Source organism: Fringilla coelebs (genome assembly GCF_963513975.1).
Source record: "Fringilla coelebs genome assembly, chromosome: 11".
In the NCBI taxonomy this organism is placed as follows: domain Eukaryota; kingdom Metazoa; phylum Chordata; class Aves; order Passeriformes; family Fringillidae; genus Fringilla; species Fringilla coelebs.
Window position 1 is genome coordinate 17250035 of NC_140037.1, and position 283550 is coordinate 17533584.

The 283550-nt window shown below is 46.9% G+C and overlaps 2 protein-coding genes across 2 annotated transcripts; both read right to left on the bottom strand.

Annotated features, from left to right (window-relative positions):
• Positions 1–4419: 4419 nt before the first annotated feature.
• Positions 4420–72950, bottom strand: GPC4 (glypican 4; the record flags this gene model as incomplete). The annotated part of the gene is made up of 9 exons (XM_084212980.1): positions 4420–6948; positions 7775–7950; positions 10098–10234; positions 10634–10780; positions 10970–11100; positions 16819–16984; positions 27731–28122; positions 42220–42378; positions 72590–72950. The coding sequence occupies 9 exons, from the start codon at positions 72948–72950 to the stop codon at positions 6737–6739; spliced, it is 1881 nt and encodes a 626-aa protein (XP_084069106.1). The 3' UTR covers positions 4420–6736.
• An 18183-nt stretch (positions 72951–91133) lies between these two features.
• On the bottom strand, positions 91134–231138 carry GPC3 (glypican 3; the record flags this gene model as incomplete). Its single annotated transcript, XM_084213233.1, has 8 exons — positions 91134–91312; positions 116550–116703; positions 132750–132870; positions 143479–143604; positions 146244–146377; positions 165563–166257; positions 222101–222262; positions 230976–231138. 8 exons carry the CDS (start codon positions 231136–231138, stop codon positions 91134–91136), a joined length of 1734 nt encoding a protein of 577 aa, XP_084069359.1.
• Positions 231139–283550: the final 52412 nt, after the last annotated feature.

Genomic DNA, 283550 nt, shown 5'->3' on the forward strand with positions numbered 1-283550 from the left:
TGGGAGCCCTCACTCGCCCACATGAACACTGACCCCCAACTCTTCCTGCTCAAAACTGAAAATCCCACCCCTGTTATGTAGCACAAATTCCTGCTCAACACTTAAATGCTTTTGAATGCACAACCATCCAAAGAATTTAACAATGAATAAAGAGTGATCATGGTTTAGGGTTTTTTCCCTCAAATTTGTATTTTTTTTTCTACGACAAAAACGAGGTTGTGACACACCAGGCAAAGTCTCCACTTGCCCCAAAACATGTCAGGCCCCGGAGCCACTCAGAAGTCATCACCTTGTCTCATTCTGGGAGGCATTTTACCTGAAGCACCCTCCTGGAAGGCAGCATGGCCTATGTTAGTGCACAGGAAATTCAGAGCAAACAACAAAGTCACTTAGGACTCTTCAGTGAGAGTCACTCTCTTTCTCCACTATCCATTTATTAGGGTGCCCAGCTCCTCACCTGCAAATAAGGCATGGTGGCTGCTCACCCAAAATCAGAGAGGTGGTGTGAACACACATTGAGCCCAGCCATACAGGAAATTACATACTCAGGATTGCACATACCAGCTCCAATACAAACACACTCTGTTATGGAGATGCAAATAAATGCAGCCATTAAAAAAAAAAGACAACTCTTGGTTTAATCAGAATTGTCTTTCTGCTGAAGGAACCCAGTGGATATGTGACCTTGCTTTCATTAAAGAGTCCCTGGAAATGCAGATGCACCTCCTGTAAACGTCAGTGAAATGCCTCTTGTGGACTTAATTGTCCTCAGATCTGCATCTTGCACAAGACAGCAAGTGGTGTGTGGCAGTGGCATGGGGGAAATGGCTGAACATGTACAACAATTAGCTTTAAAAATGTACCATTCCGGCTATTGTTTCAGTTGCCTGTCCCCAGGGATCCTCGGCATTACTGTGTTACTGGTGATGCTAAATGGGGTTTTCAACAAAGCTGGTCTGAAGGCTTGTGAATGCCAAAACAGCATTTCAACCCATTAAACCTCACAGACGAAACAATTTCTTCTAAAAATAATCATCAGTTCTTCCCACCAGAAAAAATAAAAGTCTGGCCAATTCCTGCCGTGCCAAGTTTTCAGGCAGGCCTGATTTTTATGGCTGAGCTTATTAAGCTCTGAAGAAAAGCAGGTTAATAATGGAAACAACCAACAGAGCCGAGTTATAGGTGAAGAGAAGCCACCCTACACAACAGGGCTGCCAGGAACTGCTGGCAAACGCATTCCACCTTGCTAATCCTGAATTCTCCCGTTCAGACTAAAAGATGTCTTAGCTCCTGCTAACATCCTTGCCATTATGTTGATGAAAATACAGTCACAAGGCAATTACCAGCCCAGCCAAGGGCCAGCCATTGTGGGGCTGACAATAGCTTGTCAGAGGAGAAACAAATACCTTCAAACTTCTCCAAGATTTTAAGTCTCATTAGTATAAATCAGTAACCCAATTAATGAGGGGTTTAGCATATTGATTTGCATGGGATTACACAAATTAATGATGCCCATAGAGGGAGACAGTGTGGCAGGACAGCTGGGGAGATGAGCAGCTCTGTGGGGCATTGCATTGCTGCAATACATGAATGAGGGGCACAGGCCCCCCAGATTCTGAGATAGGGATGGAGCTGCTCCCACTCAGCTCCTGTGAAACCATCAGGGAGACAGACAGTACCTGGCTATTGAAATGAACCACAGACTCATTAGGACTGGGAAAGACCTCTAAGAATATTAAGTCCACCCCTTAACCCAGGAAGTGCCAGGTCCACTACTTAACCATGTCAATGACTAACAAGTGGAGTAGATTTGTTGGTGCAAGTAAGAGCTGGTTTTAAAATCAAAACTTCTGTTTTAGCAGTTGCAGCAGTCTCTGGCTGGTGCTGAGGGCAGATGGCTTGCAAGGGAGACCACCAAGGCCCATGGGTGAGATCCCACTCTGCTCCAGCTGGGACACAGGGAATGCACAAAAGGAACCACCACAAAGAGCAAAGGGCAGCAAGGAACCACAGGGCCAAATTGCAGTGAGCAGGCTAAAAGACAAAAGGGTTTCCTTTTGGTCAAGGCAGAGCAGGTCCAGGGAGGAAAAACATCCCCAGCAGCTACCCACCCAACAGCACAGGGATAACCAGTAACCAGAGGAAGGCAACATCACACCAGGACTTCCATCAGCATCCCCCAAAACCTTCTGGGTTTAGCAAACGCCTCTTTGCCACAGCTGCCTGCTCCTCCTGCAGCCAGCTGGGTCCTCAGCTGTGCCAGGCTGTCCAGCCCCTGGGATCATGAAAGGGACAGTTCTCCCAGAGCAGAAGGACAAAGGGACTGGCTGTGCCCAGGATGCCTTCCCTTCCTCCCAGGGCTGGCAGCCCTCCTTGCTCCAACAGTTATAAAAGGGCTCTCAATCCATGTAATCCATTAGATACAAATTACAGCAATTTGAGCACACTTAACCTAGCATTACAGCAAGCCCATAAAGAGCTGTGTCTTCCCAGGCAATTTACACTGCTACAAGCAATCAAACAAACCACAGCAGAGGATTAAGCAACAAGAAAAGCAAAACAAACCCAGAAAACCTGATTCCCGAAACAGCATTATCAAGGAATTAAAACTATTACTAGGGTTAGTTCAGACTCAGGTGGTCCTAAACCCACCACTTTTGCATCATCTCTACCAACCTGCGTCATCCAAATATCTTAAACCATTAAATCCCAGCAATCTGAGAGATGCCATGAAGCACAGGACACTTCACCATTTGGGATCAGGATTGCAGTGTTTCTGCATCAATTTTCACCCCGTTCTACACATTTTAATTTATTTTTAAATTACCACCAGTCCTAGAGAACATTCTGAGGAAGAGAAGCAGCAGAGGTCAGGCAATCCTCCTGCCAGCCTGCCAGAACTGCAGTGCTGGCTTATGAACCACTGCAGGCAGGTGTCCCCTGCCATCACATCTGGCAGAGACACTGCACTTATCCCAGTCGAGCTTACATGGAAAAAGAAAGCCATCAGCATTAAAAAAAACCCAAAAGCATGAGTAGTTTTCCTCCAATAAGTAGATTGATTTATCCAGGCTGATTTCCTGCAGCAGCAATGCCCACCAGCTTACTCACATCCCCCCAGTCCTTGGTCCTCAGGGTCCCCAGGATGCTCCAGGCTTGTCTGCACTGGCAAGACCTGGGTGTTTGCCCCTCCAGGCTGTGGAGATGTGGCATGGGCTTCCCCAGGGACAAGAGAAAATGCTGTGGTTTTGTGCTGGCAAGTGAAGGGCACAAGCAGCAGCTGCCACTGATCTGGTTACATGGGCTGCACACAGGAGGGAAGAGGGTGACATTGTGAGAAAGGTAACAAGCAGGGCTGGCAACTATTGTAGGACACATGGTCAGTAAAAGCATCCAAACAGATAGAAGGGATTTTTATGTGCCATGCTCTGAGATTTCCAACACCAGATGCTGCAATGAGGAAGGAGCCAGGACCAAGCCAGAGGGCTTGCCTGGTTCAGCAAGGCATCAAAGCAATTACAGGATGGTGATGGGAACAATTGCACCATCTGTCCAAGAAATGACCACTGTTCTGAGAGGTTGCACTCTCCAGAATACACCACCTTGCCTGTGAGGACAAACCCACGCTGGCTCAGCCAGGAGAAGAGGAGCAGGACCCTGCCCTGGAGTGTGAAAGACTCCTCTGGCCATTCGTCCTGGCTTAGGGGGGCACCAAAACAGCACTGAATGAGAGACTCTGATCACAGTCCCATTACATGCTCTCCTTTTCCCCCCTCCACACGTCACCTGTGAAGACATTTCAGGACAGGCACTGAGCTGTTAAAACAAGTCCTATTAAGAGCTGGATTTTTTCATTCCAGTGCTTTGGGAGACAGCACCTCCCACACTGCCAAGGACACCACCTTTCTGCTTCATTTTGCATTTGAAGTGCACTTACCAGCTCCATTAACTTTAATAATTAATTCTATATATGGGAATTTTTCTTTAAATCATGCTCATAATGGCACTGGTTATATATGGAAAAAAAGAAAAATGTGAAAGAAGGGAGCACATGCCTTCCCTGAAGTGAGCAGCATGTCTCATCCCTACCCGTATGGTTTAGTTTACAAGCTCATGTCAGAGAGCCAACTTCACACACAAACACAAAATAAAAGCAGGAACACAACTTCTGATCATCCTACATTGATGTTTACTCTTGTTTCCTGCAGCCCCAGGTGACAAATCTGTCCTTTATATACTGGAAGTCTCTTGTGGTATTAACAAAATCAACTGGACACGCTTAAAACTGACGGGAGGTCTCTGCATCGGTGGCGTGTACCAAACTAAGGAATAATAATTAGTGAGCAATTAGTTGTAAAATGATAAATATAAATTCAGAAGTGTTTTTGTTTTCTGAGCAGAAACGCTCAAAACCAGGAGAATTTACAAGCAACTTTCTTACGTATGAACACTTAGGCCAAGAAGGGAGATGCTGGAGCAGGCAGCAGCTCCGAACACAAGGGCTTTTGTTCCACCAATCTCAGAGCTCTGAAGAAGTTTTATTTTTTTATCCTTTTTTTTTCTTCATTTAACTCTGCTGGCCTGCCAGCTGGGTATGAGCCAGAAGGGTTATCCAGTCAGACCCTACTGCGATATATTTACAATGGTAGTGCATCTAAGGTTTGTTTATTTCGGGATTAAAATTCAAATGGCTAGAACCATTTAAATAATTAAAGGGCAATCAGAAAATGCCATGAAACCAAACAAATCAGGAAAAGTCATGGAAACCATCAGCAATATTTAATTCAGAAATTCTCTTTGTTAGGAAACTTTGCTGAAAGAAAACAGCTGGATGTAGTTCAACCCTCTAAATTAAAAACAATCTAACAAGGTCTATAGGGATAACTCTTTCAGCTACATATTGGAGACCAGATTCACTTCTACCAAGTAAAAGCAATAGCACTCAAAGCTAGAAAGGAAATTCCTCAGAACTGAGGTAGTTTCTAAGTATCAGCACATTTTCCAATTCCTCACAAGGCAACTTAGCTATTTACAATCCATTTTTTCCCACACATAAATTTATAATTTTTCAATTTTATGGTTCCATGATTTATTTTCTAAAGAAAAATAACCTAACCAGAATATCCCTAACTCTACTAACATCATGTTTTAATAAATAACTGGCTACTTCTAGTAAAATTAAGCCTCCAGGATTATTTATACCAGCCAAGAATACTCTGTCTTTATAGCTTTGCAGAAATTTGGTGTGAAAATAAAGTTGAGTATAACGCTGACCCTGAGCTAACAAGTAATTAATGCTTCAATATAAAAATAGAAAATTATCCTTTATGACACAAGGGTGGATATAGAGCAAACCTTTTCTCTCAGAATTGCTCTCCTGCCCAGATCCAGGCATCCAGCCAGACCTAAAGGCTATCCAAAGCAGGAAGAGACGTGCAGAATAATTTTGAGTCTTTCCAAAGACGTTGCTTTTACTAAACTCTTTTAAAAACTACTTAATCTCTTTTCTTAAAAATATACATTTCTTTTATTCGTGAGTTGCTGTTCACCACAACATTGTTCCAACTCCAACAGCACAGGTAGAGAGAGGGAGGTGTCTCAGGTAGTGTTGAAAAGCTACAGGCGCTGGGTATCAGATCCCAGGAGACCAAACACACCCAACATGAGGCATCTTCAGCCCTGCCAGATCCTGCTTCCATGTACCTGCAACAGTGCCTGCTCCTTCTCTTTTGCCCCCGTCAGAGAGGAAACAAAACTCTTGAAAAAACAAACCCAACCCCTCCCCACCTGCCCTCCCACAGAGGATTCCTTAGAACCAGCACCGAGACCATTAAAAAATCAATCCAGCATTCAGCTAACAAACGTGCAGACAAGACACATGTTGGCATTTGGAGCTGTGAGACCACGAGTTGTTTCCAACTGAACAAGTTTAATGCCTCATTCCCACAGGGGATGCACGTTGGGGACTGACCCACAGGAGTTACAGCTGATTGCAAGGATCCCGGGGAACAAAGGACAACTCTTCTCAGCGTCTGCAGAATGGGAATTCTCTGTAGTCCCTTCCAATTTAACCAAACCTCCTGTAAAGCAAGCACAACCTGCTCCTGGCATGGATGCCCTAAGCAAACGGGGCCCTTGGCACGATGACCAGTTCTGCCTTCACCTTCTGTTTTACTGCATAATAAAGACAAATGACTTCCACTTCTCTCCAGATAAGGCAACTAACATAATGTGGATAAATGGGAAGTTAACTACATGAAACATTTTCTGCTTGTTGGGCAATTATTTTTTCCTCATAAGATAACATGATAAATAAAACCTGCATCTGTACAGATATTTCTCATTTCAGAAACACATACTTGTTACAGGCCAAGAGAAGACCCTGGGGTTTTTGTTTTTGTAAGAAATACAGTAAAAGAAAAAAAAAAAAAAGAAGAAGTGATAAAGACACAAATGCAGAGCTAACTACAGGCTTGTATATACATTTTTGTTATCCACCTCTAACATGGACTCTTGGTGAATGGGATAGACTGGTACTTCCCATTCCTGTTATTCCCAGGGTAGCAAGGGAAAAAAAAAATAAATCAGTATCTTAAAACCAGTGGCAACATAGTAAAAACTGTACACTGTTGTCCATTAACTTAAAAAGCAAAGTCTCTAGATGGTATAAAAGTGAAAGCAGGTGCCTTCTACCTTCGATAATAAAAGTCTTTTCCCCTCCCCCTATGCTGCACAATTATCTCCATTGTCTTTGCAGGGCCAAGAACAAAATGCTAAGGAGCAAGGCTGCTTGTGATAGACTGCTTCTGGTGGCAGCAGCAGAAGTGTTCACGGTCTTGTCGCTCTTGTTGGAGCTGCCGGTGACCTCGGTGGCGTTGAACTCGAACTCTGGGGAGCACTGCTGGAGCTCGCAGCCGCTGCCGCTCTCCTCCCCGCTGCTCTCCTCGCCTGGGGAGACAAACACACCCGCTGTGCTCCTCTGCTGCCCGCACAAGGCAGCAGGGGCAAAAGGAAAGCGTGCCTGTTCTGGTGTTTGTGAGAGGGAAGCGTGGGTCCCTCCCCTGGTTGATGTGATTTCTGTGTGCAGTCATCATGTCTGGGTGTTGGGTGCAGCCCAGAAAGTCAACCCCATCCTGGGCTGCACCCAAAGCACTGTGAGCAGAAGGTTGAGGGAGGGGATTCACCCCCTTTACTCCACTTATGAGACCTCACATGGAGTTCTGCATCCACTCTGGGGCCTGCAGCATAGGAAGGGTCTGCTGGAGGGAGTCCAGAGGAGGACACAGAAATACTCAGAGGCTGGAACACCTTTTCTATGAGGACAGACTGAGAGAGCTGGGATTGTTGCATTAAGACAAGGGGTAATGGTTTTAAACTAAAAGAAAGTAGATTTAGATTTGATATAAGGAACAAATGGTTTTATGATGAAGGTGGTGAAACACAATGGCACAGGCTCCTCAGAGAGGTGGTAGATTCCCCATCTCTGGAAAGACTCAAGGTCAGGCTGGTTGGATGGGGCTCTGAGCAGCCTGATGCAGTAGATGATGTCCCAGCTCACTGCAGGGTGATGCAATGATGACTTTTAAAGGTCCCTTCTAACCCAAAGAATTCTATGGCTTTGTGGGAACACCCCTCCTCACACAGCCTGTCAGAGGCCGGTTCCCACCCTCCTCACGCTTACCCACAGCTGAAGCTTAACCAGCTACCCGTGTTAGCATGAAATCCAATTAAAAGGAAAAAAGAAAAAGCAAAAGGCAAACAACAGCAAACATACTTATGTCAATGAAGTCGACATCGTTCCCACTGTAGGCATTCTTCAGCTTGTTGGTCATCACCCGCAGAGCCATGATTTGTCGGCGAATCACCATGTCTGGCTTGGTAATGTCCACTTCAACCTCTGGGTTATTCACTTGACTTGCTAAACCATTTCCAGTCACTGCAAAGTCGTACCTGAAAAGAAACCATTCCTGCTGGTACCAGAGCTGCAGCTCGGCAGGGTCCCCATGACACCATGGGAACTCTGCGATGCCATCCCTACTTTCAGTCTGGGTGACATTCTGAGCCCAACAGCATCCTTCCACATACTACACCTCACACAGCCCTTCTTACCCCATCTCCCTTCCCTGCAATCTCTGCATGTGGAATGAAGCACTGTTTTCATTTACACTGTGCCACATGGGCAGGGGAATGACAATTTTCTCCCCAACTTGAAAAGGAAAGGAAGTTCTGGCTTTATATTAATAATGGCTTTCAACAGCATAAATCAGCTCATTGCAGGCTGCAGAGCAATACAAGGTGCTGAGATGCCTTGATGCCAGTCAGATGACACTTTTGAGAACACAACCTTCAAGACCATAGTTATCCCACAGAAACCTATGGTAACTGTTGGAGGTAGGAGTGTCATTCTGACTTTAGCAATGGACCTTAACCATCAAGCTGGGATATTAAATGTGTGCTTCTCACCACGCAGACATGAGATGCAATTTCCCTAATAACCCCAGCCGGAGAAACATCTGTGATGCTGAAGATGAGATCCTGCAGCCCCATACATCAGAGAAGGGGAGAGCCAAGATGCTCAGCTCCAGAAGGTGAACATGCTCAGGTCTGAACACATGTACAGCCTCCTGGTTTAAAAGAGAGGCTGGACAACAAAACCCAACAGAATATATTTCCTGACATGGGTATTTGGAGTATCATCTTATACAGCAGGGATTGGACACATTCCCCTTTCCTCCAATTACCTGACTTGCTAGAAAGATCAGTTTAACAGAAGAAAACATTACTTTTCTTAGTTATGATGCCAACATCAGTATCACAAGAGAGAGAAAAGCTTTTAGCACAGTCTACTGATCCTGGACACCAGGATGTTATCATACTGTGAAAAGCATGCTCAAACCCTGTCCTGTATATGGGAGTGACAATGACAATGATAATTGGTGGTGACAGTTTTGTTATTAATTATTTGTGACCAATATTACATGTTTCAAAGAAGTCTGAGACCAAAGTCTGGAAGACTACCAAACTTCTACCTTATTGGAGTCGTGGAAAACAGTAAAGCAAATTATTTTGCCCAACCCACAGAGGATATCCAGCCTGCCCTGTCTCCTTGCCAAGTGCTGCCAAGTCTCCATCTCCCCTGGATACTGGTGCCCCTACACACACTGGGGGTATCTGCTATGAAAATCCCCTAGAAGCTGCTGATAAACAAGATTTCAGGAGGCACTTCTTGTTACATATGCCCAAAACATTGCCCTAGCAAAGCGTGGCAGAGTTTTAGGCACACACAAAACAGTGCAAAAGTTATGAGGTCTGGCTTAGTGCTGTATCCCAAAACTACCAAGGGCAGAACCTGCTTTTACTTAGAAAAACTGCTGGAAAACCCCAGACAACTGGTTTTTTGCCTTTTTTTTTTTTAATGGAACATCTTGGATTGTGCTTATTTCCTCAGTAAGCAAACAGCAAAAAAAAAAGAGAAACTTTTATTTCCAAAATAAAAGTTAAACAGTTACATAAACCATATGACAGAAAAACTCTGGCTTACTCATGTGTTGGCAATTTCTTCCTTACAAGCAAAAAAAAGTTTTGCAACTCTTTTTTCCATAGAAAGTGTGAATGAAACCACTGGCCCCCTTGTGCCACTGACCTCAGCACTGGAGAAGGTCTCCACCCTCCACCACCCCTGCCCTTGCTCAACAAAAAAAAACCAGTTCCTGGTGGAAACACCAACTGGGGGCACTGGGGCAACAGCACAGTGAGACAACACAAGCTCTGTGGCTGGGATACAGGATTTTATACAGATCTCCCCAGTTCCATGAACAACTAGTAAGGGGCTTAACTCCAAGGAGACATGACCTATTTGGGTATCCACACTCTGCTCCCTCCTCTAAAAGAAACCCTCATGTAGAGCTTGGACAACACTTTGGTGCTACATTCCAGCTCTCCTATCTACAAAAACAGAAAGGGTAATGGCAGCAGCCTGTCTTGGGTGAGCTGGGATCACTCCTGTAGGAGAAAAGGGCTCAGGGAGAGGGATCAGGACACAGGAAAAGTCTGGGGTGAGAGGGAAAGGGTTAACCAGGGCAGCAGCATCACCAAACCTGCTCTTGGCGCTTCCATTCCAGCACTCATTCTCATTGACAGTGCCTACAGACATCTTTTCATCATTGCAAATGTTGCCAGGGAGAGATGACCAAAATTTTTTGGCTTGTTTCAGCTTCTCTTTCACATCAGTAACCTATTAAATAAAATAAAAAAAGGAACACAAGACATAATCCAGAATACCAAACGCTCAGTAAAAGTAAAGTTGAGAAGGTTTTTTTCATCACAACAGACATGTACAGGCCAGATCTTCAGGCTGTGAATTTTGATGGTTGATTTACTTTTTTAATACAAAATTAAACACTGCTTCTCAAACACATATTATTCATAAGCCAAGCTTTTAACACAGGCAGTTCTCTGACATAGAAGTGCTGAGGTAATTAATGTCTAGAGCTATGGGCAGATTACACCCCTTTGAGAGTTTTAAGACAGCCACGGAATATTAAGAAAGCCTATCAATTAAAAATGGTGAATTATACACTGTGGTACCCGAGTATGGAGCACCTGTGTGGCACCAGCAGGACCAGGCACTCACCAGTCGGTCCAGGCTCGTGCCAGCAGCTGTTGTGGGTCGCTCCTCTGGGTTGTAGGGCCTGAAACGAGCAGTGAAACCCCCTTCAGAGACAGAGCGAGCAGTCCGGCCTTGGGCAAGTGTTTTTGGCTGGCCACATCCCTGGAAAACCTGTGTGAGAGAAGGAAAGGATTTTATGGAGTAAGAGGTCACAAGAGCCTCCCTTTCCCAGGCTTCAACGCAGCCCCCGCCCAAAATAATATATTAGCTTTATAGATACTTGAAAAGGCATTCAAGAAAAAACAGGGAAATAAAACACATTAAATAAAAAAATCCCAAGTGTCCTCTTGGCCAATTTACCTTCTGAGACACCTGCATGCTGTTCTCCTGCATGTTCATGATCGCATCTGAAATTTTCACATCAATGGGGTCCATGACAGACTCAATGTTGAAAGGTCCCTCCAGCCTCTCTGCTACCAGCAGCATTGAATCTAACACAGAGAGAGAAAACCAAAGGTTTTTAATAGAGGAGTATCTACCACACAGAGAGAAAAGCAAAGGTTTTTAATGGAGGAGCCTCAGGAATAAGAGTTAAGAAGGCTAACAGTTTGAGCATATGGACATCAACCACTGCAGTGTCACCTCTGACCAGCACACATCCCCAGGAAACATTTTGCTCGGTTCCCAGAGCCTACACCTTCACCGGGCACTTGGAGGCTGCCAGCACCAAAGCACAGGCTCATGTACATCAAAAGCCATCACAGCCTGCCAACAGCAGCCTGTAATCAGCTCCTCCCATCAGAACAAGCATTACTAACACTCTCCTTTCCATGCTCATTTATTAAAGGTTGCCTTGTGTCATTTGTTTTTCAAGACTGCTTTCAAAGCCATCAGCTTCCTCATGCTGGTCTTGAGCACAAGGCACCAACATGCAAGGGTCCAAGACAATCTTTGATACCATCTTTCCTTTATGGAGAGCTACAGGCTTTTTCCTGCCTGGAGAAGCCAAGGGATTGCAACTCCTAGCACACCATGGACAATCTGCACAAGGAAGGGAGTCTGTGTGAGAGCAGGGAGAATGCTGTGCACTCAGGATGTATTTGGCACATCTCTAAGCAAGGGGAGATGGAAAGTCTCTCAGCCAACACCAGGTCACTCCTCCTGTGCCGACATGCACGTCCTCATCAAATGCATCATTAGACACAGCAGCTACTGGACCATCCACTACTTCCTCTGGGAAATTATTACAGGCATTAAAGCTTTCACCCTGCACTGCATTTAAGCCCTCTCTCTGGTTCTCCCCTACAAGGTGCCTCCAGGAATACACCTGGCACTAAGCTCTTGTCTCTTCTCACCCATCACAACCTTAATTTACCGTTAGCTTTCACTGCAGTCCCTCAACCCCAAAGCATTTGCTGTTCTCCTCTCCTGCATCACTTCATGATGCTCTGCCACAAACTCATCTTTTTCCAGTTGCATGTAATTCCTCAGTTTTTCCTAGCCTGAGTGACAAGGACAGAACAGCCCCTCTGACCCCAAGGAGCTCCTCCCTGCTCCTAAGATACGCCTGGTCCCTTCCATTAACGAGAAATGGGCGTTTCACACTCAGTCTATTCATCTTTCTCATGACATTCATCCTCCTCCTAAGTGCAGAAGGTACTTTGCACAAACAGAAAACTTCTGTAGGCTCTGGCTATCTGTTAAATCCCTATAAAGAAACTCTACACAATGAACAATTTAGTAATAGCTCTGCCTGAGTGCCCAAGTCGCGTTAAATAAACTACATTAAAAACCCCACAAATTATGAAAAATATAAAACAAAGATATTTGAGTATGTAAAGTTACTATCATTATTATTCAAAACAACACAAACAACACATTATAATAATAATCCAACACCATAGCCCCCAACAAGAATTGCAGATGCCTTCCTAGCCTGTAAATCCACTTTTTAAAGAAAGCTCAATATTCTAAAGATTTGCTGAGTGTTAGTTAAAGGACTATCATTCAATTAACCTCCTCTCACTCACTCAGCTCCACCAAGGTGTGGGTGTTCAGTGAGTGAGCTCCAGAGGAGCTGGTGGCCCCAGGAAAGGCCCTCACTGCAGGCACACACCACCAGCATCAATGACAGAGCTCTTGCAGGGCATGGCTGGAATTTCACCGTCAGGGACTACAAACAGGTCTGAACTAAATGCATTAAAAAAAAAAGGGAAAAAAAAAAGCTAAAAAAAGGAGATGGTAATAACAAATGAAACAAAGAGTCTTAGACTGTATTGTGGTGGGCTCCAATAAAGTGATGCTTCAAATCTCTGAGTAATGACTGCTAGCATGAATATACCATTGTGCCGGAGGAGAGAAAAATGCTTTTGATGTGCTACCAAATGGAGACTTTTGTAAACAAGTGGAGCACAACTTAAATGTGTTCATCATTGTCAAAGCTTTTGGGGTTTTTCACGCGCATAAAGACCATCCCGGTGCAGTGTGCAGGAAGCCGCTCATTTCAAATAAAAATATTATGAGTAGACAGATAATAAAACACACAAAATGCACAGGTTTTTTTTAAAAAAAAAAAAAAAGAAAAATCATTCCATTTTGTAACTACTTAATTCTCTGAGTGGCCAGGAAAGGCCACAGATCAATAAAGTGTTTGTGAAAGACTGAAAGGAAACATAAACCCCAATTCTTCTGGCTGTTTGGCATCTTTGTAAACTTTGAGCCGGGCAGGCCATCCACAAGACCATGGGAATGTAGAGCGAATTGGGTCCTTTGTTAGCAGGGGTGCCATGGCGTTCCATGTATCACAGCCCAGGAATGCAGCCTCTGCTTTGACTGCCCATAGAGAAAATGCATTCGGCCTCCAGCAGAGCTGCCAAAGCTGGCGAGAAAAGATAAGGAAAGTAGTAATTGGAGTTGGGATTGATACTGGCAAGGAACACTAAACGAAATAAACTTTCATTAGAAAGGGGTGGGGAGGAGCAAGGGCTGAGGGTGGGGGGGCTCTGCCGCATCCACAGTTTTGATTTTGGAGGCATCCTGCAAACTTTTACCTCCCAGCAGGAGCTGGCTGGTGTCCCCAGAGCAGCGGTGGCCAGCAGTGGTTCCCTCTGGCAGCCCCGTCTGACGTTGCCAAGGCTGGCTGGGGTTCAGGGTGCCGCCAGCACCGCTGCCCGCAGGAGGGGAGGCTCCTGCCCCAGCTCCAGGAGCCAACTTTCTGAGCAACTCAGCTCCCAGAAAAAGATTTTCCATTATGGGGAGCAGAGAGGGGTTGATTACAATAAACAATTATTTGCCCTAGCTCTCATGCAAAGTAAATGATATTTATAAGCCGCAGTGAGATGGCTCAGCTTTGCTCTACCAAAATCTCCAGCTCTGTCAGAGTGAAAAATCCATCCCAGCCATGTGTTACAAACACACAGCATGACAAAGACTGTCTCTCCTCCCTGTGATGGGGAGATAGAAGTGGATTTAGGTGAAAAAAAAAACCAACCAAGACACACCATCTAGCACCATCCTTTAAAGACCCTTTTCCTCTTGCATACATTTGTCCTTGCTACTGGCATTGAGACAATCCTTGGCAACAAAGCACTTCGCTCTCATGAAGGAAAGCAATTCTTTCTCATTGTGCCACCAATAATCAGAAACCCACATCTTCAGCCTCACTGTCTGACTTGAAGAACAAAAGGCAGTTTTCAGTCTTAACCCCAAGATCTGATTTAAAAGGGGAAGGAAGGAGGGGGAAGACCTTGACCATTCATTAACAACAATCTTTTTTTTTTTTTTTAAGCGGGGTGGGGGGAAAAATTCTTTGCACACAAAGTAGTACTCCAGATATGTATATGGAGCCTGAATTCGACATCTTTGAGCAGAGTAAACCTTTGTGGAGAAAAAAAAATCATGAAAAGGCACTGGAGATTAACACTGTTCATTCAGGAAGGCTCCAACCCCCCAACAGCCTGTTTGAAACAAAGTATACCCCTGTCTAATTGGTGTACAATTGTGTCAGGAATAGAGGGAGAAATAATTTAGATAGTTAAAGGGGAGAAAAGAGTACAATTCGGTCATTATTTCATACTCCTCAGCTTTAAATGGTACTTTGGAGAAATAAGGAATTACAAAGTCTTCTTGTCTCAAAAAACCTACAAACTTTACATCCCAGCTTTACATAACTGACTTATTTATAGACCCACTAGCACACACAAATGCGTATTTCACATGCACCCACATTCAAATAGACTTGCAGCACTTGCTACAAGTTCTCTAATTTAACTATTTTTAAATTGATTTGATAGGTTCAAAATCTGCTTTTGACTTGTAATAAATCACTGCCATAACTTGGCACTTAAACCCACAATGCAAAATCTCATTGAGACCATGGAGGTGGGATTTTGTGAGGTGGTTTGGGGGAAATTTTTTGGGGTGTTATTTCTTTAATTATTTAAACCTTTAAACATGTACACAAGATATTTGTGGCATATGCCCTGCCCTAAACACCAGATATGTTTAATTTAATTTGTCTTAAGTGGTAAACTGAGAGAGAAACCAAAGTCTGGAACATAACCAGCACCTGCTCACTTATTAACTTGTCTGAAGAAAGCACAACTTAAGTTTTCTGTATCTGTACTCCACTGCAACCATCAACCAAGAGTGCAAGAACCAAGCAAATACTGCCAGTAAATGTAACAAAGCTTAATAGCACACTTAAGTAATGAGTGGGCAAGAAGCCCTCTGGGGAGGAAGCACTGCAAGAAGAAAGCTTTGCTTCCAACCTGGAATCACATGTATTTATTTTGTCTTGTTTAATAATCTTAATTATTGTATGCAGTCCCTGATCAGTCTCGTGTGACAGGGCTCACCGGCTTCCCCCGAGGTTCATTTTTAGCTGCATACCACCTACAGCAATTAGCTGCTTGTGCTTTTGTCTGTTTTCTGGCATTATGCCCTTCCCTTTCATGGGATTCTTCTTTTCTACTTGGACTAGATGTTTGCAAGTCTCCTGGCTTTGAGCTATTTCAGCAACAATTGTAGTTGAAATACTTAATATTCTCATGAGAAAGACGGCTGAGAGGACTGGGGGGCTGGGGTGTCAGCCTCCCAGAGAATGACTTGGAAACCCAACTTAGTGTCACATTTAGCTCCCTATATGGAATACACACACAAAAAAATGCCCTCTGAAAATAACACCCTGCACACATTCATGGCATGGGCAGCAAAGTGAAAATCCAGTGCACCAGAGGAAAACAATTTCTAAGACATAAATGGAGCCTGAAATGTTAGCTAGCAGCAATCTCCTCTTTTTTTTATCTTGCAATTTAGTGAAACAGAAATCTTTTCTTTCTCACAATCTCTTATTTTTTTCCATGAGTGGAATGGGAAGAGTACCATTCCTTTTCAGTAGCAGCAGATACTTTACATGTGCACTTCATCACACATTAACTACAGTGAAGCGACTGCTCCCAAAGGATGCTCGATCACAGATAAATCAAACCTCCTAGAAAAGCAGCACAAATGAAAACATTTACCATTATCTATTGCCTGTGCCCCAAAATGTGATGCACTGCCAATTCTGATGAGCCTTGACCCAAGGTATTTAACATTTCAGTCTAAATTTTATGTATTGAATGATACTGTGTATAAGCACAGAAGAAAAATACCAAACAGGAGGAAGAGGATGGCAAACACTAGGACAGTTTCATACAAGACCTGCTGACATTGCAAAAAGATGGTGGCCAAGCACCAAATGAGCTGTTTAAAACACATTCAGACATGTCCCATTCAATTTTTTAGTGTAAAATCCAGCCCTACAGCTTTTCCCAAAGCTCTTCATGGCTGGCAAGGAGACTTCCAGGCTGCTGAAGGAGAAAACTGACTTCAGGAAGGACAGCTGTATGGTGACAACAAGGTGTAAGTAGCATAGAAAAACCAGCTTGCACAGCAAGAAGAAACATTCTGAGCCTACAAGCCCATGCCACTTCCATCCTCCTAAAGCTTGCTGCAACAAAAGTCACTGGCACAAGATTCTCATTTATTTGGAGGTTAATGTGAATAGCAAAAGGTGTGCTGTACTCAGAGGTGGGGAAGGAAAAGATACCCATCAGAGATACCTGAAAAACCTGCTACAGCTCAGCACAGCCACTCACAATGCTATTCAGGCGAGGGACACACTGCCAGTGCAAACTTACAGGCAGTTCTAACCCATATTGCCTTACCCATGAAGATATTCCACTCGGCATCCAAGTCCCCCTGGTTGGCCAAGCAGCCTCTCATGACATTAAAGCAGTAGTTGTAGCAGGGCTTCACTGACACCAGACCTCGGCAGTGTGGGCAGTACATCATTTTCAGCAGCGCCCGCGTTCCCTGCGGCGTGGGGTTCACCTTTATGAGAGAGAAAGAAAAAAGGACAAGAAAATTAGTCCTCAGTCACTAAAGCAAAATCCCCACACATTTACCCAAGGTGCATGGGACAGAGCTGTGCAGAAGAATGCAGTGGGGTCAGGCATCACTGTCTGGTCCCTGCTTATGAGGGAGAGATCTGGGGAACAGATGAAGGGGTGGCTCGCCTCCTTGGGTGTATCTGCCACTCCAGGGGACAGAGACACCCCCATCTCTACAAAACATTACTTGCACCATGTAGTACACCCTGTATGATGTGGGACCCCTCCCAGGGCTGCAAGGACAGGCACTCTAAAGGGACAGGCAGCACGCAAGCTCAGGGAAGGCAGCAAAATTCACCCAAGTCAAAAGATGTCATATAAAGCTGCACTCTCTGAGCCCTGCTGCAAACACATGCTGAAGATGATGATGCTGGGATTTTTCAGGAAAAAGTGGGATGTCAAGATGGGATGTCTGACATGATCCCTGTACCAAACCCACTGGGAGCATGCTCTGCTCCTCAGCGGGGCTGTGGCTCTTCCAGGACAATCGCCCAGCAGGGCTCTCCAGCACAGAGACCAACTCCTTTATATCACATTCAAGTCCCTCAACACAGCATTTACATGACAGATACCCGGGTTCATTTACACTCAGCACTCATCACACTCACTAACACCATTCCCCACACCCCAAGGAGGTGGCAGCTACAACCCTGCAGCTGAGGACAAGCTGGGAGGACCCTCAAAGCCACGGTGCAGCCGCTGGGCGTGCGAGTGGAGCTGTCTGCAGCAGGCACGTCACCCCTGAGCCCTCAACAGGGCTGTTTTCCAAAGTGACTCATGATCATTCATGTTTGATTCACCCTCTGGCCCAGCTTCAAAACATTCATTGAAACCATCTCCATCCAGCCAGTCCAAGCAGCATTAGCTCCATCCCAACCACATGGTGGGTCCATCTGAAGTGTTGAACAGAGAAGCTCCCTCAAGAGCAAGTTTAAGTGTTAATTAGTCACATATGAAAATAGAAAATTAAGATGCAATCAGAGATTCCCTGACAAAACAGAAGTGGTGTCCAGTGTTTCAAACACTGCACCTGAGACTCCTTGTGAGGCATTTAGGGAAGTGCTCTAAAGAGGCTGTGATCCAAGACTGTGCTGGAGGAGACACACAACATCCCTGAGAAAGAGCAAAGTCCCTCCACACAAACAGCTGGAGATGTGGATGGCCTTCACATGCTGGAGGTCTGGGAACTGACTTCACAGCAGAGAGGACAACAGGACTAAGTGGAGATGAATGTACATGAGGAAGATCTGGTACCACACATATGCTGAGGACCTTGCTATTGCCCATCTCAGTGCAAGGACTACAGAGAAACTAAGCCTAATCTTCTGGTGAAAAACCTTGTTGACAGCCCACGAAACTAGGAGGCAACAGATTTTAACAAAAACAAACCAGAAAAGAAAAAGCATCACATAATCAAGCTAGCTTTGTTAGTAACATCAGCAAAATTTTAAACCCTCTTTTCTTATGGAAAGAGATTACAGATAAAGATCTGCTGTGTTTCTGACAACTCAAACCCATGGTTTCTCTTCAGCAGGCAAGTGAACTGGTTAGAGAGACAGAAGGACAGTCTTCTGCAGCTGATGTAGCTCAGCACTGGATTTTGTCTGGCCAGCAATGTTCATCAGACAGCACTTCACCCTTCTTTTGTCCACAAAGAGCCTGTACAGCTGAAGAAAAGGTAGAAATGTAGAAAGCTATTTGTGGTGGCTGTGGAATCTGATTCAGATGCTCCAGAGCACATACACATTCTATATTTTATATATATATATTTGGAAGGCACAGTGGGAGCAGGAGCCCCAGCAGAAGGCTCCCTATTGGGACAGCATGGCTTTAAAGGAGAGCTGGATCAAATACTAAAAGCTTAAGCAACAGAAACCAGCTAAATCAGATGATTTATAGTTGGAAAACTGGAAACAGACAAATGTAAAGGTATCATCTGCTATCCAGATGGTGCAGTCCTTGCACAACAAAAAAGTAGTGGGGAAACTAAATCACATCTCGCGCGCCCAGAGACGAGAGCTCTGAAGGACGCTCAAGTTTAGTAGTTTAGTTGTTTCTCTGATAAAAATCCCTTCCTGCGTCACTTAGCAGGGGGTGACAGGACCTCCATGCTAAGTCCAGAGGCTTATCAGTTGATCCTGGCCATCCTAGCACTGTTAGCCCTCAAAGGAGTGCTCTGCATCCTCCTCGGGAAGAAAAATTAGGAAAATGTTGACAGCAGGAGCCAGGTGCTAGAGCAGCTCGAAGTGGAATGAGGAGCAGGAGGATTCCCCAACCCTATTGTGGAAAGCTGCAGCTTTATGAAAGGGATTGCATGGCAGCATGCTGCACAAAGCCACCCGCAGAGCCGTGACCCAGGAGGCCCCTTCCCATCTTAGGTTCCCACCTCGTCCCGTGAGCGGCTGCAGCCCCGCAGCATCCCCCGCTTTGATATTCCATAGGGGCAGATCTTTACGAATCCCAGCAGATGCAGGGGAAACTGAAGCTGCTCTCCTGCATTCCACAGCAGGTAATAGGCAATGGTCACTTGGATCAGGTCCCTTGAGCAAAGACACAGGATGATTTTAAAAGCAAGCGAGGTTTTGCTTCCTTCCCCGCATAGGTTTGAGTCCTGCACAGAGCTGAGCAGAGGGTGATCACAAAGGGGTGATGGAAAAGACAAACCCCAGCCTGCAGTGACTGCCAAACTGAGCCCTGCTAGTAATGGATGTAACCCACAGGGAAGCTGTTAGTGTGCAATACAGTTGCAGGTAAAGAGGAAGACAACGGGCAAATTCATCAGTCTAGAATTGGCATGTTATCGCGTCAGAAAGCAACAGGAAGGCACAATTACTCTAAGAGAGAGTTGTGGGGAAGACCATGAGCAATTACACCTCGTTACAACAGTGATAAATGCTTAACTGCTTGAGTATCACTGCAAGGAGAACCTTAACCCCTGGCACAGGGCCCATACCCAGTCCAGACCAGCTCTGGCTCTGTCAGTGGGGTGTGCCATATGTTGCATTGGCAATTCTTCACAAGCTTTTAATGTTGGCCCTGCCACGCCAGGTGCAAGCTCTTAAAACGCCATTGTATGTAACAGTAAACCCAGATATGCTTTGTTCTGGGGTTGTGTTTATCTTGGAAAGCAACTCAAGTTCATTCAAACTGTACTCTAGAATGACCCTCAAAACCAAGTAATCTCCTTTCTAATAAAGCAGAGTACCAAAGAAAGCTTTATTTGCTGGAGGGGATTTACTCTGGTAGATTTGAGCCCAGGTAGTAGTAGCTGCAGTGCACATACCCTGTAAAAGCTTCTGATAGAAGTAAATGCACTCCAGTCCCTTCCTTTTATCTTGTAAAATTTATTTCCTTTCCATGGCGTTCCACACCAGTGCAGCAATCCATCACCCTGCGGTTTCATCATGTAAATTACAATTTGTCCATATCTATACGCTTTGTCAAACGTGAAGATTAAAAGCTGCTAACAGATGTGTTTTGGCACCAATCTTCCTATCAAACTTGCTCCTTAAAAATACAGATTTGCACGCAATTCACAAAAATTAAGTGAAAAGCAAACAACTCAGGGCAATGCAAACATTTCGTATCACATTTGTTGGGGTAACATCCCAACTTACATTGACTGGTAAAATCATGTTCCTGTAAAAATGACACGCTCTTGGCATAATAAAATCTGTTTTTTCTTGGTACCTCGTCATACCCGTCCCATTTCAGAGTTTCACATGAGGGAAACTGTTACACCCTTGGCCTTTTCCAACATGCTGGCAATTGCAGCTGGATGCATTCCTCTGCTAGAAACATCACCACTAAAGTACACACCTATGGAGTGCAATGCATTATTTACAAGCTACCACAAAACCACCAAAACTCAAGATAAACTGATCTGTGCAAGCAGATAAAGTTCAGAGAAGCAACCAGATTCTTTTTCAACTCCTTCCCAAGGCTGAAGAAGGATGACAGAGCTACAACCATGGACAGTCCTGCAGGGAGCTCCCACAGCTGTCAGACAGCCAGGGCTACATTACATTCTGTCATTCCACCCTCAAGTTAACATTAAGAATGTTAATAATAACATTTAAAATCCCGTCAGCTTTAATAACTATTTATAATAACACTGATAACTCAGGCTTTCTTATTTTCCATGCTTGCACAACAACAGTGTTGCCATGCCAGCAGCACAGCTGCCAGACAACAAAAAATCCGAAAATTGAAAATAAATGTGATGAAATCACTTTTTTTTATACTGTGTTTTATTTGAAAAAAAAAGAAAAAAAAAAGACTGCAATACTGGCTAGAAGACTGAAAGAGTAACTTCCAAGTGACACGGAAAGATGATCTCAAAAACATACTCTGAAGCTGCCTGTGAGATGCTCTAGGTGAGCAGTCATCTTAGACAAGTGAGCTGTCATCGATTTTTGGGACCAACACAACCCTACTTGCATCATTTTTTCCTTCTCTCAGTGTTGTGCAAGAACATCATCTTGGCACACGCCGGTGCTGACGCTCAGCTCACTGTGAGGCAGAAGATCACTTGGGAGGCTCCTGGTTTGCTTCCCCACCCCAAATATTCCAATGAAAGTGTTTTGGAATTAACTACGCATTGAACCAATTTTGCTGGCCTGGTGCTAGAACATTAATAATTTAGACAGCATCTGGTTCAACCACAGATTTAGGCCCCTGAGGTCCTGCACAAGGGAATACATTTAGGAGTGATCTTGGGAACTGCATGACTGTGTGTCTCAACACTTGCTACCCATGGCAGTGTCTGCTGCGGCGTTATCTCGTGTGAGGAGAAGTTCAAGAGTGCATTTCTGCTCAGTTCCCTACTCCCAGTGTGCTCCCCCCACTCCAGAAATGACAGTGCCAAGAGGAAAAGCAGAACTCCTGAGAGTCACAGCACCAGGCACTCGAGCTGCTGTCTTAACATTCACATGCTTGTCTTCCCCAGCAGCAACCCCAGCCCACAGGGGGCACGGGGGACCTCAGGGTGCCAGCCAGGTGGATGCCTCTCCCTCTGAACACTTGCACAGCCATGCCAGGCTCTGCATCTCCTGCCAGTGGTGCCCTTGGGACCAGAGGGCCTTTCACATCAAGCTTGTTCTGTGTAGGAGCAAGCCTCTCCCTGCCTCACACACCACGGATCACGAGGAGTGTTCCATTTGCTTTAATGAGTAAAGCAGTAGGGATACTTATCTGGGCATCTACAACCAAAACCGTTCCTAATTATCCTTCACATTGTTTTCAAAAATAGCAGCAGAACCACAGTGCAGGGCAGAGAAAGAAAAAGCCAAAACCGTGCCAGTGGACTGAAGTACTCCTGCATGACACCACCTACTCCAAATCCAGAGTGCTACCCAGGCACTCCCAGCCCTAAATCTGAGCTGACTGCTGCTCCAGCGTGCTTTGAAGGCCTAGCACAGGCCCTCAGATGGCTGGAACTGAGGCAGATGCAGTCACATTCTTGGCAGGTCTTCTCAGGGTCATCTTTGATGTGGAGAAGTGCTTGGTATTGTTTTCTGCATTGATGTTTGCCCCTGCTATGTGGAAGGAAATGTCCTTGTGCACGGCAGCCCCTTGGTCTGGCCTCAGAGCTTGCAACCTGCTGCCTGGAGAGCACTGCCCCTTTGGAGGTCCCGCTGCTACACACTAAAAGGGCTCCTCAGCTCCTCTGGCTGTTTCTTAGTTACCCACATAGCAGAAGTGCTGCCCTCCAGTCCCTTCCCAATGCATGCAAGCAGCATATTCCATTTCTGTCACTCCCCTGGCAAGGCTGGCTCTTGCCCGAGGAAGATACTGCAGCCTTTGGATATAGGAACACGAAATTCCTTCTGAAAGAGGATTACAGTCACATTCCCCTAAAGTCGAACCAAGGGCAAAAACTGCACAGAGGGAGGTCGGATCTCTGACTAAACTTTTAGATCCTCAAATGGTAATTACTAGGGGTACAACTTTTACCAAAACCAGATCTCAGTGCCCTACTATTTGTGATGACACAGGCCTTAATTCTTATCCATTCATTGTTTCATAATTTTCATCACTGCTTCTCCTAAGCCAATGGCTGGTCCACATTCAACACCCATGCCAAAAAGGACACAAGCCACAGTTCAGTTTGCTCATGCAGACCAGCAGGTCAACCAACAGCTCAACTTGTGTCCCACAGGTGCCTCACTCAAGATAAGGGTAAAAAACCACTGGGCTCCCACTCCAGCTTTGGAGAACCTGTGGGAAGGCAATCACCTGTCCCCCTCTGCAATTCTCTTCATTAAAAGTTGAAGAAAATTCCCTCCTTGTCTGCTACCATTACACTTCATTAGGGCAGAAATGCCAATACAAAGGAAGCTGTGCTCCTCCACCCACTGGGACATCTCCAGCAGCCTCCTCCTGGATGCTAATGTCACCAGAGGAGGAAGTAGGTGTAATCATCACATAAAACTGCATTATTTCATATGGCTCATAACTGTGCTTCCAAACTAAACACCATTTCTTGCATACAACATTCAAGCTGCTGCCTTTCCCAGGGCTCCCAAGGATAGGCTGGAATACCCTTTCCAGCAGCCCAGATGCTTTGGTGGCAGTTTTATCTCATGTGGCTTTCAGCACACAAATGCTTGTTGAGGAGGTGATTTGAGAGCCTCCTGAGCTCCCAGCAGCTCTGCCTCAAATTATAGGACACAAGAGGGAAAAGTGGTAAAAGAATCCCAAAACAACAGTGTATCAGGGTAAATTTCCTGGGGGGCTCCAGAAAACTCTCACCACCCCTGCCAAGTGCAGAGTGCCACATCCACACATCCTGGTCTGCAGAGAGATGGTGACACAGACACAGGGCTTCAATGCTGGCTGGCTGCATGCTTCAGCCTTCATGTGCCTCTGCTGCTGACCTGCAGCCAGACCTCCCCTCCCAGCTCCTCCTGACCCTACAAAATGCTGTTGGGGAGCCTAGCCCGTGATTCCACTTCTTCCCTCACAATCAAGGACCTTCACCCCATACCTGCAGCTGACCTGCACCCTACAAACCCCAGTGCACTTTGCCCTCAAAGGTGCCACGACCCTCGACCAGGCTGTGGGTTTAATGGCATGCAATTAGGGAGCACCTCAGCCACCTGAGAACTGCCCAGCTGCAGGTTCTCATCCTTTTTCAGTCTCTCATGGCTCTGCCTTGTATTTGCTCCCTTTTTCCAGCCCTGGCCAGGGCAGGAAATGTCACTGCTGGCAGCAATTTAACCTGGCTGACTTCAGTGCTTGTCCAGGGTAAGCAGCAGGAGAGTGATTAGGGGACAGGCAGAATTCCATCTCCAGAAGGCAGGGGCAGGAAGGTCAAGGAGAAAGCACCCAGCACCAGCACAGGACAGAGAGAAGCACTGGAGGCCCCCAGCCCCTTGCAGCCAACCTCAGAGGCAGGGCACATCTCTAACAGGCAGAAACAGCATCCTGTACAGATTTGCTGTTCAGAACAGATCTAGAAAATATTGTAGTTTTTGGGTACAAAGAAGGGAATTTGCGAGGTGAAGACCTGAGCATCAAAACTGTAGGGCTTAGAGAGTTTGAAAAAAGTCTGTGCTTTCTCTCAAAACCCTTCAGCTTTCTCTCTCTTGTGTATTTCGGCACAGTGGTACAGGTTTTGATCAATTCAAGGCTGAATTTAAAGTTATTTTCTAGCATTCTGGCTCAGAAATCAAGCATACTTGCAGCTTTTCAATATTCTCTCTTCTTTTACCCCTTCATTTCCGACCTCACACAAGAACAATATCCTTCTAAATGCAACTCCCTAGTGAAGATGTAAAAATATCTGGGATCATTAAAAACCCATCAAGGCCATTGCACTGCAGAGTGCTCTTTGCTCTCCTGATAGTATCCCAGGAAAGTACACAGCTGGGCCTTGCAGTAGTTTGTATTTCTCCTCCTGAAGATTTTCAATTAAACATTTTTAACCTACTTGTCACAAAGCACATTAAAAGTAAAACTAATTTGGATTCCTTCAGACATTTTTTCATAAAGAAGAAGATTTATCCCCCAAGTTAATCCCTGGTATAAGCAGTCATTCCACTACAACTCCTGAGTAAAAATAATAAGGAAGAAAAGTCAATGGAGTTATTACATAGAGCTCAGCAAAGCCAGGCTAATCTATATGTAATGTGGGAAGCCCCAAAACACAACCACAGAGCAGCAGGCATAAAAACATCAGCTCTTAAACTCACATCTAGGATTTCCCATTGTGTCTTGCAGAAACACGATGTTAGATTCCCACTGAATGAGATTAAAACACTACAGGAAAGATTATTATTCCTTTTACTGCTGCAGCTAAATCTTTGGTATTCAACAGCAGGGACTTTTGTTACTGCTTGGAAAAGTCAATCTGTTGCAGGGTTTCCAGTGCAGCTTGTGAAATTGAAGTGGAAAGTAGAGCAACTGTGATTGTCCATGGCACGTGAGCTATTTTTGCAGCTGCATGGGACTCTGGGTAGCTTTGCACACTCAAGCAATTAATTCTAGGGCTGAAGGCAACTCTACACTCAAGGATCTTCAAAAGGGAAAGAGAAATCACAATGCCACCTCGGGTTCACGACTGATTCGTAACAGATGCAGGGACTGCAGCCCTTGTGGTTCCGTGTCAAGTCTGGAGACGTTTTGATGAATTCTGAGCAGATGGAGCATAAACACAATCCCTCACCCATGCACGTTTACTGCCCATCAAGTGATTGCACTGTACAGGGGCTTAATGGCCAGACCTCCCACCCAAATTTTCATCCACACTCTACAGCAGTGAAACCCCATGCCCTGACCAGAAGAGCTGCAACATAGCCACCACACAAGGGCCACCAAATCTGAAACCCCAACCACGAGTCAGCAGGCTTGGCCAGTGGCCTGGCACAGAAACATCACACTTCATCTGCCACCACCCCTCCCTCCCACCGGGACAGCATCCCTGAGGCTGAAAGGTTTTGTGATCTCCTAAGAGTGACCCCACATGTCACACATAAACCTCTACACACCCATCCTCAACCAGCAGCACATCAGTCTACCTTAAGAGTCATCTCTATTAGCTGGGGAGCCAAGGTGTCCAAGGACCTATACCTGTCACTGATAATTTGCAACTCACTCCTGGAGTCTGGGTGTTTTAGTTAAGCAACTCCTTCCTTGCTAATATTCTCTGCCCTTCCATACATGTTCTGGCCTATTGCCAGCTGTTTGCCTCATTTCTCTTCAAGAAAAATTAACATGGAAGCAGACTTCTTTTTTCCCCTATCCTCAGAGACAGTATTTTAATATTATCCGCATAAGTCAAAGAAATTTGAATGATTATCTAATTTAAGGATGCTGTTTGTGCTGCCTACAGAACTGTATTCTGCTTCTAATAGTATCTGAACAGCTATTCTTTTTCTTTTTTTTCCTGGCACTTGGGGTGATTCAAACTCCTGCCTGCTCTTTCAGCCTCACATTTTATTACTCCATAACCAGGTAGAGAGAAAGTAAACGTCTCTCTGCCCAATTAAATGATTACAATAAATCTTCCACAGCCCACAGGAAATGAGCTGAGTTTGTTAAAAGGAAATCACTAATATTTGTTATCTTACATAATCACTTCAAGGGGATTATTGACTGTTCCCTATACGATACAATCCAGACTAAATTAAAGACAAATCTCATGTCAAAAAAGCAGTCACCCCACTTAAACAACTCCAAAGTGATTTATATGAAGAGGGAGGTAAACATATAAGTAACCAACACATCACAGCTCTTTTATTCCCCCAAAAGGCAACTTTACTATAAAAGTCTGAGGTCTAACTTGTGCTGCACGTGTGGCACCAAGTACAAGTGGCTTCTGCCCTGTGCAGATGGCTCAAGCTTACTGTTGTCACAGAAGTGCTGTTTGCTCATGTGAACTGCCTCTCCCCATGCCCTGGAGCAAGGAGAAAATCATCAGCTGCTCCATAATAGATGCCTGTACCATCCCTGACTCACTGTAATTTAAAGGCAATATTAAGAAGAAGATATGCCCATTACACAAGCAAACATGGTTATTTCCACTGCAGAAGGCATTTAATTTCCTGCTGCTGTTGTTCCCTAGACAGGAAGAAAGCATCCACCTGGGAAACTGGGCTGTGGTGTCCTCAGAACGTGACTCCAGCCCGCAACAGCGCAGCCTACAGAGATGGAGCTGGCTCCCACCCACACTCAACTCCCACCACCACCTTTAGGGACAGGACAATAGGGAGAGACGCTGCCCAGCATGGCTCCAAGGGACAGGGGTGTAGCAGCTGGTTTAGGGGGGTCTCCAGGGGGCCCCCTAAACTGTGTGTTCGCTGGTAGCAGCAGGCGGGCAAGGAGGCTCCACAGGGCTTCTGAGGGTGCTGATTAGATGAGGGTTTATTGGGGGCCCCACCCTCGGGAGCAGCGTGGTTTTGGAGGGAGAAGGGGGAAAGGGGGAGGGAGGGGAAGAGCCTGGGGAGCAAAAGGGCCAAGAGAGCGCAAAGAGAAAACTCTGGGGTCTCCCCCCACAGCTTAACAGGGAGATTCAAAGTGGGCATGGAACAGACTTGGGCCAGTGGGATTACAGATACACGATACTCCAGGGGAGGATCACAGGCTGGGAATAAACCGTGTATTTTTGAGGGGTGAGACAGAGCATCCCACTGAACTAAAACGTAACACCACACACGGGGACAAACGCTCAGGGCACAGAGCTCACCGCGGACACTTTGCTGATGACGTCCCTGGCGACGGCCAGGCCCTGCGCGAAGGTGCGGGCGGCCACGAAGGCGCGCGTCACCTGCAGCTTGAGCTTCCTGGGCACGTCCCCGAAGGGCTTCAGCTGCTCCGTGTACTTGCTGACACACTCCAGGTACTCATCCGTGAAGTGGTACTGGGGGTTCACCAGCCGGAACATGCGCTCCAGCAGGCGCGCCCAGAACTCATTGAGCATCTCCTCCAGGTTGACGTTGCCGCCCACGTAGTAGCGCTTCAGCTCCACGAAGAGGTCCTTGAAGAGCTCCGAGTTCTGCATGTACAGCCGGCCGTACGTCCGCACAAACATGTCGTTCAGAGACTTCTCTGCGTTCTCCAGGAGCTCTTTGAAGAACTCTAGGAAAGAGAGAGAGGAGATATGGTAAACACAGGCAGGGGAAACCCCATGCCCTGACCAAAAGAGCTGCCGCACAGCCACCACACAAGGGCCACCAAATCTGAAACCCCAACCACGAGTCAGCAGGCTTGGCCAGTGGCCTGGCACAGAAACATCACACTTCATCTGCCACCACCCCTCCCTCCCACCAGGACAGCATCCCTGAGGCTGAAAGGTTTTGTGATCTCCTAAGAGTGATCCCACATGTCACACATAAACCTCCACACACCCATCCTCAACCAGCAGCACATCAGTCTATCTTAAGAGTCATCTCTATTAGCTGGGGAGCCAAGGTGTCCAAGGACCTACACCTGTCATGTGCTCACACACCTCTACAACTGCTGCTTACCTGCAGGATTAGCACAACGAGACCATCATCAAACTGAAATGGAAAATTAAAGGACTCCCCCAGAATTTTGCCATGTCTACACCTCAAAGCCAGGTCTATATCTCAAAATCTTTGATTACTCTTCATAAGCCAATCCCCAAAACTCTCTATAGACTGGAAGACTTTTACGACTGAAATATTTCCTGATACAAATATGAATATCATGATTAAGAGTCAGCAAAAACTACAAAAAAAGTGCAAAAGTTTCTGATGTTTCCATTTAGGTGTCTTAAAAGATGTAATTTCAAAGAACAACATATTGGAAAGAAAAAAGGTGGTTTTGTGAAACAGATGTTTTGTACAAATGAGTCCTTCTTTCTAGTTCTTGAAAATTCATTTTCCAAGATTATCATAATCCAGACTCAAAAATGAAAACAATTTAAGATATTTTAAAACAAATTTTAAATATCTACCGGCAGGTTCTTTCTCCCATCCTCCAAGTTCATCATCTCTCAGGGCAAGGCCTGACCACTTACCCAGCTGGTCCTGATTGCAGAAGGGGCTTCAGATATTTGTGGCAGTGAGAAAACCCCCACAAATATACCAGAATTTGCTTAAAATCTAAGGGCTAAACACTTGGCACAATACCAAGAGATTTCTCAAATGACGAAGTAGAGATAGGGTTTGTGATCTTTATCATTTTCTAAAAGCAAATCCCCACTTTGGTTCACTTTCTGGGAGCACTGGACGCCCCAGAGTGGCTGCTGCCATGTCCTGGCAGTGCCACATGTGTCCCCAACACTGATAACAGGTTGAACCAATGCTGATACCACTGCAGAAGCAGTTTAAAGAACACATCCTCCAAGAATTCATCACCACAACCTTGACACGTGGGTCTAAGCACAAACTATCCTGCCACAAAGCCTTTGCCTTGGAGATTTGGCATAGAATAGAATAGAATTAAAATATAAAAGATAATATAAAATATAAGATAAAATATAATATATAATTTAAAAAATAAAATAAAAATAAAATTAAATTAAAATATAGGGGAGGGGTCCAGCAGGCCAAAAGCATTTGGGCCATTTTGGAAGAAAACTCCCTGCTCTATGGCTTTGGGGGCAGCTAAGGAGAGCAAGGTAGGTGCCACAGGGACAAAGCCTCCCATGCCTGTTTGCTCCAGCCCCGCAGGGAGCACCAGCACCCCGGGGAGCAGGAGCAGCAGGGTGAGGAAGCAGATCATTTTATGCATGCCACCAGCAATTGAGGATTCTGACCTCTGCTTTTCTGTGACTCATATTCAATAAATATTTTTTAATAAAACATGCCTCTGTGGTTTTCTAAATCCTCAAAGGAGCAATGCTTAGAGCTAGAAGTTGTTATAAGGGGGAGGGGGAAATATTTTGGCCCAGTGTGAATTTAAACCTTGTTAAAAGACATTAAAAGTATGCTGAAGTTCAGATTTTCGTCTTCAAAGTGCTCCAGTACAAACAAAGCCTAACACAGAAAACATTTTCTGGAAAAACTGAAACATTCCACGAGTTCCTGATGAACAAAGTCATGGGGTTCAATGCCTGACATGGCTGTATATAATGCAGCCTCTTAGGAGCACAAGAGAAATGATCCAGGGAAGAGGAGATTGATTTCAAACACCCAACACGTCCTCTGTCCAATATCAGCAGGAACCTCCACTTTCGTTCCCATGACTGGCATTTCCTCTCCAGGAAGATTTTTTTCTGCTGAGTTTATACTACAGAGATTAGCTTGGTGTATATTAATTTCTAATTCACTTAATCATTTTGAAGGCTCACTTCCTTCCTTTGCTCAGACCTTTTAGTAACACCAAATAAGTTGTTTATTTAAATACTTCTGTACCAGGCACAAAACCTGATAGATGCATCAGCAAACTCTTCAAAAATAATTAGATATTTTAAATTATATTGATGGCAAATCTACCAGATAACTCCAACCATCAGTCTAAAGCACCCAAAGCAATGTTTTAAGCCAAGAAAGTTATCTTAAGTGATACATCCATATTACCATAACCAATTTATTCTCCTGACCAAACTCATTTTATTGGTTACACTCCAAAGTGGAAGTTGAATAAACTGTATCCAGGCTTTTAGAGCTCTTCATCTCTTAGCAATTTTTCATGTGGGCTAGAACCAGGTATGGTCATTAATTATCATGAAGAAAATCCTGCAATCTAATTAGCAGCAAATAGCTGCACACCTGCAGCCTTCCAGCCAGCAGCTTTTCCTTGCCCAAAAGGAAGGTAAATAAAGGAAACAAAAACTTCCCACCATGACCAGGCACTTCCAAAAGCCCAGTGCAGCACTGCTGAGGGAGGCAGCATGCATGCACGGCGCTGTTGCCTCTGGCTCAAGCTTCAACCACCATTTTCATGGACAGAAAACTGCCCAAGTGCCACTTCCCAAAGAAGAAGGGAAGGAGGGCAGAGGAGGCTGCAGCCTGCAGTCAGCACCCACCCCTGCCAGCACATGCCCGTATCCCTGAACATGCCAGACAGGATGCCCTGGTGACCAGCGCCTGTGGCTTGGCCACTGGGCGCCACTGCTGGCACCTCGAGGCTCCTGGCTGGAGGTGGGGTGGCATGGAGGGGAAGGGTGATGTCACTGGGGATGAAGGGCCACTCAACACCAGCTGGCAGGGATGGACCCAGCGGTGGGATGTGCATGGCATCTTCCTCCATGCAATACATAGCACTCCTAACCTGGTCAGCAGCAGCAATTACATTATATCTATAGGTGCATTTTAGTGTAGCTGTTGGCACAGTGTAAGTCTGCATCCTCAGTTTCTATCTCCACATCAAGAAATCAGCTTGGGCGCCACAAGGAACATTAATCTTTTCTCTGTGCAAACTATGGGCATAGATGCCTGCAAGGAAAAGAAAAAAAAAAGCCTGAAAGTCCTTTTTATGAGTTAAATGCTAATCTGACTAGTAACTCGCTATATCTAATTAGATACTAATTCTCTCCTTCACAGAAATGAGCTGATTAGCAAACACCAACATAACCCAGCATTAACCTTGCCACCACAAGAAGAAAAATGGCAGGTTCCTCTCTCACGTCTTGACTGTTTGCTGGGTAAAATAAATGACCACCTTTCATTTGTATTAGAAGCTGACTTGTTCTCAAACAAAGCAAACACACAAAGGCCTCGGTTGCTTATTTTACAGCACTGTAAAAGCACGTTTTACAGCTGTGTTGCAAGCAATCTGTACTCATTAAATTACCACTCTGACAGGCTTCCTGTGAAAAGCTGTCAAATGCAAACATTTTTCACAGACGACAAATCATACTTGGCCAGTGCTCCCTCAGACACTGCTATCTGGAGGGATGGCAGGCTCTCTCTTCCCTCCAGTTATCTTGTTTAAACTCCCTGGACAAGGGCTGGCCCCTCTTGTCGACAAACAGGCACACACACGGTTGGGAAGGGTTTCACAAACTGACCTGCCAGAGCAGCACGTGGCTCCAAGGTTCCCTGGCTCTCCTGACTGAGAGCAGAGCCTGCAGAGAGGGCTGGCTTGTACAGAGAGGTGATCCACAGACAAGGCTTTGGGATAACATGGCACAGCCAGCTCTGGTCCAACCTGACCGAGGAGCGAGGCCATGCTGTACTGCTCCAACACGCCTCAGCCAAGGCCTGCTGATGCAGTCACCTTCTCACTCAAGGTGATGCTCAGGAGGATGAGCTCCAGGCTGAGGGAACCAGCACTGTGGGACCAGAGCCACAAAACCTTTCTTAGTGTCAAGAAACAATTTTAAAATTTGTCTGTATTGCAAAATGAATCCTGTGCTTGCTATGAGCTTTGATGCTCAAAGAAGATGACATTTATAATGCAATTATCTTGAAGAGGCAGAAAAGGCAGTAATCTGTACTCAGGCAATCTATAACTCTGGGTTCTGTTTATTCTTTTAACATTTTTTTAATTTCAGGGTAGAATTTCAATGCCCACCACTTGGTGAAAGCTTAGAGATGTCAGGAAATGGTAAGAAAGTCAGGATGTGACATATGTGCCATCTCTGCAATAAAATTCCCGGCAAAAAAAGTCTCTGCTTTTGAACAAATCCTTCTTTAAAAGAGCACACTGAGAAACATAACCATAGTTACTTAGCAATTTCCTTTTTTTCAGATAATAAGATGTATTACCTCTCTGCAGCTTGAGGGCAGACCAGCCCTGCCAGTAACCCAGTGCAGGAGAGCACTGCATCTCCCCAAGGTGCTTCCACATGACATCAGATTCCACTGCCAGAATAATTCAAAACAATCTTTCTTCCAAATTGCAGATACATGAGCTAATTGAAGAAACACACTCCACTCACTCCACCCACTGCTAGACAGAGTAAATCCCACCTCCAGACAATACATCTACTTATTTTGACTTTCAGACCCAATATATTTTTGATCTTGCATTCATAGGTGTCATCTGAAAATATTTTTCTTATTTGTTTGTTTTGGTTTTCTTAAAAGTAAGAAGGGATGCAGTGTTTTCCTATTCCTTGTGCTAACATTTTCAGATATTTCAAGAGTGGGATTTTCACACAAGAGGGCTTTTGCTGAGGAGAGTCCAGTGCTGCAGGGCACAGTCCTACCTAAATCAAAGGCAGCTCCTGGAAATGAGATGAACACATCAAAGGGGCACATTCCCCTTCACCCACAGACAGGTTTGGCACTTCCATACATGCACTGGCAACAAAGGAAAAAGCAGAAAAAACTGCCTGGTCTGAGCTGCCTCCTGCCACCACCTGCCCTGTGTCAGGACCCCAGCACTGGTGTCCTCAGCCTCCCCAGCCCTGCCCCAGGCAGAGTCCTCAGGGTTGAATCCAGAGCTGGCCACGGCAGGAGTGCAAAGCTGTGCTTTCAATTTCTTTATCTTCAGGAGCAAAACACATTTATTTCAGGGAATACTTTCACACTCAGAGGCACAGTGCTCCTCAGCATCACACTTACAGCTCTTGTAGCCACCGCAAAGAGTCAAACCATCACTGACCCAGGGCTCAGCACGTGAACCCCCACATTTTATAGAACAAAGGAAACCTTACCTGCAAAAAAAGGTCAAGTCTTATCCAAGAGTTCAGCAAGGCTGTTGAGCCAATGTCTGCTTGCTACAGACACCCATCCGTTGGCCATGTTCAGGTGTGCTGGGGCCCTTCCAAAAGGACACCAGGGCTGCCTTTCTGCTCCCAAAAGCCACCAGACATGCTGCATTTCCCAGGCACTAACTTTCCCTTAGTACAGAGCAGAATTTTCAATTGGCCTTATTCTGTTTGAGGTTTGCAAATCAACTACACAAACAGATCCCAGGTAGACGTGCAATTACTCAACCACCTTAAAAAACAAATAAAACCAGGTTCAAGCACGCATGTGGAACATGCTGAATTTTTATGGGCACAATTAATTAGTTTCAGATAATTTGCCACCCAGCATTTTGAGCATACTCTTAAAATATTGTCCAGATTATGATTAATTAGGGACCGCCTGTCTTAGCAAAACCTTTAATTTGCTTGTCTGTATAGACAATTATGCTTTCTAGTGTGTACAAGAGAACACTACCACAAAGAGATTAATTATATTTTCTCCTTAAAAGGTTTACTCATAAAATGTCTACAACAGCAAGATGGATTCCCAGACAAATGCTCCTGCCCAAGCCACGGCCCCAAGGGCTGTGCTGTGGACAGGCTGGCTCCATCCCTGGGTTTTCCAGAGGTGCAGATGCAAACTCCACCCTGCAGCTGCTCCTACAGTCTAAAGCAAAATTCAATCCAGACAGATAAATGGAATTTGGGAGAAAACAGACAAATGTTTCTCAGCTCTCTTCACCTGGAGGCTGAAGCCATCCACAGCCATGCCACCTAGTCCAAAGGGAGAAAAGCAATTATTTTTTTCTGAATGTGCTTCATTATTTTTAATATGCCTTCACTTCCTTTATTGCATATACAGCATTTGTAATTTCCACCAGGGAAAAACAAATCCTAGCTTAACAACCTTTTTCCGGAAGTGTTGAGAAACCGATGAACACAAAGTGTTAACACATTTATTGAATATGAACTCAGAAGGGCAGGGCAGATCCACAAGCTGTTTATCTGTCCTGTTTTCAAACATGTGTTAGCACTTATTGACACGGGAAGAACTCTTTCATAGGGCTTGAAAAAGTACAGGCTTAAATCCTGCCAGTGTCACAGCAACAGCCACAATATGTGAATACTGCAGAGCTGCAAGGAACATCTCCCTGAACTTTGCTTGATTACTGGAAGTCAAGACAACATAAACAACTAGGTCACAGTCTCACAGGTTAAAAAACCCAAAACCACCAAAAAACAAGATACCTATAAATTGTGGTTTCTGGAGCACTGTGGGGCCCAGAAGAGCAGGGCAGAAGACAACACAGAGCACTGGGTAGCACCATCACACTGACACTGAGCTTATTGGAGATTAAGGAGCAATGAAGGAGGAGGACAGTGTGGAGATGGCTGTCTGTGATCCAAGAAACAAACAGCAGCACATTGCATCCTGCTGTACATACCAGTCATCCCGTGAACTAAGCAAAACAGTGAGAAATGCCCTTGGGTTCCTTCTTAGTCCATCCTGCTCTGCCACATCCATACAGGATGAGTCCAGACTTTGTAGCCTCCTCATTCCTGGTTTCAGGGACTGTCACTGCTCACACATCCCATTTTCGGTCAGCTAAGCTGAGTTTTCCCCCCTGCTTCCATGTTGCCTCCTCCCCAGGCAGCAGGTCCATCATTCCTAGCATTTCCATCCCCCTCCTTGCAACAACTCTTCCTCAAGGCACCCTTCTGCAGATGTTTCTTCTTCCTTTATTTGCTCTTCCCTCTTCTCCCCCCACACCTAATTTTCACTGCACCAATTCCTCAATCTCTTCAGCCACACCTGTGATGTCTCAGGTGCTTCAGCCTTTGCCCAACATCCATTTGGTACCAATACACCAATATCCCAGCCCAAATTTCACCTGCAAGTGAGCTCCTCCAGGCTGCCTCCCACACCCTCCCAATGCAAAGGAACTTTCTGGGTCACTCACTAAGGTATTTCACAGGTACATGCTTTCCCAAGCCTCCCTTCCTACTGCTGTCAGTGTGAGGAGGGCCTGCACTACTGAACAGTGGGGTTGTCTTTCTTGCTCCCATTACCTCAGTTACCCTCATCTCATTACACTTGCACAGAGAGCTCTTCCAGCTGGGGCTGCCTCTTATTTGTTCAGCCAGCATGAGAGTGGCTGGACACTAAAACATTACAGTACATTAAACACTAATAGAATAGTTCCAGCCCTGCACCAATGCGTTATCACACCCCCAAGCCAAACCACCACCACCACCAAAATGGGCATCCAGGGCAGCAGCTACCAGGGCTATGCACATAGGCTTGGTGGCTCCTTTGTGCAGGAAGGAGGAAGAGAGAGTTAATTTTAACCAGACAAACAATAGCTCATTGACCAGTTGACAGCAATTAGTAACCAGAGAGCACCAGGCACGTTTCCTGTAGCCATGTACAAAGCCTATTGCCTGCATCTTTGCTTTTGGGAAAAAAAGCCAAAAGGATAAGAGCAGTTTACCTGTGACCTTAATAGCAAAACTACTTTGACCTGGGATCACATAAGAGTGTTTTATTCCCCCACATCCATATACTAACTACTTTTGCCCCTTGCTGAAGCCTTTGCTTAGTTACAAGATCTAGTGTATTTTGTTTCCTCTCCTAACCAACAGGGCAGGAACCCCCTTCACCTCACCCCATGAGATTTCCTACTTCTGTGGTAACCTGAACTTGACCTTAGGATCTTTCCAAGCCTCCCAAAAGAGAGGTCTGGTTCTCACCACTGTCAGACAAGCACCACCCTTCTCAACGAACAAGACTAAAAATCATGGTGGTGTATGTATCTCCTTAAAAACCTCCAGATGGAGAGGAACCAGTGGAACAAAAACAAAGAATAAACAAACTTCCAAGGCACAGACAGCAGACAATTTGTTTCACTGCTGTTGCACTGAGTGGGAAAGCACAAACAAAAAGCCCACAAGTGGGATTTTCTAAAGGAAGTGTGTTGGTGGTTGCCCCCTCCAGCTTCTCCTCAGTGACTCCCTCCCTATCCTTGGGAAGCAGCAAGGAAACCAAGTCCAAAGGACTGCTTCTCCACAACAGCTTCTTTGAGGTAAATCTTCCCAGCATTTTCTGCCCTGGTTGGTGTGAGGTTTGGTGCTATCCATTTCTGGGAAGGGCAGAACAAGGCTGCACCTCCACCTCACTGTGAGTGGCAGCATAGACCAAACCACCCTATTATCTGTGCCTTAACAATGCCATAGTCATCAGTGCACTCACCTGAAGGTGGGGGGCAAGGGGACAGCTCTCCCACCACACAGGTTTATTCAGAAGCTCAAACTCCATGCAACTGTGGCACAGCAAAGGACCACCACTCAGTGCTCCAGCTGTGCCAACACACCTGGAGCTGCCTCCTGCAGATTTGAACTTGCTGGCAGCCAGTACTGACCCCATGGTCCTGGGTGCCACAGACATGGGGGGACCCTGCCAAAGGAGCAGGACAAGGGCCCAGGTCTCTGCTCCCACAGGCAGTTTCCAGTAAAAGAGTTAATGTGAGATGAAGGTCCCCAAAGGGCAGTTATTTTGGTAAGGCAGAGCACCCCGATGGGCTGCCAAATTCTAACTATAGGAGCAGCAGGCTGGGCACCTGTGGGGCTCATCTTTCACTGTTTGCCTCCACACTGCCTGAAGCAGCAGAAAGGAGACCACCAAAAGCTTTCTCTTGTCCCCTCTGTGTCCTTCCCAGTTATTAATACATCCCAGCTATGCATCCCACTGCACCAGCACACCTCCCTGATAACTAGTACCTGGAGATAGCAGCTGGAAGCAAAGGGTTATCTGAACAACAAAAACTAAATTCCGAAATTAATTACAGGCTTTTTCCTCTAGTTTCAACAGAGCTTGGAACCTATTTGGCCAATGTTCTTCTGACCAGTCTCTTGGATTCAGGCACATGCCAGTTATTGGAAGAAATTCACGTACCCAGGAGTGACACAGGGCTCACACTTTGGCCAAGGGCACCCTGGGATGCTTCAAAGATACTTATCATGATCACACTTTGTACCTGTAGCTACCCTGCCCAATACAAACAGGAGCCCACAAACAGGAATCCCTCTCCAGCCCCTCTGCCCTCTCCCTGTACAGCAGAGGGGTTGTGTGCACCATGGACTCAGGGACCCCGGCCAGCTCCTTCTTCTTGGATTTGGTTTCTTTCCAGTTATTGTCCCTAAAGGGTTTCCTTTTACACTACTGTATTTGTTTTATCTTAAATGCTAATGGAAAATCCAGAGAGATTGGATCAGAAATTGAACTCTTAGCATTTAATCACTTCCCAGATGCTGGCGTGGGCTGTACCATTTGATACAACTCCTTCTGTCATCTGGGCATTGGGAATACCAAACCTACTGCCAGCCCAGCCCAGAGACAGACCCCTCACACACTTCCTTCCCTCCTGTACAGTGAGGGCTGCAGAAGTTTGCTGCCTTGCCTAAGTCTGGAGTGCACAAAAGAAAGGGACACAACTTGGTTTAAGTGCAACAGCAGAAGTGCTTGTGAAATACAGGGGCAGGAGAAACAAGGAGCTTGTGGGATTCAGCAGCCCCTCTATTTTTTCCCCCCAGAAAAGGGCTTGGCACAACAGTTACATCTTCCAAGAGATTCAGGATGTGTCTTTAAAAAGTGAAAAGTAAGAACATCTTATCTAGGAAGCAACGGAACAGCGGAAACATTGCAGAAGAGTTATGGGCTATGTCCTGTCCTGGCTCCAATTCCTCAAAACAGCTGAGCAGTTTCCCCAAAGCACTGTTGGCTAGCACAGACCCTGGCGTGGAAAACTTCAGCCTCAAAGGGTAAAAGAGGTGAAGGTTCGAATTTAATACATGGAACCGAGCATTTATGTAGTCTTAATGTCACCATTAATTCTAATAATGCTATTAATCCCCAAGAGAGTGTAGGGGAGGGCACTAAATTGTGAAGATAAGGCACAAGAGATTTTATTTTAAAAAAGGGAGGGGGTATTTAAATCCCTGACTGCTATAGCTGCTTCTATGGCATCACAGTCAGTTACAGCTTTCCCATGAATGTTACTGTCACAGAGGGAGACACTAACATGGCCAGAAAATTTCACCCACTATTTTCTCAGTGAAGCTCATAAGCATATCTGAGATTAACCAGCAAATCTTCACCTCTAAAATAATTTAGAAAAGGTGAATCCAGTAACTCACAAAGTATTTTTTATTTTAACAAAACAGCATTTCCCTTGCTGCTTAAAATACATCTCCTACTGCTACGCTGGCATCAGGCTAGTGGTTTAAATTACAACAAGAGAGACCTCCAGGGGCACACATACCTGTACTGTAAGCAAATATTTGGACAGGATATGTAAGATAGGGGACTCCTGAGCTCACAAGTTCTCCCAGTGCCTGCAAACCAAATACACACAGGAAGATCTGATGCTGTCACATTATGCACTGGGAGCTGAAATGACTCCTGGTCAGCCCTTTGGGGGTGGATAATCAGCAGATCGTTCCATGCTCCTGACTTAAGAGGAGATAATCCATTTCTGAACGGCTTTGGTGTCAGATCAGAGCAATTCTGGCAACAGTTCCAACAGCACACAGTGCTCCAGCAACAGCTGAAGCAAACACTCCAGAAGCCACAGGGCATCCCAGCCTCCATCCAAAGGATGTGCCGCCACTTGGACTGTCCTTCTGCAGCAGCAACTGCTGCAAAGGTCAAGCACATAACGGAGGCAGGACAGGTTTGCCTCTCCTCCCAGACCTGAATGTCAAGACTGGGAGATCAGCAGCCAGAGAACCCACAACAAAGATTTCCAAAGGGCTGGAGGACAGGGTTTGCCATTTGGGCTGCACCCTGGAGTGGCCGATGGCAGCCTGGGGATGTGTCACCCCACAAGAGAAGTGACCACTCCACTTGAATTTGGTCTCTGTAATAACTCATGCTGCCTACCCAGTCACTCTGCACAGCTGTAGCACAGAGGATTTCATGTTAAACTAAGGAAGGTGTACAGCTCATTTTTGCCGGTTTTATTTCCATTTGAATGGATTTTGCTACAAGTGATAAAGAAGCCCTGAAGAGCTGCAAATTGTAAAATCAGAGCTTGGGTCCATGCAGACACAGCCCTGGAAGGGATTGTGTCCTCTTCCAGTCTCATCCCTAAGGATCAGGACAAATATACAGGTCTTCATTGCCGCTCCTTGTAGTTTGGGTACATTAGATCAAAAAGTGTGGGATGCATCATGCTGGGTAAAAGGAACTCAAATGTGCAAGACACAACTGACCACAGCTGATCTGATGACCAAGCACCAACACCAAAGGAAGGAAATGCCATCCCACAAGCAGCCAAACATTCAACAGTAGGCTCTTAAATAAACAAAACACAGCAGTCTAGGGCATGGAACTCCCAACATTTCTACAGAAGAGCCTAAGGACCTGAGTGAGGAGACTCCTCAACCTGCTCCAGCAATCAGGAGGAAGGTGTGCCTTCAGCCTCCAGGTGACTGGGCTGGAGGGAGAGAGGCACTCATGATTAAAAGCCTCCTAAGAGGTAAATGATGGAGGGTGGTAATCAGTTCATCTCTACTTCCACCCCAGGTAAGATTAAAAAAATCCCTAAATCAGCTTTGTCTGCAGCAAATGAAGATTTACTTCTGATATTAGCACTCAAAGACAGAGTCATTAGGCTTTGGGACAGGCTGAGGAGGTTGCCAATTCTCGTTCATTAGTTTCAGATGAAGCAGAGACACACCCTTGAGGGACAGGCCAGGCACACCAAACCCAGATTTCAGGAACAGCGGAACAACACCATCCCCTTCCAGACTTGCTAGTCAAGGACTTCCCAGGCTAAAGTGAGAGTGAGACCAGCACAGAATATGCTCTGAGGGACTGACAGGAGAGCCACAGAACACAGATAGAATAGCTTGTGCAGGCTCCTTTCCAAAGCTCAACTATTTTGAAGCCTTATGCTTTATGCTTTTGAAGCCTTATGGACAGGCATCCATCTCAGCTTGGCTTAATGTCCCCGTGCAGCCATCCCTCCCCCCACAAAGGGGCAGATGCACCTCTCAGGATGTCTGCTCCACGTCAGAGATGCTAATGCAGTGACCCGTGCATGCTCTTTGTTTCCAATGCAGCATTTCAAAAAGCCTTGTCGTTCATTTAAGGTGAAGCAGATGCTGCTCCTCTGGTCTCTTTGAACAGGCTTATCTATGGGCTGGATTTCATTAAGTGTCTTGTTCTGCATTTAATAAGCTTGCAAGTCTAGACACTTTGGTTCTCCCTCTATCACCCCTTTGGTGTACCAGCAGGTAGAGACAACAGAGGTTAAGAGGGAAATATTTAGCCAGCAGATTTAGATGCTATCAAGATGATTGCATAATTCTACTTTGACTCACTGCAATTTCATACCCAGGGATTTTTTCTCTCACCCTAGTGCCAACCCCTTTTGAAAGCAAGAGGCTGCTACCTGCTGTAGTAGTGCAGAGGAGGTTGCCAGGAGGTTCAAAGCATAGGCTTTGGGATATTCATAGAAAACTCACGTTGAACCAATGACCTAACAAGGGAACAAATGTCCAGAGGAGCTGATAGGAGAACTCTCCTTTACCACAGAGTGTGATGGTGATGTACAAGCAGAACAATGTGGGCAACCCAGTACACTTGAGTTGTCGGATAGTTCCATATGCAGCTGGCTGTCACCTCAATTCCCCAGCCAACAAGGACAACCCAAGCAGCAGCCTGACATCCTGCTCCTCCTTCCCAGATGCCCAGGCAACTGGGGCCTGCAGTGTAGGAGGGGGCTCCTTTGTAGGAGCACTGAAGCCCCACTTGGAACAACCAAGAACTCAGAAGCAAACTAAAAAATGCCCTGGGACCTCAGCCAGGTGCTGTGCCCAGTGTCCAGGCATCGACTTCAGCTGTTTGCAGAGGTGCTCTCAAAGGAAAAGCACCTGGCTACAAGGTGGGCAGTGCTGGCTGTGTGCCAGCTAGCTCCAAAGGGAGCTTCTTCCTGCAGCTCCCATGAGCCAGGCATGCCCTATGGAGAGCCAGTCTGACAGGACACATGTGGACCCAAGGGCAATACCGAGACCAGTCATTTGTTTATCTGTCAGCAGTTAGCATCACTCCAGCGATGGGAATGCAGCCGAGACTTGTTCATTATGGTTCTGACCCTGCATCACACTTGAACCCTCGGCCTCCACACAAAACCACTGTGTTTATCTGCTGCTCTGCTTAGCCCCAAAGGCTAAAAGTGAGATGGATACAAATCCTGTGGGCTCACAACGTGCTGGGAAAGAGCAGCATTGTTGTGGATCGGGGCTGCAAGACGTGCACGTTACAATTATGCGCGCTGCGGGGATGTACCAACAAAACCAACTGCAATCTTACATTAGAGCAAAATGGCTTTTCAAAAGATTAATCAGAAAGAAACATCTCTCTCTTTGGGAAACAAGCAGCCATAATCAGCAAATACTTCCCTCTCACAGGATTGCAAAACAAGGCATGCTCTGCCCTCTGAGCCGAGTCATGAACTTTCCCAGCAAAGGGGGAGACAGAGCAGAAAAACTGCACAGAAACAACAGGATGGAGATTTTTCACATTTTTATCCCAAGGAGAGCAAGTTCAAGGTCTCTGCACTTACCATCAAACTTCTTGTATCGGGAACTAAACATGTTTTGTAGGTGATTGCTAAGCTCTACGACGGCGTTTCGGAAGTCATGTTTACTCTGCTGACTGTACTTCTCCTCCATTTCTTGGGAGCAACATGTGTAGCCTTGTGAGCAGACTTTCAAGTGGTCACCTGAAAAGCAGAGAAGAAAATATCCCAAGTTAAAAGGGCTCTCTGTGCCAGAGAAAAGAGGTCTCATGAGGCAGGGTGTGTGAAGATTTGCAGCACCATTTACTTCACAGGAGATCCCCCCGCTGCGAGCACTGGGCCAAGCACATCAAAACCTGATTACTTAGAGAAACTTCATAGCAACGCTTGTAAAAACCTTGCGTTTCTGAGAGAACATTAAAAAGTGTCCTTTTGTTTATTCAGTTAATAAACAGAATAAAGAGATACTCATTCTGTACAATATAATTTGAAGAACCAGAAAATTAACCTGTATATAGATATATTATATATGGCAACTTGCACAAAGTTTTTGCTGAGTATTTTGAATACTTCCACAGTTCATTCAGTTAATACACAACATCAGTGGCAATGGCCCTTTTTGTCCAGGTAAGTGCTTTTTTCTTCACCCCTCCCCAGTCCAATTATCAGAGGAGAAGTAGTCTCTCTCAGAAGCACAGCTGTCACTTGACACTAAATTATACTTGCTTTATGCAATGGCTCATGAAAATGCTTCATATTTCCTCACTCCTAATTCTGCAGTTTTCTGTCATCATCCTGGAGGAAATAGCGGGTTTGTTTTTGGAGACTTCAAACAGATTTTTTTTTTCCTTAAGATAATTATTTCCTAAGAGTCATCTGGTCATCACTCATCTGGCTGACTTGGTCAGAGGGATCATCACCAAGTGTTTCAGTATCTGCAAAAGCTCCATTTCAAAATCTCTCAGACAATCTGGACATAGGATCTGGACCCATATAATTTACTTTTTGATGCCTTGCAGCAGTGTGGGATGAAGCTGCCCCCTTCCAGCACCACCCATAAAATGCCATTGTCAAGTTTTGTGGGCCAAGATAAACCCTTGGCACAGCAGTCCTCAGCTCCAGCCCTCTGACAGGCCCCACAACGCAGCACCAACACAAAGCAGGTGGGCTGATGCTGAAATGGTTCAAACTTGGGCAAATTGTGCAAATCTTTGTCAACACAGAAGATACGATCAAAACAAGCAGTCAGGATGAGAAACTCATGCTTCCAAGTAAGATGGTATTTTAAAAGACACAGCCAGCATGTAAGCTGCCGCCTTCTCTCCCATTTCACACCCTGCTGCCAGACCTCATCCTTCATTCTGAGGAAACAGATGGAGAAGGGAAAGCTCTTCCCTGCCTGCTCCCACCCTGGAAGTCACCAAGGACCTCCAACCACCATGGAGGTTCAGAGACTCACTGTCAGAGCTGCAAAGGACTTGTCAGCCCCCATGCAGAAAATAACATCTTCCTGACAGGCAGTGCACCACACATTTAAGGAAGAGCCATCCATCCTACCTGCTAGAGCATCAAAACTGGGTTTAGAGAAACAAAAGCAGGTTTTGGACAGTTCAAAGCCTGCCCATGGTTAACACAACAGGTTGATGCTCTGCCTGCCTTGTGCAAGACTTCTCAACAATACCTTTTGCCCAGGTAGTGAACCTTTGTATCACTGTGCATGGCTTCCTAGCCAGAAAGGTCAGTGTGTCTCCTTACAGACACTTCAGGGCCATCTTAAAAAGCGACACAAATATTTTTATCTGTCCCTCTCTCTATATATATATAAATCCTAAGAACCTCTCCTCCTAAAATCTATTTCCCTGTTGCACTACAGGGTTTGTTTGTTTTCTGTAGCATTACAGAGAGACCTTGACCAGCAGATAATTCTGACACAGCTAATTTATTGCACAAGACCATCCTCTGCTCTTCAGTTATGGAAAGCTCAAAGTCTGCTACAGGAAGCAGCAGAAAATCTGCTTAAGCACAGCTTTCAGAAAACACAGAAAAATGTCACTGACTCCTTACAGATCTATCTTTTTTTCCCAGACTACTTCCTTCTGTCTCAGAGGATTACCTCCAGCAGCAAATACATGGCTCCAAGAGAGGAAGCTCCAGGTAGCTTCTTAAGTAATTTAAAAAGGAGGAAGGGGTGCATCCAGATTTTCACATCCTGCCCACTAAATCCATTCTAGAACATTCCTGGGCCCTCCTCTCTGAGCCCACCTTACCAGCAAGCATCGAAATAAGAAAGTGCCCAAGCACCACTGCTTTATTTCACCTTGAATCCCTGCTCCAATTCCAATACAGGACTAAGACTCTGACACAACATAAACCATGAATAGCAGCAAAGCTAATTCAGACCTACTGATAGTGGGATTTCTTTTCCTAGTCACACTTCACAGACACTTCTGAAGCTGTCCACAGATGCCCTGTGATCCCTAACACAGTGGTTTTAACAACTTCTCCAACTTATTTGTTATTTAAAAAGGCCCTGTATTTCTCAAATACAGGTATCTGTTTCAAATCTATTAACATTATTGAACTAGTTACCATCCAACCTAATGTTACAAAGCAAAATCATTTCCTCTAATCCCCTTTGTCCCAGATTTGACAGTGCCTCCCCAGGACACACGTGCAAAGCCAAGCAAGAGCACTACTGACAGTAAATCAAGCTTGCACAGATCCCATTTGGTTGATCATTAAGAAATAATGCTCCAAAATGTAACTCAGACATTCAAAAATGAATGACCAAGCAATCTAATTATGGAAGATATTTCTCAGTCATGTCAGCACTATGTGGTCTTGGCTCATGATCAAGAATTAGCTCTGTCTGGAGCTGAAGAGCTCTGGCTACTCAGTGCTAATCATAGGAGGATGCACTCTGCTACCCAGCATTTAAAAAACAGAAAGTTTAGGTCTGTGGGCTGCTTTTCTTGCAGTTTTCTTGTGCCACAGTAGGAGATGCCACTGGAAAGTCACTGAGGGGCCCAGTTTTCCCACACAGAGGTTTGTCCTTAGCACAACCACATCCCTAAGAATACATCCAAACAACACTGGCACGGTGTGAGAGAAATCTCATGTCTGGCCTTTTAAATCTGCTAGCAGAGTTGATCCATTCAGGATCCATCCACAGGACTCATCATCCCATGCAGACAGACCCTGATGTAAGACATCATCAGACAGCTTTCAAACCCCACGGTCCTACAACCAGGGGAATGGAAGGGATGAAGGCTGGAGAGCTCCATGTAAGCATGGACCAGTTATGAACACACAAACACCAACCTGGAGCCAAGATCAAAGCCAACACCCTTTGTCAAACTGGCAGTGAACTCCTCGAAGAAAAATGAGTGAAAAAGATGTGGTTTTAGGCATACTTAGCAGAGATCTAATGTTTATGTATATTATGTAGAGAACGCCCGTGGTGCGCGCTCACTGTCAAGGACACATTCGGCAATAATTATTTCCCAAGTAAAAACTCATCAAATAATGCCCATACAAGGCAACTCTTCATCTACTGTTGAGTGTGAAAACCTCGGCAGCTTTTGTAATTTATCACCATGTGAGCACAGCAAAAACATAACTCTGCCACAGCCTCCTTTCAAGTTAGGTTTTTTATTGAATTGTTTGGCAGGGTGTGCAATCATCACATCGGGAGCTGCATGGCAAAAAGAGCTCAAGTAGCAGAGATTGACTCCAAATATCTACTGCATATGCACACCATCACCACAGCTTGACGTGGATTTGCAGCAGATCTTTCTCATGGCCTGTTGCAGCAAGACTTCTCCTTATTTTATGATACATACAAGTACAGAGAGAGAAATGAAGGACCAAAAATTATGGAAGATACTTGCTCCTTGGCTGGTTAACAGCACACCTCTGGGGAATGGAGGTGGTTGTTTAAAGACAAATGTGATGGTACATGACATTACCATCTGTACATCCAAGCAAATGTGCATAGAAAGGAAATCTTGCAAACTTATGATTTAAGCTATTACAGAAACACTGCATTTAGCAGACTCCAAGCACACAGAATTTCTTCCAAATCAAGTAACTATTTTGCAATGTGTTGAAAAACAAGTTTTCATCAAATGAGTAAGTGAGCAGTGCAAACTCAGGGGCTACATGATATCGAAAAGCAGTTCTCTTTAACAAACAATTTTCCAAGACCTTTTCAAAATGCTGTTTCTGGGTGTCTAGCTTGCTTTCCCAGCCTGCTTCTCCTCACCTCAATCAAGTTCATACTTTAAGGACAGCTAACTGAAAAACCAGCTGAAGCTTCAGGAGCTGGAGGTGAGGAGTGGATATTTCTTTAAAAGGCTCCCCACACAGCCCAGCCCCTCACTGGAGCTCAGCAAACAAGCCAGAAGTGGTTTATGGTCTGAGACGTTACTGCTGGACTTTGCTCCCACGTGAGAAATCAGGCTGGGGTAAGGCTGGCTGGTGGAGGAGCAGGAGGCAAACACTGCTGAGAACCTGAGAGCTGGGCCAGCATTTCAGCCTTGTGCTCTGCCCCTCCCCTCTAGCACACATGGGCCTGTGTCATCTTTAAAGGAGTTTTATGACTTCCTCTGAACCAACTACCAAAGGAATCCCAGACTGTAATGTTGGACCCTAATCCAATTTCACACTAGACTTGCCTTCTAATTATCACAGAATATTAGGCTTCCACCCATCACATATAATTGACATGCTACCGAGGCTTTACAAAACCCCCAACAAAGATGACAAGAAACACTAGCATCACCCCTGAGCACAGCTCCACTGCTCCAGCCCTGCATTAGCAAGGGGCAAGAAGAAGAAAGAAAAGCATGAGCTTGTGATTGACTCTGGCGGAGTCATCCAGACAGACACAGCTACTGAACTGTCCACTCAATCCAATCACCTTCAACTTACCCAAAATACCAAAAATGCCCAGCTTTCCTGGCTACAAAATGATCTGGGGACACTCAGCACCTCTGGGAATGGACCATGAGCTCCTGCCCATCTTCACTGGAGCTGCCGTAATCCCTACAGGATGTCAGCACAGCTCCAGCACAATCACTGCCCACACTGTTGTTAGATACCTGCTAATGAAGAGCACTGCCAAAATGCAGAGTCTTGGCATTTAAATATTTCCAGGTGAAATTACACTAAGCTGTGTGCTTCTCCTTGGTGCCATGAGGCATTCTTTGGAAAAATCCCTTTGCCCAGGAGTTTTCTTCTGGGAAGCTGAGAAGCCTCAGAGAAAAGGGGAAACAATTTTTATCTCATTTGCTTCTCCTCTGTTTTGCTGATGTGGAATGTGTTTGGAGATTGTTTACCCACAGGTGATTGTTTCATTGGATTCTGCTGTGAGTTGTTTTGTCTCATTGGCCAATCAGGGCCAGGCTGTGTGGGGACTCTGGAAAGAGTCGTGAGTTTTCAATATTATCTTTTTAGCATTCAGTAAGTATCCTTTCTGTTTTCTTTAGTATAGTATAGTATTCTTTAATATAATATAGTATCATAAAATAATAAATTAACCTTCTGAGAACATGGAGTCAGATGCATCATTCCTGCCTTCATTAGGACATTCCCAGCAAATACAATAGTGCGGAGCTTGGGCTCACTTTTGCTCCCTCCCTGAGTGGGTCTCCTGGGATCAGCAGGTGCTGTGGTGTGGGTGGCTGGTGGCATGCAGGGCACCAGGAAGAAGGAGATAAGGAGTTGGTGCTCTGCTCTGAAGTCCAGGTTGTCTGTGCTGTAGGGAAGAGATCCCTGCCGTTTGCAGCTGCGTGGGACAAGGAACTCACAAAGCTTTTGCTATCAAAGCAAGGCGAGTAAAAGCAGTCCTCCTGTCCGTGCCACTTTTAGACTTTTGTGTGGCCCTGGCTGATCCTTGCTCTCTGCTGAGCCGCTGCATTCAGCTTACTCTTCTCCCTGCCCAAAACTACTCAAGGCAGGGTGAAGGAGCGTGTCCTTACAAGTGGAAAACATCGCTCTGCGGCTTCCCAGATATTTGTGTATTTATTCATGCACTGCCCTTTAATATAGGTGTTTGTAGTTGGTCTTGTGTTTTTGTTTGGGTTTATTTGTTTCTTTCTTGTTTTCTTTTTTACCCTTCTCTTCTGTGTAAAGCTGGTCTCAGAATTGCAGCAGGTTCCACAGTTCCTATTTTTGGATCCTGCAATAGGGAATTAATCTCTCTGGAAGTTAATTAACATGTCTCTTGTGTTCCAATTTATAGATTATATTATTGTTTGTATAAAGCCTGGGATATTTTTTTAAATTTTATTTTAAGTCAAAAACAGGAAATTGTGGCTGAATTCCACGAGCTTTGTTTCTTATTTGAGGAATTAAAAACATCTTTAGGTTTTGGGGTTTTAAAAAAAAAATTTGCTTGGGTCACAGCTGCCAGTTTGCATGCCTTTAGTGCTCTTACTGCAGTGGAACTCATGGAAATGGTAGCTCTGCTTTGTGTCGTGGTTTTGCTTGTGCAAGCAGGAAAGCTTCACTTCTGTGAAGCCCCTGCATAGCTGGTAACATTGGAAAGGGGGATGGATGTTCAGGGGGGTTTGGCCACACAACCACAGTTCCAGTGCCTTGGGACAGTGCTGCTTGCCTTGAAATATGGTTGCCTTGCCACCAACTGGGAGAACAGTGGCTTCCCATGGTAGTGCAGCTCTTGGCTGAGGAGATCTGTCTCATCAAGTGTCTCCACAAAACCATGGGTGTCTTACATCCTTCTGAGTTGCTTTTGTAATTTTATAGGGATACTTTTCCACACAAAGGATGATCCTCAGAATCACCAGGGTCATCCACCACCAGATCTGGGACTTCCTAGTGGATGACCAGACTGTTGGCACAAATAGGTGAGCCTGGGTGCATCTCACAAGAGCCTACTGTGTGGCTCTGAAATGTGTTTTTGTGCATTGACACTAGGATCAGCCGCGTTTGAAAAGGAAAAAATTACTGGAAAAGTGGTTGCCAGTGGCATATTCCTGCTTTTTTCCTGCCTGCCCATGTGTGGTGCCACCCAGCACTGGTGTGAGCATCCCTGGAGGTGCTTGGTGGAGGGTCTGAGGCATGCAGAGGGAGAGGGGCCAAAAGTAGAGGGAGAAAATGTTGAAAAGGAAAAATATTCCAATTTAAATGACATTGGTTGTGATGGAATCAGTTTTGGTCAGAGGCTGCTTGAGGGGAAATAGCCGAAAGCTTGAGGGGAAAAATAAATACAAACAAGCAGGTTTTTGGCTTTGTTTTGCCTTCTTAGCAGGGGATTTGAGGAAAAAAAAAAGTCTCACAACAAAAGTGACTGTCTCCCAGCCAGATCTCTTCTATTTGCTGTTCCTTGTGCCTGAGACTTCAGTAATTCTGTGTATTTGCCATTCCAAATGGATTCTCTTCTCCTCCACCCGTTTTTCCCCCTTTAATTGCATGAAATTATACTTGGTGAGGTTTTTTGGATTACCCCAGTATAATCTGCTGGCCAATCTCTGTTGATTTTGAAATCTGTTGGCTGTATGCTACTTCTTTTTCCTGTGACTTTACCCTTAGGTAAAGGTCAGAGTTACCTTTACCTGCAGGTATTGGGCTTTTTACATGTTCTTTGGTAGCTGCTAGAGGGGCTCAGTCATCCTGGTGGGGGGCTGATCTATAATCTGTATCCAATCTCCTCACCAGAGGAGTGAGAAAAAAAGAACAATAATTTTCAGCACAACTTGTCCCTTGTATAACACCACTTACTTAGTATGTGTAGGTAGACATGTTATGAGAACTATTTCATGTCTAAAGAATTTAGTGATAATAAAGAGAATTTGCATTTCCTAAGTTCTCACCCAGAGATACCATGGAGGGTTTTTGGTTTTGTTTTTTTAATTAAGTAACAACTCTTGGTTTCCATTGAAGGTTTCTGTCTTAGCTAGAGCCAGAGAGAATCCTCTAGTTAGCCAGAGTTATTTCCTTTTCAGATTTGCTTAAATAATAAGTTTAATTATGTAATATTTTAATATTCTTTTTTCCCCCTCGCCTTATTTGTATATTCAGGTCTTTGTGTGGTTTCTCTCTCTTTTGATGTTTGCAGAAATGTATTATCTTCATCTGTCTGGTTAGTGTTTGGTATGCCACTAATTGACTCAATATCCTGTTTGTTGGAATGAAAGCAGGCTCTATCATGGCATATTTTTCCAGGGTGTAAAACCTTGCAGTATTTGGGCCACCCTGTTGGGTAGGAAATTGTTGGCTGTGCTGTGGAAACGAAGCAGTGGTGGTATTTTTCCTCAGGTGAGCTGGGTTTTAGCTTCTAATGAACTCTTTAAACCTCACTGAAGGCAAGATCCTGCATCCTCCTTGCTTAGATATCTGCTGCAAAGGGCCAAGTCCCCAGCCCAGATGTGCTGAAGAGAGTTTTTGGGTTTGGTCCTTGAACCTCTCCCATAGCCCCAACCTCAGTTTGAGAGCTGGGCAGGAGGGGATCTCAGCTGACCAATGATGCTTCTCTGGGCTGCTGTGGAGAGCAGAAACAGATCTTTGCCTTTTGTTTGGGGCTGAAGAGCTGGGTTAGGAGTGTGGGAACGGCTCTCCTGGTCTATCCCTGCCCAGGAGGGATGTTCCAAAATCACTCTGGTTGACCTCAGCAGACAGCATTTACCCAGACTTGGTCCTTCAGGGACTGCCTCTGTCATCAGGTCCAGGATGAGCTTTGCAGTGGTTATTTGGACCTGGGTGGGTGGATGCAAGAGCCCTCTTTGTGTCCTAAGTTGCTCTTTCCAGTAGAAAATTAAGTTTCTTAATGTGCATTTGGCTAAATGTACACACATGGATATAAATCTCTCTTGTTCTCTGCACTCCCTGACCCTCTTGGCAGTAAATTTGGGAACCCAAAGCTGTCAACAAAGCAAAATGGAAAAATAGAAGCCAGACAGACCTCGGTTGTATACGATATTTTAAGTAACTGTAGGTACACGCTATGGAAATAATTAGGATTATTTGTTGTGTTGAAGGGAGGTATGTCACTGAGGTATTGTGTGCACTGCCATTCCTGTGCCTGCAAGATGGATTAGCAGCTGAGTTAAGAGATGCAGTAAAGCTCAACTGAAAATAGTTCACTGTTGTTAAGCGTAGGTGAAAGGGCTTTGGTTTGGGTATCAAAGAGTGTATTTTGACTGCTTGACAAGTTTGCAAAAAAAAAAAAAATCATTTCACTATTATAAGCTTTCTCTGTGAGTCTGGGGAATTTTTTTGTGCCATTAGAGTAATCAGCAAAAAACTAAAATGCACATTGATTAATAACCTAAGTGGAAGTGCAGGGGAAACAAGTGGCTTTAACATTAATAAGGCAAATAAACCATTTTTATAAAACGGTTGCTAATTGGGTGGGATGTTAAATATAGTGCATGCTGGCACATGGTGCTAAACTCTGGTACTTCCATAACCCTACCAGTCAGCTTAGGGAGCTGACTACATGGTGAAGACATCTCCTTGCTTAAAAAATCCTGTGTGGCTGGAAAAAAAGGTTCAGGTGGGAATGAGAATCCATGATAGTAGAATCCAGGACCAACATCTTCTGTGACTCTGAAAGGGCTGGAGCGCCAGGCCTGGGTGGAGAGGGGTGCTGGCTGTTGACCTTCATGGTGAGGACCTGAGTTAGGGAATATGGGGTGTGCTCACTCTTCTGGTGCTTTTTAGGTATGAGATCCTAGCAGAGTTACTAATGCTCTGAGGAGGGAAGAAAGGAAAGCTGACTCTGGTTGCATAAGCCTTTAGAATGGGAAATAATTCACACTGGAAAATGGAGTATGTTATTTTGTGTCTGGTGACAGATGTAGGGAGGCTGCTGCACAGAGTGCTCCTCCTGGAAGTGTGTAGTTGAAGTAAGGTTTGGGGCGGTTCTAACACTATGCACTCAGGAGCACTGGGGGAAATACAGCCCCAGATGTGCCAGCCTGGTTTGCCCTGCTCTGATCAGAGGGTGCCAGCAGCTCTGCATCATTTTCAGGATGTGAGCATAGAATTCTAACTCTGCTGCCCTTGGTGGATGTGTCACTCAAAGCTGTTTTACATCCCTTCCTTCCTGGCACGCGACCATCTCCACAGGAGTATTCTCCCCAGTAAGATAAACACAAGGCCAACAGCAGCACAGCTTTAAAGCAAGGGGAGAACACTGACCACCCAGTGAAAAAGGAGAGCTCTGATAAGAGGCATCAACTAAAAATTCAAGTTTGCTGCTTCTGCCAGAAGAAATCAGAAATCGTATCTTGAAGCAGTGTGTGTGTGTGTGTGACAGCCAAGGAGGAGGTGGCAGGGCTGCTTTGAGGGTGGCAGTGCGCCCCAGAGACAGATATTTTTTCCTCCCTTTGGAGGGAAAACCTATTTTCTCCATTTGCAAGAGTACTGCTTGCTTGGAGCTTTTGCAGTCAGGACTTAGGACTTGCAGTAACTGGAAGTATAAACAAAAAGATGACAAGGTTTAAGAGCTCAGGTGTGGTGAAGTCCAGCTGTAATCTAACAGTTGGGAAATCAGGCACCTCCCCTGTCTCTGCACACCCCCAGCGTCACCAAAGGCACCTCTGTACGGGACAGAAAACTGAGCTTTGAACTGCTTCAATCAGGAACAGCTAAAACCCAAGGCAGAACGAGTTTGCTTGGGCAAGTTGTCCAACCACACCTGCTGAGAATCACAGACCCCTGGTGCCCCCAGACCCTGTCCAGCAGACCCCACTCTGATCCCCTCCCTTCACAAAAGGCAGATAAAGAGGGGTTTGCCCAGAGGGTCCTGCAGCCTTGAAGGGCATCATCCTCTGGCTGGGACACATGCAAACTTCACTTTTTTCCAGGCAGGGACAGATCTTCCCCAAAGCACAGAAATACAATGTGAGTAACTCTTTTTGCTCTGCCTGCTCTCTAGTACCACTTGATGATGGATGGTTGGCTCCAGACAGCATTTCACACACTGTGGCTTGCTAAGGACCAAGCCTGAGGGCTTTTGCTTCTTAAATCCCCCCTTATTCAAGCTCAGAGATACCCGTGGCCTTTCTGCAAGACCTGATAACCAGCCTGACCTACGAGGGGAGGCAGGGTCCTCTAAACACCTCCAACAGCCCTCAACACAAACTGGTAGCAGGCAGAGCCCTTCAGCAGAGCCTCCTGCAAGCCCCAGGGGGACACTCAGGGGACACTCAGGGGACATCAGCTCCGCGCACGGAGCGAGAGCTGAGCAGAGCCAGCAAAAACAGCGAGGCACGGCCAGAGCCAGCCCTTGGGAGGATGCTTCCCACCAACTGCAGAAGTACTTGCTCCAACAGCCTTGATGTCTTTAAGGGAGAACCCAACTTTTTTATTTCCATTTCCAATCCACCTATTTTCCAATTCCTCCACGCGGCAACTAAACCAACCAAAACCTACCTGAGCCCTCCTAACTCCCAGCCTTCCCCCCTCACAGAACAGAGCCGCTCCCCGCACGGCCACATCCTGCCGCCCCTCGTAGGACAATTAGCCTTAATCCTCGTTAGTTCTGTACGTTTCCTTTAAATCCTGTTACCGCATTCCTCCGTGCACTGGAGCGCGGCTCAGGCGGCCTCCCCCGGCCTCCTCGGCGGCCGTGCCGGTGACCCCGCGGTGCCTCCCGGCTCCTGACCCGCCCGAGCTCCGCGGCTCCCGAGGGCCGCTCCGCTCCCGGCCTAATCTATCTTCGCTGATTAGTTCTTAATCAGGAAGGCAGACGTGAACAAAGGGTGCGGATGAAAAGAGAAGCGGGGAGAGAGGGGGTTTAAATAGGAGAAAAAAAGCGAAAGGTTTTCTTCAAGGAAAGGTTCCCCTTTGCTGCTTTAGGAGGCAGCTCTGAAAACCCGGTCCAAAAGCGGCGTTTGAAGTCGAGCTACTTTCATATGTATAACGTTTGAGTCACTCCAGAAAACCTACGCCAAAGCAGACCGAGTTGGACTACTACAGTCATTTATTTTGGAAGTTTATCCAAGCCTTGGTTAAAGATAAGCAATGTGCCTGGATGTGGAAGAACATCAGAGCCAGGCTACCAGAGCAGCGGGGAGCTTCCACCCACTTTGATAGCACCGAGGCACGAGATGGTATCGGTACAGCCCAAAATGTACTTATTCCTTCCTGGAGAGGCAGGGGAAGGCCTGGGAAGTTCTTGTTTGTTCTTGGGAGGCATTCCTGCCATGCTAATGTTATGCAAAGATTCAGCTTAGAAATCTCAGGCACAATCAAGGCATTTAGACCTGAGTCATTAATGGCCAGCAGTTAATAGGCTGGAGCTGTAATTCCTCTGTCTGGGGACTTGAGGGTGTTTAAGCCAAATCCGTAAAATATATATATATATATTACAGCTGTACTGTTGATCTCTTACTGAAGATAGGAAGCACCTCTCTGTCCAAAACACTCTGAAAAACTAAAGTAAACCCAGACTTTTTCAGGTCTCCAATGATTTCCAAAGCCAGTAAGTGCATCAGTCTTCCTAAGTCTGGGAAAAAACCTGGGAAATCAGCAGCACATCTTACCACTAAGTACGTGCCCAAGCAAAATTCTCCATGAAACAAAAGTTTAACAGAATGTAATTACCTCAAAAGCAGCACCTGAATGTCACAATTACAAATCAGTCTTTGGAGCTTGTAATCCTCCTTTCAATTCAAAGTTTAAAGCAAAACCAACAGACCAAAAACCAGGGTCTTTCTTGGGAAAAACTGATCTGCAAACACATGGTCAACATATTGCCAAATTGGAGAGACACCTCAAAAGAGTGACAACGCGAACTTTTGGGACTTCAAATAAACAAATTTGAACTAATCAATCTGGAAAGTCTGTTTTCTATTTGTGGCTTTGGGTTTGCTGTTTCATGTTTCTTTCTTTGTCTTAGCTGTTTGTTTGCTTTCAATTACACAGGCCCCTCCTTATCCGAACCTCTGAATCTCCCTGTGCCGTGCCAGCCGGGGGGCAAGCAGCAAGGCACCGTGGAATATCAAATCCTGGAATATCAAATGTGAGCTAGAGGATGAGCCAGAAGAGGCTCCTTCTTCAAAGGCTGGTGGTTTTGCTCTCAAATCAGCTTTTATTTGGCGCATCCCCTCCACAGGAAGGTATGGCACCAGTAGTTTGGAGACTGTTCCTCTGCAGTATTTGCTGTTTCACAGGTCATCAGGAGGTAGCAAGCAAAGCTTACCAGATGTGGCTTTTATCACCTCAAGTGGAACTATTTTCTTTATGGGAACCCTGGTTTTTAAGGTTTTATCAGATCACTGCGATTAGAAAAGCCTCACTTACACGCTCAAAAGCTCCTATAAAACCTGTAGTTCAAGGTTTATTTGGTCTAGGTGGTTTTCAACTTGGAGGAATGACTTGCAGACACAAGTAATTTGTCCTATAAGCTTTGAATGACCAATTGCAAAGTACGCTCAAACTGCGCCTGCCTCCTGAGCAAAATTCCATCAACTCACTGACCAAAAGATGTTCTTTTAAGAATATTTTAAAAAAAGAGGGAAAAGAAGGGGGGAAAAGGGCTTGCAGCAAAAAGGAAGTTTCAATTACTTTGTGAAATCAAGCAGAAAAATTAAGATCCAAGCAAACTTTATTAGCTCTGACAAGCAAATGCCGATGCCTTTGTTTCCTATGTGCGCAAAACTTTTACTAAGGAGGGGTGTGTGTGGTTTTGGGTTTGATTTTTCTTCTTTCTAAGCCACAGAAATATGCCTTTTTTTTTTTTTTTTTTTACAACATGCTTTGCTACAACTGGGTTTCGTAACTATATTCGAACGAGGGAACTGGCACAGAGCTATCACAAAGCAGCTGATCCTTCTCTAGGCATCCACCAACATTTCCATGTGTCAATAGTACTTCACAACCACATTTATCTGTGTAAAAACCCACATTAATAAGCCCTTCTCCTGCCTGCAGAGCATGCCAGGCAGAGTAACAGTGCAGATAATGTAAGAACTTAGAGCAGGTTAAGAGACTGCAGAAAGAAAATACACAAAAGGCCAGATTTTTCAAATTAATTTTGCATCCACACATTTTTCAAGGAAGTTTGGCTCCTATTAAGTATTTTCAGTTTGTAGTCTGCAGTCTGGGGGCGACTGCAGGGGTCTGTGGGAGCACAGAAGTACTCTGAAGGTTGCAATTTGGGGACCTGTGTTTCCCTGAAAACCAAGTTTTAGGCTCACAAAGTAAGTTTGAGAGAGCTGTGCTGCCCACTGCCCCACTCTGGCCCTGCACTGCTCCTGCTGAAGAAACCATCTCCTCTGCCAAAACCCCCCCTGGCTCCCAGGCCCCCGAGGCCGGGTGGGCTGCGAGTTGGTGGAGCAGTTATTTCCACCGCCTCAAGGACCAGAAAGTCTCATTTGCTTAGAAAATAAAACTCAGTCCAAGAGCAGGTCCTGGGCAGACATAAATGAGACTTCAGTTCTAAGTGGAAAGTTTTCCACAAGACATTTTCATAGCAACACAGAGACTGTTTTGGCACCAGAGGGAAGGCAGAGCACTTGTGCTGCTCCACAATTCAGCTCCCTGGTTTTCTCCCCAGTTTAGTCCAGCACAGGACAACATTCTCAGCCCAGACATGGGCAATGTCCCTTGCACAATGAGCAGTTTGGGGCCAAATATTCCAGCAGAGCAGAGCAGCTTTCCAGCAGTCTGGAAGAACCACTGCCATCACCCCAGAAATGCCTCTCTAGAGCATCATAGCCACAACTCAATTTTGAGGAACCCTTGCTACATCTCAGTACACAGCTGCACACTCAGTAAAGCAGCAAGCTTCTGGAATGCTGCATTTTCCAGCCTTGCCCACAAAGCCACACAAAGGCCTTTCTTGCTTCATCAGTGACCCCAGGGATTGCTGTCAACCCCTTGATCCAGCCTGTCTTCCTGGGAAGAAAGGTGATGCTGCTCTGCCCCAGGTCTTCACTCTGCTGCTCATGACTGTACGAACACCTGGACCAGAAAGAGCCACCAATTAAAGGGGTTTCAGAAATAATTAGCTCACATCAATCTGATGCAAAGCAGGGTTGGGGAAACAAGCTCAGATGAAGGGCTCTGGGAGGGATAGCCAGCAGAACTTGATCTTGCAGGAGCTCTTCCACTGCAGATGCAGGACCAAAGCACAGATCTGTGCTTCCCAGCTCATCCCTTCCCTCAGTCAGAGCTCCCAGGGGCTAACTGGGACATGCAATAGGCTCTCTGTGGCTATCAGGCTATCTTGGCTTGCCAGACTATCAGAAGAAAGGCATGGGAAATTAATGAGCAATCTGTGAATCTGATATTGCATTGGCCAAAAAAAAAAAAGAATTTAAAAACTACACACTGCTGCCTAGAGCAGGACACCACAATTTAATAGGACTTTCAAATTTAAAGGTTAAAAACTCACACCATGTGTTACTGCAAAAGGCAGGAAAGAACACGTAGCTCAAAGGGGATGCCAGCACTGAAAACGAGGAGGTGGGTCAGGTTTAAATCTAAACAGGCCCACCACACATCCATCCTAGGGCCACTGTTTATAATCAGAGAAAGGCAACTTTATACACAAAGATCACACACTAGTGGTTCCTGGCTGTTTCCAGGGAAGAAAAAGCTGCTTTTCAGCTGAACTTTCCGAGAACTGTTCATGTAAATAAGACAAACCTCCAGAAATGCACATGGTCAAGGCTGAAGCAACACATGGAGAAAGGCAAATAAGCAGCACAACAGGAGGCAGGGGACGTCCAGTGCCAAAAAACCACGGTGCTACTTGCCCAGGACCTTTGAAACTCCCTAAAACTGGGCCATCATACAGAGGGAGGGTGTCAGTGAAAATCCTTCCTCGAGCTAGAGGCACAGCTCCAGATTCAATCCCCCTGAAAGAAAAAGAAAAGGATGGTGCCTGGAGAGGTAAGAGACACCAACCCCAAGCACAGGGCAGGACGTTTGCCCTGAGATCCCAATAGTGGGGTCACTGCCTCCTCCCCAGGGAGTAGCAGCACTGAGACAGGAGCACAGGCATCTCCTACATCTCCCACCTCCCTACTTTATCTCCCCTTCAACAAAACACCTCAGAGCTAAGACCACAGCCGAATTTGTAAATAAGATTTTCTAACCTGCAAAACGTGCTTTTAAGCCCTTGACTGCTACTCCCACCAAGTGTTACTTTTCCAACAGCCAGGTATCCATTGCAGAAGCCACCCAGCTCACACAAGCACTGCACTGTGTTCTGCTAGCACAACACGACCTACGTCCAAAAACCCATCCCGCTGCTGAAACAGACTCCCAATGTATTCCCGGGTCTGGAACCAGCAGCCTGCCAGTGTTTGTGGAAAAGGCGAGGCTCAGCAGTTTAACCTACCCCGGGCGAGGCGAGAAGGGGGGAGGAAGAGAGGGGAGAATGGATTAAGATAAGGATATCACAAAATTAAGAATTCCTCCTTCTCCCCCTCTCCAGAATGCCCTATCTTGCCCGCTCTCCTTGGGGCAGCTGTGAACTCCAGCCTTATCTGCCGCCAGCTTCACACGGGCACTCCTCCTCCTCTCTACAGCACAGAGAAATCCCAACATCTCTGCAACAATTCCCAAGCCAATTTCTGTGCTGCCACCTTTGTTTGAGCAGATCCCTGCCAGGAGGGACAGCAGCATCTCAGATGACAACAGGAGAATGCAGGAGGCCACTTCAACCTTTGAAAATTAAAGCTTTTTGAGTTCCCTACCCTCCTCCCAAACACATTTCACATTCTCATTGCTGCCCCACATGGGAACACGGCACAGGGTCACATTTTCTTAGGTATTTTGGAAGAATCAAGTTTGGGAGACACCACAGCCCTGGTGTTGCACAGTCTGTCCACCTGCAGACCCCAACTTTGATCTCCTCCCTTGAACAGCACCTGGGCTTGTGCAAACAGCTTCGGTGGGATGGGAAAACAACACACTGGGCTGACAGCACCCAACTGCACCAGGGGACAGTTGCACTGAGGTTTTGCTGGCAGGCAGTGAAGGGGTTTATTTTGTCTCCTTAAGCACAGCCCTGAGCAACCTGGGGGGAGCAGGGAGTGCAAACAGGACCTTTGCCATCCACCTCCCATTGACATCCACCAGCAGGAAGGTAAACAGCCCTGGCACTGTGAGCCCCAGGGAGGGGAGGGCTGATTAGAAGGATGGGATGGATTTACCAGTTGTGTTAGTCTTTCTGAAGCAGGAAGAGGAGCTCCCCTCCCTCCCCACAGCCACTGCTGTGTCCTGGCTCCCTCCATCAGAAGAAATAGTCCATTAAATAAAGTTTGCAGCTAAAAAAAGCCTGGAGGAGCAATGGGCAGCCTCTGCAATGGTGAGGCACTGAGCAACCCGCCAGCTACATGGAGAGATCCTGGCAGGGCTGAGACAAGGCTCTGGGAGGAGGGCTGCCCTCTGTGGCAAATCCGCGTGGGCTGGGTGTCTCCAGTGGGTGACACTGTGCTGTGACCAGAGCAGCTTCCTGCTGCAGGGATGGACCTGTCCTGGGGATGCACCCAGACCAAAGAGGCCAAGCAGCAGCCAGACAAGGGCCTGCAGCAAAGCTCTGATGGCCGTGCTGGTTCAAAGCCATGTGCCTGGGGCTCAGCCAAGGAGATAAATGCAGGGAGCACAAAGGACACAGAGGGCAGAAAACCAGGAGCCAGAAACTATCCCATGAGAGACCGAGTGCTGGCCACCACCCCGTCAGTGTTTCTGTCCAAAAGCCAAGACTTACTTTTCTTTCTAAATACTACCCCTCCTGCTTAAAATAGAAAATAAAAAACAATAAAAATAAAGTTCCCCGTTCTTACACCACCAAAGGAAGAGGCAGGAGTGGGAGAAGTGTAGCCCTCCAGCCTGGACACCCTTGGACAAAAGTCCAAGCTAACACTTAAGCCTTGAAGCTTCACTTGAGCCCCCCGTAAGAAGAAGATTTCCAAGACTGCCACAGGCTTAGGGACAGCTCCCCTCCTGCTCTTGTGCTATTTTCAAACAATGACATTTCTTCCAAAACAAAGTGTTTTGCAATCCTTGAGCAATTCTTTCCTTTTCCAATAAAAAGTGAAATTCTCTTCATTCTCAGCCAGTTGAGACTCTCAACCACAGGCACAACCACCAGCTCCAAATCCATCCACCCTGCAGATGGCCACGTCACAACCTCAGCCCAGGCTCCTGCACTGCACTGGCTCCTGGCAGGTCTTGCTGCACCACTGCTCACAGAAGACTGGGAAAGGTTAAATTTTAACTTGGAACTCCTTCCCTAAACTGCCTGACTTGTCTTCTGAACCTCCCTCCTGTAATTGAGGGATTTCACTTAATCTATTTGACTTCCAAGTGTGCTCCTTCTGCCATAATTTTTTTCCCCAAAAAGAAATTGCTTAATGTCTTGCAATATTTATATATATATAACTGAAAATCCATGGAGCTGAATATGACCTATTTCTCATAGCAATATAAGTATTTCCAGGTCCTAGCAAAGGCACAGTAAAAGTAGCTCTACAGCAAAATGAAACTGAAGCCAATAAAGAGATTTGATTTGAAAGAAATTAATATGATTCAAATCCAAGGCAACGGATTTCATGGCACAATCTGCCTATGTTAACTGCCCAGTAGTCTCCCAAACTGCCAGTCCAAAGGCAACACACAGTAAAATTTACATTCTGTGGTCACTCAGACAGACATCTGGTGCAAAGGCTTGTACTTTAAAATAAAAACCCACTGAAAGCACTTCTTAAAGAGCTTTGCAGTTTAAAAACAACACCTAGGAACTATGTGGGACTGAACAATTTAATTCCAAAAGAAACATGGGCAGTGTCAGTGCTCATCCCTGGATCCAGCTAGGAGAACACAAGGGGTTAAACATGTGGTGAGCTCTTGCAGCAGGAGCATGAAGGGCCTATTTAAAAAGAAGAACCAGAAATAAGGAATTTTGCCAGTTTTTACCCCTGATAAATCCGCATTCCAGTCTGTCAGCTATCTTGTTATCCCCAGAGCTGCTGAAGTGTCTTTGGCTGTAACTATGCATGACTCCAGCTTTGAGTAATGGAAATAAAGTATGTGCATTGCGACTGCAGCGTTCCTTTCCCAACCCCAGAAAAAGAAAGGCAGAGCAGGAGGAGATCCTAGAGAAGCTCAGGAATTTTGTACAGAGAAGTTGGAAAGCTGTTCACACCCTACATCAGCTGCCCACTGCACCAAACCCGCCTGGGGAGAGATGCCTACAGCTTGTAGAGGAGATGCCAAGTTTTAGCCTAACACAGCAGCTCTTACTGTCTGCAATAACAAACAAATAAATACTCTTCCAGATTCACAAGTCCAGTTTAGCTGGCAATTCATAGTCAGCAAACATTTGGAAGCAGTATTGTAAAATTAAACAAAGCTATCATTTACAGGAAACCCTGCCTCAAGTACAAATTATAGAGTTGTTAAGTTTATCTGGGAATGCCTTGCCCCTGAGTGCTGTATAATTATTCCTAAATCTTTCAGGAAAGAATGCAAATATTTTCAAGCCGTAATTCATTGACAAGGAGGAAGTCTCATTTAACCTTTTGTGCATATTTTGATACCTAGAAATTAACCCCTACTTTCCACAACTATTTTCCAGGATTCTACTGAGCCAGTTGGGCAGCAAGTGGACCCACAGCCCTTGTTTTGGCCAGGCTGGACAGGAGCACCAGGCTCGCCTGGCATCCTTGCCCACTCCCACACTGCCTCAACAGCAGCTTCAGGGCTGGTTTGGAGCAGCACCATGCCAGCCAGGCTGCTCCCCTCACAGAACTTTCCCCATAAGGAAGGCTGCTGAAAAGACTGGCTGTTCTCACAGGAGTTACAGCAAAAAGAGGTATAAAGGAGCCTTTAGTAATGCAGAGGGCTGAGTTATGTGGAGTTTTCACTAGCGAGGCGCCTGCACCAGGATCCCCTTGGTGGGCTGGATTCAACAGGGCTGAGCGGCCCTGAGCCCCATCTTTTCAGGTCTCCTCTATCCACCAAGCTCCTCAACCAGCCCCAATTAACTCATGTTGATGAGCAGAAGCCACATGGCCAAAAGCAGTCCCACCTTTCCCAGCCCCGCATAAAAGTGTTTTATTCTGCAAAGGTGAGGAAGGTCAACTCATCCTCTGCTCAGGACCCTCCAGCATCCAGACCTTAATCTACCAGTGGCAGCAAATCAAGACATATTTCTAAAGAAACAGTCACTTGCAGCCAAAGGGGAGAGAGCATGCATCCCCAGGACACCTGCAAAGTCACACATACAGACCCCAGACCCCCCTGGCACCCCTGGGTGAGCACCCACTGCTCCATGGGGACACATTCTGCTCCAGCCCAGTGCTGTGCCAGGGTCAGCCACGTCCTCCAGCTCTGAGACCCTCATGAACCCACTACTATGCTACAAAGGAAAAAAACCCACCCAACCAAACAACAGCCAGCCTTACCTTCTCAAAGGCAGTACTCACGCTATTGTATTTTCCTCCGAGTGACATTATTAATTCAGAAGAGCTCAGCAGTGGGTGTTATCCCCTGGTGCTCACAGCAGCTCCTGGGCACAGCAGCTGGGTGCTGCAGGAGGCAGGCACCTGCAGCCTGGGAGCATCACCACCGTTCACAGTTCCTCAGACATGGAATGCTAACAAGGTTAGGCTGCAGCAGTGACAGACCATCATCCATGATGCACATCCACTGTCACAGATCAGTGCTTCTGATATGGTGGAACTGGGAGAAAAAAGGACCTGGCTGCTTCTTCCTCTGGGTGGAAGCAGGTCAGCGTATTCCCTCCCTCGGAAGCAGGTAAGCCCAAGAGGTTTCAGTACGAAGATGAGAGAACCTCACACAAAATGGATTTAAACCCAACTCCACTAAGATGCCAGGATGCGCCAAACCACTGTGATGATGCTCCAAACCACCACTTGGGTCCCAGCAGTACAAAACATCTTCACCTCCTCTCCTTTCCAGTGAGCAGCTGTGAGCTTTTTTCCATGCCTGGAGCCGGGAAAGGGAGGCCAGGCAGGCACAGAGCCCCTGCACTCCCTCCTCGTCCCACTGCCATGCTCGGGGAGCAGGGAGGCAGGAGCATGTAAAACCAAACCAGCGAGCCTTGAACTGGAAGAAAGCAATCTCATTATGAGAGCTAATGAAAGCGAACCACAATTATTATGTAAACAGCGCTGAATCATTAGCAGACGCTATTAAAGCCATTTTTCCCCCCACCGAGAAGAAAAGCATATTGCCCTATGGCACCCTCAGTTCTGTCTCTAAACGGAGCCAAAACTCAGGAGGAAGCCTGTTTGTTTTCCTCCAGTCCAAACTAAACCAGCAGCACCGCTCTGACCCCTGATCTGCATGCCGGGTGTTTGCCAGCTGCTCCCAGTGCCTCTGCCCAGGCAAAGGGGCACGGGCACTACTGCCTCACTGCCTTGGCTCACCAGGCATCCTCTGCTCCACCAGGACTGGCCACCACACTTCACAAACCCTAAGGTTGGCAGGTACACAAAAACAAAATATCCAGCCTGCACTATTCAGAGCAAAGGCAAAGCCTGCCTGGGTGCCCATACGTAGTTGGCAAGGGATTGATTTTCCATCAGGCTTGCAATTGTACCCATTTCTTTGATCACATCAATGCTCTGTCCCTCCCATGGGAATGGGCCAAGGAAAGACAAGGATGGTGCAGGAGGTTATTTATTGCCCCTTACTGCATGGCTCTCTCTATCACTAATTTCTTTCCAATAGCAGCACTCACCACAACTGGGTGAAGCTGCTCACTCTTTAATCTTCCATGGCGCAAAGTTACCTTTAAAACAAACAAACAAGCCAGCTCCCTTACACAGAGGACACTGCCAGCCAGTTGGCTATAAAGACACTCAAACAAGATCCTCATGTTTGTAGGAGAAGCAAAAAACTGCGTTTCAGCCCAGTAAAAATCCTGTCTCCATATTTATGTTCCAAGAATGCTGAATCAAAACAGGCTCAACTCTTTAAAAAGAGGAGAGTACAAAGAAGCAAAAAGTTTGTATTAAAACCCATGTAATCTTTTTTAAACACCATTATTAGAACCTGTAGTACCAGCCAAGAGTGATTTATCACCCCCTGTCATCACAGCCTGCAACACAGAGCTTTTTATACCAAACTGTCAATACTATAAAGCTAAAGCCCCAGCTCATAATTTCTTAAAGCTGGTCCTCTGCTGCCAGCAAATCCCCTAAACCCTGGGATTTGGGGGTCCAGAGCACTGCTGCTCCTCCATCAGTGCCATGCAGAGCGATGTGACCCAACCCAGAGCATCCAGCACAGGTTCTGCACTGTGCTCCCGAGCAGGAGGATGTTATAAGTCAGTGTAGGTAAACAAATTACCCAGGGTTATTTCAGCTTCTTTCAAAAGGAAAGTCAACGGGCCATAAAGGCTTTAACTGCATTTTCCGATGCAAGAAGGGACGGACCTTGAGGTGCCTGGTTTTCACAAGGCAAGTGGTCAGAGCTCTCTGAAAACCAGACACCCTGACATTTGGGGTTTTCCTGTGAAGTTGTTACTCTAACACACCCCAAATCACCAGTAATTTCTAGAATAGCAATACAAACCACAAGAGGTTAAACTGACTGCACATTACTTAAACTAACCTAAGGGTGACCCCTGGAAAGGAACAGCTATTGGATGTTGTGGTTCTGTAGAAACTCAATTACCAAAGCCAATTTCCTATGAGCATTTTTAAAAAAGGAAAAAGAAGGGAAAAAAAAAGGCAGCAACAATGCTGACAATGTGTAAGGGCCACATATTTTCACCTCCCAAAAGCTGCAGCCTCGCCTGTATAAGAACTGCTCCTATTCCCACAAAAATGTTCAAACATATTTTAAACATTTCATCATTGTTTGTTCCCATCTGAATTTGCTTAAAATCCAGACAATTCTCAGCTTCTAAATTGGAAACATTAAGAGAAATACTCTTTCAAAATCCTTTGCTCAGGGTAGCCCCTCTCCACCATCCACATACCTTTCCAACACCAAAGCTTGCAGAGAAAGAAGTGCCTCACAGGGAACTCCCACAAATCCAAGGCCATCAGCCACTGGTTGTGTAAGCCACAGAAAATATGAGTAGAAAGACAGGAAACTAAAAGATTTTATTTCCCTGTTTAGAAGATGGCCAACAAAAGAATGTTTTCCAGGAGGTGGGGAATCTGGCAATGCTTTACATTGGGAAAGAGATTACTGTAGTTCTAATTTCACATTAAAATCAACACTGAGTAGCCCTTAATTAAGATTGATCCCATCAGCTGGTATCCCCACACACACTTCTTGAGCACCATCTCCATCCTTTCAAGCACTTTGCCAGTGAGGTGATGCACTGCTGCCCTTGAGGAACATCACCCCATCCCACCTCCCTCCTCTCCCAGGACCCACAGAGACATGAGAGGTGACAGACTGCAAGGCACAAACTAGCAGGGAAGATAATTGTGCCAACCATGGCCATTTTCAAACAGAATACACCAGCCTAAGAAAACTACCACAGCCACATCCTCACGGGGCAAGGCCTGCCAACAGCCCACACGGCTGCCACCAGCTCTGCACACAGAAAGCCTCCAACACTTTCTCACCAGGTTCCCTCTTCCCAACATGCTATTTTTATCTGAGCACCTTTCCCGGACCAGAAAGATGTAAACAAGAAGAAAATTCTCTGGCACAAACATGGTGCTTCAGCCACAGCCTCTGCGCACTGCACGAGCAAAGAAAAACACAAAATCTCTCTTAGAAAAGCAAAATAGTTTCATGAAACACTTCTTCAACAAACCAGGAAGCAGGTAAGACGGGCTACAACAAAGTAGTAATCTCTTTTAATTAAAAAAACTTGGCAATTAAAAAAAAGGATCCACACAACAGCTTTCTTCCTGAGATGCACAAACCCCAGTGAAGAGCACAAACTGCACCTCTCAGGGCACCAGAGGGGTTTGCCATGGGGCATCTTGGAGCACACAAGGTAATTTAGGGAACAAGAGGGAAACTTACTAGGTCCTCACATTGCTTAGCAATGGGAGAAGGAAGTTATCTTCATAATCTCAAAAGAAAGAGAAAGCAGGAGGAATGTGAGGAATGCAAGGAGGTTATTGCCCGGGAGACTGGGACTGGCAGCTCACTCTCAGCCCGGCCGCCGGCGAGGAGACACATCCTGACCTCTCTGGCTAGCAAGAATGTCCATCCCCCCATCCCCCCACCAAATAAAAAAAAAAAAAAAGAAAAAGAAAAAAAAAGGCTGAACAGAAGCAAGTAATAAAGAATTTTGCAGCAGACTGAATAATCCTGATGCTCTATCCTGGTGCTGCCCACACCTGCAGGAGATGTCAGGGACTGAGCCTGTGCAACTCAACACACATGCACATCCACAGAAGTCCCTGGTGACTCCATGGGAATGGCCATGTGTGAAGGGGACAGAGATGAGAACCACACATCTGACATCTCTTGAGAAGGTCTGGCAGTCCTTCCCCAGCCATGCAGGTTCCAGGGTTGGCAACCCATTGCACAGAACCAGGATAGCGGGGTCTGCACAAGCCACCATCCAACACCAACAGCAGGCTAAGGCATCACAGACCTCACCACAGACATCACCACCTCAAGGAACTGGGACCTTTCCAGCCTGCTGACAGAGGTCCCAGCCCTATTGGGCAGATGCTGCCTGCTCCTCCAAGACAGAAAATTCTCATCTGGAACCTTCTCCTATCAGAGCCATCTCACACAGCAGTGATGCTTCATCCTGAACTTCCTTGGCTCCACAGGTACCAAGGAAATACCGTGGCAGAGGGGAGATGCAGAGACCTAAATAGCGCCTTGCTGTCGTGTTGGCCATGCTCTGCTGCTGTTACAGTATGAATAAAAAGCCTGTTGACATACGAAAGCCACAGAAAATCTCCCTGAAACTACAAAACAGTACTGAAAACATTGTGCAGCTCAGGCCTTCTGCACAATGTACACACGCCTATTCAGCCTCTTAAAAAACAGCTACATGTCTAAGGAAACATCTGATAATTAAGGCAATTTTAACAATAGATAATAATTTGACTATGAATTGTATGGAATGTAATGACTGCTTATTCTGGCAGAAAAAACAGAACTTTCTATGAAGTGCCTGCCAAGGAAAACGATACTCCCACTCAGCCCGGACCACTGCGAGCAGTTGCTGCTAACCACATGCTTCACGCTGCCGGCTGCTAGGACACGGAGCGCCGCTGCAGCCGAACAAAACCCCGCGCTGCACATTCGCAGGGAGAGGGAAAGAAAGCCGCGTCCCGGCGAGCGGCGCTCGGAGCCGTGACTCAGCCGGGAGCCGCCGCCAGCCCCTGCCAGCCCCGCCAGCGCTCCTCGGTGGCCTGCGGGCAACTCGCACTCTGCCAGCTCCCCCCTCCCGCTGCTTCCAGTTGCTAAATGACATTAGAAGCGGCTAAAAATACTTCAAGCGATTTTCTCGTTTAGTTTTCCGTGCCAGCCAACTTGTGTTGGCCGCGGGGATGTTCTCTGCAGTGGTCACTTCCCCAGCCACGGGTGGCCAGGTAATCAGTCCAGGTAATCAGGAGAAAACCCCCTACCCACCAAGGACCACTGCCTTCACTGGACAGCAGTCATGGCAAGTAGGTACAGCTGGTGGCCAGGTCACCCCACACCTTCAAACAGACCTCAAAGATGACCAGGTGTTATCTGGTACTTCTCATAACACACAGCAAGTCCAGAGCTGCCTCTGCAAACCGACTGCAACAGGCTCGGCAGTGCCAGACAGGCGAGTAACACCGGCCTGGAGGGGATCCAGAAACCCCTGCTCAGCTGGAGGAGGCCACATGGAAGAGAAGCATGTGAGAAACTAAAGAGGCATTTGCTGAACTTGACATGTAAAACAATGGGCTGGTTTTGGCTGGAGTAGAGTTAATTTTCTTCACAGTGGTTAGTATGGGACTGTATTCTGGATCTGTGCTGAGCATAGGGTTGATAATACAGAAGAGTTTTGGTTATTGCTGCACTGGGCTTACACACAGCCAAAGTATTTTCTGCTTCTTGTACTGATGTGCTGAGGAGGAAGTTGGAGGAAGAGACACAGCTGGGACAGGTGACCCCAGCTGACCAAAGAGAGATTCCAGACCATATTACATCATGGTCAATATATAAAGTTGGGGGGAAGAAGGAGAGAGGGAAGGACATTTAAAGTGATGGTGTTTGTCTTCCCAAATCACTGTTACATGTGATGGGGCCCTGCTTTCCTGGGATGGCTGAAACACCTGCCTGCCCGCCCAAGGAAACACGGAATTCCTTGCTTTGCTTGCATGCTCAGCTTTTGCTTTCCCTGTTGAACTGTCTTTTTATCAACCCACAAGTTTCCCACCTTTTACCCTTTTGGTCCTCTCCCTAATCCTTTCAGTAGGGAAGTGAACGTGTGCCTGTATGAGGCTTGGTTGCTGGCTGGGGTTAAACCCCAACAAACAGCAACACAAACAAAGCAGCCTTCCTGACTGACCAAGGGCAGGACACAAGGACACAGCACCTACTGACAGCCATAAATACACTGGGCACAAGTGAGCAGCAGGACATCAGGGCACACCCACCCACCGTCACTTCGGGCAAAGTCCCAAAGTCCAAAAATCAAGGGTCAGCCGATTTCCTCTGCCATGGAGAAAGAACTGCTCTCGCAAATAAATGCAGCCATTCAATTAATTAGGTTTAAACAGAGATTAAGTACACTGAACACTTCACTAAGACTGAACAGAGTGCTGCTTGCACCCAGCAAAGGCAGGCTCCAGGTCTGATCTGTGCTCTCCTCCACTGCCAGGAGAGCAGCGCCAGTGAGAGCAGGGATGACACTGCTGAAGGAATTTTGCCAGTAAACTGGCTACATTTTCCACCAACAGGCAAGACGGTTTTGGGTTTTTTTTCTCCTTTTCAATCCAGGAAAAGAAACATCTAGTTCTTCCAATTAGCAGGAAAAGGGAAGGAATTTCCGTCTGTTTAACACCTGAGGGCAAGAAGCAGCCTTTTGAAAGAAAGGTTGGGTGGGGGTTTTTTGTTTTTTAAATCACTGCCACCTACTGTGGGTCTCCAGATGCCACGGCACCAGCTCACTTTGCATTTCATTCTGCAGCCCCACCAGACCAACCAGGGTAAGCAGTCCCTTCAGATGGTCACTCCGGGGAGTTTAGCCCCATCAGGACAGCCCAGAGACACATGGAATCCATAAGGAACATTCTGGGTAGAGTTTGAACAAAGTCAGTGGCTCCAGGACCCAGAACTTCCCAAGGTGTGACCCTTCCTTGGGAAATTGTCAAAGTCATCTTAAAAGCAGTCAGAGGCTGGTGCTCTGCCCACAGCACCTACTATCAACGTGCTATCAAGAGTCAGGTTTCACAAACCAACTATGTAGACATCAGGTCTACCAAAGCACTGACCTCTCCAGCAACAGCAAGACTGCATCTCACCACTGCCAGGAGCTTTGCCACACACACATCACAGGCTGAAGGGGCAGCAGCCACTGAGGAACACTCAGGTACAAAGCAGCACCAAAGGGCCATGGATTATTAAAAGCTTCCAAGCAGATTTACAGGAGTAGTCTGTGTTTATACCTCTAACACCAAAGAGACATAAAAGGAAACAAGTTCTCTATGTCCCACACCACAAATAACCCATTTTACACCTCTTATCAAGCAAGCAGTGAGTTGACCAGCTGTGCACTTCTTTCAGAAATGCCTAGGTACTTCAGCAAGCTATAGCCTGCTATTTATGCCTACTCTAATTAGGTCCTAAACCTCGTCTAAATAAATATTTAAGTGAACTCCTGGGTAATTATGGTGAAGGAGCAGCCTTTTAATGCCACTGAAATAGCAATGATCCAGATAAAACGCCTGCTGGAATGGGCATTTCCTTGAAAGAAAAAAGTTTGCATATCTACTGCTCCAGAAGAAAATAATGTGGCCAAAAAAATCCATATGAGATGCTATAAAACCCCAAATGACTCCCATGGCCTTCCAGTGAGGATGAGTTTCACTTGCTGTCACATAGCCCGGTGCAGGGCTGCACCACACAGCTGCTTCACTTTTCAATCCAAGGCCAACATTTTGTAGGATTGATAATCCCCAACAGTAAAGAAATCACTACACTTACAGAAACAAAACTGCCACAGCTTTTAGGACACCTCTTCACAAAGATGCTAGGAAGTTTCTCTCTTCACTGTGATCTAAAGCAGCTTGCTAAGATGATGTGAGAATAAAGCATAATCTATCAAATCACTACAAAAATCTAACAAAGAAGTTGATGCCCTTCAGACATGAACAACCATGTGTCCACACATCATTCCATCAGCATTCAGGTGTCGAGATTCCATTCAGCCCTCTGAAGCCTCCCCAAGCTGTCCTCCACCAGTTTAGTGAGCAGAGAGGTGCCACCAAGCAGAAATCACCAGTTTCCACCATCACCCCAGTGGGATCCTTGGCCAAGCACATGGCTCATTCCCTCACACGCATTTATCTTGTTCCCACCGATAGCCAGGCGCCCAGGTAACGGCCTGTCCAAACCACTTACTCTCCTGATGGAAAACACGCCACTTATCACCTGAAACACCATCTGAAATCAAAGCTTTGGCAAGTGACTCTTTTCTGGAGACACAATACACACCACAGACCTCTCACCCTGGTGCCAGACCTCAGCCTCCAGCTTTATCACCTGGCCCATGGGACTGCAGTGCCCTGTGCTGATCCCACAGGTGAAGTTCTCCACTCTGAGAAAGTTCAACACCAGCAGTGGGACTGGTGGTTACATCTGCCTACACCAGCTGAGCAGCAAGAGGGGAGATCCGGAGCCTCTAAACACAACCCACGCCAAAACCACATGAATTCACAGGGGGAACGTGAAACTGCAGCAGGTGTAGCACCCCACTCCAGGTTTAATTTTAAATTCAGCCACACTTGAGGTACACCACACTTGAAAGCTTACACAGCACGCCTCCTTTAAAGACTTCCACCACCCTCTCTGAAATACCCCGCACAGCAGGATTACATTTAAAACACAACTTTGCAAGACCTGTTGCTTTCCAAGCAAGGCCAGACACAGACTCCCTGTGCCCCTGGAACAGCAACATAAACCAGGCAGTACTTTCAGCACATCACTGCAGAAAGCCCTTCTTTTGTCAAATAATCTTACCTTGCTCATCACTTTTCTCAAACAGACAACAGCTTTAGAGCTTCAAATGGAAGCCCTTGTCAGCATGATCTACTCCTGACATTCTCCAAAGCTCACCAAGTCATCTTAAACAATAATATATAAAATAAGGACTAGGTCAAACCTTCCCAATACTGGACTTAAGGGGAAGTCTGCTCACGTTTTGATCCTACACTGATGAGGGCTGGACTCAAATGCAAGACTATTTATTAGAGACCATTTTACAAAGCAGGCAGAGTGAAGGGGCGAGAGTATTTTAACTGCAACCAGTCAGACGTTTCTCATTAAAATATTTCTTGGAGAAGTAAACGGGCCTGCAATTTTATTCAAACAGATGTAGGCTAAATGCATATCATTAGTCTGACAATACAAAAGCACAAGCGACTGAAATGATTTTAATTTTGTCAGTGAAAAGGATAATGTATGCATATCTGGAGGGCACACCAATGGTAAAGATTACCCCCAGCTTCTATCTGAGCCGTCTAAAGGTATTTACTTGGGGTCTGTCTGTGTTGTGACAGTGTCCCAGACCGAAATGAATGCCTCCAACACTCCACATTTTTGAGCCATTCAGTCATGCATTTTTGTTATTGTTGAAAGTAGTGCGAAATTGCAGTGCATGAGCTGGAGTCCTTGGTGGTCTCCGAGGATTCCAGCTAAAAAGGCACTTCCTTTGTTCCGCGGAGAATGCGGTCCAGTAGGTCATTCAGAAGGGGAAATAAAAGCAGCGGCCCTGGGAGGGAGATGAAGGATGAAACAAAAAGAATAAAATGTTTTGGGTGTGAGCACATTAGCTACCATTTCCTACTGCTGCCGGCAGCGAGCACTCCTGTCCCCGGGATGCGCAAGTACCTCGGGACGAAGGTTGAGGGAAGGAAGAAAGAAAAAGGAAAGGAAAAAAAAAAAAAAAAAAAGAGAGAAAGAAAAAAAAGGAGCCATGTCTCAGTCCCTCCGCTAGCAGCCGCCGGGCACCGGGGCGGGACGGGCCGCCCGCTCCCCGCCGGGGCGAGCGGCGACCCAAGGGCAGGAGCGCCCGCGCCGCCGCCGAGCCGGAGCGGGGCCGGCAACAGGCGCGGTCCCGCCCGGCACGGGGGGCGGGCAGCCGCGCCGGGACCCTCCCCGCGGGATGGGCGCCGAGCTCCGCGGAGCCGAACCGAACCGCGCCGAGCCGGGCAGCGCGCCCCAAGCCGAGCTGCGGGCCCCGCGCCGGGGGGAACCGGGACCGCGCACCCCGCGCTCCGCGGGGCCGGGCCGAGCGCGCACAAAGGCGGCAGCGACGATCGCGACTCACCGCTGATCTCGTGGCTGGGCGCCTCGCTCTGGCTGAAGCCCTTGGCGGCGTAGAGCCTCCGCACTTCGGAGCAACTTTTGGCGCGGGGCTCGGCGGCCAGCAGCAGCGGCAGGCTGAGGGCGGCCAGCGCGCACAGGAGGGGCGGCAGGCAGCCGCGCCGCCGCGGCATGGTGCGGGCGGGCAGGGGCCGCCGCGGCCGGGCGAGCGCGCCCCGAGGCTGGAGCCGGCGCTCCGCCGAGCCTGCCCCGCCGCGCCCCGCAGCAGCCGCGCCCGCTGCCCTGCGCCCCGCTCCGCTGCGGCTCCGCTCCGCTGGCCCGGCGTGCGGCGGCGCTCCGCGAACTTGGCCCGGCAGGAAGCACATGGGGTGGTGGTGGTGGAGGAGGAGGAGGAGGTGGAGGGAGGCGGGGAGGGCGGCAGCCAAGCAGGATCGCGCAGGGCCGGGACAAGCCTCTGCAGCCCCCGGGAAAATCAGGAGCCGGGATCCGCCCGCCCAGCGAGGCGGAGCGGAGCCCGGGGCTGCCCGCCCGTCCGGCCCCGCGCGGGCGCTCCCTCCCGCGGAGAGCCCCGGCTCTGCCCCGCACGGGCACCCCCGCCCGGAGCCGGGCTGGCAGCGCTCGGGCCGAGGAGTTCCCACCTGGCACCCACGCTCCCGCCCAGGCTAGCTCCGAAGTGGCCCGCGAGGGAAAGATAGATTCCCCGGAAGGGCTGGAACTGCTGGCTTTGCCGTGCCTCCTGAACTGGAGCTGTATATGGTTCAGCTCTGCCCCAGGTTTAATAGGTTCACTACGCTGATGAATTTTGACATGGCTGTGACAGGTCTGAACTATGTGCGTGAAAGACTTGTCAAAACCGACATTTTTCCACCAATCTTCTGTTTCCAAGAGTTTAGCAGGGCAAAGGCCTCAGGAACGCTGACATCAAGGTGCTCCAGTCACTCTCCTTCATACCCCAGCCCAGCACAGACACATGCACAGATGTAAAGAAGTCGTTCCTGCTGAACCCTTGGATCAGAGTCCAACAGTTGCTCCTTGCTTCAGTTTACTGAAAAATCACAGACATACTATTGCAAGAATGACAGGCACTGTCATAATTTCCTGAGGCTGCAGTGTCACTTAAAGGGTCTGCTCAACCCTTGCTCCCTGTCATGGTGAGGTCTCCATGTCCTTGTCCCCTGGGTGTGGGTGCTGCATGGCCCATGAGTCTGTGCTCAGTGCTGTGTCTCAGCACAGACCCATTTGCCCCAGGACAGTGTAATGGCCTGGTGATAGCATCATTTAAGAAAAATAAATGTGCAGCAGTTTATAATAGGGCTACTCTATGAGCTTAATTTCTCATTGCCACAGTGGGGAAGGGAAGGCTGAAACAACAGCAAACACAGTCGCCAGCTTCACCCCCTTGCTCCCAAGCTTTTGCTACCAAAAGCCCCGGTGGATCAGGAGGAAAGTTCCACTATTTATTTCCCCTGTGAGAACAAAGCACAGCCATGCTGTCCTGCCAGGCACTTCTCCTAGGAACAAGATGCTCATCCAGCTCTGAGCTTTCCAGCGGCGACGCTGGCAGCTCACCACAGCCTTGGGGCAGCACAGGCTGCTGCAGTCACAAATCACACCAAAAGCAGGGGAAAACCACATTACCACAGCCCAGCCTGCATCAGCCACAATGGAGAGGCTCGTGCTGCAGCAGGGCTTCCCTCTGCCTGGGTGCAGGGAGCTGCACAGAAAATGGGCCTCACCATCCCCAGGGCAAAAAAAAAAAAAAAAAAGGAATTTGCTTTATCATGGTTTAAAAAGTCTCCACCAGCCATCCTGATGGAAAGGGGTGTAAGGATCTCAGTCATCCTCCCATCCGCTGGGGCCACTCACACTAAGCTGGTGAGACAAGCCAGGCCAGAAGTTCTCATGAAGTTATAAAGTGTCCTGAGAGGGAATAATCCTCTAGGATCTGGCCCTGCAATGTATGACTGAGTTCTGGTTTTCAAAGCACTACCTCACCCTCCCAGCCTTTATTTGAAGAGACAATGTGAATTTTAAAGAGAACTCAGCAGGGAGCACTGCATTTTTTATTCCAAAGTGAGAGAGAAAACGAGAGTGAGAAAGTCTGTGGGGTTAGAGACAGCTTGCCATTTGTTGTTTCTCATAATCCCATACCTCGGTGGGATTTAAGAAACTCCTGAAAAACACGGAGGGTTTTGTCAAATACTTGCTCAAGTAGTTAAATCAAAGGCTGAAGCAAAACAATGGAACTGCCTGAAAATTTTCATGAAAAACTCTTTTTCTTTTTTTTTTTTCTTTTTTAAGAAATGGAAAAGTAGCCTCTCTCAAAAGCAAATTTTTTTCTCTGGGTTTTTTGCTTTCTCCAGCATTTTTGCACATCTGGCAGACCCTCCCCAGCCCCCTCACCCCAAACTGCTCGAGCAATTTCCCTTTCCCAGGAGAAAAAGATGGAGAAAAGCAGAGGAAAAATCTCATGGTTTAGCTTTGAAAAGACTGAAAACTCCTGACTTTGCACGTCCCCTAAAACTCTTTTCTCTCCATTAGCATTCCTGTCCCCAGACTCTGTGTTTCTTTTCCAGCCCTAGCTGAAGGCCTGCTGTGGTGGCACAGGATGCTCCTCCATCCTGGGTTCATGTCCCCCTCTCCCCTACCTGGCAGAGAGTGCTGCCTGCTAAACTTCCAAAGCTGTTTCATCTCCACCTGCTCACACTCAGCTGTGAGTCTCCTCTCTTTTTTGGGGGGACCCCAAAAAATTGCAGCCCTGCCAGCTTTTCAGAGAGAAGGAAGGGCAGGGAAGGAAAGCCAGAGATTATATGTTTCTCCACAGTTTCCTTTTACCTTTCTGCCATGTGCTGCCTCTCCTGCCCAGCTCAGACCTCCAGCCACGCTGCTCCTGCCCAAGCCTTCATCTACACAGCAAAGTTATGTTGGTTTAATTACCACCACTTTGAATCTACTCCAAAGAAATCAGCACAAACCCTCTATGGGGGTGTGGTTAAATCACAATAAATCTTATTGGTATCAGCTGAGTCCCCTGGCTTACACTAAAAATTGGTACAAATAATTGCCAACTGCACAGGATTCCCAGGATCAATTTTAACTTTGAGTTAGCAGGAGTGGAGCAGTTCTCTAGCACTGGCAAATCTTGGCAGCAGAGAGGAACACCAAGCCTGGCTGCAGCACCAATAACATTAAAAAATCCCTCTGGAGTTATATGAGGGCTTAAGCTTTTGGTCAGATTTAATTCTGGTCCTGGCCATAGGTCTGCCACAACCCTGCAGTGTTTCCAGTCATTTGTCAGGGAATTTACTGGGGGGTTGTACTGGGATAAAGATTTCAGATGTAGCTGTTTAGGAAAACCTGGCTGAATGCTATCCTTGGCCTGGCTATCATTAAGGATGATTAAATCTTACACTCTGGTAGGAAAGTCCGGGCCACAAGGAGGTCAGAAAGTGTTGAAAGGCAACTGGACAAACATGTCTTCCCAGCTCCAGCTCATCAGCAGGAGATGGCTCGGGGTAAACCCAAACCAGGCGAGCTCCTGCGGCAGAGCAGCCGGGCTGGAATGAGGGATGCTCAAGTGGAAACAGTCTGCTTTGATAAAACCCCAGATACCACAAATTTAGGGGTGTTTAATCCAGGGCATCTGTCATGAGGATGGGGGATCCTGCTAGTTGCAAAATGATGGTCTGAATCTGGTTTCTGAATGTCAACAGCCTGATATTTTAGGGCAAGCAGATCTAGTGTTTTGTCATGGGCTGATGTCTTTATTTATTTGTATAACTTATTTTTATCCAAGGGCTACTTCACCCTATAGAGAAGAACAGAAACCTCCTGCAGTAACTGCTCCACTCTGGGGCAAGGGGTGGGTTGGTGGGTTAGCTCCTTGTTGCCTTCTGTAGGTGGGCTGATGCCAGCTGGATGCAAGGGGCTGTGCACATTGCAGAAAGATGGAAAGATGCTGAAAGGACAGGGGGATCAGGCTGGCTGTGCAGTGGGGCTGCTGTTAGTGTCACTCAGCTTCCCATGTCTGAAACAGCTTGCAGTGCACTGGGCTTCCTCTGCAGAGCTCAAGACCATCTCCATTTTAGGGAATGCAAGAGTTTGTCTCTTTCCCCAGAAGGACAAGAAGTCATCCCAGCTCTGTCCCCAGGCACCACAGGGAGGAGACCTGGGGACACACAGCTTTGAAGGGCACGGGAATGCACTCACTTTCACAGACTTTCATGCCTGCACTCCCTAGCTCTCCCAAAAGTGACTGTGTGGCAGATGGCTCTGACGCGTAGCACACTCACACCCAGAGGATAAAAATATTCCCCAACAGATTCCTGGCAAGTGAACGTCAGTCACCATTGCTCCAGAGCTGGCCATGGCTTCCTCTCCTCTTCAATCCCCCATCTGGGGGTGCAGAGAGGGTCCCCAGGCTGCATGTCCCCAGTGGTATCACACAGATTGGTGCTGGCAGCTGGGCTGACATCCCAGATCCATGCTGACTCACCTGCACGTCTTCCACAGCACAGCATTCCTGGGGACATGTCCCCATCCTCCCTGCCCCAGGTGGCCTTACATCTGGCTGCCACTGAGGAGGGGTGAGAGATGGGACCCTGTCTCTGCCTCACCCAGGCCCTTCTCAGTGTGATGACAGCCATGATGTTCAATTCTCCACCCACACTCACATAATCCTCCTATGGCCATGATGTGGGGCTGGAATGGGGACTGCTTGAGGCAGGGGGATTGAGAGGAACCAGTGATTACAGGGCAGAGAAGAAGATGGGTAGCACAATTCAAGGATGACAGAGGAAACAAGCCCCCAACTCGTTCTTGCATTTCCATCCCTTCCTAAAAGCAATCCCCTGCTCAGCCCTCCCTCAGACATTCTGAGCTACATTTACAGCAGGTATTGCTGCCTGGGCTGATTTATTTTGCTTTTATTCCACTCCTAAGAGTTGGTTCAATGCTGGTGCCAGCCTGGGACAGGCACTGGCAGGGTAGGGGCAGAGTGAGGTTTGTGGGTGCTGTGAGCAGGGGCACGGCCAGCCCACACACTCCAGAATGTGCAGCCTCCTCTGGTCCACAGATAAGCTCATCACCCATCTGGAGGGGTCACAAAACTCTGGAGCTGAAGAGATTAGGACTGGAAAAAGCATCAGACACCTGATGCCTTCCTCCCTGGCCCAGAAAAACCGACCTCAAGCTGTCCTCTCCCTGTCTGTTCTCAAAATCCCTCCTCAGTCTGTCCCAGCTACTGACTCAGTATTTCGTTGCACAAAAGCATTTCTTAATGGCTAACCTAAACTTCCCTGGCCACAATTCAAGCTGGCTATCTTTTTCTTCCTATCTCCTGTACATGAAGAAAACATACCCTGCTATCAGCAGAGCCCAAAGCTCTTGGCACATGTGGCTGGCACAGCACAGCACGGCTGGAGATGGCCCCTGTTGCTGTTGGTGGTCCCACCAGCTCTGGGACTTGGCCCCTGCAGACCTGGGGCAGAGGGAACAACCCCAAGCACTATTCAGAGCAGCAGGAAATACTCTTCAACATGGAAAACAGAGAGAGAGAGGGAGAGGCATGTTCAGAGCAGCAGATAACCCAGCCAGCTGGCACTACTTAAAAATGAGTAATAGCTACATATCACCTGAACCCCCTGGTGCCAGCTAAAACACTGTGGAGCAGAGCCAGGAGAAGAGGGAGCCTGTTGCCCCACAGTTGTCAGCAAGGCCATCCCAGTCCCCTCTGATGCTGGGCATCACCTCTCAGGGCAGTTGCTACCCGTGGGCAGGCAGCTGGTTTCTGTGCTCCAGCCCATGGAGCTGCACTGTGATGGGCAGCAGAGAGGCCAGAGTTGGTTTTTGACAACTTGGGAAAGATCAGTGTGAGCTTACCAGGGGGAGCTCCAGAGGTCTTAATTACTGCAACCAGCACTTCATCTGGGGCCTTTCATTCCCCTCAAAGCACTTCCACCTGGGCACCAGTCCAGCAGGCGTTTGGTTTGTAGACATCTGCCTCTTTCCAGCAGGGATGCACGTCACTGCCTTTGAGGTTTTTGTTAGCAGAGGGGAGCAGAAGTGGCCAACTCCTTTAATATCACCTGAGATGCAGAAAGCAAATCAGGTCAAAGGAGAGCAGAGGGAGCACCAGCTCTGAGCAAGACATGACCCAGTCCTGTTCTGTACCAGCCTTCAGTATCAATAAAATAATGATATATTAAAAAAAATGACAAAACTTTTTTTTTTAACCCCCAGGCACTCTTTTAGTTCTGTTTATAGGCTATTTCAAAAGAATTTGTAAACACAGAGTGGAAAATGTTTGTGCTACACAGGTGGAAGTAAACAAAAGCCTCTTAAAACACCCACTGCTGCAGGCAGCAGGTCCTGGCAGCACACACCGCTCACGCTCTGGATCACCTGGCTGGACAGGCTGATGTGGCTCCTCTTCCCAACCGTGCACTGCTGGAAGCAAAACCCATGAAGGAGCAAGCTGGGAGAATGGAATGCAGGATGAGTGTTGGCTTCAGTCCTGCTGCTTGAGAGGACTCACCAGACTTTGCCTCGGACCAAAGTGATCACAGCTCCTGTCCCACTCCCAGGTCCGATGTCCATCAGAGGGTATAAAGCAGGTCCCAGAGGGTGCAATGCTCCTCACCATCCCAGCTCCTAAATGGATTAGGCACCATCCATACCTCAGCAGGGATGTCCATCCCTTGCCTCTGGCTCCATCCTCCTTGTCCAGCAGGGCTGGGGCAGCACTCTGGACATGCATGGTTATATCATTGCTGCTTGAAATCCTTTTTTTTTTTTTTAATCTTCTTCTTTCATTCTTCTCCATTCTTGCCCCTCACCCCCCCTGGTTTAAAATTTTCAAATGAAAGTATGCAAGTTGTGACTTGTGGGTAGTGAGTCGGGGCTTGCAAGGAAAGTGGGAGGGAGGAGAGAGGAAAAGAAAGAGTGATCGGCTCAGAATGCCAGCAATTGTTTTTATCCTTTCCAGATGAAGGAAAAAGATCATGTTATTTGTTCAGCATACAGTTCCAGATTTTCAGGAATGAAATCTGAGAGCAACATGTCAACGGTCTGTCTTGAGAGCTGGGGTGGATGGCGGCCTTTGTGCTCCCAAACACCGGCAGGGCCAGCACGCTCAGCTGAGGAAAAAAAAAGGCTCCATTCTCACACTCTGAAGTGGTGGCATTAGATATCAGCAAGATAATGGGCCCAAGGCCTAGCCCTATTTCTTCTCCCAACCCAACGGCCCCAGGCTGCTGGCTTTGATGTACTCATTTATTTGCCTTTTCCTCTCACAGATGATATTTTTAACTGATATTGCGGTTTGGGCATAGATTGTGGAGAAAGGAGGGGGAAAAAATGAAAGTCATTTTATTTCAACAGCTGATCAGGAGAGAAGAAAGGAAAAAAAAATTTAAAAAAAAAAAAAAAACCAAACCCTAGCCATTGGTTAGCCTGCAGGTCGATGTTTCCTGCTGTAGATCAGCCAGGACACGGTGGTCTCACCGCTGGAGGGAGATCCCACATCAGCCCGGGCACACATCGAGGGCCGAGGCCATGCCTGGACAGCCCAGGGCCCAGGGCATTTGCACTTGAATCCCCAGGGAGCAGGAGGGAGATGGTGGGGTCAGGGAGGTGGCCAGTGGCGAGATTCAGGCAGGGCTGATTGATGTGCGGGGCCGCGTGGGTGGTCCGGCACGAGATGGGGACAGCGGGAGCACCACTGTCCCCTTGTGTGTCTGTCCAGGAGAGCCCCACTGTCCCCTTGTGTGTCTGTCCAGGAGAGCCCCACTGTGCCCTTGTGTGTCTGTCCAGGAGAGCCCCACTGTCCCCTTGTGTGTGTCTGTCCAGGAGGGCCCCACTGTCCCCTTGTGTGTGTCTGTCCAAGGGAGCCCCACTGTCCCCTTGTGTGTCTGTCCAGGAGAGCCCCACTGTCCCCTTGTGTGTGTCTGTCCAAGGGAGCCCCACTGTCCCCTTGTGTGTCTGTCCAGGAGAGCCCCACTGTCCCCTTGTGTGTCTGTCCAAGGTTGCCCAGCCTGTGGCTTGCCCTGGAACTCCAGCAGGCAGGCTGGGAGCACCCAGGGCCTTCAGACACATCCAGGGCAGGGTGGGTAAAGAATCAAGAGAGGGAGAAAGCAAAAAAGTAGAAGAAAGGACTTTTCTTGATACCTTATGTGACTTCCCACAGCCTGTGTGGGAGCAATGCTCAGCATCCCCAGGTGCACAGGCTGGGAACCTCCCAGGATGACCAGTGCAGGGCTGGGCCAGCCCCACATCTCCTTCCTCTGGAAAAAGGTGTCTTGGAGGAGGTGAAGAGTGCAAAACACCCTCTGCAGAGCCTGTCACTGGAGGACCTGGCATCCTGCTGGCTGTTATGTCCACAGCCAGCACTCTGGGTTCCATCTTGGTCTAAAAGAACAGCTCCAGGGATGTCCCCTCTGTGACTCAGACCTCAATTCCAAACCTGCCTCTGTGCAAAATCACCATCTCTCCTTGCAGCACCCTCCCCTGCCTGACCCCCCAAAACAACCAGCTCTCGTGAATCCTGTGGTGCAGATGCTCACCATAGATTTTTGTACAACAGGAAAAAAAAAAACCACTCAGCACTTCTTGCTATTAATGGACAAAAAAATGTTCCCTGTGGAATATTTCCTTGTGACTCACATCTCTGTTTGGGTTGAGAAGGTGAAGCATCAGGTAGCTGTGTGCCTGCTCTTCTCCTGTGACATGGGTCTGTCTGCCTGAAAGTAACTGTAAGCAGTGCTGAGATCCTGCAATTTAGGTTTCACAATACTTCATGTTAAGTGCCTGGCACTTGAAATTGTTGTCTCAGCTCTTTAAAGAAGTTTTTTTGCTCCCCAAGTTCCACGGCTGCAGTGGGAAAACTGAAAACTCACACCCAAATCATGCAAAAAACAGATGGCAGGAATGGACATCCTAATTAATTTCTTAATTTAAAAATTCTCTAAAATTTAATTTGGTCTCTCAGGCAGGCCTGGCTCTGCCAGAGAGCTCTGCCACTGCTGGGATAACAATACTGTGACATTTACAGTGGCACCAGCTCCTATGGGTGGTTTTTTTCCCAGAGCCTGTTAGCTGGCACACCTGTCCCAGAGACAAAGATATGCTCCTAAGTCACCTAAGCCACATCTCACCTGCAGGACCTGGTGCAGAATGGGCTCCCCCTTTGCTGGCACCTGGTGCAGCCTCAGTCTGTGTCTTGCCAGAGGTGAGTTGTGCAGAAAGGTGTGCCCCTGTGACAGCAGTGCTGGGGTAGGGGATGTTCTCAGCCCCCAGAAGAGGTATGCTTCAAAAGCAGGGGCATCTGGCCTCTCTCAGAGGGACACTTTCAAGTGGAAAAAATATAAAAACAAAGGTTTGAATTAACCTCGACATCACCATTGGTATGTACCTGCCCAGCATGCCATGGAAGAGAGGAGGCTGAGGGGAAAAACAGCATGGGAACATGACAGGAGGGGAAGCATCAGCACCTTCCCACTTTGTGAGCATCTCAGGGCTCATCACATTCAGCAACACTGAGCAAATTATGTTTTAACACTTTGTCTAACCATGACTATTTTGGGATGGAGCACCACAAACTGCACAAATCCCTTGGCCAAACACTACCCAGGTACAGGTAACATTGGTGGAGACACCTTTAAAGAGGCAGAGCAGGTTTGGCTGGACTGACATGCAGAGCATTCCCTGGTCTCTCCTGCCTGCTCCAGACACCCTCTGAAAAACCCTCTGGCCATGGCTTGCTCTGACCTTCCCCTGCACCTCCGGCAGCAGAGATTTCACTGCCCTGCTCGTGCAGCCAGCTCTTCCCTTGGGTGTCACAGAGAAAACAGAACAAACCAGGGGCTCAGGGGCAAGTCCCTCAGCAGCACAGAGCCCATCCAGGCACTCCCACAGCCCTGCAAACCATCCACAGCCCATCCCACGCTGTCAGGAACAAGATCAAGAGCAGAACCTTAACCAAAACGCCATGTGAGGCTGTGTAAAAGAGGTGGTAAAAGGGAATCCACTTATCCCACAGTCAGCAGACAGCAACATCAGGATCTTGAGTTACTCCTTTAGAGATTGGATTAGCAGGTCAAGACCACAATAACCAGGAGCTTCTGCCAGACAGTCACCAGAGATGGAGTCTGGCAGCCCATCAGGCAGTGGGATCAATCAGTCTCCTTAAAATAATTAAATGATCTGTCCATACCATGCTTAAAATGATCACTCTTCAAAGGCTGTAAAAACAGATTTCAGGCAAGAAGCACGGAAACTGCAGAGAGGTTTGAGTGAGTGTGCAGGATGAGCTACAGAGCAGTTGTTATTATTATTGTTGCTATTGTTATTGTTATTATTATGACTATCATTATCATATCCTCACATACAAGGGCTCTTTGCCCCCCTAGGAGTGAGTGACTGTTTGGAGGTCTCTGCAGAGGGAGGTGACTCCAAGAGCCACACACAGAGCAGGTGGGGGTCCCCTCCTTCCCTCGGTGCTCACACCCAACCTGCCCTCTGTGCTGAGCCCTCCCAGTGCTCCTGCCTCTCCCTCATCCCTTGCCTGGTCCCCCAAAATTGGGGACTTCAGCTCATGCCACCTACAGCAGCCACTGCCATCTCCCCTCTGTGCCTGCACCCCCTGAAGCAGTGGCCCCACGGGGGGATGAGTGAGTCCCCAACTTTAGTGGGCTTGTCTGGCCCTGGAAAAGACATAAATTATTAGTGGTGAAACCCTTCAGCCTTGTGATGCAGCAACAATGTGAGGGGAAGCAATAGCTTTCTCTTGAGCACCACCACAGAGCTGGAGCTGGGACACTGATGAAGAGAATTTTTCTCCACTTTTCTGCTCTTTTTTACATTTTTTTAAAACTTTTTTTTTTTGAGGTCACACATTTGGTGTCTGCAGGGTGGTTTCCATAAACGTGGCACAGCTTTTACAATACTAAATAAAGCAGCATGCAAATCCCATCTCCACATTTGCAGACTTGGAGTGTTTAAAAGGTGCAAGACCCATGTCTCTAGTTATTCTTTCACCAGCAGATATGCTGCTGCTAAACATTTGTCTCCAAGCTGTGTGACACAGCCACCCCGTGCAGCCAGGCTCATTTCCCTGTTCCATCCTTCTGCTGGATCACCTCCAGCTTTAAGGCAATCCCTGTTATGTTAATGAAATTTCTCCCTCCCAAAGCAGCTTTGTGTTACGGCTCTCCGGACTGGTCAAGCCCCAGCATCATCCTCACATGCCAGAGCAGAGCCTGGTGCCATGGATTTCCTCCCAGCTGAGACACTCAACAAGCTGTTACCTCTGCCATGGATTGAAAAGTGGGTCCCCATTGCCTAGCCCAGGCCTTGGTGTGCCTTGCTCTGTGTGGAGCATCCCAAGGCAGTGAAAGGGCAGGAACCTGAGCCCACACAGCTGGATTGCCCCTCATCCCAGTGCCAGGGGGAAGCAAGACAGGGCTGCCCTGTTCAGCAGCCCTGGGCACTGAAATGCATCCAGCTTGGAGCAAAACAGCCCCTGGTTCCCAAAGCCAGCCAGGCTGGCTGGTGGGAGCTCCGGCAGCAGCGCCCTGGATCCATTCAGAGCTGTGCCTTGGGAAGAGGCAGCAATTCAGGAAGAGCTGCTGGTCCCAGAGCAGCCCCCTTGCTGCCACTGGTCCTTCATTAACAAACCAGGGTCACGCCACAGGCCTGATCTGACCCCCTCTGCAATTAACCAGGCCAATTAGTGCCTTTACTCCTCCCTAAGACAGCATCTCCCTGCCCCACGTGCCCAGCCTGGGCTTGCGGAATCAGCAAGGTGATGAGCAGATCCTTTGCAGGGCTTTCACATCACCAAGGCTGGTGACACCACTGGAAAAAATCCCCTTCCTTGCTCTCCTGTTCTGTCATCCTTGTCACAAGCAGAACAGTCAAGAATCTGGAGCAAGGTCCCTGCTGGAACGATTCAGGAAAGCAAGCTACTGGTGCTGTGGTGGGCTGGAAACAGCATTCCCCTCCTCTGACGTGGTCACAGAAGGCTGAGCACAGCAAAGCCATCCCTGATGCCTCTGTGGCACTGCCATGGCCAAGTGTCCCTGCTGGTCACCACATTCAGGAGATGTTTATCCCACACATGGTGTCAGGCAATAGTAGAAACTTGCACCACAGGTCTGGGACCCTGGGCCAAATCCTGGATTGTTCCACAAGTTTCAGCTCAACATCATGAGTCACAAATGCCACCATTCTCCCTTTACTTTTTTTTTTTTCCCATAAAACTTTGTTTTTCCATCAAATGAGAACAAATACACCCAATACCCGGAATTTTGCTAGATGGAGTCCAGATGACAAGTTCTCAGAAAATGCTGTCAGCTGCTGAGATTCAGATTCAAGAGACATCATCCAATGTTAACCATAAACAACAGGGGCAACAAAATGTCTGGCAGATCTTGAAGTGACACGAGATGCCTGCACTCCACAACAAACCCGTTTCACACCACAGGAAAGGTCACCACTTTAATCCACTTCTGGGTGGAATGTACACAAACGTCATTCTTCTTCACATCTGTAATTAAACAGCCTCCTGCTTTGCTATCCAGCTCATGTTTATTTTCCCATTTGCTAACATGGTGGATGGTAATATAATATGACACTGAAGGGACACAGGCTGCTACAGGCAGGCTTTCCACTTCTTTCTAGTGATTAGCCTGTGGAGAGCTGGAGCTGATGGTTGGGCTGCTTGGATCCAGCAGTGATTTCCTTTCTGGATGTGCAGCATCTTTGCACATTGAAATAATAATAGCAGAGAAGACAGTGAAAGCAAGCAAAAACAAATGGCAGAGATCCCTAAATGTGTTGACTCGTTGCAAGAAGTTACTGAGGTCTCTGCCGGGCTCCTGCAAGGGAGAAGAGAGCAAGTAAACTGAGAGGTTGAGGCTAACTCTGTACTTCTGCTATGAAAAATCTGCTTTTCAAGACTGGTAATGTGCTGGATCACTTGGGAGAAGTCCTCCTTCTCCCTGTGGCCACCAAGGAGCATCTGAAACAATGCTGGATAATCTCTAGTGGGGCCCTTCCTTCCCCACAAGATGCTCTCGGGTGCCCACCACACAGCGCTCAGGAGGAAAAACCCCACACCAGCAAGAAGGATTTCTCCCTCTCCAAACCTTCTGGGCTGCAGTGCTGGCACATGGTTCATGGGGAGCCTCACCAGGAGCTGGACATGAGGGCTTTGCAGGCAATGGCTTTATCTGGCAGGAAGGACTGTGGGATGCATCACCTTGCAGCCCCAGGCATGGCCGTGTGCTTCAGATCCTAGCACACTCTCAGCAAAACAGCACCAAGATGTTTATTTTCAGAAGGATACAATGTTTGACAAAATAAATGATATTTGATTAATACCCACTGCTTTTCTGGGGTTTCTTTTTGAAGGCAGTAAATTTGCTGACTGTATAAACATGCCACAGTGCTTCATCTTACTATGCCAAAATTTCAGTTACCTCATCTCCAGGGAATGCCCTTAGTAACATTTTGACAAGCCTATTTAGGGGGTTGTTTGTGGGTTTGGGTTGCTTCCCCCCCCCCACACTTTTACTTCTTAGGGAGGTCTCCCATAAGCAAGCCATGCAAGCCAAGCAAGGCTGGAGCTGAACAAAATCCACCTTTTTTCTTCATATAGAGGCCTTCATCATGTCCCTAGGAGAAAATCCAAATTCCAACACTAAGGACCAGCAAGCATCCTCCTATGTCATAGTTTTTCATCCCATTCCCTTCTGGCTGCTGATTTCATTCCCCCAGTACCTCCAAACCTAACTCCCTGCTAAGGGAACTAGTAACATACTGGGAGAATTTGTGATTTTCCTGGTGCCCAGCTGAGTCACCCCCAGCTGTGGAGCTCAAACTTAAAATTCTCTGGGTTTCTGGGAATGGCCACCTGCTTCTAGGGGGTGTGGTGTGTGATCTGGTAAAGCTTTAGCAACACTTGTCAATCATTAAGCCGTAGTGCTGCTGGAAAGGTCAAGGAAATTCCCAGCAAGGCACCCAAATGTTTGGGAACCAAAGGATATTCCTGGGCTGCTTTAGCTTAGGGGGGCTGGAGAGCCTGCAGGGCAGCACTGGTCTGGTGGGCTTGGCCAGTCCCACCCCTGAGCTGTGGCTCCAACATGGGAAGGAGATGTCTCAGCAGCACACCTGGCTGTTTGGAGCCCTCTGAATCTTTGAGTGGTTTCATATATTTTACTTTAGAGACTTGTGCACCATCCCCTCGGTGGTCCCTGCTGCAGCCTGCTTGTCTCCCTGCCCCCTCAGTGCCTCCTGCCCCCCACCACCACCTCCCACCCACCTCCCCACGGACCAGCAGCTGCCAACAAAGCAGAGCAGGAGCCAGTGCAAGACAGTCACCTCCTCCCTCCCAGCACAGCCGTCCCCAGCGTGCCACCCCAGCAGGACCCTGAGCTGAGCCCCAACCCAGCACCCTCCAAGGCTGGGAGGTGTCCTTCTGCTTGGTGGCATCTCCCTTGCTGTGCCCATGGCTCAGCATGCTCTGGTTTGGACTGAAAAGCAAATCAAGTACCTGCCAGCACAGGATTCCACGTGTCCCCTTCTGCTGACCCACAGGAACGTGTCCAGCTGCCGGGTCTCTGATGGTGCTCTCTGCATCCTCCATGCAAGGGGCATTTTGTTTCAGCTGGAAGTTCCAGTGAATCCAGCCCTGGATCCTTGTTAGGCCCGTGCTCCAGAGGGCTTGAGGGCTTTGCTCATGGAGATGAATGAGGAATTCTGAAAATCTCCCTGAAAAACGAAACTGAGACACTTTAGATTTCACTTTCCCAAACAGCATGAGCCGTGAGCACCAGCTGTTTCTAGCAGCTGTTCAGTGTGTTAGATTTTACTATTCCAGCACTAAACTATTAGTCAATTGATTAATGAACTGGAACTTCCCATCCAACAAAAATATTTTGGTTTTAAATTATAATTTGATGTGTGGTTAGTGCAGAAATACATTACACATGCTAAGCACATGTTTGCATCTCATCACCCCCCTCAGACACAGGGAAAGGTGTTGGCTTCATCACCTTTTTAAGACTGCTTGCAAACCCCTCCAGGGGATGCAGTTTTACCTTTAATGCAGTTTTTTTATTTTGCAGAATGCACGAGGGGTGATGCTGCTCGGTCCTGCCCACACGTGGGATGGGGCCAGCAGGCTCCTGCTGTGAGTGCAGCTTAAAGGAGCTGCAGGACTGGCCAGGAAGCATTAGGGTTAACTGGCAGGAGTGAGGGGAGACTGCAAACATTCCCAAGGTTGCCAGGCCTTTATCTGTTGCCAGCACAAGGTCCCAGGCCCACAAGGCACCCCTGGGACACGGCTGGCAGCTGCACCAAGGAGCCCACAGCTCTGCACAGGGACTGCAGTCAGTGACAGCCCAGGACTGGCCCTGGGTTTCATCACAAAGCTAAAAATTATCTGAAAAGGAGTTTTTCCATTGTTTGAGGGTTTTTTCTCCAGAAGCACCTTCATGCCATAAACTCCTCTATTCAGCTAAAAGCCCAGGTATTTACTCTGGTGACACTTTGCAGGTCAGAAGCGGCCACCACTGGTGCCGAATTGACATCCCTGTGTTATCGTGGTGCTGTGTGCACAGCTGAGCTCCAGCCCTGGCACCTGCCAGCAGCTCAAGCCCTCCTCCTCCTTGACACAAATCAACATATTATATATATAAGTATACTCATTAATAATATATAATAATATCAATAATGATAAAAATTGAAATAATCTCGACTGTGTCAAACCTGCATGCCCTGGGACAAGGTTTGGAGCTCCAGGTACACATGCAGAGGGGAGGTGACAGTGCCCATCTCCTGATGGAGGGGCCCCATCCCATGGCAAGGCAGGTCACAGTACACAGAAATGGTGTAGAGAAACAAACAGGGAAAAATTGTTCCTTATTTCTCACAATGGGAATGAAACACAGCCCAAAATTGAACACCAGCTCTATTCCACCTCGGTGGCCAGGGCATTCCTTGCAAACCCCCTGTTAAAACATGTGCACAAACCCAGGGCAGGGGAAAACTCAACAGCTGCTTTTTCAGGTTATAATCTGTTATTTTATAAACTTGGCAGGTAGTGGGCTCAAAGGCTGTTTTTTTGTGATCTCTGATCATAACAAAGTCTCCAGCAAGCACAGCTTTGCTAAACAGCAAAGGGAAACCAGGCTCAGCATGCCTCAGAGGGGTCTTCTGCTGAGAAGCACCAGCATCACACTGTGGTGATGCAAGTGGGAGAACTCACCAGGCTTTGTGAGACACAGCAAAGCACAGCCCACTCCAGCTCCTAAGAGGGAAAACACACTGGACTTGTACTGAAAAACTGCTGCCACCCTCCCATCCTGCTGCTTATCTAAGGAAGCAGCAGCACACAGAATATTTCTGAGATAATATTAGAGGAGATGATGTCCCTGCACTGGTACCAGCGATACCTGGCGAGGCAGAGGCAGCACATCATCTGTGAACAAACCCAGCAGCCCACTTCCACCCCCAGCACTCCCAGGGGATGAAAGGAAAATGATCAGAAGGGAAGAAGCGATTCAAATTCAAGTGGCACTAATAAAATATTCCCTTTGGTGGAGCAGAGGCTCAGGGGCTCAGCCAGCTGCAGCACAGAGAGCTGGGATGATGATGCGAGGAGCTGGGCCAGAACAAGAGCTGAGCAGCAGGAAGGTGAAGAAATGCCTCTGCCAGCACCACCATTGGCTCTCCCTTGCACCACCCCATGCACCAGGACTCCTCTGACCCAGGGGTCAAAGCACAGTGCCAAGAGACAGAGAGGATTGCAGTTTGGTTTGTGAACATGGAAAATATAAAATACAAAAACATGTAAAATACAAAACCACATCACAGTGCATGGACGCAAAAAATCAGCCCTTACAGGAACACCACGTGTCACCAGCACTGCCCAAACACCCCCAGCACTCACCCTGGTGTGGATGGGACACGAGGATTCTGAAACCCAGAGGACAGCTCTCCAACCATGAACCATCAGGTCATGCCACGGGTTAGCCCAGCTCTGCTCCTTTGCATCAGGAGCAGTGAACTGGGAGTTAACATCTCCACGCAGAGGAGTGGAGCAACAATCATCTCTCCTTCTGCCACAAACCCAAAGCACTTCACACAATCCCAAGGCTTCAAATCAGAGTCAGACAGCTCAGCCTCACCACTGAGACCGGGTAAAGTTTCCACTCTCCAAACCATCTGACTGGCTTAGAATTATCTACTTTCTCCTAAACATAAAGCTGCTGTAAAAGAGGCCTGATGCACACAAATATTTGAAGCATGCACGTGTGTGTGAGGGGGTGTATGCACACATACGTGCACATGCTGCAGCTTAAGATACTGCAGACATAAACACTCTAGTAAAGGCAGATCTTAAACAGAACTATGCAACCACCTTGGCCAGAAACCAAACCAAACCCAGCCCATTCATTGAAGCAGGCCAAGCCAAGTCCTGGTGTCCCTGAGATGGTGTTCCCAGGCTGCCCACTCCAGCACAACACAGGCACATGGGAGGCTACTGCCAGGGCACCACTTACAGAGCAACCAATCTTTATTTTAGAGATAGCTTACGTAAAGGAACATGCAAAGAAACACATGAGTAAGAGTCTCATCTGCCTCAGGCTCCTGTAAAAGGCTGTAAATCCTTTTCTTTTCCCCTTTCATAGCACAACACGTTGGACAGTCATTGTTCACCCTGCAAAGCACAGCGCGTACATCCCCGCCGCGGCTCCGTTGGCTGGAGCTGTGCTCGCAGGTTTCCCGTGGGAAAGGAGGTGCCTCACTTCTGAAGAATGAAGCCAGGTTGTTGCATGTGCCACAAGGATGCTGGTGGGGATCAGCCAGCTGCACTGAAGGGCTTCAGGACCTGGCTGGGGGGTGAGCAGCAAAATCGCCTGCAGCTTGCCGTGGTGCAGGTGGGCTTTGTGCCCAGGGGAGCACATCTTCACCACAGTGCCACTGCAGGACAGCTCCTCTTCCTCAGCATCCTTCCTCCTGCCAAGTGTCTGATCTTCTCTCTCCCCTGTCTTCACACGCTCTCTGTTATGTCCTGACCAGATTCCCAGGGGTGAGACTTGAATTTGGAGTAAGTACAAAAACCAGTTGAACTACAGAAAAAAATCTGTATTAAGTCAACTTAGGAATCAGGGGTATGATATTTGCTGAGAGTATTTCATGAACCATAGGCGTTCTGTACCCCATGCATGTTTGAACAACTCAAAATGAAATATGGTCTTCACCTTAACAGAGACCTCAGTGTTTAAAAACTGTGAGGAACACAATTTAATATGAACCTATTTATATTTAACAGGATTATCTTTAAAAAGCACTGTTAGATATTTACTAGTTTGCCATGAACGCTTTTTTAAACTTGGGGATTTTTTCTGTGAAGAGTCTTGAAAAACTGACTCAGGGCATTTGTCCTGTTTTTGGAAATGTGCATATATTTCAGAAGAGGTTCCAAATATCTTCCTCACTAAAAAAAGGCATGGAGAGACACAGAGTGATGTCACCAGCACTGCTCAAGGCTGGTGGCCCAGCAGCAGCAGCAGGAGGACCAGGGCAATGCCAGCAGCAGGACTGGGGTGGGTGGCTGCACTCCCAGGGTCACTGCTGGGGACTGCAGCACCGTCCTTGCTTTGCTGATTCAGAAGCTGCTTATTTGCAGAGATGTCATCCATGTCCAGGTCATATGCCAGCTCTGAAAGCAGAAGGAGAGAGGTGTCAGTAACACGAGGTGTGTGTCAGCATTCTGACACACAGCACATCCAGCCCCCACAAAAACCGGGGTTCTGGGGGCAGCCCTGCCACAGCTGTGTCAAAGGCAGCACAGACGGGCCAGAAGAGCTTAGCAAACATCTTGTCAGTCCTGCACCCAGCAGTCTCAGTACCCTACACCAAATCTTGTGCTTGGAGAGACCAAAAAATCCCAACTGTGAGGTGTTCCAGTAAGAAAACAAAAGAGATAAGGGATGTGCCTTACTGGGGAGTACTCCCAAAGAAAACCAGCTGAGCTTTGGAGGGGGTGTTTAGCAATGCAAATTGTGTCTGCTCCCCAGGCACAACAAGGATGTGTGCAGGAGTGAGGAAATCCTGGCGAGCACTAACACTTCCCCAAACCCAGAGTCAGCAGAAGGCCTTGCTCACCAAAGCCTCCTGGCTCCTGTAGGACCTGGGGAGCTCTGCATTCCTGCAATCTTACGTAAGAGTGTGCAAAATATGCTCCTTATAGCACTGAGAACACATCCCATCCCTGGTCTACCTCATCAAAGGAAGGAATGTGAATGGATCACGCACTCTGGGCATGCTGGTGTTGCAACATGGAGACTTTGAGATGAAGCACATGTGGGTTTCAATCCAAGAAAACATCCAGTATTTAAGTTTGGATAGTACTGGCAGGGGAGCACGACATTAAGAGAGGGGAAAGCTTGTGGCAACCCATCACTGGCTGCAAGGGACCTGCTGAGCAGTAACTCACAGCTGCTCCTCTTACTGGGTCAGGGAAGAATAAAGAAGTCCAAATAGACAGCGTGGAAAGACAAGACACCAGCAAATCTCAGGGCCAAGAAGAAAGAGTAAAAGGTGTTTTAAGATGCCATTAGCCGGGTCTACCTGGGGCATTTGAACCTGTCAGTCAGCTGGACTGAGTGGGTGCACTCACGCTTGTTCTCAAGGCAGTGGGGCCCTTGCTCTCCTGCTTGTGCTGCTGCCATCTCCTTCTGGGGTCCCAATGGGGATCAGGGAAGCCTGTGTGCCTTATCCTCAGAACCTGGCCTTGGAGTTGGAGGAAACTGGTGGTTTCCATCAGAAGAGACCCTGGCTCAAGACTTTTACAAGCCTCCTGGATCACTAGCGTGTTGTAAAGGTTTGGATCATCCCACCCCACCCCTGAGAAAGAATCGAGAGACTGAACAAGCACTCTATCTAAAAAATGCCACATCAATCCAATGAACACCACTGCCAAGGCAAACAGGCAGTATTTCTTAATCAAAAAATACCCAAACATTGCAAAACAAAAGCAGAACGATGTTAGCATGACAAGTGAGTCAGCCCAGGCCATCAAAGGAGGTCAGAAGTGGCTCAAAGGGAGCAGTTATCCATGCACAGAGAGGGCCAGGTGCGAGCAGAACCCGCCTGGTAAATGGAATTCTCCAGCAGAGCCCCACAAATACTGCAATTCCTCTTTTCCACAGCTTTCCTGCTTTTCTTCTAAACAGTACAGATATGCTGCTGTCCTCTGGCGCTGCACACCCACGGGAAGAACAGGGGAAGAAAGGTGCCACCTCGAAAGGGATGTGCTGGGACACTTTCCAAGCACAGAAAGAACAAGTCCCTCTGGCATGAGGCATGCTCAGGCTGCAGGGCAGTTTGGGAACAGCCTGCCTGCACCACCTTTTTTTCCCAAGCTCATTTCTGGAAAATAAGTGAAGGGATTTGGAGTTAATAAAATCACAGCCGATTATTTCACAGTTGGTTGTTTGACACAAGGCTCCTCGGCTGGCACAGTGTTGGATCACAACCTGCCCTAATGTGTTTTGGAAGGTATTTCCAAACATTACAAAGGTTTCTGAAACCTAAAAGATGCTCCATGGGGTCACAGCACTGTCAGGCACCTACACGCTCACAGACCAGTGATCATGACAGTTTTTGGGGCAGAATATTCTCTTACTGGACATCCTAGCAAACCTAAAAAACTCCCCAGGAACTGAGTAACTACTCTTGCCTTCCCTTTAGAAAAGAAATTTGAAACAAAAGAGTGTTTCAGCAAGGTCCTTAACAGCACAAAGGGTTTTGACGGCCCCATTTACAGTCTCGTTCTGGGATGTAATTTATGAGATCCGAGTTCCTGCACGGGTCTCAATGCAGCAGCTGAATCCCGTTGGAAATGTTCAGCCAAAATGAGTGTTCCAAACATATTCTTTGCGTGGGAAATTTTCCAATTCTGGGATTTCACCTCAATTTGAGTAAGGGTTAGTTTTTAAACCACGGCATTTCACCCAAATAGGAATGGTGATTCTCTCACTATTCCCTTCTGGCCAAATTAAAGAGAAGGGAACAGAAACCCTCTTGTCATCAGAGATTAGAATGCTATTTTCCTCCCCTCAACTGCTTCAGAAGTTTAGTGCTTGGGTGTGCCATTTGTTTTCACTGTTCCTTCCATTGTATCCTATTCCTTGTTTGTGCCACACTGTATTTTTAGGCGTGATGGATTTAGCCAAGCATCTTTTATTTTGTATTAATAATGGATCTGTAACCCTTGCAAATCCCTTTCACTTAACTCCTAATGACCTTTGCTACATCAGAGGAAAGGAAAATAAAAGATATGAGCCTCTAACAGACCTCAGGCAGCCAATCCAGCATTAAAAATATACATCACAGAATCACAGAATTGGTAAGGTTGGAAGGGATCACAGTGAGTCATCTGGTCCAAGCTCCCTCTCAAGCCCAATGCACAATGTGCCCTAGGGCACAATGCACAGGACAGAGTCTATCCTCCAGAGAGGGAGACTCCACACCTTTCTGGGCAACCTGCTCAGTCACTGCACAGTAAAAAAGTTCTTCCTCATATTCAGATGGAGCTCCCTGTGCATCAGTTTCTGCCCACTGCCTCTGATCTTACTGCTTATATTATTGATAATAAACATATTTCAAATCCAGGAACCCAAATTAGCAAATGTTACTAACCAGTTAGCTCTTGAGAGGGCTCCATTATAATTTCCAGCTTTTGTTAGGATCCCTGGTTAGACCTTGTCACCCCCACATCCCTGCACCTCCTGCCCCCCACAGCCTCCAGGAGTGAGAGCCTCAGCATCAGGGACAGAGCTGCAGGATGGCTGGTGGGGGAACTGAAACTAACATTCCACATGCTCCATTTTGGCCACATCCACCCAAAACTTTGCCTTAACGCTGCAAAATAACCTGAGAGAAGGTACTCCTCTGCCTCCCCTCTACCCAGCCACCTTCTGCATTAAACATCTCCACCCAATTCACTGGCATCAGCTTCTCAGTACGAAGTGGCCCTTTGGCCTGCAGAGCCTTTCAGGGGAGGGCAGGAAACCAGAAAAATCTGTTTCTGTTTATAATCAGAGTCCAGGGGGTATTACCAACAATCTGCACTAATTACAAATTCAATCTTCACTCATTCTGGTCCCTCTTGTCCTCTGGGCTGCAGATTAGATAATTCCTTTAAAATAATAGTCAATCATGAGCTGTGCTTTTCCCTGCCCCTCCTCACGCCAGCCGAGCGTGCGGGGCCGTTTCCCGGCATCCTCACGCAGCTGCTGAAAGGTCTCCAGCCGCACACAAGCCGGTCCCTCCGGAAGCATCCTTTGTAACCAAAGCCCCTCTAACACAAAGCTGCTGTGCTGTGCTCCCAGGACAGCCACAGCTTCAATGGCCTCGCAGCGTGGAGGACAAAACCTGGCGCCAGCCCCACGACACGCGCTCTCCGCATCCACGGCATCAAGCGGAGGCATTTTCCCATGGATTAGGGAAACTGCCTACTGACTCTGCCATACTGACTCTGCACAAGCCTAGTGGGCAGGGATCATTAGAAAGCTCTTCTTGCTGAACCACACCAGCTCTGGAGGCGGCTACAAAATAGGGCTGAACTAGGAGGAAGTTGGGTTTGAGTTGGGATGAAATGTCCCATGGCAGCTGGCACAGCAGGAGCCGGGAGGAAGAGCAGTGGCACATCGGCTTTGTTCTGCCAAATCCAACACTGCCCACCAAACCACCTCTTCTCACCCTCAAAATGGCAACATGGGCTTGAGCAAAGAACGGCTAGCAAATGTCTGGCAAACGACCTCCGAGAGCCCCGCTGCCGTGGGCTGGCCCGGCTGCTGCCCAGAGCCCAGAGCCAGGGAATGTCATCTCCCAGCCAGGCATCTGGGCTGCCTGCCTGCCAAGCCTGCCCCAGCAGATGGTTCCAGCCATGGCCCAATATAGTAACAGAGCCAGAATGGATGGCCAGGCATGAAAACTGCCTCCCCTGTCGCTCGATAGCTCTGCTGGTGCCTCGTGCGGCCGTGACGGGGGTGAGGGGATCCCGACACAGGTGAAACCAGGCAGCCCAAACAGCATGTGCAGCCAACAGGGCTGCTGTGGTGATGGCCCTGGTTTGCACATGATGGAAACACTGCAGTGTGAAGGGAATGGATCGCGTTTCCAGTGAATGCAAAACACATCAAGTAGAAATGTCACAGACAGGTAGGGCAGCTTGGCAAGCTGCAGCATCTGCCTGCATCTGCCTACATCTTTCCTTCAGGAGTGTTTTTTCCTAGGAAAGCATATGCTACCATTGCCACTGAAAATGACAATCTCTAGAGTGCGTTGCTTTGTGCAATTTTCTTATACAGCGAGCATCTTCAGTGTGGGGAAGAAGATGCCAACAGATGCAGCAGACTGGCTGTCTCCAAAACAGGACAGGATTTCTTAAAGGGAGAGATGTTTGAGTCAAGCCCAAACTGTTGACTCATTGCAAGGTGAAGCATAAGAGCCTGTGATTCCACACACCAGTCTGCCTCACCTTGGCTCCCAAATCTCTCCTCTACAGTACCAACCATTTCACTCTCACAGGTGTTTACACCTGAAATGTAGAAGACCAGCCCAATTTCATCCCAAACACTTCCTGGAACACCAAAAGCTCTGCTCCCCTCAGCCTGCAGTTATCTGTTTTTTTTCATGCAAACAGCTCATATTACAAACACACCTCTGCCTCCCCAAAGGCAACACCTGAAACCATCCATGGGGTTACATGGCACAAACCGCCACAACTGCACGGATACGGCCGAGATTCCCAACGTTCTGCCTCTCCAAAACACCTTAAACTCTTCCAAACACCTAGCCAAGCATGGTTTCATCTCATCAGGGAGGTTTTGCCCTCTGGCTTATTACCATTAAAATCCTGGAGCGCCAACAGGTTTGCCAGTTGTCTTCTTGCACAACGAGCTGCAACAGCCCAGCCGTAGGTGCGGCCGCGCCGGTGTGTAATTAAAGCGCTGAGCCAGGGCTGGCTGTGGTGCTTGTGTTGGCACAGATCACTGAGATGGATGTGCAGCATGTGCATGGTCTTGTGCCTCTGCTTTTCCACCTCCTCCACAGCAATTTAGGAGGTGCGGCTCTTGGCAATATGGATTTGGAAAAGAAAAGAAGAAAAAATCCAGCTCAACATCACCCTGCTGCCATCGGCAACACGGCCAAGAGAGCCTGGCATGGCTCAGCAGCAAGGGGTAAAACCAACTTCCTGGGCAGAAACCCAAAGGAATCAGGTTTGGGATTGCTGATTTGCAAACCAAGACTTTTCCCCTGCTTGCCTGTGTGCCACCTCTGGGCTGCTGGTGTGCCAACGATGGCCCGTGGCTGCCGCACGTGCTCACCATCAACGCAGAGACCACAGGCACCATCACAAACCCAGCACCAACGGGGGAGGAAGTTCCCCAGGATTGATGCTCTCTGGAAGGCAGCAGTAAATTGATTTGGGAGGGTCCATCTCAGTCCCAGCCAGGGGTGTAACCAGGTGCTGTTCGGGGTACACAAGGCACTGAGCTCTGTGAGGCAGCCAGTATGCACACCTTGGCTCTCCAACCCCCAGTACTACCACAAAAGTCTCTCCACGCACATCCACAAGCTTTTGATGGGGTGTTTTGAAGGAACAAAACACCCTCAAAACCCAACACAGTGTACAGGCAGAGGGGCTGCACCACGACCCCAATTCCAGCAACTGCTCCTTCCCCCCACCTTGGCCAGAGGCTGGTGGCAAGGAGGGGCCATCATTTATGACCTGGCCCTCTGTGTACTTTGAAAATGCACTCGTTACATTCTTTGTTCCTTGGTTTGTTCTAGATCTACCCTGAAGAGAATCTGGCATCTGCAATTGCATTCCTCGTTTTCCCCTTGGCAGAGCGTGAAAGAGTTTCTGAACTGCTCTCACGGAGCAGAGCCACAAAAACGTGTTTAGCAAAATGCACTCATGTAATCTATTAAAAATTAACAAATCTCATTAGCATTATTAATTGGAAGGGCTGGAGTCCTTGTATTTTGCTGATGAAGCAGCATTTCCCTGGTCTGATATCCAGATGTACAGTCCAGAAGAAGAGCTGCTACCTAAAAGAGCTTAGAAGAAAAGCACTGAAAAATAGGGAGCTAAACACATACAGCCAAAAACATCTACAAAGGCAGGAGTCAAGAAATATAAAGAGGAATAGCTGTGAACAGAAGAGCATGAATAGAAGTGAAATTATTTAAGTGACAGCAATACAGGGCTGGTCAAGCAATGATCCTGCAGATCCCTCAGTATCTCAGCTCAGATGTGGAGTCATTTCTTCCTGTTTGGAGATCTTCAAGATCTAAATCACAAAGAGATCCCTTCTGATCACTCTGCTGTCACCTGAGACATCTCCGAACATGCTTGATTTTGGGAAGTAAGGCTCCCAATGATAGCAAAGCAAAATAAAATGCTTCATATTCCCTCTAATGACTAAAAACAACATACTCCCGTCTAACTGAAATTTTCTCCATCATGATTTCTTCCCCAAAAGCTCCTGGATATGACCAGGAGAGGAAGCTTTTTCTTGCTACATGCTGGCCTTCAACTCTCTAAGCTCAGGACATTCAGTTATTAGCAGGACCTGACAAAATGCAGTCCTAAGGGGAATGCAATGGTTGCTGCCTTCCAGATGTTAGCCACTAAAAGCAACCCTCAAGGCAGAAGGATATTTCTCAATGCTTGATTGGAAAGCTCATGGTGGTGTTATGGCACCCAGGAACATCTGACACCTTCCTTTGTGACTCACTGTGTGTGGAAACCAGCCCTGAAAGTGCCCAGGCCACAGACACCAGGGGTTTGTGGCATTCCTGCTTCAAGTAGGCAACCAGGAATGTGCCACTTCAATCAGAAGGGACAAGGACTTTGTGCAATGTCTACACTCAGTGAAAAATCCCTGGACATCCACCAGGCTACAACTCATGATGCCAATGGAAATATCTTGAGTGAGATTTCAGGTCAAAACCCAAGAGTTTGGGTTGTTCATGGATATACCAGCTCAGCCCACAGTAGAGCTGGCAGGTAGGATGAGGCATGGTGATACTCCATGATCCTCTGCTCAGCCTGCCTCTGCCTCTGGAGAAACTTCCTGAGGTTTTGTGCTCTGACACTGCCCAGGGTCACCAGCATGCATGGACAGCCAGCTCTCCCTGTCCATGCCAGGGGAATGTTTGCATGGAGCAGGAGCTGAGGTGAGAGCTGCCAAGGGAAGGGAGCCAAGTGGCATCAGCATCACCTGGCTTTTCTCATTGTGTTAACCTGCATAAATAAACAAATAAAAATGATCCTGGACCTGCATTAAAACAACCTTAAAGTGACTTCAGCCTGTAAAAATGGAGTAATGCAGAAGGTCCTGGGAAACATCACCATACCCAACTTTTCCACTTTATATAGAAGAAGGTTTGGGTTCATGGGCTGGAATGTTTTAACAGCTTCAGGACATCTTCTCTGCACTGGAAGCAGCCCCAGGAGCTGCCTCTGAGTCTGACACCAGGACCTGGCTTTGCACTGCATGGCAGTGCAGAAAGACCCCAATAAAGCCCAGCTGCTCACTGGGTGTCTGTAACATCTGACACAAACCCTGGCTGATTTCTGCTCCCTGCCTCCCTCCCAGGCCAGAGCAAACCCTGACCCCAAAGCACAGGTGGGAATGATGGTGCTAAAAGCTGGATGTGAGTGGTGGTGGCAGTTGCAGTGGGAATCCCAGTGTCATCCTGGCTGAGCACCAGGACACTGTGGCTGCAGTGCTGGACCTCTGCCATCACACTTACACCCTCCTGGGGGCCAAGGGGATCCCTGTCCTGCTTGGGACCATGCTGGAGCTCAAGGAGACCACCCTGACTGCTCCACTGCAGAAGGAGGGAGCAGGGCATGGGGGGGACTGGCCCTGGGCTTCTGCCTGGCATCTCCCTGGCTCAGCTGGTACAGCCACAAGAAGGTGCCAGGGATGAGGACACACTGCTCATGTGGGAGAATCCAAACTGTTCTGAAGACACCTCCACTGACCCAGCAAGCAGCGAAACAAGGAGGTGACAACTCAACAGGGCTCCAAGGCCCAAGCCCACAAATGCCCCTTTCTCCTTCCTATCTGAAGCAATCATGGCTCTCTCTCAGGAATGTCACAATCGCAGTGGAAAATCAAAATAAAAAGGCTATGTAATCCAGTTTGTAAATCCCTTCAAAATCACAAAATCCTCTCTAAAATGGATTACAGAGATTAGAGATAAGAGTTTCCTGGAAATCAAGAATTGCATTTCTGCCTCCCCCATCTCTTCACTGCCTCAGAAGAAAAGAGTTGCTTGTGCCCCCCACTCCACCTCACTCCTTCCCAGCCATCACCCCAGCCTTGGGGAGCAAAAGCAGCTCCCTCCAGCCCCTAAAAACAGCAGAGCTGTTTCTACCTGACTTTGCCATGAGCAGCATTTTGGGGCACAATCTGCTGCATATACCTGAGCCTGTGGACAATGTGGGATGAGTGCCAGGCTTCTGCAAACGTTTTTTGGTCCATCCCTACTCCAAACAGGCTCCACGTGGTTGTGCAATGTGCTGCCATGGTTTTGTGAGCTGCAGGACTTGCACCCAGATCCTGGGGGTGCCCAGCAGAAAAACATCCTCTTAAATCAGGAAAATCACCAATGTGCCAGTGGTGACAATGCTACTCAGAAGAGAAAGGTCAAACACGCATGTGGGGATGATATAAAATTATTTAGCAGCCATGCCATTATTATTCTGACGGATTAAAATCATAATTTTATTTAATATTTTTGACTCAAGTATCCACAGTCAAAGCTGGTAGGACAGTTTTCTCTTGGGAATTTTTATTTCGTGAGAGTTTTTGTCCTTTCCTTCCTATTTGCAACAACAACAACAAGAAGGGATTGCAATATTAGCATTCCTGGCAGAGCACACGTTCAAGTTCCTGACCTGTTATTGCTCAAGGACTTCTGCAGCTGCAGATGCCTGTTTGGAGCTACAGTTAGGTCACTTTGAATGATGCTCACAGAATAAGGATCAAAAACTCACAGCTTGATCAAAAGAACATTTTATGAACATTGCAGCCTGAGTTAAGTGCTGATGTGAATACTTAGGTTCGCCCTTATATTACCTCAGCTCGGTTCTAATAAAATTAACACCCTTTTAAATAATGCACTCAGTTTTATTTGTTTCATGTTTTTGTGCCTTATGGCTTTGAAAACACATTCTCAAAACCTTTCCATCCCACTGGGAATGTTTAGCTGTGTTGGGATCTGCAAATCAACATCTTTGTTCAGAGGAATAACAAGCGTTGCACCTTTGTGTCATTGTTCCACCTGCTCTAACCTGGATTTATCCACCAAAGGTTGGGGTTTTTTTTCTGCCCACAAAAGAGGGGAACCAGTCACACTCTTTCTTTTCCCAGGAAGAATTACCACCTGTAAATAAACAACTAAAAACTGAATTACAAGCACCAAGTGCATGAATTCTCCTTTGTGAAGAGACAACAGAAAAAACAAAGCAGGGGAAAATCCAGTCTCTCCCCTGCATTTCACTTGCACATTAGAGGCAAAATGAACTTACCAGTCCAGGACAGGGGATGTCTTATTGGTGCAATACAGCTGCTTAACTGTTCTTTAGAGATATTCATCTCAAAAGCCAGAACAGAAAGAGCATTTTCCCCCCTTTTATTTATTTATCTTTTTTTTTGTGCCAACTCACCTTAGCTGAAAAGCACATTGAGATTGTAATTATGGGAAGGCCTCATCTAGTAGATTTGTAAACTCAGCTATCGGCTTGAATTACTGGAATTAGCAAGGCTAATTTAATGTCACTGTTCAAAATAGCTCAGATTTGGAATTTCTTAATGGCCTTAGGAAAAGGAGTCTTTATGCATACTGCAATCTAGGCTTCATTCTTAGACTAAATTCCTTCTCATAGATTTTGTGAATGCCCTGTTTTGTAGCCAACACAAACTCTGTCCAGTAAAATAATGTAAGGACTCAGAATGAAAAGAGATTAGCTGTTCCCTGCTCCTGTTATTTTAAAGCAGAAATAACTTTGGCTTCTACTGATTCATAGACAAAGCTTGAAATGCAAAGCATGCTCAACTCCAGAGTCAGCATGAAAAGGACCTTAAAATATTCCCGAGTGCAAGTAATGGACTTATTAGAGGGATGAAAAGAGGCACTTTTCACAGAATCCCAAGCTCTTTAGTCCTGTCATATCAATAATCTTGCTTAAGAATTTCATTCAATTTACATTTCTTTCCCTTCCAAATATCCTGCCTGACTCCTATGAAATACAACACTTTTGCTTTTAAAGTGTTAATTTATTTCTGTTCATGCTTGGCGGTGTAAAATGTCTGCGGATCACCCAGAGTGTGAGTGATGGTGTCACGAGGGGGTGGGACAGGGAGCAATTCTGTGCACTTACACACCTGAAAATTGATAAATGAGGAGGGAATTTTAAAGACTTGGTTAAAAGCATCTTCTTTAAATAATGGCAGTTGATTGTGCTGGAATGTGATGTACCTGCAATCTGTTGCATTCTCCAATATGCTCATGTTTAACACCCACAAAAACAATGCTGACAGTAAGAAAAAAAAAAAAAAGCTTTATAGATATCAGGAAGGAAATTTGCCCAGCTCTCCTAAGCTTCCAAAATATATCAGTTTTTAACCCAGTTTGTCTAGACTTTGAAAGATAGTTTACTCTAATGCCAGCACAAAGCAACTAGCAACAATTTCCCCCCTTTGTTTGAAGAAATTGCTGAAAAACAAAGGGAATTCAGGAACAAATCACAAAGGTCTGTGAGGAGACAGAGATGCCCCCTTTTTAAGGAATTAGGGGACTTTTTTTTTTTTTCCATTTGGCTCCACGGGGCAATTTTCGCTGGCTGGGGATTGTCAGCATGGAGAGGAAACAAGATGCTTTTGGCTACATCTGCCCATGGTCCTCCACCAGCAGAGACCAAGAGACCCCCAAACCCTGTGACAGGACGAGTGGCCACACTGAGATGGCCCTGCCTGGTGTGTGGTGCTGGCCAGAGATGATTTTCATAGACCAAACCAGATTTCACACTGCCCAAGTGACTCTAGGGTCTCAAAACACACCACAGGCATTAATTACACCCTCCACTTTGAAGAAATTAATTAGGCACCAAAACCTTCTGGTCCCTGAGAGCCAAGCACAAGCTCCATTCACTAATGGCTAAAACTGAGCTGGGTTGTGGCGAGGTTTCAGGAACGCTGACAGGAGAGCTGAGAAAAGCACCTGAGTGCCCTGAGCCACCCTGAAGCAGCAGAATCCTCCCCCCAGGATACTTCTAGCTCCTCTGGACACGTCCCAGCAGGTCCCTCTGAGAAGGCAGCCACCCCAGGTTCGGCTGTGAATCACTCCTGATGGCCAGGCAGGGAAAGCTGACACACCAGGGAGCACGAGGGGCAGCCCCATCCCACAGCCACCCTCCAGGGCATCCATTCAGTCCCTGTTTCTCCTCAGGAATCTCTGACATTAGCAGACATTTCTCCTAATAACAAACTGGACAGCCCTGCTGAGACACCCACAAGAAGTCACAGGAGCTCCTCACACCATCCTGGCTGGGTGTGCCCCTGGCTGCTGTGTGACCCATTCCTGGGGGAGACATCCCCCAGCTCCTCCAGCTGCAGGAGGCATCCCCAGCAGTCCCATGGGAAGCAGATCACTGGTCAGGCAGGCAGCCCAGCATGCAGGGGTGCTCCCAGAGGCTGCAGAAACCACCCTCACTGAGGGGTTTGCTGGTATCCTCCACTGGAACAAATCCACACAACGCGACACAGCCTCCGTCACTCTCCTACAGCGCTCTAGGAAAGAAACAAAACCCTCTCTGCTCCTGACTCCCCTGCTCTGCTCCATTCAGGCTTGCTGGATGCCTCCCCATCCTTCCATCTGCCTGGATGACTTTGTGTCCTCTTGGAAGCTGGACCAGCCATTTGCCCAGGGCACTCACAATGGATTTGGAGGAGCAGCCTGCCAACCCACAAACATCTGCTGTCACTGTTTCTACTGCTACAAATGCCTGGATAAAATAGGTGCCAAGTGCATTAAAAAAATATGATACCTGTGCTGCAGAGAGCTGGAAGGCAAAGGGGCATTGCCAGCCCCTGCAGCTGACAAAGAGTGGTGGCTGTGCTGGAGCTGCAGCCTGGGAAACCCATTAAGGCCACATGGGGTGTCAAAGTGTAACAGGAGGGCTGGGCAAATTCAGAGAGACCTGGAACAGCAGGAGTTTCTCAGGGCATGCCTGCCTTTACCCTCCCAAAAACTGGGAGGAGCAGGCACACCTGAGCTGCAGGGGAAGCAGAGTCCCCCTGTGCATCCCATCCTGCAGTGGGGAGATGCCCAGGGAGGATTCCTCAGAGCAGGGCTTGCTCCAGGGGCTGCATCTGTTAGCTCTGCCTTAGGGTTAGTGCCATCCTGCAGCCATCCAGCCCCCAGGGCAGGTTTCAGTGGGATGGAGGGGATTTAGGAGCCTCCAGGCAATCCCTGGAGTTACCCTGTATCCTACATCACAGAAGCTGGTTAAGTACTTTTACAGACAGGTTTCTGCTCCTGAATGTGTGCAACTGGCCAGGGTGAACCTTACTTATTAGCAACCAAAATCAGGCTCTTGCTTTCCAACCCAAGCAGAGCAGTATTTTTTTCTTCAGTGTGTAGCAATACTGCCTTGCTTTGTCCTTATTTTGGGATTTTTTTGGGTACACAGAACTATTTTTCTTTTTTCTACATTTTCTAATGAGTTCTGGCGGTAGGAAGTTGTTTGTAAATCACACAAGTATTTGTTTTACTGGAAACATCTGCTTTAACACATTTGTCTTTTTAAAAAGGCCAGTTTTTTTTAAACAAAGGTATTAAGCTGCAATGTAAATTGGGCACATCTGTTTATGAGTCACTGCAATAGCACTGCCTCTAGTGCACCAGATCACATGGATCTCCAGGGGCCTGATCCAGACAATTACAAACTCACAGCTTGCTCTGCTCCCTGTTCCAGCTCTCCTCTTCCCAGAGCACTTCTGCCTGATTTAATAAATTAAGGCCACTAAATAAGAGAGACCTATTTAGTGTCTGCTAATAATATTAGGTGTCTGGCCCAGCAGACCAGAGAGTACCAACAGGAGACTGAAGCTGGTGCTGAAGCCCACAGGCACCTGAGGACCGAGTTCAGTGCAATTATTTACAGCTGGGAACCCCAGGCTGCACCAGACCCACTCTGCCCATGGTGCTGTGCTGCCTTCAGGGCTCAGGGCTGCCACAAAAAACATCTAGAGAAGCCAAACAGAGGGAAAGACATCAGCTGAACCTCCAAGATCAAAACCTGACCCACCAGCTGGTATTTATCCACTGGAAACAAGGAGGTCAGCAAACCTGGGGGACAGGAAAAACCATTCAGCTCTGGGACTGCAGTGGCTGGGGAGCATCCCTGAGGGTTCTGGGGTAAATGAAGACAATGAGGGGTGGGAAGGGCAAATCCAAACCAGCAATCCAAACCTGGCTGGAGAGGGCAGGTTCAGAACCTCCATCCCCACAAGAGCTGCCAGACTCCAGCTGTGCAGGCAAAGCTTTCTGACTGTCACCAAAGCCTAAATAAAGCTCCAGGAGTCAGGGAGGGACACAGGAGGTGATGGTGCACCAGATGCTCCCTGAGAAAGGCACTGGAGCACAAGTGGGGAAGTTTGCTTCCACAGGGAAGGGGACAGGGGAGTGTTTTGTATAAATGCATTCTTTCACATTCTCTGCACATGCTTTAGCAGTGATTTATCTGGACAGGAGAAGAGATACTGCAGGCTGTGTTCTGTGATGACTTTGGGGAGCACACCACCTTTTTTTTATTTACTTTTTACTGGAATGATCTACAGAGAACCAGAAGAGGACAAGCAAACATACCAAAGCTGCAGAGCAGCCGGCAGAGAGATATCAAGGAGACAGAGGATATTACTCAGATTCTGATAATAACCACTGGCTCCCACCTGCCAACTGCAGGCTGTCTGACACAAAAAACTCCAAAAACAGGCTGGAGCAGATGTCTGCCTCCCTGTGCAGGAAGTGTCTCCAGTATCCATGAGACACAAGCAAAATAGCTTAGAGTCCAGCAATTTTTCAGACTCGAGATACTGAATTCAAACAGGAAGGAGGGAGGAAAAAAACAGTAAAGCAAAAGGATGTGTCTCACATGGCAGTTGTAATTTACATTTTAGAAATCCTGCTGGGACTCCTGCACTGGACTGAGGCAGGGACAGATGCCCTGGCAATCTGTCCGGCCGCCAAACCTGATGCTCAGCAGCCAGCAGCACCTGCCACTGCAGAACATCCATCCCTCCACATCCCAGAGCCACCCAGGGATGCAGCAGCACCCTGGGCACTCAGGGCTGCACAGGGCCCCCTGCACCCTGCAGAGCCAGCCCAGGGCAGCAGCTCCCACCTGCCCAGAGATGGGAGACACTGAAAGAGGGACACAGGGAAGGGAAGGGAAGGGAAGGGAAGGGAAGGGAAGGGAAGGGAAGGGAAGGGAAGGGAAGGGAAGGGAAGGGAAGGGAAGGGAAGGGAAGGGAAGGGAAGGGAAGGGAAGGGAAGGGAAGGGAAGGGAAGGGAAGGGAAGGGAAGGGAAGGGAAGGGAAGGGAAGGGAAGGGAAGGGAAGGTGCTGCTGGGTTTGCATTTGAGCTCTGTGCTGGGCACAGCCCCAGCCTCCTGCAGGAGGGAAGGGCAGAGCATCATCCCAGCTCCCCAAAGAGCAAATGAAAAGCAGGGACAGACAGCAAGATGTCATTGAGAGCCCCAAATACCATTGAATACGCTTTCTGAAACAACAGAAGCTGGTCAACATGCCAGATTTCCATTCCCATAAAAGAGGGGGAATGTGCTACTGCTCCAAAGCAGAACAAAAGCAAAATGTGTCCAAATTTTTTGTTGTTTAAATTTACAAAATTTTAAAAAGGCAAACTGACATACCATTCCAACAAAGTCCAATAATTTCATTTGGTTTTGGGGTTTTTTTTCCCTGTGGTATAGTTAAAAACGCAATTTCAAGCAGACTCTTAGACAAGAAGCTGCCCTGGAGTGAAAGCAGACAGCATTACCTTGTGCTTCAGGCTGCTGCTGCTTCACTTCCCTGCTGCAAGGGCAGAGAAAGATGTTTCAGTTTATTCCAAAACAAGAAAATCCCATCCAAAGCTCCAGCATGCTTCACTGCCTCCCAGTTCCAGCAGAGGCAGTTTACAACACTAAATCTCCCATCAGAAAGTTTCTGGCTTGCCCTAAAAGCAACATGAGGGGAGGTTAAATTTGGAAGCCCGGGCACTTTTGCCCCGGGAAGATGCCCCAGAAATGCTGGCAAAGCCAGCAGACTCCAGCACCACTTGGTTGCCTGAGATTTGTTCCTGGGGCAGAACCCAATCTGGGATTTGTTCCTGGGGCAGAACCCAATCTGGGCTGTCTTGGAGCTGTGAGAGCCCCAGGGCAGGAATGAGGAGAAGGCAGAGCACAGGGGGTGGCAGGCACCGTGGGAAGGAGGACACCCCTCCTCCAGCTCACAGCTCATCCATCCCAGCACCAGGGGTCAGGATCTGCTGCAGATCCACCTGGGAATAGGAGAGCCCGTGCTCAGGCAAACACACCTGGTTCAGTTCATGTTACTGCTGGTGTCAGCCCCAGCAGATGTGTGAGCACAGCTCAGGGCTAATGCACACCAGCCGAGGAGAGCTCCCGCCTGACAGATGATGGATCCCCTGCTCCTGGAGCACACCGAGCAGTGTTGACTCAGTAATTGATCCTGTCCTGGTAATGCACCCACTGATGAGTGATTTGCAGGCCAGACCCAAATTCAGACTATTTTCACTTGCAAAGTGAGGGGTGAGAAGAGAGAAAGAAATGAGGATGAAAAGACCAGGATCCTAGGAGGCTTCTCTGGAGAAGCATCCTTCTTCCCTTTTCCAATACCTTTTTGGCAAGGACTAAAAGTGAGGCTGCCTTCTGGGCAGGTCTGTGTTTCCTTCTTCTGGGGACCAACAGTAACCAGCAGCAGGCTCTGTGGTCAGGTCTGTGCACAAGTCCAGTGTGAGCTGTCCATTGATTTAATTTTGAAAACCTCATCTCAAGTAATGCCTCCTCCTCCATCCAGGTTACATCCAGATCCCAACATCTTCCAGAAACTGAACTCAGAGCTTCATCTAATCAGGCCTGATTATTTCACAGACAAATACATTTATATTTATGGAAAGATGTAAAAACTAATTTTCAAAGTGCAGTGCTGCTGTCTGCAGCGTGTAGGGACCTGCTGGGTGCAGGCAGGGAGTGCTGCCATGCAGACTCTCACTCAACCACATCTAAGCTGACTCCAGCTCCCCAGAGCTGCTGGCTGCTGCCACGATGCAATGCTGCAACTCACACTGCCAGGTCATTGCCACAATAACCACCTGCACAAAAACAAACACATTTGTTCCAAGTTGAAGAGGGGAACCGAGAGGTCAGGCTTTTTAAGGCAGCATGGGCAATTTGAGCATTCCCCATCTTCTTCCATATGGGGCTCACAAAGTGCTCTGAAAGTTGTACCCAAAATATTTGCAGTGAGGGTTTCCATGATCCACCTGACACATCATCTGTTCTCCTCGGCATCTTCAGGGCAAGAGGATGGACAGCAGAGCAGCAGCCACAGCTGAGAGACCAGAGCCTCCTCCTGTGCCCTTCCAATGAGACAGAGCCAGCTGGCCCAACATTCATGGGCACAGCTGTATTTCCCCAAGACACTTTTTGGGCAGATGTGTTTTACAGTCCTTGATGGACCTTGGTTCTGTGAAATTGCCTTCTTTTGTCATTGAAAGGGTCCTTAAGGATGATCTAGTTCCACCACCCTTACCATGGAGAGGCACCTTCCACTGCAGCAGGCTGCTCAGACCCCCATCCAAGCTGGCCCTGAGCACATTTTCTGGGAACTGGAGCTGCAGGAGAGGAATGGCCCAGCCCTGGGCATCCTGTGATGTCTGAAGGCTGAGAGCTGGCACACTGACACGAGTGCTGGGCACACACATCAGCCAGGACAGCTGGGACACGCTCCAGGGCCAGAGCCCTCTCCCACAACACTCAGCAGGGCTGTGCCCAGCAGCCTCATTTATTACATCCCATAATCCCTCTTATCAGCTTACCTGCAGTAAGGCATTAGCAAAAGCCAAGCCTCTCATGAAAGGGACACCCTCTCCTATGTGAAAAGTCAATCAACATGTTATATTGTTATCAGGCTGGCAGACAAACCTCTCTTTGTACAACAAAATGTGCAGATACAGTGCCCTGACTATCACTGTAAGGGTATCTTGTTGAGCCTTTAGCAAGCAGCACCTGATCTGCTTCTGTCTGAAATATACCTTTATTGCTGTCCCTTAAAAAGAAAACCAGTTAAATTATTTTGCCTCTCCACAAGGAAAAACAGCAAAAAAAAAAAAAAAAAAACCACCAAAAACCACCAAACCAGAAAGCAAGGCTGTATCCAAGTCAGGAATTGTGTTTCCCAACTTCATCAGAATTCATGTCTTTTCAGCCACAAAAAACAGATTCATCATCCTTTAAGGATAAATATGGCCATCACTATTGCAACTGGGCACATTTTTGCATACTTGAAATTGTTTTGAGGTGTTCAGTCATGTAAGATGCTGCACTCAGTAACAATTTAAAGAAACATTAGCTCCCAAATTACACTGTTGAAAAGTATCTCCTTAGACACCCTGGCACAGCACAAACTGTTATTCCAGCTTGCAGCCTAACTAGAGGCTGAGCCCTTTGCCAGCAGACTGGCATTATAACATCTGGGAGTGATGAGCAGTCCCAGACTCCCACAGACCTTGGCACAGGTTCAGGTGTTACAGCAGAGGCACCGTCTCCTCTGAGCCCCAGTGAGTTTCCAGCCTCACCCAGTCACCCCACACTGAGCCCACGGACCAGCCAGACCTTCCCAGAGAAGGATTTGGAGCAGCTCACACCAGGAATGTGATGCATCATGTGATTTATGAATATCCCTTCCTCTGATTCAGCTTTTTAAAAAATGGTGCATCATTCTTTGCTTTGGGTCAGAATGGACCAAGGCAGAGAAGTCCTAAAAACACAAATGGCTCAGATGGACTTGGGTCTGTAAGCACAACACTGAAAAATTAAAAAACATTTTAAAAATGAAGTGAAATTGGAACAAACAAAAAAGATGGGATTAACATTCCCAGTGGATCTGCTTGCTGCTTTCATAGATGGCTTTTGCATATATGTAGCTTTTCTCAAAGCACAAATTCTGATAGATGACTTTCTGCCTCTGCAGTTATGGCATTAGTGTTTCTTTGGAGGAGCTCAGGGCACAGAGGCCACAAGAACCCTTCCAAATGTATACACTGTGTACAGTGTGAGGCCTGCAGGAGTCACAGCAGCACAGCCAGCTGAAGGATGCTGTGAACAAGTCCTTCTCCAAACACCACCAATAATTTTCTCAGTCTGTCAATAAAAAAAAAATCATTTTTTGCTGACGTCAGAAGTAAATTAATGAGCTTGCCACTCAATTAGAGGGTCAGTCAACTGCTACATGTGACTCCCTCTCCATCTTTTAGCTTTTATTTAGACAATGATGATGAATTCTTGACTTTCAACCAGACCTTCATTAAAAGAAAAGCTCAATAAACACAAACATTTGAAGTAGAACAGCAATAATCAGACTATTGCACTGTTTTAGTCTGTACAATTCCAGCTCTTCCATCAGGATAATCTAGCTGACATTTGGCCTTGTCATTTTTTCACCCTGGGACAGGAAGAATGTCTTGTAAAACAGCATGTTTCTGCTATCCTTGCTTCAGTCAAGCATTCAACAGCACTCTCTTTGGAGAAAAACAAAGTTTAAAAAAAAAAAAAAGTCATTTTCTGCTACTAGCATGGCAGTTAGAAGCCCTAAAGCTTTTAGCAGACAGAAATCCCCACGGGAAGGATGCTGTGTCAATCCAACCCAGCTCAGCCAGCACCTGAGCCAAGGACAGGCCAGCCCTGCTGAGGCACACACAGCAAACATTGGGGCTGCACACAGGGCATTTGTCAGCAGGGCCATCCCAGGCTGCAGGCTGTTCATCAGGTGGGACAGGAGCCACGTGGCCCTGCGCTGTCAGCAGCACCCACACAGACAGGGACATCTCCCACCTGCGGCAGGAGAGTTTGAGAAGCTTTGAGAATCCTGCCTCAGCAGAGGGAGGAGCAGCACACGGAGCAGAGCAGCAGCAGACACAGGTGCTGGGACAGGGGCACCCTGGAGGCACTGGCAGAGCAGGGATCACTGCTCTTTATCCCCATAAAGGATGGGAATGCATCATCTTGTAAATATTTTAACTGGTGCTCATCTGTCTCCCAGCACACACATGGAGTGAGCCTGGGCAGACTCTGCTATTCCCAGGTTGGGAGCATCCCCTCTTCCAGCACAAATGCTCATTTCTAAGGAACTTTTCCCACAGAAATGAGCAGCAGAAACCAGGAGGGCAGCACCCAAAGTGACCTTGGCTGGCCTCCCCCTCTGCCATTCACAGCCAGCACCCGGACAGGGAAAGCCCCTGGTGGGTGTGTGACCCCCAAAATGAGCAGCTGAGAGAGGGAGCTTGGATTGATGGCACCCTCCTGAAATAAACCCTGGGGAGGACAGGGGGGAGGGAGGGAGGGAGGTCACCAAAGGCTGAGCTGTAGGCACATCTCAGCACTGAGACCTCAAGGACATGGAATGCTCTCCTGGGCATTGGGAGCTGCTTGAAAGCAGAACAGGATGAGAGTTGCAACTCACAGGGTTTCAGAGCAGCTTCCAAAAACATGGTGCAAGACAAAAAACACAGGGATGCCACCCTGTGCCACACAGGGCACAGCCACCACACACACACACACAGACCTCCCCTGCCCTGTGATGTGCATCCCACATTCCTGTTTGGAAGCAACTACACTTTTGTAACATGGAAAAAGGGGCTACCAACAAACAGCCTTTCCACCTGGGGAAACACCCCTCTTGGCCAGCTCAGAGGCAATATTCAAGCCTGAAATTTGATGATGAGAGCACTCAGAAAAAAAACCCTGCCAAGAGGATAAATCAGTGGCAAAGCAAACTAGAAGTTGCTAAAGAGTTACAGATCTGGGCAGGTCAAGAGGGAGACTGTGCTGATTCTTCAAAAAGCACCTAGGTATGGCATGAAGTGCTGGAAACCCACAAAGGGCCTGGCAGCAAATGGGCAGGGTACAGGAAAACCTGGGGGTTCCTGGGGGGGTTAGAAATAGCCAAGGGACAGCTGAGAGCAAAACCCACTGCAGGTTATTGCAGCAGGAGCAGCCAGGCAGAGGAGCTGTTTTACACACACAGACTTCCAGAGCCATCTTTATATATTATTACTGCACACATCTATCCTTACATATCTCATGGGATGAGGCCAACTTCCCTTCCCAGGACAAACTATTTCTACTTAATTCTGCCAAATCCATCTGTTCCCAAGACAACTTTTGTTGCTGGCTAACACTGATATTTTGGAAGAGTAAATCTTCCCCTCAAACTCCCAACCCCTTTCCCAAGTTGCTGGGCTGTTCAGAATGTTCTCTAGGTGCCTCAGCTAGTAAAAGAGATATTTTCCTCCCAGCAAAGCTTGTGAGAAGCCCAGGGGCACAGCTGATCTGGACCAGACCTCCTTTGCAAAGCCCCTGAAATGCCTGCATCTCCTCTACCCCAGCACTCAATAAAGCCCACACCTGGCACAGGAGCCTGTCCAGCATCCATATTTTAATTTCAGGCTCCCAGGAAACAAGCTCTTTGGTTCCAAGTGGCATCTGGAGTGAGCACACCCCAGGTGAGCTAATTAGTGGCTGGCTGGCTGGAGCATCAGCAAAGCACCAACCACCCCAAGCTCCTTTTCCTTTGGGTGCAGGATGGCTGATCCCAGCAGGCTGAGAGCACATGTCTGCATCACACAGCCTGGAAGACATCTGCACTGACTCATAATTTGGGGGGAAACACTATAATTCATCTGCAGACATGCTTTGCCATCGGAGTGGCATAAATACATGCGTGTGTCTGTGTACAGAGCTCTATTTTTAGAGCTGCATGGCCAGGGTGCTGGCTCCATGGGTACTCCATTGACAAACAGGATGCACTCTTTCTCTGAGCTGGGAGGTTTTCAGCCCTCCCCCTTATTGTAAACATCATCTGCCTTCAAAACCCTTAATGTGTTGCAGATGTGACAAACAATAAAAGACCTATCATGAAAAAAAGCCTGCCATCTCCGTGTTTCCCACTGGGGCAACATAATAATGAATTTATTAGCATATAGGGCTCACCAACATATGTTTATAGTCACTCACAAACTTCTGACTTGACAGTTTACAAGTATGTTTAAATCATTAAAGTTTAGGTTGACTGTCCAGTTACTATAGGCTCATTATAAATAGGAAACAAAGGTTACATTTTATACAACAGGCGATAAATCAAAACTAGTCTGTATTTTAGACTGACTTTTACCCCCCCCCCCTTTTGCTCTTTTTTTATCTCCTTATTTTCAAGACCTTCTGAGGGGACATCTTGGTGAGGCCAGTGCCCAGCAGATGTTTGCAGTTAGCTGGCAGGACCAGTGGCACCCACACTGGGGAGCAGGAGAAAATCCCACCAGAGAGGCAAAGACCTCAGAGGGGGCAAAATCTGCCAATGTTTTCACCCAACCAACACCCAAAACTGGTGCCAGCCCAGGACACTCTCCTCTCCTCCTCCTCAAGGCATCACCAAGTCCCTCTGCAAGGCTTGGGGAGCCCTTTGGAAGGGAGGAGCTCTCCACTGCCAGTTTCCTCAAGGTGAACAAAGCACCTGAGAAAAGGAGGGGAAAGCCCCAGGCTGTGTCCCCTGCCTGCAGACCTGGAGGGTCAGCAGGAGGACTCAGACCTGCCCAGAGGGGGTTTGGGTTTGAGCACTGCACTGCAGCACAGCCCTGCCACTGCAGAGCATCCAGCAGGGGAGGAGAGCCCTGCTCAGCAGCACAGCCCCAGCCACCGCCATCCCTTCTGCCTCCACTGCAGGGTAACCACCTTGGGAAGGAGAGAGATAAAGCCACATTAAATGTAAAAGTTCATTTTGTAAACTATTTCCAGATTTCAAAGCCTGGCATCATTTCCAATCGGCATGCTACCCTAAAATTTAGAATTTGTGGAAGTTTGGGCGGGGGAATGTGGAATGGTTTCTGGTCCCTTTTATTTCTTGCTATGTACATGTGATATGCTGGAAAAAAATTAATTGAAAAATACCCTTTCAAAGTAAAAAGAAATATAATTTTCAAAAAAGTTGAAAATGAGTATTTCCACACCATCAGCAACTTTTCCTGGGCTGGTTTCCAACATAAAACTTGAACAGAGTCACAGTTTATATCCAATACCAACCAAATAGGATTCTGTCACTGTCATATCAGCTTCACCTCTCTGCTCTAAAGCAAAACACAAAAAAAAAGAGCATATGGCATGGGCAAGCAAGGAAGAAAGTCAGCACAGCTCACACTCTCTGAGCTCAGTCAGCCCTTAAAGCCCTGCTGGACAAACTCCCCACTCTCAGCAACCTGAAAGATTTTAGCTGCCAGGAACCCCATGCCCCAGAGACACAACTGCTTTAAAGTTGATGTTTACCCATCCCAAAGGCAGCAGCACACAGGACGAGCCCTCCTCTCGTGCTGCACGCTCCTGTACCACAGGAGGGGCGAGTTACCAGGGAGATCAATACAGTGATTGCACCAGAGGGGCAGGGAAAGGCAGAAAGGATCATATATCTGACTTCAGAGATCACTGATGATAGCGTGGGGAAGGCTTTAGGAGGAAATTAGAAACACATTAAAAATAACATCAAGGTGTGACACAAAGATTGTGGAAAATGAAACACGTATCTCTGCTCTCAGCACAGGACACTGCGAATCACCTGCATTTCTTTAACATCAACTTTGTTATTCAGTTCTTGGATGAAATTAAGTGTGCTTTATCCCTCTCAAAATTCTATGTTTCTCTTTCAGACTTGGAGTGGACGACTTGAAAAGTCTTTTCGTTCCCTTATTTAATATCTGAATATATGTATTTTATGCATTTTACATAATGTGTCAATAATCTTTGATATGAGACTGGCATTTAATATTTCAGCTCTCACTTCATTAAGGGTATTTTAATTATCCCAGACCAATGGGAGGGAATTTATAAACATCTGTGCTTCGTTTAGGAGCCCAAATTTGCCTTTTAAACTTCAAAGCTGCAAAGCTGATTTTATCCAGGTTCAGTTGTCTGGTCTCTCAAAGAGCACCGTGTAGCACTGGAACCAGCACCAACTGGGCCAAGCCTCCAGCCCACAGAGCAACACCAGCACTGCTCATCCCTGCTGGACACAGCCTCAGCAGCAGACCAGGTGATGCTGCTGAGCTACACAGAGTTCAGGGGGCCTGGGTGAAGGCTCACACCAGCAGCACGTGTCAGTGCCCAAGTCACCACTGGTCCTTTGCCTTCTCCTCCCAACGAGTGACCAGGGGCTGCCTCATTAATAACACCAGGAGTGCCTCAGGGCTGTTTTCAGAGGAACCAAGGACATGACTCACACTGGCAAGCAAAGCAATTTTTAAGCTTCCAAGTACCTAAATCACTTCTGCAAAATGAGCCTGAGGTATGTGCAAAAAATCACTGGGGGTTTCTAAACCCTACATCATAAATAACCATCATTTGCTGCAGTCAAACAAGCCTTGCTGACTCTCAGGTGCCCTCCAGGAAGATGAGAAGCTCATCTCCAATCTCAGGATTGCAGGCAGCACTGGGAAGGAGAGAAGAGGGTGATCCTTGGACCTACATCAGATTTTCAACTTGCCTCAAATTCTCTCTACAGAACCAGCCTGGAAAAGCAGAGGCATTTCTTCTCCAGCTGCTGCCTGGACCAGCACCACGGCCAGCCAGGACAGTTGGGGGTGTCTGCAGCCCTGGGCCGTGGCACTGGGGGTGCCTGCAGTGACCCACCTGAGCAGAGCCCAGGAGCAGCTCCCCACACCATCACAAACCTGCACCCCACAGAGGGGCAGCTGCTGCAGGGCTGTAGCAGGCCCAGAGCCTGCAATGCCTCCATGGCAGTCAGCAGACAGGGAATGCCCAGTCATGATCACTGGACCTCAGATGCCCCTTTTTCCACTTCGGACCCTTGCTTATCTCTCTGTAAGACTATAGGTCACTTTCCTTTGACCCTTACCACTGGACAATTCCTAAAACCCCTGTACCCTATAAAAACCCCTACTTCTGCCCAGCTTGGCAGAAAAGCTGCCCTGAGAACCTTCGCAGAAGACTTCAATAAAGACACCCTGTGGAACCTCACACAGCCTTCTCCTCTCTCCTGCATCTGCCAAAGGCACCTAGCAAGCAAAGAGCAGAAATCACAAATGAGCTGATGATAATCACTGGAGCTGATCTCACTTAAGCTTGCTGAGGTAGCCAGCAGCTGGGGGCTGCCTGGGAACTCGGACGGGCTGTGCCGAGCAGGATGGAGCCAGCCGGACCCCGCTGCAGCGCGCTGGGGACACCCAAACCCGGCGGGGGCTGCATCACAGTGCCACATCCCCATCACCTGTGCCCACAGAGGGGCAGCTGCTGCAGTGCCACATCCCCATCACCTGTACCCACAGAGGGGCAGCTGCTGCAGTGCCACATCCCCATCACCTGTACCCCAGAGCTGCTGCAGTGCCATGTCCCCATCACCTGTGCCCCAGAGCTGCTGCAGTGCCACATCCCCATCACCTGTACCCACAGAGGGGCAGCTGCTGCAGTGCCACATCCCCATCACCTGTGCCCCAGAGCTGCTGCAGTGCCATGTCCCCATCACCTGTGCCCCAGAGCTGCTGCAGTGCCACGTCCCCATCACCTGCTAGGAAGCGGAGCTGGTTCCTCACTCGCAGCTCCCCGTCCCCAGAGCCTCTGCCGCACTCATCTTCATCGTCGCAGTCTCCACTCTCCTCCTCCTCCTCTGCGGCTTTTCCCGGAGCTTTTTGACGGGGCAAAGTCATCCCTCTGAGCAGCTGAAAGACAAGAGAGGCACAGTCACTCACTGCTTCCCCCCACCCTCCTGCTGCTTCATCCTCACTCGCTGGGGAGCGGGTGACACGGGGGGGACAAGATTCAGTGGAGCCAGGACAGTGGGACAGGACCCCAGCACTCCTTGTGCCAAAGCACTGAGGAGCTCAGGCTCATTCATGGACAAAGCTGCACAAAAAACTTCAGTGCAAGAAATAAAAGGAGGAGGCAAAACCACATTGAGTCATTCTGGGCTTCTGCCCAGCGAGAATCACATGAGCCCTGCAAGACCCCAATGCCACCAAAGCTCTGGGGTCAGCTACAAAACACATGCCCAAAGTTAGGCCAGACAGGGGAAAAAACAGTAGCAAGAGGAGTCTCTGTTCAGGGAATCTCACTGCTTTCAGGGACTGTCTCTCCCATTTTAGATGTAACACATGAAAGGAAATGGAAGATCTCTCAGGTCTGTATGGACCCCACAAACATAACCTAAAAATCTCATTTCTCGCTCTTGAAGCACAGAGGAGGCTGGTGAAAGTTTTTGGGGTAGCCCAGTGACACAATGAAAGCACCTTTTAAAGGATGTTTTAAAGCTGGGTCCTAAGTAATGGTGAGAGTTTTCAGATCCCTGAGACAGAATTTGAATGCCTCCCCTGAGCACAGGGTCAGGACCGTTTTCCAAACATGGGTGGGAGCTCCCCACACTCCCATCACAGCACACAGAGGGATTAGACACATTATAAACTATCAGCTTCCTCTCTCCGCTGACTTTCCTGATTTTGCTGTTGCTGAAAGCAGCCAGCTACTCCATCATAAACCCAGATCCCCTTTGAAAAAGTGTGAGTCAGCTAGTTAATATATGCTGAAATTTTCTATCACTGCCACTCTGCTGTTAAAAGCTTCTTGAATTTAATCTTAGTGCTAAGGAAAAAAAAATGTAAAGGATAAAGTAACAGAGAAGATATTGCAAAATGGGAGCTTTCCACATGCTTCAGGGGTTTGGTTAGTTCCATCTCTTGCAGCAATATGCATGCCTTGCAAGGCATTTTTTAATATCTGGAATCTAGGTTATATTTTTAAACTATTATGCTAGCCTTAGAAAACAGTTTCTAAAATATTTATCTCCTGAAGTTTATACAGCCTTGGAGGAATGCCTTTGGCATCTGGCTCGCCCTGTCCACGGCAATGTCCACATACCTCAGTGTTTATATTAGAGGAGCATAACGTAATGAAAAACAAATGGCTCCATGTGAGACCCCTTTGGGTTCCCCAGCTGCAGCAGAGCTCTCCCTGGCATGTGCCAGAGTCTGCCTGCTGGGAGAACCATGCTGGCTGAGTCCCACACCCATGGCAGGCAGCAAAATGCAGCTCATCTCCTCAAAACTCAGGGGATGTGCCTTCATGGCCTCCAACAGGCTTTGGCTCAGGCCAGTTAAGTTCACTTTTCAGGAATTTGACTTTGTTTAAACATTTACAAGCTTCTCCCAGAATATGGTGCAACCACAAAAAGATAACAAACAAAAAAGGCAAGGGCAGTGCTAGGGGTAGCACAGGGAGGATCTCACTCAGGAACCAAGCATGCCAACCAGCCAAGCCTTAACACACACATCACTCACACTTTGCTCCTCCAAACAAAGCCCCCACTAACAGCAGTCCTCAGCTGAGGAGGAATGAGGGTCTGTGGGATCCTCATTCCCCCTCTGGGATCCTCACTCCTCTACATCCCAGGAACAGAACAAGCCCGACAGGACCCCACCACGCAGCCCAGGCGGCACAGCTTCCATGACTTACCCAAAAGAGCAGAGGAACTTTCTGGCAGAGAGAATTAAGCTTTGGGATGTTTTCAGATTTAATAAGCTCAGTGGGGGGGGGGGGCAAGGGAAAAATCACGATTTTTCAATTGTGTGTTTTCAAACATGAAAATAACTGAGCATTTCTTGTAGTACTACTTTTTTCCTTGGCATGCCATAAATTAGCAGCTCAATTTCTATGCCTTTGTAGTGACAATAAAACAGGAACTTTCTGAGAAACATCACGTGGGCCCCAACTTTGGATCAAGTGAACGTGACATCCCTTTGCCACACTGCTCTTCCCTTTGCCAGGAGAAAAGCTCCATCCTCAGGCACGCCCTCCCCAGCTGCTGATAACTATAGAGAGGTTCAATTAAATTTTGCTGCTGCCTGTGGGAGAAACAGAGCCCATGACACAAAACCTACTGGAAGAGTCAGCAGGAGACCAGGCATGGGGTGGAAATCTCACTCCACTCCAATGGTACATCCAGACCCAGGAATGCTGTTGGATGTCTCATCTTCATCCAGAGCAGCAGCCCTAGTCCCACTCATCAACCATTCCACAACCTCCCTGACGGTTTGCATGCTTTATGAAATTATATTTGGTGTACTGAACATAGATTCCCCATCCTTAAATAGCAAGCAGAGCTGACTGCACCCTAACATTACAGTTTATTCATGTCCTGTGGTTTAAAGCCCATGGTAAGAGGCAGGAAAATGCACAGTCTGGTGATCACTAAAGTAGTATGTAACAGTGAGATAGCTTTAACTTAATCACAACTCACCCAGCTGTAAGAGTTTACTGTCATATCTGCTCTCCTCTGTTAAACCATGATGGCAAAAATAGGCTGTAATGTAGCTGATGTCAAGGGGAGCACTCTTTGAGGGAGGCCAGGCACACACATCCACACCCCCCAAGGGGGATGCAGGGCTTTCCTCCCCATCCAACAACCACCATGGCAACAAACTCCCCTGCTCCTCACTATAGCTTCTAACGGATCAGGTGTCCACCAGTTTTATTTCCAGCCTCATCCCTTTCACAGAATCACAGACTGACCAGGTTGGAAGAGACCTTCAAGATCAAAGAGTCCAACCTGTTCCCCAACACCTCAACTGAACCTGGCACCCGGTGCCACATCCAGGCTTTGTTAAACACACCCAGGGATGGGGACTCCACCACCTCCCCGGGCAGAACATTCCAGAACTTCATCCCCCTTTGCATGAAAAACTTTTCCCTGCTCTCCAGCCTGTATTTCCCTTGGTGCAGCTCAGGCTGTGTGCTCTGGTTGTGTCAGTTCCTGGAGAAACTGGGCAGCCCCCTCTGGTTTCCATGGACATCTTGGCCCTTTGGCTTGTCTTGTGGTCTCCCTGCAGCTTAAAACACCAGGCAGAAGGGAACGGTGTGCTGAGCCTGCCTGCTAAGAAAGCTCCCCAGGGCGTCCCACGTGATTTACACAATTATTCATAACTGTACAGTGACCAGACAAAAACAGATGCAGTGATGTGGGGTAATGACTCAGCTTGTCTTGGACGGGCCACTGTATGCTGAAATCTTTTTAACTCCTCATTCTTTACAACCACTTTACTCAGAGCTCCCCATCCCACCAGCCCACCTGGTCCTATTTTTCCAGTTTTAACATAAACAGTTGGAGCTGCAACATACTTTTTTATCATTAATCTCCCATCTCTGAAAAGAGCTCAGCATCATGTTTCTCGGACTGCAGTTTAATAGCTGTTTTCTCCTTTTGGAAATAAGCCCGCAGTATTGCAAATATCAATTTGAGCAATACCCAAAATTGTGCCCACAAATTCAGATTAAATACTGTCAGCAAGCTACAAGCACAGTGCCCCTTTAGGGCAGAAATCATCCCTTTCAACACACTTCAAAAATATGTAAAGTAAAGAGAACAGCCAGAGAGATTATTAAGGGGAATAGAAGACTTTTAGAAAAACATTTAATTCCTTCATGAGTTTAGGGGAGAAGTCTGATTGATATTTGTAATCTTTTGGTGGACAGAGCTGTCATTTAATTTAGCTTGCATGACTGAAAGAATTTAACAAAAAGTGTTCCAGAGAGTTTCGCTGAAATTCTTTGCATGTTTTTAGTAAGCCTCTGGAATATGATCAAACCTAAAAAGCTGGAGAGGACGGAGACTAAACTTACAGCTAAAATAATATTCAGAATTGTAATATATGCTTAATAATCAAGTATTCACATCCAGCAGAAAAAGTGCCTCAGTGCAGAAATTACTCTGGAGCCTGAGCCATGTGTCTGTGTGCTGCTTGGCATCAGGAAGGGAACCCTGGGAACTCATCCTAGCAGTGAAAACCAGCTCCTGGCTCTGCTAGAAACCTCCCAAAACTCAGTGAATTTCACCAGCTCACAACTGCTTGCAAAGCTCAGGATGCCCTCCTTCAAGGAGCCTCGTAAGGAGGAGTTTTGGAGGAGCAAAGGTGTTATTTTCCCTTTCATCACTCCAGCCACACACTTTCAAGTACCTGACACAGGTACCGAGGCACTTCTCACAACTCCTGAGCTTCCCAACAGATCAGCTTTTTCCATTTTAAATTCCAGCCTGCTAAAAACATTGGGTTTTGGGGATGAAAAACTAGATCTTACGTGGCCAATCCTGACCTTGAAATCTGCAACACCAAGTAATTTATGTGTGGCTTTTGAATCAGGGCAGCATCATGGGAAACGTGCAGATTTTCACACGATACTGTTCCCTGTTAACAGCTCATTACAATGTACAGAAGTATATTCCCATTATGAAATACAGCTGGGCTTGTTTTGCTTACGAAGGTCATTATCTGATCACAGGCAGGAATCAGGGAAAGGAACCCATTTTATAAGGCTGAAGTTGTGGACTTTTTCAAAACTCATGTGTTTTGAATTTGGTGGCCTGATCATGCACAAGCATGCAACAGCAGAATCTATTCTCTCCACTTCCTCTGCTTATTAGCCCTGGAAATAGCATGGAAAAAATTTTCTTTTATTAGCAAATACTTTATTATTTAACCAACCCTCATGAGATTGCTGGTGCCCTCCACACCATATTTCTATTTCCCAGCTCCCTTAGGTTTATCCACTCTGTGGAGAGGCGCCTTGGTGGCACAGGAGCGTGCACCAACACAAACTCAGTGCAACGGCATCACTCTTTTCATTGCTTCTTTCCAAGCTCCAGAGAGCCTTTCCCCCTCCTGGGCAGCAGCAAAATGCAACACATATTAAGGAAAAACTCAGTGTTCCCTGGCGCCAAGCTCCAAACTCTGTTTGAAAATAAGGATATTTAAAACTTTAAAAATATCTCTAAATACCAGGACCTGTACTCCTGTCTAGCAAGAGGGAACACATGAGTGTGTGCACACCAGCAGGCACCACTGCTCTTCTGATCACAGTGTGGGCCCATGGACAGAAGAACCCATTTTGGGAGGAGAACAGCTGAATTGTGGTTTCCTTATGATCCGTCCAGTTGGCTGCACCTTGGCAGCACAGACATGGCAGAGAAGAAACCTGTTCCTCATTCAACTCCTACTTCAAGCTCAGCAGAACAAAGAATGATCACTAATCAAAAGTTAATAAACTGAAAGCAGAGTTGGGAGATGGAAAAGTAATTTTCAGTGCTTGCAAAAATGATGAGTTGGACATGGCCATTTTCTCAGCTGCTCTAAAGGCAAATCCTGCATTTCCCTGTGCTGCCTCCTTTGAGACATCACAGGGTTTGTGCTACTGGAGCTGAACTCAGCAGACCAAGCCCCAGACAGCACCTCCTGCCTGCTCTGAGCAGCAGGAGCAAGGGATGGATGGCCCTGGAATTCCCTCCCCACACACTGGTCCTGAGTCACTCCTGCTTTGCGGCTCCGCACCAGTCCGTGGTGGGGGCTGACTAAAGTTGTGAACCATAGCTCTGGGTTTATATCGTGGCTCCTTAGCCATAAAAATGTTTTAGTCTTTAATTCTAGCACTCAAAATACCTGGAAGAGGAAAAATCCCTACCATGCATCACTCAGGGTTTAGCAGGACCCACTTTACTGTCTACAGGCTCCAGAGGAGATGTTCTTGGCTGCCAGGAAATCAGTTTTCCTGGTCACCCTCCCGATAGCACAAAGAAGCTGGTGACAGAAGTGAATTATTGACCAAAGGGTGGCCCTACTTTATGGATCATCAGCTTAATTCCAGATTAGCTATCCAAACTGACAACATCCCTATGGGTAAAGGAAGACAGATAAAGACTCCTAAGTGCTGGCAGTAATTAACACGAGTCTGCCCTGGACAGTAAATCTCTTTTGGAAACAGAAGGGCTTCCAAGGCATTATGGATTGCTCTGGTTTGGTGAGGGCAGGCTGATGCCCAGGACTGGATGCTCCTGTGGAGGTTAAGCCCTGGCTGGCACCATGGCAGCCACAGGGACCAGCTCCTGTCTGCAGTCCCCCAGGCAGGGGAGGTGTCACTTCCCTGGCCTGAACAAATGCTCATTCATCACTGGGCACATGTGAAAAAGAGATTACTCAGGCTTTACAATCAGCTCACTCACCTTATGTCCAGTTCCTTCCCCTTCCACCCCAGCTATTTACAGCTTGTTTTTGTGCAGCTGTAGGAAGGAACAGGACAGTGTGGGTGCAGAGCAGGGCAGAGGGGTCCAGCCCAGCCTGAAGGGGTCCTGGGTGCTTCTGTCTCAACCCCTGAGCCCTACATCGATGCCAATGCTGGAGAAATGCTGCTTTCCTCTTTGGGCTACCATAACCCCTTTCCTATTTTGCCTTTCCAAGCCTTAACTATTGCTGGCCCTTCAGCATCCCTTCCTACATCTGCGTCACTAGAAATGAGCAATTTCTCCACCTCTCAAGCAGCCACCCCTCAGGGCGTTGGCAGCTGAGTGAAGGAGGGGTGTGGGAGCCTACATGGGCCAGGACCCATCGCTGCTATTATGCATATTTTCCATATTTTGTTTCATTTTGTTGGAGCAGAACCCCACTCTTCTATCCAAACACCACTCAGGAAGGCCCAAAGTGCACGTCACCAGAAGATGAAACATGAGACAACAAGCAAAGCAGGAGCACAAGAAACAAGACAAAATAGGCAGAGGTGGAACCATCAACCACCTCCTTCAGACATCTGAGCAGGGATGGCCTGGATGGAAGGTGCCCTGGATGCAAAAGCACCCAGAAGGACGTGCAGGTCTCACGCCACCACGAGCCATTTGCTGTAACAGCCCCATGGTTCTGCAGAGGGGTTCAGGGTCTGTACAGGTGACCCAGGCAGGGGGTGCAGCACCAGGGGTTCCCACAGCCTCCTCCTGCCCAGCCCAGCCTGTTGGAGCAGCTGGGAGGTTTCCTCTTGGCCCAGGCTCTGGCACACTGGCAGCTCTCCGGCTGTCGGCGACGTCCGCAGGGCTGCCTGCGAGACAAACATCTCATCCTTGGCACCAGGTGGGAAACAGCAAGCTGAGAGCTGGGCTGGAAGGGTTTTTTATATTCCTCTTCTCCTCCTGCAACACAAACCCCTGTCCCAGCCTCTTTGCTTTTCCCCTAAAAGCTCCCAGTGGCGAGGCACTCCTCAAATCGTGTATTTTTGTGCACAGTGTTGTGCTGCACGGAGGTTTCTGCCAGAACACAGCTTGAGTCACCCTGGCTGCATCCTGCCCTCCTGGGCAGCCCTTTCCAAGCTTCACTTTTGCATTCACTTCCCTCTGAGGCTTTGGAAGCCCAAAAAGCAACTACAAGCAGTTCTGATGGATGTGCCCTGGTCCACAGAGCTTCCCAGGGAACCGAACAGCTGCCTTTATCCAGTTATCTCCCATCAGACAAGACAACCCCAACGTGGGGTTAATTATCAAGCTGTTGATTTCAGCAGAGACTTAAATCAGGCAGGGGGAGGAGGACTCCATGGCAAACACCCCCAAACCTGTCAGCTAGGCAGGATCAGGCAGCTGGGCTCTAATTAACAGCTGATGGCTGGACTGGCTCCTGGGTGAGGTCTCAGCTCTCCTCTGTGTTCAGAGCACGGATGCTGCTTACAAAAACCAAAAAAGCTCCAGGGACTCAACTTATCCAGTGTCAATGCTGGCACCTAGGATGGGTCCACCAACAAGAAAAGGAAACAACCATCCAGGCTCCAGCATGGGAGACACACTGGGTGCAACTCATCACTGATGCTGAATGTTCCCAACAGCAAGGCTCAGGCCTCTGGAGCTGCAGGCAGGAGGAGCTCTGCCTGGTGTGGCTCTCCCACACACAGATGCACAGACACCAACTGAACAGCTGAAGCAACTCAGGATTTAAATTAAGTTCAAAGCTGGTGACTTTATACCCTCCCTCAGTGAGACACAACACTGACAAAGGAAGCCCTGAAATGCACCTCTGTGAGTCTCACCCTCAGCTTTTACATTATGTGCTGCAGGAAAAGGTCAGTCAACTCCTTTCCCACCCATAGGCAGGAGGCATTCAAGGGGTCCTGCCAAAAATAAAAGGTGCCTTCCTGCCTGTCAGGGTATTTGTTGATGGCTCAAACACCCACCTGCTGCCAGCTGCCTCCCACTTCCTCGCTGACCCTGCTGCATCAGCAGCATCTCCTTACACATGCCCCCAGCCAAGCACATTTCCTTCTCTTAAATGTCACTCCTGGCAACACACTGAGCAACAGGCAGCAAGAAATCTTGCTGCAACCCAAAGTTCTCTCTTTGCTCACAGTTTGAAGGGCTGCAAGGGCCATCTCCCATTGCATGGGTCTGGCAGCACGAGCGTGGAAACACAACCCAGTCTCTGCAGCCAGTTACAGGTCAAAACCAAGCTGAGAAGTTTAATGAGCAGCAGCATTGACCAAGAGTCTCCCTGAGCCACGAGGGGTATTTTCACCTGCCCCAATGCAGTCAGGGTCTCACTGCTGGGGATGGGGTTTGCCAGCACAGGGGCAACACCTGCCACAGGTGAGCCTGGTTCCCCCTGCAGACACAGGGCTTGGGGGAAGTGGGAGAACTGCACTGGGGAAATTCCCAGCTCCAACCTGCCCAGCCTGTGAAGCAGCTCAGGGGGGAGTGGGAATCTCACAGGCATTGGTGCCACACTGCCTGTGCATCATGCTGCAGCTGGGCACCACATTCCCACAGCACAGCCCAGGGCTGGAGAGGGAAACTCCTGTCAGAGCTGGCCCTCTGTGCCCACAGCAGGTCTGACAGTGCTGCCCTTTCCTCCTGCCCCTGAGAACATCCTCACTAAGGACTCTTACACCACCTCAGACTGGAATCAAAAGTAACATTATTGTTATTATCAAGGCTTTTTCTCAGGAACAAAAGCAATTGGATTTCTTCTGCAGCCAAGAAGATCAGAGGTTACCTTCTGAACAATGAAGTTCTTTGAATCCCAGCCCCTTCTCAGCCTGAACCACATTTTAAAAACCTTGATGTTAAGTCAAATTTTGGAGAAAAACATGAGAAAACTACCTAACATCCCACTAACACCAGAGAGCTGTGTCCTTTGTTACTGGGCCCATCAGGGAGGACACCTCCACTGATTAAATCACAGCACAGGGTGACACTTGATACAATTAACCAGGCCCAGAATAACTGTAATTAACTGTTAATCTGCTATCAATAGCTCCACTCGCACCGGGTTTTGCTGGACAAGGATTCCTTCAGGTTTGTTTCCTCCACAACAGGATAAACCTCAGCTCTGGTACAGGATATCTGGTGTTTGTTTTAAGGCACCACTGGGCATCAGCTGCATGTTCTGGACACACAAACAAATTAATCTCCTTGAAAGGTGTTGGTCTGGTTTTTTCCACAGCTGATTTCCACAGCATTGTTGGAGGATGGTCCCTGCAGGGCACACCTGAAGCACCTGTCTCCCTGCTGGAGCTGAAGCCACAAAGTTGAAACCCTTCACATATATAAGGCCACTCCAGGATACACCTCTGTTTGAAAACAGGCATGGAACACCAGGGACAAACAACCTCTGGCTGTTTAAAAGGACTCAGTGTGGGTGACCTGTGGGTACAGCATTCCCCCAACAATCCCAATACACCTGGAGGTTTGCCAGAGGGTCCTGGAAGGTGCTGCTCCTCCTGAAGAGGGAAAGAAGGGGTTTGGGTTTGAAAAGTCAGCTGACAGTCAGATACCTTCAGATTTAATTACATTCTCATTACCGAGGGTCACACTTCCCTTGATTTAACTGCCCTGGCAAAATCCTGTCAGTACCACTCCCATACAGAGTGGGAGAGCATTTACCCAGCATTAATGGGAGCCAAGGCACAGCTAAAAGGACAATGGAATTAGTACTTAAATACCAGGCCTAGACTCAGTGGAGCTATACATTATTTTGTGTACTAAAGAAGAATTAACTGATCCATTCTAAAATGCACTTATTATTAAAATAAAAATCTTCTGTGATTTTATTTAATAGCCTTAGTAAGAAATAATTGCAATGTCTGGTTGCTTTTCAACAACATGTGGTTTTAATATTTTAATTGTTACAAACTGTTTAATAATGATGAACAAAAGGCGTGTCCAAGTAATTATTGTATTTATTAACATTTCTTCTGAGGACTTGATAGATTATATTGCATATTTACAGCACTTCAGACACTGTATTGCTAACTTATTAAAGGTGGAAAATGAGTCAAAAGCGACTTGCTTTGGTGCAATTTAAATATTGTATTTTCAAGTGATTAGTGTTGCGCCTTGCATTATTTAACAATCTGGCGGTTTGCACATTTTTCTAATTATTATGCAGCTTCATCTGATCAGGGAATTAAAATACAGTGGGAATAATAAACCTCAGAGAGCCTAGCAGGCACAGGGAAACTTTCACCAAATCCATCATGAGTAATGGATTTTTCTGAAGGGGAGATATATTCCTGCAAAGTGCCCAGCTCCCAAGGCTCTCCCATAATAAACTTTGCATTTCCCTGTGTGCCCTGAGCAGGGTCTGGGTCCCTTTGCCCCCCTGAGCTGGCTGGGGTCTCTCCCCATGGTGGGGTCAGACCCTCCTCCCTGGTCCTGGTGCTCCACAATCTCTGTTTTGAGCCAAGAGGCTGCAGGGACCCAGGCACAAGGGCATCACACCGTTCCCAGGCCTATTTTGTTTACATTTGATTCAATCAAGTTGTGGCCTTTTGGCCTCTTTCCAAATTAACTTCTGGGTGACCTCCACCATGCCCTCTCCCAGCAGCCAGGCCGCCTGGAAACAGCCCATTAAACCTACAAACAAATATGGGACATATTGGTTGATCAAACCAGCTTCAAACACGGCCCTGGAAATGCCAGGACGTGCTTTTTTGGTGAGCTTCAGGTCTATTTTGTCTTTGGTCATTCACACCTCTGGGCCCCCAGGCTTTTTTTTTTTTTTTTTTTTTTCCCCTTCCAAGTATAGCTGTGTGTTTTACTGCCTCGTAAAACTTCTAAATTTTGTTCTCATCCTCCTGCAAACCCCTCCTGGAGCAACGTGAGGCTCTTGCACATGGGGCTCACTGCAGGACTGGCTCTTTACACATGAAGAAAGGCAGTGAGACCCTGCTTGGGGGAACAGCTGTAATACTCCAAGAAATTGTGTCTTCCCCTTATTTGCAAGGAAATAAATCAAAGGGAGTTTCTCAGGGTCTGTGAAAGCACATTGCCTGGATTCCCATCCCCAAAGGGTTTATTTTTTCAAGAGCTTACATGGTAGTTAGATTTCTGGCTAGAAAATATGCAATATGATAAAAACACAGTCCCTATATGGGGCAATAAATTACAGATTGTTTGATGTGGAAACCAAAGAACTGTCAAACTCCAGTATATCTGAAATATTCTAAATGAGCCCTTAACTCGAGTGTCTGGAAATGTACAATATGTTTCCAGGCCATTCAATTTTGTAAAGACACATCTTCCCCAGCTAAGTTTCCTTTTATGGATTTTACTATTAATTTTTGGTGCGTTTTTTCCCTCCTTTTCTTAAAAAATTATGCTCTTCCTCCTCGAGACAGTACTATGATAAACACCAGGATTTACCTAAGCATAAGAAAGAGATTGCAACTGGGCACAAGCTTAAGGAGGCAATGGCATTAAGGATGAGGTAAAGCATCTGCTGGAACATTGTCAGAGCCACTGCAAGGGACATAAAAGTCACTTCAGGGCAGACAGGGACAGGAGGGAGGAGCAGGAGTGTCACATCAGCCAGGCTGGTACCACAGACCCCTGCTGCATCCTCACACCAGCATCACTCAGGGGCTCTGCAGAGCCTTCCTGGAGGAGGATGACCAACAGGAGGTCACCAACCAGCGTGGCAGGGCTCCCAGGACGTGGCACAGGTGACACCACAGCTGCCACCTCCATGCATGGCTGTTAGAACCTGGAGCTCACCCCCATCTGTCAGCCACTCAAACGTGGAGGAAAATGGAGTGAGCAGAGGAAATGGCTCACCCTGCACACAGCTTTCTGCCTGGGGATGTCACCAGGCCACAGAAAACCTGAGCCAGACCCTGTGCTGACACTGGATAACCTTTCAGTTTCTATATAGTTTCACTCAAGGGATGAGTGAAACCCTTCTAGCTAGAAACAGACCCCGTCCACTCTGGGAAATAAAAGTTAGGAACCAATTCCAACTCATTTTCCTGAAGGTGACCCTTAGCCTCCCAGCTGAGATAACAATGCTAATATTTATGGATGGGCTGTTCATGCCTCTGGGCACACAACAAAAATAACTCAAATCAAAACTCGGTAGACATCTAACAGAACTGGGGGGGAAAAAATTCCAATATGGCAATAATAAAGCATCTCACCCACCAATACACAAAAAATAGCATCAGCCCCAATCACACATTTGGGTGAAACAAAAATGGTCTGATGTGATGAATAGGCAGCACTGAGGAGGACTCATCCAGAAAGGGCTGCCTTGAGACAGCACACAGCTCAGGCACTGTGTTTAATTCATTTATTTATAAATAAATAAATAAATGAATGCTCAAAGGTGCTCAAAGCAAAAAAAAAAATACAGTCTGGGGCACTTTCCCTTCCCCTTTTCTCTGGGTTAGGTTTTCTCTACTTCTTTCAATCCCCATGGGTTTAATTCTAATGCACAAACCTCATTTTCATTTCAAACTGCAAACGTTTCATGAGAATTTCTCCTGTGAATGTGTGTATATTTACCCAAATTAGGTTTGAGAAGACGTGAACTAAAGAGCCAGCACAATTTGTACACACAACACTGAAAGAACACTTCCAGCAGCAGGAGCATCCTGGAATAAAGGTGAAGTCATCGGCAAATTACAGTTATTTAGCAAAAATCTCCAAGTAAAAATAAAAGTTGTAGATCTCTACGAAAATTGAACCAAACAGCATGGTTCCTGACTCTGCCCACACCCACAAAATCCAGGCTGTATCTCCAACACAACACGCTGGGAGGAAGCCACAACATCATGCAAGAGTCATAATTTAAAGGTAGTCACATGGGAATCCAGTTTACAGCTCTGAGCACCACAAAGATGGTCTTTCCTCCAAAATATCCTGGATGTCTGAAAATCCTTAAAAGCCACTGTTGGCTTGAGCTTGGTGGATAAGGAGATTTTCAACCCTCTCCAGCTCAGGAGATCCCACTGATTCCCAAATCTGAAGCCAACACCTGAAAGACAGAACTGTAATTCATCCAGGGCTGCTGTTCCTTACACATTTAATACTCTTTGGCAATCAAGATGCATTCCAGATGTGAAAGAGAGCTCAAAACTTCCTTCAGCCAAGAAAATAAGTGTGATGGTAAGCTCTGACACCCCAAATCCCAAATTTAAGTAACCTCCACAGTTGCTTTCCCAGGATATAAGCTACTGACCATTGACTACAGACCCCCCACAGGAACAGAATCATATCACAGAATTACAGATTGGTTTGGGTGGGAAGGGATCTTACAGATCATGTAGTTCCAGTCCCCTGCCATGGGCAGGGACACCTTCCTTAGACCAGTTTCCTCCAAGCCCCATCCAGCCTGGCCATGAACACTTGCAGGAATGGGGCAGCTGCAGCTTCTCTGAGCAAGCTTCGTAATTAATTTGCACTAATCACTTCCCATTTTCTCCTGATTTTATTCTCAGTTCCTCCTCTTTCTCAAACACAGCTTTACCAGAGGGTTTGACATTTTTCAGGCTCTGGCATTTATGCAGTTCAAACCGAAACAGCTTACTTGCCCCCCATAACACATTCCAACCTGACACTGCAAGCTGGGGGCAGAGGGGGGAAGCAGTGTAAGAGGTCGTGACTGAGCTGACCATATTCACCACATTCACCCCCTCACCACAATTCTTCTCTGGGCAGCAGCTGACAGAGACACTCTGCTGCTGCAAACAGCTGAGCTGAGCACAGCAGTGTTTACCCAGGGTCTCCCACTCCACAGACCTCCACTCCTCAGAAGCCCAAGCTGTTCAGCAAAGACCTAACTTGACCCAGTCTGGCAGCCAGCATTTCACAACCACTTTATGTCAGCAGTTTCAAGCACATAATAACCGTGTTTTGTTCGCTGCAGCTTTCTCACTGTGAACGGCAAAATATCATTATCACCTGCAGGTTGAAGCCTGCCCTCCACCCCATTTAATAGGGAGCTGATTATGCTATTCCCCCCGCTTTTCCCCTTCTAATAATTATGGGCTGTTGGCAGATGGCACAGGGAGCGTGTGGGAAGGCAGAGCAGGCTGCAGGGCCACTGCCCATGGCAGCTCCTGCTTCGTGGGGTGCTCCCGGGGACCCCCAATCCCCCGCTGCATCCTGCTCCCAGACAGCACCTAATGAGGCATGCCTGCCTCGGAGGTTAAACGGGAATGGCTGTGAAAACAGTCCCTGGCAGTCTCCTGGCAGGAAAGCAGAGGTTAGCAGAAAAGTTGCTAAGCCAGCAGCTCCAAAGAGAGCCGCCCTCACAGCCCACCCGGCTGGGAAGCAAAGCTGGGCTTAACCCCAGGAACCCACCCCTGCCCAGAGCCTCGTGGGCAAGGTCCCCTCTGGGAAGAGCTCCCTGAGGAGAGATGGGCAGCTCAGCTGTGTTAGCAGCATTAGCACTGAGGATTTGCCCTGTGAGGTGCCAGCGCTGTGTCCTGGCAAAGCAGCAAGCCCAGCCTCTCCCTATCAGCCTGTGAGAAACACCTCTGAGCTCCTGGGACATCCACACTCAGTGACACACAGGCTAGAGCAGAGCCCAGAGCCAGACCCCAGCCCAGCTGGCCTAAGGCAGTGCTGGGGAGGCTCAGCCACAAGCTGAACACTCTGCAGAGTGCCACCTAACCCCTGGCAGAGCTGCCACCTAACCCCTGGCAGAGCTGCCACCTAACCCCTGGCAGAGCTGCCACCTAACCCCCTGGCAGAGCTGCCACCTAACCCCTGGCAGAGCTGCCACCTAACCCCTGGCAGAACTGCCACCTAAACCCTGGCAGAGCTGCCATCTAACCCCCTGGCAGAGCTGCCACCTAACCCCCTGGCAGAGCTGTCACCTAACCCCTGGCAGAGCTGCCACCTAACCCCTGGCAGCAGCAGGGCTGGTTCACAGGCCAAACCTGGCGTGGCATAATGGCTAGAGACAAGACACTGCTTGTCCCAGGAAGGATGCCAGGTCTGAGGCAGTGGGAAGGAAGCTTCCTCCCCAGCAGAGAGGATCTCATCCAGCTCTGCCATTTCCCCACTCAACAGAAACTTGCCCCATTACTGACAGGGAGAGAATGCCCAGGGAGATAGAGCAATGAAAAAAAGTGACCCTTCTTGCCAGCCAGGAGCAACGCCAAAAGGAACTCCTCCAACCAGAGGGACATCAGGTATGTCCCACATGGCCCCCTGCCAACATCATGCTCAAGGGCACTCCATCAGCTCCATCCTTCCTGGGCCTCCACTGCTAAGGACATGGATGGCCAGCAGAAGCATTCTTGTACTGCAGCCATGCATCCAGGCACGGGCTGAGTCCTGGGAGGCTGCACCAGGCAGAACCACAGCAGCAGGCACCCAACAGGACTGGCCACGTGTGCCCTGAGGGCCTGGGGCTGTGCAGGGCTGGGGTGGCACCAGCTCTGCACACAGGGCTGCAGGGCTGCTGCACCTGAGACACCCAGGATGTCTGTGTGAGCCCAGGGCTGCTGCACCTGAGACACCCAGGATGTCTGTGTGAGCCCAGGGCTGCTGCACCTGAGACACCCAGGATGTCTGTGTGAGCCCAGGGCTGCTGCACCTGAGACACCCAGGCTGTCTGTGTGAGAGTGCAGGGGAGGCTGAGCTGATTTGGAAGTTGCCCGCTGAGACACCCCTGCTGGCACAGCTGCCACAAACCTGGTTGATGTGTTTCAGCTTGTCAATAATCTGGCTGATCACTGGCTCCAGACCTTTCACCTTCACCTCATGGTTGCCAGCCTGGGCTTTTGCTCCATTCCTTGTGATCTGGGGACTGTACCTGTAGGAATGAGAAGACAGAAGACCACAATGAGATGGGCAAACAGAGAGGAGATCTTAAAAGTTCAGTACAAACTAAGAAATCCCAAGACAGGCACCAGCCCTTTCCAAAACAGAGAGCACAAGACAGTTAATAATGACAAAGAAAGGACAGAAGATTCCCATAAACATTTTTGCTCTGACTTTGCAAGATGATGTAGTTGTATCACTTGAGGACAATGAAGTCCTTTCCAGTCCATTAGTAACCAAGGAAGATGTTAAACAGTATACAATAGAGATAAATATTTTCACATAACTTGCACCCAAGAGTCCTAAAAAAGCTGGCTCAGAAATTCTGGCTTGCTCATGTTTGTTTAAAATAAATCTTGGCAGACCACAGAGACTCCAGTACAAGAGCAGTAGTGTTGTGCCCACAGCCAAAAAAAATGAGTGGGATGACCCAGTTAACTGCAAGCTGATTAGCATAACATCAACCCCCTTGCAAAATAATGACTATCACTGATGTGTGATTTCAGTAATAAAGAATTAAAGCATCAGAATATAATTAATGCTGTCAACATTGCTAATGGAAAATAGGTGTTGTCAAACAATCCTGATTTCAGTCTTTGATGAGATCCAGCCTTAGGGATCAAAGTAACTGCTCAGACAGAACGTACCTTGACTTTGGTACAGCGCTGGGCTCTGCACCACGGGGTATCCTGATTTACACAGGTACCAGGAGAGCCAGCAAAGCCCCCACAGACTAGATTGAACTGCCAGGGCAGCTCTGCAGAGGAGAGCAGCCAAGCTGCACTCAGCTTTTTCATCAGCACTTAGAAAAGAAATATGCATTCACTTGCTGCAAGATTTATGGGATGACAAAGTTTACCAGAGTGGGGAAGAGGGACAGAACTGCTGCACACTTGTCTTCAGAGGAACATGTCCCTACACTCAGGACCTGGGTAACAGCTGGTGATGCTCCAGCACAAGACAAGCACCAAAGTCAAACTCAGGTTTGGGCCAGAGCCATCAGCTGCCACCACTGCCTGCTGGCAGCTCCAGCTGTGGCACAGAGGCACACCAGGGCCCTCTGGAGCTCTGGGCTGCTGCCATTCATCCAGCCCAGGGATGGGCTGTGCTGCTCTGCAAGCACTAAACAAGTCCTCATCTCCACAAACTGGCAGCCAGAACAGGCACTACCAAACCCAGGCACAGCCTCTGCAAGTGAGATCACTGAGATAACACCAGCACCAGTCTGCTTTACTGTGCATCTGTTTTTCCAGTGCCAGGGGTAAACACCATGAATTTTCCTTCCTGCATTCATTTCCTACACATCATGTTCTTCCCCAGCTCCCAGCACCAGTCCTGGTGCCTGCCTCCCTGTCTGTCAGCTCCCTGCTCCCCTGCCCAGCTAATCTTCCATCCTCACACTGCCAGGCAAGCTCAGGCAATCAGAGTCAGCCCATTTCAGACGGGTTTTGGGGAGAAAGTGGCACTTGAGCAAGCTTTTAAAGAAGGGGAGGGAGACAGGAGGGATGGTGGGGCCAGCTCAGGGAGGACACTTTGCTAGGGTAGAAAACAAGAGGCATGTGGACATTTGGCCACAAGAGATATCAGGGCACACTGAGGGGCTTGAGGATACTCAAGGGCTTGGATTAAACTCTGCTTAAACTCTAAACTCGAGGATGACATCTACTCAGACACATGGGAATGCAAAGGCAACCCCAGATCTATACTGGGGCAGTAGCAATCTGCCCTGAAATACATAGTTTAATTACAGAACTGAGGCAGATTCCACTCCAAGGCTATCCCAGAGCAGGAGTTCCATGTGCAGGAGCTCTCTGCACCTCCAGCTGGGTCCCCAACACAAGGCATTCCCCACATGCATCTCCATTAATGGCTGGCAACCCTGCAAGATGCTGCACCGAAGAGATGGCACAGGAACAAGGACAGGAGAAAGGAGGTGTTTGTGCCTACAGCACAGGAGCACACACCTGTGTATATTCCTTTTCCAGGCAATAGCAGCTTTCCCAGGTACAGGCATCACAGATTCATCAGCCTGGCTCTCCCAAGCCCCAGCTGCCTGCAGAGCCCTCCCACCCCTGCCCTTCAGCACCAGCACAGCTCCAGCTCTGACCCCGACACCCCGTCCCTCCTGTCAGGACTCAGCATTTTGCAAAACACCTTTTTTTAATGGTTACCTTATCCTGGGAAGCACAAAATGCGGCTTTACCTGAGAAACAATGGCTCCCAGGTGCAGTTGGAGGGTCGGTGCAGGCTGAGTGATGGGGACAAGGGGGCCAGGCTGAGCTGCCCCTGCCCCTGGCACAGCCCTGCATGCCCCGAGCACCATCTCGTGGGAAGAGGCTGCAGGCACAGACCTGCCCGGCGCTGCTGAAACTCGGGCTGAGCTGTGTGCAGGGGGATGGAGCACTCAGCCATTAATCCTGCTGCTTATTTGTCACACGGCCACTTCACGCCACCGTGCCGACCTGGCAAACACATCTGGAGACTGGATGTAAACATCCACAGCACGCCCGAGTTTAGAGGACAAAGAAATTCCTGTCTTTGGTGTCACTGTAAATTTAATTCAAAACACTGGTGGAACTCAGAAGTACATTGCTGAAAGGTCTCCTGTGGTTTCAGAGATTTAATCAGGAAACTCACACAGGTTTTAGCAAGAGCAGAACCAAGCCCACTTGGTGCATCCCTAAATTAATACAATCTCTCTCCTAAACCGTTTTATACAAACAAACACAATAGCTTGGGTTTGAGTGGGCGAAATCCCTTCTGAAATCCACGCAGCAGCTGCCAGAGAGGATTTCTGTAGCCTACACAAAGTAGTACAGGAGGGAGGAACACAGCGCTACAGCAATACTATGCTGTAACTCCGTGTCCAGAGACTGCAACTGCTCTCCAGAAGGTTCTGCTGGGGCTGTGAGGACCTCAGATCAGCCTTCACAGGGGAAAAACTACTAGAGAAGGAAAAAAACCTGAAAGCATTAGCAGAGGGATTTTTCCCTAAAACAGTGATGTTGGAGAAATGGAGTTTCACCTCCTGGTGCTTCCCACCTGGCCAGGTACAAGACCCAAAATGAACCATTTGCACCATTACACAAAGCCATTCGAAGCAGCAAGGCAATGGCCCAGAGCTGCCCATCTTTGAGCATGAACTGCAAAAAAGGAGGTGCATGGGGACCTGCTACACCCCACCAGGCAGACACATGGTCCTGTGTGACCTGGGTGCTTTGGGGGACATTTCCTCCAAGCTGAGACCTCCTGGTGGGCTCAGGTACAAAAGGGGCACCAGCTCCCCTCAGCTCTGCCCCAGCACCAGCCCGGAGTGGCCACATTCAGGCATGTGGGATGCAGCCAACCAAAGGGTTAAAAGCTTTGAAATGTAGCTCCAGTGAGCAACCTGCATTCCTGAAATGCCAGAGAAGCTGGAAAAGGCAGCTGGCACCCCTCCCTGCAGCCCAGGCCAAGCAGCCTGGCCTTAATATGGCAGAGAGATGCCTTTGCAGACCCCAGCAAGCTGGGGGTCCCAGGACAGCACCCTTGCAGGCTCCTCTGCATCCCCCCCAAGCTGAAGGGTTGGTGGGCTCACAGGCAGAAAAGCCAAAGCACCACCTTCCTCCCATGTTCTCCAATCAGTGCAGAAAAAGAGAAATCTCTGAGCCATCTCAAGCTGCTGCCAGCTCATGCCAATAAAACAGCCCCTTCTGCAGGACACTTGTGCCACTTCATGAAACCCATCTCGTGCCTCTGCCATGGGGATTGATACCAGCAAATATGCACAGAGGATAAAGGCCCCCAGCCCAGTCCCTGGGGTCTCTGTGCTGAAGGGGTATCAGTGTTGCAACATGAGCATGGCCTGGCTCACACTTCATAGGCAAAGCCCAAAATACTTTTCTCTTTGACGTGTTTCCACGTCAGTCAGCAGCACCCCCTTGCCTGGGCTCCCTGGGCATGGGCTCTTGCTGGGGATGTGGTATTTTCCAAACACAAATGTCACATTGTTAAATGTGCTGATAAGCAGCCCTCATTAAAAATTACTTTAAAGACAACCCCCTTATGAAAACACCAATAATCTGAAGTTCTCTGTGGGGAGAGTACAGCTGCAGACCCTTCCTGCTTCTTCTCACCCACCAGACATACACACCCAAGTATGCTGTCAAATTGAGGGATTTCCCTCTCCACCATCCACAAATGTCTCCTGTGAATGTTTGGTCTTTCCAGCCCAAATGCAGCTCATTCCAAGCTTTCATTTCAGAGCAAAGAAGACAAGGTGACAGATGTTGTTTAAATACATGGCAATGAGTGTAAGATGTGTGTTCATCCTACTCGGCCCTGCTAGGCTTTGAGGTGAGTTACTGCAATGCCTGACAAGTGATTTAAAGAAAGTAATCCTGAAAGTCAAACAGAAAGAATTACACCTTTCAGAAAAAGGAAAGGAAAGTATGTCATTCAAATAACAATTAATTCATGCCTGCCTTCCAGTTGCAAATTATTTATTCAAATGTATCTTCAATTTAAATAGCACAGTGTCCCTTGCAGGCTCTCCCTCTGCTGTGTTCAGTGAATTACACCTGTCAGAGACAGTGGGTGGGGGACAAACACAACACAGACACAACACAACACAGAGGTCTCTCTGCACAAGAGTTAGTAACTGAGTTGAGAGAGCAACATTCCCCCAGACCCCCAAAGCTGCTCTGCATTTCAAGATATGACTTACTACAGATCATGTGGACTGCTGACATCGAGTCCTTACCACAGAGGAGGCAGAAGAAATGAAAAGGGGAGAAAGGGAAGAAAAGCTCTGCCAGCCCCCACCTTTACATGAACCCAGCCCTTCCCTCCAGCTGGTTTTCATGGGTCAGTAAAAGTGGGTGCAGTGGTGAAGCCAATGAACATTTTACTCTCTGACCCTGCTAATTTCTGGTTCAGTGAGACAACCTCAGTGTCACATCAGCAGTGGGGGCCAAAAGATTTGAAAAGCTATTTCCAACGCACTCATCCTGCCCTGCAGAGGGTAACTCCTGGATGTGCCCACAAGCCTCCAAGAAGAGGTGACAATTCTTTCCCTGACCCTTTCCTCTCTGAAGACAGATGCTCCAGAGACATCTGGTCAGTCCCACCCCATCCCAGACATGGCTGGTGTGGGGTGCAGGTCCACCCCAGCTCTTCTCTTCCATGTGGGGTGTGTGTCCCCCCTACCCCATGGCAGGCATCTGTTTCATGGGAGTGCAAGAAGCAGGGGAGAGGTGGGAGTGTGGCTCTCAGGTGCCTTCCTGGCTTTGTTTGCCTGCCTGCAGAGAGTCCTGCAGTCACTGCAGAGCTCGGGATGCCGCAGCCAATTTACACCACCAGCAGCTCCAAACAAGCTGCTTCAAAAGCAGCCAGGAGGATCCAACACTCTCAGTGGGGAGTGTTCTCACCTAACTAAAAAGGAACCATTTTCTGCTGGATTTCCAAATATCAACACCTGGAAGCCTCTGAGAGCCCCCTCAGATCCTGCTGTGTCAGTTCCCTGCCAAGAGAAGTGCTGCTTCTTCCCAACTGCCCCACACAAAGCCAGGGAGAGGGCTGCAGATGATGGCTTGGTCATCAGCCTGAGCTCTCAGGTAATCACCTGGCTCTGGGAGATGGGACTTCAGAAGGAGCAGCAAAAACTGTAATATTGATAGCCTAAAGTCCCCCTCTATTCTTATTTCAGCTCAAGACAAATAGATTATGGAAAAAATTGGCTAAACCTGAGACCAAGCAGCAGGATAGAGGAAGATTCATTATCTTATTTTCTGAAGTACTCTGGAAATGGTCACAGCCACTCAATAACCCACTGAATTTGCCTACTATCCTTTCATTATAGCTTATACTTGCTACAAAGCTGTGTTTTATGGGCTTGAAAAGTTATACAGCCCCCTCTTTGGGGATTCCATTGGATCAGATATTTTGCAGCACTGCCAGAAATAACCAAACCCTTCATGAACTAAAGGGTTATTGCTGGCATGGAATTTCCTTTGTTCCAATTACAGAATCTCATTTTTCTGTCTTGCTTCCAATTGTGCTTTCATTGTTTATGATTTGTATGATTAAAACAAACCACAGTACGCTGGCAACAGCGGGGAAATATGAGACTTCTAGCTTGAAGAAGAGAATCTGGCAAGGTGCTAAAAATATATTAATTTTGAATTGGTACAAAGAAAACAAGAGTTATGCTGGTGATTTGGATTAATGTACACGTTTGTCTTGAGAAATTTGGAAATGGCAGTATCTAACAGTAAGGCTTAATGTGCTTACAAGTTTTGCAGTGGGCAGATGTTGCTGTCAGTCTATTCAGAACAGCTTCAAAAGAATATACTCATGTAAGCAGATTACTAAACTGTGAGAATCTAGATTTAATAGGCTTTTAGTATTAAATGCTGCAAAACCCTGATACTATATATAAAGTTCGAATCAGATTCCAGCTTCCCATAGAAACTGAGGTGAGTTTGGTATCTCAACACCTACTTGACTTAAGCTGAAGGCTTTAAATGAGCTAATTGCTCAGTCAGGACTTGGTGATAGGAATCAACCTCTGTTTTTTCCCTACTTAGGATGGAGATAAGGAGAAGAGAGGCAGGACAACATTTCACCACCTCACAGCACCAGCAGGAGGTCTGGTGAGAGGATGGGGCATGGAGACAGAGGAGAGGAAGGGCACCACAGAAACTCTCACTCAGGCAGGGTTGAGCTGTTGCACACCCACCGTGCCTGGAGTCTGTCTCAGGGAAGTGCCTGGAACTGAGCCCAGGAAAGCTGCAAAGGGGTGCACAGGGATGCACAGAGACAGATCTGGCAGGTCTGGTCTCCAGCTACCACAAACACCAAGCACTGTGACCCTCAACAAGCTCCTTGGAAGTGCTGAAATGTGCCACTTGTGGCTTCTGCCTTTGTGGTGTCCCATAAAAGCACAGTGTGTTTTTACACACTCTGAAAAGTGTGAAAAGCAGGAATGTGTTGCCTTTTATTTTTTCTTCCCACTTTGGCTTATGTTCTTCAACCATGCAAAAGCACAGCAAAAGACACAAGGCACTGTTCTGCATTACAGAAAAATCAACCTTTCCTGTGTAGTTACCACTGTTTGCAAGCAGTCATTTTGAGGCACCATGTCCCTAAATCCACAAGAGGGATGGCAATCAAACTATTAACCCACAGATCAAACCTCGGGATGGAGGATGAATTCTTGCCATCAGATGGTCCAACGTGGAGAAGCAAATGATCACAAAGGGTCACTAAGTAAGAGTCAGTTAAAAAAACCTGAGGGATTAAAAGCAGGATAAAATACTCCAGCCTGCTGCTTTGCACTGGAGCTCCAAACTGAGAGGGGCTTAAGAGCAAGGAGGAAACAGAGGATGGTTCAAGGCCCAAACTGGGAAGTGAGACCCAGTGGAAATACACTGAGCACATCCAGTCCATGGGGAGGAGAGAAACTCTCATTACCTGTGGGTAACAAAGCACTGGGATAAGCAGGACAGAGTAAATACCAAGCCAGAAAAACCACAGGAGAGGACTGCAGAGTGCAGAAGGGACTATTTGCATCAAATAACAGGATACACATTGCTGGTATTATCAAGTCCTTGGGTGCACTGGCAAGGGCTGTGAAGTTGCTATTCCAGGCTTGATTTAACATGTTGTAGGAAAAGGACTTAGAATAACTAACAAATTCTGTCATGGCAGGGAGGTCTGGAAATGGATCAATCAGTAGGGCTCTATTCTAGCTTAATGAACACTCAGGTACTACATTAGAAGTGCCAGAGGTAAATAGCCACAATCCCTACAAGAACACAATCAAATCCTGGAAATGCTCATACAGATGCTCACCCTACAGACCCAACAATGGTCAAACAGCTTGATCCACTGCCCACACAGCACCAGACATGGAAACACAGGGAAGCATAGGATCCAGCCAACCACTGCTCTGGCCTGGTCTCCATCTGACCAGCAGGTTCAGCAGGAGCTTTCTAGTTAATCCAGGAACCCAGGGATTGCTTATGCCCTGCTGTGCTGTCCCTTCAAGAGAGACCAGGGCTGAAGTCACTCATGAGGGCCAGGGCTTGTGAACATGAGGCTGCTCCTGTCTGTCTACAAAGGGTCTCATCCACCCAGTCTTCCAGGTGGGGTGGCCTGAGCCAGAGCTAGACTATAACATCACCTGTCTCTGCCCTCCCTTTATCCTGACCCCAAAGCCCTAGGTCAGCTCCTCATCCATGCCCAGGTGGAACTCCAGGCACTCCAGTTGGACATAAACACCCCATCCTTGCCTCCCCTGCTTGTCCTTTCACAGAGCCTGTGCCCTTCCATGCCACCACTCCAGCCACAGGAACCATCCCACCACATCTCCTCCATCCTTCTTCCTGGCAGCCACCACGTGGGACAAGCACCAGGACAGCACCCTGAAATTAATACTAGCTATTCAAACCACATCAAATTTTTTGCAAAAAGTGGCAAGATGGAGTCTAATCACCAACAGACACACAGCAGTCCAGCAGGAGAAGAGAATTCCTCCAGTACATAACACACATTCTCAGAATAGCTCGACTAAGAGCTGCTACACCATGAGCAGATGCTTGGCTCCCTCTTGGGGAAAACACTGAAATACAGGAACTGGCAGCTTGGGGTACTCCAGCACTGTTACCTTACATGCTCCTGATTTTCAGGAATCCTCCCAGACACTCTGAGAGAGATGCCAAGCTGGGAAGTCACAGCACATAAAGCAGCCAGTAGAGATAATTTTAACTACATTTTAACTACATCTTTCTATTTGAAACATTCTGCAAGTGGGTCCTGGGAGAAGAGCACCCTTGACCATTATCTTAGCTCAGCTTTATTTAGCTGAAGTCTCCCTGTTCACAGCAAAAACCTTTAATATCTCTAAGGGAACTGTTTCTAATATTTCATAGGAGCTGGCAGAGGTGGTGATATCAGTGTAACAGATGAGAGGGGGCAAGGAGAGGAGTGGAAAGGCACAGGCTCTTCAAGTGCAGTAGAGGATTCATTCCTTAACTCAGCAGCCAGGGCTGAAATCTTGGTGCCCCCTTCATGCACACAGACTTTATCCTCTCCCTGCCCTGCCCCCTGCATGCCATGGCACCTACATGATGTGCCACACTGTGCCCACCACGGTCCCTGGTATTCTTAGCAGGAAGCTGAAGGCCATCTATCACCTGAATTCATGCTGGATCTGCAGATAGCTCTGAATTTACATTTGCAGGAGGATCTGGACTCAACACCTTCCATTGCCACCACTTCACCCAGCTGTGATGTCAGCAGGACCCAGACCAAGGCCGGTGGCTGTGACCCCAGTGAATTGCTGTAAGCCAAGACCTCACCCCAGCTCCCCCTGTCCAGAGCTGCAGTGTTTATAGCCCTGCTTTAGAAGTTTTAATTAACAATCAGTGAGATAATATTGAAATAATCTTTTTCTTTCTAATTGAATGTCTCAGGCATGGAAACCCAAGATTTTCCAGAAATAAGTGCCAACAGAGGACACATTTCTCCTTAGGCAACCTAAGTACATTTTACTGAGCCTGTGATCTTAGTGGTTGAGTCATTTTTTTTTTTAATAGAGATTGATGCTATTTTGGTCTATTCAGTGTTTCAGGTCAGTATTGCAAGTACAGGCTAATTACCACCTGAAGTTACTGATCAAGAAGTCATAATTAATATCTCAACATTTCACCACTTCCTGATCTTATTTCTATTTCTTCACTTATGCAAACTACTTAATAGCAAAGGATGCTTTGCAAAGTAGGCTGATTAGAGCAGATTTATGTATAATTATAAAAAAACAGTTCCAAGTTCTATTTCCACATTATTTAACTTTCCCAAGGGGCATTTTTTGCAAGAAAAATCTCCATTTCTATTAACACTTGCTTCCTCTTTATAGTATGAATCCTGCACGTGCCTGCCTCTGTTAACCTCAATTATCACCAGCATATCCTCTGAAATGGGGAGTGGGGCAGGGCAAAGCAGCCACAGCACAAGCTGGACCTTGGTGGGAATGGCTCCATCCAGAGAGAGCAGCCAGGACTCGGTGGTGGGAAGGTGGTCAGAGGGAGCAGTGGCACCACCAGAGTTCAGTGCTCCTCTCCTCCTCCAGCTGAGAGCCACAGCAAGGAGAAATTCAACAAGGGAGTCTTCCCTGGCCCCCCCTGGGTGGGGCAGGGGATGCCAGCCGTGCTGTCCTGCCACCATGGCACCAAGCCTGGCTGGAGACATCCCCAGCCCTGCATGGGGACAACGCCCTTGCTGCTGCTCCAGAGGAGTGTGGGGCACTCTCCCGTGGGAGCAGCATCCAACTGCTGCTGCTCTCCTGTCTCTGCCCACCCTGAGCAAATCCCAGCACGGATGCAGAGTTTTCACTATGCAGAAAATTCAGTGGAGGGCAGCACACAACCACTTGTATCTGTGCAGACCTCACACGTCCCTCTGAGCTGCAGCACAGCCGGACTCTCGCTCTGCACAAAGACCCTGAGGGAGCAAGTTCAGACTGTTCAGACTGCTCCTGTGCCTGGTTAACAAAAGGTGAGCAGGATGGAGGAGAAGGAGGGCAAGGGAGGAGAAGGAGGGCAAGGGAGATGGGATTCACCTCTCCACCACTTCTTGTCCGTTCCAGCAAAGGGTGTCATTCTGAACAGCAGAGCTGTGGTTGCAGATGTACTCTGGCAAGCTGCTGTAAAAACTGCTGTGGGACTTCAGCTTTGCAATCAGTTCCCTGGAAGAAAGGGAGAGAAAAAGGTGCTCAGTTAAGGGAAGAGGAGGTTGGTGCATTTTAACCAGTGAAGGCAGCCACACACACACAACATTAAAGCAGCTAGGTGCAGACAAACCATGAAGCATCAGTTTTATTTCTATTTTTCCTTGATGTTATTCAGTCAAAGGCTGAGCCCATGTTTTCCAGGTCAAAACTGCTGGTGATGGGGAGTGATGTGGGGGCAGCAGAACCTCAGCCCAACTTGGCACCAGGCAAAAGTCAGACACAGTCTCTGCACTCTCACAGCACCTAAGGAAAGGTGCCCCAGTTCAGGCCACACATCCATGGGGTACATCTGAGCAGCAAGGGCTCAGGCTCTTGCGACCCCTCTGCTTTGCAGAAGGCAACAGAGGCCCCTTCAGGGGCTTTTTCTGGCTGACATTGGCCATCCAGCATTGCTGCCAGGGCAGGTGGCATTTTTGGTGGTAGACCAGAGCTGACATTCTCAGCACAGACCCGTACACATGGCCAAGGCTGTGCTTCATGCTGCCCCATCAAAAGGACACCATTTCAAGGGATGCACTGGGTTGGCCCTGGGGTGACAGTCTGCATTCAAAGGGGCAGGTGGCATCATCGAAATGGCTCTGCTGCAGGAAGGCAGGAGGAGCTGCAGGAGCAGTGCTTGCACCACACAGAGGGGATGTGAATCAGGCTGCCTCCCAGCCCTGTGCCCTCCCTTCCCAGCAACAAGGATCTCCAGCTGGTCACCTGCAGTGGTCCAGAGGGCCAGAATACAGGCTGACCATGGGATCCCTGATGTTTCCAGTGAGGTGACAGAAGCTCTGGAGTGGGATGTGACATCGCCCCAGCCTAGGTCTGGTCCCTCAGGGACACTCAGCAGCTGTCACCAGGGAATGGTAGCAGATATAATGAGGTAAATAGCACCAGAGGTAAGATAACATGAATAACAGGGACCAGAGGCAGTAAGGCTTGGCCTCACAGTCATCTTGTTTGGTTTCAGCACATTTCCCCCTTTGGCAAGGGAGTTTTGCTCACCCTCCTTGCTTCCTGGGAGGAATGATGAGGAATTAGCACCTGGAGCAGGGAGCACTCTCGGGGTTATCCCTGCCCTGCCAGCTCTGGGGAGCTGCCCAGCAGCCTTAGGCAGTTTGGTGTGCAGGGGTTCCAGCTCCATCATCCCTCCTGGCTTTGGGATGCCGTGGGGTCCCTCTCCAGCCAGAGCCCGTGACAGCCAGCTGGGGGCAGGCGACACCAGCAGAAGGAGCTGTGGGCTGCGCTCTGCGCTGCTGCTCTGCTGCCTCGGAGCCCGGTCCTGCCGTGCTGGGGCTGGCACAGCCCGCAGGGACAGTCACAGCCCGGGCAGCAAGGGGGTCCCTGCCTCTGACCTCCCACCACCCATGTACCGACCCGTCTGTCACTGCCCATGCAAACAAACAGGTTTGTCTGATGAGCCAAAGCCCCTCTGGAGGGTGGGAATTCAGCCTACAGCCCCTGCACAAACCCAAGGGATGCTGCAGGCAGTCACCTCCTGTGTGAACCATCTCCTGCACTAACCGGGGGGTGGAGGTCCAACCAACACCACCTGGAAAGCCAAAATGAGGCGAAACCTGGATCATCAGTTATGGCAAACCCCGAGCAGAAGCCTCACTGCCCGTGGCACTCAGCTCCTCACATCCCAGGCACTGCCTTGTGCCTCTTCCACAAACCCCAGCAGAGCTGGGGAGGGCAGGGCAGAAGGAAACGTTCCTGGGGAGCAGAGCTCCCTGCAGGGCAGGGAGGAACTGCTCCATGGCTGCAGATATGAACCCATGTAATTCATCTCAGCAGATTTCATGAGCCTTCAGAGTCTTCAAAGGACATCTCTGTCAGAGCCTGGGCTGTGTAACCCCGACGTGTTGAGACAAGGGAGGAATGCAAGCCCTGGTGCTGTATCTCATGGGAACAGGATCAAGAATGTGGGCCTGTTAGTCTTCAGAGAGAAATCCACCCAACTCAGTCTATTGCCAGCTTCAAAAATTGCCCAGCTTGCTTGTTTCACTTCCGTAGGGATTTTTCTTTTATTCAAGAGAGAAGTAAAGGCACTGTGTATCCCTGGGTGTGTTTTCAGATCCAGAGGGGAGATGCTGCTCCCTGACACATCACTGTGAGCCCACTTAATTACAGCTTTTACTTACACAGGGAAGGAAGCACAGGGTGCAGTGCCAGCAGCAGAGGCACCTGCTTCCTTTGAAAATATTCAGTAAAAGGCCGTTAACATTTCTGAACTATCATAAAACACTACACAAAAAGCATGAAATGCACTCCTCTTACCTACACGTGGTGTAACACATAACAATTGAATCTGGAGTGACCATTTCTATCTATAACTACACCTGTGAGTATTTCAGACACTATTTCAGAGCCCAAGAAACCCAGACGAGGCATTTGGTGCATTAACCTGGGTGCACTAGGTGAGAAAACCCACGTGGATGCCTCATTGCACTTCAGAGCCCGCCACACATCAGCTCTGATGCTCAGAGCCAGATTTATGGGTAGGGGAAATAAGGAGCTTTTCCATCTGCTTCCACAGGGCCATTCCATCTGGTGGCTGCTCCTGCAGCCCATCCAGCAGGCACCACACTCAGCCCGAGCATTCTCACCTCCTCCTGCTCGACAAAGTTTCTTCTTGCTGCACGTGAGTCACTTTCAGGACTTTCTTGTCAATGAAAAGGTCTTCTGGATAATTGGCTGATCGAGTCTGCCTCTGCTGAGCGTGGTCACACATCCGGCTGATCTGGAAACACAAACACAGCAGTGAGAGAAGTGCTGGGACTGCAGGCATCAGCTGAGATGCACACTGGCACTTGCACGTGAGCTGCTGTCCTCCTGCCCTGCCCGTCTTGTTCACAGCTCAGCAAGCACCTGAAAGCAAAATTCTGTCCTAAGGTTACAACCTGGAAAAGGAATGCAGGAAAGTTCAGGCAAAGTGTCACTGAAGTGCCCCTGTGGCTATCAAAGCCCCTGAGCTGCAGGTGATTCTGCACTCCAGCTCTCTAGTCAGACTTTTAGGAAACACCTCACCTCTGAAGGAAAATCCCAAGACCCTGGTTCTGCACCTCGAGGCAGCCCAGCATCTGCACAAACTGCACTGCAGATGGCCAGGGATGAGCATCATACACATCACTACTAATTAAAAAACCCAGGGCCTAAAGTACAGCAAGCACTGGGGCCACAGCCCAGTCATGTTGTGGGAGGCCCTGATTAACAGGGCTCTGCTAATGGCACAAATTAGCTCATTAGCATACAGATTATTTGGGAACTGCCTGCAGCAGCAAGGGAAGGAATCCAAAGCGCCTCATTCAAGCTCTCTTGCACGGCCACTGTCCCAAGACTCACCCAGCAGTGGCCACTGCTGCAGTCCCTGCTGTGGGTGGTTTGCCACCATTTCCTTCTCTGGGACACTACCAAGGGACATCTGTCCCCCTGTGGTACCCCTGCCACAGTCACAGTCTCCTTTTGATCCACTCTGTGCTGCTCTTGCAGGACTCATCCACGCTGGCTTGTGAAAGGAGCTTGGCTGGTTGCTGGGACCACGAAGGCACCACAGCCAACACCACCCTCACTTCCTCTGAGCTTCATCCCACCACCCACATTCAGGCCTGGGACCACCCACCCACCCATAAAATGCCCATTCCTTGCAGCACCTCATTTATCTCCATACCACATCAAATCAAGGCAATCCCAGGGAGCTGCACACCAGAGGTTAAAAGCATACCTGCCACCCAAAGCTACAAGCATCTGATGTGTAAAGAGAATAGATTAATTCTGGTCTATTACATCCTACATTTGGGTGGGCAAATAAATTAGTAATGTCACCTCTTTCATTATCAGGAGCAGCACAGTTTGTTTGCTCAGGCTGCCGTACAACAAAGAGTAAAACAGAAACCTCCTGGGAGCTGGGCACTGCAGTTTCTGTTCACATCATGGTGGGGGGAGATGCTGCCACCAGTCCTTCTGCACCTGCAGTTTCCTCTGCCAAAGCAGTTCCTCCTGCAGGTGCCAGGGGAGCAGTTTCTGCAGCATCTTACCTGGTTTTCCTCCTCTGTCCTCCCTTGGCTGTGCCTCCTCTCTGCCTTGCCAAAACCAAGTTTTGCATAAGAATGTATCAGCCCTACTGCCCTTCCTAAATCACTTGGCAGGCTTCAAAAACAGAGGGAGGAAGGGATTCAGAAAATGGATCACATTTTGGGCTATTTTCTTTGCTTTTTGGACTTTCTCTTAGCACTCATCCCACTCATAACATTTACAGGTAGGACCCTGATGCTAGCAGACAGGAATAGGAGGAAACCACAGGACAGCAGGAGAGCTGGAGAAGGGCATTTGGGATCTGAGACCCCCCCACTGTGGAATGGGCCTGGATGTCCCATGCCCTCTCTACACTGGCTGGTGCCACTGTCCCTGCACGGGGCAGAGCAGCAGGACAGCGTCAGGACGCTCAGGGGTCTCCGTGGGCTCCTCCTCTGCCCAAGTCAGAGATGGGACCTGCCATGAAGCCTCTTCCAGGGAAATATGAGACACACAAAAGCTCCAGGACAGGGGGTAGAGAGGAAGCAGTGCCACAAAGCAGCACCCCTGCTCTGAAGGGACACGTGAAGTGGGAAAAGGTTGGACACTTGAAGCTGCCGTTTGTGATGACTCCCTTTGATTCCCCCCAGCTCTGTGAAAACCCCTCCAATCCCTTTCCAAAGCCCAGTTTTCAGCTGGCAAAACCTATCAATCCCTGAGAGAAGAGCAAGTCCAGGATCAAGGCTTTTTCCCAAGGATGCAGAGAGGCAATGAATGGGAGGGGAGGGTCGGAGTGACAGCATGAACAATGGCAGCACCCGAGAGCCTGCTTCAAACAGCAAAGGGACCCAATAAAGTGGGGATGCTTCATCTGCCACCCAGCACTGGAGGGAGCTCAGCCCCTCTGCTCCCAAGTCCTGCTCAGGAGCTGTGGCTCAGCTGCATCCTCACAGCCCCACACAGCATCTGGGTACCAAGGCTCCAAGGTTCATCGAATGAATAAGGCTGGAAAGGACCTCTACAATCATCGAGTTCAATGGTTGATCATCAAGTCAAATCACTGATCACCAAGTCCAGCCATCCCTCCTGGGTGGAATGAAGCCACAAACAGGACTGTGTTAGCTGTGACACGGAACAGCAGAGGAAATCTTTGCAGATAGAAGGATGCACTGCTCAAACTTTCCACCAAGTCTTTACTTATTTATTTAATCAAGCACTAAGTAACCTTCTCAGGAAAAAAGCCCAACCCTGGAGCCCATCTTGTGAAGCCACAGTGAAATAGTTGTCACCCTTTAGTCAAACAAAAACCCGGCTGAGATTTGAACTTTAAAATAAAGTGAGCCAAATAGAAGGAACAGATTGCCTGCTCATTTGCAGGGGCGGAATCGTGTATGCTTTTTGGGGGAGGGAAGGATTTCACAAACCATCTGCCAAAGTCTGCTGGGCCACAAGCAGTCCTAGGACAACGGCTCAGAAATCCTGTTTCAATCTTTCCCTCTTTTTGTGTCCACACTGCAGGCTCAGGAACACATGAACGCAGCTTCCCAGACTCTTCCTAACCACTGCCATTCTAAAGCAGGCTCCAAAAAGAAAAGAAAAATAAAGAAAAATGCCACTATAGGGCAGTCAGAGAAGGGATAGATACAAGCTCAGACCTTGAGGAAAATAAGTGTGATGATTCAGCTCTCCAGGTATTGCTTGCTCTGGCAGGAGCAAGGACAGTCAGACAGCACCGTGGTGTGTCTGCAAGAGGAAGAGCAAAAGGAAGGGAGCATCTCTAATCCAGTTGCCAAACTTGTATCAAGCAACAGAGTTTAACAAGTGGTTTTCTTCCAAAACACAAATAGAAATGTGAAATTCAAAGCAAATTGAACAGAACCACTGTCTCTTCTCCTTGGGCTCCCCACGATACCAGGGGGACTGTAAATATACACCAGCCCTTATCCAAAGTACAGTCAGTGCAAGAGCTGTGCCTAATGCAGGATATGCTGAAGTTTGACACATTAAGCCACAAAAAAATGACTAAGAAAATCAAATGCCAGAGTGTTTTTCAGGCAATAGGAGTTGGACTTTGTTTTTAAAAGAATCTGCCAGGCCACTGAAAAACTGCTGCAAGGGGACACCAGGCAAGAAAAACCTTCCCAAAGCCCTGAGCTTTTACAAACCCCCAAAGCCACCAGCAAAACTACCCTGCCCCAGCTCATGAACAAACTCACTAATTACCCGATTAAATTAGGCTCCTCCATGAAGAGTGTGACCCAGGCCAGGAGGGGAACACTTTGCCTTGTGAGGAGACCACCACCCCCTGCTCCAGCTCTCCAGTGCAGCCACAGGGAGGTACCAGAGCCGGGCTGGGCAGGTGCCCGGGGGGCAGCAGCTAGGGCTGCACGCTGGGATGGCTCAGCTCCAGAGGGAACATTGATCCCAGAGGAGCACTGGGACAGGCTAATGGAGCAGCACCATCAGCCCACTTGAAGGCTTCCCCATTAATTTAAGAGAAGAGGTGCCTGAGGACTGCAGGGACCAGATTTGCTCCCCCTGAGCTGATGCAGGGGTGTAAAGCACAGCGCTGATCCCCGTGGTACCTGCCAGCCCACGGAAACTGGGATGACTGGGGTTAATTATCAAAGAAATAGTGACCAGGGTAGCAGGCTCTGTGCAAAGCATCACAGCCCCCGTGCAGCTGATGGAGGCACCTCCAGCCTGGCTACGGCAGGATGGCATTGCTGACACCACTGAGGCTCCTGATGAACCTGCTCTGCTGCCAAGGCACGAGGCAGCACGGCCACATGGGGCAAAAACATCTTATCTTGCACATCAGCAAGGAAATCCAGGGGTGAAAGGATTGGAAAGGATCCTCAGTGCCAGTCTGAGCTTTGCTTTTAAGAGTAAGAACATTTTAAAGGTAATTTTTTAGATGATTTAGAAGAGGGAAAAAAAAAAAACCCACCAAAAAAAAGTAGCTAATCAGCTTCTCCTTGGACAAGAAGGGATTGCATTAGACACTGCTGGATACCTGCTGCTGCCACTTCTCATTCTGTCCAGGAGCTCCACTCTGCTCTAAAGGAGAGTTTGCTGTATTTGACCTTTGCTTAAACTTTACATGGAGTTTCCATTTGTCTTTTCTATGAATTCTTCTGCTTATAGATTCATTCTCCAGGAAGACACAGTATTTTTTTCCCCTCAAGGGGATGGCTTCATTTTTGAAGATTTCCTCCCGCAATCTCTTTTGCTCTCTGGAGTTCACATAAGTCATTTTATACTTATTCGTGAGTTTCCTTTGGGAGAAGCCACACATCAAACTGAAAAGAGATTAACTGTTATAATTGATTCTGAAAGGGTGGTCTGCTGCAGAATGTACAGAACACCCAGAGACCACAGCCATGCTGTCTTTGGAGCAGCCAAGTGATGCCCACTAAACCCTGAGCATCCTTCAGTGATGGAGCCCAGTCTGACCAGTGAGGCTGAAAGCCTCAGTAAGGCATCTGCTTGAATTGCTGCCTCTTCCCCAATTCTTTTTAACAACCTGCTCCACTACACATCACAAGTCTTATTAGCATTATAAAGATCGCATTTGTGCCCCGTTTATCTTCAAAGTCACCGTAAAAGTGAACCTGAAGTCTATTACTCAAGTGCTGCTACAGAATTCCGCTTAATTAAATTCTAAAGGGCTTAAACCAAAAATATACATTGCGATGATGTGGGATAGAACATAAACTTTTTAATAGTAGTAACCAAGCACATTTACCATTTCTACAGGTGTAATAAAAATGCTAATATATGTTAATGTTTAGTCTGTGGTTAATGTTTTGTCTTGTTAATTTCCCCAGGGCTTTTATTACAGATTTAAATCTGACACACTGCCCCAGTGATTGCATCGCCTTCCACAAACGGCGCCGGGCTCTCAAACCAACGCTGATTAACAGGAGTGGAGAAACATTTGGCTAGGACAAACACTGTTATTATATGCTTCTAATCATTAGATACATTTTGTCAGGAAGATGGGAAAGAGACAATTCCCAGCTCCCCCACTCTTCTCACAGCAGAAAAATGTGATTGTGGGCATAAAAATGAATTTACAAGCCTTTATCTTAGGAAGCACATCATTATTAACTAAGTAATGATTGTTCTTCTGGTTCCAGGCACTCAAGCAGGAAGAACAAACTGAGTATTGGTAACACAGATGTCTTCAATGAACACTCCAACAAAATTCCTCATTAATGGAGTACTAAATGTTATTAATCAGCTCTACAGTATTACGATCTCCCTTATTCAGACTGCAAGGATTACATAAGAGACAGCATCCTAACTCACTCATGCAGAGACAGGAATCAGAGGAAGTGACCTACTCTCCGTGCTGAGGAGAACATTTAATAATGCATCACCCTTAAATAATGCAACGCTATAATGTGTAAAATGCACACAAACACTAATGCTTAAAATAACAGAGTGCCTGTCACACCAGTGCCCGCGGTGACGCCCAACACATGCTGCAGACATGGGCTACAAACACCCAGGGACCCCTGCAGCCACCAGACCAGCCTGTGCTGAAGGCCATCACCACCTGGTTTGAAGACCAGCTCCTTCAAACTGCTGCAGAACCACAGAGGCATTAAGGAGGCATTTTTCAAAGCAAATATAATTTAATTTTTCCTAGAATGGTTTGGGTTGGAAGGGAGCTTAAAGATCATCTAGCTCTAAATCCCGACTGCCATCCTGCATCTAGAGGATCACAAAATAGTTTGCAGAGGGTCACTGTCACAGCAGAAGCACGGGGCCCTAGAGGACTGGTGGGACTGGCTCTCAGGGCAGGGAGCAGGATGTGCTCCACACAGCCACCTGTGTCGGTGTGACAGAGGTGACAGAGCAGCTGGCAGGTCTGACACACGGCACAGCTACACCATCACTCTACCCCAGAGACTGCACAAGGGTGAGGGTGCACCAGCTCAGCAGAGCAGCGGGGAGCACAAGAGACTTTTTATGGGTTTCAATCCTTGGTGCCAATTGCTGAAGCTGCAGGATTTCCACCTGCACACCCCTGCGCTGTGTCAGGGTTCACATGCCTTAAATTGGAAAGAGACAACCACTGCAGCTCCAACCACTGCTCCTGCTGGGACACACCACCCTGTCCCCAGCAGGATGTGATGGCCAATGTACCACACAGGTGCTCAGCACACAAGGCACCACCACAGTGTCCCACCACGTCCCAACCCTTGCTCTGACCCAGCTTCTCCCAGCACAGGATGCCCTTTCTCTCAAAGCAACCGTGACCTCAGCTTGAGTCGAGCCCTTTCAAACCTACATAAAATAATGCAAACAAGATGTTTTTTCTCTCTGGCGTCCCCAGCATGGAATGTTTAATCCACCAAAGAAAGCAGCTTTGTGTTTCAGCAAAAGCCTGTTTATTGTTATTTATAGGTAGAGAGGAAGTCGGACTAAATGATCACAGTTGTTCCTTCTGTCTTTATAATCCATGACGTATAATTAAGGCACAACTTCTCAAGTCAGCCTTTCTTTCCAGTATTTTGTTAATTCCGTAGTTAACACAGAATTTGGTATTTCAGTTTGGATGGTTGGACCTCAGCAGCAAACCGCAGGGCGGGCGGCTGTAGCCCCAGCCAGGGCTCAGACCCAACCCAGCCAACCAACTGGGAGAGTCAAGAAAAAAGCATTTGCTTAATTTTTGGCACACACTTAAGCAGTTTTCCTATGTGCAGACATTTCCTGGAACAGGGCCCTGCAGCATACTAATGCACCATTATGGTTTTAACTTAGATCTGCACAATCTGATATTTCTTAGACAACCAAACTAAGACTTTATTCTTGGAAGGAGAAGTCAGCCTTGCCTGGAAGGTTACAGCAGAGCAAAAGGGAAGATGGAGCAAAATCCAGAGAAAACCAGAGCACGTTAAACTGGCTAAAGCCAGGTTCAGGAGCAGAAGGTGGCAGTACCCAGAGTCCATCTCCTGGTGGAGCCCCATGTCCCCAAGGTGCTCCATGGCTGAGGAGGCAGCACAGCAGAGGGGGGGGACACGGATGCTTCTGACCCCAGGCTGCTGCTCTGCCCCTGGGACTGATTCCCCAAGGAAGCTGAAGATGCTCCAAATTCAAACAGCTGATTTCAACATTAGCACTGACTCATCTAAACTGACAGAAAATTAGGACTCAAGGCAGCAGAACCCACTTCTGCTAAGGATGCTAAATACAGTTTAATTATACAACTGCACTCTGTGCATGCTCTAACACACAATTGCTGCTATGGGTCCCTAGAAGACCCTCCTATTGCAGGCAATTAAATCTACCCCATCACAACAGACTGGGAAACAAGGAATTCAGCTTCAGGGATCACCAGTTTTTTACCAAGATCTTAAAAAAACCCCTCACTGGGCAAAGCCAGGCAGCACAACAGCTCCAGGCAATCACCACGTGCTTGTTATTTCCTTCCATGGGTTAATCGGTTTCCTTGGCAGATTTCTGTGGGTTTTAATGTTGCACCGTGTTTGTGCCTACGGCACTACAGAAAGGAACAATCCCAGAGAAATAAATTCCTAGCAGCCTAATTTAGAGAGGAAAAACAGATACCTGCCATCAGTCTGGAACACAAGCCAGAGTCAGAGCCTCTAACAGGGTATTTAACAGCAGCCGTGTCAGCTGGGTTGCAAATGTGGTCAATACCTACCAGCCTCTCTTCCCCCCTGCAGCCATGAGCCCAGATTCAATTATTCTTTGAGAAATACTTTGTTAAATAATTAAAAAGTTACTGCATTACTTTTCCCTTTTTTTCCCCTTAAACCAGACCGATTCAATTTTGGGAGTATAAAGCCATTATAATGTGTCAGCTAGCAATTAGCTACTGTACACTGTTTATTCTTTAATATAATCTTTGAGTAGAAGGGCAATATTCTCAGAAACGCAGCATTAACTTGTTCCTGAATGACTTTAATATGGCTCTTTTCAAATTACTGCTCATAAAATCTCAGGGAAGAAAAATTTACAGATGATATCCCATCTCCTTAATTAGTTCTCTCTCTCTCTTTCAGCAATCCAATAGCAAGTGTAATATTTATTTAAAATAGAGCACACGGGGCTTACCACTAAATCTGCTGTAACTGGTGATATCAAAACAAGCAGGTAAAAGGCAAAGGCTGTTTTGCAGCCTGCACAGACCATGCTCACAGGTACACACAGCATTTCAATAAATGCTCGTACTGAAACCATCCAAAAGGTTTTTTACACCTCTAAGTACTTTTTGCTATAAAATGCCCTTCTCCCTTCCTATGGTGAATGGAACCCTTCCTACCCCAAAGGGTCTGGCACTCCCCATTCCTCCCCACTCCCCATCCCTTACCATCACCCTACGTATTTTAACCTTCAAATAGAAATAATCTCTCCAGCAGCAACTATTTTCTCCCTCCATCCACCATTCTCTTCCCAAACACCAGTCTCTGTGGCTGGAGCCACCAAAACTCCCAAATCATTTCAACAGTGAAGTTCCTGAATCTCTTCAGCAGAAAAATTACAAGCATTTGTTTCCCAGCAAAGCTCAGAACAACCTCACTCAATATGCAGCTCCTGGCAAGGGGGGCATGAGGCTTTCCCCATGGCCATGCCTTGGACCTCCCCAGTGAAAGTTTAAAAGAGAAACAATCATTATCATTAAAGAAAAATGGTAAAAATACCTCCATGCAGCAGAGATTAGCTGCTGGTAAAATTAATCTATTCAAGGCCAACAAAAGGCTTGGGAGGGCCCTGTGTTCTTTTTTCTTTCTTTTTTTTTTAAACTTCATCTGTTGATTTTTTCTCAGTTTTGAAGCTACCAGATCCATAGCAATTTTTTCTCCCTGACAGTCAGGACTAACCTAATCCAATTACAGGTCAGCACCAAGATAATATACCCAAAACATGGCAAACAAGGTAAAAAGGCTCCCATTAGATTTTCGCTCGATAAAGGAATTACGTTTCTTCCCAAAGACAAATCAGGCTTATTGAAAATGTAAATCATTCCTTTCTATAAAGATATAAATATCTGCAGGGCTTTTTTGAGACTTTATTGGAAGACATCTTGTTTTTACATGTACTGTGGTTAGAACAATTGAATTACAGAATGACTTACAACATTAGATTAGTTTCTGCCTGATTGGGAATATCTTTATAATGGAAATCGGTGTGCACTTTTAACCTTGTTACAATGCTGTATGTCTGATTAATGTATTAAAGGGACTCATTCAACAATAGGCTTTTGCAGCAGAAATTAAATTAATCCAACTTTATCACAACACCTTTATTAACAGCATCAAACAGAGGACTAGTATTTGATTATGAGAAGTGAATTCCAATACAGTGATACACAACAATTCCAAAATTAGGTAGGAGAATCATTGGATGGGAAAAAAATTTGACTAAACACTTGTAATACATTTTTGCTTATCATCATTACTTTCCACTCACCTTGCAAGTTGCAAGCTGGGAATTTCCCCAACTCATGGAAAAGAGAAACATTTTGCACCAAAATCTAAAGGCAGGGAGTTACTACATTTCCCTCTGGCTCCAAACAATGGGAATTGCATGAAGCAAGGCGCAGAGATGACCTTCCTGGATGTTTTTTAGCCTCTGCTGGGCAAACCCTTTTAGAACCATCTGCACTGAGCTCATGGTGACATTTTGCTCATCAGAGCCACCCCAGCATCCCCTCCCTCTGCCCCACTGCCCTCTGATCCATGGCTTTTGGGCTGTCCCTCAGGGAGGAGACAGAGGATGGATGACTGAGGCAGCAGCACAGGCAGCTGGGTATCTCCAGAAATACCTGCACTCTGCTCTCTGGAGAGCAGCAGCACAAGGTTTATTTGTACAGTGATACAGATCAATATGTGCAATCCAGGAGTTAATAAGCTTCAGAAAGACATAACTTAGAGCACATCAGTCACCCCCAAGTTATCCTCAGTAACCACCCAGCTCTCCAGCTGGTTCTCTCCAGGTCACTGGCTCAGAGCATCATCTCAACCTTTGCCAGTAGTGGCATGGAAGAGAATTGGGTGTGAAAATTGATTAGGTTAGAAAGATACACCTGTATAAAGAATTGCAAAATTTGCCAACAGCTGCCTTGCTTTTTATTTTCTTTTTATTTTTAAACAGAAATAACTCTGCCCAAGTAGCTGTAGGCTATCAGCACAGCTTTCTGCAGCCAGCCTGCTCTCGCTTAAACAAATCTTCGGAAAATAATGCAGTTAGCAGCAAACTTCACCTACTGAAAGCAGGCTCCATGCCCTTGGGGGTTCATTAGAGGGGTAACACAACAGGTAGGGATAGAGAAGGCCACCAGTTCTTTTTCTGCAGTGGCCTGATAAGGCAGTGAGGACTCAGCAATGAGGGGTGCACTGCTGCAGCAGATGGATGAAAAATCCGCCTCAATTATTTGTAGAAATTTTTTTTCCCCAGCAAAACATATTTAGCATCTTTCCTGCCTGGTACCTCAAAGCCACTTTACAAGAAGACTCAAAAATGATATAATTCACAGCACCACACACAGGCAGAGAATTCAAAATGAACCAAACCACTCATTGCAACCCAGCCGCTCATCCTCTGCAGCGCAAAACAAAACACCGCCACTCCGCCCGGGCAGCTCTGGGCACCACTCCTGCTTTGCAGAGGGTCCCTTTTAACTTTCTGGTTTGTTCTTGGCTCATTCATCAGCATTGCTAATGGCAGAGATAGTTCTGGTTTTAAGGCAGCAGCACTCACGGGGGTTACTGTCACTGGAAGTAAACTCAGCGCTGCTCAGATGAAGGATGCCCGGTGAATGACCCCGGGCGGAGGCCCGAGTGCAAGCGGCAGTCACGGATAATGAGGCCAAAAGAGGGTTTAGCGTCAAAAGCACAGCGAGATGGATATTGGTGAGCACAACTCCGGGCTTGCAGAGCTGCGGGTTTAAGCAAGGATAAAAATCTTCAGGAAAGGAAATGGGCCAGAATGTATTTTGCTAATAAAGCATCTATGCTAATAGGGGTTGCAGGAAGCTGCAGCAATCTGGGCAGCAAGCAGGGAGCCACGTCCGCAGGGCTGATGCTCAGGGGTTCAGTCTCTCTGGTAAAAGAAAGGTGTCTGGGCAGTTTTAACAGAGAATTCCACAGGCAGCTCCCCCATTCCACAGTAAGTGTGCAGGGCAATGGCACATCTGGAGGGACTGAGTTGAGTAAGAATAAAGGCAGGTCATGCCATGGGTATCACTCCTCTGCAGGCTCCTCAGAAGCCAGGGGGATCAGCCCACACCCAACAGCCTCCTGTTTCTGTCATGCACCAGCTCACAGCACCCTTCAGGTAAACCAAACCTAAATCTCAGCAAGGACCCAGAGCATGAGGCTGGTTTAACTCAGAAGGAAGTTCGGGTGCAAAGCTCATTTGCAAATACAGCCCCAGTGAAAGGGCTGTGCCCCAACCCTCCCAGTTCAGAGGGGCAGCTCCTCCCTGGCCAGAACCTCTCCCACAGTTCTTGATGCAGATGAAGCCTAAAAACACCCAGAGGGAACTTTCTGATGCTGGGATCTTTGGTTCAGAATGAAACTCTTTTTCTCCTTAAATCCAATCTATTTCAAGACCTCCCATTATGTCCTTGACCACTACAATTTATTAAAAAATCAGACAGCCTGAAATTTCAAAGCTTGAACTCAGAGTTGAAGGAACAGGCACCCCATACATCCCCTCCCTCAATTCTTTGCATGGCATGACCAGCACCTCCCTCCTCTCCTACATCCCAAAGTATCCCAGGTCCAGCTTCCAAGCCAGCTGTGATGGGAGCCAGGAAAATGAAAAGACATGAGAAAAAAAGAAGCTGTTTTGTGCAGTGAGGAAAGCTGCAAAACATTGCAAAGCAGTGTACCCTCATTTCCAGCTGTTAAGACTGTATCCTGCCCCACTAACTCTGGGAGTTCTTTGTACTGATGCCAGGGCATCTCAGAACCAAATACCTTTTTAAACACTCAGGAGCCAGCTGCAAAACAACAAATTAGCTCCTCCACTAAAACAAGGAACCCGCCAAGGCACAGCACACACAGACAGCTACACAGAACCAGTAATTAATCTGCATGAGATCTTTAGGCTTGTTCTGACTTCAGCTTGGAAAAGATGCAGGACACCCCATCACACACAAACCTGTGTGCATCTCACTTGCAATGCAGCCAACGTGATCTGAAGGGAGATTAAGCCAGGCTCAGTGGGTGCCCTATGATATTCCCACCCATAAAATGCAGCAGCCTTAAAAAACTCTTTTTGAGCTGCAGAGTAGGGGGGATGAAGTTGCCCCCAGCCAAGTGATCTGTCTCAAGACTGAAGTCAACAAACAGATTCCTGTGGTCTTCAGTGCAAAGTTGGGTTGGACATCAAGCACACTGCCAAAGGATGCTCCACGTGCTGCCGTGTGTGCATGCAGGGAGGAAGGGGCACTGTCAGCAGCTGCATTCTATTTGATATTTAAAAAAACCCTTACTGCAAATTCCCTTGAAATGGCACATCTCAGAGGCCAGAGCACATACAGCTAAAAGGACAAAAGGAGAACAAAAAAGAAGAGTATAACAATTTCCAAATAGAAGCAAAATCAATGCTATTTTTAAATTAAACCTCTGCTGACAGGTTTGAGCATCACTGGCCACTGCTTCCACCCAGCAGCTCTGCAGAGCCCCACACACTCAGTCTGCTTCACCCAGACCCAATTCAGTGACAAATTGACTCCAAGCTTTGCCATGCCACCAGGGCAAGCAGGAGGGCACACCAGTGTGCCTCTTTGCCCACACTGGAAAAGGACAATCCTGACCAAAGATGTGTTACCCTGCATCCTCACAGGCAAAATTCTTGCTAGCAGTGAATTAATTAATTAATTAATTGTGAGACCAATGGTCTCCCTCCCCAGGCCAGACAAAAGGAAAAGCTTTCTTTCACTAGGCTGAGAATAACCTCTGAGTCTCACTCCACTAGAGAGGCAAGTGATGGTCAAGAGCATTCATGCCAAAGTCCATTTCAAGAATGAGATGCAGGCCCCTAATTTGCTACTGCATATCTGAGTACCAAACCAGAGATTTAAGTCCTGCAGCAGTGTGCCAAAACAGCTGGATCAAAATTGTTGATACTGGGTTACAAAATGCAGGCATGAATACTTTTGCCCTTATTCTCTAGGTACCAGCCATGCCACCAACCTGGGGTTTTCTAGCTCAAAATCAACACCTTGAAATTCAGTGCTTTGCCATATGCTACCCCAAGTGTCAGAAAATCTTTTCTACCTGAAACCTCTTCAGACAACTAATCATAGTACTCCCAAGGTGTTTTCACAGGAATGGGAATGCTGCTGATACTGCCCTCAAAAGAAGCTTTATTTTCATCCTGCAGGGGGAACAGATGCTTGCTTTAACACGCTTATCAGGCACCTTACACTGCCTATCACAAAATGGATAACAAAATACACAATACACACACCTTGGGATAGTTCTGAGGGGGTCTGAGATCACTGAAAACCAAAACTTCTCCTGTATTTCCAGCTTTAAGTGAAAAATGGAGCTAGCTACCAGAGAGTATTAGAGAATAGCCTGAGGATTAAACTTTGCCAATAAAGAACTTGAAAATACAGAGGCTGTACATCCAGCTGACTCTCCCAGGAGAGATGCCAACAAAAAGCAACCCACATTAAAAGTACAAAGAAACCGATCTCGGCGTCTCAGAGGGAAGGACTTCGCAAACAGCGCTGTAATTTCAAAGCTTCCCCCACAAAGCTCTTGCCAGTTCTAGTACAGACAGAAAAATCCATTAGCAGATAGGAAAACTCACCAGAGCTCCCTGCCAGTGCTACCTGCTGAGCAAAGCAGCTTCCAGCAAGTCACCAGGTGAGATGGCCCCAAAAGGAGCTCCTGGGCAGTACTTGGGGGAAACCAGCCTGGCATCACTGTGCTGACAAATGGACTAAATCTGTGTATGGCAAAGAGTGATGTTTGCATTCCTGGGTGCCAAAAGTCCCTTTACTTGCATATTCTTGATTTTCAGCCCTGTGTTATCTGCTGGAACTGCTGTTTTGAACACAGGCTGCAGCAATGTTTCTGTGGTGCTACAATCAACCAAAGCACCTCGTTATCTTTACAACATACTCATGAACTCCCTGCCAGGATTCCCTAAAAATCTAGGGAAGAAGGGGCCAGATTTCCTGCCTTTCAGGCTTCCCTAGGCCATCAGAGCTGGGTTCACACCAAGCACTCTCCCTGAGCCAGGTGAGATGAGCACTTCAGCTTTGGGATACCATCAAACCCAGCCTGCACAATGGCACCCCAGCAGCACAGCTGTATAACCTAGTTAACCCAGACCTAAACAGTCTCTTAAAGGTGTTTGCAGGAAAGTAAAGCAGCAGGGATCTGCTAACAGGACAAACACATTGGGAATTGCATGCTGTTCCCATACAGCACTGGTTCTGCTTCCCTCCTTCTGACAAGTGCAAGTGGTTGAACAAAGCTCTGGTTAATTTTGCAATTTATGAGGATTTTCTAAAACTCAGTCATCAGTTCTGAGTGGGAAAAAAAAAAGACTTTGCTGAGCTCCCTGCTCTTCCCTTTCTAGGCAGTGCTCTGCAGGTGGAGCTGCACAAACAACTGCAAGGGGAGCAGCAGGGGCTGGGCAGTTGGGGTGCAGCAAAAATGGGGCGGGCAGCAGGGGGAGGGAGGGGATTCTGACCCTCTATTCCACCCTAGTGAGACCCACCTAGAGCATCTCCTCCAGCTCCAAGGCCCCCCAAGATAAGGAGGAAATGGACCTGCTGGAGTGAGGGTGATAAATGTGATTTGGAGCATTTCTGCTATGGGGACAGGCTGAGAGAGTCAGGGCTGTTCAGCCTGGAGAAGAGAAAGCTGCCAGGAGAGCTCCCTGCACCTTCCAGGGCCTGATGGGGCTCCAGGAGAGCTGGAGTGGGACTTACTACAAGGGCACAGAGGGATAGGACAAGGAGGAAGGGCTTTCACTGACAGAGGTTTAGATTGGATACTAGGAAAAAATTCTTGAGGGTGGTGAGACACAGGCACAGAGAAGCTGTGGCTGCCTCATCCCTGGCAATGTCCAAGGCCAGGGTGGATGGGACTTGGAGCAACCTGGGATAGTGGAAGGTGCCTCTGCCCATGGCAGGGGGGTCAGGACCAGATGATCTTTAAGGTCCCTTCCAACCTAAATCATTCCATGATTCTAACCTCAGAGGAGATCAACTTTTACCTATGTAAGACCCCCTGACCGTCTCCCTTGTAATTCCAATAACAGAGAAAGCATTAACTTTTGGAGGTGCTGGGTTGAATATTTTATTAAGCTTATCTGTATTGCATCTTTCCCAGTCGTCTTGGTTTGTGGTAAAAAGCACAAAGAGACTGACTAAAATCATTCTTCCCTACAGTCATAATTAAAATATCTACAAGAGGTGGACATACAAGGCAGATTTTCAACCAGGGAAAAGGTAGGAGATTAGAAAATTAATATAGATATAGGCCTAGACAGCAATTTTTTTTCCCAGTGTGCCCTGAGAGTCAGCCTCCTTGATAAAGTATTTTAATAGCAGGTTTTAGGGGTGAAGTTTTTAAGCAGACAAATTGTAGAAATAATAAAGCCCTAACACACACCACGGCTGACAAATTAGCTACTAAAGCAAGGCTTGGGATGGGAACTGTTTACTGCCACATTACTGAATTCACTGTTCTCCACTGCTGTTTACAGACCTGGAACAACACCCAGGCTCCCATTTAAATGCATGCCTGGAGACACAAAAGCAGATTTACAGCAGCATGACTTCCTCCTCTTGGGGCCTGTAGAGCTCCTCAGAAAACCACCTGGAGGCTCTGCAACACCTCTGGAGCTCAAGCTCATGAGCCCTTTGGGTCCAGGTGTGTGTGTGATTGCCCACACCCAGCCTGGGGGTGGCAAAGGGAAAAAAGGAACAACCACATGGAGAAAAGATGCTCAGTCAGGTAACACGCCCGAGGATCTGAAATACCAGGAGGGAAAACCACTGCTGCAGAAATGGCACCAATGCTGGGAAAAATAAAAGCAGCCCAAAGGACAGGCAAGGGCAGCAGTGTTGTTATTCATGGTATAATCACTATGGGCATGGAAGATGAGTTTTCCATAATTCCAGAGGATTTTAATGACAATTAAATAACCTGTCATTATTCTTAATACCACGCAGGTGAAATGTACTTTGCCTACAGAAGCAGTGGTGGCCAAGGTCAATAATAAAAGAGGTCAATATGAGAAGCCAGGGCAAGTGTAAAAAGCCACATTTTGAAAAAAAAACCCTGTGGCACTTCATACTTTGGTATGGCTACAGTGTCTAAAAACAATCATATTTACAGAATTACAGTAAAAATAACTGTTTGCTTCCAGGTATATTCTTTGAAACTCAATATGTGTTGATAAGTTTAACAGAGAAACTTTCATCATAGCACAGCTAAATGAAAAAGTTGTATTCTATCATTTACAAAGTGATATCTTACAAAGATATTTACCCCAGATTACCCCAGGTTGTGATGCAGCTCAGCTCTTAGACCCTCTGCAGTACTGTATGCTTCCATTATTGCCTTATTTCTCCACTGAACAGCTCATAGCCTCACTTGTAAAAAAGAAGCTTGCTCTGGGCTCAGGTCTGACAAAAAACCCTTAGCTGAGTAACATCAGTGATTTAAAAACAAACTTCAAAAACCCAGTGGCCATTCTTTTTTGGTGACAATTGCCAGGCAACTGGCTTGTTTGGCTTGGATTTTTTTCTCCTTCACTCCAATAACGCAGAAATGTCTCTAGAGCAAAGAAAGGAATCACTGAAGTATTAAATAATCAAGAGGAGTTATGGTTAAGTAAGTACCTAGCTACATATGGCACTAATGAATTCCAACAGCTTTACCAAGTACAAAAGCACTGAATGGTTTTGTAATGCCCAGTAATTTTTATTGTAAAGGAAGTCAATTTATGTTCTGGTTTGGCAGAGGATGGGCAGATTGTAGCTCTACTGCTTTGTGCTGACTTTAGTGGTGCTCCAGCTGCTTGCCCTGCCACAAACTCATTCTCTGAAGCCAGATCAAGGTGTCAATATTCAGTAATATACGGGACAGTCATGTTTGTTCACTGCATACGTGGACATCTCCAAGAAAAAGTGCATTTTTGTTGTTGTGCCAATAACACAACGTGGGAGAACAAACACTGATCCTTTCAGACCCCACAGCACTGCCCAGGTCTGTGCTCACAAATCCTGGCACACAGCCCACATGCACAGTGCTTCTGCTCTGCCTTAGCACCTACATGCATGGTGGGTGCACAGATAGAAAACATGCTGGATGCTTTTGCTCACTGTTGAATATGTCAGTAAATCTTTTGAGAGGCTCACTCTACATATAGAAGTCAGTTTTGTTTCTTACTGCCCTGGAAATGCCACCTGGGCTTAGAGCTGAGCTGGGTTTTCTCTCATTATCAAGTGTAACATGAATTCTCCATCTCACCTGAACTCAAGGTAAACCGACAGTTGCATCCCTGCTCCTTTGCTGTTCCAGAGACAGCTGAGTGATGATTCTGGCTGATGGGAGAACTTCCCCTGTGGCAGCAGAGCTGCTGCTCCTGACTGTCAGCTGGAGCCTCCCTGCACAAGCAGTGCTTGGCAGGCTGTGGTAAAACAATGATTTTCTGCAGGAAGGGACTCAGGCAGATTGAAAGCAAACATCCTGCACTGTACCCTGGAGCTTAACATGCTACCCACAAGTCCTGCCTGGGCTCATCTGCCCAGGTAACCAACACCCAGCCCAGCCACAGCCTCCTCCAGTCACTGCAACACGAGAGCAATCCAACTCAGTGTAATTTGGTCCCTAAACCCCTTCCAAGCAGTGGAGAAAGCTTTCTCCATGTGAGCCAAACTTCCTGGGCTGGGAAACCACTCGACTGCCACCACGATGTCTCACAGCCTGCACAAGTGTGGTGGCAGAGCAAAGCCAGCAAAAGAACAGCACAGAGTGCTCTGGCTTAGAGCCACACAGCTCAAAGCCCACAAGCTGATCCATTTCCATGGTACCTCCCAAAAAAGATAAGTTACTTACAGTGCAAGTAGTACAGTGACCTACATAAACACAGCTCTTTTGTAAACAGGAGTCAAGAATGGCAGGAACAAGCAGATAACAGTGTCAGATTTTAATCATCTTTGGTTTTAAGCAAACTATTACAACACTCCTACACCTTTGTCCCATCTCTAATTCTTCCCTACCTACACAGAGCAGCTCAGTTGTCTCAAGAAAAATCTCCTCTGCAGAACAAGCATCACAGTATCACAGTACCTCTTGTCCTTGGTGTTCAAATGGAGCAGCAGGATTTTCAGAGCAAGACAGCCTCAGCTTCTCAGGAGGCTGAGAAATTCCCAAAATGTGTTTTTAAAGAGTCAAGTAAAAATAAGAAATAATCTCATTAAATGCAGCCCAAAACTGGAATGAGTTACTGAAAGATGGAGAATCAGCTCTTCTTTGGTAAATCAGGGGATGCTACAGCACATGCCTCTGCCCACCTGGCATCTATTTGGAGGCACAGAACACCTGGAGAGCAGGACCAGGCTTTCAGAGCTACCCAGGGCAAGCACAGCATTCAGGGAAAACTGAAGATACTGGGACATCTCAGCTCCCAACCTCACACCCCAAGGCAAGTCCAGACCCTTCTGCTGTGACAAACCTGAAAAGAGGCAAAACCCTTAATGCAAACCCAGGCCATGCAAACACTTGCTTCAAACACTACCACAAGTTTTATGAAAGATCAGAAGGGGGTGGGAAGGGGTTGATAACTGGAATAACTGGAGCATTTGGGGTTTGCTGGCAGGAGGAAAGGGACAGCTCTGTTTCAACACAGTTTGTATACAAGAGAGCCTGGGGACCTGCAGAGAGCTACTCACAGCTGTCGAGAGCTTCCCTTCGTTCTTCTGCGCGTGGACGACGGCGTCGCGCACCACGGAGAACAGGCTCAGCAGGACGTGCTCCATGTCATAGACACCATGCATGCCTCTGGTCAGCCCTTCCAGAGCCTGGATGTACTCCTTCCAGAGGCTCTGGATCTCCAGGACGCCTGCCAGGCATCCCTGCATCACCGCCCCGCAGTAGCCAGCGCAGGGCTTGGCCAGGAGCAGCCCCTGGCAGTGGGAGCAGTACCACATCTTCAGCAGCGCCCGCCCACAGTCCTTGCTGAACTTGAGGTGGTCCGTGGTGTTGATCACCTCGATGCCCAGGTTCAGAGCCTGCAGAAAGACTCGTGTGGCCTGCAGGGACTTGGACACCTGCGTCATCATCGTCTTCGGGTGGTTCCCAAAGACTTTGAGGTCTCTCCTGGCCACCCGCAGACATTCGGTCATTTCCACAGAGGGATCGGGGAAGCCGGGGTTAATCAAGTGAGAGTAAACCAAAGGGAACAAACTGTCAAAAAATTCATTTATCATGTTATTGACACTGATGTCAGAGCCCAGTATGTACAGCGAGATGTCGGTAAAAAGTTCTCCAACAAATTTAAGAGCCCTGGGCCCCATGCTCTGGTAGTAGGTCCTGAACATGCTGTTGGTGAAGTTTCTTGCATGCCGCACTACAATTTCGAAGGCTTCTGCAAAACAGAACAAGAATAACAACAAAAAAAATGTTACTAAGAAATGGTGAGCCCAGAAACAGGGAGGATAATGTTCCACCACATCACTGCTGCCAGGGCTGGCCCCATCCTGCCTGCCTTGGGTCAAACACCTGCTGGCAGCCGTGCCTGCTGCAAAACACCAGCATCAGCAACTTCCAGGGGAAATGCATAAATTCTTTAAGCAGAAGCTACATTTCAAAATGGCAAAAAAAACCCTATGATCTAGTTAACATTTCAGCTTTTAAAGAAAATATTGATTCAAGAAAAGGGCTAGACTGCAATTTCTTTCTCTCCCCCCTTTCATATTGATTTGAAATTAACAGGAATTCTATCTCCAGACTTAATTTAAGGCAGAGATAAATGTTTGACAAACTGTACAGTGCTTAAAATTAGGAAGCAGCAAATGCTGACATTCCATTATGAAAAGGAAAATATTTATAGGAGTTTAATCACAGGCAATATTCTGGCTCTACCCCCAGCAGGTACCCTGCACCAAGTGTCCTCTAAGCCACTGGAAAAGCCCCCACAGTGCTGCAGTTTTCCCAAATGCATCAGGCTCACTTCAGCTGCAGATCCAATGTTTCATCTGCCCTGGATGAGAGCTGCTCCATTGTCCAAAGGATGCTGAGAGCCAGTGGTGCCACGTCCACCTGTGGGTGCCCAGCCAGGAATACTCTCATACACATCAGGTTGTCCCACACTGTCCCACAAAATTCAAGTTTTAGACAGACACTATCATTTTGCTATGAAAAACCACGACACATTTTCCCCATGTCTACCTTCAAAAACTTTAGGACTTTCAGCCCACATCTCCTCCACAAGGTGAGCAGTGAAGCCCCCACGGTCACTGCACAGTTATTCCTTTAATTATAGCCCTCCTCATCAGGAGGCTTCCCAAATACCCATACCCCACTATATAAGGACAACATACCTACATACACACACCAGTTTGCATCTTAAAGCATCAGGAGGGAGGCCATCAGCGCAAACAAAAGTCTTTTTCTTTGGCCAGCTTGCTCTACCAGCCCCTGTCCCACCCTCCAGGGTACTATTCATAAAATGCTAAGATTAATGAACAGCCTTTCAGTTCCCAGGTCACTGACACCCCACCATGTAACCGCTCTCAACTCTGTCATTCTGGAAACACACATCCTGGCTCAATTTGCATGAAAATTATTCATGTTCAATAATTAAAGGGAATGTTTAATTTTTAAAGCCGTAAGAGTTATCTCCCCCATTTGTTAAGGCCGGAACGCAGCTGAGCATGGCCTGACACATCTCCACAGGGGTTCAGTAGCAGCACTGCCACAAGCAATGCTGAGCCTTGCTGCTCGCCCTGCATAACCTCTGGCTTTCTCCAGAGCTTTCAAGACCATCACATCTCCAGGACTTCCAGCTCTTTCCTCCTGGGCGCACCCTACCCAGGGATGCCTGGAAGGACAGGGTGATGCTGCTGCACCCACCCCAGCATGCAGAAGGCTGTGGTGTAAGCAGTGATCAGAGCAGAAATTACTGATATACTTCTGCAAGCAGTGGTTCTATCCCATCTGGTGCCTGCACACCTCCCAGGCATGCTGCTGAAGCATTTTGTCCACAGCTCCAGACACTCACACCAGGACTGTCCCAGCAAGCCAGGCTCTGTGTTCCCAGGGGACAGCAATCCTTCCTTCCTCACAGCACAGGCTCGGGATGCAGTGGGGCAGGGACACAGGGCCCCTCTCTCCTGCCACGACAGCCAGCATCCTGCTCCTCACCCCAGACAGAGGATGGCAAAGCTCTCCAGGCAACACAGCAGCAAGTGTGACACAGACTTGGGTCTGCAAGCAGAGCACCTGCACTATTGCACTATATGAAATGCTGGTTGTACTATTAAAAGTTTAAAAAAAAAAAAAAAAAAAGTCTCTTTGAAGAGGACCTATGGATTACAAAACTTTTTCCCCCCTCTTTATTCTCAAGAACACCAGAATAGCTTTTGCCTCAAAAAGCACAAAGAACATTTTGGACCAGTGGTTTTTTTTGACAGCAGTGGAGACGGTGCCAGGATTTTCATGCTGAGCCTCACCATTCGCCTTTACCCTCTTTCTAAAGGGAACTAGCAGAGAAAAGTCACCACTTTTCCGTTTTCTCGCTCCTCTGTGCTTTGCCAGTTATCATCAGAGCCAAAAGACTCTTCACTGATTAGAAAAATATTCCAAGCTCCTATGCAAACCTCCTAGGGCGAGAAGGGCTTCAGAAAGGAATGGAGAACAGTGGTGTATCAGAAGAGCATGCACACACAGTCCCACTGCTTTAAAGGTCATGACATGCACATAATTTTTATCGTAATAACTGGCTGAGAGTGTCTATTTTATGCGCCTGGGAGCTTTTGCATATATCCATTAGAAAGCGCAACAGGGACTACAAAGGCATATGGAGACTCCTGCTGCCCTATTAATAGATGCAAGAAATAATAAAACTTTGTAAAAAAGAAGTCTTACACATCCAAAATCTCTCCCACACAACTCCCACAGCAGTTGCTTATTCTGAAATATTCCTCGGAAAGCGCTGGCTGCAGGAATTCTAAATCCCCAGCTGCCAGCAGCTGCAGTGACCCTCAGCCAGGCTCTGAGCACTTCAAAGGGGAGGGAACTTTGAGGGTCAGTCCCCTGTGCTCCCACGAGGGAAGCTCACAGGGACACAAGGGGACATTGCATTACAGACGTGACACGGGCGTCTGATCCCCCATCAAATCCCACAGCCTGGACTTGCTGCTGGTAAAATCTGCCCCACTCATAACATGGCATTATTGAAACTCATTGCTGAAGGATAATTCAATCTTTTCTCTCGTCTATTTTTTTTTTCCCAAGGATATTTTCAAAAGCTGCCATTTAAGGCAGCTGTTTTGCAGGTCTGGCTGAAGCAGTGTGAATACAAAGCAAAGCATCAGACTTGCCCCCAACTTCAGCAGGCAAAAGCACTGCACAGCTGAGCAGGGCTCACATTTTACAATCTCCATCCCTGTGTAGAGTACACACACAGATGCACACACAGCAGAGTATAAGGCATGTTCCTTTAAACACATTAGCAACAAAAGAAAAGCTCAGGATAATGTCCATCCTTTAGTGGATGCAGATGTACTTAACACCTTCTTGGCCTCAGTCTTAAGTAAAACCAGTTTTTCTCCAAGTAGCCAGCACTCTGAGCTGGAAGACAGGGATGGAGAGTAAAAATCCCCATAATCCAGGAGAAAATGGTCAGAGTTCTGCTGCACCACTTAGATACACACAAACAGGGCTGGATGGGATCCACCCAAGGGTGCTGAGGGGGCAGGCAGAAAAGGCCACTCTCCATCATTTACCAGCAGTCCTGGCTACCTGGGGGAGGTCCCAAGTGACTGGGGGCTGGCAAATGTGACAGGACCTGGGAGGGTGAGATCATCTTGAGTGCCATCACATGGCATGCACAGGACAGCCAGGGCATCAGGCCCAGCCCACGTGGGGTCATGGTCCTGCTTGATCGATCTCATCTCCTTCTATAATAACGTGAGCAGCTTGGTGGATCCAAGAAAGGCTGGGGATGTTGCCTACCTGGACTTTAGGAAAGACTTTGGCACAGTTTCCCACAGTATTTCTCTTGGAGAAACTGTCTGCTTGTGGCTTAGACATCTGTCCAGGAAAGGGAGCACCTGCAGAGTGGGAGCCAGAGCATCATCACCAGCCCAGCACTGGTGCCCTGGTACTGCACATCGTGACTGCCTCAGTCAAGGGCAGTTTATCAGGACTCCCAAAGGATGAATGAAACAGCTGAACCTACTCTACACCACAGATATCACTCACTAGCTGAAAAGCACAGGCTATTACTTATATTTCAGGCTGGACTCTTGCTGAAGTACCTGGAGAGGAATTGCTGCCTGATTCCAGCAGCCAGAAGGGAAGGACTAAGCTCCTTTCAAAGTGCAAAAATTCCCCAGAACACAGCCCAGGGAGAGCTGCGTGGCCGCTGCAAACCAGCAATTAGAGAAAATAAATTGTAAAAGAGCATAACAGTGCCCTGAGTGGGGATTACTGGTAGGAGAAGGAAATCACTGTGTTCCCAGCCCAGATAATAAGAGTCTGCTGCTTAGTAAAAATGCCAGCTTTCCTGAGAAAGCACGTTGGCTCTTAAGCTACTGCAAACTTCAAAGGGGTCGGCAGCGGGGCCGGAGGAGCTCTGGATTAACCTGCTGGCTGCCCCAGGCTGCAGGAGCTCCAGCCCAGCCTGCCACTTGATGGGTTTATTTAAGAGATTATGTGATGCAGTTGTCTGAGCCACACGGAGCTGGTACAGGTGACCCCAGCAAGCCATTCCCACTGGAGAGGGGAGAGCCAAAACCTGATGGCAGCAGCAGAGCTGGGGGCAGCTACAGCAATGCACCTCCAATTCCAAGCTCAGCAAGTGCTGCTTCACAAGCTGCTGAAGGTGTTTAGAAAGGTGAAACAAGGTCTGTCCTCCTTCTGACTCCTATGCCAAAGGTGAAGGGGCTGCCCAGCAAAACCTCCTGCACCAGCAGCTCACCGTCCATGGGCAGCTGGGAAGGGAGCTAAGGTGGAGGTGCAGGACTCTGTGACCCATGCACCACATGAGTACCAAGGCATCAAAACTGCACCTACAGCACTGATTTTCCTGTTCCTTGACATCCAGACACACAAATCCTGCAACCATAAACTCTCTCTGAGCAGGGAAGCCCCCACCATAGCTACTCCCACTTACTCTGGGGAGCTGAGTTCACAACTCCCATTTTCGCTTCTGCAAATTACTGTTTGCTTAAAAACTTGTCTACCCACACATATCTTGACCCCAAGATATCTCTTCACAGTGGAGGAGCTACAACCTTTGTTATTCCACTACCAAGAGCAAGTAAAAGCAAGGCTCAGGGTTTTTTGAGGGGAGAAGACCAGGCATGTAATTCTAGACAAGGTCATGGTGTCGCTGCCATTTCCCTATGCCCTCAGAAAACTCCCAGGTCATCTCCTCCAGGAGCTTGTGGCAGAGTGGTGAATCCTCATGCACTATTTCAAACTGCAAAATGAACAGAAAACTGATTTCCATGCAGCAGAAGCTTCCCTTGAGGTCAACACAGATCACTGGCAGTCAGCTGTGCTTCCCTCCGCAGATGAGGATGCATTTTGTGATTCCCTGCACCTTCCCCAGGATGCTGCTGCTTGGAGCACTACAGGCTGCAAACGTGGCACACAGTGAGTGCCCTGCATATGGGACCATTTTCAAATCTTATCACCTCCACAGAATGCACTTTGCATGCCTTTTGGGTATGAATGTGCTCCTCCTTCCACAATGAACCTCATCTACGATGCGACCACAGCGAGTGACCCAGCTCCTGGAGCTCAGGGCATTTGCTGTAGTCCCTCTTTCAGGCTTCAGTGGCTCTCCTCATGAGCCTGGGTTTGCTCCCCAGGCCTGTCCCTGCAGGGTCCCTGCTCACAGGGTCTGACACCAAACTCTCTGCCCAAGGCACAGCAATAACTGCCGGGGTCAGAGAGCCTCTGGTCTGGCCAGGCTTCACCTGCCTTGGCTCCACCTGATCTCTGGCACTTCCCTGCTGATGGCAAAACTTCTCAGGACACAAATAACAAATCATCAGGAGAGAGCTCAGCACTGGAATCTCTCAGCCCACAGGAATCATTTTCACCCTGAGACAAAAGCATGGGTGTCCAGGCAGGACAGTGGAAAATTAATCAGTTCATTAATCTGTTCCCCATGCAATCACTGCATTTCCTGCAGGCCAAAGGTTCCCAAACCTTTAGAAATCCCTTACACCTGAAAGCCAAAACTGCTCAGCCCCTCAAAACCACTACCAGCCTCCATGGACTGGAATTCAAATGCTCATCAAGGAAATGCTAAAAGTCTGGGTGTTTGTAAGCTCCACCAAGTATTTTCTGACTTGGCACTTGCTGTGACACTGCTCAGAAGCGGCAAAAGAAGCCAGAGGAATCCTCATGGGAGTGAGCTCTAAAAAGGGGAAATGCTTCTTTAATATCTCCAATGAATCAGACAACTTCAGCCCTATCACAACAGCCTGTGCTCCCAAAACACAGCAGAGCTCACCAAGAGAGGAACAACTGTTTGCAATAACAGCCTGGCAGCCACAGGCACTACTGGTGAGATGAACCCCAAGTCATTTTTCAAACAGCAGGTAATATTTATTTACCAACTTGGAAAAGGTTTGCAATATATTGAGCAGAAAGGAAACAAAATCTAAGAGAATTTCCCCTGGCAGCAATAAGAGCAGCCTCCAGATTTGTTCTGTTATGATTTACACTACACTGCAAGTTTTTAACAACATTATCTGGAGACAAAAGCTCTTCTAAGCAGTATAATTACTTTTGTCTATGGCATTACAGAACCCATCAGATGGTGCCACTGCTGCTCTTACAGGGTTTGTTTCACTGAGCACATTTGGGTATAAAGCTTAGGAAATGCTTTTTTCCCAACTATGACACAGCTTTTTTGATTACTTTTAACAATATTGTCGCCATAAAAATTATGGTCTCGAGCTCCCAAGCTTATGAGATTAGCTTCAAAGCATTAGTAACAAAAAGTAGAACAATTCTGTTATTCTGTCTTCTTAATTTTAAGCCATCAAGGTTTGGACTTTCTACCTTTGCTCCATCACCACCAGTCCAAGACAGCAAAGGTCCATCTTTAAATGAAACAGGGCTTTTTCCGGCTCCATGCCCACTGCCTTCACTACCACAGCAGCCAAGGTTTCCAAGCCAGTGTTGCTCACCAGCCAATGCTAAATCCTTATGCTTTTACCAGAAAAGCATCTTCTCCTAATTATCTGTTTCTATCAAAACACCAAGCTCCAAAGCCATTTATTTTTAATTGTTCAGCTTATATAGTGCCCTGGCCATTTGAAATACACTCCCTGAAGTTTCTAATAAAAATACTGTACGATCCATCTCATTATACCCTCTCAAACTGCCCTGAAAACGCGCTCCTGTTCCAGTCCAGGTAACAGTCCAACTGTTACACAATTAGTCACACTGTGCTTCTCCCAGTTAATATTTATATCCTGCACACAAAAACTTTGTTAATGCAAACTGCAGAGCTCACCAACACAAGCTGCTACCAGGCCAGAAGCAAGGAAACAAGAAATGCTGGTGCCCACAGCTCCCCACGTCCAACCAGCCCCTGGAGGAGCTCAGGGCAGTGCTCTGTACCCCACCCTGGCATCCACAAGGCAGGACAGCAAAAGGCTGGATCAGGGGTGCTGGAATGGACAACACACAAGCAATATTTTTTTGAGGATGCCTTGAGAGATCCCTTGGGAGTACCCAAGTCAAAACAGGGAACCTACATTGTGAGTGAAAGTTAAAAAAAAACCCAAAAAAATCTCACAGCAAACACCTCCCAAGAATGACTCTGCAGTAAAATCTTTTCTGGGGCATCATGTTTGCTGGTGGTTTTCATTAAATATTGGTTGCACATCCATCGTGTAATTTGTTTTCCCGAGCATCAAGAAAGATAACGCTTCGTGCCATGACAGATGTGTGAATGCTTAACAGATTCCTGAAAATTTAATAGAGACAAAGTTAAAAATGCAAACAGTCGAGGCTGGTGCAAGTGGAGGGTGAACATGATTCTTTATCAAAATCAAAGGGCAAGAGGAATAAGGGCCTGGAGAAGGAGGCTCAAATCAAGCCCTGGGAGCACAAGCTGGAAAAGCTGAGGGAGAGGATGCAAGGAGCTTCTGCAGCTGAAAGCTGGCTGTGGTGGGGTAAAGGTTGTGCTGCAACCTGTCAGATGAGAGAAAGATAAACTTCTCTCCATGCCCCCCATCCTGATGCTGAAACCCACCTAAGGCTTGGGGTTCAAGTTCACCTTCCCAGGTTTTTTAATCCCAAATACTGATTTTCTTTGCTCCTAGTCTCTCTTACCTCTCCCATTTGCTGCAGAGACAACAGACTCCATCTAAAACACTTATTTAAAGCCAGGTGCTCAGACAGGGTGCACAGCCTAGTGCAGCAGGAATAGCTACAAAAACCTCGGGAAAAAGCCCTCTCTGCCCTGGGTAACTGAGCAGATATCACAGACCCAAGCATGTTACCACAGCACAAGCACATGTAGGATTGTTTTGGTTTTATTTTTAAACACAAAGCACATTCCCTTCCCCAAAACCAAAATAAAAACACACAAAACCAAACAAAAACAAAAATACCCCAACAAAACAAAACAAACAGAACAACAACAACCACAAAAAGACCAATAAAACCCCATCACTTGGTCATCCACACACAGCCTTATTTTACTAATTGGAGGCTGCACCTAATGGGGTTATCAAGATATGAAAAAAACAGCATACCTCTTCAAAGATGAATGACAAGCCACACATATCAAGCAGAGGGCAAATGATTTCATGCACTCCCACCCAAATTTACAATCCAAACATTTCTAAAGACCAGGACACCAGTTTGTATAGTTCTTCTAATCATTTTAAACTAAAAGTTATAAGCAACTTCTGAAAAAAAAAATGCAAACCTGGCAAATTCCTTTATTCATCAGAATGAAGATAAAGCAAGCCACCAGCTCGAACCGAGTTTGTACTCAAAAAGTAAAAAAAAATTCTTTGGAAGTGCATTGGTCTCAGTAACTTTAGAGCAAAGCAGATCTGAGACTGCCTTTCCAGGCTCCCTTTCATTCCAGAGGGCTTTCATCAGCCTGTTAAGTCTCCAACAATGGAGAGCAGACTATTTATTTAAGCAGCAAATTCCTTCCTTAATAATCTCTCCTGGCCAAATTCTCTTTAAAGTTATCTCAACGGTCTGACAAAAAGCAAATGGCAGAAGATCAGTTCTTGATCCCTACAGTAACACCTAGGGCTTGCACCTATATCAGGGCACCTGTTGACCATTCTTTAGTCACTCCAGCCCCTTTATTTCAGTTATCAGTTTCCTACCTGTGCTGGCAGAACTTGGGAAAGCCATTTACTCAGTAACACACAGCAACCAACATCAGTTTAACTCTTCCCCCTAAGGAGGTTTTCAAGACAGAACAATGTCCAAGTTCTGAGAAGCAATTCAGTGATTTCCAAGCTAGTTTTGTCTCAAGATACTTCAGAGAAAGACAGAGGTTTCCAACATGGTCATAAGACTGTGGATCACCTCAGGAGCACAGGCACAACCAGCCACTCCAATGCTCCCTGGCAGCACCTGACCCACTGAGCAAATGCAGAATATTTTAGCAGCATCCTCTCAAGGGAGCAGGGTACTCACCCCCCCTCCTGTCTGAAACACCACAGGGGCTGGAAGACCTAACCATGGCCCCAGTTTCCAGCTTCAGCACTTTCAAAACACTAGACTCACTTCTTGTCTTCCTTCCTCTGTGGTACCTTGAGTGGAGCCCCCCAAAACACCAGTGCCTTTGCTGGGGGAGGTTGTTTTGATGAAAACTGTTTTGCTTGTTTGTGGGGAAGGGTGGTTTGATGGGTTTTTTGGGTTGGGCTTTTTGTGGGTTGTCTTTGTTCAAGCAGGGGTTGCTTGCTTGGCTTTTTCAGGGGGTTTTGGTTTGTGGTGGTTTTCTTGTGGGTTCTCTCTGTTTGACTGGTTTTGGCTTTGTTTTCTAAGTTGGTGCATGGGCAGGTCCCCGCCCAGGGAGGAAGCACAAAGTGGGACATCACGTCCTGGTGGCACCAGCTGAGCCCATGGCTGGTCCATACCCAGCATTCCACGTGGCTCCTGCATCCTGCTAGTCCTGGCTCAAAGCCCTGGTTTGATTTACACTCATTTTACAAGGAAGATGTTTTATCATCTCCTTATTCCCCCCTGTGAGAGCAAGGCAACCATTGTAACAGGAGCACGAGATGATAATTTGGCTCTCAAGAGCAAGACTCGCAACCACAGCTGCCAGGAATCGATCAGAGGCTCCACTGCCTGCTCCAGAGAGGCTTTCCTTCAAGAACATGAATAATCCTCTGCAAAGTAATGGCACTATTCATCTCTGGAAAGTTCCTCACAGGCTTAAATCCCTTGCCCCACGGGGGCCACGTGTTCAGCTGCGTTCCCAGTAAATTAAAATTCAGCTTGCTCTTTTTCTGCAGAGGAACATGGAGAGTATCGATCGATAAATTTACCAAAAGTTTATGGCAGCTGCTTTTCTCAGCAATAGAGCAACCACTGCTCAGACATGGTTTAACACATAATCTCCAGATCAATACAACTTTTGATTTATAAATAATGATAACAAAAGGAGCAAGGACAAATATGCCTGGGAAAAAAAAATAAACAGCTTTTCCAAAGGGTGCTTTCATCGTAGTCCTCTCAAAATAAAGATCATGCATTTCAAAGGCTGTATGGGAAAACCAGCATAGAATATAGTGCCTCCAAAGCTGAAGGTTCATCTTCATCATTCCACTGTTCTGATTTGTCTGTTCTGCAACTCTTGGCACATGGGACCCTCTTGGTGGCATTTCCTAAGTATTAGCTGCTCATTATTCCAAAATCCCCTTTTTCTCAATGAGAAGTTACCACACAGAGAGACCTCCTGTGTGAACACTTCCACACAAGGTCTATGTCCATACTCCAAATGTTATACCTATTATGGAGTCTTTCCTAGGTCAGAAAAGATTGTAAATCCTTGCAATTTTTTCAATTACCATGTGTGTTAAAATGATGCCACCATAAATAGGTTGCAAGAGAAACGCTGGAAGATCTATGAACTCACTGTAAATCTATTTAAGTTGGGAATTCATGCCTTGCAGAATTTTACCATTAGTCCTGAGAATTAGTTTATTGCTGGACAGGGAGGACAGAGCCCATGAGGGTCATTTCAAAGACATACTGCACCATGGCCTATCTAAAACCCCCTCTGCAGGTGTTTAATGTGTTAGTCAGCCTTTGAGTAACTGCTTGCACACTTCCCTCTACAGATATCCTCCACTGAATAAGAAAAGGCTTATTCCTTTTTCTAAACCTTCACATTGCTTCCCCTCCCATCCATAATCTCCTCTTCCAGTGGAAGCACTGACATATTCGAGAGGTTATAACAATTTAGGTACAATTACTGAGTTGCTTTGGGAATCAACACCTGGATTTTTTTTAAAATCCATGGAGAAAAACCAAGGGGGGAGAGAGCTCAGGTTCAAATACAGAGAATTCTGATCCAAAGACAACCACCTTCCCTTACCCCAAGCCTACCACTGTTCCTGCCAGAAGAACACTTCCCTTTGAAAAGCCATTCTTTCCTTTCACTTCTTGTCAAGAACCAAAAATTTCATTTCCTGTGATGTTTGCACTTAAGTGACTGGCTCAAGCATGTCAGAGATGGATCCTTTTTGATAACAAAATAGTGAGAGTTTTAACAGCCTCTAGAAATGAAAAAGCAGAGCAAACCCATTTTCCACTCTCTGAATTGATCATTTGCTGCTTGTAGGAAGTGGTGGAGCCATCATCCCTGAAGTGTTCAAAAGATGCATGGACATTTCACCTGGGGACATGGTTTAGTGATGAACACAGAGGTGTTGAGTTCATTGTTGAACTCAAGGATCCTGAAGTCTTTTCAGACCTTAATGATTCTGTGATCTGAGTTCAAACCTCCCTTGCCCAAGACAAGCTGAGCTCCAGCACCATGCAGCACCATGGCACAGAAAAGATCCTTAGGAAGAGAGGAGTCCTGTATGCTTGTGTCTGGCACCAGGAAAAAAATGTACTTCAATGTGGGCAAAGAGAGGTGATCATCCTCTTTGCAGACAGTATCCCATATTTACATCAAAATCCATTTTCCTGTTTGAAATAAATAGCATTTTACAAACATTCTTGCTCTCCTCCAAGGTTTTCAGCTTTTCACAACAGGCCCAGAGACCTTGGAAGCTCCCTTAGAACAGCCTTACCCTGAGCCAGGACAAAAAGAGCAGAGCACCAGGGCAGTTTGGCCACTGCTGATGGGCAGCCTGCACTTCTATCCAGGGATACCCTGAGCCCTCGACAGAGGGACCTTTGGAGGCAGGGAAAGAGCTGGAGGCAGCAGAATAGCAACAATTCTCTACAGCATCCCCAAAACCATCCCTGGTAAAACCTTAACCACAGTCACGTTGCAACACTCTGGCTACCCTCCCCACGTGCTTTCCCACTGCAAACACTTCACAGGTTCCCTGGAGCTCGGAGGCAGCTGAGAGCAGGTGAGCAGAGCTGAGACAGGCTCCAGCAGGCTCAGGGAGGCTCAGTCCAGGGCTCAGGGAAAAGCTGCCAGCGATCAGATGGGACGGACTCGCTCCACCGCCAACACTTCCCTGGATCTCAGTCCGCTCGCTGTGACAGGTTTGGAAAAGCTCCTCCTGATGTCCAGGAGCAGCAGCTCAGAGCAGGCCCCCAGAGACAAGGACCAGCCTTTCTAAAGGCTCCAGAATGGGGCAGGAAAACACTCCTTTGATTTCCCTGCTACTGCTGAGCCCGAGCCTGCGCTGCAAACCTCCCTCCTCCTCCTCCTGTTACCAATTTTACATCCTGTTACAGCCTTTTACATACTCAAGAAACCCAAAGTGCGATGAAACCACAGCGGCAAAACTCAAACTGGCAATGGAAAAAGCAGCTCCTGCCCAGGGTGGCTGTGCAGGGAGTGTGTTAAAAGCCATTAAAATCTGCAAACATGCAGCTCTCTGCTGAACTGCCCCAGACACCAACCCCCTCTACCCAGACAAAGAGTCCAGGGACGCCTGGGCTGCAGAATCTCCCCATAAACACTTTCATTTTAAGCCTGTTTAACTGGGAAAAGGTCAACACCAGTAACAGCACAACATGTGTTATCAGTTAAACAAAGTTAGCAGCTATCAGTTAAACAAAGACCACTTAGACAAGCCAAAGCAAAGATCCTCTGTATTCCAGGCACCCAGATGAATCTCTAATACCCTGCTAAGCCTCTGTGTTTTATGGGCAGTCTCCATGAAGTCTGAAGCCTGCACTGGGCGTTTTTAATTGCACATGAATGAATTAACCATCATTAACCATGAATTAAACAGGATACAACTTTTTAAAAAAAAGGGCAACAATATAAAATGCTGGAAGTGCCTCTGCTGCGCTCCTGATTTGCCATCAAGCACTACCTAAATTATCATCCAATTTGTGTGTACAGTCAATAGTGTATTTTTCTTTCCCAAAGGCTCAAATACAGATAGCTATTAAGCCAACCTTTAATAAGAATAATTGCTTTTTGCAAGGTGAATATTTTCATACCTTATCATTTAAGGGATATAAATACCATGTGGGTTTCAACTAGCACACTCCCCACTTCAATAAGTGACATTTGTAGCAAAGTTTCACTTTTGACAAAGGTTGAATCTATTCCCAACCACTGGAATTGCTCTCAGAGCTTGCACAATCTGTTGTTTTCTGCCAGCCCCAGCTTTGGACAGAGCAGATTAAATAAAGACCTCAGTTTACAATTAAAAACCAAAACAATCCAGCCCTTGCTGCTGTGGGAAAAGCTTGAAACTGTGACCTGTAGCTCTGGCAGACAAGAGAAGTAAATTAAGGAAAACCTCACAGCGTATCATTTTTCAAACTTACCAATTTTAATGCCAATCACATTGATCTTAGGGCTTTAATCATGATTTGGTAATGCCTTGAGGTTATGGGAACTGAAAACCACATGCTTCCACTCAAGTGAGACAGCAAAACATTTTGCAAATTCATCTTTCCTATGAAGATGCTCATGTTCCATCCTAATCTTTACTTCCCTGCTAAAACAAAAATATACCCACACCTCCCAAAGACTGACTAGCTTAAGATACAATGCCATAAAACCCCTGAGCATTTTTACTCCTTTTCTTTCCAGAGCATCAGTGTAACCCCACCCTGACTTCAGGGAATCCCAGCCTTTACCTTTATATATGAACAAAGCCAACCAGTTTTAAAACCCAGGCATCTTACCCTTCCCCACTTCCCAGGCTGACATGCCATTTATCCCCAGACCTAATGAGCAGAATATAAGCACAAAATGCCATTCCAAACAGCCACAAACCACAAATGATTCCTCCCAGATGCAGCCCTGGAAATTCAGACGTGTTTTCCCTGCAGGCTGAGTGGCACCAGAGCCAGGACCCTGCAGGGGCTGGGGCTCCCACCCTCCCCAGCACCGGGGTGTGATGGCACCCCCAGAGCCAGCCACATTCCAGTGTTTGCCCCCAGAGCTGGGAAAGGAAAATTAGGGAGAAAAAGCTAATTTCCTTTGCTCCTGAATTATTAGCTACAGTGTCCTACAACAAAGCATTTCTGTTGGCTTAAGCAGCATGAAAGCAATGCAAACTGAACGGGGAAAAAAAAAAAAAAGAGTTTGCAAGTGGCAGGTTTGTGTTTAGCAATGCCAGTACATCGACCCTCACACAGGGGAGGAAAAAAAAAGAGAAAAAGAGTATTACAGGAAATGTTGAAGGTTTGTCTCTGAGCTTTGCCACCCTCACTTAATAAACAGAACAACATTCCTCACTGTTTTTTGCAAAAGGGGATTGGGAGTCCCCACAGCTGGTGTCTCAGCACACACATCTCAAAGTTTGTCCCTCCATCAAGAAAGCGAAGTAGACAGCAACATCAACTAGATGGTAAAAATAAAGTAAAGAAACAGAAGCTGAATTGCTTCTTGTCCTTTGTGCTCCTGTGCAAGTCCACTCCTGCATCAGTCCTTTCAACCCAGGCCTGAAAGTCTTAAACTCCTCTTCCAGCCCAGGTCTGAAGTCTTTAAACCCTGTCTGCAGAGAGAATTAGGCTGGATTTATTGCAAACACCTCCTCTGGACACTTGTAAAGCAATCTGAGAGCACCTAATGGATTTAGGATTTAGCTAAATTGGTGAAACACAATAAAGAGATTAAGAACACAGTCAATCACAAGCAATTGAATTAGCACATCCTTTAAAAGCTACGGGCATCAGCAAGGTCCAGGAGTAACTAGCAAGCAGGGGAAAAGTGGAGCAGAAATGCAGGGCAGAGAATGGGGTTTCCTGCAGCAGACTGTGGGGAAAGTCTCAAGGAGCTGCACAGGGCAGGCAGCACTGAAGGGACACAGAGCTCTCCATCCCTAAAAACCCTTGGCACCAGGAAGCAGCTGGTCCAAGCTCATCTGTAGAAATGAAAGCTCACATTACTACTGGCCATTTAACTTTGGAAAATGCATTCAAAGAGAATGAACAAGTTTAAAATAGCACCTTGCTGGATGCAGACACATTCCCATGGGTGACCATCTACATGGATACCTTCAGGATCCAGCCAAGACATTACAGGATCATCTCACAGCCTCGTCTGACCTCACTAAGACTCACCAAATGCTGTCACAAAAAAAAAAAAAATACTACATGAGGCTGTGTCCAAGAGTTTCGTGTGCAAGGTCTTTTTGGAAAGTGGCAAGGCACATTTTTTCTTAGATTTTACTGCATGTTCCCATGTGTTCCCCTGAGTCCTCTTCCCCTCCATCTCCACTCCAGCACGCTCCACTGGGGGATGCAGGGGAGCAGATTGCAGCCTCTCTCCCTGCTGGAATTTCTTCTCCAGCTGGGCTGAGACATGGTACAGGGAGGTCTTTGGGTAGCAGAAATTGAATCAACTCAGGGAAGTTACAGCAGCAACTCCATCAGCTCTCAAATGGCTTGGCACCACCTTGCACTGGCTGCAGCATCTTCCAGCCTAACTCCCAAGAAAAGGCTAATGAACAGATTTAGCATAAAAAAGTCTTTGCAGTCCAGAAAAAAACCATGAACCATATTCTGGCTTCATGTTCACAGAGACTCCACACAGGAGCAGAGCTGGTTTCTTCTTACCATCCTATCAATCACATTCCTTCCTGCAAGATTTGTTTCCAAGCAAACAGAAACACTGATAACCTTCCTGCTAATGACCTGAACCTGCACATCTTCAGTTCAAACAAGTCCTGCACTATTTCTCTTAGCCCTCACCAACATACCTTTATTTCAGAAGAAGCCATCCATATTCCTCAGTCTCAGAGTAATGCTTCTTCAAACAAGTTGCAATAAAAGGTTTCTCCCCAGTTCCAGTATCATGTGAGAACACAAGTATCCAAATATTTTGTCTGTTGGAATTATATAATGATAGCCTAGCTTATTGCTTCATCTTGTATCAAACTTAGTGAGGCTTCCAGGCATTTACATCGCCAGCAGAACTTCCTTTACTGTAAAATCCTTTTTATTGACAATTCAATCATGTCAGGTTTGGAACAGCAGACGCACTGATTTGATCAGCTATCATTGGATTTACAATATATAAATGACAGCATCATATCTGCCCCACGTTGCAAGCAGCTGCCTTTTATCGATTTATATTCTACTAGCAAGGAAGAAAAATTGCAGCACAATGTAGTGGTATAGTCTCAGATCAATACCAATTTTTTTCTTAATGACACGAAGGCCAAGATAAGGACAGCATAAGTCAAAGGCAGACAGATCAAATTTGTCCGATATCCCTTTCAATTACTGAGGAACATAGGCAGGGATGTGTAACATTAAAGCTGAGGGGAACATTATCAAAACGCTTTAAAATTACAACAGCCTTACAAGGCTGCCTAACATCCCCATAGTCCCTGGGAATCATGATGGAGAACCCTGGGCTGCCCAGTTCCATCAGCCCAACGTGGAGCCCGAAGGCTGAGGCTTCCCTGGAGAGTGTGCCAGACCAGCTCTGGCTCTGCAAGGAAAGGGACTCTGCTCTGCTACTGAAAGTCAGTAACAGTTGTGGTTATTGATATCTGCTCCATGGGCACAGCTTTGGTGCTGGCATGGGGCCCCTGGTGTGCTGGGTGCTGCTAACACATCACCAAAGAACAAGGCATAAAAAGCAGCAATGGCATTGGTGGATCCTCCTGGCTCCTCTCCTGGATATCCCAGTGATGATCCTCAGTGTCACCTCCCCACCTCTCAGCAAGTGGTGCCCCATCCCTGGCATCACTCCTAGGTGGCTGAGGAGGAGGGAGTGCAGGTTTAGATCCCATCCCACGCTTTGTCCCAGCCAGCCTGGTCCCACCACCCGCCCTGGGTCACAGCCTGGCAGCAGGAGGGCCCAGCTGAGGATGTGCTCCTCCTCCCAGCACCCAGCACAGCCCAGGCAGGCTCCATGTGGTCCAGGCACACTTCCAGCTGCTGCTGGAGCACCAGCACAGGCTTCAGGGTTGGCACTCTTTGAGATAATGCATCCCTCTTTAAGAGTCCAACTCATCAATAATAGAAAACTCCTAATTATTCTACTAGTGCCAGTATTTCATAAATCCAGTTGTTACTTAATGAGAAGTTATGAGCAAGCACTTTCTTCATTAACTCTTCTGCAAGACACAGAAACTTCCCAACCTAAACCCTCCACGCTCAGGCAGCTTAAATTCCCATTTTTAATTGGCAGCTGGAAAGCAGCACTGTCATGATTTATACCTCTTCTGTACTCCAAGTTTTAATAATTACAAGTTCTGCATGGCTTGTGATTAATCTATTTGCACTGTATGAATTACAAACCCAAACACGTTTGGAAATTAAAATTCATGTGCTGGATCAAATACAGGCAATGTGTCAGTGGAGTGACGAAGTCAAATCGGCCCAAGGCTGTGGCTGAAACAACAGAGCTCAGGATCAGCCCTAGAAACTAGTTTGGGAGATTTAAAAAAAAAAGGGCAGTTAAAAGATTTTTCCCTCCTCACCTCCTTTCTGGAGGCAGAAAAGGGCAGAAGCACTTAGATAATTATTAATTTATATGACCTTGCTGTGTGTGCATTCCTCAGCTCTTTAAAATGCATTTAGAGCAGCCGGTGTAAAAAGCCATTGAGCCAAAAGGCACAGGCACATGGTTTGAGAGGTGACACAAATGTAAAAGGCAAGTGGGAGGAAATCAAACACTTCCCTCTGATTATTTCCACAAAATGAAACCACCCTCACCCAAGTGCTGCAGTTTTTTGGTCCCAGTGACCTCACACACAGGGCTGACTGTCGGTGCTACGATGCCCGATGGGCAGGAAGAATGATGCCCGGAGCTCCATGATATCAGAAGGCTAATTAATTACTTTATTATTCTATAACTATATTACACTAACAAGAACTATCACTAACTAGAAAAACCCATGACTCTCTGCCCGAGAGTCCTGACAAACACACATGGATCCAACTAGTCAGTTATCCAAAACACCATCACCAGAATCCAGAAAACAGTTATCCAAAACACCATCCACCAGAATCACCTCGGATAATCCCCAGAACACATTCCACAAGAGCACAAACACAGGAGCAGCCAATGAGATAAGAATTGTTTTGATCATTCTTTTCTCTGCTTTTCTTTCCCAGCCTTTCTCAGGAGAATCCTGAGAGAGCTAAATCTCTCTTCAGAGGGCATGACCACAGCTGAGCACTCCAGGAAGGCAGGACCAGCTGCTGGCCACAGAGGTGACCAGCCCTGGGGCAGCTGGGTGACACGGCCAGGATGCCCAGAGGGGACAGGGGCCACTCACTGCACCTGTACAGCACAGTCCCCTTGGGCACAAAGGGCTCAGTGCTCCCACAACACCAAATCCCCACCAAGCGGGTCAGAGCCAGCATTTCACAGCTCAGCGTGGTGGCCCCTGCTCTGCTCCTTGTGCTGTTTCACATGCCACTGTCTGCACCACCAAGGCTTCCAAAGACAAACAGGAAACAGGCTCAGGAGGCACCAGCATTCTTCCCCAAAATCCCAGAATCAGGTCCCTAAACTCTTGTGGCAGGTGTACCTAAGCCACTCAAGTAGTGACCAGCTGTATTTGAGATCATGAATATGTATTCACATCTTTTTCAGAGCTTTAATTGGTTTATCTGGTCTATAAAATAAGGCTCATTTAAATAGATTATTTGTCTCAATTTTATAAACCTCCACGGCCATTTCACACCTTGAGTAGATGTGACCCAGCCTCAGCACAGACCATCTGCCCACCTGAAGACTACAGAGCCCCATTCCCAACTTCTTTTTCAGAGAACAATTTCACATTTGGGTTAACTCTGGGAGTTTTTTCCTCACCTGCATTTCAAGATCATTTCAATCCATCCTATAAATCAGCCTCTCCTTTTAGTGCAATTATTCTGAAAAAAATGTCATGTAGCTGTGAAACTTCTCACTCAACAGTGGCCACGCTCCAAAAGCAACCGAAAAAATGTTACTTCCACTCTGAAAAACAAACATTGATTTTTAATTGCCTAAAAGGATGAGACAATTTCCAATTCTGTTGAGAGATTACTTCTTTGGAATAAATATTTATTGATACCTACATCTCACCTACTTAGTCATTTACTTTCTTAAAAATATGCACATTTTAAAATGGGTTTACTTTTTCTGCCATCATAAAAAATGCAGGCTGCATTTCTCATTCATGAGGGTTTCATTTTTAATCTGCCATCTCAGACAGGTTCAGGCTGCATTTGTGGCGAGGACAGGCATGAGAAAAATAAAACTTTACTTTAAGAAAAAAGACTGAAAAAAGCTGAAATAAACTCTCAATTTCCCCACTGTGTTTGCCTCAGAGAATCCCACAAGTCCTTGTGGCAGCAGATGCAATTTGATGTTCATACAGGGTCCTTGAGTCACATTGTTCCCAGAGCACATTAACTTGACATTTAGAGATACTGGTTTTTAAAGCCATTTGAACATTAAGTTCCCAACTATTTCTGGTCTTCAGGGCAGTAAGAGGAGCAAGGGTGGTAATTAATTTCCCCCCATCAGAGGAAAAAAAATTCAACCTCAAATAAAAGCTTTCCCTGGAAAATGACAAAACACATCCCACAAACACAGCAGTGGAGACAGAGCAAGAGCCACCACTGTGCCAGCTGCATCAAATGGCCTGGAGGGAGCCTGCCCCAGGTTTTTGGGGGCACCTTCCATGCAGAGAACACTGGTTTGGGCTCCACTGCTTGCAAATTCAATGCAGATTGTTGTTAAAGCTCTGCTAGGTGGCACAAGAACCAGCGACACCGGGCATCTCAGCAGGGGCTCTGCCACCACTGCCCGGACAAGGCAGGAGCCAGCCCAGCACCATGGAAGGGTTTAGCGACGTGCTTGAGCCCATTATTTTTAAAAGATTTGTCCATTTTCTGGAACTGCTGTCCCCCAACACCAAGAAAGCAAGTTATGCCCCATTTACTACACTCAAGAGAGCAGTCAAGCATGTGCTGTGCCAGCTGAGGGCAAAATGATGGCACCCATGGAAGGCTGGGAGAGAATTTGCTCGTGCACAGAGCAGTTAATCCCCACAGGACTGCACTGCAGGAAGAGCTGATGGTTTATTAAAAGCTTTCATATGATTTCTGGATTCTTGCTTTCCTTCCCCAGGCACCCCATACCAAAGTATTACAGATTAAAGTTACAGCTAAAAGAATTTATTAACGAATAAAATAGCATTAAAACAACTAATAGCATATTGCAAGAGTCCTGGCTGCCTGATGATGATATAAAAATCCCTTGGTGTGGAAGGCACAAAGTGCAGGTTGGGACAGTTGCCTGGGGCTGAGCCAAGTCTCAGACACATCCTCAATATCTCTGCCAGGACTTCAGCCCATTAAACTCAGAGCTCAGTTCCCAGCCCAGGCAGCCACCATGCCCATCACAGGGCATCTGTGACTGCCAGCATCAGTGCAGGAGAGGCCAGAAAAGTTCCTTACTGTCTCATGCAGGAAGATCTGCTTGGTGCTGCCCAGTTGCATCCTCATCCCCTCCACATCCTGCTTCCCCCGTGCTGGTAAAACAAAGTCCACCTGCCCAAGATCACCCACCTTTCTGCCCATCCCTACCATGTGCTGTTTCTGTACCTGCCTCAAGGGCACAATTCAGAAGCAATGCAGAAGACTCTGCCAAGAGGAATAAGAAGAGTGTCTTTTATGCTCTGGCAGGCAAAAAAAAAAAAAAAAGAGAAAAAAAAAGGAGGAAAAGAAGTCTGACTCCTGTGTTGATACAGGTCTCAGGCACCACTCGTCCACTTGGCTTTGACTGCTTCATTGTCAGGACTTCCTGAACAGGACAGTGACTCACACTACAGGTGGCAACTGTGGATCTATTGCACTGGAAAATAAATGTTTTGCAGTCTTGCAGGAGAGATGCCAGGGTGATTTTATCCAAGAATGCTCAGGGCTAATGAGCTGCTAAGAAGAATGCTGGAAACCTGCCCTGGTAAGAATCTCTTCCTGAGCTCTCCACAAGGAGTTCATGGATCAAAGGGATCCCCAGTGTTGCTGTACCAAGTGGTCTTGAATACTCTTCTGGCTGCAAAAGAGAACTTCAAGCAGATAAAGCCAACACCTCACATCCAGCACTTAACTGCTGCAGGGATGTGTCAGCTATCCCAGCTCCAGGGGCTGTGTCCCAAACCCTCCATCCTGCAGCTGGTAAGAGCAATGGAAGCAGGGCACAGCATCAGAGCAGCCCCACAAGGGGCTGAACAGAGAGAGGTAAAGCCACAGGCCGGCAATTATTAGCAAGTTCTTGCTAACACTGGGACAGTTTTTAATTTTTTTTTTTTAATTTCTGAACTCTTGTGCTGTGGAGCACATCTGTTCCTCTGCAGTTCCCATGTTCTGTCCCCTGGGACACCCTCAGGTTAGCAAAGCACCAGAACAAGAACCACCAAGGTGCCTGCAACAAAGAGGGGAGGACAAGAGAAGAGCAAGACAGCTATGGGTGGGTACAGGGCAGAGGAGAGCGAGGGGAAGGACCAGCAGCAGGGACTCTGTGACCTGTGATTGCAACTGATAATTGTTCCCTCTGCTTTGAGAAAGAGCTGTACCAGAAACTTTTATATGAGGGTTACTAATTTCTGGCTTGTAGTCCCAACTGACAACTGAGCCCAAAAAGCCTCACACAGCAACAGGCACATGCTCTAATGAGTCACCTGGCTGTGCATGGGGAGAAGGAAATGTCATCCCTTTGCATCCCTTGCAGAATGAGGCATGGGCAGCCTTCACTCCTGTCTGCACACACCACTCTGCTCACAGCTAGTTTAACAGCACAATTCCTAATTCAGGCACATGCATGAAGAGTGAAACAGATCCTGTGTGCAGCAAAGTGGTGTTTACTGATGGAGATCATTTTTGCAGCTGATGGACTAGAACTGTTCCCACTGTGTGCTCTAATGCTGTACTACTGACAGAGCAGGCATTTTCCTGCTTTTCCTGTATTTCCTCTAAATCCCAAACAGATGGGTTTGTTGGACAGTTAGTCACCCGAATCTGCCACACTGGAAGCAACAAGAATTTCAATCCAGCCCAGCAGTCCACCTTGTCCTTTATAATGCTTCTTTCAACAGACCCCCAGGATCCACCCCTAACACTGACAGGCGAGCAAGGCAAGACAGAAGAGCTGTCATAGATATCCATGGGGAAGAGTTATTCAGAGAGACAACATGCCTTCTTCACTTAAAAAAAAATAATGCACAAAACAGCAATAAGCTCATTCAGTCCAATAAACCCCATGTGCTGAGTTTTCATCAGTACCTGCGAGTTCCCACGGACAGGAAAATACCTCTCCAAGGTATTTTCACACTTCAGATTTGTTTTCCTTGTAGGAAACAAGTGATTTAGGGCTAAAGCAGACATTTGGCTGCCAGCATTGCTTCTGTGTTCTCCATTATCAGATTCAGACACATTTTTTTCTCGCTGAGCTAAATGACAAACAGAATATCTGTGATTGCCAATACCCCATCAACTGGTACAAACACCCAGCACCACCTTCCAAAGGAACATGCTAATATCTGTCATTCAGCAGAGAAGGAAAAGGATCTAAAATGTTATTAAGGAAGAACAGCCCTGGCTCATTGGAGGGGGGCTGAAGCTGATGACTGACAAACAGCCGGCCACAGAAACACGTCGAACTTCTCAAGACTAAATGTGTAATTGCACACACATGATGCCACATATGGGGCATCCCAGCACAGCAAGCCATCTGCAGGAAGGGAATATTTTAAAGTCACTCAGGAAAAAAAGAAAACAAGCAGGGGAAAGGCATTTTATAATTTCCTCTCTCTAATTTTGGTTTCTTGCATCAATTTTTACCAACAATCCCAAGATGGATGACATGTGCTCTCTGGTTTGAAAAGCTTTAAAGCTTTCTTCATCTTATCTTACTGAAATAAGGGGTTTGTTTTTTTTTAAATGGGAACTGTGATTTTGGACCAACACTGCCCCAAAGCCACCAAGCAGCGCAGGGCACAAGACAAAAGATGCAAAGCAAAGTATAAGCAATAACTTTGAGACAAATATTCTATTTTAAGCTCATGATTAGTGGGGCGAGTTCTCCCTTCTCAATAGTTAATATTCAAACAAGTCCCCTATATATAATTCTGTAATGCAAAAAAAAAAAAAAAAGGGAGGAAGAGGATGCTGCTGATTTAGCTGGCATCTGGCTTCATCTGGTTCAGTGTGCTGCCTGGTCTGTGAATAGCTCCAGCCCAAATTACAGGCTACATTCTGCTGTCTCACACCAGCCACATGAACATCAGCATAAGTGGTATTTTGGGTATAAAACCAGGCAAAGCTTGATGCAAGATTCTCAAGAATCCCACTTGAAAGTAACTTTCCCTTCTTACTGTTTCTGCTCTGACCAATCTCAATGCTCCAGAGAGATCCAATTCCATTTCATACCCGCTAGTCAAAAAAAAATTTCAAACAGACTTGAGCTAAACCACTGTAATTAAGGATCCTGCTCAGGAAGCACGACTTCAACAGCAGAAGCAGCAAAGCGAGTGCCTGCAGACCCTGTTAAAATTAGAAATGGCTATCCAGAGAGAAAATGCTGCCCAGAACTGCTGATTCCTTCCCCCACCTCACCAGCCCTACCGACCCTGGCAGGCTGTGCTATTGGGATTTGCCTATTATTTTTACTTTTTTTATATGATACCTCAGTCAAAATGTAACTACAGCGAGTCCATTCAGCCTGTGAAGTGCAAACATCTGTCAAAGTGACAGCAGAAGCAGCACAATCCTCTTCAGCCTGGATAAACTGAGTTACAGAGCACGTGGCTCCCTGGCACCGCTGAGCCAGAGCTCCTGCACAGCAAGGCTGGAGCCAGAGGGCAGGAAGAGAAGGCTGCAGTGTCCCCAGGAGCTGTCACAGCACTTGGAAGGGCACACAGTGACACACATCTTGCCATCCCTCCGCTCTCCAAGCACCATCACATCCCATGCACAGAGGGAATTTGGCAGCAGGCTCAGGAAGCTGCGGGGAAGAGGCAGGGGAGAGTCTGGGGTCCTCCTCAGAGCAGAGCCCCCCATTCCTGGAGCCCCCTGGCCAGCAGCACACACAGAGGATGCTCCTCCAGGCAGGCTGAAACCTTGCTCAGCAGGGATAAGATGAAGGCAAATGGAGCAGCAGGAAAAGCAGAGGAGAGCCAGGTTTGGGACAGGCACGTTGCTCTGCAGCAGAGGGTTTCTGGTCACCAAAGCCTGTGCTCACTCTGTGCCCACCCAAAGCAATAAAAAGAAGGCTAAAAATCGAGGGCATTTAATAAAAACAAGGCAGATTCATTTCATTTGTCTCCTGACATCTTAGACTCTAAGGCAAGACCAGGCTGGGTTTTCAAGCCTCTCCCTGCAGTTACCCAGGCTCAGCTTTGCTTGGGGGGGGGGAAGGAAAATTTAAAAAGCAAACTCTCTTCCTTGGCTAACTGCATAAAACTGGGAGCAGCAAACTTTCCCTTAACAGCATAGTAAGTGCTGTAAGAAAGCTATCACCCCTGATAACCAATAAACTCTCAAGTGTCCAAATGGAATTAAACAATCTCTTCAACAGCTAAATTCACAACAGCACCTGACTTCATGAATGGTTCACTAATTTCAGGAGAAATGCTCAAACTTCTGTGCAACTGCAGGCTGGAAAGAGCTCCTGCACTGTTAGGAGGCCATTTGGGACTTGGTGTGCAATCTGCATTTTAAGGCATGGGAATGACAAGCTTTGTTAAACCCTGACCTTGACAACCGTTTTGTGTTCATAAGGGCTTTTATCTCAAATGTCATTTAATGCTCTGTAATTATCACAGCATTCAACAGCACCCAACTACTTGGTGTGTTTATTTGCAGCCTTTACATTAGAGAACATAAATTTTTGAGGTCTTAATCCTTCAATATGGATCAAGAACAACAACACCTTCACCTACCTGCAAACGAAGATAAAAGAAGAGGGCAAGAAATACCAGCAACAGAACTCTCAGACCACCAAGAACAGGCATTACATTATTAATAGAATTCATTCATATACTGGTCTACATCCCTTAACTTCATGTTTTTCTTTTCATTGCAGGAAATAATAATGAAAACTCACAACGGTGATTAACCAACTCACTGGAGTGCCAAACTGCCACTGAACACACAGTGCCTGGATCTCTGGGTGGGGATGACCAATGTTACCTTCTTGTGCCTCCAGGAATTGAGTCCAGCTCTCCTCTCCCCATACCCACACTCAGGAACACCCGATGTGCTGATGGCAGCTGCAATGGAGACACTGAACGCACGGATTTTGGGAGCCAGTCCCTGGGCAGCCTCCCCTGCCTCCACCCAGCAGCAGCAATCATTTCACATCGCTGGGTTTCAGAGATATTCATGGGGGAGTCACCCCCCGAGCCCACTGGAGGCTGTGGGACACGAGGGGCACAGTGCCCTGGGAGCACACAGGGCTGGGTGCCAGCTTTGCTGCTCCGTGCTGGGGCAGCACAGGGACAGGTGTGGGACATCTGCCTGAGCACGAGTATAGAATCAGAGTGTAATTTTAGGTGGAAAAGAATTTCAAGATTGAGTTTATCTGCTAACCCAGCACTGCCACATTCTCCCAAAATGCCACACTGACCTGCAATTTGAACATTTCCAGGAATGTTCCCTCAGCAGCCTGTTCCAATGCCTGACCACCCTTTCAGTGAAGAAATTCTTCCTAATATCCAATCTAAACTTTCACTGATGCCACTGGAGGCCATTTGCTCTCATCCTGTCACTTGTTACCTGGGAGGAGAGCCTGACCCTCACCTGGCTTCAGCCTTGTGTCAGGTGGCTGTAGAGAGCACTAAGGTCACCCCTGAACCTCCTCCAGGCTAAACAACACCAGATCCCTCAGCCATCCCCATCAGACTTTGCTCCAGACCCTTCTCCAGCTCCACTGCAGCACCTCAATGTAGTGAGGGGCCAAGAACTGAAGTTAAGGTGCAGCCTCACCAGTGCCAAGCACAGAGGGATGACTGCCCCTTTCACTCACAGCTTGTTACTTCCTTCCCAACAAAAGAGACATCTATTTCAACATAATTCTTGCAGCACAACTGAAAGAGACAAATCGAGTTGGTGCTGACTTCTTTGTCAGTTTTCCCCAGCAAAACACGACTATGCATGAAATACACGAAATACAATTCGTTACACGGATTCTGAGCTATGCCAGGAGGCAATCACGAGTCCAGGTTTTACTCCTGGCTGTCACTGAAATGCTTCCAGTGACAAGCCAAGACAGAGCCACAGTCCTGCCACAACAGCTGCCCTGGGGCTGGGAGCAGAGAGCAGCTGGAGGGGCCCAATCCTGAGATAAGACAAGTGGCAGCCCTGCGAGGCTCAGTGGGTTTTGTCACTGTTCGGTATCCTGTGCTAAAAAGGGAGACAAATATGAGCACCAATATATTTTCATCATGAATTAAACAGAAGAGGAGATGCGTGCTCTGCAGAAGGGAGTGCTACAGGAAAGTAAATAATGAGGCACGGAGCCAGAAACAGGCTCAGATCAGAGAGAGGTTTACAGACAAACCCGACAGTTCAGTGCAGATAACTGCAGAGTAATGACGGCTTTGATGGGTCTTTAGCACACATGCCTCTGTGTCAATGACTGCAAGGAGTAACAAACACAGAGGAAGGCTCTGCTGACACTTGTGTACAGCATTAATGAAGAATGAGGAACTGAAAACGCAAACATCCCAATGCTGAGAACAAACACACGAGGCTGGGTTTGGGGGAACTCCAGGCAGTCCCGAGGTAGGAGACACGCTGCACAAAGCGGACAACATTCCAAATGTTCGTACCTCACCTCAAATATCAAATACTTCTGCATTAAAACCGTGCCTGTTGGAGGCATTGCTCACTGGAGGATGGTGTCAGAGGCAGAGATTCATCACATTTAACGATGCCAGGACCAAGCTTAATATTTCACAGTTATGTGCAGTTGGACATTACTATACCCCATGAGCTCTGTGAGGCCTAAATCATTTTTGTTAACTCGTGTATCCTGCCTGTGGCATCAGGTAATCATTTCAAGCTGGTTCTACTGGTTTAACTGGTGCCCCCTGTAAACTTAGTGACCCAAGTTAATTGAATATGTTGAAGAGAAAAACTCATGCCCATGAACAGCACCAGGTAAATCAACAGCAAATTGCCCCTTCATATCAACACTGCAACTCTCATGCGTGAATCAGAATTTAGGGAGAAGGCATCTTTGAAAACAGCAACACACCAAGGTAGAAAAACAGCAGGACTAATAAACAGAGAGCCCATGAGCAGGGAAAGGGAGCTGAATGCAGGCAAAGCTCCCTGGACTGGGAGATGGCAGCCCCTGGGCTGGGGCAGTGCTCCGAGCTGCAGAGTTGGAAACTGCAGCCCCTGCCCTGAGCAGGCAGCTGGACCCGATGAGCTCCAGACATCCTTACCAGCTTAAATTATTCAGTGAACAGACTGGAGAGGTCAGGCCTGGCCAGCAGGTTCCCAGTGGGCAGATTTTTTTCCCTCCTACACCTCTGTTGAAAGCCCAGCGAGGCCCAGAGCGCTCGGTAACTCTGTACTCCTCCAGCGATTCAGCAAACTGAATTTCTTGCACCGTCTCTCACATCTCACATTGTATATTCACCACATGAATGTTTTAGTCTCTCCCACCACTGACTCATAAAGCCCAGTCCAGGTTGGGCCACTTTGAATCACAGGTTTCATTTGTATGAGCAAACATGAAAGAGAGGTCTGCCAAGGCACAGCCACTCCTGAGACCAAGCACAGCACCAGGCACGGCCCTTCCCAGCATCCCACATCATATTCTGTTTTCTGCACATTACAAATCCCAAAAAATAACACACACACACAGCACCTGGGCAGCAAATTTATGCCAAGTGACAATCCAGTGGTTTTAGTTTCACAGCTCCTTCAGAAGCACACCCAGGATGGGGTCTGCATATTAAAACCCATGGCTTTAGCCAGAACAAATCCAGGGACATTTCTGCAGCCTGGCCATTATTTACACATGAACGCAGAGGCACGCAGGAAGCCTTAGAAAGAGGCAGCCAGGCTGAGACATTCCCGTAGGAGGGGACCCCAGATGCTCTGGTGAAGGATACAGGGCTGGCACAGCATCCACACAGCATCCCCCAGTGCCACTGGGCTGGCAGGGATGGGGGGACAGCACAAAACCTGAGGGCCACTACCCTCTACATTGAAAAGGCCATCCTTAGTTAACAGCATTAAAGGAAGGAATGAAAGCAGACTGGGCATAAACCAGGATTTTTTTGCAAATCATCTTTCTGGGCTTATTGCTTAATACAGAACAGACAGCCAAACTATGTGTGGTTTTAAGAGACACTGCTACTTAGGGGAGGGGCACAGCACCCCAGGCTGTCTGGGAGCTCTCCTGCTGCCCTTTGATGGAAAAGGGAGCTCTCCTAGGACCTCACTGGAGAGGAGATTAAAAAAAATTCAACCAAAAAAAAGACCCTCAAACTTCTGGGAAACAAGACTACAGTTCAAAATCTTCTGGCAAATTGGAGAGATTTTTCAATCAGTTCAACCAAGAGCCCAGAGATGTCCTCCACCAGGAGCCACATGGACAAACACACCAGGATGGGCAAGAGCACAGCAGGAAAAGCAGCCAAGGCTGCTCAAGTGGCAGGAAAAGGAAAGCAGAGTGGTGATGCCAAGTGCCATATATATATAAAACAGGAGAAATTTGTTCTGTTCTGTGTCATCAACTGTTGAGATGTTAACTGGATGTCAAATCCACTCTGCTGTGCCAGATGTTAAGAAAGATGCAAGACAACTGCAAGAAATCCAGAGGAAAGCTACAATAATAGGGGCTGGTGTTGGAAGAAAACTGTAGAGCTCATCCTAGATTTCAGTTTGACTAAAGTAAAGGTAGTTTGAAGTTTATTGATAGAGTTCACCCCATCCTTTGCATGGCTTTTCATTGAGATGCAGTTCTAAACAAGGTTAAATAGATTCCTCTTTACCCCAGATCAGCAACACATCTCTAAAACAAACTTCTCCAACCAACTCATCTAGAGCAGCTTTGTTTTTAATAGTCATTAGGGAAGGGAAAAAAGGAAAAAAATGTAAGGGGGGGAGGAATCCAGAGCCTAAAAACTCCAAAATATCCCTTCTGAGACCAGACTATCCCACCAGTCAAAAAAAAATCAGTGTCTTTCACAGACCAGCCTATGAGCAAGTCATCCATGAGTAGAGACCTACGAGAAATAATTGTGCTACGTAGCTTACACAACACAAGACGCAAAGTCAAAGATTACTTGTGTGAAAAAGGTGATTCCTGCTCCATCTCTTCATTCCCCTCCTCGCTGGAATATCATAGCTTGCTATGATCTTATAACAGGCTGAAGCACACAGATTTCCATCTCCTGGGACTGCCAGCACAGTGCCCAAGTGTTGTGTTTGCTGAGCAGCCTGTGGTAGTGAGGGACTCCTGGGACTGAGATCTCATCTGTCAGCCCAGCTGCCGCCCGCCAGCCCCCAGGGACCACATCACTCAGTGCAGGGAAGTCCCTGGAACATCCTGCTGTGTGCCTGGATATCATTGCTCTTGCAAAACAAGGTCAGGATGCAAAACCCACCCCAACACAGCCAGGGGTGGGGGTCTCAGAAATAAAAACTTGTTAGAAAGCTGTCATGTGAGCCATGAGAACTCAATGTTTGCGCTGTCTCTGCAAACTGATTGTTGCTCCCTGGGAGAACAAAAAACAGCCACCACCACACTTTGGAGCTGAGCTCTACAGAGCCTCCCCAAACACTGTGGTCCTCCCACCCTGCTGGGGGATCTGAGCCACAGCACCAGCCCTGGAGCTTGTGCTGATTGTTGTTATTATTATTAATAGAATTTCATTCATATACTGGTCTAGATACTGGTGCAGAGGGGCTGACAAACCCCTGAGCAAGAGCCACCCCTGCTCCAGGAACTCTGACCCACTGGAACAAATGAAGGCACTGGGGTACCCCCACTGCAAGAGCAACACAGGAAAGAGTTAAAAAATGAAGTAGCAGCATAGGAGCACCCAGAGTTTCACAGGATGGTAACCCACAGATGAGCACTAAAGGGCACAGCCAAATGCCCAAACTCAGCTACAGAGCTCACATTTAGACATATTAGGCCATTTATGACATTGCAACAACTCTCCCATAGCCACAAGGAGGAGGCCAGGCAGGCTCTGCCTCATTGGTTTTACTGTCTTTCTGTGGAAAACGTTGTTACAATAAAGTCTGGGGGTGGTTTTGAGTGCAGTGCCAGTAGTTGTCCAAAGTAATTGTTACTTGTCATACAAATTTCCTCTGAGCAGCAGCAGAGGGGCATTCACCAGCAAGAGACACCCCTGGAGATGCACACACAGGTACAGCCAAGTGGCACCTGGGATCTGAGCTGCTCTGGGCTCTCATTACCAACATTAACATCGTGGAAACAGCTCATTTGTCTTCCTTACTGCCCAGCTACACGGAACAAACAGAAAAGTGACCTCATGTTATGCTAATGTAATCAATATTGCATGCAAGGCAGATAAAAGTTTAGGTGGTCCGTCCAAATGCAAATTTGAAATATAAAGCAAAGTTCCCTTCAGAGCCTGGCATTAGCGAGCCATTTCACAAGGAAGGGAATTTTCAGTAAATTGCACATTTAATTTCCATGTTATGGGAAGTGGCTTCCCTTAGCTCTTCCAACAGTCACCTCCTGCTATTAATGACCACAAGCAAAGCAGTGACCCTTATAACGTCTGATTTCACAGCAAATATTTAATTTCCAGAGGTGAAATGTGAGATGTACTCTCCTATAACACTCATCTTTATGGCTCTCTTAATTCTTTAGGATTTATTGTCTCCACTAAAAGCACACAGGACATAATTGAAATAGATTTTCCAAGATATATCTGAAGTATTTTAACCTACCTCTCCCCGTTAGCCTTTTATATAATCTTATTCTAACACAAGAAAAAAAAAAGTATTTTCACACTATGAGCTCACCAGAAGGTTTTAAACTTTAAAAACAAAAAATCTTTTTTTAAAAAAACCCCATTGGTCCTGGCTGCAAAAATTTTCAGAAACCAGAACTCAAGGGAAGGCTTTACTCTTCTATTTCATACAAATGGATGAAATAAAGGCATTAACACTTCTTGAAATTATGTCTGAAATTGAACAAAATGTTCAATTTCAAGGATTCTAGAAAGATGTGGACATGACATTGCAATGAGTCTCCAGCACATGGAGAACCACTGTGGTCTGAGCCATCCCTGAGGATAGGAAAACAGCATTTTCCAGAAATTTTTCCTGCTTACAGGAGTCCCACTGTGCTCTGGGAGAGGCTGTCACACCTCCAAGTTTGAGAACATCAAGACCAGCTTTGTAGCCCATGGAGCTTCTGGTTTTCATTGTTGTTTTATGTGAGTTTTTTCCTCCAGAAAAACAACACTGAGACAAAAAGCACAGTTTGAAGAATGAATGCCTTTTCCAGTGTTATCACTGCAGCAATGGGCACATATGGGGACTCAAAGCAAGCTCCATTCTGATTTATGTTTGATATTTCATTTAATTGAATTTTTGCAAGAAAACTGGTTTCATTATTGAGAAATGGACCTCCCATCATGCAAAGATGGGGGGGAATCAAATGCTTAAACTCCGTCTCATTTAGCAGTGACACTTCAGGAATGAACAATAGCTTTGTACATAAATTTGCTTGTTTGGCTGCCACAGATATGAATTGCCAGGGCATTTTAGAACAAAAGAAATGACATGTCAAAGCAAATCTATAGTTTAGCTAATCAAAATGCCATGTTTTAAATATTCAAGCTGTTTTACACCAAAAGGTGGCATTTATCAGAAAGCACAGAAATTGACAGGAAACATAAGATGAAAGTGGAATGCAGACAAAATAAGGATTTTCAGATATATACAAGAAATTTATTTCTCTGTGCATTTTATCAACCAACACCTTCCTCCTCAAAAAAAAAAAAAAAACACCTCTGAAACCAGCAGAACAAGAAGCATATCCTCTGCCTCTTTTAAGCAATAAAAGCATTAAAGCCAGCTAAAGCAATTTAACTATCAAAGCTGGTTCAGCATTTGGCATTGCTCAGATAGCCCTTGCTGGACCAAGGGCTGAGCTTCCTCACAGAATTTTCACAATGTTTTATCCAGGCACGTTGGGTACATCTGCAAAGCATCAACTTGTCCTGTGCAAGCAGCCTGGGGAGGAGAGTGAGGGGATGCTCTTTGTGGCTCTCACATGCAGACACTCCTCACCTGTAAGCAGGTAGAGGCACGTAGATACCTCAGAGTACTGCAGCAACAGCTTACCTAGCTATGAAAAAAAAAAAAAACCTAAAGGAATGAGGCATAAATTGCTCATTTTGTAAGTGCCCTGCAGGACTTTGCTGCTTACAGGCAGCCTCCTGGCACCCCTTCAGCACAGATTTCATCGAGCCTCACTCCCCCCTGGATGTCTCTGCTCCTGCCAGCCTGCTCTGAAGTTACAGTAAAACTTGTCAGATCAAAAACCTTATTATGTAGGCACGACAGCTCGCTGTGCTTAGCTGCTCCCAGCACAATGCCCAGTTGTGGAAGCTTAACATTATCTCTTAAAAGTTAAGCCCCGTTCGTTTATCATCTATTGCCAGAACAGTTACTGGGTTGCTAAGAAAGCACTCCAAAGGGAGATTTTTACAGCAGTTGGTCTGTTTCCTGCTTCTCTGTGCTTGGGAGGTGAAGTCCATTGCCAGAGTTCTGCCTTTGCAACACAAACGAGTTCCAGGGAGTGTAAAATCCCCCTAAGCCCACCAAAGGTGTCGGTCCTGTCGAGAATCTCCTCGCTGCCTGTGTTCCAGAGCTACAAACCTGCAAATAACCTTCCTGGAAAAACACTGGCTCTCTCCTAGCCTGCCACAGCACAGAGCTGCTACATCCTAGAGGCACACAGAAAAAGCCACAAAAGGTCAAATCCAGGCTTGAGAAGAATTTCAGGAGCTGAGCTTTACAGTCCATTAATGAGCTGGAAGCCCAACAGATGAAGGAGAGTTCAGGAAAACGCAGCTGGGGCCCTTCTCCAGGAGGATGGAGCAGCAGTAACTCACTGCAGCACTCTGTGCCATAAGGAGAGCACACCATGCCATCTGAGAGCACCATCCCATCATCAGATAGAATGACAGCGTTCTTCTGCATCTGTCACTGCTAACCCATCTTCCAGCAGGTCCCAAATCATCCCCTGCCAGCTTCACCACTGACTCTTCATCGCACACGGAAAAATGTATGAAAATAATTCCATTTACCCAAGTCCCCAGATAAGAGAGGTCTTTGCATATCTGCCCAGGATTTCTGCTCCACAGCAGGGGCAGCACTGATTCCTGAAAGGAGGGATTCACACAGACCACAGCCCCCAGCCCAGCAGATGTGCAAGAAGGGCTGCAGAATGAAGCTTCAGAAGAGGCAGCACCTGCTACATAAGGGACTTTTTTTTGCCTGGTCTTTTAGCTCAGGGTGTTTTCTACAAGAGGCTTTATTTAGGGTCACTGCACTCTTGATTCAGCAACAATAATTTATGGCAGCCTGAAGTCACAGACAGCAAAGTGACTTCATCAAAGAAAGGTCATGCTGAATCTGCAGAAGAGCGCTGTGGAGCAGTGTCACCCTGCTAATGCCAAGCTCCAGCAGCAGCACTGTGAGCTCCTGCTCATTTCCTGAGAGGCTGAACTCCTGAGGCATTTCTAGTATGTGGCTGGACTGGTAAACATTTAATCTCTACACAAACACCAACCCCTAAAGAAATCCAAAAATATCGCTGTATTTAGTGCTCCTGGGCAATGATGCCAACTGGAGTTGAAAACAAATGGCACCCAGAGCTGTGTGTTCAAGTGTCTCATTTCTCTGACTCCCCAGGAAGCTATCCCTTAGCAATCTGACAAACTTGGCGATTCCAAATGACTAAACACTTGCTGATCCCTTCAAGTGACAGCTAAAAAGCACCATCTAACACTTTGGGGCTTTACTTCAGCTACAGCTGCAAGAAAAGCCATTCATAAAATCTTTAACTGCAGTTAAGAACCCTTTAAATGTTTCTTCTCACCAATTTGAATAACCAACATTTCCAGAACAAAAGAACCTCTACAGCAAGGGCTCAGGCAGATAGCATACCTGCTCAGAAGAAGCTTCTATTTTCTATTATGAAGAAGGGCACAAGACTGACAAAATCTCAGTTCCCTGCTTACCCAGGGCTCTCCAGCTCTAAACCCACCCTACCCAAGCTTCCACCATCCAAACCAGGTGCCTCTGCCTGCAGCACCATCCACCCAATCAGAGCAATGAGTGGTGAAACTGCTCTGGTGGTGGTGCAAAACAGAACTTCAGACATTATATGAAACCACAGGTTTCAAACACCTGCCATGAATATATTGCAGCGTTTCATTATTTGCACTGGACACGTGGCAAGAAGGGCACCACCACCAGATGCAATTCACTGGGGCTCTTATCTCCCATTTCAAATGACTAAAAGCTCTCTGTTACTGGTAGCTACATCACTTTTTAAACTCTGAACCTGTCTCCCACAGAAGGAGTTCAGTTACAAAGACATTGCTGTAAGTCACTGTGAAGCTACGACACAGTCACACCCCCCAGGCTGGGCTGGGGTTTGTACAAAAGATTGCACTCACCTAAAACACTGAAGCCATGCTACATTTAGAAACATTATTAGACTATTTAGCTCTTTATTAGTAAAGCCATTGAGATTTATAGCCTACAGAAAAGGGTTGTTCAATCAACAAGGAGCAAGTGAAGTGAAAAAGCATTAATGTTACCACTGAGGCAATTATTGCAACATGATCACAATTCCTATGCATCTTTAATTTTTTTGCCAACACAACAGATTCCCTAATACATGGATCCCTGTTCCATTAAAATAATATGATTTGTGGCAATAATATGAGGTGGGTGAAACAGAATCCAGTCTCTTAACACTTGAGCATTGCTTTCCCATGGGGAATATCAATACACAAAAAGGGGGTTCCAGCAAAGTGCTTGTAATCCCAGAAGCTGGTGCACCTATTAAACACTTAGCAGGGCTCCAGCAGAAAGACAATCCCAGAGAAAACAGCCTCAACTGAGACAAAAATCCCAGTCCTGGCTCTCAGGAGCAGAATGCTGGTTAACTCCATTTAACATCTTATCTATCAGGAAATCCAAACAGGCAAGAAAATGTCATCACCCTCCACAGAGCAGAGCAGTGATTCTCTGATCCCACACAGCTCCAGCAATGCAGGCTCGGGCAGATGACCAGTTTGTCATGGGAAAACCAATTCCTGGAGCCAGCACTCCTGCCACACCTCTCCTGCTCAAGGGTGATGCTTTCCTGTGGTAGTCTTGAAATGCCAGGAAATGCCCATCCAAAGGGATGGGAATGCCTTGATACAAGAAATCAATCTGAACTACTGCTGCAAAATTTTGTGGGGTATTTTTTTCCATTCTCCTGTTTGGGGAAAGGAAGGGAAAGACAGAAGCAGACAAGAAAAGAAGACTGTTCCAACTAGAACATGAAAAAAAAAGGAAGATGAAAAAGATTTCTACTAATGAAAAAGTCTACTGCACTGTAATCATCACTTTCCTAAAGGATCACATCCCCTCAGGTTATCTCCATTCATCTCCCAGTGCAAGATTATCTGAGGACTGTGGAAGATCTGGTCATGGGCCCTACTCCTAGCACAGCACAGAGTTCAAGAGGAACTTCAGAACTCCTAAGATTCTTCATTTAATATTTCGCCAGGTTGTAGAAAGGACCCAGTCTTGTCAGGAAGAGACAGAATAGTTGCAGCAGAGAGAGAAATATTTATGTTGTGTAGAGTCAGAGATGTGCAAGCCAAGGGCAAGTTTCAGAGCAATGTAATGGAGAAAGGAAAAGTGAGCCCCTTTCAGGACCAGTGCTGAGCTCTGCATGGAGCCAAAGAGGGAAGAAAGCATGATTTAAAAATTTAGAGAAGAGAAAAAAAATCCAAAATGCAAATTGCTTATTATGCTTTAGAGTGAATCTGTCCATTTTCATGCATCAGGGCAGCTGCTGACCCTGTGCATGCCGACAGACCCCTGGCTGCAGCACCACAGCAAATGACCATGGTCCTGTCCCATCCCTCTTCAGGTCCCCTCTTGGACAGCCAGAATTCTGCCACTTGCAGACCTCTGACATGCTGCTGGTCTTCTACAAAGCCACAAACGCCTTTAAAAGTCACAGCAGTGTCCTGGCACCTGTTTTTGACTCCCAAAGTGAAGAGCAATCAGAGTGCACCACTGCCATGGCACTGCCTGTGGAGGTATTGTCCCCTTCACACCATTGCCAGAGGGCACCCTGCAATAAAGCAAACATTGGTTTCAGCTATTCCCATGGAAACCCTCCACTGGATATCCTGTGGAAAACTGTTCATGAGTCAGGTACCTATCCACAGACCTCCTTGGGTCATGGTAGCTGAAAGGCAGCAGCTTGGGCTGATGGAAAATGGAAGCTGTGACATTTGGGGTATTTTCTGAAACCAATGTTTTTAGCTAGCAGGCATGTTCCTGTCCAGCTCTCAAATTGATTTTTTTTTTCCTGGATTCTCTACACAGCGCCACAGTTGCTGCATTATGCATTGAAAATATTTACAAAGACATCAAAATTAACTCTGGGTTGGACTTTGGCAAGCAGGGGAGAGAGGTCAAAAGAAAACAATTCTATATGTGGAGAAGCTGCTTCATTTCACTGCAAAAGAAACAGAGCGACTGGAAGACCAGCTCTGAAGTCAAATAAGATGAATGGCAACCACAGCAAGGGCCATAAAAACACCAATAAAAAGTAAGTTGCCATAAGGGAAATACCGGGCTCAACACCTCTCCAACAAGGTAAGCATAATAAACTCACTCCTAACAGAGACACCAGTTTATTTTTTCAGGTGCAGCCTAAATACAAAACCAGGGAGAGATGCAGGAGAAGTAGCACTTAAATTCCCTCTGCTCTGTAAATAGTCTTGCTTGTTGATGGAATGAGTTGCATGATTTAGATCAACATAATCTGACCTTAAACAATGAAATTAACATCCAAAAGCCAATGCTGCTCCTTGCCTGAGGGCTGCAGCAGTTCCTCTGCAAATCCCTATCTCAAACCCTCAGAGGAGAGATTCCTCCCATGCTTGTCTTGGCACCTGTCAGAGACCATGTTTTATTTTACTTTGCACCAAGGCAAAGAGGTTCTAAATATTCTGGAATTAAAACAATCACAAAACATGAAAGTGCTTGTAAGGCATTTCCACATTCTCATCTGGCAAGTGAGTGGCTGATTTACAAGCCAGCTGTCAATACAGAACAATTGTTCACCTCATTTTACAGGAAAGCAAGAAAGTACTTTAAAAACAATACTTGCAGTGTGGAATACTATGAAAAATTGGTTTTTTCCAACATGGCAATCGGTGACTGGTCAAGGAGAGATGCTTGTTCAGCTTTCTCAGGAGCCCCCAGGAGCTGGGACCTACTAAGCAAATAAACAGAGGCTACCCCAAAGTTTTCCTCCCTGCCAAGAGCATCCAGCCCATCCCTAGAGGTGCAGACCAACCTCTCCTCCAACCATCTGCACCTTGTGCCAACACACAGCAGGATCCCACAGGCTCCATGCACCCCAAACCCCAGAGGGAAGATAATCCTCAAGTTTTGTTTATCTAGGCCAGCACAGCTCTCAAAGCAAGACTCCAGCTTGGAAGTGTGAAATGTTGAGGTCTGCAGAGGGCGGATGGCAAATGCTTTGCTCCCTTTGGATGTAACCCTGCCTGAAATGGAAAGGGAATACAAAAACCTGCCCCATGCAGGTGTCCCCGTCCAGGGACACCTCTGCAGTTTTCCTGAAAGAAGGAACCAAATGAAAGCAAGAGAAGTGACCTTCCATCCCCCAGTTACAGCTGCACAGGACTGATTACAATGCAACAGCAGATGGCATTGCTCTTTCCTTAAAGAAAACAAGCACGCTTTGGGGAACTGTGTGCAACATCACAGCACCAAGAAGGGCAAATCAAGCCTTGTGAGAGACAGGGAGCTGACTTTCAAGTCACTAGTTTCAAGTTTGAGGCATCTGGCACTTTTCTGTACAAGAAAACCTCAGGACTGTCTCTTCACCATTGGCCATGCTGCTGCTCACCACTGGTCCTGGGTGACCTGCAGCCACCTCAGTGCCAGCCTGGCAGTGCCCCAGGGCAGCCACAAACGCCCATGAAATGTCCTGATGCAGTGACATTCCAGCTGCAGGACAGGGATGACCAAGGTTTAACCACACTGCTCACAGAAACAAACAGCTCCCAGCTGCAGCTCCAGGGTCTTTCCTTCCAGCTGGCCCACGGGGACACCAGGCCAGCCCAGTCCTCAGCCCTGACCAAGCACCAGCCTCACAGCTGCTCGTGGTGGTGCCAAAGCTCCCCTTCCTGGAGACCCCAGTCTCCAGTGAAGTGTTCTGCTCTTTATTTCTGAACTGCTGTCTGCAGAAAGAGCCCAGCTCTGCTCCACACCTCCGCCACTTCTTCATATTAAAATCCTGACATAAAACTCTGTAAGACAGTACCACAATGCATAAAAACTAGAATTATCTAGTAAGGACAAGTCAACTGCATTTTGAAGGAGCAAGTGTGACTTTAGCCCAGAATGTCATTCATTACTACTAGGAAAATACACAAACCAAGGACACTTCATTGTATACCATTAAGCATTTCAAAGTATCTGAGTGACACCACTGTACTAAGTAACAGACTACTCACTTTCCCATGTAATTTGTTTAATAGGCAGATGAAAACATTAGAAAGACAAAAGGGAGTTTTTATATTCTGATCATTTACATTTTAGCTACATTAGCAATCAAAAGCATCATAAGCAGTGAAGAGACTGTTGTCAGATACCATTTTGATGACATGCATCCTTTTAAGTGTATCCAGTGTTCCTCATATCATTAGAAGAAGGGGGAAAATTAATAGAATACTAATGGCCAAGCAAGCTCCGAGTACAAATTTTTTCTGTTCATGTTATCAGCCCACATTTTATCTCCATTTCTTCTTGAAGACCATTTGAAGAAATAAAATGGAAATTTGAACATACTGTCTGACAAATTTTTCTCCCATGCTCCACTACACCTGAAGGGCTACCAGAACCATGGGCAAAGCTCCTCATTTCTATACCTTCAGATTCTTCCTTCCCACCTTTTTTTTTTTTCTGTGATGCTGAGACCACAGTTCTTTGCATGCTCACCAATACACACCTGTTTCTTTGCATCCCCCCTTTTGTCCATACTCAACTCTGTCACCTGTTTTCACCTGGACTGCAAACCCCAGACAGAAGCAGGACCAGACAACACCACCACTGTCCCATACAGGGGCTGGGTAGAAACACTTGTGTGTGTATTTATAAGCCAATGCTACCTCATGGCAATTCATGTGGACAAGCTGTCCCTAATCCCAGATTTCAGCAAGAACTTGAATTATGCTTTCCTTAGTCCTACTGCAAAGCTCCCTGATGATCCCTTCCTTTCAAAGGACAAAGGAAAACCAACACTGAAAAGGTCACAAAGGATTAACAGCACAGCCCGTTGGTATTTTGCCTCCTCTTGTGCTTTTTACTGGGTCTCTAACTCTTAAGAAGTGCACACAAGCACCAAACCCAGCTGGTTTTCCCCATTTTACTCCCACACACTCCCCAGGGCAGCACACAAGGAGCTGTACATGGCATATCTCTGCATGGAGAGGAACAGAGACTCAGAATATCACAGAAGAGCAGAGAAAGTCATAGTCTGTTAACTGTAATTAGAGAAAAAACAAATTTATGAGGCAAATCAACTCGGATGTGTGTGAGCTCTATACCCTAAGTGCACAGAGGCTAATGCCTTCTGAAGAGTTTCCATTGCTCCCTGATAATCCATACTTAATCAGATCTTTTTACCTTAATGCAGATTTCCTCTCCCTGATGCTCCTGCTGTCCTTCCACCCCTCACCCTTGCCCCCTTATGTCTTCTGACAGAAGCCCACCACAACGGGCAACGGGCCAACATAATTAATTTTTCAGTAAAAGCCAAGTTGTTATTTTCTCAGAAACGTTTTACACTTCAGAAAACGTCAGAAATGTCAGAGTCCATAAGCAGAAACAAAATCAGAGATCTGCTTCCCTATTAATACTGCATGACCTCCTCAGCCATCTCACTCGGGGAGAGGCAGACAGTGGGAGGGGGCCAGGGAGCCAAGCAGCTTCAGCCACTGGCTGGTTAGAAAAGCAAACAAATTAAATACAAGAGCACCAAACCAAATGCCTCTGCCTTGAGAGCAGGCTGAAAAGCTGCATGCTGCTCAGAAGAAGGGGCATGCAAAGCCCAGAGGAGAGCAGAGTGGCAAGGCTTGATCCTCAGCGCTCAATCAGCCTTCAATTCCTTCTTGGACGCTTCTGCGTGCAGAGGTGGCAACCCAAAATTGCAGCTGTCTGTAGAGAGGATGAAGGAAAGCGCTGTGTTGACTCTGCTTGTCTCAGAGGGATCCCTGAAGCCTCCCCTCAGTGCCCACCCAAGACAAGGCAGGGGGTCAGCTTCAGAAAAAACACGTGGGAGTGCTGATTTCTGTCCCCTGTCACCCCTGAGCTCAGCTGCTGCTGTTTTACTGCGCCCTCAGCTCCAGCACCAGCACAAACAGCCTTCCTGAAGCCTGCAAACACATCACAGTGAGTTATGTGCCCTCTCAGACCTCTACAGAGGCACAAAAGGAGATATATCTCTGCTTCCCCAGGAGAGCCTCTGCAGGAAGGCTGGGACACAACAGGCATGGAAGGTGCAAGACACCAACCCCATTTCCACAGGAGTTTTACAGCCCCAAAGATCCAAGGGCTCAGTCACCACCCAGTTTCATCATTTGTTGTAGCTGATGGCCAGAAGTACCAAGATGTGTTTAAACAGGGCAGATTGCCTCTTACCCAGAGCAACTCAACATTTTAGTATTACTTAAAAATCACAGAACCATTTGGGCTGGAAAAGCCCTCTGAAGATCAAGTCCAACTGCTGAGCCAGCAATGACAAGTCACCACTAAACCATGTCCCCAAGCACCTACACGATTTTCATATCCCTCATGGGATAGCAATTCAAACACTCCCCTGGGCCACCTGCTCCACATGAAGCTTTGCTCCAGCCTGCTGGGGATCCTTACACTTTTTATTGCTCCAAGAACCAGGAGCATCAATGTTCCTGACAGAACTGAGCAGTGCTTTCTCCACAAAAGGGTGACATGAGGCTCCGCTTGGGCTATTGCAGCATCTTCTCTGCAGCTCCTGTTACAGATGATAAACTCATCTTTTCTTTCTTTTCTTCCTCCATTTCTCCTCTCCTCTGAGCACACTAAGGAATTCTAAACATTTTCTGGCATATTCATAGTGTTTAGAGCCAAGTCCTTGAACAGGTGATCATTTTTCAGCCCATAAACTAAGTTCCCTTGCTGGGTTAGTCCCCAAAGGGCTTAGAAAATGGCATTGAATGGAAAAATACCCATACATGCCTTGATTTGCTTACACTGACTCCTGCAGCATCACAAACACAAATGAAAAAAGAGGTAGAGCCATTTACAAGATTGGAACAAAACTTTTCTTTACAAATGCACCAGCAAATAAGTAATAAACTCAAAGTTATGAAAGGTTTGCTTATGATCAAGGTTTGTCTTGTTCATTTATTACAGGATGAATAAAACAACATCACAGGTACCTGAGATCTACATGGCCACAGCAGGTACAGCTCACACAGATCCAGCTGAGAGGAAGTGACACATATCCAGAGGCTTAAAAGCCCTCTCACATTCCACAAGCAAACTCACTTTAACTACAGCTTTGAGTCCTTTCCAAATCTCTGAATGAATGATCACACTTCAGAACAGCAGAAGAGCTTTCTGCACGAGACATTTAGATTAAATATCATAACTGATTACAGGAAGAGCTGGTAGCCCTGCTTATTACAGTTGCCTGATGGTTCTGATCTTTAGACCCTATTCCTACTTACCTATAATTTTACCAAACTCCAACCATCTGGACTGCAACTTCATGTGCCTTTGGTCTGCCTCAGGCAAATTTTAATTTCAGCCAAAACAGTTCAACTGCTTTCAAGAACAAGGCAGAGAAGAAAGATTTATCTTTCCTTTTTTGCCTACAGTAAGAAATCCTGCTGACCTTTTCTTTAATTAGCTAAAGCATTTCCCAGACTCTGAAACAGAACTCAGCTTTTGACAGGATTTTGTTCAAGTCTGTATAAACATGAACTTTTTGGTCACAATTTGGGGGTGTGGTCCAGTTTGGTGCATTTTTGCTGTATCATCAGGAATACACCCAGATGCAAATAATTTTGTCATAAGAATAGGAGATAGAATAAGAGTTGATTTTTTTTTTTTATATTTACAACCTTGAAAGCTCACACTTTTTAAAAGAGAGCTCAGGGCCTGGTGCATTAACGCTTCTTTTTATTAACTTGAAGACCAAATGGAAGTACTGAAAGCTGGACACTGCCCCTCCAGCTCTTTGCCTTGCCAGTTTCAGAGAACCAAAGGTGTGTGGTGTAAAAGTCAGCTTTAACCAAAGAAGCTGAAGCCAAGACCCAGAACTTGAATATCTATTGCTACACTGCAGTGAACACAAACTTAAAAGGTCTTTGTTAGGGTCCATCAAATTCTAGTTTTTCTATCTGTGAAAGAAATGTGCTTCTGCTCAGTGGTGAGCATATGAAGCAGCACAAAAATAAAGTACTCACATGCAACTGAAAATTTTGAAGAATTCTATCTTTAGGCGTCATTTAAAAGTATTCAAAAATAGGCATCAAACAAAAAGGAGAAAGAAAACTACTCATTAAGGGACATACATCCAGTGCCTTTACACAAGGGAAAAAGCTTGTGGGAAAACACATGAAGCTATAATTAAAGGCTGTATTCCAGTGCACAAGAAACCAAATTGAGGTTGCAGAGATTGCCTGGCTCGTTCATAATCTTTATAAACTTTTCACCCTCAGTGATGTCCTGATGCAATTTTCTGGACACAATTTTGCTGTTGGTGTGAGATGAATCCAGGGGGATCAACATGCATCTGGAGAGGTTACTTTCTTCCAGCTCTGCATCTTCAAGATGCATTTCAGGACCAAATATTTACTTACTTATTTTTCACACTTATGTCACAGTGAAGCATCACAAGTTAGACAAAGAAATGGGTTTCAACCTCTCTCCAGTTCCAACACTGCCTTCTCATTTGATGTGAAGCATTTGCTTTTATTTAACACTGGTAATGCAGTGCACTTTATAGAGCATCTTCAAGGTAAAAATCTATGCAACCTAGTAAAAAAATAGCATTATACTGTCCATTAGTTCAAGAAGAAGATTCTGAATCACATCCCTTAGAAAATGAACCATTTCTTCAAATGTCAAATGCACTGTTTACTCCTCACTGGTAGCAAAACGTGATGTACAAGGTTACCAATATAATTTCCTGGCCATTATCTAAACAAACAATCTATGAACAAAGCAAGAAAGGGGGAAAAGTAGCTTAGCACCTCCAGCTTTAAAGCTGCTGCAAATTCCAACATACAAGTGCCACCTCTCAACAAACACAGAAGAGCTGCTGAGTATGGAAACATACCTTTAGTCTTTCTTCAGAAATACAAAGCTCATTCTCAAGGACAATGAAGGCTGCCTCAGTGCTTTTCAAGGCAGATCTTCCCCCTTTTCAAGGCCACCCCTCTGAATGCAGGCACCCCTTCCCTGCAGCCTCTCAGGAGCTGCAGCAGGAGCCTGACCCCCGGGTCCCTGCAGTGGGTGCTTTCCCTCTGTGCCAGGAGCACCTCAGCCCCATCCTGGCTGCCACCCCCAGAGGAACCCAGCACAGCTGGGCAGATGTGAGCCCACAGCCAGCCAGGAGGTTCTGGGCTGTTCCTGCAGAGCCTGCCAGCGTTCAGGCCATGCCCCAGCAGCACACCACCAGCCCAGGGGCCAGGGATCCCCCTGTTGGGGAAGATGAAACAGGAAAGCCTTATAAATATGATTGCCTGGCAAAAGATTTTGAGATTACAGAAACTATAAGCAAGATTGAAAAGAAAGCAAGCTTTGAGATACCTTAGTTACTGAACAACTGGAAAAAAATGGTTTGGGTGGCTGAAGGTAATCCCCTTTTGATGGAACAATACCCTCTGCTTGCAGGCAGGGAAAGAGAGACTTTCTAACACCTCAGGGTCATCTCAACACCAGAGACCTCGACAACCAAGCAGCCACACCATCCTCCTGCTGGACCACAGGCAACAGCCACCATCCCTCTCCCTGATCTCCCCCACAGCAGCTCCCTGCTGGGGCTGGCACAGCCACCTCACACGTGCTGCTCCTGTGTGCCCTGGCAGTGCTTTGGCAGGGCCAGCCTGGTGGTCCAATGTCACCCCGTTCTTCTAAAGTTCTTCTAAGCCTTCTGATGGTTACATTTTTGTAATGGAGTTTCTCACACACTTTTCATGTAAATAATGATGGTTCTGCACTCCTTTCTGAAGGAGGAGAGAATTGATGGGCTGTTGGTTTGACCAGTGTGGTTGGAGAGGCGGCAATTTCATCCTCCAATCCGTGGTTACTTTTGGAATTCTGTAAATATCGAGGTCAGGAAATAAAGGTGCCTTTTTTGCCTTGGACACCTCAGCATGTGAGTGTGGTTCATTTGGTGCTGTATTGCAGCAGTCCAGCACCATCCTGCCACCACACACAGCTCTTTGCAGAGACAGAGAGGTCAGCAGCCATCGCCCTGCTCCACAGGAACGGGAGCAGAACTGACCACTGTCCGCTGCCGGGCTCCTGTGTTTCCTCAGCAAAAACAAAGTCCAAGTTTTCAGTGTGTCTTACTGACATATGAACAGAGGCCAGCTCCCCGTGACTGAAGCGTTTGCTGGAAGCAGAAATGCTGTGCAAGAGATTCAGCTCTCTTCTTGTCATTTTTCTCTTCAGACAACACTTTGGTTTTGGTTTTTTTTGATGTCTTATCTGCACAAAAGGAGGCTTAGCTGCAGAGCCCCCCCCAGCTGTTCACCACAGCCCCACTGAGGGGGGACAATGCCTGACACAATCACAGGTGACAATCCTTCCAGGACACCAGCCAGCTCTCAGTGAGCACAGCACCATTCCCAGGGGTGTCCTAAGGAGGTGGATTATGGCTGTGCAGCTGGACACTGCAGACCAAGCACTCCCCTGACAGCATAAAAAACAACCTTAAGAGCCTCATCCAAAGGGAAGTTGTGCGCCTAAATCAACACTAAATCAACAGCACAGATTGCCACAGTACAAATGGGAGCTCTGACCCTGTCATGATCCGGGCTGGCAATCTCAGCTGAAGGACCAGGGATGCTATTTGCTTCCATTTAAAGAACTATTTTGAATTTATGAGCTGATATTTAAGAACAGTTGATAGCCCACTTACATGGCAGACTCAAGCAGATTAAAATAATTTCATAATTAAAAGGCAGTAAAAGCATGTGTGTCATTTCAATATAATTCCTCAGAAATTCAGTAGCAATCTGATTTTATTTTTTTAATGAGATAGATTAGAGAGTACGCATTGATCTGATTAGGCTTCACATTCTTTCCTCCTTTTAATGTAAACCAATCTCCTTACATGGATTACTAGGCCTATTTAATTTCCTTTCCCTAGAAAAGGGAACATCATTTTTCACTGTGATCATAATAGGAATTTGACCAATACAAATACCCTGCATTACTGCAATCTGTTACTCACCAATTTCCTTCAAAAGGAGTGAATGCCAAAGCTGTGAGCTGTAATCCTAGAGGCACAGCCTTACTGTTCTCTACTGCTTTTATAATTGCTTCTTTATGGCACTCAGTCATAGATTTTTTTACTTGAAAATGACAAATTTGGGAAGAGCTAATCAGCAAAAGAATTCATTTGCAATTGATCTACACTGCACTTTGTTTTGCCTTGTCTCAGAGGGTTCGTTTTTTTAATCTTCACTTGCTAACCAACTGGTTTGTGGTTCTTTTTTTCTCCCAAGCACACCTTCAGATACTTTCTTTCCAATTAAGTTCTGGGGGTTTTTTTTAATAGTAGCAGATTAAACATGCAGTACTTCCCACATTTAATTTGTCATAGAAGGTGCATTAATTCCTAAATGCAATACTTCATGGAAATAACTCTACTTTCACACATCAGAATTTTCTCTCATCTCCTGTGCTGCCACACACAAACCCAGATGTGCTTCTCTGAGCAGCCAGTGTGACACAGGGCACAATCTAGCCCCCATCAAAACCACCTAAATAAGCTCAGCCACTGTGCACACTGCAGCAATCACAGATTCCATCTAACACTCTCTCTGGAAGTGTTCAAAAACCACACAGATGTGGCACTTGGGAACAAGGGCTAGCAGTGGGCTTGGATTCAATGAGCTTAAAGGTCTTTTCCACCCTAAGAGACTCCATGATTCCTATGACAGCTGCAAGCAGACACAGCACCAGGTACTGCATCCCAGTACACCTGGATGGAAAGGACTTTTCCAAGTAACTGCTTTCCACAGTCCAGCCTGCATCCCCTTCACAGCTGCAGGAGAAAAACCTAAACTCAAATATACTGCTGCCACAGAAACAAACACAGAAGATCCCACATCCCTCAGCATCTCTCCACCATCCATGCCAGACATATCTGCTTTACTTTCTAGTGAGAAGTAATAAATCTGCCACAAGCACTTCTTTGATACCAAAAGCAATGTGGAGAGCTCTCTTCTGGGCTGAGGGAATAAAACCAATTTCAAACTACTCAATTTCACATGAGTAGCGGAAAGTTTGACCAAGGCACTGCTATGATTTTTTGAACATTTTAAGTATAAAGCTCCATGCTTGAAAACTGGATTGTCAGTGCCTCCAGAGTGTCCGAAAGTTACATTTTTGCATGCACCAGATAATCCAAGAGGCACTGCCAGCCACACACACTCCTGAGGAAAGCTGTCATCTGTCCTCACTGTCTGAGTGGTGTTTTTCACAGATTAATATACTTTCACAGTAGAATGAAAGATTATAAATTGCTAAAATTGATTTCACATCAGCGGTGAAGTCAGAGTGAGTAACACACCTGAGGTGACCCAGTCTGCTCAGGGGAACGTGAAACCACAGTGTATTGACAGTTTAATTGGCTCAGCAAGAGTTCATTTCCCTCAGATGAAATGCACCATTGGCTATTTTATCACTATATCTTATTGCTGCTTTAAAAGTGAAGCAGATGACAATCTAGCAAAATGTTTTCGTTACAGAGACAGCCCCTGTCTTTATTGCTGGGTGCTGGCTTCCTTCCCCCTTTCCTCCCCAGCAAATGCAAACTAGCTCTTGCTTGCATTTTAAGCACTTTGCAGAATGAGAATGCCTCTATATATCCTTTCAGGACAAGTGATGGAAGATGCTGCTGTGCCCATTTCTGTACTGGAACTACAAAGGATGGAACACAAATATTCAACAGCACCAAGCAGTTCTATAAATACCACATTCAAGGGTAACATGACATTTATATCACCTTACTGCAAGCTAAAGAGATGTCTTTTGACTGCTTTATAGCGTTGGGAGGCATTTAAAGAACGTTAGTACTTGAACTATCAAAAGATGATAACTTGGAGCTCAGAAGGTAATTACAGAAAACAGCCCACTTGTGGAAGCAGGAAACGTGGAGAACAGGGAGCCCTCGCTCCCTGCTGTCTCACAGCTCAGACAGGGAGTGCAGGCAGAGCCCTGTGCTCTGCCAGCGTGGCTCAGAGATGGCACAGAGGCAGCACCACCATGCAGATGTGGAGAAGCTGCAGGCAGTGCCACGGGTCACCATACAGATGTGGAGAAGCTGCAGGCAGTGCCACAGGTCACCATACAGATGTGGAGAAGCTGCAGGCAGTGCCACAGGTCACCATACAGATGTGGAGAAGCTGCAGGCAGTGCCACAGGTCACCATACAGATGTGGAGAAGCTGCAGGCAGCGCCACAGGTCACCATACAGATGTGGAGAAGCTGCAGGCAGTGCCACAGGTCACCATACAGATGTGGAGAAGCTGCAGGCAGTGCCACAGGTCACCATACAGATGTGAGAAGCTGCAGGCAGTGCCACGGGTACCCCGGCCAGGCTGGGATCCCCCCGCAGACCCGGACACATCCCTGTGCAGCAGGTCTGCATTCCCTGTGGAGCTGCAGCATCCATGCCAGGGAGCAGGCCCTGGTGAGCACAGCCAGTCCCTCCCTCGCCCCCCAGAAGGGGGAAAGCAACATCTCCTTCCACATCTCCTTCCACAGCAGCAGAGCTGGCAGGGGACAGCCCCCAGCAGCAGAAGGCACAAACACCCAGAGCTTCTCCACACTCTGAACTGGGGGCCCTCAGCCCAGACACCAAGTGCCATGCTTGAAAACTGCTGAAGCAGCACACAGGCAGTTACAAAAAGCCCCTTATTAACCTCCAAGCCTCATTTCACCCAAGAGGGGAAGGACGTCAGCAGCGTTTAATTGCAGGGCAGAAACAGAGGCAGGATGCAGGGAGGGATCTCAAGCACACACAGCTCCCCACTGCTGCACCCCTCAAGCCATGAGGGCCCCAAAAGCAAGGGTTGGGGAGCCAGGGATGTCTCCTACCACACAATTTACTGCTCTGTGGGCATGCCAGAGGGTGGCTGGAAAGGGCATAACACAGAATCTTCCTGCAGCAGTCAACAAAGAGGTAAATGGAAATGCAGGTGGGAACACGGGAGGCCACGGGTGAGGGGATGCACTGCACAGCTCAAGGGGGATGCAAGGAAACAGCAGCAAAGCCAGCGAGGTCCCTCCTGCAAGGAGACACCCCAGACACGTGCCAAGCTCCCCAACTATGAGCAAGGCAGCCCAAGATGCACCAGGGTTTTGGGAAATCATGGGAAATGGGACACTGTGACACTGGCTGAGGCAGGAGAGGGGGAGCCCAGGCAGGAGGGAGCCCCACACCTCAGGCTCAGCACTGTGAGAGGCACTGAGAGCCCAGGGAGCTGCATGCCAGTGCTGTGCTGGCAGGGAAACTTCAGGCAATGAGAGGAAGAAACAAAAGCAAAACCAAACATCTTTCAAAATATCCCTTCCCGGTAGCGTGCACTGTCATGCAGTTCTTCCAAAGCCATGGTTTATGTGGCTCAGGAGGGCAGTTTCATGCCCTAACTCCTGCATGATGGATTTTACAATTTGTTAAAGAAACTCATCAATCCTCAGCAGTCATTTTTAATGCCCAGAGCCTCCACAAACTCCCGCATTTTGCTGATCCCCCCAATTTCAAATCATTTGAAATTGCTGCTACTATTACAGCTCTGCTCCTAAAGCTAAGCATTATGGCACACTCCAGACTTCCAGCTTCGTGTGCTGGTGTAATAAACAGATTAACTGTGATTTATGAACAATAAGTTCTGGTTATTTGAAAGGAAACATTACCTCCCTAGACCAATTCTGACAACCAGAGATCTCTCATTATGCAGACATTATTTCCACCTACCCGTAATCATTGGTTTAGAGCATCGTTTTCAACCTGGTAAATGCATCACCATAGTTTTCTACTACAAACTTTGTGCATCCAAAGCATCTGGCAGGAAGCCCCACCAAAGGCAAAACACCAGCCTGAATTGACCCAGCGAGACAATTCCTATTTTAAATTGAAGTTATTAAAAAAAAATAATATTAAAGCAACAACAAATTAAAAAGCTTTTGCAGAGAAGGGCCACAGTGGAGGTAGGTGCATCTCAGAAGGGTCCAGCAAGACTCCAGTTAGCAGAGGACTAATTAGGAAGAAGAATGATAAGATGATACAGAGATGTGTTTCTTGACCTTATTTACTTGTAAAGTCTAATAAGAGTTTTAATATTCTCTTCCAAGAATTGGATTCATTCTTTTGAGTCCACTCGAAAATGTCAGCTTAGTATTTTACAAGCCCACAAGCAGGAGTTGACATTTTCACATGCACTTTTCACCTGAAGCTACTAAACTGACCACCCCACTCAGGACACTTTCACGTCCTGCTAAGCATCATTTTACACATTTATTCAGTTAATCACAATCCCTTTCCTCCTGTTTAGAAAAGCTGAGCAGCCCTGCACACTGGTTAGACAGCCAAGCCCATCCTCACAGCCCAGCACAGCTGGGCACATCTCCCCTCTGCAGGGTTCAGCCCCAAGGTCTCCCCAGTCCCAGCACCTCTCCCCTCCACATTCACAAACAGTTATTGACTGTCCAAGGCAGAGACCTCTCCCACCTGCCACATATCACCTCCTCCTGCCCCAAGGGCAGCAATGCAATACTCAAGTCTGCCCAAGACCTGAAAAGAACCTTCCTGAATTATCAAAACTTAATTGGCTTCATGACCCTGGAGTATTAAACTACTCCAAATGATGAGACAAGCTCTGCTGGGCAGTGCTGGTATCGATGGTGCTTAATGTGCAAAAGCTCCCACCACACAGCCCAATCTCTTCTCTACTAATTGTACATCTATCTTGGATTTACCTGTGCAAGGCATAATTAGTAAAGATAAAATTCTTTATATACTTAAACCTCTTTAATAGAATAAAAAGAAATCTCAGCTCCCTCACCTCAACTCTAACATAGTAACAGAGGCTCTTGAAAAATGAAAAGCCTTGAAGGATTTGGAATAAGAAACTTGGAGAGACAATCGCTAATCTTTTATCTTCCAGACTTCAAGCAGAATCAAGTTCTTCAAAGAAAACCCAATAAAGCCCAGACATTTTCATCATAACAAAATAAATAATTCAGTCATACTTTAGAGGACTCCAACATTAGGATTGGCTATTTGATATATTTGTGGCTTAGGTGCCTCTAAACTGATTAAAGATAACCTGATAGAAGCTTGCAATGTCAGAACTGCCTTCATTCCTGACAGATATGAATGGACAGTGTAAATAACTATAAATAACCAAAATGGCTGCATTTATGCCTAATGGAGGATTTACAGCCTTCAGAGCTGCCTGGTAGGACTAAGAGTTACAGCTCTGCCTTTATCCTACCACAGCACACAAGGAGAGATGAATCAACGTCCTCCCCACAGCAGCTGCTCTGCCAGAACCACCAAGAGCCCAATCCAGAGGAGAAAAGGAACAGGATTCTCCCATGAATAAGAAAATAAACATGCACAGGCAGGTTTGTTGGTGTTGATTTATTATGGACTTCCTAGAAACCACTGTGAAGCACACATCCCAAAAGCCCCTCAAATCTCTGTAGCCCCTGCAAGTTTCCCCCAGTACAGCTTTTGTTCTTTTCCAGCTGCCATCTGCAGAAGGGAAGATGCCACTGCCTTTGAGGGAACAGACCAGGTTTCTATTTACCCTTCCAGGTCTCCATTTACCCCCTCCAGGTCTCCATTTACCCTTCCAGGTCTCCACCAAGGGGGTCTCAACTGCAGCCTCCCATTTTTCAGTTTGGGTTACTGCACTCCTAACCTTCCCACCATCCTCTGCATTCCCAAAGCTCCAGCAGCAGTGCAGCCCCACAGGAGCTATTTGGGAAGTGGACAGAAGCAAATTCTGCACCCACACAAGGATTGGGGCAGCTCAGTTCAGGGTCAGGAACGGCCCCATTTTGTGTCTCATGATTTGCACAACTGCTGGGGGATCACAGAGCCACTGACACACTCCAGCAGCACATCAGGAAAGTCCCTCCAGGATGGGACTGGCACCAACAGAAGGGGCTGCAGAGAGGCAGCACCAGATCCTGCTGCTCACTTATTTGAGCAATCACTTAAAAAACTGAAAGCAGCTCTCCCCAGGAGCTCACTGTGCAGAAGCAGCCCCTCACAGCCAGCTCTCCTGTTCCTGTTCTTCTCACTCAATGGAAGGGGAGATTACCAGAAAATCTGACACAAAGAATGGGTGCAGATGCTCCCCTTCTCTCAGGGGTCCTTCTGTGCTAAATTGTGTCACCACCTTTCCCCTTTTTCAAGTGCCTTTTCCCTTGAACAGAGGACTGGTAGGAACGTACCACAAAAGCTGCAAGTGAGCAGTTGCTAAAGCCTTAAGTTTCTGTTATCCACAGAGCAATGTGGCCAATATGCAGCATAAAAAATTAGGTGACCATTCAGAAGCAAATTCCCAAGCTTGGGAAGCAGGAGGAGTCAGGCTGATAAACATGCACACAAGCCAACCCCATGGAACAGAGTTTTTTAGTGAGGAGAAGGGGAGAAAAAGAAGAAGCACATTGGTATTTCCCTGCTCAAGTTTACCTTTCACAAAGTTGAGCCATTCAGATTTAACGCTTAGGAAATCAACAAAATTCATTGAGGGATTTTTTTTGTTGTCATTGTTTCAGTAGGAAAAGGACTAGATGGTGGCAGGGCCAGAAATCCCCCCATTGAAAGAAGCAAAGCTCTAACATCAGAAGAAAAAGAGGGGGAAAGCAAACCAAAGGCAAGGTTCTCACGGTTCTCTCCAGCAGCTGAGTTGCACAAACTACTGTTTAGTTTGGATGAGAACATTTAGCAATACTAAATGGCACATGACAAAAGACATGAGCAGTTCTGAGGTGGTAGGGTTCATCCCAGCTTCAGAGCTGAGAACCCAAACCAGGAGGTGCCAGCATGGATACACCAAGGGAAAGCAAAAAAAAAGCCACAAAAAAATCCTGGAGTAAGATTTAACTGCAGTTGAGGCAGCCACAATCCATTTTAACACTGTCAAACACAGCAAGTTTCCAAAAGATTAAATCACTACTTAAATCATCTTCATAATTTCAAAAAATGCCTTGGAGATAAGACCAGGAGCTAATTGTACCATTTAAATTTAGTGAAGGGAGGATTTTTTTGGTTGGGATTCTTCCTTCTTAACTGCAATAAAGAAAAAGCCCAAGGGTCTAAAACTAATAATCTAATAAACTTTGCTAAGTGAACATTGTAACAGATAGGCCTGGATGAGATTTCCTGTAAATGCCAGACAATTTCCCTTGATCTTTATCAGCAGAGATGCTGCTCTAGCTTCAGCAGGAAGAAATTAAATTTGGTGCAAAATAATAACATCTGGGTGAGATTCTGCTTGTCAGACTAGCAGTCCCTTTAGATGCCAGGGTAAAAATATTAAAATTAACTCTGAAGGATTTCACATTTGTGTTTTTAATATGAGTGGTTGAACTGTGTTTCCATACCAACACATTTCCCCTCTCTGGAGAGAGATGCAATTATCCATCCTCTGCACTGGGTCCCCAGACTGGGGGTCTGACCCAAAGCCACAGTGGGAGCTGTCTTCCCTGCCAGAGCACATCTCAGAGCTGGCACTGCTTCCAGCTGTCCCATCCCTGCGCTCCCAACTCCCAGAGGCACAGGGATTCTGTCCCCAGGACCTGCAGGAGATGCACAGGGGACACTGGGGCTCCTCTTCCCTGACCACTCCAGCATCCCCCAAGAGTGCCTTGCACAGCCCTGCCAGGGGCATCCTGCACAATTCCTACAGCTGGAACAGCCTCTGGCATTGCAGCCATCAAAATACTCTTAAGCAAGCAGCAATCAAAAGCTCAACCTGTTTTTAAAAGTGTTCTTCTGCAAACTTCCAGACTAATTTTAAAGGTAACAAAAGTAAATGGTGTTCAAAGCCTAATGAATCGCCCTTCCAAGTCCAAAACATTTTGTACAAGATAATTAAAGTGAGCTCCTCAATGGTTCCAGCTAGGAATTCCTCCTCTTTAGAGCTTTTTTAATAAGCAGAAGTGGTCAGAAACTGTTCAATTAAATGCTTTTCTTCCCCACCACCAAGAATGGCAATTGCACATACCAGGGCTTCTCAGAATAACTTCAGCTCCAAAACTCCTGCATGAGTCCCTGGGCCAGGGTGGAAATAACAGTTTTTAAAAAATGGGGGGATAATAAAATCTAAGCAAAGGATTCACTTCTCTCCAGAAGTGGCAGAAAGTTCAGAGCCAGAGCACCCAACTGCTGTGCACAACCTGCAGCTCCACAGGGTGTCATTCCCACACACAATAAAAACTAAAGCTGCATTTCTGTCAAATGGGAAGGAGGGAGGCAGTTTGTATTCCACCCAGATTATTCACCATTTCTGAAGCTGGTCCACATTTCCAATGCCTAGGAAACCAATCTTTCATCACTTTTGCTCCATTCTGGTTATTAGAATTGGACCTTAATGGTAACTGCATTAAGAATTACTGGGGGGAAAAAATGTGCTGTTATCTCCTCAGCAATTCATTTGATCTTACATTGAGAAAAACAACATATTAAACTTCATCAGTTGGTTGTGGCCCAGAACAGAGCTCTGCCCTGATCTCACAGGCTTCAGCAGGTCTTGGGTCTTGCTATTAGTGAGGCATAAACAAAAATAAATCAATTATTCTGCAAAAATATCATCATGAAGGAAAAAACGCTTGGCTGCCCATGAGTTCTTTTTTAAACACAGGCAAAAACACCATTAATACAGAATGATGGAACCTCAATAGGACAGCACTCAACAAATAAGCAATCATTTCACTGCACATTAACCATAAGGCCCTAAAAAAATTATTGCAGATTTAAGTGGCACAAGCTGGTGTATCAACAGTAAGAAATATATCTGAAGATCCATTTTGCAAAAAAAAAAAATCCAAGCAAACAAACAAAACCATCATATTCTCATTAGAAAGAGAGCTGCCCCAGACAGCAGAGCACAGGGTCACCAAGCACTCAAATACCCCATGGGGCATCAGGGACCACATTTGGGAAGCAGCAGCTTCTGCCACCTTTCCCACAGAAAAACCAACTTTGTTGTGCACTGGATAATAACAAAACACAGCTGAGGGAGATCTCACTAAGCATCACACTGAGGTGACAACCACACCACCTCACTGCAGCCCATATTTTGGGACTGACAGAGTCAAACAAGACAATACTTGCACAGAGATTTAATTCTTGGAAAGGTGGGATTTTTTGGTTTCTTTTTTTTTTTTAATTTGTACCTCAAGAAGTTTAGCCTTTAAATTGCCATTCACTCTTATAGCTGCAGGAATATTTAGGACAAGCCCTGCAGAGCAACCATACAGCAAACCAGGTATTACTAATCATAAACAAGCATCTACATGAAAATAAGCAAACAGAAAGCTTCCAGCCACTTGAACTTCCAATTGCCCAGTGCTGAGGAAGAGGAGCAGAAATGCTGCCTCCTCCTGCAGGTGACTGGAGCACCACCAGCACTCACTGTCACTGTCATATTTTCTGAAAAATCCCTTTGCCAGGATTTCTTCTCCTGGGAAGCTGAGAAGCCTCAGAGAAAAATGAAAATAATAATTATCTGATTTGCTCCTCCTGTGTTTTGCTGCTTTGGAGTGTGGTCTGGAGATTGTTTACCAACAGCTGCATGTTTGACTGGTTTCATGTGAATTGTTTTGACTTAATGACTAATCACCATCAGCTGTGTCAGACTGAGCAGTCAGTCACAAGTTTTTTATTAGTATCTTGTTAAGCCTTCTGATGTATCCTTTCTCTATTCTTTACTATAGTTTTAGTATGGCTTTCTTTAATATAATATAGTAACATATAATAATAAATTAGCCTTCTAAGAACACAGAGTCAGATTCATCAATTCCTCCTTGGTCCTGGGGACCCCAAAAATGCCACAGCTCACCTTGGAAGACAGCAGCATTCTGGATCACCAGGAATTTCAGCTCCATGCTGGCAGACTGCAGCAGCTGCTCCATGTTCAGGCGGGCAGCTGCCTGGTACTTCTCCTCCATCTTCCTCGAGCAGCACGTGGAGCCCTTGGGGACACAGACCTGCAGATCAGTCCCTGGAGAGGCACAGCAGAAGCAGACAATTCATATTAGGAGAGGAAACCAACTCCAAGCATCACTATGGCTAGCAATTACTGTTTGGGCAAATTGATGGCATTTCTGGAATTTGTCCTGAGCAAGCAGCTTGGCCAAAGCAGAGGGTGGATAAGGCAGAGCCCAGATTGCTGAGCAGTGGCCCCTGAGAGCTGTGCCTGCTCCAGCTCCCACACACCCCAACATGCCAGGGCCAAGCAGAGTGATCCCAGCCTCACCCTGCTGTCCCATCTGCCCACAGCAGTGAGGGGTCAGTGAGGGCAGGAAAGGTGGAGTGGGAGGTGGAAAACAAAGACAGGATTTGAGGCTGTGGATTTACAGTGAATAGAGCAACGCATGGAGTACAACGAGGAGGATATGCTTGTGATTTGCATACAGACTTGAAGTAATTTGGAAATAACAGTGCTATTTCCCTGCAATTTCTACTTTATTATATCCCCAGCAACAACAGTAATAGCAGAAGGACACAACTATAATGATTTACTTGGCTTTTTAGCTGACTGTTAAATTGTACAACCAATGTCCCCGTTCCATCCTGCCATTGCAACAGGCAAAGCACAAGGCCCATTGTGTCACCCGTAACTGTCCCACTGCAGAGGGACACATCCTGAGGGATGCTCTGAGCACTGCACAGGGCAGGAGCCTCTTCAGCAGCATCTTCACTCATTCACCAGGATGGGACAATAGCAAGAGGACAAAGGCTAGAGGGACACCACTTGCTCTGGCCTCTCCAGCACTGCTCAGTGATACTAAACTTCTTTTTCTGACATTCCCAGAACATTTATTTATTGAGAAAGTAGACAACTTCAAGAGAAGTGTTGTTAGCTAAAAATAAATAAAATCTGGGGGGGAAAAATAGGAATCTTTCTAGGGTCAGATAAGAGAAGATGAAACAGAAGAGCTGGAAGTAGCAGCAATAAAAAGCCCCATCTTCCATCAACTTTAAAGAGCAAACTGAGGCTCCAAACACACAGGCAGAGCAACAAGCTCGTATCAAAGCAAATAGCTCTCCTCATGCAAAACAGATCTAATCTGATGCTGCTCTTAGAAATTCAAACAGCAAAAACCAGCTCCATTACAAATGGCAATCCAGGGTCAAAGAACAGCCAGCACCCACATTTCATTGTCTGTCACCCAAAGCAAAAGCAGTTCCCTGCTCGGTTCAGCTCCGCCAGGAACCTGGATTGGGAAGCAGTGCCCAGGCCAGTGACCAACAGCCCTGACAGAGTGAAGGCTCCTCACACCTCTCACTCTGCCTCCCTGCTTGTTATAGAGGGCTTTTCCTCAGTAAAAGCTACTTTGGTAATTTACATCTTTGCTCTGGAAGGATTATGCTTCCTTTCAGGTTCCTGTCTTCTCTTCTTCACAAGAGTCTTTTACCACATCCACTCTCTCCCTAATTACTAGAAAGTGTCAAAAGTCACTTTTGCAAGTGTAGTCTAGAAGAACAGGATTAATATTAATGTCAGTTCAATCGTGTGCCTCCTGAAGAAGAGTCATGCACGGTGCCAAGGGAAAACCAGCTGTCAGGGCTCAGGAGCAGCGACAGCAGAAATCCTCCTCCCTCCAGCCCTATCCATTCCCCGGCACAGCATGGGAAAAGGAACATGAAATACTTCACCTACAACATGCATTGCATGTGGGGAAAGGAGATTTAACCGGTGCAGGCCCTGCTGCTGCAAAAACAAAAAACCCTAAGGGGGAGAGAGGGTCCACACCCCCATCCTGGCTCCATCACTCTCCACTACCTCAGTTTCCCCTTCTGCAAAGCAGGATGCCCAACACAAGTCCCTTCCTCAAGCCCTGTGGCACAGAGCCAGCACCACCAATGTCTCAAGCTCCAGGCTCAGTGATTCGTGAACTCACCCACTCCAGAGGAGCACAGCGACAGGTATTTCATGCATTGAAAAAATAAAAGGGACCATAAAACCATGTAACAGCAAGATACTGCATTAATGAGAGAAGCAGCTGTATAACAGCAAGTTAAAGAGGTTTTTTAAAGTCAAACCCAACTCAATTTACACCACAAAAAGACTTAGCATGGTATTTTTAACACTACAGTATGCCCATAAATTTCTTTTTAATACAAAGCTTATTTCCTCCTACATTTATTATATTAGGACACATTTCAAATTATAAAATAAAAATCCTTCCATGATTAATGGAAATACCAATATAGAAAATCTAAGAGTTGGCAATTAAGAGGTCTCTGCAAGTTAAAGCCAAGGATAGGAAGCAGCAAGGTCATCTACTCACGTCCCATCCTTCTTTTTAGCAATTAAGCCAACTTCTCCCCTTAAATGGATCTTTATTTTTGTGCAGTAAAAAGACAGACACATGCTGTATCAGAGCAATCACAGAGGAGGAGGAAAATGCCTGGGAATTAACTCAGCTTAAAATGTTTTACAGAGACAGCCAACTAACACGGTAAGAAACGTCATGGTAAACACAACAGGACAACACAGGCAGGGCAGGCTCTTGGAAGGTACCAAGGACAAGCTCCTTCTTGGCACAGTGCTGCTACAGAGGGACAGGGAATGGGGGCCTGACTCCCATCTGCCAGCTCTTTTCTGTGTATGGCTTTCCCAGATGGCGAGCTGGCTCAAACACTCCATCTCCAAATCCCCCAGGAGCAGCAGGGATGGGCGGTTTCAATGCCAGTCCCCCAGGAGCCGCTAACCCACCCCGCTGACCCCAGCCCCAGCAGACACAGATGAAACGGAGACAAAGCTTTTGACCTGCAAGTGTATTTGGGGTTTACTCGTGCCATTGCTCCAAGGAGCCCCTTCTGCACTCGAGCTGCAGCCCCCCAGGAGCCCCAAGGGCTCCCAGACCACGCGCGCTCCGGAAGCGCGAAGGATGCGGAGACGCCTGGGAACGCTCAGCAAGCCCACGGACCAGACACGAGCAGTAAATGAATTAGGGTGCCACACGTTTCTGCCTCCAAAAAAATCCACAGGAAAAGGTCCTGTGAGTCATCAAATCCTACCTCAGCCTCCCAGTCCACCCCCTCTCAGCATTTTATCTAACACAAACACCTCCAGCGATACTCTGCTTGTGAGATAGCAAAGCCCATTCCGCTGCCTAATGGCCCTTTACTGTTAAGACCGTTTTTATCTCCCAACCTACACAACCCCTTCTTCTTAAAGTTTCAAGTCATTACACCTTGTAATGCCAGTCTCAGCCCTTGCAAACAACCTTCTCCTTTTGCTATAAATCACTACAAACTCATTTTCAGAAAGACAGCGTCCCTCAAATTGCTGCAACCATTTTATTAAATTGCATTTGGATGCTCACATACCAATCTTGGCAAGATTAGTGAGATGATGAGATGCCAGGCACAGCAGCCTGACCCTCTGACACCCAACTCCCCGGCTGAGAAGGCACTGGCTGCAGCCCCTTCCATGGGTGCAGGAGCACCAGGCTCCGTCAGAACTGTGCCATTTATGCCATCTTGGGGAACAGCAGTGTAAATGCTCCAGCAATTTTGCATAGGCTCCCAGCTGACAGAAAAACTCTAAAGCTGCACTAATTTCAGTAGCACCCTGCCTCTCCTCCTCCCGAAAGGGAATTTTTACTGGCAGTGAATTTAAACCATTACATTTGACTTTGATGTACAATTATTCCCGCAGATAGGTGGTGAGTACAGCAGAAGTGAAAATCATTTCAGCGGATTAAATGTCAAAAATAAAAACCCTCAAGATCATCTATGGGGAGTTGTGGACTCCTTCACAAGGCTGAAGGATTTTCCTTTGATTTTAAGCATCCCAGGATAGCTTCAACCCTGTCATCAGATACAGACAGGCAAGCTGCGCATGCTGAGGCACACAAGCCCTCCCACCCAGATCCAATGGCAGCTTAAATCAGATTAACATTCTCCCCAAACTTACCCCAGGCATTGCCAAAATAAGAACCTGTCCCTGCTTAATGCCACATTCCTGCAGCCTCCTCCCCATGTGAGGGGGCTCTGCTACTCCATGCAGTGGCACCTTCGCCTTCTGCAGTCTGGAAGTGTCAGAGGAGTTCCTCCCACCCTCTTAACTCATCAATTTGGTACTATTACCCACAAGAAATATGCTGTTTTGGGTCAATTTTCCTCCTCCAATTGTTTTACAACCAGCATCATGCTTTAAATAGATAAAAGCAGTGACTCAACATTTAAATATAGTGGATTTTCCCCCAGCTTTTTCAATACTTTTTTATTAAGAACCTTTTAAATGATGTGATTAGGGGGTTGTACATCTGTCAGTGCCTTTTAATGCTCAGCATCTAGGGGGAGGAAAAGGAAATGCAAGTGTTTAGAACCCAGATTTAATGCTGATCTTTTTAAACCTAATTAAAGAGATATAAATTATAAACCAACTCATTCAATAGGTGATTTAAGTTGGAACAGTATGCATAGTACATGGGATATTTATTACTGCTTAATTATCCTTTATTTTCTATTCCATCTTGTGTTTCACAAGACCATCTGACTCTGGATTCCTCCCCTGGTCTTACAATGTTGGCCAGATGATTCTCATGCAAATCTAACACCCTATAAAAACACATCTTTTAAAAGAAGCCATTACAGTGAAAAAATAGGTTTTACAGAGTAAAAGTTTCCTCCTAACAAATGTATAAACACTGTCATCAGTGGAGTTAACTTTGGGCACCCACTCCCCCCACAGATTTGTTACAGTCACGTGCACACATCCCACAGCCATTCCAAAGACCAGGAAGAACAATGTTCAGGATGTTGTTAAAGTTAACCCCCGGGGAAAAAAAATAAAATTAATGATCTCACTATAAAACCACTGCCTGGGGAGGTTACTAAATTTTAGGGTTCTGCTCCTGCTCTCAACTATCAAGAGAGCAACTTGAAGGCCTGAAATAATTAAGAACAGAAAACTCAATTATCTAGTAAACTAAGCTTTTAAACCACCGTGCTAAGCTAAATGGAAAGGCTGCACAGGGAGGAGCATCATTAGTCCCACTCAGGAAAAACAGAATAAAAGAGCAGGAGTACAAAGGGAACCAGCTCATGAGCAAAGGCACAGTGAGTTCAGCGGGAAGGGATGGGATTTTTAATTTTTAAACTGTACATTGGCACACACCAGCTAAAAAAAAAAAATAAAAAACATTAAAAAAGAGAGAAGAAAGCTTGACATGCTCAGCCAGCCACTTGTAAAGCATTACACCTCAGCTCCAAAAGGTTAATCTCCCATTTTCTTAGGGTGAATCCATATTTGCTTCCATCAAAGAAAATGAACAAAAAGCTGGAAATAACACTTTGCTGTGGGAGAAGGAAAACAGACCCTCCAGCAGATATTTCTGTCGAGATAAATATTCCTCAGCTTCCCACTGTTCCAGAGCAGAGACACCAATCCCGTGTCCCCACCCTGCCAAGGCACCAGCTCACCCCTTCCCCTCTACCCACAGGCCCCAGCCCAATTACCTGTCACCACCAATACAGAGAAACACAAATGGCAGAGAGGAGAGAAAAACAGAGCAGGAGAAATGGAAATTCAAGCTGCTGTTTATAGATAGGGGAAATTATGCAGAGAAAAGACAAATGGAGGAAGAAAACCAAGACAGGCAACATAGCAAAAAGAGAATTTAGTTATCATTGAGCATGAAGCTACCCCAGCACAGAAGCACAGGCTGGCTCAGGAGCTGGCATTCAGTCTCATCTTCAACAAAACCAAGGAAAAGCACTGTCCCATCACCCTGCCTTCACTCTCTCCAGCACAAGATCTCTGATCCAGGTCCAGTCGAGATGTTGCCATGAATTACATCCTCCCACCCCTCAGAACAGCCAGCCACAGCTGACAGCAGTCAGGCTTTGCTGTTCCCCACCTCTAAGCAGGCTAAGGCACACTCCAGAGTGACAAAATCCTGGTCCCCAGACTGCAGGACCAGAGGAGACCAAGCTTCTCACTGCCTGGTGCACGCCTGCAGCTACTCCCAGAACATCAATACTGCTCACGAAACAGCATGACACTTCCCTCACATTTAACAGAATTGCCTTTTTTTGGGTTTTTTTCAAAATTAGAAGTGTGGTCTCTGTCTACTTCAGAGTTCTCCTACAGAGCTTGGTGTGCCAATGTCCCTCAGCCCACGCACCGCTGATGCAGTAAAACTGAGCTGTGGGACATTTCTCCTGAGTGTGTTGCAACTCAGCAGCATTTCCACTACTTACTCCTTCAGCAACAACTGCTCATAATGCAAAATGGGGCTTCCAGAAACAATTGTGTCCAAAAAAAAAAAAAAAAATCCACATTTTAAATAAGTTGTTTAATTTCAGTTTCTCCAGGCTGGTGTGATCCATTGGGAAAGGTTCTCAGAATTGATTCCATGGTGATTTGTGGCTGGGAACTCCAAAACTTTTTGTAATTGACAGATGTAGGAAAGGAAGAAAAGTAACAAACAGATGCCTAGAAAATAGTCCTTGAGTGATGTTCCCCTATTACAGAGATTTATGCAGCTGCTACTAGGAGAAGCAAGTGCTCTGAAGTGTAATTACCACACAGAGTCATGCAAGATGGGCCAGATCCAAGGTATAAGCAAGCAGTCATTGCTTTAATTATGATCAAGTTTATGTACTTAGGCAAATGTGAAATCCACTTTCGATTTGATATGTGGGAACTTTATCATTGTAACAAGCTGGAAGCATTCACTTGAAACACCAGCCCTGTTCTGAGGTATTGATCCAGCTGCCCACAGGCTCTGCAGAGAGGCAGAGGGCTCCTTACTCCTCCTGGCTATCAGGGATGCACCTGGGGCTCACAGGGCAGTGAGAACATAACTGAGGAACCCCAGCAACCTGAACCCTGCTCGGAAGGGAGGATACCAGGGCAAAAGCACCCACTGCAATCACAGCCAGGCCAGGCTGGAGGATGCTGCTGCTTTCTGGGGAAGGACTGATCCCATTGCAGCATGGCAGCCCCTCAATACAATGGGAGTCGTTCTCCAGGAACCTGCCCACCCCTCCATCACCTCCCTGGAGCATGTAAAAACATACTCAGCAAAGAAATCAAAGCAAGAATCTCACTGTCTTTCAAAGAAACAACTTCCCTTCCTTCTGGCAAACAGAAATTGTCAGTTCAGTGGTGATAAGAGCAGCTCTTTCCTGCAACTCTTCATGCAAACATTTCACTGGAAAGTATCGCCCTTACTGACCAGGAGACTAAGGCCATGTGGGACAGAGAGAGGAGAGATGCTGTTCCTGCAGCTAGTCTGAAAGGAGCATTAAATGTTGAAACGTATATGAGAAGAGAATGTAAGGACAGGTAGGGATAGGAAAGGTACACTCTCACCAGGACTTGCATCTAAACTCCCCTCATATCTCTCACAGCTCTTGATAAGCTGAGGCAGTGCTATGGTCCTACAGTCCAAAAGACTTGGGATTTACAGCAGCCCCAGCTCTGGGCACCCCATTTCCCCCTCGCTCCCTCTCCTGTGCTGAAGCAGATCACTGCTGAAGAACTCCTGTGTTTCTGGCCTGTGCGACACCGAATGCAAGAAACCGAACTCAACACATCGTTATTAAAAGCAGCCACCGCTGGCGATGATCTCATTGCACCTCCCCTGCCTGTCACGTTTTCCTGTTATCTCTTCCTTTTCATACTTTGATCACAAGCTTTTCAGGGCAGGCGTTCTCGGCTGCCAATTGAACCCAACACAGCAGCACCGAGCTCTCCAGGCAGCTCCGGAGCGCAGCCATCAAACCGATCCGTCTGCGTACGCACACTCCCCGCACACAGCCACCCACCTGGAGCAGCCGACACTCCCTAGCTCCCAAAAAGCTCCAAAGAGCCTTTAAAAGGCAAGGAATTCAAGTATTTTGCTTACATTTTAAAATAGGAATGAGGCATATGTACAGAAAGCAGCCTCGCAGGGGTCAGGTGGTGCGGTACCACCCCGGCAGCCACCTGTAATGGGAACTGCAGAGCAGAACAAGCCCTCTCCCAGACTGTCAGGCTCCCACCGCGCCCTCGCACCCCGCACGGTTCCCGCACAGCCCGGGGAATGCCGCGCTGCCTCCTTCCAGCCCCATCCTCGGGAGCTGCGGCAGCCCCGGGCTCGGGCTGGGATGAGGGTTTGGATGCTGTCGGAGCAGCCCCACAGGGCGCGACTGCCTCGGACCCGGGCACACCTCGGGCAGAGGAAAGCGGCTCTGGCGGACCCGGGACCGGCAGGAACGTGACGGGCGCGCGGAGGCTCCGTTCGCCGGCGGGGACGCCGCGAGCTGCCGGGGACCTCGCACCGGACCCCGACAGCGGCATGCGAGGACGGGGCAGGCTGGTCCCTCCGGCAGAGCCGCGGCTCTACCCGACAGCCCGAGCTCACCTCGGCCAGCCGGGGTGAAAAACCCTCCCGAACAAACCGAGCGCAATAAAGACCAGCTCTCCAGCGGGTTCCCATTACCGCGACGTAATCACCGGCTCCGCGTTGTCCCCACATCCGAGACGCCGAACCCGGCTGCCCCTGCCGCCGGGGGAGGGCAGCTCCCCGTGGGAGAGCGGGCAGCCCGCACCCGGCTCCGCAGCGTCCCGCAGCCGCACGGCGACCCCCGCCCGCGGCCCCGGCCCGAGGCGCTGCAGCCGCTTCGCTTCGCCCCGCACCCGAACGGCCCCGGCGACCCCCGGCAAGACGACGACGGCCGGCCGGACACCACGGGGAGAGCGCTCTTACCTGGCACGGGGCTCTCGGGCACCCACTTGGCTCCGGGCTGCAGCACCTGGAAGGCGGTGCGGACCGGGCGGCAGGCGGCTTCCCCCGCCGGCTGCGCGGCCCCCGGGGCACCGAGCAGCGCGGCCGCCAGCAGCGGCAGCAGCACTCCGCCGCTCCCCAACATCCTCCCGGGCCAGCGGGGCGCTCCTCTAGGCGCTGCCGGTGGGCATGCCCGCCGTGCCGGGATCGGGAGCAGCGGAGCGGAGCTCGGCCCCGCGCCTCGCGCGGCGCTCCCGGGGCGCCGGTCCCGATCCCGGCCCCGCGCGCGCCGCCCCGCCACGGCCCGGATTGGCGCCCGCCCCCCGCCCGCGGGAAACTCGCCCCGCGCGCGGCACCGCCCCGGCGCTCATTGGGCCCCGCGGGGATGCCACGCCCGCCCCGCCCCGCGCCGCACCTGAGCGCGCCACGCCCGTCCGCACCCACACCGACCCCGGCACCGACCCTGATCCCGCACTGACACCGATCCCGGCACCGACACCGGAACAACCGCGGGCTCACACCGCTCGGAGCGCCGCTCCCGGTGTCCCTTCGCTCGCTGCCTGTGCGGTGCAGACCCTGCGTAGCCCCACGCGTGCACCTGGCGTGGGAGGTGGGATGCGCGGTCCCTGGTTTGCACGGGTTGCATGAGTTCGCAGGGCTGCACCGCGAGTGAATAGAGTGTGTCTTGAGCCCTTGCCAGCCGGGGCTGCAAGGGAGGGCGAATTTCCCCGCACTGCACTGGACCTTTCCCGTAAGAGTGAGGGATGGAGTGGGACTCACCTGGAAGCTCCGCCATGAGGGGGGGTGGGGGGGGTGATGCTGAGTACAGGGCTGTAAGCATCACTGAGCCCTCCTAGGGCAGCACTGAAGTCTGGATAGCTCAGTCTCCAGAATGCCTGGAAGTGCTACGGGTCTGGGGTGCTATTGGGTGTGCACAGGACAAATCACCAGAGGAGCTACCTGGTGAAAAAGGCAGCTCTACATGAGCAGGTTGTATTCCTCCAGCACAACCATTTCTGCATCAGTTTCCAGATGCAGATGGAAACCTCACTCACTGAGCTGAAGGTCCCCCCGGGTCTCACAGGTCTGGTCAGATCCTGTGTCCCCCAGCTGAAAGGACGTTCCAGCTCCATCTCACCAGCAAAAGACCCTAAATACCAACATTGCACCCTCAGCTGGAAGGGGCCCACGCTGCTCATCACTCAGCAAGCAGCTGTACAAAGTGGGAAGCAAGAAGGTGGGGTGAGGAAAGGCTCTATTTAAAACAGCAAGGGTCGTGTATGAAAAACTGCCAAAATAGTGACTGCCCAGGCAGTCTCCTCACTGCTCGCCCCCAGCCTGCACCATGCACAGAAAAACAATGACAGAGCAAGTACAAGCAGAAGAACAGAAGAAAAATCTATTTAAAATTTCCAGTGCAAATGCAGGATCAAATTATTGCTAATGGCTCGCTACCAGCTCTTTTTCACTCTGAAATTTTGAACAGGGGTGAAAAATGGAAGTCCAAACTGTGTATTTGTTCTAGGAAAATGCCTGCCAGGGAGAGATTGTTAAAATACATTATGGATATGCGTCTAATAAGCTGGAATGTGCAACACGTCTCGTTGGTTAATGGATTGTCGGAGCCTGTTGCTGTCCACAGACTGCACTATTTATTATCCCTTTATTGTTTCTAGTAAGCATGACTGACAAAATTCCCATTAACCGGGCAGCAAAAAGTCCTGCTTTGCAGGAATTCAGAGAAATCCAGAAATTTCATTTTGTTCAGAGGTGCAGGTGCTCCACAATGCAAATTGTGCCTGATCTCAGCAGAGCAGAGGGCGGGCGTGTGCTCGGTGATCCGGATGAGGAGCCATCCTTTACCCATGTTCATTTCTCCTGGTGCCCCACACGGAATACCAGCACACAGGCTGAGGCTGATGGGAGCCACATCGCACCAGATAGCTGCCACACCTCTTCTGCACCTCCTTCATTGATTTGGTGATGGATTTGTTATGTTTATGCAACAGTTTCGGGTACAGCATTGTGTTAGGTCAGGAATCAATTGGACTGAATTGCAGAACACAAAGGCTGGTGTTCTAAGCACTCCTTTATATACAATATTGCAATCTATATTATGTTTATGGCCTGAATTACAGTTGTCTAAAAGGCATTCAAGCATCTCCTGTGTTCATCTTCAAACCTGCTGTGTGTATTTCATTTAGGTACAGGAGGCTTGTGCTGCTCCAGGTAAGTACACAGATACTGTCAAGCATGCCATTAGAACAAAGAATTACACCCAGTGCCAAATAGGTGCCATTTAGGTGTCTCTGCTCAGATGAGGGAGTGCTTTAGGATTTCAAACAAATTAGAAAACAACATTACTGCTCTTTACTGGATCTGGCTTCACAGTAGGATCTGACATTATCTCGACAATTACTCCCTGTGAAAATAAAGTATATTTATCAACAAGGAGATGTGTCAAAAGCAAGTTAAAGCTTCTAGAAACATGTAACAAAACCAAGTGGCAACCTTTTCTTTCAGTCATTTTTCTGAGTTGTACCCAAAGTCTGCTGGCAGGAAGAAAAAGAACTCACATTTGAACTGGAAACTTTCCCTAATGGAAACTCATTTTCCCCAGTTTTCACTCTAGCATTACTGACTCTTCTTGGGGTAATAAAGTCGAGGATGCAGCTAAATGGAAATAAGGGGTGAACCCCATCCCATCCATGGACCAACAACACTGTCATGTTCTGTGGCACCTCCAGCCCCAAGCCCAAAGGATGCTCTCCCTCCACAGTGTCTGCAGAAGCATTCCCAAGGTGACAGTTGCAGACCCTCTGACTTCCATCAGAGCTGCAACATCAGCCCCATGAAAATCTGAAGCTATTTTCCTGAGCACAGGCACATCCATATGGCTTGTCCTTTTAATAGGCGGGTAGCAAATGCACGTTTGTCCTGGAGGAGAAAGCAGAAGACTTGCTCCAAGATCAGAGGCAAAGTCACTGGGTTAGTTGTCTGCCAGCAGATGTAGTAAGAGCCAAGTCATTGTCTCATATCCAGGATGATAATTTCCCTTGTTACAACTGCTCACACCGTAAAAAATTCACTTAATCATCTACCTGCCTCAAGCCTGTGAGTAATGAGAGGCAGGATCGTGTGTAGCTGATTTTATCAAATGCTCTTATGAAGTTCTCCACTGGGAAAACCCTGAATCAATTAAAACACCAAGGAGAGATGTAGGAGAGGGATTCGTACTCCCCAGTAGATGCTCACCAGGTTATAAACACATTTCACTTACTCTGTGGATGGGATGGATGAGCTCCATGGGGGCAAGGTCAGCTGAGCCAAGAGAGGAAATCACTGTGGGGCAAGGGAGAAAAGAAAATCCTGGAGCATCTGCTGACACATCTGTGTGGTTTTAGCACGTACCTGGCAGTCCACACGGGCGTGTTTGGCCTGGGTTTCTCACCCCTGCTGTGCTCCTGTTGGGCTGTCTGTGGCACAGCTGCATCACTTGAGATCTCATGGGTCCTGCTGGAACCAGGAGCTGCAGGCAGTGACATCTTCTCCCTGTGAAAATGACCCTTCCCTTCCTGTTCTGCACCCTGCAGAAGCTGCACTTTCAGGTTTTCATAACCATTTGTGGAGGAGGAGAAGGGAGAAGCTCTTCACTATATAACAGTACTCGCACATAGCCTGATGGAAAAAAGAAAAGTGCATTTGCCATGGGGCACTGGGAGAGATGATGGATTGCCAGGTAGCAGACATCCCTCCCCACTTTGGCAGGATATTGTATTCTGTGTGCCATACAGGAATGCTGATAGATCCATAAAGCATTAGCCTTTTCCTCACCCTAAAAAGCAGTGGCTGATAAATCACTCGCTCTCTGGAGTTTGTTGGGAGCAGATCACACAGCAGAAGCAGTGAAGCCTTCAGAGAGATACATCACTTAAAGACACTGCAGATGCCAATAGGGCTGTACATCAAGAATGCACAGACAAATCACTTTCCCTGTCCAAAATGAGATACTTCAGACCTAGAACTTTTTTCCAAGTATGTACTGGTTTCAGTCACACATCAGAAATATCTCCCAGAGCCTTGGAAAATCTCTGAGCTTCAGTCCTCTTTTCTTACAGAGGGTTTGGTAAGATTTCTCTCCTGTTAAAGGCCAAAAAATTGCAGAATATTTCATGGAATAAAATCCCATCCAGATCCAAACTTTTCCAAAAGACCTCTTAACTGTGGATGAGGCACAGGTTTTGCAGGGGGGCAGCTGCCTTATAGCTAACCACGCAGTCACCTGAAGGATTTTGCATCTTTTGTAAAATTAAAAGTGCACAGACACAGTTGGTGTGGCTCAAAAGCTCCTCCACACACCCTCCATCTCTGGAGAACCCAAAACAGAGCGTAACAGGATGAGACAGACAGTGTGCTGCAGATAGGGGCACGCTGGTGGTGGGATGCAGCCTCCAGGGAGGAAGGATCTCATTCCTCACCACTGCCCAAGCTGCAGCAGCCCTCTCTTCCCCAGCACCCAGTGAGAGGGGCTGAGCACTGGCAAAGCTCCTGAGTACACGAGGATCACTTGAGAAGCAGCTCTGCAGAGGGAGTCAAACAGAAGGGATGGGAGAAAACTGTTCACCATGCACTGCTGCCTCTGCTGGGAGCACAGGGCAGGCATTTCTCAAGCTGATATTTTCATTTATCATCTCCTGGTGATTAATCAACAGACGAGACATTGCCAGGAGCCAGCCCAGAAGGGACCAGCCCAGAGCGTTCACCTATGGAAATAAAGTGCTGCCAACAATTACCAGCCCAGGGCAGCCACACCACGGGCACCCCACTCACACAGAGAGCTGGGATGTACAACCACAGAGCTGTGATCAGCTCCACACAGTGGGAACAGCCTGACAGCCTCAGTGCAGGCACAGGGGGCAAGCTGGATGTCACTGCAGGAAGATGCAGCATTCCCACTCCCCTGCAAGGCTCAGCAGCACAACAGCAGCTCTGGAGCTGCTGGAGCAGAGGTGATGTGGTGCACAGAGCAGGGTCAGAGGGCAGAGCCACACTGAACCTTTGCACCCCAGGCAGCCCCAGGTAAGAGCTGTGGGGCTGCAGAGCTGACAAAGTCCCGCTGTACAACGAGGAGAGCACACAGCTCTGAGATGGGATTTACAGCAGAACCAATGGAAGTTATATTGAATATATAAATTGTTCCCACTCCAGAGGAGGCCACGATGTATTCAGGTGCAATTCCTGGAGTGCTTTTTTCCTGCACAGTGGCACTACAGTAAAACTTGATTTATGCCTTATTAAATTATTTTAATGTTTAATATTATATGCAAAAACTCTGTGAAAAGACATAATAGAGGACTATTGCTGCTGGGCTCGTGCAGAAGCTGTCTCCAGTCACATGGTAATGAGGCATTCCAAAGGTACCACAAGTGTTGGACTGCTCCTCAAACACCAGTTTGTGGGTAAAAGAGCAAATGGGTGACCCAGTGTCAGCTTTTATACCCAATAATTCAATAAATTGTAGAGACAGAGAGTTCTATCCCTCACCAACACAGATCAGGAGTCGTTGCTGGAGCCAGTGGATTTGGAGCAGCCCCAGCGAGCACCAAGCCCTGACAAGGGAGGAGACCCTGGAACAAAGGAATGTGAAGAGTCTCCATCCCAGGCAGGGTGGCTCTGGGGCTGCCAGAGGGCTACTGAGGTGCTCAGCCACTGTGCAGCAGGACAGGCACCACCTCTGCTGGCTGACATTTCCTCCAAAGCATCTTCTTCCTCCCCCTCCCTCCCTCTCAGGCTTCTTCTCTCTCATTAAGAAAAGGTCACTGCACTCCATGGCAAGGAGAAAAAATTGCAAACCAAAGGATTTTCTGTCTTTACAGCCACTTTCTCCAAGTACCCACCAGGTCCCTGGGGTTTTTTGAGCCTCATCCTGCAGAAGAGGAGTGTCTGATGTTCCCCAGGTGCACATTCTGCTCGCCATGGGGCACAGCACTGTTCTACCTCTGCTGCACACACCTCCTGCTCCCAGAGGCTCTCTTGGCCTGTTGGGGCTTTTCCTGCTCCAGCTGTCCCATCACAGATGTCATGTCTGTGCTGAGCACGGCTGTGTCCCAGAACCCTTCTCTGCCTGGGAGGTGAGAGCTCCTCAAGGTGAGCAGGGCTGTCCCTTGCCATCAGCAGCTCCCTCGTCCTTTGTCCCTGCTCCAGCCCATCCCCCTGGCAGACCACAACCTTGCACTGACTGTTTTTTGCCTGACCCTTCCAGAGGTGATGCCAGCAGCAGCTGCCCAAGAAGCCATCCAGGTACTGCTGGATGGCCCCGCTCAGAGCTCAGCACACCTTGGGCTTTTCGGAATCAGCATCCTCACCTGCATCTGTCAGGATATTCATAGATCTCAGAGGGCTGGCTATTAAGATTGCATCCTTCTTGCACAAGGCAAATATTAATAAAAGAACCCAGTAAGATTTAACACTGGTGCACTTGAAGGCATTTCCCAAAGAATAACTAATTATCCTGCTGGATGCTCAGGCAGGTTTCACTGCCTGTGGAGGAGGACAGTTCATCGACAGAAGGGAAGTTTTGTTTTAAAAGGAGCCTCGCTAAACATTCACATTTGTCTCATTTCCAATCAGTTAGAATAATGAACCACCTTACACAGTGAGATTTATTTTGTTTTTAAATGCTAAATCATTCCTGCATACAATGCATAAATGTCAGGCCTCTCAAACAATTCTTCGGGGATTTGGTTTATATTATTACCATTAAACATGAAGCAGAAATTGAGAAGCAGGTCAGTGTGATGCAGAGGTATTTTCTTCTGATTCCCCCTGGTCTTTAAATAAGACTGTAAAAGCCACCTGAATTACAGGTGCCTCGAGTAGAAATTCTCTCCAAAAACAGAAATCGCTGTTGAGCATGTCACAGGAAGAGGATAGGAAAGAAAGGGAGAACAAGTTACTGTGCTCCATCCACTGCTCCGTGTTGTGAGTGGTGTAGGGCACTTCAGAGGCTTTCCATAAACTCAGGGATTAGTGCAATTAGGTCAAAACTTCTCATTAATGAAGAAGGAACAAAGCTCTTGACAAATGACTCCAGAGAGCTTGGCCAGCAATGGAAAAAGCGAATAGAAGCAAGGCCAAGTTTGGTATTTTTAGTGCTGTGGGGTTGTTTGAATCAGTCTCCTGGTCCTGGAGGTGTGGGGGACCTGACTGGGCAGGACTTGGAGCTGACTCTGCCCAACACAGGACCCAGAGCCATGAAACAGGTGAGCAGAGCAGGGACTAAGGCCCTGCCAGAGGAGCACGAGTGCAAGTGGCGTTTTAGGACATCATTTTAACCTCAGCCTAAGGGAAAGAATTTAAAAATAAAAGTGACCACAATGTATTATTCAATGGTCTGTTTTAGAAGAGAGTGAATAATTTAAACAATACATGCTTGAGCTGAGTGAGTTTACCTCCCCTTGCCTCCCTTTCTCTGGCTGCACCTTCTCTGAGGCCAGCAGTAAATGTCCAGCTGATTTTGGCAGTGTGCAGCAAGCAGCATTCAGGCCTTTAGGGATTTTTCACCATTAGTGACCTGGGAAAGAGTAAGAAGGAAGATCTTAGGGGAAAAGAGGTCTGGCTCTATTAGAAGCTGCTCTCACAAATGAGAATTGCTGTCAGTCAGCAGTATTTAGTACTCACAAAGTGAGTGTGGGTGGCTTTGGTTTCGCTTCCCCTGGAAAGCAAGACTCTGATTCAGCAGGAAGGTATATTCAGTTTAAGAGCAAAACCCCTCATTTTTGTGTGATACAAAGCACTGAGCCAATACAAGCACCCTCTGTCAGTCCCAGCACCTTGAGAACGCACAGAAGGTTCGGTCTGTTCTGCAGAGTGTACCCCAGACCAGGCACTGCCCAGGGAATTCCTATCCCCACTCACAGGACAGGAATCCTGCCACAGAGAGCTCCCACTGAGAGAGCTCCAACACCCTGCACATCCAGGGCAGCAGCATCCAACCCTTTGGGACCCCCAGCCACTAAATGGCAGCTCCAAACTGCAAAGCAATGCCAGTAAAATCAGCCCTGCCTGCAAACCCCTGCCTGAATCCAGCCAGGAGTCAAAGATAAAAATCTGACTATGAAAGGAGTCACTGATAGTCTTGTGCCAGCCTCTGGAGCATCAGCAGGAGGGAAGACCAAGCAGAGGTGAACTTTGAAGTGTTGGGATTTAGAGTGTGGAAGCTCTACTCAGATGCCTCCATTCCAGACAAGCTTGGGAGCTCCTCCACTGCCTGGCTCCCACACCTCTCCATTCCCAACAGGGGTGATGGTTTCACTCTGCTCTGCTGGGACAGCAAGGAGATAAATCCATAAATACTCTGAGGAGGGTCAGCAGTGACCACACAGAGGTCACCCTCACACCTTCCTCAGTGACAGCCCAAAGGGACAGGGCCAGAAATGTCCCTGTGTCTTCCTGGGATTAGCATTGATTAAACACCCTGGAGAAACTGCATCCTTCAGCAGCTTGTGGGAATCATGAAGGTGGTCAGGTGTCTACCTTGGAAAAAGGCTCTGCCAAAGCAGCTAATTCCCACTGGCTGTGCTCAGGCTGCAACTGCAACACCAGCAATCTCCAAGGTTCCAAGAAGATGAAGATGCCATCTTCATTTCCAAATGGATTCCCACATTTATTAGATATTCCTGGTAGAAATGTACGAGTAAGACAGATCCAATTAGTTCATCTAATGGTCTTGCATGATGAGATTGGCCTAACTATCTGAGCACAGGATTTTGCACAAATGAAAGAACATTCCCATAAAATAGAGAATTTAATTTAGCAATTTAGAAAGAAAATTGACAATCTTTTGAGAAAACTAATAGCTTTTTACTATGTAATATAAGCTCACCTATCTAGTGTGGAAAAAACATATCAAGCATTAAAGAAACAACCCTACACTAAATGTAATAATAATAATAAAACCTCCTCAAATTATTTCTTATTACCGTTCTTTGTTCATTTTCAGACTATCCAGAAACAGGGACTCTCTGAGCTTCTGACTGACAATCTCAACAATCCCTCAGAGAGATGAAAATGGCACACTCCCTGCAAGCTGCCGCCCAAAAAGCACAGGGACACTTTCTGTTTTGTCACCTAAAAGGTGGCCCTGAGGCCCAGATCATGGCTGGTGTGAGCTGCCCAAGCTGCAATTTCATGGCACAGTTGGCTGAGACCAGGTGGTTTGTCTCTTTTGTGGAAATATTTGCAATCATTTGCATCTCAGGTTCCCCTGAATCCCCAGCCTTGTCATCGCTGGGGCCACCTGAAGCCCCCCAGGGCAGCTCCTCTGTCACAGCACAGTGCCAGGAGCTGAGCAGATCAGGGGCTGCACAAAGGAAACCTCCTCCATCCCTGCACTAACCCCTGCACCAGGCAGCAGGGCAGGATGCTCAGGGACAACATTCCACAGCTGAGCAAAGAAGAGTTTGCCTCTGATGAGAGGGTTTGAGGCACTCAGCATCAGCAGAGCACGTGGCACCTGTGGTGCATGGAGATATTTACTTGGCCCCTCAAATGAAGGCAAAATGCTTCAATAGCTGCCAAGGGCACAGAAAGTGGCTTCAGAGGCATAGCTGGGGATTTCTAAAAAACAGTGAGAAGTGCAAAATTAAAAGCTGTTCCAGTATTTCTGGACTGGATTTTGGGTTATGAATTGTTACAGATTAATCATGTATCTGTCGTGTTTGGAGCATTCACCTTCAGCTCGTTCTTGAATGCTGCTTCTGTTTTCCAGGTTGCAACAACAGCAGAAATCCAAAAGTTGGTCCCACAATGTACAAAATTACCAATTTCTTCAAAGAAAACCTCCCCCTCCAGTTGCCTTGCTTCTCTAAGTTAAAATGTGTGGAAAGGGAATTAATTAACCCAGGCAGCTCTCGGGTACACACATGAACTCACTGCAGCCCATGTAAAACCTGCTTGGAAACGCTGGCTTAGCAGGCAGGCAGGCTCTAAATACAGCTGCAGATGGAATCCCTGAACATTCCAGATTCCAGAGGTAGTTCTGAGCAGGAATAACTTGACATTTAATTCTGGGACAATAGTGAAATGTCAACATCTGTTGTGGAAATACAGTATAATTATTGAATTGACACCACTTGCATCTTTTAATGGGATGGTGTTTAAAACACACTGGGATCCACTTGGACAAAGCCATGTTGAGCTTTTCTGGTAAAAGTTAAAGAGAGCAACTGTCTAGACTGGAGCAGAACAGGACCAGGCCCTGCTCTGGGCAAATGGATTTCAAGGATGGAGAACCCACCACTCCAGCCTGCCAGCTCTGAGATTGCCATATCCAGATCTTTGGGTTGCTCCAGTCCCTAAATGCATCACCCTAAATGCAGCCCTAGAGAGAGAGTCTGTAACTACCATGGAGACCTCAGACCACCCCTTGTGACTTGCAAGAGCCTTTCTGGGACACAAAAGAACACACCAAGTTCAGTATTTATTGTTCAGTATTTATTGTTCAGTATTTAATTGTTCAGTATTTATTGTTCAGTATTTAATTACAAATCTGAAGTGTTTCACAAAGGTCTCTTCAAGGATTTCACCTTTTGCTTCCTCTGATTGTGGAGCAGGCTGCTGTCCAAGCCTCAGAACTGTCGTGATCTTGGTCTGATGTCTTCCAAGGGAAACATCTCCCCACCTCACAGGGGTGTGAAGGTGGAGGCAGAGTGAGACCCCACAGAAGCTGAGAGAGTAGAAAGCAAGAGCCTCCCAAGGCTCAGCACACAGATGGGGATCCCAGCAGGAGCTCTGCCACTCTCAGCCTCTCTGCAGCACACAGCAGCGCCAGGCAGGCAGCGAGTGCAGCAGCCAGAAACAGCCTGGGAAAAAAGCAAGTAATGGTGCATTTTGGGCAAGACACCCAAACCCCTCTGCATGGCTCAGTCCCAGTCAGGAGCAGAGCTGGGCAGCTCACCCTGCCTGCAGGGTTGTGTCCAAGAAGAACCTGTGGCTCTCTGTGCCCCCACAGCCCTGAGAGGCAGCAGCTCATCTGGGTGGCATTGCAAGAATTTGTCACATCACTTCTGCCCACCGTGGCTAGAACAGAATCCCAGCACAAGCTGAAGCACCTCACACTTGGCACTGAGTCAGCTTCTGAGCTGTGCTTTAGGAACTGGCCTGAACACAGGCAAATCCCAAAGTACTCAAGGACAGCAGTGCCATGGATTTTTTGATCTGAAGGGAAGTTACTGTATTTAACCATTACAGGGTGGTGTTAAAGAATGGTCACTAAAGGCACTCAGCAACAGGGCAGCATGTTAGCAATCCTGGACTATTTGGAAAGCAATAAATACAAAACTGGCCTTATTTTCCCTTCCCAGTGGTCGTGCATCTACAGATTTTTTTTAAAAAAGAATGCCTAGGTCAGGTGGTTTGTCTCCTTGGGCATTTTACACCACTCTGGAGCAGCCTTTTGTTTTCCCAGGGTCAGATCCAGAGAAGTGCTGAGTCTTAAAATTCAATTGTGGATGTTTTTAAGGGTGAACTGAATGCAGGAGAGCATTGCATGCAGCACAGCAGATCCTGGTTCTTGGCATCAGGCTGAGCATCCTGAGCCCACAGTCAGGCTGCTGCCAGAGCCACAGAGAAAAGCCCAGGGAGGTCACCAGTGACCCCAAACTAGGAAAATGTTCCCAGACCTAAGTTCTAGGTTGTGCAGGGAGCTGGGGTGAGAAATCCAGCTTGTTACCTGTTGGTTACCACCCAAGGGACAGGGGAAGGGGCTATGAGCAGGGACAGCCTGTGCCAGAGGGGCTCAAACCCCCTGTGCAGCACCTGACAGCACTGCAGCTCCTGCAGCAACCACAGCAGAGCTGAACAGCCACAAACCCAGAGGCTGAATCTGCCAAAATAGAGGTTAGTCCTCAGGCTGCAGTGCTGGAAAGGGGGCAATGGAGCTGGGCTCAGCAACAGCACTTTGAGCTTTTAATGCCAACCCAAATCCTGCCCCAGCTGAAGTCAGTGGGAATTTTCTCGTTGACATTCAGCCCCTGGATTTTGCAGAGGGCTGGATTTCCCTGCAGAGCAGCTGGAAAGCTTTCCTTCATTTCTACCAACATCACACAGCTCTGCAAAGAGATTTGCTCTGGATTTCCTGGATTTGAGCTTGGCACCAGGTCAGAGACCCTGACACAGTGGCATAAAAGAACTGCAGGAGCTCAGCCCACAGGGCCAGTACCAAGAAACAGGGGAAATGTTGCTGTTATCCCACAAACTCTGGGACCAGTACAACACCAACTGCAAGCCAGGCACTAATACCCACCAGTCCTGGGTTTTGTTCATCCATCTAGCTCATTCCTGTGCCTGCTGGTACCTGATTACAATTCAGCAGAGGAGACTATTCACTGTGAAAATGTTTTTTCAATTTAGTGCTCCATGTTTTCTGGGTGGTGGGGTGGACAGGACTTGGGGACAGAGGGAGCCTTCCTCTGAAAAGCTACTTTAACCCATTCTACCAGTAGCAGCCAGAAAGGGGGAGAGGTTTCCTCAGCCAGCTCCATCCTGCCAGCAGGCACTGGCAGCAAACCAGCCACACAGCACTGGGCAGGTCCTGGTGCTGCTGGGACCACCAAGGAACACACTGGGAGGTGACCTGGAGTCAAGGCTTGATCTCATCAGCTGATAACACCCACAGGGCACTGACTTTTCTTCCCCCCTCATTATAAACAGATTAACAACACTCATAGAGGGGTGGTTTTCCAAATTCAGTCCTTTAAGTCCATTATGACCTGTTTGCTGTTTACTCCTGTAAATTCACAGGAGAGAGATAGCAGAGGAGAACCATCACTTCTAAAGATAAATAACATTTCTGTCCCCACTGGGGCTGAGGGCCCACATCCAGGAGGCAACAATTGCCCACCTGGCCCCCTCCCTCCTCTGTTGTTTTGATGCTTTTGAACTGCTCTTGGATGCTGTTTTGAACTTCGACTCATCACACAACAGTGAGAAAAAAACAACTGACAAAACCACTTCTTCCCATCCTGGAAAAAGCCCAACAGTTCAGCACCAATTATTTATGCCCCTATAGGTGGGAAAAAAAAAATCCATTTTTAAAAAATGAAGAAAGAGAGAATAAATTTGTCAGTGGTCAGGGCAAGGGACCAGCACCTCCTCTGGCTCTGGCAGCCCCAAGCCCAGGATTTACTTGCCTTACATCAGCAGTCACAGTGGCATGGCTGTGGAAGAGTGAGGATGAGCCAGAGCAGGCGTTGCCACAAATGCAGGTTGTGTTTTCCTGGCCCTTCCTCCACCCAGGATACATCTGTGGCACAGGACACGTTTCTCCCACAGAGCTGCAACAGCTCCATCAGATTGAAGACACTAATAAAAACTTTAAATGGATCCAAGGTGTCCTCCCAAATGCTTCACACAGGAGGACATGAAAAATTATTTGAGAGAGGAAGCAAAGCAGAAGCATTTCTAGGAGGAGTTGACTGGAACAATCTACATTGATTTAAATCCACTGGGGCCTGAGGGCAGGCAGAGGTTGGGCAGAAATCAGGTTTTGAACAGCAGGAGGGCACAAATTCACTCACAGGGCTCCAAACAGTAACACTGGACAATTCCCCCAGCAGCCACCTCTGGGGTTTTGGGGGTTTGCTTTCTTTGTTTCTCGGTGGGGTTTTGGTTTCTACATTTCCCAAGTGAAGCTTTGACAAACCTGGAGAAAGCAGCAGAGCAGGAGTGAGCAGGGCAGAGCCACACTGAGAGGGTTTCCCACCACATCATTCCCAAGATAACTGAGAGACTTGGGGTTTATTGCAGTCCCTGGGATGTGTCTGACTCCCAGAGATTGAGAATATCCAGGAGGCTTTTGCCCAGCCAGCAATCACATCCCTTCACCGAGGGGCTTGGGATTCCTGCTCATCCCTGGCTGCTGTGTCACCTCCAGTGAGGTGGTGACAGCTGCTCTGCCAACAGGACTGAGAGCACCAGGATTCCCTCAGACACAGAAACTGCAGCTGGTGAGAGCAAAGGGCCAGTGAGAGCACAGCATTTTGTTAGTGCAGCTGAAGAGGGACTGTTCCTTTGGAGAGGAACATCCTTGGAGCCCCCTCAGGGCTGCCCCTGTCCCACTCCCACCCCCTGTGCTCCTGCCCAGAGCACAAAGCCTTCAACATCTTCCTTTGACACCCCAAGTGTCCTTGTCTTGCTTTAAACTCCACAGGTCATAAACCCACAGGTATCATTTGCTACCCTGACAAATCCACATTGCTTTGTTCTTCAAGTCATACGTTCCCACTGGGCTGCTACATGTCCATAAAAAAGAAAAAAAAATTCAAGGAGAGGCATAAACTCAAGTCAGAGGCAGCATTAACAACTACTCAACAAACTCCAGTTAACTCTGAACACTTTTTAAACCACTGGAAGCTGTGTTAACTTGCACGGTAGCCAGCAGGCAGAAGCTGTGAAGTCAGGAGGGACCACGGTGGTAAATCCCCAGGGAGCTGATGACAGCACCTGATGCTGCTGAGAGCATCCCTGCCCTCGGGGGATGTGGGTACCAGGGCAGGAAAACACCACAAACCTGCAGCTGGAGGAGCAGCAGCACGGTGGGAAAAGACATTTATTATGCAGAGCTAATAATGCCATTGGAGTAAATGGAGTTTGCCCAGAGGAATAACAAAGCAGTGAGATGGTTACAGGAGGTGCTGGAGGGTTCTCCTGGTCTGGGGGGTGATGGTGCTCAGGGGGACTCTGCACATCCAGGCCGGGACACCTCACTCACCTCATCACATCCCCTTGGCTTTTGGGGGACAAAACCTGGAGGGGGCTGCAGCAGTCAGCCCTCCCGAGCCCGAGGGAGCCTGGAGCTGGAGAATTTATCCACTGAGCTGAAGTTTTCTCGCTGTATTTTCTTTAGAAACAGCCTGCCCTCATGTGGTGAATGAAAAACCTGGAGGCTGGAGACTTTGGACTAAAACTGTCCCGCAATGTGTCAGGGCAGGGGGCAGGAGCCAGGCAGGGAGAAAATCCCTCCCAGCTGAGTCACACACAGCTTTTCCTCAGTCCTTTTTGTGCCTATTCCCCTTCCCATCTGTACAGCACCCACTTCTGCTGGCCTGGTGACTCCCAGATGGCCCCAGGGCTGCAGCACCCACTGCCCTGGCTGGGCTGGTCCCACAGAGGGGCAAGCCCTCCATGGAGGCACAGCACTGGGGCTACAGTGAGGAGCTGCAATGAGGAGAAGCCCCATTTGCTGTCAGTTTGGGCAGAACAGTAAGCAGATTTTCTCAAACAGCTCCAGTGACACTTTCCATGAGGGTGCAGCCTTGGCTCAGAAAGGCAATTGCACTCACTTCATGTAAGGTGGTTTCTGGGCAGCCTCTTGGAGCAGGCACAGCTTATTGTGACAGGGAATAAAAGCTTTACCCAGAATCAACATTGACCAGAAAAAGTAAAACCAAGTTGAGTAAGAGCCAAGAAAGCTGCATTTTCCCCCCCAATCAACTTTTTTTTTTTTTTACATTAGTGATATGCACAGACCTTCCAAACCAGCACTGAAAAACCAGCCATGATGCAAGACCAGGCTCACCAAGAAGCAGCTGGGACAGTAACTCAGGGATGATGCTGGGGGCCAGGAGCCAAGACTGCCCCAGTGAGAGCTCTGGTATGGGGCTGCAGCTCATGGCTCAGACAGGATATGCAAACAGGACACAGTGACTCCTGTTTGGGGCTTGCAGGATCCCAAAACCCAGCGAGAAAACAAGAGAATGTACCAGCACATCACCCTGAAAGCCAGCACATCCACGGTGCAGCCCCAGCCTCTGATGGGACACAGGCACAGCAGTGAGTCTCACTGCCAGTGGCTTCTGAACAGCATGGGAAAAGCGGAACAGAATCCCACAGTGGGAAGGAAGTTGAAGCAAAGCAAATCCTGCCCAACACAGATGCAGTTCCTAACCCCAGGACCAGGAGAGTCCCTGAGATCTTGTGCCATCACTCCAGGACATGCTGGGGGGACAGCTGGTGCCCAGCTGAGCACCACAAGCTGATGTGGATCCACAGGAAAAGCATCTTCCCACTTCTTCTAAACTTCTTCATTTAATGCCCCTGCTTGCAAAACTCCATGACTGCAGTCCAAGCACCAAGGACCTGTCCTGTCCCCGCCTCACCTCAAGGCCTCCCCGAAGGAGGAGAGGAGACAGACAAGAGAAAATAAGGAGAAATGCAAAGGAAGGATCAGTCTGGATGGTGGTCACGGATTTTTACAGCCTAGACAAGCAGCAGCTGCAGCTTCCCCTCCACATGCACGTTTTCCATGAGTCTCTCACAGCAGCAGGTCCGACAGGCACTGCTTTCTGAGGCACCTCGGGCACAGCAGCTGCACAAGGGGCTCTAAGTCCACAGAGCAGGGCACCCACACAGATCCACATCCCAGTTCTGAGAGCTGCTAATCCCAGTCCTCTGCCAGCAAGCTCCCAGCAGCTGGAGCGCCAGCACTGCAACACAGACTGCCCGAGCGAGAAGCCATGAAAGGCAGCAGTGCAGCTCTGCCCGCAGCAAGCACAGGCTCTAATTCCATTTTATCTGCTTGTCATCACCTCCTAAAACAAGCCAGGCCCATGTTTTAGTTGGAGAGTGAGGCGTAACTGGGTAAAAGAGATTTTTGGTACATAAAAATAATTCTGAGCAGGTCTGTTTACGACAGGGCTGCCTTGGGAATGGCCCGTCGGCAGAGCCAAGGCAAGGCAGCAATCAGGGTTAACACCAGGGTATTTTGCTATATTTACTGCACTAATAGAATTGCACAGGAAGGAGCAATGAATGACAAGCAACGCTCCTTCCATCCCCACTGCTCACACGTGGGATTGGTGGTAGAAGAGCAACACTCTGCTGATGCAGCCCTAATTCTGTTAGTTTTAAATTTTTCTTCAAAGCTAATCACTGCTTTTACTGCAGATGAAGCACTTACCATGAAGCCTCCCCACAACAGAGGGTGAGCAGCCATCTCATTCTTCTTTCTTATCTCATGATAAAGAGAACTAAAACATTTTTAGCCAATCAAGCTTGGTCATATGCTACTCCTGGGTTGAAGGATAAGGCTTAACATTTTTTGGCTATAGGGTCGATTTATAAGGTTTTCATCACCATCATCATCACCATTTTGTTTCAGCAGAAATTGGTCCTTTGAGGAAAGAAGTATTTGGAGGTTTGCATAAACTCAGAAGGAAAGCAAAGATTGAATTCTTTTCCCATCTTTTTACATCCTTTTTGCTCCACATCAATGCAAATCTGCATTTTTCACCAGTGAAACCTGTACAATTTTGTTGGTACAAAGGACTCTTTTTAGTAAGGGAATAGGAGAAAAATTGAAAAGAAAGCGAGAAGCCATGTGAGAGGCCAGTGCTGCAGCCTCTCTGAGGGAAGATGTCTGGGGTAGATGGGCAGGGCAAACCTCCCATCTCCTGGGACAGTGCTTCCCCATCAGTCCCCAGTTCCTCCCACTTCCCAGTTGGAAAGCTGCAAACTCAGCTACAGGCAGCACCAGTTTGCAGCTGAGGGTCCATCAACACCTCCAGCAGCCAACCTCACCTCATCACAGGGAACCAGGCTGGGATTTCCAAGCCACTTGCAGGGATTTGAGCACCCATCTCCAAGAACTTAAAATGAGTACAAGTGGATGTTCTGGGAGCCAGTGCTACTCCAAAAACTGCTGTTTGTTAAAGCACCAACAGGCACCTGCAGCATTGCTGGGTATGGGGAGGGACAAGGGAATGTACACAGAGGAGTGGTCTGGCCTTGGAGGAAGGAAGGGGGCTGTGGGTTCAGGGCAGGAAGATCTTAATTTTCTTTTCATTACTGCAATGACTCTCTGGGCAGGCAGGCAGACAAACAGTGGCCTTTGAAGTCCCAAGAGATTTGTTCTTTGAAGCTTTAGATCTGTCCTGCCAGCCATTTGCTGTAGTTGCACGGTACCTACCCAGGAAACAACTTGGGTGCTTCCTCCAGCAGGGAACAGCACAGGGATGGCACTTAGTACCAAAGAAACCATTTCCATTTAAAAAAAAACACCAAAACAAAAAGTTTTTAAAAATATCACTTCAGCTCTGTACCACCAGAATAACAAAATGGTAATTTACAATTTCCTCTTCTGTATTATTTATATATCTATATATATATGTGTGTTTATGTGTGTGTGATGGTTTCCACTTTGATTCAGTAGAGCAATTCTCTACATTTTATAAAATCCTTTGGCAAATGAAACTTAACTTTTATAAAGCAACACTTCTAGTGGGAAAGGTAATTAGCCACATAACTGGTGACTTGTGGCTGCAGCAGCCAGCAACTGCAGAAGTACAGCAACTCAAATCCCTGGGCAGATGTAAAAGGCAAAAAGAAGGAGGAATGTTATTGTGGTGCATTATCACAGGGATTTGATATAAAAGCCAGGAGGAGACAAGGGCAGGTACAGCACATAATCACTTTCTCAGCCAGCAGGTCCTGGTCGAGAGCTGGTTTGGAACTGTACCACACTTGGTCCAGTGACCAATATCAGCAAATTAGAAATATTTACTACTCTCTGTCAGCTATGATTCAAACCTAATTAACACGTGGAAACAAAGAAAAGAATACTCAGATTTTTTGGACATGACTGTGATTACTTTGAAAAAAAAAGTAACTTGGGAGAAACCAAAAGATGATGGACAGTGAGTACACAGACCATGTGAAAAATTCACCAGTTAGAAATACTTACCTGGCTGTACTGCACTGATTTAGATGTGAACATGCTATTTAAAAACCACTCTGAAGACCATCAACAGCAGAAGATACTTTTTTAAAAACAAGATAATTCAGAAGTATTAAGAATTATCTTAACAAGCTCCCCTTAAGAGAAAAACAAAGCACCCACTGGGTGCTCCGCAGGATAACCACTGATTACAGCTGGGAATAACCACACACAGATTAAACAACAAAGTGTTGTGTGACAGGAAGGAGACTGAAATAATATGAAATATTCCCACTCTACAAAAATAGCCCAGGCACTGTGATGTTAGAAGCCCTCTGGAGTTTCCCGAACAAGAGTTGTCTCTTTCCACGATCAGCCCTCACGTCTCAGTGTGCTTGTACCTATTTATATACTTGCAGTAAAAAATCACCAGTGCTGACTCCTTTCTGACATCCCCACTCCCAGGAATAGCCACTGCAGCAGCTCCTGGGACAGCCCCAGCCCCTCGGTATCAATGTCCAACAACTTCTCACGGGCTAAAAGAACCGCCTTGTTTAAGAAGCAGAACAGCCGTCCCTGCCGCAGCACAGTGACAGCAGCACTGCACACACAGCCAGGGGGATTCCATCCTTTTCCTCCTCTGCTGGAGCACTGCAACGCCCACCCTGCTTCTCCCAGGGCTTCCCAGGGGAGAAGGGGCTGCACAGAGCATTCCAAAACAGATGGGAGAACCCCTGGCTACAGCTTTTCCAAAGGCAGGGTCAGGGCAAGCCAAAAGGTACATCAGAAAAGCCCAAGATCCTGTGGATTCCCTCCTGGCAGGGAGCTGGAGATAAAACTCCACAACTCCAAAAACCAAGTGGATGCCCCACTGCACAGCTCTGCACATCCCATCTCTGCATCCTCCCTCAGAGTTCAGATATCCAAAATCCTCAAACCCACCAGTCTCAGGCCGATTTGGAGCAGAGCTTATTTGTGGGGCTTTTTCTGAGCTTTTTCTGCCCTTCTGGGGCTCCACCTGATCATACAGAGCACCCAAAACCTCAGAATCAAGGACATCTCCTGAAAAAGCTCCTAAAGCAATGCTCTGGGCTTAAGACAAGGCAATTCTGCTCAGTACTGATAATATAAAAATGGGTCATCTGTTGCTTCAAAACAGCAGCTTCAGCATTTTTAAACCTTTGGAAACCTAAGTCTTGTCCCTGGGGCAGTGTAAAATGCTGTGGGCTGGGCACAGCTGTGAGCAAGGCTAGGAGACCTCAGAAAGGGGTTCTGCAATGTGTGAAAACCAATAGTTTATCCTCAGGTAATAGTTCATCCTCAGCAAGAGGAAAGGACACAGGAGCTCACAGATAAAACAGCTGCCTCGATGGGAGATGCAGCGATGAGTTAGTTCAGAACCAGACTCTGCTGTCACATGAAGCCTCTTTTCACACCATTTCACTCCTCATCAGCCTTACAGATTTGTTCAGGTGATAATAGGAGCATTTTTGACTTCCAAATCCTGTAATTTCACTACCCTGTGCGTTAACCCCTCCTCACCATTCCACCATCAGCCCTGGAGAGGCAACACCTGCCCTGCTGTGCTCTCAAGTACCAGAGCCTGACAATAAAATCAACTTACTATTGAGCATAAGCACACACAGGGCACAACTTTGCAGAAGCTGCTCCCAGGGAGCAGATCTCACTTCCCCCAGTGCCTGAGCTGGTTTACAACTGCAGGAACATTCAGCTGGCTTCCATATTTCAGCACTTTGAGCAGAGTCAGTGAAATCCACGCAAACCACCCAAACTGCACGCCAGGCTTGTCACCCAGAACAGATTGTGTAGACACTCATCAGCACAGCACACCTACGATGCTGAGGGAGCTCTCACTCACAGGAACACACAGCAATCCCCCTCCCTCAGCAACTCCAACACCACCCTGCTCCCTGCTGAAGCCGTAGGTGATCTGCCAACAGCTCAGCCTGCCTGGGGTGGTTTCAGGTGCCCTTCTCAGGCTCTGGCCCACACACAGTGCTCAAAGCCCTGACCAGTGACACATCTCAGGATGACCACACCAGCCCCTCACACCAAACACTAGCTGTGCTGAACGCTGGTGGCACAGAATCCCCTTCAGCACCCACCCCACCAATACAAGCCTGCCTCACCCCAAAAGCACCAGTAAGACCCCATAAAGAGCTGGGTGCAGCCCCAGCAATACAAAGCCAGGCTCAGAGCATCTCCCAAGAGCGCACTAACACCACAGAAAACTTGAGCTTCATTCCCAGCAGAGACACATCCCAGTGCCTTCCACCCAGCTGGGGTATGATACACTGCAGTAAATCACAATTAGCAGACACTCCAACCCATTGTTCCTCACTGTCACTAAGTGGTGCAGCCAAAAGGGCTCTATACTTAGGGAACATCTTTTCCTCCTGTTTGCACAGGAATTTGAAACCCAGATTACAGCTTTCCAGGCACAAGGAAGATTACAACTCAGCCTCAGATTAAATTCTGGGGTAGAAAATCATCCAGAGCCACCAGGTGCAGGGACACCCTCATAGGAGCTTCAACCAATAAAGTATTGCTGTGCTTGGCATGCTGCCTTCCCTGTGCCTCCCAACCAGCCCCAGACCACATCTGGGCATGGGACACTGGGGACAGGCTTCCATCAGGGACCCACAGTGGTATCAGCCCTGCTGGCCACAGTAAACCAGACCAGCAATAAGATTCTTTTGGATCTCTCAGTATTTTAGCTGGGGGGAAAAGGGTGTTGAAAACTCACTGGGGCTGCCCACCCACTTCACAGACCGCATCTTCTTATGCCAAGGCAACTGCAGCAACCCCACACTGTGGTGCTGGAGCACATCCACAAGTTTGGCCACACAATGCACATGCAACCACAATTTTAGGGGGACAGGCTAGAAAAATCACCCAGAAACTCAAGAATCCAAGCAACCCTCCCAAGAGGTTGCCCATAGTAAATAAACCACTCAAAAGACTAAAGCCAGCCCAACATTTAGCACAGGACAGCAATGCAGCAGCAGTTTTAACACCATGCCCATCAACCCTTGAACACCCACAGTCCAGCTCTCTCCCTGTCCAAAGTACCCAGGTCCCACCACTCAATCAGCAGAGATTCCCTCAGCTCTTATAATCAGCTTCTACAGCAGCTTCAGCTCCAGCCCCTCTTCTGGTCACACCACTCTGCCAGTCACAAACTGGCACTCCCAGGCCAGCAATTCCAGATAGGATGCAGCTCCACTCCCAACTTTGAGAGTAAAAGAGCTAATAAAAAAAAAAAAAAAAAAAAAAAAAAAAAAAAAAAAAAAAGAAGCATGACCATGGCTTAAGGGTGAGCACAGAGTGGACATTCCTCTGGCCTGGAGAGAAACATCCCCCTTCCTAGCAAAGATTCTCCCTGAATTAGCAGCAGCAAGACGCATCTTCTTTAAAAACAAGGTGGAAGAGGTTGTTGGAGACTGTAATCCACAATCAGCAAAAAAAAGCTCCTTTATTTCTTACTTGTCTACTGCAACCACACTTAATGAAATCCATTAAACACGAGTTTTACTTTAAAATGTTTTTATTGGTAAGTCCACCATAGTCATTAACACATTACAGGAACAAACCCCCAGAATGTGCTTCCCGGGACCACCACCCCAGTTTATGGGGTCTTCTTTTCAGGTCATGTTTTGGGCTTTTTTGGTCTTTTTAAATGGTGGACAAACCTTAGTATGCAACTTTTCTTTCTCGGTGTCCCTTGAAGCTGTGGAGCCAGCAGCAAGGACAGTCCTGTGAGCAGGGATCAGTGACAAAAGCCACGCTGTCAGCGATGAAGGTCTTGCGGTTTACAGATGGATACCGTGCAATTTTTCTCCTACTAAACTAATCAAAATTGCATCGTGATCCACCCGACAACAGCAAAACAAGAGCTTGACCAAACTGGCAACCCCGGGGCAGCTCAGCCTGATGACAAGTCCTCCTTTCCTCCACAGGCCGGGACAAGTGCAATACTCTACACACAGCTACAAGTAATGCAACAAATCCCCACCCATGGAGAAATCAGCGCAAGGCGTCCTCAAATACTCCAGGAAAGAAAAAAAAAGGGGGGGGGAAGAGGGCAGAAGGAAAATAAAAAAGCTTGAAAACCCATTATTCACCACAGATTCACCACCACCACAGTCAGTTTTGCATGGATTTGCACAGCAATTTTAGTAAGCTGGGATGCAAACCTGCAAAACTGACTGTAATCAGCACCGTCTTCTCCAGCAACTGGCACTGGCTAGGACGCACTTTATCTAGCAGTACTGTAAGTGCCCACATTACAGTAGGTCCAATTCCAAGCTACCTGCACTATGAGCACTTTGATACTGCTAGGACAAAACTACTTCCCGAGCAATTGCCTTCAATGGGAAAAAAAACCCCTTTTACTAAAAACAGTAATTGCTGAGCCCAAGCCAGATGGATGCAGTTTCTTCAGATGTGCAGGCAGCAGCTTGTGCCAGAAGGAGCATTTAGGGCAGTAGATTCTACGCTACATCACTAACTGCACTAGATGCACCTTAACACAAGGACCATCTGCAGCGTGGCTCTTGACACAGCACAACAATCCTGCTTCTGTCCATGCCCTGCCACCATCACGGAATCGCCACAGTAATGTCAGAAGTGCTTAAACTGCAGTAGATCCTAAACTCTACCTGCACTGTAAGCACTTTTGCACAACTCGAGGCCCATCACCGGACACAAATTCTTCAATTGAAAGGTCTTGTTTCAGCACAGCTAAAGCATCACAGAAGCATCTTGAGTGAAGCAAAATACCTGCCAAGAGAGAAGACCAATATTAATGTTGCATAACACAGATATGGATTTGCTTCTCAATTTAGAAGAGACTTTCTTATTAAAGCATAGAGAAGAAAGAGGTTCAAGAGTTTTCAGAAGGCAGTTTAACTGAGGGCACACCACATGAGGAAAGGTTTGCATCTGGTTTTCCCTTGAATTAAGGTAAAAATGGCTTCTTCCAGATTTTAGTGGCAGTTTAAATGCACAGCAATAGGTATCAAAACACCCCGGTTTCCTGCTCTCAAGCGTTATTGCGGCACGTGAGACATTTTAGTTGACCTTTCTCCTGGAGCTTTACCGAGGGTCTTGCATCATCAACCACCAAACATTCCCCCCCCCCCCCCCCCAGCAGTGCAAGAAAAGTTCTGACACACGATCTGCACCCTCGGCATCAGATAATGGAGTATCTGTCCCTCAGATGATGTGTGAGCTGTGGCGCGGCACAAAAGCGACGGACCCACCGCATGGGAGGGAAGGAGGGAAATTTTCCTAATAAATTTCCATTTCCCTCCGGACCCGCGCTGTCAGGACTCGGCCTTACAAACCTGCGGGGATGGGAAGGCGCCGGTCGGGGATGCCCCGGGGCAGCGGGGCCGCCCCCGCGAGAGGCTCTCCCCCAAGCGGAGCGGCTCCGGGCGCCGGTGGCTGTGCCAGGGAGGGCCCCCACACCCCCGCGGGGCATTATCTGCCCCCCGGGCCGCCGTTATCTCCCAGCACTGACCATCTGCTCGGGGGGGCGGGCACCGGGATTACTCGGCCCTGCTTGCCACGTGCACGGCGTCCCCCACGCCCGGTGCAACCAGAGCATCGCCGGGGGTACGGCTCGGAGCTGGCACCGGCACTTGCAGAGGGGGAGCGGCGGCCCCGTCCCGTGAGGGGGCTCGGGGCGCCCCGCCACGTGCTGCCCGCCCCGTCCGGGGCCGCGCGCGGCGGCGCGGCGGAACAAAGCACGGTGGGAAATGCAGTCCTCCATTCAAAGCCCCAAAAACGCGCCAAGCCGCCCGCCCGCCCCCCCTCCGTGCCCGCCGCCACCGCGAGGGACCCCGGCCCGCCCCGCGGCCCCGGGGCAGCGGGGAGCCGCGAGCGCAGCGCCAAATTGCACCGAGGGCGGCTCCGCACGGCCGCGGGCGGCCCCTTTGTCCCGGCCCGACGGGGCAGCGCGGCCGCCTCCCGCCGCCGTGCCCGCGCTGCTCCGGCTCCCCACGGCCCCCGCCCCGCCCGGTGCTGCCGTCCCGGCCCCCGCCCGGTCCTGCCTGCGCGGGGCCGCCGCGGGAGCGCGCGCGGGGATCTCGCGGAGCCCCGACGGCGGTGGCGGCGGCTCCGCCGAGCGCGTGGTGCGGCTCGCGCCCGACCGCCCCCTCCGCCCGCGCGCGCGCGCCGCCGGCCCGCCCCCCTCCGCACTACAACCCCCAGCGCGCCCCGCGCCTGCCGCGCATGCGCAACGCCAACACCACCCCTACCCCCCCTCCCCTCCCGCCGCCGCCATGTGCTCGCCGCGCGCGCGCCCCCTCCCCCCCGCCCCACGCGCACCGGCCACGCGGGGCGGCGCGAGACACCCTCGCCCCCCCGCCCGCACCCCCACCCGCCCCTCACCGCACGGGGAAACGCGTGGGGACCCCCAAAAAACAGCCCCGAGTCCCCCTCACCGGCCCCCCGCCCCGCACCGCCCCGAGTTTCGGCCTCTCCCGCCGCCGCCTCCCCGGTCCATTGTTGGTGCCGCGGGACCCGTCGGCCGTGGACGGGGCGGACGTGAGGGGCCCCGCGGTGCGGAGAAGCCGCGGGCCCGCGCGGGGCGAGCCCAGCGCACTCCTACAGGTGGGTGGCGGCCGCCCGCGCCCCGCAGAGCGCTGCCGCCCCCGCGCTCTCCGCACCCGCGTCGGGGGTGCCCGTCCCGGGGGGCGTCCCCCAGCCCCGGGCAGCCCGCGCCGGCCGGCACTGATTGCGGCGGGGTTCGGGAAGGGTGCGGGGCAGAAAGAGAAAGAGAGAGTGAAAAAAAGAGAAAACCGATAAAATAATAAAATAATAGAAGAGGTGCAAAGCGAAGAGTGCCCTTGGGCTCGCGCCGGTTTGGGGAAGGCTAAACAAAAAAAAGGAGCGCGAAGGAGAGAGCAGGGAAAGGGGAAGATAAACACGGTACCTTAGAGCCGAGCTGAGCCCTGGAATAAAAAGGGTTTTACGAAAGTGGCGCGAAGACAATATCATGTGATCGGGCCAGGGCGGCTCCTCCCGCCCGGCCAGCCAAAAACGGGGAGAGGGATCGGGGGGAAGCGAGCACATCCGCTCCCCGCGCCATTAGCATAATTAATTGTGTCCTGCAGCTGCGGCCGCCGCTGCCCGGCCAATGGCAGCCGCCGCCCCCGGCCGCCCCTTCCTCCCGCGGGGGGACGGCGATAGAGGAGACCCCGGGCAGGGCCGGCACGGGGCGGGCCGGCCGGCCGCGGGGTTCGGCGGGGATGGGGAGTGGGGGATCGAGAGTGAGGGATTTTGAGGAGCTTTTGGGGCGTTAGGGGCTGCGCCCGTCCCTCATGGAACGAGAGCCACCGCAGCCGGCGCGGCCACGCATGGCCGCAGTCGCTCAGGGCCACCAGCGCAGTGATGGGAAGAAACCTCGGCCGTTTTGGGGTGAAAAGCCCCGAAATGACGTGACGGGTCCTGTCCCGGCCGAGCTGGGCTCACACGGTGCTGCTGGCGCCTCTCGCCGTCCCGCCGCCATGGCCTCCCAGCACCTGAGCAGCCCAAAGGTGCATCCTGAGGGGTCCAGCTGCACCTGGAGCACCCTGAGGGGTCTCCCCGCTCCCGGGCTGCTTCGGGACCCCAGCGCGGGGTGTTTGTCCTGCCCTGCCGGGCGGCCCTCACAGGAATGCTAAAAATGTGCTAATTGTGCCCAGCCAGCGGCCACGGTTCCTCAGGGATTAGGAGTAATCATCTTTTTAAAAAGAATAAATAACCTAAAATCGATTGATAACGAATAGTTTTGCCCCACTTCCCCGAGCGGCTCTGCTCGGTTCGGCGAAAGAGCCCCAAAAGTGCCTCAGCTCACCCCGATCATCGGGATCTGAAGTCAGAACAAAATGTCCCCATGGAAACCGGGCAGTATCTATCGGGACTGCGTTCGCACACAACGAGAAAAGGGCTTTTGTGTCGTCGTCGTCCCCCCGCCGTATTTATTAGTGTTTAATTTCTTTATTCGGACCCCGCGGCCCCGTTCGCGCAGGTCGGAGGGCGAGGCTGGCGAGGTGCTGCGCGTGTGAGGCCTCAGACAAAGCGGCCGAGCCCGGGCGCGGCCGGGGCAGGACGGGCGGGCTCCGCGCAGGCACTGCCGGCCACGGGCTCCTGCTGCTTTTCTTCCAGAAACTGCAATTTGTTTCTTCATCATCAGTGGAAATCCTCAGCCGGATTGCTGTCTGCAAACTTTGGTGTAGTAGTGCCCGGGATTGATACGGAATTTACTGGTTGGGAGCTGCAGGGAGATCACGTGTAATGGAGGACGCAGTCAAATTCGAAATTTGAATTTTCTGCGGATTAGGCGAAGTGCCTTTCTGAGGTCCCGACCCACAAATGCTAAAAGAGAGCAAAATGCTCAACTCTGAAGTCAGCAATTTAGCATGAGTGTGTGAATTTGTTACCAACACCCCTGCAGAAACAGAATAGTGAATTGACACAGCAAAAGTGTCCCAGTAATTCATACGTGCATAACAAGGAAAACATTCCCAACGAAAAGATACTTCTTGTCTAACTCTGTAAAACAAAGCTTTTTTAAACTGGCAGCAAATAAACATGACAAAGTACTAGAAACTTTCTTTATATTAAAAATGTTTTGTGTGCTCTGCATTGATTTTTAATTCTTTAATATAAACCTTTGTATCATAAGCATATTCAAATCTTATATATTAACAAAGCTACATTTAAGGGTAGGAGCTTTTATTCAATTCACACTGCAAATTGATTATCTCTTTTTGTCAGTTCAGAAATAAATTAGTCTTTCAACAAAGAGAGCCTGAAAATGGTGAAATAAGTCTACATGAAGTGTTTCACAGATAAGATTAAATGGTATTTTTACATCCTCCTGCTGACCTTTGACTTGTGTTTTTGTGTATCTTGGAAGGGAGTCCTGGGGTCTGCAAATACATCAGTTGCTAAAAAAAGCAATGGCCAAAGAAAAAAGTGCCAGAACTTTTCTTAATATTATCAAGGGTACTGTGTAGTGAAAGCAGTTCTCTGCCATGTCAGCTGGGCAGAGAGTTTTGATGGCCTTTCCAAGCACACGGTGATTTATAGGTTGTAAGGTGGTGCTTGTAAAACACGTCACTGTGGGAAGGTTTTGGAGGTCTGTTAGCAAAACTAGGTGAGATGCAATCCATACACAGAGACAGGAGGAAAAAATTGTAAAAATTACTGAAAATCACTTTTAGAGTTTATTCTGAAAATCTATACCTCACCCTTACAACAAATATACAGAAATTTCGATTTTTTTCTTTTCCTGTAATGGAACCACATGTATGCATATGTGCTGAGAAGATACTTCTGTTTCCTTCACTGCACTTTTCTTCTGCTGCAGATAATTCTGTTCTCTCTCTTCTTGGTTACTGATTCATTCATACTCTAACAACTATGATCAAGACTTGCCTTGGAGTCTCTCCTCTATTTCTATTCCCTACCAAAATCAGAATTTTTGTCTGAACTTTTTCACACTGGAGAAGGCACAGTGAGTTGTGCTGAACTATCCAAATGCATAAAAGAAATCAAAAACAACTAAGAGGAATGAATCTTTGTGAAACAACAAATTTCTTTTCAAAAAAAACTATCCAAAGATTAGTTCCTGTATGGAAAGATTTCTGACAGATTAATAAAATCTAACTTATTTCTCAAAACTTTGGGAATAGTTGAAAGCCTGAAGATCATCCAAACTTGCAGAACACTAGCATAAAATCAGTGTCCAAACCCCTATTTTATAGCCAGGTCTGGAGTTTTTCAGACACCATACTTTATACTTTTGGAAGAAAATGGGTGGAGAGATCAGGTCATCTTTAAAAGAAACAAAAAACCCAAAGGAATATTTAAGAGAAGACACTTTAATCATTAGCTACAGAGTAATTCTCCTGATAAGAGGGAGGCTGCAAACTTTTCCTATGAATTCTCACACAGTCACAACTCTGGTAAATCTTTGCAGCAGTGAAGTTCTTTAAAGGTCTGTCTTCATTTGTCTTCTCTACACTTTTGTGGGTTTTTGTGTAACTGTGGATTACCTGTCATGTGCTGCTGAACTGTCTTTATTTTAAAGCATTCAGCTGAAAAAGATGTAGAATGAAAATTTTCCTCTTGTGAGGACAGAATAAAAAGAGATACTTTGAGAATTTCCTCAATGTCAATGAAAAATTTAATTCAGTATTAGTTTTCTGAGTTGTTTCTATGTACTTGCACTTGTCATGAAAAATGACTGATAATAGAGGTTTTATTTAAAAAGATTTCACACTTTTTTCATTGTATTTGTAAGACATTTGAAACTGGCATTTGCCTTTTAATTTCTATTTGCTTCATTTGTAAAACTATTTAATAGGGAAAAATGGGGTACAAATAAGCTGTTACCTTGTGTTTTAGCTAAGTGAAATATACTTATAAAAACACTAAGCCCTGTCCTAAATAAGACCAATCTACATGTAAAATAAGAAACAAGGGTACAGTAATGGCATAGGCTTCATGTCTAATTTTTAAAATTTTTTAAACTGTATTGATTGCTGTAATAAATAATGTAACATTTGCTGTATTTCTGACATGCTGCAAAGGACTGCTGCATACTAATGCCTCAAAACTGTCCTTTTAGGAGCTCTTTGACAATTTATTATAAACATGTTTATTATAACAAAATTTAAATGTATAGAATGAACTCTGCCTCATTTATCTTCACAATTTGGTAGCTAAGTATATTAAAGTCTGCATTTAGCTTTCTAATCCTTTTCATTTATTATGTATTACTTTGTTGCAGGCTGAAATTACATTTCTGTAAAGCTTTTTTATGCAATTTCTATCAGGTTTGATTCTGTGAGTTGCCTCTACCTTCATAACATCATGGGAAGTTAAATGAACTCATCCTTTCATTCAGTTCTTCATCTATTTCTTTCCAATTTCAGGTGGGTTAAATCCTGAAAACTGGTTATAAATTGTCAAATTGAAAGGCAGCTACTTGCGTAACTAAATGAGCCTTTTACAGGTACAGGATAGGGCCATGTGTAATGCTGAGATTAGAAATGTTTCCCACATGAACTTGCTGGGGAGCAGAGTTTGTATTTTTTCATGTCAAAATCAATCCTTGGAAGGCAGGGTTTTGAACAGTGCCCATCTGTTTTCTGGTTCAGATTCTCTGGATAGTCTGTCTTGTTAAACACCTTTTCAGACACCCCAGGCATCCTCCTGCCCTTTTGATAGACCATGGATTTTACCTGCCCACAGCACTGCATTAAAGTCTCTGTGGTTTGAGATTTGCCTTTCTCATCAGGAGGTTTTTGTTGTGTAACAACTTCCTTGCTTCATCTCACTCCAGATGCGTGAATTCCTCTCATGCACAGGTTTCCAGTTTGCCAGATATTGCTGGTATTTTGATGAGTTTTCTAATTTGTGTATGTAACACAGCATTTTAATTCATGCATATGTCCCTACATATTAATTCTGAAGTGCAGTTTCTATTTTGTAACAGTGCACAACTTCCCCTATTGTAAAATTGCTGAATAGATTTTATTTCTCCACAGCTGGCAATCAGAATATATTGTGAACTCTCTACATTTTGTGTAAATCTTAATATTTGGGTGAGCCACATAATCCAAATATGTGCTTAAGCCCTTAAAACTGTGTAAATAGCTTAAATGAGGAGTGTGTAAGTTTGCAAACCATGAAAGCTGTGTCTTGAGGAGGGGTGTTCTTTCCATCAAAACAAGCTACAGAGGCAGGCTGCACCATGAATCTGCTCCCACACATTTTATACACACAGTGGGCAGTTTGGACATGAGTGCTCCCGCTTCAGCCCATCCATAGGTTCAGCACAGGAAGAATTTGCTCCAGCCCTGTACTCACCTCTGTGCACTCTCTGAACTCCTCCTTCAGGCCAGCTGAACTAAACAGGACTGGTTTAACCCTTTTTTCTGTGTCTAAACTTAAAAATATGCTCAAGTCATTTCTAGACGAGACATCTCCTTCCAAAATATACTTCCCTTACACCATGTGTCACTTTAGAAATGAGTCAATATATTACTGTTTGACTCCAGGTTACACATAAAATTGTTATTTTGTTGGGCTCATTAACTGTTACTGCAGGATGATATACAGCATTGCCTGCATTTTTCTCTGAAATCCAAATATATTACCAATATTTGATGTAAGGACCTGATGAGAAGACCCAGGGACCAGACCTTGTCTTCATGTTTGCACTATGTCCTGTGGTTTGTATGTTGATCCCAGGGAAGACATGTACCTCTCCCCTGTTGAGCAGATTGTGCACACTCAGGGGAGTCAAGCAGGTATTAGATTTTGAGAGCTCTTTCTGTCAGGCAACCACTAAGAAGAGGCAGAGGTTTGGGTATTGTACATGTAAGGAATGTGGGAGTTTACACACACCTGATCTTCATGCACAGCAAAAAACCAGCTGGTACTTTATTCCACTCTTGAATTCCAACAGTTGCATGCAATAGGAAATGCAAGGATTCCTCTCGTTTTTTCAGCAGGAACATGAGCAGGTCACAGACAGAAGCTCTTGAGTTGCCTGTTAAATGTACAGAACCTGAGCAGGTGCAGGGCAGGCTCTATAAACCACCTGCAAGTGGCAGGGTGCTTGTGCTTCACCCAGCATCCAGAGCATCCCTCAGGCCCTTTTCTCTGTGCAACATCAGATTGTGCTTCCAGAGCACTGACTGAAGATGTCCTAGACAGAAATCTCTGTATGTGTTCATTAAATTCAAAATCCTGCCAGTTAGGATGAGCTCCTTGGAGCAGGACAGTGTGAAGTAGTTTTTACATCCATTTGGGGGAGGTACTTCATTATGCAGCTTGTCAAAGTTCCCCGTCAGTGATTTCCCTTCCCAACACTTGTGCAGGAGCTGGGCACTGGAAGGTGCATTTTAGAGGTTGTTGCCTCTCACGGGAGCATTTTGTAAATTCAGGGAACAGCTGTGTTCACAGGTTAGTCAAGCTGACTAAGCACTAGGATGTCTACCCCAGCCTGCAGAGCAGCTCAGGATTAGAAGGGCATAAAACCACCTTAAACTTGCTATATATTCCCAGTTCTATGGCTACAGGCACAGCACAGGATCTCACCTCTCATCCCAAGGCAACACTTTTTTCCAGTGCATGTGTTGTGCGTGCTCCAGATCCCTGCTAAGAAGATAAAATACATTAACAGTAGTTTAACACTTTTTGGGATGTGCATACTAAAAGCATGATCCTGTTATCCCGAGCTCAAAATGTTCTGTAGGAAAAGAACAGCATGACAGGAGGTAAACAAACCTTACCACGAGGAAGAATGTGTAATTGACCTCAGCATAGTGGGGAAATGTGCTTGCTTGGAGTAATAAAGTCCACAGATCCAGCCCAGACGGGAAATAAGCTTGAGGATGGAGACAGGCTGGAGCTCACATAAAAACGAGCAAAGATGGGGTTTAAAAAAAAAATCCTTTTAGGAAGGAAGCTCCTTTCTGCCTCAGAATGAGGTAGCTAGATGTCTGTCAGAGGGAAGGGGGTGTTATCCCCCGTCCAGAACCTGTCCCAGCTGCTCAACCCTCCGGGAAGCGCCTTCTCCCGGCTGCCGGCACCAGCCGGTGTGGCTCTGCCCCCAGGCTGCAAACGGGCTGAAGTACAACACTAGGAAAGAAAAGTGTTCTGAAGACGGAATATCCATCCACTCGCTTTAATAACAGGGAGGGACCGGGACATCTGGGGTGCAGCCAGACGCGCCGGGAAGCGGCTGGAGGAGGGCACCGCTGGCAGCCGGGACGCGCAGCAGCATCTCTGCGGTGGCGGTGGCAGCCCGGGATGCGATGGCAGTCCCGGATCCGATGGGAGCCCAGGATCCGGCACCGCAGGAAAAGCTGCTCTGCGCAGCTGATGAGATTGGCTGGCAGGCGCGGCGATCCGCGGGCGGACACAGAGCCTTCCGTCCGTCCTGCCACTGCCGCCTCCCAGCCGGGAGACACCTCCTGCCTGCTCTGATGCGCAAAAATCACCAGTCCTGGCACAGTCTTTCCCTAGAAATTAGGGGTTTGAGGTCGGGAAAGACATCCCTCTCCCTGTTTGCATAAATTTACTCCTGCTCTGTAGCCTATTAAGAAGCAACACTTCTGTGCTGTGATTTCATTAACCCACAAAGAACACAAAACTGATGTGGACAAAAGGTATTTTTGCATGTAAATCATGCATCTCAAGACACCAGGTCGTGTTAAAGAACTGTTTACTGTGCATCTCCTTACATGGAATTATTTTCTGATTAAACATGAGCCATATGCAACCAGCTATGGCAGATTTGCAGTTTACATCACAGAGTTGTCAGTTTTGCAAAAATTGGTGAAAACACACAGATTATTGTGATTCAGCCCTTGAAACTCATTACATTCTACCTTTAAGAATGCTCCCCACAAGTTTTTTGTGGGAATAAAAAGTTAAAATTAAAGCCAAAGTGTAGAAATTCTTGGAGGCAGTAATTCTTACTTGTATTAAATTTTTATTAAATTGATTTGTATTAAACTGACTTAATAAATAAATAATCTAGTTCTCACATCCTCCCATTATATATGCCCTTTTATTAACTCTTTGAGAAAAATCAGACATAGTTTTCTTTAGATTTTTATGGAAATTGTAGGTCAATTCTGCAAACACCTAAACATGCAAGTAATTTTATTTATGTGAGCATATTTACTCATGTATCTAAATATTTGCAGAATGAGCCTTTCAAAAGAATAAATAATCTAAAAATATTGACATGTATAACTTCCCTTATTCAATTAATTCTTGCTAGTGCTGACTAGCAAAACCATGGTACTCGATAGCAAAAATGCCTTTGAACAGCAAAAATGATGAAAGATTTGTTGGTTCTGCCTCCTTCAGGATTAGAGTAGAATAAGGTGAGTTTAGTGCAACAGGCAGGACTCAGCCTAGATCCAGATGTTCTGCAAATGACTTTGTCACCATAGCCACACTCATTTGTCACAAAATATTACATTCTGAGATTTGAATCTATCACAAATACTTTATTCTCCCATGAAATCATTAAAACCAACTGAAAAGAATCAAATCTGAAAAAAAGCAATTGAAAGTTTAAGAGTCTTAATACCAAATTATAAAGCAAAATGCAAAATGTATAGCAAAATTCATTTACTATTGATTTTTTAAGGTCTCCAAGTGGATTTATTGAAAAACTTGAGGATAAAAACCCAAAAATGCACAAAATTTAAGGGCAGAAAACAAGAAAGCAACTAACATGCTGGGGTTTCTTTCAGATCAGTGTGCGTTCACATGGAAACTGAAATCCTTAAAAGATAGCAACAGCAATCCTTGTTAACCCTGAAATTACACCTATGAGCAAGGAGACAGTTGTAGGAGTTGTATGAGCTCTGCAAGGAGTGAAACTCCAACTGAAATTTATGTTATGCAAAACAAATTCCCTGCAATTTCAGCTCAGAAATGCTTTTGAGGTACCTTGTGACGAGGCACTGGGTCATGACCCAGGTCTTGAGAAGCCTGAGTTAGGAGATGTTAGTTTTCCTTGGGGCTTTGTTTACCATGGACTTAGACATTTTGTATTATTAAGAATCTGTGGCTTATGAGGACATTCTATTTATCTTACCAGTCTTTTTTGATGGAAATGCCTGAATTTTCTTGGAAACAGGGATTTTATTGTGGATTCCTGGTGCCCCTTGGAGAGGCTTATTTTTCTGGACAATAGTTTTCCTTAGTGTCACTACCCTTTTGATTTCCCAATGGTCACAGGCTCTCAAGGTCGTGCAGAGTGCATCCTTTTGTTATAATGGATCCAGAATTTTGTATTAAAAGGCAGAAAAAAATATATCTGTTTGGTGATTTAAAGTATATTTTCTGCCATGTACCTCTGTGTTAGATTTTGGGTGTTCTGCTTAAAAAAACTCTGTGCAATTTGTTAAGAACATAAATGTTTGAAGAAAAAATACAAGAGTACACTCAGTATATATATTTTAATTTATATGTAAAACCAAAATGCAGGTTCTGCAGCAGGATTTTCCACATGAACCTCTGTATAATTTAAGCATTCAGTGCATCAGAGATTTTGTACCTTACACAGAGTGTAATGTAAAGTATTAAGAAAATCTGCCTTTCTGTTTTGTTTATTTTGATTTAGCTTGACTTTTCCTTTCTACATGACTCATTTGACAGATCCTCTTCTCTTAAATTCCTCCTGATGAGTGTTGCATTAAAAAATGCTGATGACTGCCATGGCATGTGGCATCACTGTAGTTTGTAACAGTGCTTTGCCTTGCCCAGAAGGGAAATAGTTCCTCTTTTTACTAACCAGAAAGCACAAAACGTTATGAAGACTGAAGATTCAGTGAGAATAATATGTATTCTAACACAATTTCACCCCCCCCTTGAGATGTGTCTGTTTGCAATCTCCTTCCAACCTCTGTAACAGCAAGTTTTGATTAAATGTGAAAAAAACACATCAACCCTTTAAGAGCGCTTCAATTCTTTATTTTCTGTTACAAGATTAGACAGAATTCCAGGTAAATTTGTTCTTTGCTGTGTAGGAAATGTGGTAGCTCACTTCTCAAAGTGCTGCAGAGGCTGGGAGGGAGTGCAGTTTGTGAGAGGTGCCCCAGGGCTCCAGAGGTCACTGCTGCCTTTGGGCTCCTCGGGGCTTTGTCCTGCAGCTCTTCCCGCCCTGTGCACAACCAGTTCCAGCAGGATCCTGTCCTCTGCTCTCCCTGGAAAATCCACACCCGAAAATGATTGTTAAAAACCGATCACGTGCATTAGCAACTTAAAAGTTACTGCCTTCAGGAGAGTTTGTCTTTTCCAAAAGTGATTCGTTTCCAAAAGTGATTTATTTTATATTTCTTCAGAGATGGCCAACAGCTGCAACATAAAATGTGTCTGCTTTTAGCATCATTCCCTATGAATAAATTCTCACAATCGGTTTAGTTGTAAAAGTATACAATTTTAAAACATTCTTTCTTTAAAAAAACACTTCTTCACTTTCCTGATATAAAAGCAAACTAAACTATTAAAGCTACAGCTTTTTGAACTGTGGTTTTGTTTGTTTGGGTTTTTTCTCCAAATCTGCTGTGGTTTACTTTTTCAGAAAGTCTCTAAGGAGAAATGAGAAAAATCCGTTGATTTCATTTTTGCTTACAAGTAGTATCTGACCATTTTCATTGCTTAAACTTGTTCCACTCACACAGCTTTCACTTTGCTTTGCAAATACCCCAGTAACATTTAAACACAAAAAAAAAGTGTGGTAACTGCAAATTTTACACATTTTTATTGAACAATTTTATGAGAAGAAAATTTAATTATAATGTTCTGAATAAATTACCAGGCAGCTCCCTGACAAAGCTTACTAAAGTCAATGGAATTTTTTCTCTTCAGTGATTTCAAGCTGAATTAGAAAAAGTCTTTGAATAAGACTTAAACAACAAAAACTTCTTTAAAAATTTTCTGACAAAACATGACACAATAAATTCTTTTCAGAGAGTGTAACATGAGACTCACACATTTTTCTATATTTTTTATTTGCTATTTTTCTATATCTTTCACTCTTCTAGGGGGAAAAAAAGGCTACTAGGTTAAATTGCAGCTTTTCTTAATTAAGAATTTAAGACCAGTCTTTTTTTTTCTTTTGCCTTTTTACTTGAAATGTTTTCAGGTCGAAGTAGAGCTCATTCTCTGATTAAACTCTTACATGCTGCTACATTCTAGTAACAAAATAAGGCAACAAATTCACTAAATCCTCCTGTTCTGACAAATCAGGTTATTTTCCCATCTGCTTCTACTTGCTGGAATCACTTTTTAAATCTACCTCTCCAATTCCCACTGAGAGGACAGGAGGATTTCCATTACCTCAGACTTACATATTTTATTTGTAAAGAAATGATGAATTCTTAAAAGATTTTTTTTTCACATAGTTATTGGGGATTTTTTTAAAGAATATAGATTTTTCTTAGAACCCTGAATTCCTTTTTAGTTTAGATCTTTTCTTGAGCTCTGGATGATGCAAGCCATAGGCATAAACAGCTACACAAAGGAAACTGGGATTTTATTGTGCATTCCTGGTGCCCCTTGAAGAGCTTATTTTTGTGGACAATAGTTTTCCTTCGTGTCACCACCCTTTTGGTTTCCCAGTGGTCACAGGGTTCCAGGGTCGTGAAAAGTGCATCCTTTTGTTCCTCCTAGCCTAAAATTCTGTATAAAAAGGCTGTTACAGGACCTTAAATTTGGTCAAGGCATAGAGGATATTTCATGTATCAGAACTCAATTTGAAGGATTTGTTAAATTGTAATTAAGACTGCAGTTCAAGAGAAAAGGTTTCATTAAACACAGAGTTCAATATGCAGACTTCAATAAATATCTATTCATAAAGTCACACAATTAATCCTGGAGTATTTCTTAGCATTCAAATAATGATTGCCAAGCAGTAAAAATTTAATATTATTTTAATATTTAGCTGAAATTAAATTGGTTAATTAATTTTGTACTGTCTTTTTAAAAGGACTTCACTATTTGTAACTTCATTGTGAAGCACTAATGAATTATTTTCTTTATTATCTAAATATTTTCTTATAATCTCTTCCAGTTAAATCATGGTTCTTAAGGACCCCTTATGCGTTTAAAAAGACTAATGAAAACTAAATTTCAGACAGGAAATTTACAGCTCACCTTTGAAATAAGCACATTTCTTAAATATGTGTATTTCATCCTTAAAATAAGATTAATCACACTAAACAAATGAGGTTATTTGCAATAGTCCATCTCTTTAACATCCTCACAGCACACCCCATCCCCGCTTCAGCTTTTATGTTTCTGATACAAGGTGCCTCTTTAAGGGGAGGTGCAGTCCAGCATTTAATTGCTGGAATTTGGTGTCCTGGGTGAGGTCAGTTCTGAAGCAGAAGAACCCTGGTGGTCACTCCCCCTCCTTCGTGCGCATCCACATCCCCTGGAGCAGCTCCCAACGTCCCAGCAAGAGCAACAAAAGAAGGGTAGAGAAAAGGCAGAAAAGCTGGGTAAGAGCTGGAGCAGGGCTGCAAGGGATGGGGAATGGTCAAACACGAGGGTGGGTCCTGGAGGGAGAGGGGCTGGGAGAGAGGAGAATCATTCCCTGCCCCTGGGGCTGAGATAAAACTCCTGATTTATTCATTGACTCCAAGTGTTGGAGCCTGCGGTGCCGTGTCAGGCTCCTCTGTGCTTCAGCAGTCAGGCTGATCCCATCCTTTAAAGATGGAAAATGAGTTATTTCCCAAGGTAAAGTGTTCCATGGGAAGTGTGTTACCTCTGAGCAAGTGTTGCTCTGTTTAGTTTCATTATTAAAAAAAAAAAAAAGAAAAAAAGAAAAAAAGAAAAAAAGAAAAAAAGATGTGTGCAAAACCTGAAACAGTTAATTCTGTAAAATTTCATGGCACTTGTCAGTGGATTGCAACATATTCTCATCTTCCCTTTTCAGCCAAATTCCCACAAGGCAGGCAGAAGCTTCTGTGATCCATTCACTTTTCTCTTTTTTTTTCGGAAAATTATCCATCAAGATAAGGATGTTTTGTTTTGCTCACAGAAGAGCAGGATGCATTTCCCAACATAAACACTGCAATTTGTAAATTAATGGGTTTTTTTACTGAAATGTATACCAAAGCTTTCCAAATCCTCCCTGAAAAACATGATAAGAGAATCTATTTAAAACTATTTCATGGATACCCTGTAGTCCCTCTTCTTTCAACCTGGTAGTCTCAAGGTACAATGCTGATTTTCCTAAGAGCAGACGGAGTGCACCTGGAAATTGGAAGAAACGACCAAGTATCCACATCCAGAAGACTTTCTCTTTTGTGTTGTTCACATCCCTTGTTACTTTGGAAATTGAAGGTATTTCTAATTCACCAGAATTATATAAAACCAGTTTATCTATCAACCACTGCTCAAATATTGGCTTTATCTAATCCAGACTGGAGAGTCACTTCCAGATTAGCAGCCTGGAATCACTGATATTTAACACTGGATGTATTTTTCTGGTTGAATGTATAGATCACACTCATCTATTCCATAAGAAGATGATTTCCTTGGCAGCTGGTGGCTCTGACATTTAGTGATTGAAGGTTTAACTTCTAATGAAGCAGCAGTTCCTGGCTGCTCCAAACTGTCCTGTCTTGTTTAGTGACCCAGTTTTCCTAAACTCAGCTTGCCATTTCCATGTGCTCACCTCAGCCTGGTACCTCCAGCAGCCTGAAGGGCAATTTAAAGTAGAGTTTCCTAAAACAAAAATAAACTAATGTCAGACAAAAATATAGATTTTGGGGCTAAGAATGGTTTCTATTTTATTCAGTGTTTCCATTTAAGACAAGGACAGAAGCTGAAAAAACTTGAGAGGAAGGCTTATTCCAATAAATGTTCATATATTGAGCTCTTGCTCAATGTAGACTAAACACTCACTACTTATACAAATAGGATGAACTTCATTCTATCAAGGTGTTAATTACACCCTTGGCTAAGTAAATGCCGAGGCTGAAGCACATAATAATATATGTCACACATTTCCATGACATATTATATAGATGAACCTGCACCATGTATAAGAAAGTCACATAGAGAATACACTTCAAGCCATATAATTGCATTTTAACTATTATTTTTATAATTTCTTGTTTGAAGTTGTACACTACAAAAATTGTCATCCTTTATTACAAGCCTCAGGAACATATTTTATGTTTGTTGTTTTGATGAAAAGCAAAATACCTTTAAGGGAGTATGAGGAGCTGTTATTGCTCTCCTGTGCCCTTTCAGCTGTGAAAGGGCAACAGTAGGCTCCCCCACCTCCATTAACCCTGTCAGGGGTTCACACAGAGCTGTTCTGCAGGAGGATGGAGTGCAGGATGGGAAACAGTTTTTTCCAACACTCCTTTGGACTTCTGTGTCCAACAACCAGTACAACCCACAGAAATCACAGATGTCAGGTAGAGACATCTCCAAACCCTTCCACCTCCCTTAAGGAACACAGACCTGCCCACAGGAGGAGAAATCTTTATATTTACAGTGCTAAACTTCCAGGAAAACCTGGGAACCTACAGAGCAACGCAGCTCTTCACAAATTGGATATTAGAGGGTCAGATAAGGGATACTTTCCAAACCAAAGCTGCTTCTCCAACTGACTGGCATTAAAAACAAAAAATAGAAAAGAGAGAGTGCAGTAATAGTCACTCTGTCCTTAGATCTATGAGTTCAGCAATCTTTGGCAGAGGACTGAGGTAACGAGCTGCAGACACCAATATCTCTCCATTCCCTTCCACAATGTCCTTGTCACTCCACAAATACAGGGCTTGGCTGTGGATGCACCATGTTCCTATACCATAATGATGGGGTTATCTATCCTCAGAGCATAAGATCTGGTGTCTTCTGATTTTTTTTTTTTTTGGCAGGACTGTCCCTTTCCATGGGGTGGGGGTTGGAATTGGTTGATCATTAAGGTCCCTTGCAGCCCAGATCATTCTGTGATTCTCTGACTGGTGGTGTTCTTTCCAGCCTTGTTTGGCACTTGTCTCTGATTGTTCCTGTCCAGATTTTGACTTACCTAAATAGATATTTCTTTAAACTAATCTCCATCTGGCTTGTAGGGAGCCAAGGCTACCCAAGCTGCAGGAAGCAACAACTTCCTCTGAGATCCGGCTGCAGCAGGAAATTTGATGAATTTCTCTTTCTCTCCTCTCCTGTGCCCCTTAGCTATCAGTTTAGCTCAGAGGTCTAACACATATTGTAAGGAAGCCCATTTTTAGGGCAAGACTGAGAGGATAAGCTTGTAGTCCCAGAGATTTTGAACCAAAATTGTTGCATTTCCAGAGCTTTTCATCAGACCATGGCTGGAGCTGCTGCTTGAATGTGGGAAGCTCCAAAGTCATGTCAGTTGCTTTGAACTTGTATAATTTACCTCTCTAGTAGGAGTAAGCTGCCCAGAGTACCTGTATCCATTTAGGAATAGTGTTTTGGTAACTCCTTCTGTTACTATTTAATTTTTAATTGATTTATCAGACAATTACACTGGCACAAACTGTTTTTGTAGGTCACATTGTACACTGTCTCACATAGATGCATAAAATCCATTTATGTGATGGGTATCCAAAGTTTTGAGATCCAGAGTTACTGTGCTGCTGCTGAGTTTTCTGTGGCAAACCAGCTTGGCAGAGCTGTGTGGGTCCTTGGGGTAATTCCCTGTGCGCCCAGGTTGGTGTTGAAGCAGGATAGAGGCACAAAGGAGGCTCTCCTTCAGTCTCTCTTCACTGAGCTGAATTGGCTGATTGCAGCATGAAGCAAAGGCTGGAGTCTGAACAAGGATGCAGAAAAGTTCAGCTGAGGATGGTGGGAGGAAATTAGAAGTGCTTCTTTTGCTTACACAATACCATGTACTTTGGGGTGTTTGAAAATTCAAACTTGCAGTGTCTGACTAAATGAGTATTTGTTGTTTGGTTTTACTTTGTTAATTTGCTCCACTGGAACTCAGCCTTCTCTTTATTATGAAGCAAATGTGAAATGGCTAATTGTGTTCATTGGTAGTCTGGTCAGAAATCCTCTTTCCAAAGTTTGGAGTTGAGTTTTGGGCTACGCAGTTGGACTGAGTCAAAGGTTAGCATTACAGTGGATAAATAAATAATAGCATTTACATTCTCTTTTTCTTTTTCCTTCCTTCCTTCCTTCCTTCCTTCCTTCCTTCCTTCCTTCCTTCCTTCCTTCCTTCCTTCCTTCCTTCCTTCCTTCCTTCCTTCCTTCCTTCCTTCCTTCCTTCCTTCCTTCCTTCCTTCCTTCCTTCCTTCCTTCCTTCCTTCCTTCCTTCCTTCCTTCCTTCCTTCCTTCCTTCCTTCCTTCCTTCCTTCCTTCCTTCCTTCCTTCCTTCCTTCCTTCCTTCCTTCCTTCCTTCCTTCCTTCCTTCCTTCCTTCCTTCCTTCCTTCCTTCCTTCCTTCCTTCCTTCCTTCCTTCCTTCCTTCCTTCCTTCCTTCCTTCCTTCCTTCCTTCCTTCCTTCCTTCCTTCCTTCCTTCCTTCCTTCCTTCCTTCCTTCCTTCCTTCCTTCCTTCCTTCCTTCCTTCCTTCCTTCCTTCCTTCCTTCCTTCCTTCCTTCCTTCCTTCCTTCCTTCCTTCCTTCCTTCCTTCCTTCCTTCCTTCCTTCCTTCCTTCCTTCCTTCCTTCCTTCCTTCCTTCCTTCCTTCCTTCCTTCCTTCCTTCCTTCCTTCCTTCCTTCCTTCCTTCCTTCCTTCCTTCCTTCCTTCCTTCCTTCCTTCCTTCCTTCCTTCCTTCCTTCCTTCCTTCCTTTTCCCTCTGTTCTTTATCCAGCTGTGGGTTTGTTCCTAACCTGATCCATAAAAGCACCACTGGCAAATTGCCCTACAGAAGCCCTGAAAGGCTGCTCACTGCAGAACAGGCTGCCCTCAGTGCACATCACAGTGTTGTAGGATGACTTCAGGGGAAGTTTCCATTCTCTTATGATCAATAAGATACTTCCTGTGTGACTTCAGACTCCTCTCCAGATTAATTTAGTCTCTGAGCCCAGCATGGTGCTGACCTCTGAGACAGAGGTACCTGCTTGTTTGAATCTGGGCTGAAACAACTGTGCTACTGTCTGATCACTGCTGGATCGGGAGGATCAAAATCCCACAGAGGAGGAAGACAGATTCTATGATTATTAATCCTCAGTCAACTGAGACAGAAATTCAGCACTTCAGACTGCCTCCACTTTGCACTGAACCTCCTCTAGTGTCAGTGAGAAGTTCAAATGGAGACTGAAGTAGAAGACATCCTTTATGCAGCATTTGTATTTCAATTTACTCACACTCGTACCACATAGGGAAACCTCAACACCCAATAAAGCATCTCTGAACTCACTACTGCCTAATTATTTAATTTTGGTTAAGTGAAGTATTACTGCTGTTATTTTCCTCATCCACAAAAATCTTGTGTCTCATTTATATTCCTTATAATTCTTATAACTATTTTTTATTTTAGATGATCCAATTCTGACAACAAATAAACATTTACCATAATCCTTCTGCAATATATTTCACTTATTATAGTTTTTCTTATGGGATTTTGATGGAAATCCAGATAAAATTTGTTGCTTTTCTGTTTTTAACAATAACTTTTTTCCATTTCCCAAGTTCAGCAACTATGGTGCAATAAAACATACCTGAACAGATAACTCTGGGTAAACATGATAATAACATATTCCAAATTTTTAATTCCTGGAAGTTTTGATTAATGTTCTAATTTAGTTTCAATTGACAGGGATTTGGAGATACCCTTGAAGTTCCCCCAGAAATGTGTTTCTGTATAAATGTGTCTCTGCTCAGTTTGTGCACAAAGAATAGGCTGTGGCTGGAATATCAGGAATCCTGTAGGTCAGGATTAAAGGGCAATTGTCAGGGTTACCAGAGGCAGCCTCTATTGCCTGTCCATACTCTGCAGAGCTTTCTAGTAATTCAGTGTAATGAGGTCTGACACCTCCACGGTTCTTAAATAACACTTTGTGCCCAAACCACAGCCGTGTTTCATATATTCAGATCCCAATGCAAATATTAAAACAAAATAAGAACCTCTGAGTAGTTTGAGTGGTGATGGGATTGAATTAAGTGAGTTTACAACAAATATAGTTTGTAATACATAAATGTAAACATTTCAAACATAGGTCCTAGAAAATTGACTGAATTTTGAAGATAAGTTTTGTTTTATGCATGAACTGTAACATTTATTTGGTTTTTTAAAGTGTATATTTCCCCTGAAAAATTAATATCATACTTTATAAAGTTTTATCAAGCTTTAATATCACACCAACAGTTAAAACACAACTGAGCTCCTGTGTGTTTAGTCGGTGTATTGTCAGACCTCTTCTCACACTGACTGAAACCACCTTGGTGTGTGTTTCCTTATATCAGGACTGCTAAGGAAAGGTACTAAAACTTTTAAACTTTTCTAGAATAAAACCAGTCAGCATTCACATCAAAGTGAAATTATATTGTTCAAACTTTTTTTCTTTTGCCCTGTGATAGCAAACAAACTTTGAAGAATGGAGAGAAAACTCCAGGAGGAGATATCATCTCCTAATTTCAGTGCTCAGGACTTTTTAGTCAAGCTAATCAATCTGAATCACTGATGTTTGAAAAATTGGATTGAGAGGGAGAAAAAAAAGTGAAAACAAACAAGCAAGCAAACAAAAAACCTCTGCAATGCGGCAATTACAAAAATTCTAGAGAAAAAAGAGTTCAAAAGGAAAATAAGAGGTTCCCAAATTCCTTGTTGGAGCATTTGAACCTGAGTTAGAAGGTGCAAAGATAAACATTTCGAAGGAGGAAAGAGCAGGGGATTCTGCCTGCTGTGGGGCTGGTGATTTAGATGTTGGAGCTGAAGAAAGCTTCCAGGGAACAGAGGGTCATTGTGCCTGGAATGCAAAGGCATCCGCAGCTTTGCGGCGAGAAATGCCCGGGAGCCGCCGGAGCTCGCTGAGAGCCGCGCGTGGAACTGCGGGGAGGGGGAGCAGGGATGGCAGGAGGAAAACGGGGCTGACTGCGGCCACCCCCTGCCCGCCCCGCTTCCAGAGACAACGGGCATGACCCGGGAAAGGTCTCGAAACGGAGGGATTAAAACAAGGCTTAAGGGAAAAAGCAGCAAACTTCAGGAGATGAACTGAAGAGTTGTTTCAGACAAGAAAAGCAGCGCTTAGCTAAGGACTGAAATTTGAACAGCCCAAGTGTGTGTCCGAGCGAAGTTAAAACAGCAGCCGGGACTCGGGGATAGGGTTTGCACAGAGCGGTGGGAACGCAGCACCGCTCGGGAAAATGAGGAGCGAGTCGGCAGCTGCTAAATGGAGAAAAGTGGAGTGAATAAATGTAGAAAAATCTTGCCTGCCTGGTGTATTAAAGGTTTATAAATAGATAAACCCTCATGTTTTGTCCCAGACATTAAGTGACGCGCGTGGTGACTTCGGGGTGAGCGTTTTCTAAAACGCACGAGTGGAAGGAAGTGCGGGAGTTGCAGGGGGCGGAAGGAGGCGGGGGGAGAGGTGCGGGATCGGCTTGGCGCTGTCTGTGCAGAATCCTACCGGGGCCGAGGGGTCGAGCGGGGCCGGGGTTCCTCACCGCACACGGCCGGGATGGGATGGGGATGGGGAGGGGAATGGGGATGGGGAGGGGAATGGGGATGGGGATGGGGATGGGGATGGGGATGGGGATGGGGATGGGGATGGGGATGGGGATGGGGATGGGGATGGGGATGGGGATGGGGATGGGGATGGGGATGGGGATGATTCCCGCTGCGAAGGGAACAGGGAAGGGCTCGCACAGGACCAGGACCGTGCTGCCGGCAGCACTCGGCTCGCACACCGAGCTCCCGGCGGCTTCTCCCGTGTTACCCTCGGGAACCGACCGCCCCCGGCCGGGCTCGCCGCGCCTGCGGGGAGAGTTCGGTGTACAATGCAGACACCCCGGCAATGAAACGGGCATCGGGCGAGCGACGCATCTCCGGGCGCTCTCACACGGGGCCAGGAGACTGGCTCTGCCCGAGGCCGTGGCTGCCCGCAGGTTTCAGCGAACCGCGGCCCCTGCGGGAACAGCTCTGGGTTCAGCCGCAGCGGGACGGAGCGGGCAGCAGAGCGACTTGGGGCTCATTCATCGAGCCACCCTAAGTTTAGTCATCACGGCGTCATGTGTTTGCCTTTCCTTCCCCTCCTGCCCGCGCTCTGTGAGTGGTTTAAAGTCTACCAGGGCGCTCTAAGCCTCAGCAATTCATATTTACATGGGGGGCAAAGAGGGGTGGGATGCATTTAAAAATTACTCAGTTCAAAGGTAGTGGCTGGTCTTTGGCTGTCTGTCAGATCTAAGGGGAGTGAGTGGACTTTCATGGAGGAATTTCATGGAAATTAAATCTCCACTGGAGTGATCCATTCAACTCCTAAAGCTTCAGCCTAGTTTTGTATCCTGGATGAATGCCCTGCTGAATAGCTTGGTGGGGATGCAAAAAGCCACCTTAAACTAGGGATTTTTCTTCTGCTAAATTGACTTCAAAGTAGTAATTAAACAATAGCTAGCTTAAAAAAAAAATCAAGTTATAAGAAGCTACAGGACAAAATTACCCTATAAGTAGAGGCTGCATTTTATGGGAGGGGGGCAGGGCATGGGGTATTCAAAATGCAAAAGTAACTGGGTAGAGGCAATTTGAGAGAAATAAAAATGGATGCAAGAAAGTAAAAGGAATTGCACTGATTCAAACTTGTTGGTTTGTTCATTTCTTTTATTACAGCTGTACTACGGTCGAGTCTGGAGCTCGGTAAGTGGAGGAAGGGGAGAGACTGCAGAATTGTTTGGGATATTTTAAGCAGAAGCATCCAGTTCAGAGGTGACAGGCTGAAGCAGCTTTCTGTGGCCTTTGTCCTGTCCTGTGTTTGAGGCTTGTCTTCTCCAGGCTGCTCTACACAGGGCTGAGCCTGCACAGCTCAGTATTCATCTCTGCTTTTGTAAAGCAAAAACGGTGTTTGTGGCCGAGGGCAATCTTGCTGCCAATCTTCTCCCTCTTCCTCTGTCTCCCAAACCCACAATCACAACTGCATTCATCTCTCTCCGGGATGATTTAGAAGCATATTTGACTTGAAGCTAAACCAAACGAAAACTAATCTCCTGCCTGACTCCCGTGGTAAAGTCTCCCTAATTCCCTCCTCTCCTGCAGTAAAACTCCCTTACTTGCCATTTGCTGATTTTAGTCCTTGGGGTCCTTGCTCTCACATGCAGAATGTTGGCCAGCATTGCACCTTCTTCAATATGCCTGTTTTGGAAGGAGGAACCTGAAAGTTTATTATGTAATTTAACTTAAAATCTCTTTTGAGTGATTCATTTGGTGCCTTTCCTGGGTTTAAATGCTTTGGGGGCTTTATTCCCACAATTTTGTTGTATAGACGATGTCACCAAGTGAGCTACAGAAAGAAGGGGAGATAAACACAAATTCAGCACTATAGCAGTTGCTAGATTTTCCATGTGTTTAAGGTAAGGTTTACTATTTTAAAGTGAAAAGTCCAACACTGCACTTAATCTGATTAGCACATTTTTTTCATACTCCCGGGATATTTCTGAGAATTAATGCTCAGGTTCCGACTATGGAAGTATGGCCGTGTACCCTGGCAGAATCTGAGCCCTGGGTCTTTAAAATACTGTCCCTCTCTTGACTTCTGACAAGTGAAACCATGGTAAATGGTACTCCAGGTAATGACTTTATAGACTTATTAAAGCTTACTGCAGTCCTCTGGCTAGACTATCAAGTTTAAGTATTCCCAGTGTCCCAATGTTGTACTGTTAGTGTGATAGTTACTGTTAGAAGAAAGCTCTTAAAATATAATTTGCCATTGTTACCTTGCTTTTCAAATACATTTCACAGTCTATTTGCACTGAGAATTGCTTTTTGTTTTTTAATCTTAAATGTAATAGGTTGCTGATAACTGCAGTGCATTTCCATGAAGTGATGAGCTGAAAACTGGCAAGAACTGTTTGATGGGATATGTAAAATCCTGGTGAGTTTTAGCCCACACACAGACACTTTAATTGTTACAAGCCTTTGCATACCTGTCAGAAGGCTGGTTTCCTGCCAGGCCGTAGTTCTTGTGATAACTAAATTTTGTCCTCTCCAAGATGATACAAGAGCATGAAGGCAACACACATTGCCAAAAGTACTTTAAATGGGAAAGCACTTTGGACAACACTGAGATGCCTCTGTGCTGCTGGCCAGGTAACAAATAGCAATACACAAAGACTTTGCAGCAGCACTAATGTAATTTGCTGGAAAGTCCCCACTTTCAGTTCAGAAAACCATGGAAGTTGCCATAAAACACAATGGCAGTGTGTGTGTGTTTTGTTTACAGCTTTTCTGCCTGACTGTTCCACACCATTCAAACAGTCAATGTTGCTGGAGTGTAAAGTAATGAGAGCTCTGCAGGGTGGTTTGTGTCAGCTGAGCTCAAAGCCAGCAGCTCTGGGACAAGATCTGGCAACAAGTCACTCGTGTGTGGGTGTTGTGTGAGAGGTAGTGACTTGCTGATTGCTGATAGTTAATGAATAATCAATCATCTCTCCTTTCTAACAGGGAGAGCTTGGGGCTCTCAGAAAGTTACCTTGTGGGACCAGGTGGGTTTCCAGACAACAGACTGTCCTGGGCCATACACCAAAATTGTCATCTTGTGCTTTGAAAAACAGCCTGAAGAAAATGCCTTCCCAAAGTTGTGTCAGTCCCAGCTGGGACTGTGGGTTCCCTCCCCAGCCACACATTGTCACTCCCTGGCTCAGGAAGAGCTGCTGGCCTAAAATCACTCAGAAACTGTTGCTGAGCTGGTTGTAAAAATAAAGATACAGGTGATCACTCATATCTCCTCCAGGAGTCAAAAGGATCTGTATTCTTTATTATAAAGGATATAAACTCCACATAAGCAAGGGTCCAGTCCCAAATCACATACAGAGATTATCCACCTCTTTTGAGGGAGCCTGACCAAAACTATGGACTGTTCTCTGAACGTCTTTGCTCTGAATGTCATTCTAATGCCCATGTCTTACACACTCTTTGCAGCTTTACTTTTCTCATGCAGGTATTCCCAGAGGAAAGTCTGCAATGCCCCTGCCAGTACTGACAAGCCAATGTTTTCAGATACATCTGACAGTGATCCCTAAGTCATAAAGAAGTTAACAGTATTTGTTCATTCAGAAAGTTTAGGAACTGTTGGTCTAAGATATCTTTTTTGTCTGACTATAAAAAAAATATTCTGTATCAGAAAACAGAAGAATTTGTTAAATCCATAACTGTGAAATCCTCTCCTAGATGGAAAACTGAGGTGTACAACTGAAATTGGTTTATTTTTAAGAAAGTGCTGATGGTTTTAAAAATATATTGAATGCAAATGAGGAGAAGATGTTTGCCATAAGCCACAGATGGCTTGAAACAATAGCTCTGACAATAGGTCCCAGAACCATCCAGTGCTCCTGACTTGTTTAATTCAGAAACTTAAAGATGGTTATTTAAATGACAGTAGCATTACCTATTTATATTTTAGCAGAAAAAAATCTTTTAAAAATACTAGAACCCAAATGGTTATAATGTCTTTCACTGATATTTAAATTTATCTTCTTTATACCTCTTGCCTCAATGGTTTGCATGTTCCAGTTACTGACTATAACCACAAACATCTGTTGTGTATTTAAAACAAGGGCAGAATCTATATTAATAACATATTAAATCAAAACAAGCACAACTTGTATTAATCCTTTTCAGATTTGTTTGGAATTGTTCTATTACTTTTGGAAATAAAAAAATACAAAATCCAATGTTCTTGATATTAGCAGTGAAGTCCACCTGGTTAAGCCTACACACAGCATTCACATTTTTCTCAGTTCTCTCCTTTTCCAAAACAAGAATCTGAACAATGATTTATACTTCCCACCTCATAAATGGTGGGAAATTCTTACTTCTTGTTGCCATTTTATCTTTGTACTTATAATATCCTGATGCTCTGTAATGCTCATCTCATTTTAAGGATTAGTTTGTGAATTGTACAGCAGCAGGACCGAGTTGGTTGTTTGTGTCATGTCGAACTCTGCAAGATACCAAAGTACAGGAAAGGAATCAAGTAACTGAGACCTGAACCTCTGTCCATACATATGAAATATCATCTCTTAAATACTTGTATAACATAGCAGTTAGAGGCCTAGGAAACAGCAGGAAGGATGCTGGCTGCAGTATAAACCTGTAGATAGAAACTCCTGCTTGTAACCTTTGCTACCTATGTGGATAAGACAGAAAAAAGCAGTGAGATGGAGTGACATGAGAGTGTAATGGTGGGTACAACATGTACCACGTGAAGCATCAAGAAACTGAGAGACAAACCTTGGGCTTAGGTTGGGAAAGGCATCTGTTCATGCTTTAACAGAGCATTTATCCCAGAACAGAGAGCAGCGAGTGGCACATAGAAGATGCAGCTATTGAGGTGACAGAACACTGAACCAGTGTCCTTGTGGATACAGCACAGTGCACGTGTGATACCTCATCCAGCCAAAGTGCTGTTGTACTCCTGTGCTTCGAGCTCAATTAATACAAATTTGAGTGAGTGAGCGTGGAACCTCTATATTTTGTAATTGTGGAAGATGAAAGAGCTGCTTCAGGACTGGGAACACTATACCTTATACATATCTTTATGCTAAAATAATCAATAGTAGTAATTAGGGTTTCAGTCACCATTGGCAACATTTGTTCTTTTGAAGGGGATTTATTGGGACTTGTTCTGTTTCACTTTAGATTTAACATCTGGACATTTTGTAGCTCCTTTGAGAATGAAAGGAAATAAGATCAACAGTCTTGTATAAAACCAAGCAAATGCAATTAAGTATCTAATACCTATTGGCTTGGAATTATTCCAGATTTTAAAACCAAGCTGCTGTTGTACAGTGAAATCAGAGAAGAGACTTGTTTACCTGCAGTGTTTTGGGGTGGAGCTCAAAGCTTTCTGACACAAGTTCCCTTGGCACAGGACTTTGACGTCCATATTTGACTCCAACTGGGACACACAGTCAACTTTCCTCATTATCATTCTTAAACTACATTTGAATGGCCATTAATAAAATTAAAAGAAGCTTTATTGGTTTGTTTGGGTTTTTGTTTTTCCTTCTGATAAAATATAAATGGGAGTACCTGCAGAATGGCTAAGCCGTTCAGTGTTCTCTTTTCCGAGAATACTTTATACCCATTATCCATTTTTTTATTATTTTCATTCCCCTCCTTGCAATCAGTTTTTTGTGAATGTCCTTAAATCCAAGTTGGCAGAGCTTGTTTTGGAATCTTATCCTGTACAGAGGTTGCCTTTGTTCATAAGGTGTAAAGAACTGTCCAAAGAGAGAATGTGAGGGATGTTTGAGTGAGTAGCTGGGTTTTGGTTGGGCTGTTTGTTCTTGGCAGCTACAGAGGTCTCACCTTGCTTAACTTCAGCTACAGCTTGTACCTAAACCAAGACTGCAGAAAGAGCAAGATTTGTCTAACTGCTCCTGCTTGGATGGTGCTTGAATCCTTCACAGAAACACAGCAGCTAAAGAGATTTTTTTTTAGAGGATTCAACCTGTTCCTAAAATGATTTTCCTTTAAAAATTACCCTCCAGATTGTTCTTACAGACCTTATATAATGTTTGGGGATTGTTTTAATCAGGCACTGATTCATGGGGAAAAAATGAGATTTTATTCCCCAGCATTTTAACTAAAATAATTAGCTGCACACACTGAAGTCACTGTAAACTGGACTGCATTACAGCTGGGCTACAGAAAATCAACAGAGCTGATCATGTCTCTGATGAGAGATAAATGATTTCTATATAAGTCTGAGTAACTGGGTTAATGCTGAGTCTGTGACTAAATGACAACCTCCCCTTTGTAATTTCAGTCTTTTTAGATTATTACGACATTTCTTGTTCTCTTGAGATGGATGAAAGTAAATAATCGAGTTTGTGGGTAATGAGCTTGCCAAACCCAGGGCACTGAGAAGTTCTGAAAGCTTCTGCAGTTCTTAATGCCTGTGAGTTCTTTGCCAACATAGTCAAAACACTTTACCATAAAGTTTGGATCCCCTTGTGTTGTAATTTTCTCCCATGAAACCAATTGGCTCATCATAACCTGGTATTAGGAGTTCACATTAAATCTGGGATGTTGCTGCACATAACCATTATTCCTGGGATAATGCATTATTAATAATGTGCTGTAAAACACCATGATGACAAAACATGAATTCAGCTGGATGTGCTGTTTCTAAAACTCATTCATTCTTCTGCCTTGCTGAGGCTCTCATTGAAAATGAGTATGTAAGAGCTCGGTATTCCTGTGAGGTGCAGCATCCCTGAGTGCTCTTAGATGCTGTGCTGTAAGGAGTAAAGCTACTGGCTATGTTCATCGTATGTTCCTTTAGAAAGAAAGGAAAGTACACTTGTGCTTGGAATATCAGGAATAAAATAGGACTAAATATCACTTTCTGATAAAGTACACAAACTGTAGCCTCCACATCTAGCCTGTGCTCCACACCTTTGCTTCTCAGCCTTGTTCTTGAACATGAAATCTGTAGGATTCTCCCCAGAAAGCTTCTCCTGCCACCTCCACAGGTGCTGGGGCTATACAGGAGCACCTGGCACTGCACTGACTTCAACCGCAGCTAAATCACACAACCATCACCACTATCTTTACTGTTGTATTTCCAAATGCTACCCTCTAGAGCTCCTTGTGCCAAAGGAGGACAAAAATATTGCCAGAGGGGAACAAAATAATTGTCTTCAGAAGAAAGCACAACCACTGGAAAAGTTTTTTTCAGGCAAAAACCAAAGCAATTGTTTTATGGCTTTATTTCCCTCCCCAACAGCTGATATTCAATAAACATTCACTGATAGATAAACACCAAAGAACACCAAAGAGAAAGGAGAGGTTTTCCTCCAGATATGCAGTGGATTCTGGAACTAAATGAAGAAACTTTTTATTAATAAAATTCATTAATTAATTGATGAAATATAACAAACAAAATAACAAGACGGCAGAATATTTTCTGCAGGAACACGTGTAAAACATGCATGCATTGTGATGTAAAATGGTAGCAGCTTGAAAATTCAAATATGTATTGGCATTTGGGTTTCTCACTATATTGTCATTCGATCAACATGTGCAATGATGACAACTTGTATAAAAGTTGTGTAATTTATATTACTTATTGTGAGGCCACACCTCAAGCGCTGCGTTCAGTTCTGGACCTCTTACTTCTACAAGGGCAAGGATGGAGGTGTTGGAGCC